This window comes from Budorcas taxicolor, chromosome 7, assembly GCF_023091745.1.
Source record: "Budorcas taxicolor isolate Tak-1 chromosome 7, Takin1.1, whole genome shotgun sequence".
Lineage (NCBI taxonomy): Eukaryota > Metazoa > Chordata > Mammalia > Artiodactyla > Bovidae > Budorcas > Budorcas taxicolor.
Genome location: NC_068916.1, coordinates 33,655,556 through 33,943,913, shown reverse-complemented (window position 1 = coordinate 33,943,913; position 288,358 = coordinate 33,655,556).

The window sequence follows — 288,358 nt, the reverse complement described above, 5'->3', positions numbered from 1 at the left end:
CTAACTTCAAAAACCTTTAGCATCATGGCTTTTATCTACCAGCTTTAATATCTGAGATCTACAAGCTTTAAAGGCATTAATAGATAATCTGATGACCAAGGAAAGAAGGTTTCTCTGCATAATATTTGGTTGAAGGACCTCGTATCAAAATAGACCCTCTTGACTTCTCAGCACCATTTGGCAGAACTGAGACCTCTGTCCTTATGAAAATACTTGATTTTCTAGACTTCACACTCAGTTTTCTTTCTATTTCAATGGTTACTTATTTAGTCCTCTTTTCTAGTATACTCTTGTCTACCAGTCTATTAAATATTAAAGCACTCCTTGAACCTGTTCCTGTCTTTCTTTTTTCACTAATAATCTCCCTAAATGATCACTTCCATGTTTATTGCTGTAAATGTCTGTAGATTGAAGTCCATCAAATGGCTATGACCAATCCTTACCTCTCTCCTGAATTCTAGGATTTTATATTTGACTGTCTTATTGACATCTCTGTTCTGAGGTCTTTATGGTCACCTCAAGCCCAACATGTTCAATCTAGAGTCATTGTTCTTCCTCCTAACCTCAGAATAACACTATTCACTTTGTTGTCAAGGCCAAAATTCTAGGCATTGTCCTTGATTTATCCTCTTTCCTTTAATGTGAAATCCAGTATGTAAATAAATCTTATTGATTAGATAATTGATTAATATAATTTAAATATGCCTTGAATCTGAGCTCCTCTTATTACTCACATAAAAAATACCCACACTGCAGACCTCTATTTCTCAGTTGTGATATTTAGATACCTTTCTAATTAATCTCTCTGCTAATTCTTGCCTTCCTACAAAGATCATAAAATACACAGCAGTTCAAGTGATCTTTCTAATATGTAAATTGTATTTTGCATTTTCTTTTTGAAAACCCTCCAGTGGCTTCCCTTTGCAACCTGAATAAATTTTACATAAAACTTCTTACCCTGACCTGTATTTTCAGGACTCTGCCTACCTTTCTGACACAGTCACACTCCATTGTCTTTCCTATTCACTATACCCTAGTCACAGTGCTCAATTCTTTTGTTTAGAAAGATTTACTCCTATTATTTTTGGGGGGGGCAGGGAGGGTATCTCTGTTTCATCATGTAGGTATTATTTCAAATATCATGTCTACATTTTTTTTTGAACAGAAGCAAAGATGGAGGACTTGTGTTACCTGATTTTAATTTTTCTTATAAAGTGACAATGAAGAAGTCAATGTGGTACTTTTTAAAGGATGGACATGTGGATCAATGAATCAGAATAGAGACTGCACAAACAGACTTGCCCTTATGGTTGACTGATTTTTTTTACGAAGATGTCAAGGAAAGTAAATGGAATATTGATGGTCACTTAATATATAATGCTCAGCTACTTGGCCATCCATATGGAGAACAATGAACAATGATAAGTACCTCATTCTGCATAGAAAAGTTACCTCAAAATGAATAATAGACGTGTAGATAAGAGATAAAGTTATACAATTTCCAGAAGGGAATGTAGGATAAAACCTTTGTGGCATGTGGTGTGATAGTTTTTTAAAGCAGGACTTAAAACCCATTAACTGCAAAAATAAATATTGATAAATTGAGCTTTATATAAAAAATACTTTTCCTCTGTGATATAAAATGTTACAGAAATGAATAGAAACATACTTGGAGAAAATATTTGTAAAATGTACATCTGATGGAATATTTTTAATAAGTATAATAAAAACTCTTACAGCCCAAAATAAAAAAAATAAAAACCTGAATTAGAATGAGTAAAAGATTTGAATAGACATTTGGCCAAAGAAGAGATATGAATGGCAAACAAGCACCTAAAAGATTTGCAGCGTCATTACCCAGCATCATTTTAGCATATGCAAAATCATTTTGCAATAGGGAAATCCAAATTAAATCCTCAAGGAGGAGCCACTACTTGCCTATTAGAATAACCAACACCAAAAAATTCTGATTAATATGCAGAACAACTAGAACTATCATTCTTTAGTGTTGTGAATATAAAATAGTACATCTACTTTGGAAGACAATTTGGCAGTTTCTACATACACGCGCTGCTATCCAGCAACTCCATTCTTAAGTATTTATTTAACAGAAATTAAGGTCTACATAGAGGTTTACAGAAAAGTCTTTCTATAAATGTTTATGGTAACTTCACTCATAATTGCAAGAATTGTGAACAGCCTAAATGTTCTTCAACTTGTGAATGTATACACACATTTTAGATGCATCTGTACAATTGGCTATAACTCAGCAATAAAAGGAATGAACTACTGTTAAGTGTAACAGCACTAGTGATCTTGGAAGTGTTATGCTAAGTGAGAAAGGCCAGACTCAAAAAAGGCTACACAGGGAAATGGTTCCATTTATATGACATTTCAGAAAACACAAAACTGTGGAGAGTAAACAGATCCATGATAGACAGGACTGCAGTTCCCTTCCACTGTATTTTTCTTCTCAGACATTGTATTTTTCAATTCTATTAGTTTCATTTGGGCCTTTTTTATGTCTTACATGTTTCTGTTGTTTGAATATGTGGAATTTAATTATAATAAGTATATAAAAGTCCTTGTTTACTAATTCTAATATATGTGTGAGTTCTGGGTTCATATTCATGTCCTCTTCATTATATGTCATGATTTCCTCTTTTTTGTGGCTGTTAGTGTTGGAGTAAATTTTAGACGTTGTGAATTTCATCTGTTCAGGCTTTGATTTTAAGCTTTGTTAGGCTGGAAGCTTTTTTTTTAAGATGGCAGAGCAATGTTTGTTTTAGGACTTATAATTCTCCACTACTGAGAAAAGACCATTCTGTATACTCTACACCATGCCCATGTGTCTCTTGAACTCTAGCTGCCTTGGTATTCTTGCACATCGATCTCTTTAACTTAGGGATATGCCAGTCTCTTTCTGGGTTTCTTTTCTCTGTGCCTGGAAACTCTCAGCACTGTACACTGGGCAGTAAACCACAGGGCTCATCTATTTTCTGTCTTTCAGGGATCACTGCCCTTTGTTTCTTGATGTGCAATGTCTTGAGAAACCATTATGCATTCTATACGGTTTTCTGACTAAGGTGAGAGGATAAATCAGATTCCTGTTAATCAATCTTGGTTAGAAATAAAAGTCTGTAGTATATGTTTTTGATACTGCTATGGTTCCTTTTTGTGTTTTAGCATGAATGAATTGATTTTTCCTACATCATTTTTTTCCCAAGAAATTTCCTGAGAGGGCCACATGGAGGTCAAGATAGTGTTCTAGTTTTACTTTTGTTCAAAATTCAAAATTCCTCTTCCTTTCTGTTGCCAAAGAGCAGGCTGCTTTATTTAACTATAGTTTCTCCTTTTCTTTTCTAGTATTCTATTTATTCTACTTCACTGAAGCAAATGAGTGGAGGAGAAATTGAGTTACTAACCTATTTATACCCAGTTCTTGCACCCCCTCTTTATCAAGAGATATAGTTTTTGAACATCAGTTTATACCTCTGATGTTTGCAAATGCATTTGGAGAGAATTTTTATGTATGTTCTTCACTAGGGAAATTCCACTCTGAATTTTATTCCAAGAGTCTTCACTGTCTACTCTCTTAACCTTAATTGCTTTAGATGATTCTTACGTATAATTTAGAAACTGGAGATATCTGTCTTCATTGGAAAGAATGTTTGCATTAAAAGTTCTCCTTGTTGATTTTGGATGATTTCCATAGGGGAGAGAATGTAAGATACTGATTTATGAAAATTGTTCATTCTGAAAGTTTGTTATTTTTTAAGTTAAAAATGGGAAGCTCAAGTTTCCTTATTGGAAAAGACCCTGATTCTGGGAAAGATTGGAAGCAAAAGGAGAAGAGGGAGGCAGAGGATGAGATGGTTAGATAGCATCACCAAATCAATGGACATGAATTTGAGTAAACTCCAGGAGATAGTGAAGGACAAAGAAGCCTGGCGTGCTACAGTCCATGGGGTTGCAAAGAGTCAGACATGACTTAGCGGCTAAACCACAACAAAGTTTCCTAATATGAAGGGGGTACATATATTAAAATAATGGTGTCAAAATGCCTTTATTGAGGTAAAGAATTTATATGATACTATTAAGTAAAATTGAGTTGACAAGTGGCATTGATAGTAAATACTATTAATATTTTGGCAAATACAGTAAAGAAAAATGAGAAAGGAAAAGTGAGCAAGAGTGTCATCAAACTGGGCATATTTGAATGTTAAAGTTATGGGTGGTTTCAGTTTTATACTTTGTGATAACCTCTCGTTAGTAATTTTTAAACAAAACAAAAAACAAAATCACGCATTTCTAGTGTAAAATTGTCATGACCCAAATTACAATATGTGCAGAATTCATGTCAAAAACATAACAACTTAAAGTGTAAATTAGGTACTGTATCATTATTTCACATTTTCTTCCAAGAAAATATTCTGAAGGTGCATATAAGTTTATGTTAGAATACTGACATCATTGACATCATTAAAAATGGCAATAATTCTCATTTCTTCCTATAACAAACAATGTCTTTTAAAAATAGTGTCATCAATGAGACAGTCTTATAGAGTCATTTAGTGGGGATCAAATTTTAATGTGGGGCTTCCCTAGTGGCGCAGTGGTAAAGAATCTCCCTGCCGTTGCAAGAGACATGGGTTTAAATCCTTGCGTCAGGAAGATCCCCTAGAGGAGGAAATGGCAACCCACTCCAGTATTCTTGCCTGGGAGATTGCCATGGATAGAGGATCTTGGTGTGTTACAGTCCATGGGGCCACCAAAGAGTCAGACATGACTTAGTGACTACACAACAACAACAGAACTTTAATGTCCATCATTTTACCTCTCACTCAAGACTTGAAGGGAAAAAAGTGACAGTGGACATTAAAGATTACCATAAAGTTAGATGATGACATTTTTTCCCTTCTAAAAATAATATAGAGCTTCACTGTTTAATTTGTATATGAGAGTTTCTTCCAATTACCACAAGAGTATCTGCTTTCTATAGATGATTTGCATTGTTTCTATTATTTTCTATCAGCTGGATAGGCTGCCCGTTTAAGCTACTACTGGAGTTTCTAATCATTGTCACTGTTTTCTACCCTATGTAAGATGGCAGTAGTCCAAATCTGATTTCCAGGAATACTGTGACAACCTGAGACAGACCTATTTACATAGGGCACAAGATGATGATAGCTCTTTGATTTGAAGTACCGTCTGTCGTTGCAGTCTGTACTAGTCACAAGTCTGTCATTTTAGAACTGTACCTGAGCCCTTGATTTACTGTTCTTCATTACTGCCATTGATGGCCAGATGCTCAAAACTGTGATATTTATATGTGTATCTCAGTTTTGCCCAACATTCTTGTTCTGTGCTTAGTAGGTATCTGTGTATCCTCAATTATTGTACTCATTGAAGATGTAGAAAGCACTGGTATTAGCCATTAAACACAATCCAGATATTTGGAACAAACTTATATCTGGGGTTAATTTCTTCTATTCCAAAAGCTTTTATGAAAAGCCTTTTCATCTTAGGCACTGAAAGTATAGGAGTGAATAATCAAAACCCAAGACGTGTCAAAACCCTCTGACTGAAGACCATCAGAAATATATCTGTAGTCAGATGAAGGTTAATTTATAGGTTTATTGCAATGAAGGAGACCACATACCACGGAGGAGCATGGTGCTTTACAATAGAAGAGTGTTAAGAAAGGTTTATTATAGAATTTGAGCTTGTGTCAGGTAATTTTTTGAGGAAAATTTGAGGAAGGTTTAAAGAAGTTGAGTTTGCTCTGAATTGGATGCCATCAGGGAGCAGGAGGTTATATAATTGGATGTTTTACTGAGTCTTATCTAGAGGCTGAAAGAATAATGTGAGGCTAAGCATATCATTGGCAAAGAAACAGTTGTTAGTCATGTTAGCCAGGAGAGGACGATGTTTGGTAACTTTTGTTATTCATACTGTCATCTTTTTTTGTTTATGTTCTGACAAGTTCATGCAGTAGTCATTTTCATCTTGTTTTATCCGACTCACAGAACTACCTTGTCTGATGTCAATGCTCTGTGTGGTTAATTTCAAGAAAAGGATGCCACAGTTCAGCTGTGAATGCCAGGCCCCGTCATGATAGCACCTAGACTTAGCTATTAGTGTTGGGTGTGTTCGTGCCTGTTAAGAGTTTGTTTTTGTTTTGCTTACGTGATTAATTAGCTAGTGAGGAATACAGACCCTTATTCTGATAATTAAAATACATATGTAGGGGTTCATATAAATGAATTCCCTTCTGAGAGTGCATTTGTAAGTCCGCTTTGTTCATAAGTCCAACAAAATTAGCCTGCTGCTGCTGCTGCTAAGTCGCTCAGTCGTGTCTGACTCTGTGCGACCCCATAGATGGCAGCCTATCAGGCTCCGCCATCCCTGGGATTCTCCAGGCAAGAACACTGGAGTGGGTTGCCATTTCCTTCTCCAATACATGAAAGTGAAAAGTGAAAATGAAGTCGCTCAGTCGTGTACGACTCTTAGCGAACCCATGGGCTGTAGCCCACCAGGCTCCTCCGTTCATGGGATTTTCCAGGCAAGAGTACTGGAGTGGGGTGCCATTGCCTTCTCTGAAAATTAGCCTAGGCACCCACTAACACAATCAGCTGTACAGCACTGTAATAGGTTTATAAATATAAATAATACATTAAAAAACAAATAAACGTGAAAATCAGGAAAATATTTTAAATCTTACAATACAGTACCTTTAAAAGTATAATAGTACAATATAACAGCTGGCATACAGGAGCTGGCATCAAGTGAACAGGAAAGAAGAGTTACTGACTGGAGGAGGGAGAGAAGGTGGGAAGACGGTAGAGCTGAAGGATCATCAGCAATAGGAGATGGAGGGCAAGCTATAATTTCACTCACACCTGATGTTGATGGCACAGGTTCTGGATTCCTTGCTGGTTTCATTTATGTCTACCCTTTTGAAGAAATGACCCACTGATGTCTGAGTAGTATAGTAGCTCTTTATTCTCTCATCTTAGATGACATGGTAGCACTGGATTTCTTTCTGAATGGCTGCTGTAACCTTCATGTACCATTCTATTTTCCGATCATGCCTCAAAAGCTAACAGGGCCTCCTTAAATAAAGAATATTCCTTTGCCATTTCCTGCATTGTGAATCAGTTCTTCAGTTACTTCTTCCTCTTGTCTCTCTTCATCCTTTCTCTGGGACTCCAGTTCCATCAGGTTTTCATTAGTAAGCTCCTTGTGTTGTACAGCAAGGAGTTCAGTGAAGTCATCCTCTTGCAGATCTAGCTCCAGCTTCTTGCTGAGGGCCACTAAGCTGCTGAATACCTCTTTGGACTCCTCTTCCACCTTCTCAAATCCATGAAAATCGTGAACAATTGGCGGGCAAAGGTTCTTCCAGACCCTGTTCATGGTGAAGGCTGTAACCTCATGCCAATCAAAGTAAATGTTTTTTATGGCTTTGTAGATGTCATGACAGTGAAAGTCGCTCAGTCATGTCCAACTCTTTGAGATCCCATGGAGTGTAGCTTGCCAGACTCCTCTGTCCATGGGGATTCTCCAGGCAGGAGTACTGGAGTGGGTAGCTGTTCCTTTCATCAGGGGACCTTTCCAACCCAGGGATCAAACCCAGGTCTCCTGCATTGCAGGCAGATTCTTTTCTGTCTGAGGCACTAGGGAAACCCAAGAATACTGGAGTGGGTAGCCTATCCTTTCTCCAGTGGATCTTCCCAACCCAGGAATAAAACAGGGTCTCCTGCATTGCAGGTGGATGTAGATGTGATAATCTTTCCAAATTTGTCACAAGGTTGATCCAGATTCATCGCTTGCCTTTACTGCCTGATGAAAAGTGTGATGTAAATAATATTTCCTGAAAATTGCTGTAACTCCCTCGTCCATAGTATGGATGAATGACATAGAATTCTGTGACTGATGCACTACTTTGACGTTGGGATGAAAGTCTTCCATGAATGGGGGTGGCCTGAAGCATTGTTGAGCAGCAAAAGATTGTTGAATGAGATGTCCTTCTCCAAGCAATATGTCTCTACTTCTGGGAAAAATTAGTGGAAAATCTGTTCCTGGAAGATGGCCTGTGTGACCTAGGTTTTGTGGTTACTCTTCCACCCAATAGGAAGAGAGTCCTTGGCTAGGTTTTTAAGGGTTCTTGAGCTCTCTGAATGATAAACTAAGAGAAGCTTTAGCTTCACATCACCAGGAGCACTGCCGCCAAACAACAGAATTAGCCTATCCTTTGCTACTGTATAGCCTGGCATCAACCTTTCCTCCTTACTGATGTAACTTGGGTCTGGCATTCTCTTCCAGTACAGAGAAGAGAAGATGATACTTCTGTCTCATCCACATTAAAAACCTGCTTGGGTAAAAAGCATACCCTCATCAGTAATTTCTTGAAGCATTTCAGGAAATTCCCAGTCAGCTGCCTTATCTGCCCTCCCTGTCTTGCTAGTTACTTTGGCATTGTGAAAGCTGGCTCTAGCCTTGAACTGATGAAACCAGCTATGATCAGCATTAAAAGATGCCCCTGCCTGATGTTTTGCAGTGTTTCTTCTTCAAGGTTTCATAAAGGCTTTTAGCTTTCTCTTGAATCAACTTTAGGTTGAGCATGACTTGATTCTCATGCTGATCTTGCATCCACACACTGAGAAGTTTCTCCATCTCCTCCATCACTTTTCCATGCTTCTTTGATAATATTGTGGACATCCTTGGCACAGTAGACTTCACATGTTCCATGATCTTGTCCTTGTTCTTTAGAATCATGCTGATGGTTGATCGATTCATGTTATAAGAACAAACAACATCTAGCATGTTTTCACCTTGCTCCACTCTCTGAATTATTTTCATTTTTTTCCCCATTGTTATTGCTGGGCACTTCTTAGCAGTACCGACTACATCACTGCTTTTATGCTTGCTTCTGAACATCCTGGGCTTGAAATAACGATACTCTACTACAGTATTCTATACAATACTGTAAAGTAGATAAAATCACAACCACTTGTAGAGGATGCATACACATGACAGTGTACACCAGGCACATGAACTGACCTATATGATTGGACATGGGAATGTATGTTCACATCATTGAAAGTTTGCAACTTGAAGGTTCGTATGTAAGGAACTTGCTATAATAATAATGATAATAACAATAGCAGCAATAATGACAGTAACACTAACATGTATTAAGTTCTTATGTTCCAGACACAGGCCTGAACACTTCACATATATTATGTCATGTACTTCTCATGATAGCAATATGCAGTAGATACTGCTATTTTTATCTTGGGAACTAACATTTAGAGAAGTTAAGTGGTTTGCACAAAGATACATAATGGGATTTTTATCTACATGCCATCTGATTCAAGAGCTCATGTTCCTGCACAATATTTTAAACATGTTCAGTTCAGTTCAGTCACTCAGTCGTGTCCGACTCTTTGCGACCCCATGAATCGCAGCACGCCAGGCCTCCCTGTCCATCACCAACTCCCGGAGTTCACTCAGATTCATGTTCTTTGAGTCAGTGATGCCATCCAGCCATCTCATCCTCTGTCGTCCCCTTCTTCTCCTGCCCCCAATCCCTCCCAGCATCAGAGTCTTTTCCAATGAGTCAACTCTTCACATGAGGTGGCCAAAGTACTGGAGTTTCAGCTTGAGCATCATTCCTTCCAAAGAAATCCCAGGGCTGATCTCCTTCAGAATGGACTGGTTGGATCTCCTTGTACTAGAGTGTAAATCTACATTGGTGTAGCAGTTATTTTGGTGTCCAGCACAGACCTCTTTACTGGCCTGGTACACTCTCCCCCAGTTGCTATGTGTGTGGCTGCTAATGGCTAACAGTTGCCTTTTTCTTCTAAGAATTGCCATCTTAGCTCAGAGATTATGCCCTTTTATGGGATAGCCCATGGGGAGTGATCTTGACTTATGGGTGAGTGAGGGGGAAGGCAGGAGAGTGTGAGTGGTTGAAGAGGAAAAGGCTGGTTTCTTGTGTTAGTCTGGGATGTACCCTGTGTGGCAATGAAATACTCTGGGACTCCCTAGGGGATTGAACCAAAGCTGGGTTTCAGTTGAGGCCCAAGACTAAATCCTTGCCTGGGTTTTTCTCCTGCACTATCATGTTTTCCCTCCTTCTGTGAGCACCCTTGTGATAACTTACTTAGGCAATATTCTCTATGACAAATCCAGCCAGGATACTAAAAAGCAGAGACATTACTTTGCTGACAAATGTCTGTCTAGTCAAAGCTATGGTTTTTCCAGTAGTCATGTATGGATGTGAGAGTTGGAACGTAAAGAAAGCTGAGTGCCAAAGAATTGATGTTTTTGACCTGTGGTGTTGGAGAAGACTCTTGAGAGTCCCATACTTTGGCCATCTGATGCGAAATTGGAAAAGATCCTGATGTTGGGAAAGACTGAAGGCAGGAGAAGGGAATGACAGGTTGAGATAGTTAGATGGCATCACCGACTCAATGGACATGAATTTAGGCAAGCTCCAGAAGACGGTGAAGGACAGGGAAGCTGGTGTGCTGCAGTCCATGGGGTCGCAGACTCAGACACGACTGAGCGACTGTGCAACAGCAACAACAATGATATTCTCTGGCCTAGACTCTGCGTTAGGTAATAGACGGACAATAGCAGGTATTATTGATACAGAGAGATATCAGCATGGACGTGGAGGGGAGAGGCACCCACAGTCTCCTGGCATGACAGCATTGGGAGGTAGTATTGGTGAGTCTTCCTAGATGAAATAACTCCTAAATATACTCTTCAAGGATGAATTGGATTAGGTAGGTGAAGAAATTATCCTTAAAAGTCAACCATTACTTGACTTATTTTTAAAATCTGTGCTAAAGATTAAGGTATGTAACACAGTTTGAAATATGATTAATTAATGTTTTAGGGATTTTAGTTTTAAAATTCTTACATTTTGAGTGATAACTTTTATTCAGGAAACAGAAAAGGAAACTCATTTTCACTGACTACCTAAATGTGAAATGTATCATGTGAAGTACTTTCTTACATACTGCTTCTAATATTTCAACTTAGCACAAGAAGAAATGAGATTCAAAGGTGAAGGACATTCTTCAAGTTTCATATTTCAAATTCATGAAATTTGTCTTTAAAAAATTTTTATTTAGGTTCAATTTATATGCAATAAAAGGTACATATTTTAAGAATACATTTTGATGAGTTTTGACAAATTTATACGTCCATTTAAAGTGTGCTACCATCATCATTCACCTAGAGCCAGACATCCTGGATTGTGAAGTCAAGTGGGCCTTAGGAAGCATCACTATGAACAAAGCTAGTGGAAGTAATGGAATTCCAGTAGAGCTAGTTCAAATCCTGAAAGATGATGCTATGAAAGTGCTGCACTCAATATGCCAGCAAATTTGGAAAACTCAGCAGTGGCCACAGGACTGGAAAAGGTAAGTTTTCATTCCAATCCCAAAGAAAGGCAATGCCAAAGAATGCTCAAACTACCACACAATTGCACCCATCTCACATGCTAGTAAAGTGATGCTTAAAATTCTCCAAACCAGACTTCAGCAATACATGATCCGTGAACTTCCAGATGTTCAAGCTGGTTTTAGAAAACGCAGAGGAACCAGAGATCAAATTTCCAACATCCTGCTGGATCATTGGAAAAGCAAGAGAGTTCCAGAAAAACATCTATTTCTGCTTTATTGACTATGCCAAAGCCTTTGACTGTGTAGATCACAATAAACTGTGGAAAATTCTGAAAGAGATGGGAATACCAGACCACCTGACCTGCGTCTTGAGAAACCTGTATGCAGGTCAGGAAGCAACAGTTAGAACTGGACATGGAACAACAGACTGGTTTCAAATAGGAAAAGGAGTACGTCAAGGCTGTATATTGTCCCCCTGCTTATTTAACTTCTATGCAGAGTACATCATGAGAAATGCTGGGCTGGAGGAAGCACAGCTGGAATCAAGATTACCGGGAGAAATATCAATAACCTCAGATATGCAGATGACACCACCCTTATGGCAGAAAGAGAAGAGGAACTAAAAAGCCTCTTGATGAAAGTGAAAGAGGAGAGTGAAAAAGTTGGCTTAAAATTCAACATTCAGAAAACGAATATCATGGCATCTGTCCTATCACTTCATGGCAAATAGATGGGGAATCAGTGAAAACAGTGACTGATTTTATTTTTCTGGGCTCCAAAATCACTGCAGATGGTGATTTCAGCCATGAAATGAAAAGATGCTTAATCCTTGGAAGGAAAGTTATGAACAATCTAGACAGCATATTAAAAAGCAGAGACATTACTTTGCCAACAAAGGTCCATCTAGTCAAGGCTATGGTTTTTCCTGTGGTCATGTATGGATGTGAGAGTTGGACTATAAAGAAAGCTGAGTATAGAAGAATAGATGCTTTTGAACTGTGGTGTTGAAGACTCTTGAGAGCCCCTTGGACTGCAAGGAGAGCCAACCAGTCCATCCTAAAGGAGATCAGTCTTGGGTGTTCATTTGTAGGACTGATGTTGAAGCTGAAACTCCAAACCTTTGGCCACCTGATGTGAAGAGGTGACTCATTTGAAAAGACTCCAATGCTGGGAAAGATTGAGGGCAGGAGGAGAAGGGGACAACAGAGGATGAGATGGTTGGATGGCATCACCGACACAATGGATGTGGGTTTGGGTGAACTCTTGGAGCTGGTGAGGGACTGGGAGGCCTGGCATGCTGCAGTTCATGGGGTCTCAAAGAGTCAGACACGACTGAGCGACTGAACTGAACTGAACTGAACCATCTACATATGGTTCATTTCATCTATGTCATCAAATTTGTAGGCATCAAGTTATTCATACTACACATACTTTGTTATGTGCTTAATTTTGCAAAATCAGTAGTGATGACCTCTCTTTTATTTGTGATACTGGTGATCTGTGTCTTCTCTCTTTTCTTTTTCTTGCTTAGTCTGAGTTGAGATATTTATCAATTAACTGATATTTTCAAAGTGTGCCTTTGGTCTCATTGATTTTTCTCCTTTATTTTCTTTCATGCAGTATCATTATTTTCAGCTCAAAATTATTATTTTATTCTCCTTTTTTTAGGCTTAAGTTCCTTTCTCTAGTTTTCTAAAGTGGAAGCTTAAGCTATTGATTTTGTATCTTTCCTATTATATGTATTTTATTTTTCTTTTGTTAAAAAGTATTTAAACACTTTTCAAGACGTGAGTTATATGTATTATTTACTTTCTAAGTACTTGGAGTATTTTTCCTCCTTTGTGTTTTTTGTCCTTTCTTCCTTCTGGTATTCCAGTTATGTTAAAGGTGTAAGTCACACCTTTAACATTTTTCCACAGTGCTTGAATGCTCTGTTTTGTTATTTTTTGGTTCATTTTTTTTCCTCTTACATTTGGGAAGCTTTTGATTTGGGAAGTTTCTATTACTCTGTCTTTAAGCTCATTGATTCTTTCATCAGCTATTTTGAGTCTTCTGATTAGTTGCTGAAAGGGATTATTTATATATGTATGGTGTTTTTTATTTCTAGCATTTCAGTATGATTCTTTTTTGGAGTATTCATCTCACTTTTTACATGTGTCTATTCTTGTGTTGTCTGCTTTTAATATTTTTGCCCTTAGTGTATAAATCATAATTATTTTAAATTTCCTGTCTGATAATTTCAACCATTCTGTAACATCTGAGTCTGATAATTGCTTTTTCTCCATTTTTTCTCTTGCCTTTCTTCATTCCTTATAATCTTTTTTGAAAGCCAGGCTTATTGAATAGGATAATAGGGGCAGAGGTAAATGTGCTTGGTTGTTCAATCATGTCCAACTCTTAGTGACCCTTTGGACTGTAGCCTGCCAGTCTCCTCTGTCCATGGAATTTTTCAGGCAAGAGAGTGGGTCACCATTTTCCTCCTCTTGGGAATCTTCCTGACCCAGGGGTCAAACCTGTGTCTCCTCCTGTATGGCAGGCAGGTTCTTTACCTGCTGAGCCACCTGGAAAGCCCAGGTGGCTAAATAGGGCTTTAGTAAAAGGACATATGTTAATATGGCTAGGATTTGGTCTTTTTAATGTTTTCTTTATCTGTAGATGTCAGAAAAATCAAGTTCCTCTACCATCTTTGTTTTTTTAACCCCTCTTGACTTCAGGCTTTCCTAAATACTCTTCCTCTTGGAGAAACTGTCCTACAGTTCTCTCAGTTGTAATCCACTGGAGCCCTGTGTTACAGTAAGCTGTTGGGAGAAAGAGTGCTAATGTTCTAGTTAAGTCTCAGTGTTTCTGTGGACCTATGTTTCAGAGCTGTGATCTTCATAATTGTTTCTCCACTGGTATGGATTTCCCCCACTCCTGTTCCCTCCTGTCTTCCCTGGATGCAACATTCCAGATATATTTCACTGAATTCCCAACCATTATTGACTTTTTCTTTTTCTCTTTGGGAAGGCAGGAATACCAAAGGGGGATGGTGTGGGAGGAATTCTCTTCTTATCTGGTTATGGAATTAGTTCTAGGGATATTTCACAATGATTACTCATCCTCTACCTCTGTTGGAGCCACACAGGGATATTTTTTAAATTCTTCACTGTGAGAATCAGTTGGAGTTCTAGAGTCAGGGCCACAAAGTTGTGGGGAATCCCCCTAATAAAAAATTCCATGACACAATGAAGACAGCAGAAATCTAAAGTGGGGCTTTTGATCCTGAGAAAAGGATTGATTGAAGGGGGAATTAGACCCTTCGGATGTAGCAAGAAGGAAGGATGTGACTCCTTAATATTAATAATGTCTCTCCTACTTCTCAAAGTCTAGGCGGAGCTTTCAGGCAGCCATTAGTGCCCTAGTGCTTCTTATCTTGACCTCAATCATAAGCAAGTGGAGATGGTGTCAATATTCAGAGTGTTGAACACAAAGTGGGTAATAGGCGGTTGACAGTGAGAATCAGAATCGTAATAACTCAAGTCTTCTAATACTGAGTGACTGCACATTTTGATCTTTTTAAAGACCTTTCTCACTTTTCTTGTCTTCTCCCCAAAGCCAGATAATGTTGGATTGTCAAGGGAAAAGCTTAGGGAGAATGGTGGTTATAGACTAGTGGGAGGAAGGGATCAAAGAATTATTCCTGTTGCCTTTCCAAACTAAACTTGTAAAGGACATCTTCTAATATTTTAAAAACAGTTATGTTGGCTATAAAACTGTTACCTTACTCCAGTGGCTCCAAAATTTTGCTGCACATTGGAATTAATTAGGTGTCTTAAAAGATATTGATGCTTAGCTTCTATCCCCAGATATTCTGACTTAACTGGTATTAGCTGTTACTTGATATTGGGATTTTGAAAAGCTCTCCAGATAATTCATATGCATAGAAGTTTTAGAGCCACTGCTTTACTCTCCAAGATTTTGGTGTATAATTTAGTCTATTGCTGTAAGACTCAAAGATCCCTGCAGAGATTTTGTCAATATATTTTGTTTGCCAGTATACAAACTACTTTGGTGTTTATTTAGCTATTATCATTATATCAGCCCATTGTGGCTTCTAAATAGTTATAATTAGCTAAGGGCTTACTGCATATTTTTATGAGTGAGAGATTAGAAAAAATTAATTGATGTTCCCAACTTCTGATAATGCTCAAATAAACTCAGAAGGATGGTGTTCACTCTTAATTTTTTCAGAGGAAAGTCACTCAAACAATCCTGGCAATAAATTAAAAGAGTTAACTTGTAAAATTGTTGTAATTGTTACTTTTTGATCTCTGTGCTAGAGAAAATACTAAGCACTTGTTATAACCCTGCCATTATTATGCCAAATAAATATTTAAAGTAGTATTAACTTCAGCAAATGTTTGTGTATGCTTATTCCAATTTGCCAATGAAAGATAAGTCATGTGATAGACTCATCACATCACTCTCAGGATAATTTGAAATTTCAAGAAAACATCAGGGAGAAGAAAATTCTTAAGTGTAGGTGGATCTTTAATGATGGAACTTTAGTTATTAATCAGGCAGAACAATATTTTTAGGGAGAAAGCCGTCACATCTAATCTTAGCACCTCTATTTGTCCATTGTCTCCTTTTCTTCTCTTTATTCAACTGATGGCCAGGTCTGATCTGTTTTATCTTAGTTTCATATTTAAATTTGTTTCATGTCTTAGTGTCAGCACATCAATCTGAAAAACATGAAGGTAAAAAGCAAAACAAAACACAGTTTCTTTGCATGCTTCTTAGCCACTGCTAAAACCTTTGTAAGTTCTGTAGAGATAGCAATCAAAACATTTTTTTTCCCAACTAAATCAGGAATGCACAGAAATGGAATCTTTTCTTGAAAAAGGAGATATTTATGTTTTGCATATTTCTGGCTGAGCAAGTACTATGGCCTAGACAGAACTGACATCCCAGATTTTCTCTACTGGTTAAAATCAATTACCAGCCACATGGTCACTCAAGTCTGAAATACTGGAGTTATTTGAAACTTTTACCCTAACTTCTTTTAAATTAGTCATTATGTCTCATTAAGGCTATTTTGAAAATTCTCTTGAATTTATCCTATCTCACTATTGGTACCTCTCTGCTTCAGTTCTATCCCTAATCATCTCAACAGAAACAGCAGCTTTCTGTTTCATTCAGAAAACAGGTCATTTGCCCAAATACAATCTTCACTATGGCCCATGTTTATGTGAGTTGTAAGGATTGAAGGTCATATGTATATTTAAGAACAAAGCTTAATGACCAAGTAAGAGGAAGGGATGTTTACCCAAGTTGTTATTTAAAAAAAAAAAAAAAACTCTTTTAATTATGAATATGACCCACATATAGAGAAAGTATAAAAAGCAAATTTGCAGCTCAAAAAATTATCAAAATACTCATGTAGCCATCACCCATGTGAAAGATTAGAACATTGCCACAACCTCATTGCTCCCTCTCAATCACAATTTTTTTCTTCTCCCCAAAGGTAACTCATTATTCTGGCATTTATCCCTATATTTGATTGCGTTTATATTTGATCTTAACTACTCTAACTCAGCATTGTATATGTTTTACAAGTTCTCCCTTGTCATACCATTTGCTCCATTTGAGTATGAACTGGGTTGGCTGTTGCCTTCCCTCCGGCCCTGAGAACATCTTACTCATTTAACAGTTCTCTGCTTTTTTATTATTCTCTGTCACAACACATTCCACCATGGCACTGAAACTCATATATAAAGAGGTCCTTCTACCTTCCCCTAGGGTCCCAGCTGGACAGGAGGCAGCCTGATTAAGGGTGCTACAATGATGGTAGGGTTTTGTGGTTGACTTCCCTTCTAAAAGCTTTTGCAGAGAGGATAACTGACACCTCGTTACTAGACTTTCAAGGGCCACTGCAGGCTGACTCAAGCATTATTATAGTTGACCCTTGAACAGCATGGATTTGAACTGGCTGAGTCTGCTTATATGTGGACATTCTTCAATAGTAAATATGGTACCACATGATCCCTGGTTGTTTGAATCAGAGGATGTGGAGGAACCATGGATATTGAGGGCCAACTCTAAATTATACTCAGATTAACCCCTTCCTTCCTTGTTCAAGGATCAATTGTATGTCTTAATAAAAGTGCCTCTGGGAAGGCACCTTTTTGTTTTCATTTGAAAACAAGGTGAAATGCTTTTGCCTTACTTTGGGAAAGCAGCATAAAACAACACTCCTATCCCTTTAAATGGAAAGGAGCTGTCTCAGCCATTGGGACATTCGTGCAGTAGGTGCTCTGTATGCATGGTATGTTTATTCTCATAATCAGATAGTTTTTGTAATGAAATCTTTCATAGTTGTGTGTACAGTTACTGGTATGTAGAATCTTCTATCATAGTTGATATTTTAAATATTATTAAGAAGAATTTAAAACTGCATTTAGGTCCTTTATGGTTATGCTGGCCAACTCATTGAAAAATTTTAAAATCGTTATTTGTAATACAAAATTGTGTGTTTGTAAGCCCTGTTGTCTACATTTCCTATCCCTAGCTATTCTGTTTCTGTACCATCTTTCTTCCTCTTTTCTCAGACTGAAGTTTCTTACCATCCTCCTTTCAAGGCCATGTTCACGTAACAGGCCTTCACAGGAAGGCTTCCCTGAACTAAAGTTTGGGGACACTACCTTCTTTTAAGCTCTCATCACTTTGTTGTTTATCTTGTTAATTAATATTATATTGAAACACTGTGTTTTTCCCACTGAACTAAAACTCTTCAAGATCAGTAACTGTTTTCTACATTTGTTACACTCCAGCACAATGCCAATCAGAGAGGAGAAACTTGATTACTATTTGTTGAACTGACTTAGTGGTTTCTAACTCCTAAAGAAGATCAAGCAAAGACTAAAAATTGTGAAGTTCTCCAAGTGTGATCCCCCAGACCAGCATCTAGAGTCACCTGTGAACTTATTTGAAATGTAGAGTCTCCAGTCCCATTTTAGACTTAGTGAATCAGAAACTCTGAAGGTGGGGCTCAATTATCTGTGTTTTAACAAACCATCCAGGTAATTCTGAGACAACTTAAAGTTTGAGAATTCCTAATCTGAGAGGAGTTGTTTGACCTTTGAATGAAGGTGAGGTCTAAATGCCTTTTAAAATGTCTTCTAATGCTAAAATCTCATGATCATATAAAAAGTTCTACAACTTCTATTTCCAAAATGACTTTATTTATTTTTCCTGTCAACTAAAAAATTGGTACTTGCCAAGAAATATTTGCTAGTGACTGAACAACAAGGGTATTTGCCATCTACCTATGCTGCCGTTGCTGCTGACTTTTGACATGTCCTGAAGGGAATTCAGGATGAAGAGTGAGGCACTCTGTGCTCCAGGGAAACTGGCATGACATGTCTTTATATAGTTAGATATTTTCAGGAACTGATTTCCTGATCCCAATCCTTGAATCTTTTGATATCGAGTTCAGTTCAGTTCAGTTGCTCAGTCATGTTCCCATGGACCGCAGGATGCCAGGCCTCCCTGTCCATCACCAACTCCCAGAGATTACTCAAACTCATGTCCATTGAGTTGGTGATGCCATCCAACCATCTCATTCTCTGTCGTCCCCTTCTCCTCCCATCTTCAATCTTTCACAGCATCAGGGTCTTTTCAAATGAGTCACTTCTTTGCATCAGGTGTCCAAAGTATTGGAGTTTCAGCTTTAGCATCAGTCCTTCCAATGAATATTCAGGACTAATCTCCTTTAGGATGAACTGGTTGGATCTCTCTGCCATCCAAGGGACTCTCAAGAATCTTCTTCAACCACAGTTCAAAAGCATCAATTATTTGGTGATCAGCTTTCTTTATAGTCCAACTATCACATCCATACATGACTACTGGGAAAACCATAGCTTTGACTAGATGGACCTTTGTTGGCAAAGTAATGTCTCTGATTTTAATAAACTGTCTAGGTTGGTCATAACTTTTCTTCCAAGGAGTAAGCATCTTTTAATTTCATAGCTTTGCAGTTACCATCTGCAGTGATTTTGGAGCCCCCCAAAATAAAGTCTGTCACTGTTTCCATTGTTTCTCCATCTATTTGCCATGAAGTGATTGGGCCAGATGCCATGATATTAGTTTTTTGAATGTTGAGTTTTAAGCCAATTTTTTCACTCTCCTCTTTCACTTTCATCCAGAGGCTCTTTCGTTCTCCACTTTCTTGCATAAGGGAGAAAAGGTTATCTGAGGTTATTGATATTTTTCCCAGAAATCTTGATTCCAGCTTATGCTTTATCCAGCCCAGTATTTCTCATAATGTACTCTGCATGTAAGTTAAATAAGCATGGTGACAATATACAGTGTTGATGTACTCCTTTTCCTATTTGCAACCAGTCTGTTGTTCCATGTCCAGTTCTAACTGTTGCTTCCTGACCTGCATACAGATTTCTCAGGAGGCAGGTCATGTGGTCTGATATTCCCATCTCTTGAAGAATTTTCCACACCTAACCAATCTGGTCTGATATCTAGAAAAGTACTAAATCCCTTCATGGTGACATCAGCTCCTGGTGACTAGCAGAAAACCTTTTGTAAAATAAGTGCTTGATTGCATTGAACTCCCCCTTTCACCATAATCTTATATATTGAGCTTTCGCCACTGCATCTTTGGAGCAGTCTCAGAGCTTTCTGAGGGGTGTCTCCCTGGCTGTAGTCTTCATTTTGCTCCAAATAAGACTTAACTCACAATTCTCATGTTGTGCAACTTTTTAGTCAACATTCCTGTGTGTGTGTGTGTGTGTGTGTGTGTGTGTGTTAGTCACTCAGTTGTGTCTGACTCTTTGTGACCCCCTGAACCATAGCCCACCGGGTTCCTCTGTCCATAGGATTCTCCAGAAAGGAATACTGGAGTGGATTACCATTCCCTTCTCCAATATTTAAGTTGAAGTCAAGTTTAGGAAGGAGAAACACCCTATAGATGTTTATTTTCTTGTTTTTGATTAGTTCAGTGGTTTGATAGAGTTACTGGGAAGCAGACAGTTCTCTGTGGGCACCTTAACTCTATGTAAGGGGATTAGATGTTGAATGAATGTTTCAGAGTGAGGTTCGAGGGTCTCCAGGGGAGCTGCCTCTCATCCAGTGCTCATGGCTCTTCAATACAGTTCCGACTTTTAGATTTCATTCCAAATAGTAGCAGCACAGTTTTAAAGCCATGAAACTTATACTGAGACAGCTACTTTCTCATTTGCCCATATGAACTTGACACTGCACTAGATTTCCGATACTTTATTTTATGCTGATTCCTTGAAAAAGACACTCTCTTGTGAACGTTAATGTAGCTGCTGTCTGCCTTATGAGTGTTTCCCCACATATGAACAAAATCCAATTTAGTGCCAGGCATTAATCATATCTTATATTATTTGCACCTGAAGATGAAAGGTACATCTTAAGAAAATCCATCATGATTACAGTGAAACATAAACAAAAAGCAATGGTGTTAACATGATCAAGGACTTTTTGGCCATAAATTTTGAGATCAAAGGTGTTTTATATCGTCTTTCAGAAAACTACGTGGTCTCCAAGCACTCTGGCTAATGAACAGTTCTACAGTGATTTTGACCTGTGTGTCTTTAACAGCATCTGACCTTTTGTTACTTTGGCATATTATCTAGGGTGCCTGGAAGTATGCCAACAATGAATATACCACTTTATCATTCTGTCCTTCTTGCTGTCTTTACCATTAAAAGGAATGAAGAAATACACACATCGTCTTTACAGTAATCATAGCCAACTTTTCTTTTACAATTTCTTTTATTGTAATTTATAACAGCAAATTGTATATTTACAGCTCCTGTTACCTACACTTGCTGCCAAGAGGAACTTAGATAATAAGCTTTATACATATAAGCATTTTAGCATGTATTGTTACATGTGTTATTTCTGAGATTATATAGAAAAATAAAGCACACTGTGTTATATTTCAAGGACTATATTTTTTAGTTTAACTCAGCTAGCCTTTACAAAAGACTTTCTATGTGCAGGCAGTATGAAGACATGAGAAATACTAAGTGACACCTAATCCTTGCTCTCAATGAGCTTGTAGCCTTATGACCAAGCTGGATATAGAAACAAAATATTGCACACAAACCCAAAGTTGTATCAACACATTTAATGTGCATATATTTAACCTAAAACACATTTTTACTACACTTAATGATTAAACTATCCAGCTGATACACTCTTTTTATATCATGCCTGCCTTTGCAAATGTCTCTCATCTTGCTTATGGTGGTAAGAGATATGGAGGGTCTTTTGGGGGTAACTTCCTCATCACTGTTTTGCAAGTTCCTGTTGCTCATTGTGATTGTTTGCTGGGGCTGCCATAACAAAATGTCACAGGCTAGGTGGCTTCAACAGCAGAGATTAAGTGAGAAGTCCAAGATCAATGTGTTTGCAGGACTGGTGTCTTTTGAGTTCTCTCCCCTTGGCTTGTAAATGACAGTCTTCTCCCTGTGTGCCCCCATGATCTTCCTCTGCTCGTGAATGTGTCCTAATCTACTTTTCTTATAAGGATGACAGTCATGTTACATTAGCCAGCCCTCACTTATGACCCCATTTTAACTTAATCATATCTTTGAAGAACTTATCTCCAAAGTAGAGTCACATTTTAAGGTCCTAGGTGCTATGACTTCAACATACGGACACAACACAGCCCATAGCCCTCGTGTCCAATCACCTCTGATGTCTTCTATTCCAGCACAAGAAACTTTCATCATGAGTTTCTGTCTTTTCAGCTCTGTTACTAACCCATCAAGATCTCTAGTGTGGAAGTTATATTTTCTTCCAGAGTCATCATTTCTTTATGACTTGCTTTTTTTTTTTCTCCCATTCACCTGTGTCTCCATAATGAGTTCAACCTTATATTACCATGGCCTTAACCTTAAACATCTCAAGTTTTCAAAGCATCTACCCTATTTATCATATGCTGAACTATTAATTAGCTTGATTTCAAAAATCAGCTAAATGTGAAAGTTAGTGTCCCTGTAAATTTGTGGTTTACTTGTTCAATGGCTTTGGGTTCCAAGTGATAATTGACAATCTTTCATCCTTCAGGTTTCTTACCTGTTCCTTGTCACAACACTTCTTGAACATCCAAACTCCTTTGTATCTCAGAAGACAACTTTGATTCTTTTTAAAATGAAAAGTGATCTGTTAAGTTCTTTAACTTTCTTTTTATATGTGTATAAGTTAATTTATAGTTCCTCCATTTCTTCTCTCCAAATGCAAAAGAGGACTATTTTATTTTCCTTTAAAGCAAATTATTCAATCCCCTCCTATTTTTGGGGGGGGGCGCGGGGGGATCAGGGAGTGGGGTGGGGAAGGCAACTCTATCAACAACTTCTTTAGCTTTTGTTTCTCTACTGTTTTTTTCCTCTCAGCACAGAAGAATACTGGAGTAATTCATACCTTCAACCAACAAACACAAAGCTTCTCTATGTTTTTTGTCTTCACTGTCTGGCTTTTTATATCCAAGTTTCATACAGAAGTAGTTTATTTGTTGTCCTCTTTCCCTCACTCTTCAAACACTTTTTTACATTCTGATTTCTGCCTCCACCATCCCACTGAATTTGATTTTTACCAAATTATCACTGACAACTTTGAAGCTAAAAGCAAGAGACGCTTTTATAGTTTCTTGCCTTTCCATAAATGTCTTTCCCAGACTTTATTTTGGTCCAACTGTTATTTAAATTTTAAGTCTCACTTTGAGGGACATGGAAGACTTCTTTTATGCCTTTGGCTAAAGAATTCTTAATTTGTTTCCCCACATACCGTGTGCATATCTGGGTCATTGTACTGCATCTTCTTCAACCTTGTAACCCCTCTGCTTGGAGTGTGGAAGAAGGCTTAGCAGATTGGAAGAGTTAAGTGAAAGCTGGTTAAATGAATGAAAGGTCTCCCATCTTGCCACATCAAGTGAGCTTGATTTAAGCATCTAAGAGCACGTGTGCTTATAAATAAATAAATATATTTATATTTATATGCGTGCACGTGTGCTAAGTCACTGTTGTGTCCGACTCTTTGTGACCCTATGGACCGTAGCCCTCCAGGCTTCTCTGTCCAGGGGATTTTCCAGGCAAGAACGCTGAAGTGGGTTGCCGCGTCCCCCTTAGGGGATCTTCCCAACCCAGGGGTCAAACGCAAGTCTCTTATGTCTCCTGCATTGGCAAGCTGGTTCTTTACCACTAATGCCACCTGGGAAGCCCTGATATATACATATATATGTATATATACATACACCCACATATATATTTATATATACACACACACACGTATAATGTTATGTTATATAATATATAATATAAATATATATATGTATATTTTGCCATTTCTGCCATTGAAGAAATATACAGGTAGCATCATGTGTCTAAAATACTCCAAAAAGTACTGGTAATTTTAGATTTCTCTATAATTATGTGGTATAAATAACTACATGATATTATTTTAAAATTTATATATAACAACCTCACTATGGCTTCAGGGGAGACTAAAATGTAGCAAAGGTAGCCAAATATTTACAATCTGAATAAGCGGCAATTTTCCTGTTCTCTAACACATAACCTGAGAATGAGTATGACTAAGCAAGCACAAAGGAAGGACTGTGAATATAAGGTTCTTTACCATGAAAGTCAATCCTTATGATTGCTTTTCTTAATAAAATGTTCTAAAAGATAACAAAATATGCATACAAACAAAATGAATGCTCCATTGCAAAGAATGTCTATGGGACTTGTAGGAATAATTTTACAGATAGACATAATTAATATGATAGCTGTTGAATAACTTAAGCTTGGGTAAGGCAGGTAATTAACAGGAAAGGTACTAGCCCAGTTGTGGTTTAGGTTTCAAATGGAACTTGGAAAAATGAGTGAGACTCTGACCATAATTAGATAAGTACAAAGGTGAATAAATTCAGTTGTCTGTCTATAAAAATATTTCCTTTAGGTTTATAAAGAAAGAGACAAGACATTTAAGTTCAGTCAGTTTTTATTATGTACTATTTGTCTAAGTGTGGCACATTTTCCCCCTTATTTCTTGGAAGTATTGTTTTTAATTTATCATTATGCCTGTACATGTTTATTTTGTTAAAATTAATTTGGGCCTCATTTAACTAGAAAATGTGACCATATTTTAAAGAATATTAATTAAACAAGGAAGTCATTAGATTGAAGTGGCTCTAATGCCATGGCACCTACCTCAGCAAAGCACAGTCTAAACCTGTAAATACCTGAAGGTTATGACATCAAAACCTAAAGACTGCCAATATTTCAATAATTTCCTTACTTCACTTCCATTTTTTCTCTATAAAAGTTTTTCTCTAGCTCCTGTTTGTTCTTAAATGCTACCACCCGTTTGGTACTGACCAGTTAAGATACTAAAAAGCAGAGATGTTATTTTGCCAACAAAGGTCCGTCTAGTCAAAGCTATGGTTTTTCCAGTTGTCATGTATGGATGTGAGAGTTGGACTATAAAGAAAGCTGAGTGCCAAAGAATTGATGCTTTTGAACTGTGGTGTTGGAGAAGACTCTTGAGAGTCCCTTGGACTGCAAGGAGATCCAACCAGTCCATCCAAAAGGAAATCAGTCCTGAATATTCATTGGAAGGACTGATGCTGAAACGAAAACTCCTATACTTTGGCCACTTGATGCAAAGAACTGACTCCTTGGAAGAGACCCTGATGCTGAGAAAGATTGAAGGTGGGAGGAGAAGGGGATGACAGAGGATGAGATGGTTGGATGGCTTCACCTACTCGATGCACATGAGTTTGAGTAAATTCCAGGAGTTGGTGATGAACAGGGAGGCCTGGTATGCTGCAGTCCATGGGGTTGCAAAGAGTCGGACATGACTGAGTGACTGGACTGAACTGAACTGAGTTAAGATCAAATCTATGTTAAATAAATTCTGGAAATTTAACATGCCTCAATTTATCTTTTAACAATAGAAAAGGGGCCTCCCTCACACCTCAGTTAGTAAAGAGTCTGCCTGCAAAGCAGGAGAGGTGGATTCAGTTCCTGGGTTGGGAAGATCCCCTAGAGAAGGAAATAGCAACCCACTTCAGTATTCTTGCCTGGAGAATCCCATGGACAGAGGAGCCTGGCAGACTACATCTATGGAGTCACAAGAGTTGGACTCAACTGAGCAACTAAGCACACATGGCTTTTAAAAAGAAACCACAGATACAGGCTACACAATCTCATTATTACCTACAAGATTTTTGTGAAATGCAAATTGAGAAACTAGGGAGCAGAACAGTTACAGGATTTTCTTGAGCTCAAATAGGATGAGAGTGATAAGCCAATGAGAGGGTATCATTCTGAAGCCCTCAGTGGCATCCAGATTTCAAAATGAATGTTTAGTGGGTTTGAATTAGTGCCTCCAGCACAGTTTAATCACTTGGGTTAAACTCTGTTGTTTCCTCAGTGGTACATTAATCTTGTGGCTGGTTGGCAGCCTCTGATGTGTCCTCTTATTTATAATACTATCCTTGGAGGTGGGGACATTGTGAAGGAATTGTATTTGGAGCCCAGCCATTCTTTACTGGGCTGCTTTCTGTTTCAACTTGCCCATAGTAAATGTAGTTTGTAAAGTGTGAATTTATGCATTTTTGAAGAATCCTCCTTATTATGAGCAAAAGACCAAAGTCTACATGAAATTAAAGCTTACAAAAACACCATAAAATTGATTGAAATTAAATTCATTCCCTGCACTTTTTCTTAGGGATGCATGTGCTTTATTTTCCATCCTGCTTTCACCATCCTTAATTTTAATTCAGAGATTTTTTTTTGTTGGTTTAGGAAGTGAGAAGGCTTCCCTGGTGGCTCAGGTGGTAAAGAATCTGCCTGCAATACAGGAGACCCATGTTCAATCCCTGGGTTGGGAACATCTCCTAGAGAAGGAAATGGCAATCCACTCCTTATTCTTGCTTGGGAAATCCCATGGACAGAGGATCCTGGCAGGCTACAGTCAATGGGGTCACAAGAGTTAGACATGACTTAGTGAATAAACCACCATCAAGAAGTGAGAAGGAGATTATAGGGCAAGAATTAGTAAGAACGAAGACCTGTCTTTTGTAACCTTATAGACCACAATTCTTTAAAATCCCCAATACTTCATAAATCACTCTTTAGAACAATAACTTCTCCTTTGGAAGAAGTTTTACAAAAAGGAAATGGTACACTTTGAAGAGGATGGACTTGACATTATATTACTTGTGTTGTGCCAAGATCCTATAGGAATCTGATGCCCTACATAGAAATTCTGGAGGTGGTACCATGAGTGTCCCCACAGTGCACTTGGAGTAGTTGAGGCTGAGGTTTCTTGTGTCATAATTGGCAGAATAAATTAAATAAGCAGGGTGACAATATACAGCCTTGATGTACTCCTTTTCCTGTTTGGAACCATTCTGTTGTTCCATGTCCAGTTCTAACTGTTGTTGCCTGACATGCATACAGGTTTCTCAAGAGGCAGGTCAGGTGGTCTGGTATTCCCATCTCTTTCAGAATTTTCCACAGTTGATTGTGATCCACACAGTCAAAGGCTTTGGCATAGTCAATAAAACAGAAATAGATGTTTCCCTGGAACTCTCTGGCTTTTTTGATGATCTAGCGGATGTTGGCAATTTGATCTCTGGTTCCTCTGCGTTTTCTAAAACCAGCTTGAACATCTGGAAGTTTATGGTTCATGTATTGCTGAAGCATGGCTTGGAGAATTTTGAGCATTACTTTCCTAGCGTGTGAGATGAGTGCAATTGTGTTGTAGTTTGAGCATTCTTTGGCATTGCCTTTCTTTGGGATTGGAATGCAAACTGACCTTTTCCAGTCCTGTGGCCACTGCTGAGTTTTCCAAATTTGTTGACATAGTGAGTGCAGCACTTTCACAGCATCATATTTCAGGATTTGAAATAGCTCCACTGGAATTCCATCACCTCCACTAGCTTTGTTCATAGTGATGCTTTCTAAGGCCCACTTGACTTCACATTCCAGGATGCCTGGCTCTAAGTGAGTGTGAGTGATCACACCATTGTGATTATCTTGGTCATGAAGATCCTTTTTGTACAGTTCTTCTGTGTAGTCTTGCCACCTCTTCTTAATATCTTCTGCTTCTGTTAGATCCATACAATTTCTGTCCATTATTGAGCCTATCTTTGCATGAAACGTTCCCTTGGTATCTCTAACTTTATTGAAGAGATCTCTAGTCTTTCCCATTCTATTGTTTTCCTCTTTGCATTGATTGCTGAAGAAGGCTTTTTATCTTTCTTTGCTAGTCTTTGGAACTCTTCATTCAAATGGGTATATCTTTCCTTTTCTCCTTTGCTTTTCACTTCTCTTCTTTTCACAGCTATTTGTAAGGCCTCCTCAAACAGCCATTTTGCTTTTTTGCATTTCTTTTTCTTGGGGGTGTCTTAAGCCCTGTCTCCTGTACAATGTCTTGAATCTCTGTCCACAGTTCATCAGGCACTCTGTCTATCAGATCTAGTCCCTTAATCTATTTCTCACTTTCACTGTGTAGTCATAAGGGATTTGATTTAGGTAATACCTGAATGGTCTTTTGGTTTTCCTCACTTTCTTCAATTTAAGTTTGAATTTGGCAATAAGGAGTTCATGATCTGAGCCACAGTTAGCTCCCAGTCTTGTTTTTTTTTTAAATTTAAATTTATTTATTTTGATTGGAGGCTAGTTTTTGCTGACTGTATAAAGCTTCTCTATGAGAAACACTGGGGTGCAGGATGCACAAGTTTGAATCAAGATTGCTTGGAGAAATATCAAAAACCTCAGATATGCAGATGACACCACCCTTATGGCAGAATGTGAAGAGGAACTAAAAAGCCTCTTGATGAAAGTGAAAGAGGAGAGTGAAAAAGTTGGCTTAAACCTCAGGATTCAGAAAACTAAGATCATGGCATCCATTCCCATCACTTCATGGCAAATAGATGGGGAAAGAGTGGAATCAGTGGCTGACTTTATTTTTGGGGGGCTCCAAAATCACTGCAGATGGTGATTGCAGCCATGAAATTAAAAGACACTTACTCCTTGGAAGAAAAGTTATGAACAACCTAGACAGCATATTAAAAAGCAGAGATATTACTTTGCCATCAAAGGTCCGTCTAGTCCAGGCTATGGTTTTTCAAATAGTCATGTATGGATGTGAGAGTTGGACTATAAAGAAACCTGAGTGCTGAAGAATTGATGTGTTTGAACTGTGGTGTTGGAGAAGACTCTTGAGAGTCCCTTGGACTGCAAGGAGATCCAACCAGTCCATCCTAAAGGAGATTAGTCCTGGGTGTTAATTTAAAGGACTGATGTTGAAGCTGAAAGTCCAATACTTTGTCACCTGATGTGAAGATCTGACTCATTTCAAAGACCCTGATGCTGGGAAAGGTTGAAGGGGACGACAGAGGATGAAATGGTTGGATGGCATCACCAACTCAATGGACATGGGTTTGGGTGGACTCCACCAATTGGTGATGGACAGGGAGCCCTGGTGTGCTGCATGTGGTTCATGGGGTTGCAAAGAGTCGGACACGACTGAACTGAACTGATTTTGCAGAACCAATATTCAAGTCTAAATTTGTTACTTTCAAAATCATATGCTTTTGGAGAAAAGGGAACCCTCCTACACTATTGTTGGGAATGTATATTTTTCCAGCCACTGCGGAGAACAGTATAATTTCAGCTCAGTCACTCAGTCATGTCCAATTCTTTGCGACCCCATGGACTGCAGCACACCAGGCTTCCCTTTCCAACACCAACTCCCTGGCAAGAGGAGAAAGGGACAACAGAGGATGAGCTGGTTGGATGGCATCACTGACTCAATGGACATGAGTTTAAGCAAGCTCTGGGAATTGGAGAACAGTATGAGGTTCCTTAATAAACTAGAAATAGAGCTATCATATGATCCAGTGAAAAAGTTGGCTTAATCTCAACATTCAGAAAATTAAGATCCTGGCATTTGGTCCCATCACTTCATGGCAAATAGATGGGAAACAATGGAAACAGTGACAGACTTTATTTTTGGGGGGTCCAAAATCACTGCAGATGGTGACTGCAGCCATGAAATTAAAAGATGCTTGGAAGAAAAGTTATGACCAACTGAGACAGCATATTAAAAAGCAGAGACATTGCCAACAAAGGTCCATTAAGCAAAGCTATGGTTTTTCCAGTGGTCACATACAGATGTGAGAGTGGGACTATAAAGAAAGCTGAGCACCAAAGAATTAATGCTTTTGAACTGTGGTGTTGGAGAAGACTCTTGAGAGTCCCTAGGACTGCAAGAAGCTCCAACCAATCCATCCTAAGGGAAATCCATCCTGAATATTCAATATTGGAGCTCAAACTCCAATACTTTGGCCACCTGATGTGAAGAAGTGTCTCATTTAAAAGACCCTGATGCTGTGAAACATTGAAGGTGGAAAGAGAAGGGGATGACAGAGGATGAGATGGTTGTATGATATCACTGACTCAATGGACATGAGTTTGAGTAAACTCTGGGTGTTGGTGATGAACAAGGAGGCCTGGTGTGCTGCAGTTCATGGAGCCACAAAGAGTTGGACATGACTGAGTGACTGCACTGAACTGAATGATCCAGCAATCCTGCTATTGGGCATATATCTGGTGAAAATCATAATCTGAAAAGATACATGTATCCAAGTGTTTATTGTAGCAGTATGTACAGTGGTTAGGACATGGAAGCCACCTGAATGTCTATCAACAGAGGAATGGGTAAAGGAGATGAGGTATGTATGTACAATGGAATATTACTCAGCCACAAAAAACATAATAATAACATCTGAAGCAACATAGAGGTACCTAGGGACTGCCATACTGTGAAAGTACGAGAAAGAAAAATATCTGATATTGCTTAAATGTGAAATATAAAAAAAAGGATACAAATGAACTTATCTATAAAACAAAAGTAGAGTTACACTTCTATTTCCAGGTTTTTAAGGAATCTCCCCACTGTTCTCCATAGTGGCTATACTAGTTTGCATTCCCACCAACAGTGTAAGAGGGTTCCCTTTCCTCCACACCCTCTCCAGCATTCATTGTTTGTAGACTTTTTGATAGCAGCCATTCTGACAGGCGTGAAATGGTACCTCATTGTGGTTTTGATTTGCATTTCTCTGATAATGAGTGATGTCGAGCATCTTTTCATGTGTTTGTTAGCCATCCGTATGTCTTCTTTGGAGAAATGTCTGTTTAGTTCTTTGGCCCATTTTTTGATTGGGTCGTTAATTTTTCTGGAATTGAGCTTCAGGACCTGCTTGTATATTTTTGAGATTAATTCTTTGTCAGTTGCTTCATTTGCTATTATTTTCTCCCATTCTGAAGGCTGTCTTTTCACCTTGCTTATAGTTTCCTTTGTTGTACAAAGGCTTTTAAGTTTAATTAGGTCCCATTTGTTTATTTTTGCTTTTGTTTCCATTACTCTGGGAGGTAGGTCATAGAAGATCCTGCTGTGATTTATGTCAGAGAGTGTTTTGCCTATGTTTTCCTCCAGGAGTTAAGACCCAGGAATCCCATTGCTGGGCATACACACCAAGGAAACCGGAATTGAAAGAGACACGTGTACTCCAAAGTTCATCGCAGCACTGTTTACAGTAGCTAGGACATGGACGCAATCTAGATGTCCATCAGCAGATGAATGCATAAGAAGGCTTTGGTACATATACACAATGGAATATTACTGAGCTATTAAAAATAATGCATTTGAATCAGTTCGAATGAGATGTATGAAACTGGAGCCTTATTATACAGAGTGAAGTAAGGCAGAAAGAAAAACACCAATATAGTATATTAACACATATATATGGAAGTTAGAAAGATGGTAATGATGAGCCTATATGCGAGACAGCAAAAGAGACACAGATGTAAAGAACAGACTTTTGGACTTTGTGGGAGAAGGCGAGGGTGGGATGATTTGAGAGAATAGCATTGAAACATGTATATTACCATATGTGAAATAGATTGCCAGTCCAGGTTCAATACATGGGACAGGGTGCTCAGGGCTGGCACACTGGGGTGACCCTGAGGGATGGGATGGGGAGGGAGGTGGGAGGGGGGTTCAGGATGGGGAACACATGTACACCCATGGCTGATTCATGTGAATATATGGCAAAACCAATACAATATTGTAAAGTAATTAGCCTCCAGTTCAAATAAATTAATTTAAAAAATAAAGTTACAGATACAGAAAACAAATTTACTGTTACCAGGGAGTAAGAGTTAGAGGGATAAACTGGGAGATTATATGGTCTACAAATAGTGTATATAAGTCCCAATATATGTGTTGAAATATGAACATACTGGCTTCCCAGGTGGTGCAGTGGTAAAGAATCTGCCTGCCAGTGCAGGAGACATGGAGTTTGAGCCCTGGTTTGGGAAATTCCCCTGGAGGAGAAAAGGGCAATTCAATCCAGTATTCTTGTTTGGAGAATCCCATGGACAGAGGAGGCTGGTGGCTACTGTCCATGGGGTCACAAAGAGTTCGACCCGACTAAGCATGCCACACACATAAACATGCTGCTATATATAAAATAAATAGCTAATAAAAACCTGTTGTATAGCACAGGGAACTCTATTCAATACTCAGTAGTGGCCTATATGGGAAAAGCATGTAAAAAAGAGTGGGTATATGTATATGTGTAACTAATTCACTTTGCTGTACACCTGAAACTAGGACAGCATTGTAAATCAACTATGCTCCAATAAAAATTTTTTAAAAATCACAAATGCTTTTATTTATTTTTTTAATAGTCATTTATTTTATTTTACTTTATTTTACTTTACAATACTGTATTGGTTTTGCCATACATCAACGTGAATCCGCCACAGGTGTACATATGTTCCTCATCCTGAACCCCCCTCCCACCTCCCTCCCCATACCATCTCTCTGGGTCATCCCAGTGCACCAGCCCCAAGCATCCTGTATCCTGCATCAAACCTAGACTGGTGATTCATTTCTTACATGATATACATGTTTTAATGCCATTCTCCCAAATCATCCCACCCTCCCCCTCTCCAGTCAGACACAACTGAATGACTTTCACTTATGCAGTATGGCATAGCAAAAGCTTTTAATTGCCGTGCTATACTGCATAAGTGAAAGTTGCTCAGTTGTGTCTGACTCTTTGCAACCCCATAGACTATACAGTCCATGGAATTCTCCAGGCCAGCATACTGGAGTGAGTAGATACTGGAAGATCTCCAGGGGATCTTTCAACCCAGGGATTGAACCCAGGTCTCCTGCATTGCAGGTGGATTCCTTTCCAGCTGAGCCATAAGGGAAGCCCAAGAATACTGGAATGGGTAGCCTATCCCTTCTCCAGCAGATCTTTCTGAGCCAGGAATCAAACCAGCTTTCCCTACATTGCAGGTGGATACTTTATCAACCGAGCTACCAGGGAACTAGTTATCAGCCTTCAGTAAGATGTTTTAAATTTTAACTCTTTTGATAGCAATGCATGTTTACCACTGGGTTATGTAAAACAGGTGACTATCTGAGTTTCAATTTTCTACTCAAGATTATGTGCACAGTTGACCCTTGTGGGTCCACTTACAGGAGGATTTATTTCAGAACTAGATTTCATCCATGGTTGGTTGAATCCACAGATATGGAGCTTGCAGATAGGGGGGAACCTACAGGTAAGGAGCAACCTGTGTGTCAGGAGGAACCTGTGTGTACTGAGGGTTGTGTGCCTGTGTGCTCAGTCAACAGGTTAAAATAAATGTGGATTTTCCACTTATCAGGTGGTGGGTGCCTCTAAATCCTTCCCCTCCTCCAGTTGTTCAAGGATTAGCTGTATAATGATACCTAACATACAGTCAGAGGGCAGACACACTGAAACCATACTCACAGAAAACTAGTCAATCTAATCACACTAGAACCACAGCCTTTTCTAACTCAATGAAACCAAGCCATGCCTGTGGGGCAACCCAAGACGGGCGGGTCATGGTGGAGAGGCCTGGCAGAATGTGGTCCACTGGATAAGGGAATGGCAAGCCACTTCAGTATTCTTGCCTTGAGAACCCCATGAACAGTATGAAAAGGTAAAATGATAGGATACCAAAAGAGGAACTCCCCCGGTCATTAGGTGCCCAATATGCTACTGGAGATCAGTGGAGAAATAACTCCAGAAAGAATGAAGGGATGGAGCCAAAGCAAAAACAATACCCAGCTGTGGATGTGACTGGTGATAGAAGTGAGATCTGATGCTGTAAAGAGCAATATTGCATAGGAACCTGGAATGTCAGGTCCATGAATCAAGGCAAATTGGAAGTGGTCAAACAAGAGATGGCAAGGGTGAATGTTGACATTCTAGGAATCAACGAACTAAAATGGACTGGAATGGGTGAATTTAACTCAGTTGACCATTACATCTACTACTGTTGGCAGGAATCCCTCAGAAAAAATGGAGTAGCCATCATGGTCAACAAAAGAGTCCGAAATGCAGTACTTGGATGCAATCTCAAAAACGACAGAATGATCTCTGTTCATCTCCAAGGCAAACCATTCAATATCACACTAATCCAAGTCTATGCTCCAACCAGTAACGCTGAAGAAACTGAAGTTGAACGGTTTTATGAAGACCTACAAGATCTTTTAGAACTAACACCCAAAAAAGATGTCCTTTTCATTCTAGGAGACTGGAATGCAAAAGTAGGAAGTCAACAACACCTGGAGTAACAGGCAAATTTGGCCTTGGAATGCAGAATGAAGCAGGGCAAAGACTAATAGAGTTTTGCCAAGAAAACGCGCTGGTCATAGCAAACACCCTCTTCCAACAACACAAGAGAAGACTCTACACATGGACATCATCAGATGGTCAACACCGAAATCAGATTGATTATATTCTTTGCAGCCAAAGAAGGAGAAGCTCTATACAGTCAACAAAAAAAAGACCGGGAGCTGACTGTGGCTCAGATCATGAACTCCTTATTGTCAAACTCAGACTTAAATTGAAGGAAGTAGGGAAAACTGCTAGACCATTCAGGTATGACCTACATCAAATCCCTTATGATTATACAGTGGAAGTGAGAAATAGATTTAAGGGTCTAGATCTGATAAATAGAGTGCCTGAGGAACTACGGACGGAGGTTCGTGACGTTGTACAGGAGACAGGGATCAAGAACATCCCCATGGAAAAGAAATGCAAAAAAGCAAAATGGCTGTCTGGGGAGGCCTTACAAATAGCTGTGAAAAGAAGAGAGGCAAAAAGCAAAGGAGAAAAGGAAAGATATAAGCATCTGAATGCAGAGTTCCAAAGAATAGCAAGAAGAGATAAGAAAGCCTTCCTCAGCAATCAATGCAAAGAAATAGAGGAAAACAACAGAATGGGAAAGACTAGAGATCTCTTCAAGAAAATTAGAGATGCCAAGGGAACATTTCATGCAAAGATGGGCTTGATAAAGGACAGAAATGATCTGGACCTAACAGAAGCAGAAGATATTAAGAAGAGGTGGCAAGAATACATGGAAGAACTGTACAAAAAGATCTTCATGACCCAGATAATCATGATGATGTGATCACTAATTTAGAGCCAGACATCCTGGAATGTGAAGTCCAGTGGGCCTTAGAAAGCATCACTACAAACAAAGCTAGTGGAGGTGATGGAATTCCAGTTGAGCTATTTCAAATTCTGAAAGATGATGCTGTGAAAGTGCTACACTCAATATGCCAGCAAGTTTGGAAAACTCAGCAGTGGCCACAGGACTGGAAAAGGTGAGTTTTCATTCCAATCCCAAAGAAAGGCAATGCCAAAGAATGCTCAGACTACCACACAGTTGCATTCATCTCACATGCTAGTAAAGTAATGCTCAAAATTCTCCAAGCCAGTCTTCAGCAATACATGAACCGTGAACTCCCTGATGTTCAAGCTGGTTTTAGAAAAGGCAGAGGAACCAGAGATCAAATTGCCAACATCCGCTGCATCATGGAAAAAGCAACAGAGTTCCAGAAAAAAAAACTATTTCTGCTTTATTGACTATGCCAAAGCCTTTGACTGTGTAGATCACAATAAACTGTGGAAAATTCTGAAAGAGATGGGAATACCAGACCACCTGACCTGCCTCTTGAGAAATCTGTATGCAGGTCAGGAAGCAACAGTTAGAACTGGACATGGAACAGCAGACTGGTTCCAAATAGGAAAAGGAGTATGTCAAGGCTGTATATTGTCACCCTGCTTATTTAACTTATATGCAGAGTACATCATGAGAAACGCTGGACTGGAAGAAACACAAGCTGGAATCAAGACTGCCGGGAGAAATACCAATAATCTCAGATATGCAGATGACACCACCCTTCTGGCAGAAAGTGAAGAGGAACTAAAAAGCCTCTTGATGAAAGTGAAGGAGGAGAGTGAAAAAGTTGGCTTAAAGCTCAACATTCAGAGAACGAAGATCATGGCATCCGGTCCCATCACTTCATGGGAAATAGATGGGGAAACAGTGGAAACAGTGTCAGACTTTATATTTTGGGCTCCCAAATCACTGCAGATGGTGACTGCAGCCATGAAATTAAAAGACACTTACTCCTGGAAGAAAAGTTATGAGCAACCTAGATAGTATATTCAAAAGCAGAGACATTACTTTGCCGTCCGTCTAGTCAAGGCTATGGTTTTTCCTGTGGTCATATATGGATGTGAGAGTTGGACTGCGAAGAAGGCTGAGCTCCGAACAAGTGATGCTTTTGAACTGTGGTGTTGGAGAAGACTCTTGAGAGTCCCTTGGACTGCAAAGAGATCCAACCAGTCCATTCTGAAGGAGATCAACCCTGGGATGTCTTTGGAAGGAATGATGCTAAAACTGAAACTCCAGTACTTTGGCCACCTCATGTGAAGAATTGACTCATTGGAAAAGACCCTGATGCTGGGAGGGATTGGGGGCAGGAGGAGAAGGGGACAACAGAGGATGAAATGGCTGGATGGCATCACTGACTCGATGGACGTGAGTCTGAGTGAACTCTGGGAGATGGTGATGGACAGAGAGGCCTGGTGTGTTGCAATTCATGGCGTCGCAGAGTCGGACACAACTGAGTGATTGAACTGAACTGAACATACAGTGTTAATTTTAGAGTCAAAGTGGTCTACAGATATAAAATAGCTAGCTTCTCTTCTGGCATGCAGTTCATGCTGACAATATCTTATGTCTCTTCTTCCTCTGCCTCTTACCTGTCCAATCTGTAGCTCACCTCTGCCCACATTTTGTGCAACTCAAAGCAGAAAAACTGGTGTTACTTCAAGATCAGTCTTTATTCCACCTGAATTTGAAAGGATCAAGAAATATTTTATTGCAGGTCTTTGTACAAAGAAACCCTTGGTGTATCTGAAGAGTATTGTGAGCAAAGAGCTGTGGCTTCTCAGAGAAAATAATGAATGAGATTTTATGCTCAGAGTCAAAAGGTAAAGAAGGAAATTTCGGAGGTCACAGGAGGGGACGGCACTTTGAGCTGAGCCTTAAAGAACAAGCATGATAAGAAAAAGTGGAGAAAGAAGCAACTGCATTTCATGTCAGGAAAACAGCACAGCAGAGGCAAATAGTACCCAGTGGATCAGATGGCATCTTGGGGTGATTCTAAGCTCAAAGGCAGGAAAGAATGTAGTAGGAGATGCTATTGTTTCGGCAGGAGAGAGCCTGATGTCTGAACAAATTCAATACTTTGAAAATTAGTGTTCCTTGTTTTATTTAGATTAGCCAATAAGTGATTTTAACCTTGATTGCCTTTACTAGCAGAACATTATGAAATATTTTGGTCTTGATCTTGTCAATCATAAGATTTGTTTCACTAGATGCAAAAATGCCTAAATTTATTATATAATACAAATGGGCTGAATGCAACAATGCGTGTTGAGGATAATCAACTTGCTTTCCCCCAAAATCTGTCTATATAAAGGTTTGTGGAGATCACTTGTTCTCTTTTTTTAAAAAAAAATATTAATTTATTTATTTGGCTGCATTTAGTTGCAGCACTTAGGATCTTCCTTGCCTCATGTGAGATCTTTCAGCATCATGCAGGCTCGGGAGGTACAGCCACCTGGGCATGTGGCATTTTAGTTTTCCAACCAGGGATGGAACCCACGTCCTCTGCCTTGAGAGATAGGTTATTAGCTGCTGGGCCAACAGGGCATCCAGGTCATTTGTTCTTTGAAGCTAACAAATTTAATACTATTTGTGTTCATCATACTTTCTAAGTTTGGGGCACTTAGCCTTATAGTCCAACATAAAGAGAACTCTTAGAAGAGATTTGGTAAAATTCCACAGTTCATACCACTTTAAAACTGCTTGTTTCCCTGGTGGCTTAGTCAGTAAAGAATCTACCTGCAATGCAGGAGACGTGGGTTTGATCCCTGGGTCAGGAAGATCCCCTGGAGAAGAGAACAGCTATTCACTCCAGTATTCTTGCCTGGAGAATTCCATACACAGAGGAGCCTGGCGGGCTAGCTGCTTAGTTCAAGTAATTTATCAAAGCCTCTAAAAAAGATTTGCTGACATTGAGAAATGCTTTTCAATCATTTGTTTTAACTGTCATAACTAATGAGCTATATATGAATCCAATATTTAAAAACATTTTTTAACTTCAGGAAATGCTAGTATACCTTCTCAAAAGATTTCTCTTCCTGAGTTAAATTAGAATCATAGGATTTATGAAGGCAGATGTTTGAACTAAACCTTAAAGGGATAGAATGAAGAGTAGATGATCAAAAAATTAATTCCATTTCTCTAGAATGAATACTTGGAGAAGGCAATGGCACCCCACTCTAGTACTCTGGACTGGAAAATCCCATGGACGGAGGAGCCTGGTAGGCTGCAGTCCATGGTGGCTAAGAGTCGGACACGACTGAGGCACTTCACTTTCACTTTTCACTTTCATGCATTGGAGAAGGCAATGGCAACCCACTCCAGTGTTCTTGCCTGGAGAATCCCAGGGACGGGGTAGCCTGGTGGGCTGCCGTCTATGGAGTCACACAGAGTCGGACATGACTGAAGTGACTTAGCAGCAGCAGAATGAATACTATGATATATAACTAATTAAAATAGTTCATAGATACTGCATTTCACTGACATCAAATATGTGTATAGTTTATAGATGTTTTGTTGTTCAGGTGGTAAGTTGTGTCCAACTCTTTGTGACCCAAGGAAGTGCAGCACACCAGGATTCCCTGTCCTTCACTGTCTCCTGGAGATTGCTCAAACTCATGTGCATTGAATTGGTGATAGCATCCAACCATCTCATCATCCTCTGTCTCCACTTTTTCTTTCTGCCCTCAATCTTTCCCAGCATCAGTGTCTTTTCCAATGAGTTGGATATTCTCATCAGTTCAGTTTAGTTGCTCAGTTTTATCTGACTCTTTGTGACCACATGGACTGCAGCACCCCAGGCTTGGCTGTCCATCACCAAAACCTGGAACTTGCTCAAACTCATGTCCACTGAGTCGGTGATGCCATCCAACTATCTCATCCTCTGTTGTCTCCTTCTCCTCCTGCCTTCAATCTTTCCTAACATCAGGGTCTTTTCCAATGAGTCAGTTCTTTGCATCAGGTGGCCAAAGTATTGGAGTTTCAGCTTTAGCGTCAGTCTTTCCAATGAATATTCTGGACTGATGTCCTTTAGGATCAATTGGTTTCATCTCCTTGCAGTCCAAGGGATTCTCAAGAGTCTTCTCCAGTACCACAATTCAGAAGCATCAATTCTTCGGCCCTAAGCTTTCTTAATGGTCCAACTCTCACTTCTGTATGTGACTACTGGGAAAACCATAGCTTTGACTAGTTATACATTTATCAGCAAAGTGATGTCTCTGCTTTTCAGCACACTGTCTATGTTGGTCATAGCTTTTCTTCTAAGGAATGTGTCTTTTAATTTCATGGCTGAAGTCACCGTCCACAGTAATTTTAGCACTGCAAAAAATACAATCTGTCACTGTTTCCACTTTTTCACCATCTATTTGCCACAAAGTGATGAGACCAGATGCTATGATCTTAGTAGTTTGAATGTTGAGTTTTAAGCCAGCATTCTCACCCTCCTCTTTCACGCTCATCAAGAGGCTTGTTAGTTCTTCACTTTCTGTGATTAGTGTATCATCTTCATATGTGGTTATTGATATTTCTCTGAGCAGTCTTGATTCCAGCTTGTGCTTCATCCAGCCCAACATATCACATAATGTATTCTGCATGTAAGTTAAATAATCAAGATGACAATATATAACCTTGACATAATTTTTCCCCAAGTTTTAACCAGTCCATGTTCCATGTCTGGTTCTATCTGTTGCTTTTTGTCCTGCACACAGGTTTCTCAGGAGACAGGTAAGGTGGCCTGGTTTTAGAATGAAAACTACTTTGAGCTTCATGTAATTTTTCCTCTTTGCTTAAATAAAGGCAAACTGAAATTTCTTTTTGTTCTGTAACCACTTGTAAGCTTGGGATATTTAATGGGTGTTCTTGGGGTTCAGTCTCTTTTGCCAGAGACATTTGAAATCATACAAGTAAATTCAAGTACCCAACTTTCATTTCATTTTCTTACAAGTAATTTCCCAAGCTACACAAGAATCTATTTTATACAGCTTTGTGCTGCAGTGTTTCATCTTTTAATAATCAAGTTTATGCTCATAATTTCATTTCATGGGAGTGGTTCCTGCTTGATGCTCTATTTTCTTGCTATTCATTGCCTTGGTACTAATAGAACTGTTGAGTATTTATTAAATGTCTGATGAAGTGCGTTGGAGTGATTATGAGCTTATGTTCCTTTCACAAGCACTTCATCTATTTTTTAAGATTTCTGGTTTTTATAGTTTGGCTCTCACTTTTTAATATATATCCCTAGTATAAACACATACACACACACACACACACACCCCCATGCACACACACACATATATATATATACACACACTATATATATATGATATATAGGTCATTCTGTTTTACTTTTTCCTAGCCTTTCTCCATGCACCCATTCTAATCAACCTCCTGTCATAATTAGTTTGACTGTTTTATCTATGTTATAGTGAGGAGATGAAAAAAAAATGACTGAAGGTTAGAAAAAGTTAAGCTATGTAATTATAAACTATACCCAGTACATATAATCTAACATTCCCATAATCTAAAATTTTCCTTATTTATAGAACAAATCATAGCCAAGAAAAGTTATTTAAAGATAATTGAATAACCTAGAAAAATATCTGAAGGATGTACACCAAACTCTTATGATATTGGTTACACCCCTGAGAAATAGCAGTGGAAACAGAGAATGGGAAAATTCTTTGTTTTTATTTCCTGTGTTCACAAGCTCCTTTTGGAATGTAAAAAGAGTATCATAATGTGTTATGGGTTAATGTTTCTGGAAGTATGAATGCTAAAATTGTATATAGACTAGCAATGTACCACATCTACATATATTAGGTCAAAATAGAGTACATGCAGAATAAATTGAAGAGAAGAAAAGTGTATATTATAATTATAAATATCTAACATTTATGGAAATTTATTATATGCTAATAACTCTTGTAGGTGCTGTACATTTATTATCCCATTTAATCCTCATACCAATCCTATGAGGTAGAAATAATTACTATCCTCTTTCACAGATGAAGTAATTGCTGCACAGGGAAGTTTCTTTTCCTACTAAGTTTAAACAAACACGTGATGGTTCAGACTTTGAACTCAGGTGTTTAGATTCCAGAACACATACTCCTAATTACTACTCTATTCCCTGGTTATGATTGGTTGGCCAGAAATATCCTCTTTTAGTTTTACTTGTTGGAAATTTCTGTAAGATGATTTCACTTTTGTGCCTGTATTCTTTGAGTATAACTCAATTTTGCTTCCATTAAAGATTTTTCCATGTCTAGGCATAAAGTTCATGTCTAGGCATAAAGTTCATGTCTAGGCATCTGTTCTAATTCTAGGGACCACACGAATAGAAATCTAGGTTGAATTTGTAGTTACACATGCAGCTATCTTCCTGGAGAAGGCAATGGCCATGCTCTTCAATATTTTTGCCTGGAGAATTCTGTGGATAGAGGAGCCTTGCAGGCTACAGACCATGGGGTCACATAGACTCAGACATGACTGAGCAACTAACACTTTGAATTTTCAAGCAGATATCTTGGAAATTAGCTTTTAAAATAAATTCCTGATATTTTTTCCTATGTGTTCTTAGAAAACATTACTATCTGAGAACAGACACATTTAGATAGGTTCTGGCACTGCATTTTTAATTTAGTGTTATATTGCATCCAATCTTAAAAGGGTCTCCAACGACCATCAACAACTGTATTTGGTATTCTGCTACAGTGGAATATAGCGGAATGCATTTTTGATTTGGAAGCACTTGGGAAAAATCAATCAACTCTGTGTGAGTCAATAAATATTAATTTTTAATTTAATATCAGAGTTGTAATCTGAAAACATCTACAAAAAGAATAGGAATGAGAGGAAACTTGAAAAATTAAGATAATTACAATTTTGAGGCTATATTTTACTCCCACTAAGTACACTTTTTGGCATATTTCTGGGCTAGACTGTCATGGTTCATGTATTGATTTTAATTTTATAGGATGCTACTTAGAAATTATGATTGAAAGTAAAATACTAATTGGAACATTTACCTTTAAAAATGGCTAAACATTTAAGTTTTACTATTTATAAATTAAATTTAAATGAAGCCTCTGAAAATGGGTGGGTAAAATATTGTTCAGTCACTCAGTCGTGTCCCACTCTTTGTGACCTGATGGACTGCAGCACGCCAGGCTTCCTTGTCCTTCACTGTCTCCTGGAGCTTGCGGAAACTCTTATCTATTGAGTCAGTGATGCCATCCAACCATCTCATCCTCTATCGCCCTCTTCTCCTCTTGCCCTCAAACTTTCCCAGCATCAAGGTCTTTTCCAATGAGTTGGCTCTTCTCATCAAGTGTCCAAAGTATTGGAGCTTCAGCTTCAGCATCAGTCCTTCCAAAAATGAGAATCCCAAAATTAAATTCATGGACTTCAGTTCAGTTCAGTTCAGTCGCTCAGTCGTGTCCGACGCTATGAGACCCCATGAATTGCAGCACACCAGGCCTCCCTGTCCATCACCATCTCCCGGAGTTCACTCAGACTCACGTCCATCAAGTCGGTGATGCCATCCAGCCATCTCATCCTCGGTTGTCCCCTTCTCCTCCTGCCCCCAATCCCTCCCAGCATCACAGTCTTTTCCAATGAGTCAACTCTTCGCATGAGGTGGCCAAAGTACTGGAGTTTCAGCTTTAGCATCATTCCTTCCAAAGAAATCCCAGGGCTGATCTCCTTCAGAATGGACTGGTTGGATCTCCTTGCAGTCCAAGGGACTCTCAAGAGTCTTCTCCAACACCACAATTCAAACACATCAATTCTTCGGCGCTCAGCCTTCTTCACAGTCCAACTCTCACATCCATACATGACCACTGGAAAAACCATAGCCTTGACTAGACGGACCTTAGTGTACATTAATTGCTTACTTAGATCTGTGGGCATCAACATCTTATTCAGCCTTTGTAGTTATATGCAGTAAAAAGCAAAACCAATACAATATTGTAAAGTAAAAAAAAATAATAACAATAAATTTTTTAATATATTAAAGAAAAGAATCTATTGAGTCTGTGGGCGCTTGAAAAAGTGCACACCAAAGAAGTAGTGACTGTGACTTGTACATGAAATGAATCATTCATAGAATGCTTAAGACCATGTCTTCCTTTTATATAGTACTTCATATTTTGAGGAAGACTGTCAATTACAATGGTTACCAGTGGCAATTAAGGCAGTGTGTTTTTAGTGTTGTGTTTATCCAGTTGTGTAAAAGAGGTGCTAGGATAATCAAAGATTCATAGTAAAGGGAAACTTCTTAAGTATCACATTAACTACTTGAATGATTAATTAACACAGCAAATAAGATTCATGATTAGATTAGATGGACATCTGAACAAGAGTGTTTATTGTTAATAATTAAATTAGCCATGTTCTCCATCCTGATCATTCATGATTTAAAAGTCAGGTTATGTTATTTCAGAGCAATTTGCTATGGCAGTGAATCTAGTCTGGGTTTTTTTGTTTTCACTGGGCATTTGCTTTTTAAATATCATAGCATTTACAGCAGGAAGTGCTTCCTGGTGTGATATATGGAGAAAGTGATAGATGATTGCAGGATTAATGGCTAGAAATAATTAAAATGACACTCTGAAATTTGGTCTTTTCAGGGAGAGAACTCCAATTAAGCCACATCTCCTTTCCATTATCACTCTACTGCCAATTAAAATATGATGTATTTTGTCAGTTTTAAACAGACAAAGCTTTTAGTCTTTCATATACTCAAGAATTTACATTTATAGGATGTAAATTATACATCGTATAAATGCAGGATTATAAAGGGCCCTGTCATTTAAACTTTGTATGCCTATAAAAGACTCCACTCAGACCTTCCTTTTCCTACTTCACATCTTCTCTCATTGTCACCAAATCAAAAAATGTCTTTTATTGTCACAGCAATGTGATGCTTGTTAATTTTAACATTTTCATATTCTCAGAGTGCAATTATGTAAGAAATAAAAATTCAGAATAGTTAACCAAAGGGTACATAGCATACTAATAAGAATTCTGATTTATGTACCTTTATAGTCATCACAGTTTTGTTTGGGTCAAGTGTGAGGCAGAGTTGCCTTTAGTCTGTGCTCTTCAAGGCAGTGGAAACCTAGAAGGACAGATACTTATTATTAGGGGCTGGTATGTTTGCTTAATACTCATCTGCAATAATGATAGAATTGTTTTTAGGAGAATATGGATAGTAGGATAACATCTAAAGGGAAACAGAGAGAGCTTTTTGAGAAGTATACACAGGTTTAACCTACTAAATGGCAGAATATTGGTAGTAGAGAAGCAGCGTGGTGTGTTGGAGAGTTTGTTTTGGAACCCCAGCCGTCCTGAGTTTGATTCTCCAGCTGTATATCTTTCTAAATTGGGAAGCATTCACCGTTATAGATTCTTTCTGAATTTCAGCTCCCTCATCTTTTATATGAGGATAATAATTTAGAGTCAGAGATTTTTGTGAAAAGCAGAGGCCATGCTGAAAAACACCAAGCACAGCGAGACACAGATATCAGCTCTTTGCTCTTGGTGCTGTAGAGTAGCTAAGTTGTGTCTGACTCTTTTGTGACTTCCTGGACTATAGCTTCCTGGCACCTCTGTCTATGGGATTTCCTTGAAAAGAATACTGGAGTGGCCAGCCAATCCCTTCTTCAGGGGATCTTCCCAATCCAGGAATCAAACCTGAGTCTCTGCATTGTAGGCAGATACTTTACCACTGAACCACCTGCAAAGCCCATCAGCTCTATGGTAACTGGTCATTGTTGCTGGGGTTTTGGTTGTCAGTCTGTTGTTCTATTAGCTGAATTATTACTAGTCCCAGACAGATAGCCTTACTGCTTCTTACCCTTATTTCTGGGAGAGAAAGCATTGTGGGTTCTCATAAAAATGATTCTAATTGATCTTTATATAAAAATATAAGGGTAGCACTAAGGAATCCTTTGGAAGGACAGAGCATTATAAAACCAAAGATAAATGAATATTCATATCTATATCCTCCTTGTCCATTGATCTCTTTCTCTTCCCAAGTCATTGGTGTAGATACAAAAAAATTCACTCTGGAATACAAAAGAGAGTAATATAGCAATTCTATTCTTCATTCAGTTTTAATTGTAGCAGATGTGAAATCTGGGAATATGTTGCCTTGATATTTGAAAATGAACTATTTAATCCTTGTGATAATGAACTAGATAAAAATGTTTAAAAATATTTATGTCTGGTCTCTTTGTTATTTGTTTTACTGTTATGTTTTTACAGATAAAACCTTTCTACTTGAAAGTTGATGTATCATAAATGTTCAATATTAATATGCCCTTTTTCCAGTATTATCAATAATCCTTTTGCTACTGAATATTCATTCATTTTTTTTCTATTAGCACACCAATGTTTCTAAACCCCTAATTAAAAAAGAAACTTTTCCTTGAACCCACATTGTCTTCTAGCCATGCTGTTTATCTCTAGGCCTCTTTATAGAAAAATTTCTAAGAAAAACTGGTCAGTAGTCAATGATTCTGCTTTCTCTCCTTCTGTTCTTCCCCAAATCTTATATAATTATGTTTTCACCCTACATTTCCATCAAAATACCTCTTATAAATATTGTCAATGCTCAAATCTGGTGCTCTGTGACAACCTAGAGGGGTGGGAAGCAGAGGTTCAAGAGGGAGGGGACATACATGTACCTATGAATGACTCATTGATATATGGCAGAAACCAACACAATATTGTAAAGCAATTATCCTCCAATTAACTAATTAAAATATTCAAATATTAACAAATAAAAAATATTGTCAATGACTTCCATGTTGCTAAATTAAATGATTATTTCTTAATCTTACCTTGCTTGACCTGTCAGCTTCAGTTGACACAGTGATCATTCCTGCTTAGAACACTTTCTTCATTTAGCTTTCAGGGTTTCACCTTCTCTTTATATTTATTTCTCCAGTCATGTCTTTACAGTCTCTTTCACTAGTCTGTCCACATCTTCCCAAACGAGGCCTCAGTCCCTGGATTTCATCTCTTTTCTGTTTCCACTCTTTCCCTAGGTGATCTCATATAGGATTGCCAATGACCCACGAATGGATATCTGTATCCTAAATTCCCCACCACACTGCAGATTTGTTTATACAGTTGTTTACTTGATGTCATCACTTGCTATTGTAACATTCCTCACTTCAGTAAGGGGAATTCCATTCCTATAGTTACTCAGATCAAAAACCTTGGCGCCATCTTTCATTTCCACTTCTCAAAGCCCATCTATCAGTAAGTGCTGTTGGTCCCATTTTCAAAATACATCCGAATGCTGACCACTCCTTGCTACTTGGAGTCAGCATCAGGTCTCATCATGTGTACCGCAACAGCCTGCGATCTACCCATCTCTGCTGCTGATGCTGTGCTCTGCTTGTGCCACGCAAGTCAGAAGAGGTGCTCCTCTTGTGCTTTTCTCAAGCCCTTTTTGGGTATTCCATTTCATGCAGTGAAGTATCTAGAGGTATTACAATGCTTCCAAGGACTAAAATGATCTTCCCTCCTCCCATTCTTTCTCTGATCTCATTTCTTCTCCCTTCCTTACCCTGCTCCATCCTCACTAGCTTCCTTGCTGTTCCTCAAATAAGGCAGGCAACCAAGCTGTTCACTACCTGAGACCAGTACCACGTACAGGCATTGCCTACAGCTTCTTTCCCTCAAAATTCACTGTACTCCTTCATCTCTTTCATGTCTCCATTCAAATTCCATCTTCTCTCCAAAGTTTTCCTTGACATGCTAGCACATAGCATCACACCTCAGCTTTGTACATCCTATTTCCCTTATTCTGATTTCTTTTTTCTCCAAAGCACTTATGAACTGCTAATAAATATTGTTTTCTTGAAAATTTCCTGCCTACTCCATTGTGATATGAGTTCTACAGAATTTGGGCATAAAGCCCTGTATACTAAATCCCAGTGCCTAGAATAGAGTTTATAAGTAGTATATACCCAACAAACATTTCTTGAGTGAATTAATGGTTAAATAAATGAAAAATTAGATTGCTATGATCACATATAGGAGAGGACCTAATCCAAAATGAGAGGCTCTGGAGAGATTTTTTTTTTTTTAAAGAAGTGATTTCTAAGCCTAGACCTAAAAGATGAGTAAGTGTTAACCAGCTGTAGAAAAAGTGTTCCAGATGGAGAAAATGAGTGTGTTAGAAAGAATGGTGTGTTTGAGGAATTGAAACAACTATTTATTCCAACTGGTGTGTGATTTGTATTTGGGAGGGGAGTTGGGGTGAGAGAGTGGTCACAGATATGGTTGGAGACATAAGCACAGAGCAAGCAACTCACCAGGAGATCTTTACATGCAACACTCATGCCTTTGGAATTTTATCTGAGGGAAATAGTTGCCCCTTAGGGTGTTAGGGAGAGAAGCGACATGCATTTTAGAAAGATCACAGGGAACTCTACCCAGTGCTCTGTAATGACCTATGTGGAAAAAGAATCTAAAAAAGAGTGGATATATGTGTGTGTGAAACTGATTCACTTTGCTGTACACCTGAAACTAACACATTATAAATCAACTATACCCCAATAAAATTTTTAAAAAAATAACCCTAAAAGAAAAAAAAAAGGAAAAATCATAGCAGCTGCCACATGTAAAGTTGATTCATGAGACAGAGAAGGTCAGAAAGGAAGTCTAGGTTAAGAGGCTGCTATAGAAATCTGGGTGAGAAGCCATGGCTCGGGGCCTGGGAAGTGGCACTGGAAATGAAGAGCAGTGGGGAGCATTTAGGGGTTCATGAGCTTGTACCTGATTGGATGTGAAAGTGAAGAAAATGGAAGAATCAACAATGTTTTATTAAAACATTGTACTGCTACTGAACAAAACTGTGTACTGCTACTTGAACAGACTTTTAGAATTCCCAACCTGTCTTTGCATTTAGATTGCGTTTTCCAGCCTATCTGCCAGTAAAACATGATCTTGTGTATCTTCTTATGTATATTTTTCTCTTACAAAGTTTTTTAAACTATGGAAGAATATTTGCTTATAGAGAGTTGATGAATTATGATTTGTTTGGAAAAAACTCACCAAAATTGACTAAGAACTCAATTTGTGCAAAATGTCCTGCTCAGTTCAGTTCAGTTCAGTCGCTCAGTTGTGTCCAACTCTGAAACCCCATGAATCGCAGCACACCAGGCCTCCTTGTTCATCACCAACTCCTGGAGTTCACTCAAACTCACTTCCATCGAGTCTGTGATGCCATCCAGCCATCTCATCCTCTGTCCCCACCTTTTCCTCCTGCCCCCAGTCCCTCCCAACATCAGAGTCTTTTCCAATGGGTTAACTCCTCGCATGAGGTAGCCAAATTGGAGTTTCAGCTTTAGCATCAGTCCTTCCAAAGAACACCCAGGATTGATTTCCTTTAGAATGGACTGGTTGGATCTCCTTGCAGTCCAAGGGACTCTCAAGAGTCTTCTCCAACACTACAGTTCAAAAGCATCAATTCTTCTGCACTCAGCTTTCTTCAAAGTCCAACTCTCACATCCATACATGACTATTGGAAAAACCATAGCCTTGACTAGACAGACCTTTGTTGGCAAAGTAATGTCTCTGCTTTTGAATATGCTATCTAGGTTGGTCATAACTTTTCTTCCAAGGAGTAAGCATATTTTAATTTCATGGCTGCAGTCACCATCTGCAGTGATTTTGGAGCCCCCCAAGATAAAGTCTGACACTCTTTCCACTGTTTTCCCATCTATTTCCCGTGAAGTGATGGGACCAGATACCAGGATCTTCGTTTTCTGAATGTTGAGCTTTAAGCCAACTTTTTCACTCTCCTCTTTCACTTTCATCAAGAGGCTTTTTAGTTCTTCTTCCCTTTCTGCCATAAGGGTGGTGTCATCTGCATATCTGAGGTTATTGATATTTCTCCTGGCCATCTTGATTCCAGCTTGTGCTTCTTCCAGCCCAGTGTTTCTCATGATGTACTCTGCATATAAGTTAAATAAGCAGGGTGACAATATACAGCCTTGATGTACACCTCTTCCTATTTGGAACCAGTCTGTTGTTCCATGTCCTGCTATTGGACTACAAAAAAGTATAAGAAATAATTTTTCTTCTTGAGTTTAAATGATAGCCATAGTTGCATATTTGAGGACTTGTATTTAAATATTTTAGTGTTACAGAATATACAGTGGGTCTTGAAAGTCTTGTCATCCTTCTGATTTGGCTCAAGTGTGTTTCTGCAATTTGAAAATGGCCCAGCAATAAGGCAGGTACCGTTTATTGAGATCTATTGTCACACATTGTGTTAAGTACTTCACATGCATATTATTTCATTCAATCTGAATGGCAAACCTCTGGAGGTAGGTATTATTATTATTGCTACTGTGTATGATTGAAGGAACTAAGAGTCTGAGCAGCTAGATAACTTGCCTAACTTCATACAATAAGTAAACAGTAGAGTCAGGCACGAATTTCCAGTGTTCTTGGATTTGCTGGTAGCTCAGCTGGTAAAGAATCTGCCTGCAGTGCAGGAGACCCCGGTTTGCTTCCTGAGTCAGAAGATCCTCTGGAGAAGGAATAGGCTATGCACTCTAGACTATTTGGGGGCTTCCCTGGTGTTCAGCTGGTAAAGAATCTGCTTGCAATGTGGGAGACCTGGTTTCTGTCCCTGGGTTGGGAAGATCCCCTAGAGAAGGGAATGGCTACCCACTCCAGTATTCTGGCCTGGAGTATTCACAGTCCATGGGGTGACAAAGAATCGGGAATTCACTTTTACTTTTCTGATGCCAAATCTTCTCCTTTCCCATTGAACCCAATGCCTATCTTTGCAGTTTCTAGGCTTATTAGAAGCCTGGAAATAAAATGCATTTTCTGATAGCTCTTTAAAGAAGTCTGGAATTTTGCACTCATTCATCAGTTTTTGTAATAAGTGCCTGTTTAATGTTTCTAATTATAATTCATTTCACAATAATACTCAATAATGTTTTTATTGCATTTTGTGCCTTTCACAGATTTATGCATTCCTATCAAGTTCTTCAATTACTGCATAGCTAAGCAATACTTATTTCATTCCCTTAATCTGACAAATGTGCAATGTGGAAATTAGCAATACTGTGGGACCTTTAACTTACAATGTTCCCTGTGTTAATTTTTTTGTTTCCAACTCTCAAATTTTCATTGCGTTTAATATGCATCATAAAAGTGCCTCTTTGGCAAGTTCATTACATATGCTCTTTAATTGCAGTTAGGGCTTTTGGAAATTGCTGTTAGGCATAGTGGAAATAATTAACAGCTTAGGTCTAGGCTGATTTTAGAACAAATAACTGCAGTCAGTTCATTTTTCAAATAATTTAATTACTGTTAATCATTGTAGCAATATGATAATCTATAGCAATGTATTGGTGAATATCTACCTTCTACTCTGCACATGTTTATTTTTCTCTGGGAAAGAATAAATTAATGTCTTACAGCTCAAAACTGATAAAGATAAGCTTTGATATGTCTATAATTTAAAAAATAACCATGTCATAATTTTGCTGGAAAACATAAAAGGAAATTGTTGAAATTCATTTGTGAAAATTCCAAATTGCTGGATAATATTCAAGAACTTAAGTGACAAATAGCCTATGTAATAAAAGTACTTGAGTTTTTTTTTTTTATTCACTCATTCAAATATTTCTTTTGAAACATAGAAGTAGTTAATAATTTTAGACAAAGGGAAATTGGAGGCATCTCTCCCAAACAAACGATCAAAATAGCAATTGAAAAAATACAAAAAAGTGTCAATTTGTTGTGTTTGGAGTAAGGGAAGGCAAATGATTACTTGGGCAGCAATACATAATTACAGTGAAGGTAACAGTTCTTAGGAATGAGGATGTTGCGAGCATATGGAGATATGCAGCTGAGTGGTGGTTTAAGGGATCCTGTCTACCATCTCTACTACCTGCACATGAGTTCATCTGGGGGATATGGATGTATAAGGAAATCTTTCTCTTTACCTGATAGAAGTAAGGTCTGCTAATAGTAATGTAGGTGAACTGCATAAAAAGGGTTTGTGTAGTGTTTCTGATATTTTCTAAAAGCTCCATCAGAAGTCAGATGTCTTTATCAGCTAGTAGCAAGTATTGTGCATACATAGATAATGAATCAATATCATTATTCTGTTGGGACACTCTAATATTAGCTATTTTAATACCTTTAAGCTTTCCTGAATACTTGGCTTGACACAAGGTAGACTTTTAATTTTTTTACAAATTTATTGAGGTACAATTGATGCTTAATAAAGGTCACAGTTTTAATTACAGAATTTGATAAATTTTGGCATATGTATACACCTCTGAAACCAACTTGGCAACCAAGATAATGAACATATCTATCACCTGAAAAGTTTTCTTGTGTCCATTTGTAATTTGTTCTTTCTTCCACGCCTGTGTTTAGGCAACTTTATATTTCCTTTCAGTTCAGTTGCTCAGTCGTGTCCGACTCTTTGCAACTCCATGAATCGCAGCACGCCAGGCCTCCCTGTCCATCACCAGCTCCCGGAGTTCACTCAGACTCACGTCCATCAAGTCAATGATGCCATCCAGCCATCTCATCCTCTGTCGTCCCCTTCTCCTCCTGCCCTCAACCCCTCCCAGCATCACAGTCTTTTCCAATGAGTCAACTCTTCACATGAGGTGGCCAAAGTACTGGAGTTTCAGCTTTCGCATCAGTCCTTCCAAAGAAATCCCAGGGCTGATCTCCTTTAGAATGGACTGGTTGGATCTCCTTGCAGTCCAAGGGACTCTCAAGAGTCTTCTCCAACACCACAGTTCAAAAGCATCAATTCTTCGGCGCTCAGCCTTCTTCACAGTCCAACTCTCACATCCATACATGACCACTGGAAAAACCATAGCCCTGACTAGACGGACCTTAGTCGGCAAAGTAATGTCTCTGCTTTTGAAATATGCTATCTAGGTTGGTCATAACTTTTCTTCCAAGGAGTAAGCGTCTTTTAATTTCATGGCTGCAGTCACCCTCTGCAGTGATTTTGGAGCCCCCAAAAATCAAGTCTGACACTGTTTCCACTGTTTCCCTATTTATTTCCCATGGAGTGATGGGACCGGATGCCATGATCTTTGTTTTCTGAATGTTGAGCTTTAAGCCAACTTTTTCACTCTCCTCTTTCACTTTCATCAAGAGGCTTTTTAGTTCCTCTCCACTTTCTGCCATAAGGGTGGTGTCATCTGCATATCTGAGGGTATTGATATTTCTCCCGGCAATCTTGATTCCAGCTTGTGTTTCTTCCAGTCCAGCATTTCTCATGATATACTCTGCATATAAATTAAATAAGCAGGGTGACAATATATTTCCTTTAGGTCACTATAAATTAGTTTTTGTTTTCTATAATTTTATATACATGAAATCAAATAGTATATACTCTTTTGGACGCCTTTCACTGATTTATACATATTGCATCAGTAGTCCATTTCTTTTTATTGGACACTGTTTCATTGCATGGATGGACAATATGTTCTATCCACTCTCCTGCTGATCAGCCATTGGTTTGTTGTCAGTCTTTTGGATTTTCCAATAAAACTGGTGTAAACATTAACATCTATGTCTTTGAGTGGACTTCTGCTTTCATATCTATTCAGTCAACACCAAGATGTGAATGGCTGGTCAAATATTTAACTTTTAAAGAAATTTTAGACTTTTAGTTGGTGTACTCAGTTCAGGATGTTATAACAAATTACTATAAACTATGCAATTTGTAAGCAATAGACTTTTATTTCTCACAGTTCTGGAGGCTGAAAGTTCAAGATTTGGGTGCCAGCATAGTTAGGTTTTGGTGGCATCCCTCTTCTGATTTGGAGACTTACTATTTCTCCTTTATCTTCACAAGGTAGAAAGAACAGGAAAGAGTTCTCTGGTGTCCCTTTTATAAGGCCATTAATTCTATTCATGGGAGTCCCATTCTCATGAACTCATCATTCCCCAAACTCCTTACTGCCTCATATCATCAAATTAAGGGTTAGGATTTTTACCATATGAATTTTGGACATTCAGTCCATGCTGAAAATTGGTATTACAGCATATCATGGATGTGGTAATTAACACTATATGTGTTATATTAAACAGTATACACTGCTGTTGCTCAAGACATAGACATTTTAACACCTTTGCCAATGAATTAGCTATTGAATATAACACTCATGATCTACCTATGTTGTGGTAAAGACAGCCTTTGTCCCACTTGAGAAATGAGCTTATACATGTCATTTTAGAGTACGTCTTTGCCTCAGCTTACATTGAAGGCTGAAAGAAAGACTTGGCCTTTTAGGTATATATCAAAATTCTATCTCAACTTTGCTAGTTCAACATTGCTCTGAAGGAGTGTTAAAAATAGCGTTTTAAAACATATAAAGCCTGTCAACACAATTCCATCAATTGTAACAAATGTACTATTACATCCAAAGCTCTCAAGGTGGGAGAGGTTTGTGTGTGTGGGGTGGGGGGGGGGGGGGCAGCATTTGGAAACTGTGGTTTCCACTAATTTTTCTGTGAACCTAGAGTTCCCTATCAAATAAAGTTTAATAATTAAAAAAAGGAAGATGCAATTTACTTATTCCTAATGAAGCAGTCACTGGGTAAATCATTTGTCAACAGAATTTCAGTCCTTTTTCCATGCTGCCAGTTACCAGAAATAAAAATGTGCTAAATTTGAAAATTTGAAAGTTAAAAATATATTCCCCCAAATTTTCCCTGATATCTAACTTATGAAAATGAACCACATGTTCAGTTGCTCTGCTTTAATTTATATTATTGGGATAAAGGAAAATGTGTGAAAGTTATTGAACTGTAGTAAAATGTGATACTGAAATTGAATTTAATTGCTTACACATTTTCCAAGAGAAATTACCCTAAATTTTAAAACAATTATGCAAATAACATATTGGCATGTAGAAGTATATATGTAAACATAGTTATTGTTATGAAACTGAGTAAAGTTAAATATTATGCCATTTAGAGGAATTAAGAATGAATTTTGTGCTGTGTATCAAATTGTGAAATATGACTAGATACCACTGTTTTAGCACAAACAACTTATAGATATTCTTTTTAAAATATACAGGCAACAATAATGAATAACCAAGAGTAATTAGCAAAAAAATCTTTACACTTCCAAGATTTATTTTTTAAATTTAGATTTAACAGCATGATCTAAGATTTTATATATATATGTAAAATATTCATTATTGTTGCCTGTATATTTGGAAAATAATATATTATCTATAAAATATATTATTTTATGTGCTAAACCCATATTTTCAATGGTGTGCTGCAGTTAGTTCATACTGTTTCCTGAAGGCTGATTTTTAAATATTTAGGATTAAAAAAAAATTGTGGTAACAATTAACATGATATCTACCCTCTTAACTTTTTAAGCAAATTGATAGTGTTATTAACTATAGGCAGAGTGTTGTACAGTAGATCTCTAGATTCTAGAACTTAACTCACATCACTGAAACTTTATGCCTATTGAACAGCAACTTCCTGTTTTCATCACCTCCCAGCCTTGGCAACTACTATTTTGCCCCCTGTTTCTATGAGTTTGACTACTTTAGATAACTCATATAAGTGGAAACATACAGTATTTGTCCTGAGACTGGCTTATTTCATTAGCATAATGTCTTATGCTGGTTGCTAAATTATTGGTAGCTTGAAATAATCAATGGTAGGATTTTTAACATCATAGAAATGGGAAAACACTAGAAACTAGGCCTTTTTTCATTTTTTCCCCCTAGAGAGCTAGTTTACCAGCACATCCCTAAATATTGGACTAAAAATATATCTGATGGTTGATTTTTTTTTTCCTTAAACTCTCCAGGGTCAGATATCTATATTACTCTATTAGGTCACTGTAGGCAATCGAAGTTCTGATCTCAGATGATGGGTGTGGGATGGAGTGGGGGAAAACACCAATATTTTACTGTATAAGGCAGAGAGAGTCCCATGACCATACTCCCAACAGATGAATGACCGTGAAAATTTGCTTCAGATGTATAGATTGTTGCCTGGTCTATTGCGTCTTAGAAAAACACTGGAGCATGTAGAATGCAGAGTCAGGGTGGGCTCCCAATATATACTCCCCATGTCAGTAGAGTAAAATAGATTTGGAGAGTAAAAGTTCAAGATGTTGGCCCAGTTGATGGGCCAATTAGATGTCAAGAAAAGACCCTGGCATGTGGAGATGCTGGAGCTAATTCCTGAGCAGGTGGATTCAGCTTCTTAACGGGAAAAAGGTAATGAAGATTGAATTTGCTTGTTTCATTTTCCTCTAGACATACCTGAATTGCTTATTTTTAGACACACATGCATCTATCTTTGGACACATCTGCACTTTTAGGACCTAATCAGTTTTGTGCCAAATGTCTGTTGTTCTACACAGATGGAAGTTTGAAGACGTGTAGCTTATACCATTCAAGAGAAAAGCAGTCTCATAAAAACCCAAATGGAATGGTCCAACTCCCATGGCCAGTGTTGAGATGGAGAGATCTGTAAAGAGAAAAAACTCTGAGACATTGATTGTAGGGAAAAATCTAGGTCAGGAAGACACATGGATCAGGGGTTTCTGGACTCCACAGGAAGAGGAGTTCATGGTAACATGAGATTGTTTCAGAAATATTATTCTAATATTATTAGTCATTCTGGTGGAGTCGTTTCTATTCTCTTGGAAGACATTTTTAGAAAGAAATCATATGGCAGGGCACCAAAGTATGGTTTACTGTGAAGCCAGTGAAGCTTAAGCTTACGTGGTCCTTGGAGATGCCCTTGCAATGTATTCAGATGGTCGTTTACTTTTGTTTGAAAGAGCAGGCTATTTTACTTGCTTTTGATTGAATTCACTATCTCTTTCTTCTGCAACTTCTTTTCCATCATACTTCCAGTCCTTTCAGGCAGTGATATGTCCATGGGCATCCATGTGACCCCTCTAAGAAGCTGAGTTGGTCATATGCTATTTTAACTACAATTTGAAAAGATACTTTATAGTATTTTAATATAATAGCAAGCAATTTAGCTTGATGATCACTAATTTCCAAGGTTTACTTATTAGACAAAAATGTATACTGAATTTTTTTGCCCAACAGTAGTTTTCACTATAAGGTAAGTCCTCAATAGTAATTTTCAACATGTAAATTCAATAAGAAATAAAATAATATGTTGAAAATATTACATAAGTAGCAGACTAACTCCCATGTAAAAGTCTCAATTTCTTGAGTGAGTGATTACATAAGACTGCTTAGGTACAGGGCTTTCTGATCTTGTGAGATGGCTAAGTGTTGGCAGAGGGCTAAATTTCTCTATATGAAATTTTTGAAATGGTAAGCGTGAGAGAAGCATATTTAGAGTCTAGTTTGGTTGCTTAATTGAGGGAAAATGAGGGTATATTATGTTATAGTTTAATGTTTGGGGAGATCTCTTACAAAATCTAGCAACTCAGAAGCAATCAAGGAAAAAATAAATACATGTGACTATATACATTGTGCAATTTTTTGGTAAGCCAAAGACATTGCAAATAACATTAAAACTTAAATAACAAATTAGGAAATACATTTGCATAATATATGTAAGATGAATGGACAATTTCAATAAAATACAAACTGTTCCTACAAAAGAGTGAAAAAATGAGGTAAATAATCCCATGGATAGGTGAGCAATGAATACAAAAACAATTCATAGAAAAGACAATGACTGACAAACTCAGTCTTACTGCAATTAGGAAAATGAAAATTAAAGTAACAATGAGCTCTCAATTCACCTCCATCAGATTGGCAGATAGTTAAATTAGTGATAATTCCTTTTGCTGGCAAGGATGCTGGAAAAAAGTGTACATTCATATAATTGTAGTAAAATATGAATTATTATGGTCATTTAAGTGAACAGCCTGGCAGGATCTGTAAAATTTAAATATATACATAAACATTGACCCAGATCAAATCTATTCTAAGTAAATTATAACAGTAATGTATAAGGATTTGTGGATAAGTGTATAGTGCTATACAGTTGTCAATGACAAAAAACTGAAAATGCAATTAATGCCAGTTAAAGAGGAGATTGATTGAATAAACGGTGGTACATCCATATATCCATATGGTGGTATATCCATTATAAGGAGTGGGTTAGAGCTTTACCTAGTGGCCAGCACAAATTTTCTTGATGTAATGTTATGAGAGAAATGCAAGTTTCAGAAATACATATAATATACAATCAGATCACATTAAAAATAAACAGTGTCAAAAAGCTGCTTGGTCCTATTGTATATGCTTAGAAAAATATGGAAATAAACATATAAGGTTATTTACACTGGTTATTTGATGTGTGTTGGCCAGGCAAAGAAAAAAGGAAAGGGCCAAAAGTAAAATCCCTTTGCCTTTCGATGGGATTTCCCAGGCAAATATGTTAGTTTTGGAGATACAAGCAAAGACAAGTGAGCAAAATATAAATAAGCCTGTATTTCTGAACTTGCTAACTATGGGACTTTCCTATGAATTATAGAACCACATACTGACCTAGCCTTTCACCAGAGAGAGTGGAAAACAGATTGGGGCACACAGATATATATATATATATATATATCTGTATGTATGTGACTGTACATCACAAAAGCAGCTACTTGTTTTTCTGCAACCTCATCATAACAGAGTCCAGCATGTGGAACACCCTTAGTAAATTCCCGTGCATATGCTGAATTCATATTGTGTGGTTAGCATGAGAAATGTGCACACACACATGACTGATACTTAACCAGTGTGATTGTTAAGGCTGTGTGGGTTGTTTGTAGCTTCAATTTCTTTAGTTTGCCAGTGGTTCATTTTGATTAGTCAGGAAATGGGTTATATTTAGTTTTTTGATTATCATACCCACACACAAACCTACCTCATTGAAACACTGCTCATATGCCATGCCCATACTTTTCAGATAGCTTACTATAACACAGATTCTTCTACCTTAAGGAAAATACCACCAATCCACACCATATACTATGCATAGAGCCTCTCTATATCATATTCCCAACAAAACATGAGCATCCAATGAAGCCCTAATATAAAACTCTCTCTGACATGTTCACCAGCCACAAAGATCACAGATCATAGAGCCCATGAAATAACCAAGAGTATTCATCTTAAATAGTTACTGGGTATTTGCTATCATGTATACATATGCATACAGCCTTGACATATTCCTTCCCCAATTTGGAACAAGTCTGCTGTTCCACGTCTGGTTCTAACTGTTGCTTCTTGAGCTGCATACAGATTTCTCAGGAGGCAGGTTGGGTGGTCTGGTATTCCCATCTCTTGAAGAATTTTCCACAGTTTGTTGTGATCCACACAGTCAAAGACTTTGGCGCAGTCATTAAAGCAGAAATAGATGTTTTCCTGGAACTCTCTTGCTTTTTCAGTGATCCAACAGATGTTAGCAATTTGATCTCTGGTTCCTCTGCCTTTTCTAAAACCAGCTTGAACATCTGGAAATTTATGGTTAATGTACTATTGAAGCCTTGATTGGAGAATTTTGATCATTACTTTGCTAGTGTGTGAAATGAGTGCAATTGTGCAGTAGTTTGAACATTCTTTGCCATTGCCTTTCTTTGGGATTAGAATGAAAACTGACTTTTTCCAGTCCTGTGGTCACTGCTGAGTTTTCCAAATTTGCTGGCGTAGTGAGTGCAGCACTTTCACAGCATCATCTTTTAGGATTTGAAATAGCTCCATTGGAATTCCATCACCTCCATTAGCTTTGTTCATAGTGATGCTTCCTAAGGCCCACTTGACTTCACATTCCAGGATGTCTGGCTCTAGGTCAGTGATTACACCATCATGGTTATCTGGGTCATGATGATCTTTTTTGTATAGTTCTGTGTATTCTTGCCATCTCTTCTTAATATCTTCTGCTTCTGTAAGGTCCATACCATTTCTGTCCTTTATTGTGCCCATCTTTGCATGAAATGTTCCCTTGGTATCTCCAATTTTCTTGAAGAGATCTCTAGTCTTTCCCATTGCATTGTTTTCCTCCATTCTTTGCACTGATTACTGAGGAAAGCTTTCTTATTGCTCCTTGCTGTTCTTTGGAACCCTGCATTCAAATGGGTGTATCTTTCCTTTTCTTCTTTGCCTTTTGCTTCTCTTCTTTTCTCAGCTGTTTGTAAGGCCTCCTGAGACAACTATTTTGCCTTTTTACATTTCTTTTTCTTGGGGATTATCTTGATCACTGCCTCAAATACAATGTCACGAACCTCCATCCATAGTTCTTCAGGCACTCTGTCTATCAGATCTAATCCCCTGAATCTATTTGTCACTTCCACTGTATAATCATAAGGGATTTGATGTAGGTCATACCTGAATGGTCTTTTGGTTTTCCCTACTTTCTTCAATTTAAGTCTGAATTTGGCAATAAGGAGTTCATGATCTGAGCCACAGTCAGCTCCCAATCTTTTTTTTTGCTGACTATATAGAGCTTCTCCAGGTTTGGCTGCAAAGAATATAAACAACCTGATTTCAGTGTTGACAATCTGGTGACTTCCATGTAGAGTCTTCTCTTGTGTTGTTGGAAGAGGGTGTTTGCTATGACCAGTGCGTTCTCTTGGCAAAACTCTGTTAGACTTTGACCTTCTTTGTTTTGTATTCCAAGGCCAAATTTGCCTGTTACTCCAGGTGTTTCTTGACTTCCTACTTTTACATTCCAGTCCCCCATAATGAAAAGATCATCTTTTTTAGTTCTTAGTTCTAAAAGGTCTTGTAGGTCTTCATAGAACCATTCAGCTTCTTCAGTATTACTGGTTGGCACATAGACTGGATTACTATGATATTGAATGATTTGCCTTGGAAACAAACAGAGATCATACTGTCATTTTTGAGATTGCATCTAAGTACTGCATTTTGGACTCTTTTGTTGACTATGAGGGCTACTCCATTTCCTCTAAGAGATTCTTGCCCACAGTAGTAGATATAATGGTCATCTGAGTTAAATTCACCGATTCCAGTACATTTTAGTTCACTGATTCCTAAAATGTCAGTGTTTACCCTTGCCATCTCCTGTTTCACCACTTCCAATTTACCTTGATTCATGGACCTAACATTCTAGGTTCCTATGCAATATTGTTCTTTACAACATTGAACTTTACTTCCATCATCAGTCACATCTGCAACGGGGTGTTGTTTTTGCTTTGGCTCCATCTCTTCATTCTTTCTGGAGTTATTTCTCCATTATCTCCAGTAGCATATTGGGCACCTACTGACCTGGGGAGTTCATCTTTCAGTGTCCTATCTTTTTGCTTTTTCATGCTGTTCATGGGGTTCTTAAGGCAAGAATACTGAAGTGGTTTGCCATTTGTCACTCTGCTTATTTAACTTATATGCAGTGTACATCTTGTGAAATGCCCATCTGGATAAAGCATACCTGGAATCAGGATTGCCAGGAGAAATATCAGTAACCTCAGATATGCAGATGACACCACCCTTATAGCAGAAAGCGAAGAACTAAAGAGCCTCTTGATGAAAATGAGAGAAGAAAGTGAAAAAGTTGGCTTAAATCTCAATATTCAGGAAACTAAGATCATGGCATCTGACCATCACTTCATGGCCAATAGATGAGGAAACAATGGAACAGTGAGAGACTCTTTTGGGCTCCAAAATCACTGCAGACAATGACTGGAGCCAAGAAATTAAAAGATGCTTGCTCTTTGGAAGAAAAGCTATGACCAACCTAGACAGCTTACTAAAAAGCAGAGACATTGCTTTGCCAATAAAGGGCTTTCTAGTCAAAGCTATGGTTTTTCCACTAGTCACATATGGATGTGAGGGTTGGATTATAAAGAAAGCTGAATGCCAAAATATAGATACTTTTGAACTGTGATATTGAAGACTCTTGAGAGTCCCTTGGCGTGCAAGATCAAGCCAGTCCATCCTAAAGGAAATCAGTCCTGAATATTCATTGGAAGGACTGATGCTGAAACTCTAATACTTTTGCTACCTGATGCGAAGAACTGACTCCTTGGAAAAGACCCTGATGATGGGAAAGATTTAAGGCAGGAGGAGAAGGAGACAACACAGGATGAGATGGTTGGATGGCATTACCTACTTGATGCACATGAATTTGAGCAAGCCCCAGGAGTTGGTGATGGACAGGGAAGCCTGGCATGTTGCAGTCCATAGGGTCGCAGAGTTAGACACACCTGAGCAACTGAACTGCATATGCATATGTGTTTTTTAAAAAATAAAAACAAAACATTTTATCCTCTGTGCATGATGACATATGTAGGGTGTGTATGTGTATGTGTGTGTGGTGTGGTGTGGAAGGAGGCACTGGGGAGTCAAATTAAGAGCTGAGGAGTTGCAGTCACCTGTTTAAAAAGTGTGCATCATGAATTCATCACTACTAATGTCGAGAGACCAGCGTGTAAATATGGATTCTGGTTGCTTTACAGAAAATTGCTTAAGCCTTTTCCAATTTATGAATGAAAGGAGGACTGTCTTTTGTGCTTTTGATATAGAGTGTGCTTTAGGCTGATGGTTCAGTTCAGTTCAGTTCAGTCGCTCAGTCGTGTCCGACTCTTTGCGACCCCATGAATCGCAGCACGCCAGGCCTCCCTGTCCCATCACCAACTCCTGGAGTTCACTCAAACTCATGTCCATCGAGCTGGTGATGCCATCCAGCCATCTCATCCTGTCGTCCCCTTCTCCTCCTGCCCCCAATCCCTCCCAGCATCAGAGTCTCTTCCAATGAGTCAGCTCTTCACATGAGGTGGCCAAAGTCCTGGAGTTTCAGCTTTAGCATCATTCCTTGCAAAGAAATCTCAGGGCTGATCTCCTTCAGAATGGACTGGTTGGATCTCCTTGCAGTCCAAGGGACTCTCAAGAGTCTTCTCCAACACCACAGGTCAAAAGCATCAATTCTTCACCGCTCAGCCTTCTTCACAGTCCAACTCTCACATCCATACACGACCACAGGAAAAACCATAGCCCTGACTAGACGGACCTTAGTCGGCAAAGTAATGTCTCTACTTTTAATTCAACAGAATTATTTAAATGAGTCCAACATTCTTCAGCAGCTTCTTGAAAGTATGTTTCTCAAGATTCTCTCTTTTCAAGAATCTAAAATGGGCCCTATTCCTTGGTTCCCCTTAATGACTAATGTCCCTTAACGGTGCCCCTTAATATTTTAGTATAATACAGGTAGCAGACATGTGCTTGTCAAGACCCACTGGGAGATACAAAATTAGATGTTGTTTTACAGAACAATTATGGAAGCTAATACAGAAATCTGTAAATATTTTCAAAGCAACAAAGGAACGTTTTAGACAGTTAGTGGATGTCTTCTTTTTTGGTTAAAGAGCATCTATTTCTCTTTGTTCTAATAATTGAGCTTCAACTTTGGGGACACCACTTCTTTTGATTTGTGAGTCCATGGGAAAGTACACCTTCCCCAGGTTGGGCACATCCCTTAGGGTGTTTTGCCCTCATCCACCTAGTGGTAGGAGTTGTTTAACCTGATGCTGAGATAGCACTTACTGATGCCAAGAACTAAGGGGTTTAGATGTATTAATTATAATCTGTAAGGAAGTAGATACTATTTTACAGATTGCCGGGGTCCAGCCCCGGTGGATCCAGGGAATTCGAAGGTGGGGACAGCGTCGGCGTCTTTGGAAAAATACATATTTAATTACAGATATAGAGCAAGATTAGAAACGGATAGTGTAGTAGGAGATAGTGTAGTGGAGAAAAGGAGGCTGAATCCAGATGGGAATTCAGCCAGAGAAATGGGAACAAGAAAGAAGTGACATGGGGGAATCAGTCTTTCTGGAAACTGATCCGATTTCTTTATTTTTGGGTTTCCTTATATACCTTTTGTTACATATAGGGATGAATACAGAGTCACGCATGGGTCAGCAGTCCTGACCTTTATCAAAATCTTGTGCTTCACATAAATGTATAAAAAAAAGAAGGTCTTAGGGATATTACATCATCTTTCGGCCATGAGTGAGACCTGCTGACATTTTATGTTCCTTTCTTTCTGATAACAAAAAAACTTATTTTTTCCAAGTGTGTTTTTTCTTAAACCAGGCACCACCCTCCAAATAAAGTTGCATTCCTATAGGGTGAGGGTGTAGTGAGTTACAGTCAAGAAAGGAATTTATTTAACCCAAGGTTAACATGATTAATCTTAAAGGTTAATACTTATTTCTCCTATATGTTAGTTATATTCATTATAAGGGCAGGGAATATGGAGATTTAGCAGCAAACATCAGCCCAACAAATGAAAATCCTTTCACCAATGTTCCCCTTAAGATCTATTTAGTCTTAAGATAGTGATAAAGTTACATTTTTACATAGCAAGGACACAGTAATTTATAACAAAGTACAGTGATCTATTACAAAAGAGAAAATTCATTAACTCAAAAAGTCTAGTATTGCTAACCTTAAAAACTACTATATTTCCTTTTCTATATTCCAAATACATTGACTAATATATTCCCAGGTGCCTAAGGATATGGAGGCCTGGCAGCAATCATTGACTCCACAAGAAGAAAAAGCCCTATGCTAATTAAGACTCTCAAAATACTCCAAAACTCTCTGTGCTGTTTATGGTTCAGAGGTAGTAAACAATCATGTGGCAGGAGTATGGATAATCCTGTCACACAAGCTAGTCTGTCAGCAGAGAGGTTTGACCTGAGACATCCTTGTCCCACCCAGGGGAGAGAATTAGCAGCAATTATTGACAAAACAAATGAAAAACCCTTCACCAATATAATTCCTAACCAACCCATTATACTAATAATTTCTAACTCCCCCAAAGAATTTGCCTTTAGTAAATCTAAAACATCTCGTGCCTCTCAGATTGGGAGGCTGTAAACAATCACATGTGGCCGGAAGAACCTATACAGGTGGGCTAGATCACCTTCAGAGGAGTCCATAAGCTGAAACACTGTTGTCACGCCCAGGAATTTTTATTGCCTTGGAGCTGCACGTTTACTCCTTCTCCGAGAAAAACGGTTATGGGGGAGAGCATAAAACAGACTCTGGCTTTGGGGTAGATGCTCGGGAACAGGGGGTTTCCTGAGTCTTGATCACGCCTTTGCATATGCCAAGCCTCCTTCCTCATGACCTTTGCCATGGGCGGAGTTCCTCACACTGGCCCCAGATGACATTAATAATTTAATTCTCCAATTGATTCAGGAAGTCAGTATCATTTTTCAAGTGACAAGATTACAGCTAAGTTAAATGACTCGATCAAAAAGATACAATTGCTAAGTCATGAGTCATGATATAAATCTATTGTATTTGCTTGTTCTGGCTCTAGAGTCTGTGATCTTAACCTAAAGGCATGTTTTCTGAGTTGGTCTAATTCTGGAAATTGTTCTGAGATTTCTGTGTTGTTAGGATGTAGACCTATGTATAGAGGCTAGTAATCATCTTGCCCTCTCTCTGAATGGAGAGGCTGTTGAGACTGTAGTAACAGAAAAATAGAGACAAGAGATGAACAGATTCTATGACATTATTTGAAGTGGTTATTCCCTTGAAATTGTAAGCTACATGAGTGATTAGTTCTCTGTTTTTGTTTTAACCTTTATAAAAAAAATTGAAATATTGTTAATTTACAATGTTGTGTTAGTTTCAGATGTATAGCAAAGTGATTCAGTTATCTATATTCTTTTTCAGGTGATTTTCCTTTATAGGTTATTGCAAGATATTTAATACAGTTCCTTGTGCTATAAGTAGGCCCATGTTGTTTATCTGTTTTATATATAGTAGTGTGTATCTGTTAATCCCAAACTCCTAATTATCTCCTCTGCCATTATTGCCTTTGGTAACCATAAATTTGTCTTTTGTGTTTGTGAGTCTCATTCTGTTTTATAAATACCATATACTATCACTTATATATAGAATATAAAGAAATGATACAAATAAATTTATTTATGAAATAGAACTAGACTCATAGGCATAAGTTTCTGTTTTTAAGCTCATTTAAGCCAGATTGAATTAAGTTCCTGTCACTTATGGCTGAGATGTATTAACCAATATATATGTACTTAACTTGGTATCTAAGAATAGGATATTGATCTGAGGGAGTGTTGAGGGAAAGTAAAGGAAAAGAAAAAAAATGTATAATAAATCTAAGACCACATAGTATAAGAAGAAAGGAGTGCTTCTAAGCTGTATATTGTCACCCTTCTTATTTAACTTATATGCAGAGTACATCATGAGAAACACTTGGCTGGTTTAAGCACAAGCTAGAATGAAGATTGCCAAGAGAAATATCAATAACCTCAGATATGCAGATGACAGCACCATTATGGCAGAAAGTGAAGAACTAATAGCCTCTTGATGAAAGTGAAAGTGGAAAACTTGGCTTAAACCTCAACATTCAGAAAATTAAGATCATGGCAGCTGGTCCCATCAGTTCAGTTCAGTTCAGTTCATTTCAGTTGCTCAGTCATGTATGACTCTTTGCAACCCTGTGGACTGCAGCATGCCAGGCCTCCCTGTCCATCACCAACTCCCGGAGTTTCCTCAAACTCATATCCATTGAGTTGGTGATGCCATCCAACCATCTCATCTTCTGTCGTCTCCTTCTCCTCCCATCTTCAATCTTTCCCAGCATCAGGGTCTTTTCAAATGAATCAGTTCTTTGCATCAGGTGGCTAAAGTATTGGAGTTTCAGTTTCAGCCTCAGTCCTTCCAATGAGTATTGAGAACTGATTTTTTTTAGGATGGACTGGTTGGAGCTCCTTGCAGTCCAAGGGACTCTCAAGAGCCTTCTCCAACACCATAGTTCAAAAGCATCAATTCTTTGGTGCTCAGCTTTCTTTAAAGACCAACTCACTTCATGGTCTGGTCCCATCATTTCGTGGCAAATAGATGGGGAAACAGTGGAAACAGTGACAGACTTTATTTTGGGGGGCTCCAAAATCACTGCAGATGGTAACTACAGCCATGAAATTAAAAAAGACACTTACTCCTTGGAAGAAAGTTTATGAACAACCTAGAAATATTAAAAAGCAGAGACATTACTTTGCCAAAAAAGGTCCATTTAGCCACAGCTATGGTTTTTCCAGGAGTCATGTATTGATGTGACAGTTGAGCTATAAAAAAAAGCTGAGCACTGAAGAATTGATGCTTTTGAACGGTGGTGTTGGAGAAGACTCTTGAGAGTCCTTTGGACTGCAAAGCGATCCAACCAGTCAATCCTAAAGGAAATCAGTCCTGAATATCCATTGGAAGGACTGTTGCTAAAGCTGAAACTCCAATACTTGGCCACCTGATGCAAAGAACTAACACCTTGGAAAAGACCCTGATCCTGGGAGAAGGGGATGACAGAGGATGAGATGGCTGAATGGCACCACTGACTCGATGCACATGAATTTGAGTAAACTCTAGGAGTTGGTGATGGACAGGGTGGCCTGGCATGCTGCAGTCATGGAGTTGCAAAGTCATGGGGTTGCAAAGAGTCAGACATGACTGAGTGACTAAACTGACTGACTAATGATAGCTTCATCCTATAAATTTTTATGTAGTAGTTTTATTATAACTAATTGTAAAGTATCTTCTATTTTAAATTATGTTTTCTATGATTCTTAACTTTTTAGAAAAGTATTATCTTTGAATTATATGATTTTAAAATTATTATTTTTCTTCTTGTTTAGTTGCTCAGTTCATCTGACTCTTTGTAACCCCATGGACTGCAGGATGCCAGGCTTCCCTGTCCTTTACCAAATCCCCAAGTTTGCTCAAACTCATATCCTTTGAGTTGGTGATGCCATCCAACCATCTCATAATCTGTTGACTCTTCTCCTCCTACCTCCAATCTCTCTCAGCATCAGGGTCTTTTCTAAGGAATAGGCCCTTCACATGTGGTGGTCAAAGTACTGGAGCTTCAGCTTCAGCATCAGTCCTTCTAATGAATATTCAGGATTGAGTTACTTTAGGATGCACTGGTTGGATCTCCTTGCTGTCCAAAGGACTCTCAAGAGTCTTCTCCAACACCACAGTTCAGAAGCATCAATTCTTCAGTGCTCAGCCTTCTATATGGTCAAACCTTCACATCTATACATGACTACTGGAAAAACCATAGCTTTGACTACGCAGACTTTTGTTGGCAAAGTAATGTCTCTGCTTTTTAATACTCTGTCAAGGTTTGTTGTAGTTTTTCTTCCAAGGAGCAAGTGTGTTTTAATTTCATGGCTTCAGTCAGCATCTGCAGTGATTTTGGAGCCCAGAAAAATAAAGTCTGCCACTCTTTCCATCGTTTCCCCTCTGTTTAACATGAAGTGATGGGACTGGATGTGATGACCTTAGTTTTTTGAATGTTGACTTTTAAGCCAACTTTTTCACTCTCCTCTTTCACCTTCAACAAGAGGTTCTTTACTTCCTCTTCACTTTCTGCCATAAAGGTGGTGTCATCTGCATATCTGAGGTTATTGATATTTCTCCCAGAAATCTTGATTCCAGGTTGTGCTTCATCCAGCCCAGCATTTTGCATGAGGAGCTCTGCATACAAGTTAAATAAGCAGTGTGACAATATACAGCCTTGATGTACTCCTTTCCGAATTTGGAACCAGTCCGTTGTTTTCATTTCATGTTCTGACTGTTTCTTTTTGTCCTGCATAAAGGTGTCTCAGGAGGCAGGTCAGGTGGTCTGGTATTCCCATCCCTTTAATAATTTTCCACAGTTTGTTGTGATCCACCCAATCAATGGCTTTAGCATGGTCAATGAAGAAAAGTAGATAATTTTCTGGTATTCTTTTGCTTTTTTGATGATCCAGCGGATGTTGGCAATTTGATCTCTGGTTCCTCTGCCTTTTCTAAATCCAGCTTGTCCATCTTGAAGTTCAAGGTTCACATACTGTTGAAGCCTACTTTGGAGGATTTTGAGCCTTACCTTGCTAGCATGTGAAATGAGTACAGTTGTGGGCTAGTTTGAACATTCTTTGGCATTGCCATTTTTTGGGATTGGAATGAAAACTGGCCTTTTCCAGTCCTGTGGCAACTGATGAGTTTTCCAAATTTGCTGGCATATTGCGTGCAGCACTTTCACAGCATGGTCTTTTAAGGCCTAGTTCAGCTGGAATTCCATCTTTGGAATAGCTTTCTTTGTAGCAATGCTTCCTAAGACCCACTTGACTTCACACACCAAGATGTCTGGCTTTGGGTGACTGATCACACCATTGTGGTTATCCAGATGATTAAGATCTTTTTGTGTAGTTCTTCTGTGTATTCTTGCCACCTCTCCTTTGTATCTTTTGTTTCTATTAGGTCAAGCAATTTCTGTCATTTATTGTGCCCATCTTTGCCTGAAAAGATCCCTTCATAACTCTAATTTTCTTGAAGTGATCCCCTAGACTTTCTAATTCTATTGTTTTCCTATATTTCTTTGCATTGTTCACTTAGGAAGGCTTTCTTATCTTCCATTGCTATTCTTTTAAACTTTGCATTCAAATGGGTATATCTGTCCTTTTCTCCTTTGCCTTTAGATTCTCTTTTCTCAGCTATTTGTAAGGCCTCTTCAGACAACCATTTTGCTTTTTTCCATTTCTTTTTCTTGGGGATGGTCTTGATCACTGCCTCCAGTGCAATGTATGAACCTCCGTTCATAGTTCTTTCAGTTCAGTTCAGTTACTCAGTTGTGTCTGACTCTTTGTGACCCCATGAATTGCAGCATGCCAGGCCTCCCTGCCCATCACCAACTCCCAGAGTTCACTTAAACCCATGTCCATCAAGTCGGTGATGCCATCCAGCCATCTCATCCTCTGTCGTCCCCTTCTCCTCCTGCCCCCAATCCTTCCCAGCATTAGGGTCTTTTCCAATGAGTCAAATCTTTGCATGAGGTGGCCAAAGTATTGGATTTTCAGCTTCAACATCAGTCCTTCCAATGAACACTCAGGACTGATCTCCTTTAGGATGCACTGGTTGGATCTTCTTGCAGTCCAAGAGACTCTCAAGAGTCTCCTCCAACACTACCATTCAAAAGCATCAGTTCTCGGTGCTCACCTTTCTAAACCGTCCAAATCTCTCATCCATACATGACTACTGGAAAAACCATAGCCTTGACTAGATGGACCTTTGTTGGCAAAGTAATGTCTCTGCTTTTAAATATGCTGTCTAGGTTGGTCATAACTTTCCTTCCAAGGAGTAAAGTGAAAGTGAAGTAACTCAGCCGTGGAGTAAGCGTCTTTTAATTTCATGGCTACAATCACCATCTGCAGTGATTGTGGAGCTCCCCAAAATAAAGTCGGACACTGTTTCCACTGTTTCCCCATCTATTTGTCTTGAAGTGATGGGACTGGATGCCATGATCTTCGTTTTCTGAATGTTGAGCTTTAAGCCAACTTTTTCACTCTCCTCTTTCACTTTCATCAAGAGGCTTTTTAGTTTCTCTTCACTTTCTGCCATAAGGATAGTGTCATCTGCATATCTGAGGTTATTGATATTTCTCCCGGCAGTCTTGATTCCAGCTTGTGTTTCTTCCAGCCCAGTGTTTCTCATGATGTACTCTGCATATAAGTTAAATAAGCAGGGTGACAATACACAGCCTTGACATATTCCTTTTCCTATTTGGAACCTGTCTGTTGTTCCATGTCCAGTTCTAACTGTTGCTTCCTGACATGCATACAGGTTTCTCAAGAGACAGGTCAGGTGGTCTGGTATTCTCATCTCTTTCAGAATTTTCCACAGTTTATTGTGATCCATACAGTCAAAGGCTTTGGCATAGTCAATAAAGCAGAAATAGACGTTTTTCTGGAACTCTCCTGCTTTTTTGATGATCCAGCAGATGTTGGCAATTTGATCTCTGGTTCCTCTGCCTGTTCTAAAGCCAGCTTGAACATCTGGAAGTTCACAGTTCACGTATTGTTGAAGCCTGGCTTGGAGAATTTTGAGCATTACTTTACGAGCGTATGAGATGAGTGCAATTTTGCGGTAATTTGAGCATTCTTTGACGTTGCCTTTCCTTGGAATTGGAATGAAAATGGACCTTTTCCAGTCCTGTGGCCACTGGTGAGTTTTCCAAATTTGCTGGCATGTTGAGTGCAGCACTTTCACAGCATCATCTTTCAGGATTTGAACTAGCTGAACTGGAATTCCATCACCTCCACTAGCTTTGTTCGTAGTGATGCTTTCTAAGGCCCACTTGACTTCACATTCCAGGATGTCTGGCTCTAGGTGGGTGATCACACCATCATGATTATCTTGGTCGTGAAGATCTTTTTTATACAGTTCTGTGTATTCTTGCCATTTCTTTTAATATCTTCTGCTTCTATTAGGTCCATACCATTTCTGTCCTTTATCGAGCCCATCTTTGCATGAAATGTTCCCTTGATATCTCTAATTTTCTTGAAGAAATCTCTAGTCTTTCCCATCCTGTTGTTTTTCTCTATTTCTTTGCCTTGATCTCTGAGGAAAGCTTTTGTATCACTCCTTGCTATTCTTTGGAACTCTTCATTCAGATGGGAATATTTTTCCTTCTTTCCTTTGCTTTTCACTTCTCTTTTCACAGCTATTTGTAAGGCCTCCTCAGACAGCCATTTTGCTTTTTTGCATTTCTTTTCCATGTGGATGGTCTTGATCCCTGTCTGCTGTAACAATGTCACGAACCTCCATCCATAGTTCCTCAGGCACTCTGTCTATCAGATCTAGACCCTTAAATCTATTTCTCACTTCCACTGTATAATCGTAAGGGATTTGATTTAGGTCATACCCGAATGGTCTAGTGGTTTTCCCTACTTTCTTCAATTTAAGTCTGAATTTGGCAATAAGGAGTTCATGATCTGAGCAACAGTCAGCTCCCAGTCTTGTTTTTGCTGACTGTATAGAGCTTCTCCATCTTTGATTGCATAGAATATAATCAATCTGATTTTGGTGTTGACCATCTGGTGATGTCCATGTGTAAAGTCTTCTCTTGTGTTGTTGGAAGAGGGTGTTTGTTATGACCAGTGCATTCTCTTGGCAAAACTCTATTAGCCTTTGTCCAGCTTCATCCTGTACTCCAAGGCCAAATTTGCCTGTTACTCCAGGTGTTTCCTGACTACCTACTTTTCCATAGTCCTTTAGTCACTCTCTATCAAATCTAATCCCTTGAATCTATTTGTCACTTCCACTGTATAAGGGATTTGATTTACGTCCTACCTGAATGTCCTAGTAGTATTCTTTAGTTTCTCCAATTTAAGTCTGAATTTTGCAATAAGATGTTCATTATCTGAGCCACGGTCAGCTCCCAGTCTTGTTTTTACTGACTGTATGAAACAGTTTCTTATAAACAGGTGGAAATGATGCTTATGCATTTTCTTATACACAGGCAGAAAGAAAGCTTGTTTTTATAACACAAATCTTTCCAATTTCTTGAGACTTGATGCATTACTCCATAGTCAATCTTTATAACTTTCTAGGCATCTTTGAACAGAATGTGTATGTTTTCATTTATTGTGTGCCGTTAGTTCAAATTATGTTTGTTCTCTCACTGATTTTTTATTGTTTTGCTGACTTAAAACTAAAGATAAATGTGTGTGAAAATATAATCATAATGGATGATATTTTTCATTCCTTGTTTGAAATTTCTGTCAGCTTGCTTCATGTTTTGAATCTTTCTTGAATCCATCCAAGACTAAAACTTCTAAATTGTCCTTATCTACATCATCTCTAAAATTATTTTTTAGTGTGTGTTCTGGTATTGATAAAAGCACAAAAGGTTTTTGATTAAAGTTTTCCTGATATATAACCTTTATTTTTCTTTCTTTATTATTATGTTTTAAATGAATGACCATAGTTGTTTTTTTTTTTAACTTCAGTCTGCTAAGTTTTTCTATAAATGGGACATTTTCTCCATTTACACTTACTGTTGTCAGTTTTATTTTTGATTTGTTTTTTTCATCTTATTTCATGCTTTTCATTCATTCCACCTTTTATATATTTACTTTGTTTTCTATTTTTCTTTTTGCTTAGTTTTGATTTGTGTTTTTTCTTTATCTTTTAAAATTTCTGTTTATTTAGAAGCTATATATTTACTAATTGTGCTTTTTATTTATAGTTATCCTAGACATTTTAACACTATACTTAATATTTCAAAATCAAAAGTCAAGTAACAGTTTTATATTATTTCTTAATTTGGAGTTCTTAGGTTAACACACTTAGAAATTATCACAGTTCTTTCACGTGTGACATTTATTCCCATTTCATTTGTTTTTAATCCACTGTGACAATATTTTTTCTATATGATCAATGTTTGTTTAGGTTAATCTACAAACTTACCTTGTTTTCAGTATTCCTTCATGCATTTCATATGTCAATTTTGAATTACTTTCCTCTGGATTGAAATTTTGGTATTTCTTGGCTCTATTAATGACACACTCTAATACTTTTGTGCATTCAGAAAAATTCCTATATATTACCATAGTGCTTGGAAGTTATTTTCTCAGGGAATATAATTCTATGTTGATAGTTATTTTCTTTTAGCAGATTTATTTATTTTCTGGGTTTCATTTCTGCAATTGAGAAGCCAGCTTTTAGTCTCATTCATGTGTAGAGAATCTATCTTAAAGACTTTTTCCTCACTGTCCTTAAATTCTTATCTTTGTCTTGGTGCTCTGAAGCATTTCAGTATATTAAGTAATAGAATGGATTTGTTTTATTTTATTATGCTTTGTACTCTGCTGCCCCATAGAGTGTAGTTTGCCAGGCTACTCTGTTGATGGAATTCTCCAGTCAAGAATATTGGAGTGGGTTGCCATTCCCTTCTCCAGGGATCAAACCCAAGTCTCCTGCACTGCAGACAGATATATAGTATCTTTCTAAACTTTCAGAAAAATCTCATTAATTTTTGAAAAAAAAATTACCTTTTGGTTTTTGAAAGATCTTCATGACCCTGAAAACCATGATAGTGTGATCACTCACCTAGAGCCAGACATCTAGAATGCAAAGTCAAGTGGGCCTTAGGAAGCATCACTACAAACAAAGCTAGTGGAGGTAATGGAATTCCAATGGAGCTATTTCAAATCCTAAAAGATGATGCTGTGAAAGTGCTGCACTCAACATGCCAGCAAATTTGGAAAACTCAGCAGTGGCCACAGGACTGGAAAAGGTGAGTTTTCATTCCAATCCCAAAGAAAGGCAATTCCAAACAATGTTCAACTACTGCACAATTGCACTCATCTAACACACTAGCAAAGTAATGCTCAAAATTCTCCAAGCCAGGCTTCAACAGTATGTAAACCATGAACTTCCAGATGTTCAAGCTGGTTTTAGAAAAGGCAGAGGAACCAGAGATCAAATTGTCAACATCCTTGGATCATCCAAAAAGCAAGAGCATTCCAAAAAAACATCTACTTCTGCTTTATTGACTGTGCCAAAGCTTTTGACTGTATGGATCACAACAAACTGTGGAAAATTCTGAAAGAGATGGGAACACCAGACCACCTGACCTGCCTCCTGAGAAATCTGTATGCATGTCAGGAAGCACCAGTTAGAACTGGACATGGAACAACAGACTGGTTCCAAATAGGAAAAGGAGTATGTCAAGGCTATATATTGTCACCCTGCTTATTTAACTTATATGCAGAGTACATCATGTGAAATCCTGCTCTGGATGAAGCTGAAATCAAGATTGCCGGGAGAAATATCAATAACCTAGGATATGCAGATGACATCAACCTTCTGGCAGAAAGTGAAGAAGAACTAAAGAGCCTCTTGATAATAGTGAAAGAAGAGAGTGAAAAAGCTGGCTTAAAGCTCAACATTCACAAAACTAATATCATGGCATCCGGTCCTATCACTTCATGGAAATAGATGGGGAAACAATGGAAACAGTGGCAGACTTTATTTTGGGGGGCTCCAAAATCACTGCAGATGGTGACTGTAACCATGAAAGTAAAAGATACTTGCTTTTTGGAAGAAAAGCTATGACAAACCTAGACAGCATACTAAAAAGCAAAGACATTACTTTGCCAACAAAGATCCATCTAGTCAAAGCTATAGTTTTTCCAGTAGTCATGTTTGAATGTGAGAGTCAGACTATAAAGAAAGCTGAACACTGAAGAATTGACTTTTTTGAACTATGATGTTGTAGAAGACTCTTGAGAGTTCTTGGACTACAAGGAGATTCAACCAGTCCATCCTAAAGGAAATCAGTGCTGAATACTCATTAGCACTGAAGCTGAAGCTCTAATACTTTGGCCACCTGATGTGATGAACTGACTCACTGGAAAAGACCCTGCTGCTGAGAAAGATTGAAGGCAGGAGGAAAAGGGGCTGGCAGAGGATGAGATGGTTGGATGGTATACTGACTTGATGGACATGAGTTGGAGCAATTTCCGGGAACTGGTGATGTACAGGGAGGCCTGCCATGTTGCAGTCCGTGGGGTCACAAAGAGTCAGGCACTACTGAGCGATTGAACTGAACTGAACTGAACCTTTTTCCATTTTAGTATTTTTCTCATTCTCAAACTTTTTTTTTACAGAATTATTCCCTCTGTTCTACATGTTCCTGAAATTTTTTTGAATTTTAAATTTTTTGTGCATTATAGATATTATATACAACAGTGATATTCAGCCATCAATTAAACTTTTCATTTAATATATCTTTTCTAAGTTCTATTTGGTCATTTTTATAACATTATTTATATTATCAGTTTTACCTTTTATTCTTAATATTTATTTTATTATTTTTTATGTTTGAATAGTTTATACTTCATATTTTAAAATATATTTAAAACATATTAGAATTAACCTCTTTGATACAGTCTCCTTTTTGGAAGAGGTTTTAGTTATTTTACTTACTGCTGTATTTTCAGAGCATAGTGGGGTACCAAAGAGAAGGCAGTCAGTAAGTCTTTGTTGGATAAATTAATGATAAAATACCGTCTTGATTTAGGCATCTCCATCTTTTTCTTGGGTCCTCTAAACATTATGTCATTGATAAGCAGATTTCAAGACCAACCATGTATAACAAATGCCCCCATGGAATATCTATATTCAGTGTTCTTCTTTCCTGTTCATGGTGTGTTAGTCACTCAGTCATGTCCAACTCTTTGTGACCCCATGGACTATAGCCCTCCAGGCTCCTTTGTCCATGGAATTCTTCAGGCAAGAATACTGGAGTGGGTTGCCATTCTCTTCTCCAGGGGGTTTTCCCAACCCAGAGATCGAACCTGGGTCTCCCGCATTTGAGGCAGATGCTTTACCATCTGAGCCACCAGGATAGTCCTTCCCATTTATAGTCCGGTTGTATTTTGGGAATGTGGGAAAAGTGGCGAAACATACAAAGCTTATTTTTTTATTGTCATCCTGGGATTTTGTTCGTTGTTGTTCATTGGTTCGGTCATTTCGACTCTTTGTGATGCCATAAACTGCAGCACACCAGGCCTCCCTGTCCTTCACCACCTCACAGAGTTTGCTCAAACTTATTTCCATTGAGTCGGTGATGCCATCCAACCATATTAATATATTTTAAATAACATTTCTAGTGCTTTAGCATACATTAAAACATTTGTTTCAATGGCAGACTCAGTTATGTTACTTCGTCTTCAATTCTCCCCAAAAAGGAAAGTCTGTTTGAGTCCTTTGATCCTGGAGGAAAATATAGAAATGGTTATTCTTCTTCACCATAATCTCTTAAATAACTCCAAAGTTTAAGGGAAAAAAGTGATTTAAATTATAAAAATGAAAAAGGATATGCCATTTTAAATGGGGTAGTTCATTCCAAAGTTTACTGTTAGTAAAATATAGTTGCTTCTTATTATTTAGATTAATAATGAACATCCTATTTGTTGTGCTTGAAATATTAAACAGTGGGAAATTGCAAATGTTTCAAAAAAAAATAGCATCCACCATGAAAGCTTTTTTTTACTCTCTTCAAGAAATTGTACAGAGACTCTCTCGAGGGACAATTTGATAGACTTTATTTTTTATGGAAATAATAAATATGATTGAAGATAAATTTCTTATAATCTCTCTTATAGCTCTCTGATTGCTATTGCTCTTTATGTTTTAATGTTAACATTCTCTTACTTCTCATACCCACAACCCTTCTTTATTTGTAGCACAATATATATACAGAGACACAGAAGTCTGTGTTTCATTTATTGGATTTTTGTAATTTTTAAATTTTATTTTTAAGGCCAAGATATTAATTTAGCTTTAATTGAAGTATAGTTGATTTGCATTGTTTTTCTAGTTTCTAGTGTACAGCAAAGTGATTCAGTTTTATATCTGTATCTATATGTATTTTTTCTTTTTCATATCCATTTCTGTTATATGTTGTTAAAAGATATTGAATACAGGTCACTGTGCTACACAGTTGGACATTTTTGTTTAGATACTTTATATATAGTAGTTTGTATCTGTTAATCCCAAGTGACTAATTTATCTCCTCCCCACCCCATTTATCCTTTGGTAATCATAAATTTGTTTCCTGTGTCTATGAGTCTGTTTCTGTTTTATAAATAGGTTTATTTGTATCAGTTTTTTTTTTAAATTCCACATATGAGTTCAGCTATGATATTTGTCTTTCTCTGACTCACTTCACTTAGTATAACAATCTCTAGGTCCATCCATTGCTGCAAATGGCATTTATTTCATTGTTGTTTACAGTTGAGTAGTATTCCATTGTGTATATATACTACATCTTTGCTTTTAACTTTAGTTTTATTGGAGTATACTTTACAATGCTATGTTAGTTTCAGGTGTATAGCAAAGTGACTCAGTTATACATATACATATTTTCTTTCTTTTTTAGATTCATTTTCTAATGGAGTATAGTTGCTTTATATTGCTGTGTCAATTTTCGCTGTATAGAAATATGAATCAGGCATGCATATACATATATGCCCACTTTTTTGGATTTCCTTTCCTCTTAGGTCACCACAGAGTACCAAGTAGAGTTCTCTGTGCTATAACAGTAGGTTTTTATTAGTTATCTGTTTTATACAAAATAGTGTATACATGTCAATCCCAATCTCCCAATTTACCCCACCCTCCTGGAAGTCTATGTTTTCAAATGAGACTAGTTGTCTTTTTACCTGCTTGGAACAAATTTGACAGTTTCATTATAAAACACTATGCAACATAAAATGCACAATGCCTGAATTATTAAACATCCAGTTTTCTTAAATTTATGAAATTTTTATCTTTTGACAAACTAGGAATGCAGTATTATAACACATTTGACAAATTTATTTGCCTAGCATAAAAAACTGATGTCTATGATAGACAGTTTCTTGACACTGATTATATCATTTATTTATATGATTAAATTAACATTCCATGAAGTAGGATTACAGTAGGTATTTCATTAGTTTAGAGATTATTGATTGAGCAACTGCTATATCCAAGGTACAGCATTGTAAGAAATAAATAAGTGAAAAAGTATGGTTTTTTGTCCTTACTGAGTAAAGTGAAAGTGAACATTTTAAGTTGTGGCTTCCTAAACACGAAAAAGGCTATAAACACTTTAAAACAACTTTAATGTATAGCACTGAAATTTTCTTTCTTTATTTTCAGTATGTATTTGATTATCTTTAATTTTTAGATCCTTCCTATGTATAAAAATTATATGCAAACTGATTTCTGCTATAAATGTCTTTGACTTTCCTTTCCTTGCCCCTTAGACAGGAAACATTTTTCATCTCTAAATTTCTGCAACATGTAGTCTTGTCACTTATTTCACTTTGTATTTTATTTTTCTGTATACTTATTTAATTTCCCTAGTAGCTTTTGAATATCTTAAAGTCAGAATCCATTATCAGTCCTTGTCATCATGATTTATTGATAGTAATCTTCCAACACTGAGAAAATAAAACAAGTCCTATTAACATATCTTGTACATTTTCCTTTTATATGTAGAGGATTACGATTGCTCTTTAAGTTAAATAGTAAAAGTTAGCTTATTAAAATTTTTATCACCAGAAAAATTGTGGAAGTTAGCAATTCTGATATCACTCAATACCAGCTCTCAGGCCAGTAATATGTATGCTTATAAAAATAAGAAAAAAATTATTATTAATAGAGAACTATAGTTTATTGTTTCTGTAGTTCTTCAGTAAGACAATTAGGATAATATCCCAGGGAAATTTTAAAAATAATTGCAGTATGTATATTTACAAGACTCCTTTTATTCACTGAATGATTTTTAAGAGATAGGAAAAGGAGACTTGCTTAGGGAAGGAAAGCCATTTGAGACAACCCAAATTGAATCTTGGTAACAAGACAACACCGATATCTTATTTTGATGAAGTAGCTTTTAAAGACATTTGTTTTCTGGTTAACTAATGCCTAAATAAAAATGCTACTTTTATTGTGCTTTCAAAAGACACTGAGAATAAATACTTACATAATAATTCAATTTGTAAGATCTGTGGATAGACTACAAGTAAATTCTAGATATCTTTAGGAATTTGGAGTATGATCAACATATTCACAATTGTGAAGTAATTTAATGTAAATAACACTTGTTTATATTCTCAAAACTTGACACTTACAAAAAGCTTACACTTAAACCCTCGCTAAAGTGTATTTTATCAAACTGTCAATCTCATTCTTAGAGTGTCATTATTTCATCTAAAACTTCCTCCTTCTAGCCATAAAATAAAATTTAAAACCAGAGGGTGTATTTTGTATTGGCATATTCAAGTTGCCTAATATTTGTTGGACACGACTGAGCAACTGAACTGAACTGAATATTTGTCAGGTTTAAGAAATATTATACAAACACTTTGATTCTGCTTTAAACAATTTGTCATTCCAAAAACCATTTTTTCCCCTCTGATTATTGGAAGGTATTTTCCATTAGTATAGTGAACAAGCTTTTCAAAATACTCATTAGGAGGAGGAAAATTTACATGTTGCTGTTAATAGACCTATTCTTCAAAATGCCAGAGAAAGTTGTGCTATCTGATGAACATTTTATTAAAAAGTGGAGTGAAACAGTAATATCCTGGATTCACAATTTCTTAGTTTTCCCACGTAAGATCCCAGGGGAAAGTACTTAACTATATAACCCTTATTTCTATGAGCCCTTTACTTGTTTTTTTTACTTACTGAGTCATATGTGTTTTGCTTGAAAGTGTTTTAACTCTTGAGTATCACAACATTGTATCAGATTAGGCTGAATTTAGAATTTTGGAATATTCTGTACATGGTTATGGGAAAGGTTCAAGGGCTGAATACTGAAATAAGGAACCAAGCACATACCTGTGTCTCTTATGTCTCTGCATTGGCAGGCAGGTTCTTTACCCCTAGCACAATCTTGGAGGCCCTTGTAAGGTTGATACTTAAGAAATAGTTTTTATAAATTAAATGTAGTTCAAAAAGATGAAAATATTAATTTGGTAAATAAAGGTACATTTCAATTTAATAAAACTGAAATTTATTGCCTAGAACACTCTGAATTGGCATAATATCCTCTCAAATTAGCTTATGTAGTTAACACATTATTGATACTAGTGAGAAAGTAGGAACTCGGTGGTTTTATTTACTTATTTATTTGCCTTTAATATTTCTTTTTGATCCTTTGATGTAGTGCCACATATTTACTTTTAGAGATGAATTAAAGAATTGGTAATGCCTGATTTGGGAAGAAGTTCAGGGAATTCTCTCCCTGTTATTTTAGTTTATTGAAAAGCAAATATGGTTGACCCTTGAACAACATGGTTTTAAACTGCATTGGTCCACTTTTTATGGATTTTTTTTTTCAATAAAAATGTAGCAGAGTACTATGCTATCCAAAGTTGATTGAATTCTCTGATGTAAAGGGTCAACTGTAAAGTTTTTGAATACATAGAGGGTGGGAGTACCTAATCCTTTGTTAGAGTCAGTTGTATATATATTTCTGTTTAGAATATCATCTGTAAGCACATAGCTGCCAAATTCTCTTATCTTCCATAACCCAGCCCATGTGGCAAGTGAATAAGATTGAGAACAATGGAAAATAGATCAGAAAGAGCAGAATTTTGCACCAAAAGACTCTATTCTGATTTATTCTAATTTTACTGATAATTCTGAATTTTCTACATGATTCTGTATAATGAAATATAACTACTGATTTCGATTATGTAGACAATGTTCAACTTATCTCCTTTCTCAAGTTTTTCTTCATACATTAATTATTTTAGATATAATTAATTTTGTTGATATATAATTGACATATAACATTATACTAGTTTCATGTGTAAAACAGAGTGATTCAATATTTGTATATATTGTAAAATAATAACCACAGTAAGTCTAGCTAACATCCATCATCACAGTTACAAGTTTTTTTCTTATGATAAGAACTTTTAAGATTTACTCTCTTGGCAACTTTCAAATATACAATACAGTATTATTAACTATAGTCACCATGCTGCTCACTAAATCCCATGACAATTTTATAGCTGGAAGTTTGTATCTTTTGACCACCTTCACCCATTTAACCCACTTCCTATTCACTTCTGGGAACCACCAATCTGTTCTCCATACATATTAACTTAATTTTCTTTTTCTAAAACTTCAGTTCAGTTGCTCGGTCATGTCCGACTCTTTGCAACCCCATCAATTGCAGCATGCCAGGCCTCCCTGTCCATCACCAACTAAGTGAGCTCAAAGGAAGTTTGTCTTTATCTGACTTATATCAGTTAGCATAATGCCTCATGGTATATCCAGTTTTATTGTAAATGATAAGAATTTCTTTTATTTTTTTTTACAATTTGAATAGCATTCCATTGTATATACAGATGGTCCCTGAATAATGTTGCAACTCACTGTTTTTAAAGTTTATGATGGTGCAAAAGCAATACAAGTTTAGTAGAAACTATATTAATTCAAATTTGAATTTTGATCTTTTCTGAGCTTGTGATATGTATTATGATACTCTTGATACTGGGAAGCAGCAATAAGCTGCAGTTCTCAGTCAGCCTTGTGATGGACCACAAGGGTAAATAACTGATACATGTACAACCATTCATTACCCACACAACCATTTTATTTTTCACTTTCAGTACAATATTCAATATGTTACATGAGATATTCAATCTTTTATTACAAAATATACTTGTGTTAGATAATTTTCCCCAACTGAAGGCTAACATAAATATTCTGAGCATGTTTATAGGAGAAGACTCTTGAGAGTCCCTTGGACTGCAAGGAGATCCAACCAGTCCATTCTAAAGGAGATCAGCCCTGGGTGTTCATTGAAGGACTGATGCTAAAGCTGAGGTGGTGTTTTGGCTACCTCATGCAAAGAGTTGACTCATTGGAAAAGAGTCTGGTGCTGGGGGGGATTGGGGGCAGGAGGAGAAGAGGACGACAGAGGACGGATGTGAGTCTGAGTGAACTCCGGGAGTTGGTGATGGACAGGGAGGCCTGGCGTGCTGTGATTCATGGGGTCGCAAAGAGTCGGACACGACTGCGTGACTGAAATGAACTGAAGTTAAACTATGATGTTCAGTAGAGTAAGGGTATTAAATGAATTTTGACTTAAAACATTTCGATACACAATGGATTTATTGCAATGAAACTCCATTGTAAGCTGTGGAATGTCTGTATTACCATGTTTTCTTCAGCCCTTCTTTCATCAATAGTCTTAGCTTGCTTCCACATGTTGATATTGTAAATAGTGCTGCAGTGAACATGGTGATGCGTGTATCTTTCCGAGTTAGTGTTTTTGTTTCCTTTGGGTAAATACCCAGAAGTGGAATTGCTGAATCATATTATAGTTCTATTTTTAATTTTTTGAGAAACTATATAATTTTTCATAGTAGCTGCAACCAATTTACCTTCTCAGCAGCAGTGCACAAGTGTTACCTTTTTTTCCACATTCTTGCCAACCGTTTGCCAAGTTTTAAATGATTTTGTTTATATTTTTCCCTATTGAGTTATGTGAATTCCTTATATATTTTGGATGTTAACGCCTTATCAGATGTGTGTTTTGTGAATATGTTTTTCTCATCTCATAAGCTGTCTTTTCAGTCCGTTGATTGTTTCTTGTGTTGTACAGAGATTTGATGTGGTTCCCTGAGTATATTTTTGCTTATGTTGCCTGTGCTTTTAGTTTCATGTCAAAAAAATAATTTCCAAGACCTTTGTCATGGAGCTTATTCATCAAGAAATGCAACACTGATTTACAATAAAATTTTTTTTAGTGAACTAGGAGCAGAAGAGAACTTTTTCAGTCTGATAGGAGCTCTATGAAAAATCCATAATGACTATCATACTTAAAGGTAGATAAAGAATGCTTATACTAATGCCACTGTGATTCATGATTTTACTAGAATCCTCGCTAGTATAATAAGGCAAGAATATTGTATAAAAGACCTACAAATGAGAAAAATGGAGTAAAATTGTCTTAAATCACAGAAATTACTATAGCTAAGAAGTAATTATAAAAAGATTGAAATATACAAGGTCAATATAAAGTAGTAGTTCTTTATTCTAGAAATTAGCAATTAGAAATTAAATTAAAAAAAAGCATTTACAGTAACATCCAAAAAGTATAAGAGACCTAAAGCCAAACTTGTATAATGAAAGCTAAAGAATGCTGCTGAAAGAAATTTTATAGATCTAAATAAATTGAGTGATATACCATGTTCATAATGCAATATGGTTAAAATACCTATTCTTCCTAAATTGGTGTAAAGATTCAGCATAATTCCAGTCAAAACCACCACAACTGTCGTTGCTGAAATTGTCAAGTTGATTCTAAATTCAAATGAAAATAGAAAGGAGTTTGAATAGCTAAGACAATTTGAAGAACAAAGTCGGAAGATTTATATATCAATATGTGACTGCTTGGGCTTGCTGGGTGGCTCAGGGGTAAAGAATCCACCAGCTGATGCAGGAGACTTGGGTTCAATCCCTGGGTTTGGAAGATCTCCAGGAGGAGGAAAATGGCAACCCACTCTACTATACTTGCCTGAGAAATTCCATGGACAGAGGAGCCTGGAAGGCTACAGTCCAAAGTGTTGCAAAGAGGCAAACATTGCTGAGCGATTAAGCACACACACATGTGACTCGTTAAATTATGGTGTGATCATACAATGTAATACTAGTTAGCAATTGAAAGTGAAAGTGAAGTCGCTCAGTCATGTCTGACTCTGCGACCCCATGGACTGTAGCTCACCAGGCTTCTCCGTCCATGGGATTCTCCAGGCAAGAATACTAGAGTGGGTTACGGAGTTAAGTACTCAACATATTTTTAAAAAGGGATGAGTCACAAAAACAATAGTAAGTTAAAGAAGTCTGACACAAATGGTTACTGTATCATTCCTTTTATCTAAAACTTAGAAAGCAGATATCTAATCTATAGTGACAAAACCAAGTTATTAGTTTCTCTGGATGAATATTGGCTAGGAAGCACAATGATAAAAGTCTAAATCGATGGGAGTGTAGTTTATATTGATTGTGGTGGTGTTTATGCAGGCATAAAAATTTGTTCAAACTCACCTAAGTTTCTACTTAACATGGTGCATTTTATTCTATGTAAATTATGATCAAAGTTGATTTTTAAAAAATAATATATTTAAACAACATGTAAAAATGCTTAGTATTAATATGTATTGAGCACCTGTTATATAAGCTATTGCTCTTCTATCAGTTTTACATGTATTAACTCGTTTATAATTCTCAAAACATTCCGATAATATATGTGTTATTATTGTTTTATATCCAGTATAAGTGCAGAGTAGTTGTCACATCACAGTTTATTTTTAGCTGCCAAATTAAAAGTTGGAACCTTCAATGTCATAAAAAACACTTCATTTCACGAGGATAGTAGAAATGTCAGTGAAATATAAAGCAGTTCTTTCACTAATTTCTTCTAGTTTTGAGCTAATCACTAACATTTTCCTATCTTTAATTACTAAGGTCCCATGCACTTATAAAATTCTCCCATTTCATGGCTCTAACTCTTGGAATATTTATAAGTATTTAATAATACAGTGCTATAAGTGAATTCTTGTAGCAAGTACAGGTGTTATGGTGTCCAGGGGGGGAAAACACTACTCATAAAAGATAAGTGGAAATGTTTACTAGTATTTTATAGAATTTTATGACTATTGCAAATTTTTTCACAAACCTTTCACTTTGAAATTATGAGATTCAGTTTATCACATAGTAAGTATCAAACATCATCAAGTAAGCTTGCCATATTTGAACATTTTAAGTTGTTTGAGGCTTTGTCTTTATTAGTTAATATATGTTTGTTATCTTATATAAACTAGATAATTTTCTCTAATTATACTTTTGATTCTTTTTAAATTGCTCATACCATAATGTTCCTTGAAAGGAGTAGAATTTAGAACACAATTGTGTAGTTGTTCTGATAGCTATTAATAGATAGGCAGATTCGAGAAACAGAAAGACAGAAAAGAGAGAAAATAGATAGTTACATGTACACTGCTTAGCACAATGCTTGATATGTAGTTTGCCATCAATAAATATTAATTGGATATTGTTTCATAGAAGTTTGTTATTAATAATTATTGTATGCACTATAGGGAAGTATTAACCTTAAAAAGTAAAACAGTTACTGGGCAATTATGCTATTCAACATAATATTTTAAAAGTGTCATGTGGCATCCCTTACTATGATTGATTTTGTTTGCCTGAGCAATCAGCATTGTTCATAAAAGAGGACTTAACCTCAGATACTTTTACCAGCTGTAAAAAGTATATTTTAGTTAAAATATATTTGCTCCAGGATACTTTTCAGTTTAGGATTTGGAAAGGTGGTGGCAAAATTATAGTTGTCAGAATGGTGATTTTCAATAAGTACTGTAATTAGCACGCTTTACTCCCAGAAATTGTGCTTTTTAGCAATGGGCCATGACTCACTTGTATTTGCATATAACCAGTGCATGTTAGAATGTCCACTTATCCTCAGAATCAAAAGAAAGAAAATTTGGTATAAATAGCTCTAGTAATTAAAAGACCTTATCAAACTGTATCTCTTATATGAAATGTTAGTTCTGCGCTCAGCAGAGAACACAGACCTCTGTGATTGTGTACGTGATGTGCTGTTTCAAATCTAGCCTGTGCCAGGTTGTGAAAACTGCTGGAGAGCTGCTTCTCTCCCCTGAGAAAAACAGCCCATGAATTCTCCTGATGCATTTGGTAAATGTGTGTCAGTTCTCTTGAAGCCCCTATCCACACCCGTAACTGCCTTCAAAAGAGCACAACACTTCATCACACACTAGTAGACATCCAGAGAAAACCCTGCCTCGCCACTCCACTGACTGCTCACGCCCTCCCCCCACATCATTTGTGCCTCAGTGCTTTGCACATCGTCTCAGCAACTTGGACTCAGAGGCTTATTACTGTGCATTAACTTTCATGGCTGCCTTTGGTTTCCTCTGATTTAGAGGGCTTTCTGTGTTCCCGTGCCTGTTTGGACCATGTCTCTCTTGACTGGTTTTGGATCAGCAGTTTCTTTCATTGTTGACACATTAGATTTGTTACACCCAGAAAGTGTTTCCATCTCTAGGTCCAGGAACCAAACTGCTCTCTGAGAGTCTGGCCTCCAGTCTTCTCATGACAAGATACAGAATCACTTCCAATGATTAGTGGGGATTTCTATTTTCAGGAATTTATTGTCAGCTTTTCTAAGCAAGTGACTCATGCATTTATCAGTCCCACAAATGTACTTATTTCTCTAATATTTGATAAAAAGTCAAGGGAACATTTTTATTCTCTTCATATGTGTGATTAAAATTTTCACGTCATTGGTGATTATTTTCTATGCTTAAATATCCGAATTATTGACTTAATTTTCAAATCCCCTAAAGTTTGAACTCCTGTTGTTTATTTATCTTTTATCTCTCTGATTAAAAAAATCAGGTTTTAATCAGTTAAAACCTGATTGGATGAGATGCTGTAAGCACAGTTTGCTGTGATTTAATATGATTTCAGAATTTCTACCATATGTGAAACACTAATATTCAACTCAGACTTTCAATAGATATGCCTTATTAAAAAGGAAAATATTTTTCCGTATCAATTTATTGTATACAAATTATCTAAGAGGTAATGACATTTAGTACAACTAGACAAGGTAATTCCTTATCAGTGTCTTTCAAAATGGAGAAAATCAGTGTCTTGTTACATCCTTCTGAAGCTGCTGCAGCTGCTGCAGCTGCTGCTGCTGCTGCTGAGTCCCTTTGGTCGTGTTCGACTCTGTGCGACCCCATAGATGGCAGCCCACTAGGCTCTGCCGTCCCTGGGATTCTCCAGGCAAGAACACTGGAGTGGGTTGCCATTGCCTTCTCTGCTTCTGAAGGTGGTTCTTAGTAATTTTTATTGATATTTTAAATATAATGACTCTGAGTGAATTTGGGCATGAAAAGTATGTGCTACTGCATTAATTTTCAGCTTAATCCAGAATATCACATTTGATAATAGTATATAGTATTGCCAATTAGTGTACTATTTAAAGTAGCTCACTGGATAAATGGGTCCGCATAGACATTTATCTTGAGGACCTGTGCTTTTTCTAAGAAAAGTTGCTTCTGACTAATGCAGAAGAATGTTTCAGGAATTTGTTTCACCTTCTTTATTTTTTTATGCTGTGATTCTAGGTTCTCTGTGTTCTGCATCACTGCTTTCCAACTAATTTGTTGTTTTTCAGTCACTAAGTTGGTCTGACTCTGCCACCCCATTAACTGCAGCACACCAGGCTTCCCTGACCTTCACTATCTCCTGGAGTTTGCTCAGACTCATGTGCATTGAGTTGATTGTGCCATCCAAACATCTCACCCTCTGTCGTCCCCTTCTTCTCCTGCTCTCAATCTTTCCCAGCATTAGGATCTTTTCCAATGAGTCAATTCTTTGCATCAGGTGGCCACAATATTGAACTTCCAACTAATAATGGGGTTTTGACCCTCAGTTGCTTCTTGCCCAGAATTTCTATCATGGCAAAGCTGATTTTTCTATCCTTTTGGTATCTAACTGATAGATATGCTGAATATCATTTACCTTCTTGAATATGGCTCAACAAGTGTGTCACTGGCTTTAAGTTAAGGGCCCTTTAATATGAGATTATGATGCTTGAAGAAAGAAAGTGGTTTTTCAAAGGCTGCTATTTAGCTCTTGAATCTCTTCTGGGCTCCCAAGGTTTTCTGTTTTCCATTCTTTTATTTTTTCATTATATTTAATCTATAATGATTCCTTTTCCTAATTAGCAAGGAAATAGCAAAAAATCAAATTCCTGAAACCTATAAGATAAAACAGCAAAATTTTAATTCCCTAGGAGAATTCCCTTTAACAGATTTTTTTTTTCTATTCGCAATTTATATATATTAAATGATATTGACATCAAGACTGCTAATGGGATCCAGGTATATGACAAGCTATTTTTTTTTTCTCTCTCTCTCAAAGCCCTTTAAGATGTTTGCTGTGGTTAATTTTTTACTGAATGGAAACTTAGAAAATTTTATGTGAATTTCACTAATTTCTCTCTCGAATCCTATTCTGTTGGTTCTTTCCTCAAATAGATCTATCACATGTACGTGTTGATCAGTACTTAGCTGAAGACTTTAGGTTAACCCTCTGAAGCTCTCCAAAGCTCTCTTTGAAGTCCTCTCCTCCCATGTAATGTGATTTTTGGTTGGTTTTGCCTCTCCAGGCTTCCATATTTATCCCTACTTCACAGGGAGATCTAGCAGTCTCTGTGGACCTTGGCCTAGGTTCACTGTCTGTATTGTGGCCTATAAATAATCTATAGGTAGTAAAATGGGCAACTATGGTGTTTCATGATTTGTTTCATGTCTCCTGGGATCACTGACAGATGTGCTTGCTCCCTGAATTTTGAAAGCCATTGTTTCAGTTATTCTAACTTTGGCCCTCATCACTCCACATATGGAGTAGAAGTAGAAGTCCTCATGTTTATACTTGGATTTTATGATTGGGTCTTGATGGAAAACCAACAAGAATCCTAATCCATTACAGGTATTTCCAGCACCATTGGATCTTCAAGATCATTTAGCCCAAGATACAGGCAAGCTTGGGGCTCACCTGATAGCTTGGTTGGTAGAGAATCTGCCTGGAATGCAGGAGACCCCAATTCGATTCCTGGGTTGGTCAGATCAGCTGGAGAAGGGATACGCTACCCACTCCAATATTCTTGGTCTTCCCTTGTGGCTCAGCTGATTAAGAATCTGCCTGCAGTGTGGGAGACTTGAGTTCGAAAGATCCCCTGGAGAAGGGAAAGGCTACCCACTCCAGTATTCTGGTCTGGAGAAGTCCATGGGGTTGCAGAGTCGCACACAATTGAGTGACTTTCACTTTCACTTTCACAGGGTAGCTTGCACCACAGCCTAGACTTATTGTAAAACTTATTGTTACTCTCTGTTCCATTCAAAATGGGAATTTTTGTGGGTCATTCTATGTGGGTACTCAGTTGCTCTGTGGTGTCTGACACTTTGTGGCCCCATGGAACATAGCCCACCAGGCTCCTCTGTCCTTGGAATTGCCAGGCAAGAACACTGGAGTGGGGTGCCATTTCCTTCTCCAGGGAATCTTCCCCACCCAGGGATTGAACCTGCATCTCTTATGTCTCCTGCATTGGCAGGCAGATTCTTTACCACTGCATCCCCTGGGAAGCCTGGGTCATCCTAAAAATGAGACAAAAAATACACTCCCATATGCAGTATTCTTACTTCAGAAACTCATTCAAGCCCATCAGTGCTTTGCCACTTTCGTAGTAGTGGGAGGCATGCATTCAATGATTTTCTCTTTCTTCATTAGGGCTATTCTGGCATTCTTCAGTCAATTAGGTCTATAAATACATGTTGATATGTCAATATGTCAGGCCCTTGAGTCTTCAGAGTGTTTAATCTCAGACTCTCTACGATGGGAACACTAGCATATAAATTACTTGATATTTGCATTTGCTGAATATAATTAGCCTTATATCATCAATATAATATTATAACCTGATGTTAGAAGGAACATCCAGTCAATGAAGGTCCCTATAGACTTATATGATAGAAAACGTGAACGTTAATAAAGCTTCATGAACCAAAATGTTATTTTTTACTATTATTTTTGATTGAAAAAACAAACTGATTTTGATCCTTTCCATTGGTGGGTATAGAAAAAAGCATTTGCTCAATAAATAGCTGTATATCAAAAAGTATCTAGTTCCCTTTTTATATGTATTTTAAGATTGTATTTATTTATTTAGCTGCATTTGATCTTAGTTGCAAAAAGTGAGGTCTTCATTGTGTTATGAGAGATCTTTTGTTGTGGTGCACAGTGGATTTAGTTGCTCCTTGGCATGTAAGAGCTTAGTTCCTGACCAGGGATTGAACCCACGTCCCTGCATTGCAAGGTGAATTCTTAACCACTGGACCACCAGGGAAGTCCTTTCCTTCCTTAGTACACAGTTACCATAATTGACTGTCCATCATGATAACCACAGCCATCTTGCCTTGGATAGTCTAGTATTACTACATGCTTTCAGATGTTCCAGAATTTCACCATACCCGCTAATATCAGCGAGTCCAATTTCAAGGCAGCAATCATATTTTCGTATTTGTTTGTCCTTTGGATCTTGGCCATAACTTGACTTTTCTAAACAAGCTTTTAATCTTTGAGTAATTTTTTATTTAAATAAATCTTGCAAAGAGATTTTCTTGATAGCCTTCATTCAGTTTCTGGCATTGTTACATTAGCGTGGTACATTTTCCAAAATTAAAAATCTGGTTTTGGTACATTAATGTTAGATTTCAGGATTTATTTGGATTTCCTTAGCCTTTCCATTGATGTCCTCTTTCTGGTGCAGGATCCTACCTATGTGACCGCATTGTAGTTGTCATGTATTCTATGTGTCTATTGTTCTGTGACAGCTTCTCAGTCTTTCCTTGTTTTTCATGACCTTGCTAGTTTTGAGGAGTACTGCATAGGGGTCCCTTAGAAGTGTCCCCCAGTCTGGGGATATCTGGTTGGTTTGACCAATGATTAGACTGGGAGGTGAGACTCTCTTCTTATCACATCACATCAGAGGAGTTGGCATCCACATGAGATAATGGTGATGTTAGCCTTCATCACCTGGTTAAGGTACTGTTAGCTAGGTTTCTCTACTCTAGCTAGTTTTATCTTTTCTTTCTTTTACCTAGTTTTTGGAAGCAAGTCGCTAAGTCCAGTTCACCCATAGTGCAGGGAGAGTTAAACTACTTCCTGGTTAGAGAAGCATCTTTATGTATTATTTGTAATTCTGTAAGAATGATTTGTCTTTTCTCCCCCATTTATTTAGCTATCTAATCATCAGTATATTTACTTTATACTTTCAGTTAAAGTCTAATGCCACACACAACTTTATTTTAAAACAATGTCACACATATAATAATATATACATGTTGAATCCATGGGGTTTTCCAGCTGGTGCAGTGGTAAATTATTGCTTGCCAATGCAGGAGACAAACACTATGCAGATACGATCCCTGGGTCAGGAAGATCCCCTGGAGGAGGAAATGGCAACCCACTCCAATATTCTTGCTTGGAAAATTCCATGGACAGAGGAACCTGGTGAGCTGCAGTCCATGGAGTCACAAAGAGTGGGCCACGACTGAGCACCCACGTGTCCATACTGCTTATCTCTGACATATCCATGGTCTAGTCTCACTGGGTTCTTTGGAATTAGACCGCTCTTCAGTTCCATGTTACCTGTGCGCATCAGAGTCTTTGATATGGCTGGAAGTGTAGTCCTGTGCCTGAGTTTCTGTCTCTATAGACTTGCCATACAGGCATTGCCTTGGAATTTTTAAAAACATAAGTTGAAATTGTATTTCTTGGTGAAACCTGGAGAACATCATCCCTTTTCTGGAGTTCGGAAATCTCCCTTTCTCTCCTTATGCTTCTGCTTCTTTGGAGAAAAGCTGTCGATCAATATTAAATAGCTTTCCCGACAAAAGCATTTTAGTGTCCATTGTTGCCTAATAATGTCATTCTGTTAATTGTATAGACTTCAATTTTTACTTTCTGGACTCCTCTTTGCAGCTACTACTGGATCAATGTGTGCTAAGTCGCTTCAGTCATGTCTGACCCTTTGTGACCCTATGGACTATAGCTCGCCAGACTCCTCTGTCCATGGGATTCTCCAGGTAGGAATAGTGGAGTGGATTGCCATGCCTTTCTCCAAGGGATCTTCCCAACCAGGGACTGAACCCACATCTCTCACCTCTCCTGCACTGTATCACCAGGAAGAACCTATTTTGTTTAACTGTTTCTGAATGTTCCAAACACAGGAATGAGGGCCCTGAACTCTTGAATGAAAAAGTAAAGATAGTTTGGTAAATCTCTAAGCAGCTAGAGATAGAGGCAGGTGCCTGCATGAGGGCATTATTTCATTTTACTCATTTCTGATGTATTTTTGGAAATAATTACCCATATAATTTATGAAAGTGAAAAGAAATACCATTGTTTAATGGTGGGATAGCTCTCAGTTAGAGGATACACTCACTTAGATACACAGAAAAGTTCACAACTTTCAACTTTCAGATTCTCCTGCACAGGCTTTCATCTCTTTGGTTTATGATTTTCTATCTCTGCAAACAAAAATTTCTCTGACTCTGGCTGCATTTTGCTGAATCTGAGCTGAAAATATTGCTTAGGTGTTCTATTTAAGTGTCATTCCTTTCAATTCATTTCTTAGCGTAGTTTTTCTTCCCCAAAAGTGGAACTTTGGGTGAATAGCACTTCAGATTACTTGGTTTGAGCCCATTTAATTTTCTGTTTGCCATTCCAGGAATCTCTTCACTTTGGTGGCATCATTGAGAACTATGGAAACTAGTAACAATTATAGTCCTGAAATGAACCTTTCGATTTCTTTCTCTCTCTCTGTTTTTGAGAATTATGTTTTATTCAGTAGGAATTTTTAGCACTTCAACCCCAAGAGGCAGTATAAGTGATCCTGAGAGAACTTCTCCAAGGAGGCAAAGAGGAAACCAGGTTCTCTCTTAACTTCAACTTCCACCATTTGTCTCTTGTTTTTTTGTGTGTATATTTAGGAAACACCTATGAAACAATAAGCTGCTTTTACAGGCATTCACCCTCCAGCTTTAGTTTTGAGGCTTTTGTCCCTTTTTAACTTCAGTGTGCTTAAAATGCACATACTTATGTAATGTATTAAGTCAAGAGACATGACATAATGTAATAATTTAAAAGAAGAACGTACAAGATGCTGAGTTTGATAGCTCTGATATACTAGTCTTATAGGAAAGTCACTATCTCTTGGACCTCTTTTGTTTATATTACCTTACCAAATTGATTATTTTAGGAATCAAATTAACATGTTTTGGAAAATATATTTTAAAATAAATCGTAAATTGTGATACTAAGTGTATTTCGATCAGGTTTACTAAGCCGCAACATAAAACAAGGGTACAGACCCAGATTTCATGAACATTTACATATTCTTAAGTCTTGTATATAACTTGTTGTTGTTATTTATAAGGATCATTACTGTCTATGTGAACTTTAACAAATGTCTATTTCTGTAAAAAGAACTAATGTCTACTCCTAGTTGTATTGGGAAATGTAAACGTAAAATTGCCGAGGAGGACCAATCGCATGTTGTAATACTTCAGTATGTGGTATATTTTCATTCCTCTCCCTAGTCCCCCTCAACAAGTCAAGTAAGGTCCTCAGTGCTAAGATCTACTCTCTTAACCCCTCAACTTATATATAACTCTTATAATGAATGACATCGGTTATCCAAGGATTTTGCTAATGGACTGTAAGGCAACAACCCATTAAAATAAATCCCAAAAGGGACAAACTAGAAAAGGAAGGGAGACTCTCATCATAGATCACACTGACTCTGAGACTGGCAGTCCACTTCTTTTAATTCTCATTCTAATTAAAGTCCACATCAAGTTAATTCTCAGAGCCTCTTCCTTTCTCTCCTGCTACTACTGCTATTCACTCTTAGGCTCAGAAGTCTCCCGCTGGAACTTTCTGCTAAGACTTCTCTGAAGTGCTCTTGCTGCCAGTCTTTCATTCTATCCTCATTCATGAAAATTTAATCTTCTTGGGGAAGCTTTTTCATATGCGATTCCCTCACCCCTGGACATTTATTGATCCTCTGTCCCCAAAAGAAAAAAGTCTAAATAGTTCAGCCTAACATTTGAGAACCTCACAGAATATTCCAGTATCTTCTCCCTTCCATTCGCTTCTCCAGATCCATTCTCCACCCTTCTTCAACTACTCTGTAGCCCTGGTGGGTTATCTGCATGAACTACATCAGTGGGAACCCTAGTGAGAAATGGAAAGGAAGGAGAATGAAGTCAGGGAATTTATTCCTCCAGAATCCTCCTTTCTATTGAAAAGTCATGCATCTCATCTGGCATCCCTGTCTACATGGTACTGCCCTTTGGGGGAGTAATTATTATTATTACCGAAATTATTATTATTATTTTGGGGAGTAATAATTATTATCACCAAATTATCAGATTTGGTAATTATTGCTCTGTACTCCATCTTTCGGACTAAGGGATGGAAATGACTCTACTGGTGTTGGAATACTCTCTCATTTTTGTGATTTCCCTTCATCTTTGCACACACCTTTATAAATATTCTCTGCTTCAAACTCAACTTGAATAACCCAGTTTGAATACACCATGTGTCTCCTGATTGTTGTACTTCTAAATTGATCTCATGTCACACACTGCATCCTTTAAAGACAGATGATTTATTTATTATTGCCATGGTGATTCACAGCACCCACTTTGGAATGTTAAAGTATTGGTTTTGAATCCCAACTTTACTACTTAGTCCAATGACTTTGATCAAATTACTCAACCTCTCTCAACCTTGATATCCTCATCTATAATATCACGATAATAGTAGTGGCCACCTCCAAGTGTTATTGTGAGAACTAAAAAAGTATGTAAAAGTTCTATCACAGAGCAGATGCTAAAGAAATATAGTTTTGATCTTAAATATTTTTGAGCACATACACCTCATGCATTTATGCTACCATACCTCTTTTTCCATTTACCCTACTATTTTCCACTTCAATTTATTCATTCTAGACTCAGTTAAAATCATAGTTCTTCTATTATCTCTTATTTTTTCAATTCTTATAACACCTGCTTTCTGGAACTTATCTTTGCATTTTCATCTGTATGTCTCCTCTCCTCAATTATAGTGCCAACAATATGATAATAGGGGAAAATGCCTTTCATTTCCTTGTTTCACTCCTAACTAGCTCAGTGTTGAGGATATAGTAGAAACTAAACAAATACACTCATCTCACATGCTAGTAAAGTAATGCTCAAAATTCTCCAAGCCAGACTTCAGCAATACATGAACTGTGAACTCCCTGATGTTCAAGCTGGTTTTCAAAAGGCAGAGGAACCAGAGATCAAATTGCCAACATCTGCTGGATCATGGAAAAAGCAAGAGAGTTCTAGAAAAACATCTATTTCTGCTTTATTGACTATGCCAAAGCCTTTGACTGTGTGGATCACAATCAACTGTGGAAAATTCTGAAAGAGATGGGAATACCAGACCACCTAACCTGCCTCTTGAGAAATCTGTATGCAGGTCAGGAAGCAACGGTTAGAACTGGACATGGAACAACAGACTGGTTCCAAATAGGAAAAGGAGTATGTCAAGGCTGTATATTGTCACCCTGCTTATTTAACTTCTATGCAGAATACATCATGAGAAACGCTGGACTGGAAGAAACACAAGCTGGAATCAAGATTGCCAGGAGAGATATCAATAACCTCAGATATGCAGATGACACCACCCTTATGGCAGAAAGTGAAGAGGAGCTAAAAAGCCTCTTGATGAAAGTGAAAGAGGAGAATGAAAAAGTTGGCTTAAAGCTCAACATTCAGAAAACGAAGATCATGGCATCTGGTCCCATCACTTCATGGGAAATAGATGGGGCAACAGTGGAAACAGTGTCAGACTTTATTTTTTTGGGCTCCAAAATCACTGCAGATGGTGATTGCAGCCATAAAATTAAAAGACACTTACTCCTTGGAAGGAAAGTTATGAGCAACCTAGATAGCATATTCAAAAGCAGAGACATTACATTGCCAACAAAGGTTCGTCTAGTCAAGGCTATGGTTTTTCCTGTGGTCATGTATGGATGTGAGAGTTGGACTGTGAAGAAGGCCGAGCACCAAAGAATTGATGGATTTGAACTGTGGTTTTGGAGAAGACTCTTGAGGGTCCCTTGGACTGCAAGGAGATCCAACCAATCCATTCTGAAGGAGATCAACCCTGGGATTTCTTTGAAAGGAATGATGCTAAAGCTGAAGCTCCAGTACTTTGGCCACCTCCTGCGAAGAGTTGACTCATTGGAAAAGACTCTGATGCTGGGAGAGATTGGGGGCAGGAGGAGAAGGGGACGACCCAGGATGAGATGGCTGGATGGCATCACGGACTCGATGGACATGAGTCTGGGTGAACTCCGGGAGATGGTGATGGACAGGGAGGCCTGGCGTGCTGCAATTCATGGGGTTGCAAAGAGTCGGACACTACTGAGCAACTGAATTGAACTGAAGCGAACTTAAACAAACATTTCTTAGTTATTTAATCACTTAATTTCAGTTAATGTAGACAAATTTTATAAGGCAAATGATTTCATTTCCATTAGGTAGACAAATTACATAATGCAAGTCTCCAGAATAAATTTTTTATTATTACAGTGCTCATTTCAAAGTAGATACTTAGTAAATATGATTATTTAGGTAATTATTATATAGAGAAATTTTCCCTAATACTCCCTAAGCACTTCATTAACTACTGTGTAGACATAGTGTATATACGTAATGAGATATTTTATATTAACCATCAAAGGTTAATGATCTAAGCAGGTTAAAAAGCACAAGAAGGAAATAATATTAATGCCAATATTTTCTTAATATTTTATCATCTTAATAGTTTTTTAATATTATATCATCTTTTAAGCATACCTGCTTTTATTAATATATAACCACAATAGTATAGAATAAATAAGTAATTCACTTCCTCTGAGAATAATATAGAAACTTTGTTCTCTGCTATATTTTAAGTTATGCCCATTGTGGAGTAATTATGGACTATTGAATTAAAGTTAAAATAATGAAAAGTCCAGTCATAAGAATCAGCTCTAGTTTCTGCTGAGCCAGGTGCTTTACTGACCTTCTTAGTGTATTGCCTTTAATTTTGTCCTGCTGCTGCTGCTGCTAAGTCGCTTCAGTCGTGTCCGACTCTGTGCGATCCCATAGACGGCAGCCCACCAGGCTCCTCCGTCCCTGGGGTTGTCCAGGCAAGAATACTAGAGTGGGTTGCCATTTCCTTCTCCAATGCATGAAAGTAAAAAGTGAAAGGAAAGTCGCTCAGTCGTGTCCAACTCTTCGTGACTAGGAAATAATTAAACAGAGATGTAATAGCCTGTAGGTGGCACTTGAGTCCACTGATGGCTATTACGTGCTCAGTCTTGAATCTTTATATTGCAGTTTCAAGGATAGCAGGATAGCTATAATTAGTGTTGGCTTCTCAGTGTGGTGATGAGGTCCAGTGGTATTGTGGAGTTCGGGCTACTGTGAAAAATCCTCATTAAACCTGGCCAGGTTCCTGTTAGAATGTGGCAACTTCCCAAACTTCTGTCCTGTTCGTAGAAATGAAGTAAAACACAAAGGGAGCACTGAGGATTGAATGTGATGTGTGTATTTCCGAAAGTGAGCTTGGCGCTTAGTGTTTCATGGGAGTTGAAAGTTAGTTGGTTGTAAACAGTGAGCCGTTTGATTGGAAAAAGTTGAGGATAGTTTCTTTTGAGACCATCTTGGAGCACAGCAAGATGAGCCTTACTCATTTTTTAATGTAACACATTAAGAAAATGTTTGAAATTAGGATATTAATTGTCTAGGTCACCCAAGGTAATATTTTTAATAAAAAATAAATGCAAACATGTGAGTTGAACTGTGTATTGAGTAACTATTTATGTGTGTAATAACTCAGTGAAGATAGTTTTATTTGGTTCTTTTTCTTGCCATGAGTAATCTTTTCACACACAGTGTATATATGAAGGAGTGAGAGGTGGCTTGAACCTTCAGGCTACAAATTCTCAGTCAGTTTTTTACCTCCTTTTCAGTTCACATTGGATGTAAAAAGAGGGCTTTGGGAAATGCTGTTATTCATTTGTATTTCTTCCTTCACCTTTATTCACACAGTCTTTTTTTTTTTTTTTTTCCTAGCTTTTTATTTTGTATCGAGGTATAGCCGATCAACACACAATGTTGTGATAGTTTCAGGTGAACACAGCCTGTATTCAGCCATACATATACATGTTTCCATTCTTCCCAAACCCCTCTCCCATTCAGGCTGCCACATAACACTAAGCAAAGTTCCATGTGCTATACAATAGGTCCTTGCTGGTTATCCGTTTTAAATATAGCAGGGGTTCACACATTGTTTACATGGCCAGAATCTCTGGAGTTGGAGGGGAGCGGGTACGTGGAAAGCCCTCCTCCCTGCTACTTTCCTAGTCCTCCAGTGGAGACATTGCTATGGAGCTTTGACTTCAAATGCCAAGATATGCCTGGTCCTGATGAATTGGGAAGATGCACATGTGAATCAAGGGTGTTCTTTTCTGCTTGATACAAGATCTCTTTGGCACATTTTCTTTAGATTTACCTTGGTCCTAGCATTCCTAGTATTCAGAAGGTCAGCAGAACATAGGCCAAAAGAATAGAGTATCTTTTCATGTTTTCCCTGAGGTCTAAAGTAGAATTCATCCACAGTCCCTTCTTGGATAGTTCACATCCAGGTAAGAGAGGGGCCTACCCATTACACCATACTACCGCCCCCATAAAACATGCAGAGCATTTCAGAGGTGCTCAGTCACTCAGTTGTGTGCTACTCCTTGTGACCACATGGACTGTAGCCTGCCAACTCCTCTGTCCTTGGAATTTTCCAGGCGAGAGTCCTGGAATGGGTGGCCATTCCCTGTTCCAGAGGATGGAAGATGTTCATTCATTTCTATGTTAATTTAAGCATCAGTGCAATTGGAGAAGGCAATGGCACCCCACTCCAGTACTCTTGCCTGGAAAATTCCATGGATGGAGAAGCCTGGTGGGCTGCAGTCCATGGGGTCGCGAAGAGCTGGACACGACTGAGCAACTTCACTTTCACTTTTCACTTTCATGCATTGGAGAAGGCAGTGGCAACCCACTCCAGTGTTCTTGCCTGGAGAATCCCAGGGATGGGGGAGCCTGGTGGGCTGCGGTCTATGGGGTCACGCAGAGTCGGACACGACTGAAGCAACTTAGCAGTAGCAGCAGCAGCAGTGTTAATATTTTAATTAACAGAAATCTCTGGTCACCTGATCCACAGTGATACACCATGTGTCATACATCATCTGTGTTCACTGTACTGCAGTATAATGTGTAATTATGCTGTGAAGTGCAGTATACCTCCAATTTTGTCTTTTAATGTTGTTGATGGCTAAGGATTACATCATTAATAGCTGATGAGACAGTAAACAGTTTGAAAGAAAATGGGTTTTCAATTTGTAACAATATAGTGGAGTAGAAATCCTCAACAAGCACTTTACTTCAAAATAAATTGAGACATTGAAAAATACTAGCTGTATTTTAAGTATGCCATCAAACTAACTCTGAAAAAATAATCAGAGGCTAAAAACGGAATGTAACTTGGACTTTAGAAAGTTAACCAAGCACAAAATAGCTGGTTATCCTAGGGCAACTATTAATTAATAATGACCCTGAGGACACACTTAAAAATCTTGGAAAGGCTGAGAAAAAGAATGTAGAAACTAGCCTTCATTCATTGAGAAATCTAAAAGATTGAGAAATCTTGCCCAAACCAGGGACCACAAAAAAGCTATATCCTCAGTGAAAGGAAAATCCCGCCTACAAATGGAGACAGGAATGAAAATCTGAATCCTAAGTCCTTTCCCCAGTGGGTTTAAGATCAAAATTCACACTGTCTATGAACAAACACTTTTATCTAAAGCTTTATTTTTGGAAGATACTAGATTAGGAGTTCTCCTGAGCATCCAGCAGAAACAAGAACAGCTTCCATCTTAAGGAACACACTTCAATCCCAGCTCAAAAAATTCCCCTCAATAAAAGTCTAGCTAAAAAAAAAAAACAAACCACCACAAATCTTAACACCTCTTAAAGCCAAAGACTAAAGGCTAGTAGAAACAAATGATAAGAATGAGACTCTCAAATAAATCAGTAATTGGAATTTATAGCCACAGAAGAAAAACAGCCTTTGAAAAATAAATGTATCAAAAATATCAATGAAGATATTATAAAACTCATTAAGCAGTTTAAAAATAATAAAACTAAATTTTTGAAATAAGATGTAGTAATCAAGTAAAATTTTCAGTGGAGAGTTTAAAACTGTAACATGTCTCATTTCATGTACAAATCAAGGTGGATCATAAACATGAAAGTTAAAATCATTAAGCTTCCAGAAGAAAACAATAGAAGTGTGGATATCTTCCTGTCTTTTGAGGTGCTTAAAAATACTTTGACAGGCTAAAAAAAGACACTAACTCAGACAGAAGATAGATCAAACTGGACTTTCTGGAAACTGAATATTTGCTAAATAAAACACACCATTCAGAAATAAAAATTCAAGTCGGTGACTGTGAGAAATATCTGACAAAGTACTAAGTTCAGAAAATATTTTTTAAAAGTTACAATAAATGTCAAGATAAAAATCCTAGTTTTTAAATGGAAAAATGATAGACATTTTACAACAAGTTATTATTTAAAAGAGCCCTAAAGCAGAAACCTCAGAGAAGGCAATGGCACCCCACTCCAGTACTCCTGTCTGGAAAATCCCATGGATGGAGGAGCTTGATGACCTGAAGTCCATGGGGTCCCTAAGAGTCAGACATGACTGAGTGACTTCACTTTTACTTTTCACTTTCATGCATTGGAGAAATAAATGGCAACCCACTCCAGTGTTCTTGCCTGGAGAATCCCAGGGACGGGGTGACTGGTAGGCTGCTGTCTATGGGGTGGCACAGAGTTGGACACGACTGAAGTGACTTAGCAGCAGCAGCAAAGCAGAAACCAATCACCTAAAGAAATGGGAATACCAGACCATCTTACCTGTCTCCTGAGAAACCTGTATGCTAGTCAAGAAGCAACAGTTAGAACCCTGAATGGGACAACTGATTGTTTCAGGACTGAGAAAGGAGTACTACAGCCCTGTCTGCTGTCACCCTGTTTATTTAACATATACACGGAGCCAGGTTGGATGAGTTACAAGCTGGAATCAAGATCAGTGGGTGAAATATCAACAACCTTATGTGTATGGATGATACCACTCTAACAGCAGAAAGCAAAGAGGAACTAAGGAACTTCTTGATGAGGGTGAAGGAGGAGAGTGAAGGAGCCAGCTTAAAACCAAATATTAAAAAAATTAAGATCATGGTATCCAGCCCCATTGCTTCATGACAAATAGACAGGAAAAGTGTGGAAGTAGTGACAGATTTCCTTTTCTTGGGTTCTAAAATCACAGCAAATGGTGACTGCAGCCATGAAATCAGAAGACAATTGGTTCTCGGCAGGAAAGCAATGACAAACCTAGACAGTGTGTTGAAAAGCAGATATTACTCTGCAGACAGAGGTCATATAGTCAAGGCTATGGCCTTCCCAGTGGTCACGTACAGTTGTAAGAGCTGGACTGTAAAGAAGTCTGAGTGCCAAAGAACTGATGCCTTCCAACTATGGTTCTGCACAGCAGAGAGATCAAACTAGCCAATCTTAAGGGAAATCAACCTTGAATACTCATTGAAAGGACTGATGATGAAGCTGAAGCTCCAGTATTTTGGTCACCTGATGCAGTTGGCTCATTGGAAAAGTCCCTGAAGCTAGGAAAGTTTGAGAGTAGGAGGAGAGAACGTCAGAGGATGAGATGGCTGGTTGGCATCACCAATGCACTGGACATGAACTTGGGCAAACTTCGGGAGATACCGAGGGACAAGGAAGCCTGGCGTGCTGCAGTCCGTGGTGTTGCAAAGAGTTGGACATGACTGGGCGACTGAACAACAACAATAAACCAGAAACAAGCTGAGTATATATCAACAGACAAATGGATAAACAAGTGGTGATATATTCACTCAGTAATAAAAAGGAACAACCTATTGATAACATGCAACAATATGGACAGAAGAGAATATATACTATACTATTACATTTGTATGTATGAAGTTCAAGAACATGCAAAACTAGTCTGTATGAAAGATATTAGAAAATATAGTGCCTCTGAGAGGAAGACAGGAAAGGGAGCATGCTGGAATACTCTAGTGTAATGAACATATTCTAAATCTCAATATGATTCATACCACATAGACATACACAACTGTTAAAACATCAGAATAAAGATTTAAGATTTGTGAATTTTATTCTATGAAATTATATATCAAAAGATTTAAATGTTAAAGCAATATTTCAAGATCAGTTTATTACATTACATGCTTAAACAGTAAAGATTGGAAATTAAATTTAAAAATGTATAAAATGTATAAAATGCATTTAAAGAAAAGTAGAACAAGGGTGTGTGGAGAAAAGGCAACTGTTGGTGGGAATGTAAATTGGTGCAGCCACTAGGGAGAACAGTATGGAGGTTCCTTTGAAAACTAAAAATAGTTACCTTATGATCCAACAATCCTACTCCTGGGCATATATCCAGAAAAGAAGAAAACTCTAATTCAAAAAGATACATGCATGCCAATGTTCATACAGCATTATTTATAATAGCCAAGACATGGAAGGAACCTGAATGTCCTTGACAGATGAATGGATAAAGAAGAGTTGGTGTATATATGTATGCAGGTATATATATATATTTATATCAATTCATTCCAATCCTATACAAACTTTTTCTGAGAATAATAATGAAAGAGGCAATACTCTCCAGCTCTTTTTTTTTTATAAGGTTAATGGCTTCCCTGGTGGCTCAGAGGTTAAAGCGTCTGCCTCTAATACAGAAGACCTGGGTTTGATCCCTGGGTCGGGAAGATCCCCTGGAGAAGGAAATGGCAACCTACTCCAGTATTCTTGCCTGGAGAATCCCACGGACGGAGGAGCCTGGTGGGCTACAGTCCATGGGGTCACAAAGAGTCAGACACGACTGAGCGACTTAACTTAATATGACCTTAATACACACCAGACTGCAGCCATGAAATTAAAAGACGCTTATTCTTTGGAAGGAAAGTTATGACAAACCTAGATAGCATATTCAAAAACAGAGACGTTACTTTGCCAACAAAGGTCTGTCTAGTCAAGGCTATGGTTTTTCCTGTGGTCATGTATGGATGTGAGAGTTGGACTGTGAAGAAAGCTGAGCGCCAAAGAATTGATGCTTTTGAACTGAGGTGTTGGAGAAGACTCCTGAGAATCCCTTGGACTGCAAGGAGATCCAAACAGTCCATTCTGAAGGAGATCAGCCCTGGGATTTCTTTGGAGGGAATGATGCTGAAGCTGAAACTCCAGTACTCTGGCTACCTCATGCAAAGAGTTGACTCATTGGAAAAGACTCTGATGCTGGGAGGGATTGGGGGCAGGAGGAGAAGGGGACAACCGAGCATGAGATGGCTGGATGGCACCACTGACTCGATGGACGTGAGTCTGAGTGAACTCTGGGAGTTGGTGATGGACAGGGAGGCCTGGCGTGCTGCGATTCATGCGGTCACAGAGAGTCAGACACGACTGAGTGACTGAACAGAACTGAGCTAATACACACCAGAAAAGATTTACAGGAGTAAAGAAAATTATACACTAATTGCCATGATGAACAATGAATAAAAATCCTGGATAACTTATTCGCAAACTGTATCCAGCATTGTGTAAACAAGGTACTTTATGATGATCAGTTTGGGTTTAGCCCAGAAGTAAGGTTGGTTTAATATTAGAAAGTCTATTTCTATTCCATAAATAGATTTAAGGAGAAAATAATTTCCCAGTAAATGAAGAAAGTATACAGTAATATTCATAATACACTGTGCTAAACTCCTAGGATATTACATATAGAGGAAACTTCCAGGAGAATTTGATAAAAGAATATATTAAAGAAAAGATTCTATGTGATAAATATTAAACTACTTTCCTTTAAAATTAAGACCAAGGTAATGACTCTTATTGTCATCTTCACTTAATACTGTGCTAGAAATCCTAAATAATGAAGAAAGCCAGAGAAAAAAATACTTTAAATTTTAGGAAAAAAGAAACAAATAGCATTTAAAAGTGTTTTGATTGTCTACATGAAAAAAGTTAACCATGAAATGAACATTGTATGTCCTCTGTTGTAGTAGTTTCTTGGGAGCGGGGTAGTAGGGAAGAGAGGGAATTCATTATAAAAGATCATGAGGAAACTTTTGTGGGTGATAGGTATGTTCATTATCATGATTTTGAAGGTTGTTCCATCCATGGGTGTATTCATATATCAAAATTTATAAAGTTGTTCAAATGTGTGAATTTTATTCTACATCAGTTATACCTCAATATGGAGAAGGGAATGGCAGCCCACTCCAGTATTCTTGCCTGGAGAATCCCATTGACAGAGGAGCTTGGTGGGCTACAGTCCATGGGGTTGCAAAGAGTCAGACCTGACCGACTGACCAATGCAAGGCAATACCTCAACCTTCCTGTTTTGTGGTCCTTGTCATAAACAAGTAGGTTAAAGCAAGTTCATTTAAATCATGAACAAGTCGTATGAACCCAATACACAAAAAAAGACAGGTATCATGTGACCTAGGCATTGTACTTCTAGATATATATCCTTGAAAAATTACTGCCAGTTTCAACAAGAAGCAAGTTCAAATTACCATTGCTTATAGAAAAAAAACAGAAAATAACCTAAATGTTGTCAATACCATTATAGATAAATATATTGGTATGATCATATGGTAGAATAATATACAACAGTTAAAATGAGTTAATTATAGCTATAAGTATCACATGAATGAATCTCTTAATCATATTATTAAACTGAAGAGTGTAAAAGAATACATATAGAATTATTGCAATATGTAAAGTAAAAAAACTACTATTTTTGAGATACATAATTTTTAGTAAAACTATAAAGATTAGTAAGGGAAAGATAAACCCATAATTCAGGTTGCTACTTACCTTAAAAATGTCAAGAAATAAAAGTTCAGGAATGGCTATACAGGAGGCTTCCTTTGAAGCCTTCTTTTTTTTGTAATGTTTTATTTATAAGCTTATTGGAGAGTATACAGTGTTCATTTTATTGGGTTACTTTTAGAATATATACTAATAAGGCTTTATTGTATTTAATAGAATATTATTGTAATAAAAAAAACAGGTATAATTATATCTTTTTTTCTCTGGAGCTGATAGAATTGGAAAATCATTGAATAGAAATTTCCAAGAAGAGTTAAATGAGGCATTCCTAAAAATTCTTTGTTGTTATTTGAAATAATTTTCTTGAGGTCCATTAAAAGCTTCATAAGGGCAAAAAAATATTTTTAATTTTTAAAAAGTGGTGAAAACTGTGTATAGATTTGAATGCTTTATATACAGTTGCTCTGTTTTTTAGTTTTGGTTCCAAGTGGACAGTCAGAATGGCTGCAGTCATAATAAAATACACGATGAGTTGTTTGTTGGTTTATGCACTCTGCTATATGAATTTTCACAGTATAGCCATAACCTTATGTGCTTAAACTAAGCCAAGATGATTACTCAGGACTCTCTAGTCAGCAATCAACACCTGTTTTCCAATTGTCCTGCTCAAATGTCTCCCCATTTAATGATCACCCTAGGGCAGTCAGTTCTCACTGGGACAGCTGTGTCTTTTTAAACCCTGAAAGTGTGACTTTGGCCAGATTGGGAGTGAATGAGTGAAAGTCGCTCAGTCGTGTCTCTTTGCGACCCCATGGACTACACAGTCTATGGAATTCTCCAGGCCAGAATACTGGAGTGGGTAGCCTTTGCCTTCTCCAGGGGATCTTCCCAACCCAGAGATCGAACCCAGGTCTCCCTCATTGCAGGCGGAGTCTTTACCAGCTAAGCCACCAGGAAAGCCCCAAAATACTAAAATGGGTAGCCTATCCCTTCGCCAGCAGATCTTCCGAACCCAGGAATCGAACTGGGGTCTCCTGCATTGCAGGAGAATTCTTTACCAACTGAGTTATCAGGCAAGCCCAAGCCAGACTGGAGGGTCTTCATAATATCCTCAATAGGAGACTGCCTAAGTCAAGTAGATGGTTTGAAAGAATGATCTCAGCACCAGGTTATCCAGGGATGTTTGCTGTTCCAGGGCTGGTGAATGAAAGGGCATTTCTAGAAAGACATTTTCCAAGTCTTAGAATGAACTTCTCCTAAAAACACAAGCAGCCTCATTTGTCTGGCTAAAGAGATACCACTGTATGTTAGCTGAAGGAAAAAAAAAAGTTTATACTTTCTCTGTGTTAGAGTTCATCTCTTTTAAAATTATCAGTTTGGCTGTTTGCAAATTGTTTTCTGATTCAATTGCTTCTTTGGTTCTTTGCAGTGGTGATTGCTATAATAGATAACTCCCCTCCAAAGAGCCTGTACTAGATTCATTTGGAATCAATGCCAAGCAAAATTAAAACTGAATTTATTTAGTAAGATTTAAATTGAATTGTTGTCTGTGAGGAAACTCATGTATTCCTGCACATATCCTGTAAGTATGTCTTACATATTGGATATATTATTTTTATTTTAGCTCTCCATCATTGTAATGTTATCTATAAAATATGACAGTTTATATTAAATTATTTTTTGTGCTCTAAAATTTAAAATACATAGCAAAGAATATGAAATAAAATTAGAAAAAAGAAATCAAGAAACAATATTGGCATTTCCCTCCTTAACTTTTAGAGCAGACGTTCCTCACCCCTCCCCAGGCAACAAAGGATTAAAAAGCTTTTCAAATAATCTCAAGATGTCCCAAATCCTTGTGAGGAAATGTATAATCACGGATTACCACTTTCTTTCTGATTTGTTATGTGATTGTGGATAAACATTCTGAGCTGTCCTCTGTTCTCCTATGCTGTCCTTTAGAATTTATTGACATGGATTCGTGACAGTTGAAAAAGAAAATGAATAATTTTATAGTTCTCCTTGGCAGTCTTGATTTAAAAGGAAATCTTAAACCTCTGTTAAGCTGTAAAGTGTTTGTCTCCCCTGTGGCTTCTATCATTAACCAGTTCTATTTGTAGTTTTAATCACCATGATACTAGGTTGCTGATATACTCACAAAAATAATCAGAATGTCATTCTTTGGACATGCAAATATCATTATGTGTTTTTTGCATTCTTCAAAAAGTGAAAGAGATGATATCTTAAATGTTGATTTGAGAATTCTATTAAAGTGTCTATATGAGCATAGTTTAAAAATAGTTTTGGGCTTCAGATATGTTTATTGTCTCTATTAAGAATAGAAAGTGTGCAGTATTATGTAACCAAATTTTTAGAAAAAAAAATTTATTTATTTACTTGCAATCACTCAGAAAAATATTGATCGAGCCCTGGATCTCCACTGGTCACAGCTAGATTCTGAGAAACAAATAAATGTAAAGTACTTATTTCTTCAAAAAACTCATAGACTCAGGAAGGGGGTGAAGCAGTGACAGAAAATTAATAATATAATAAATGTGCTAAATTGCAGAGTTCTGTTTAAAGTTCCATGAAAGCACAAATGGGGAATAATGAAGTCTTCCTGGAGGAGACAGAAATGGGGAGAGTTGTGAAAATATGACTTTGAAGTGGGTCTTAGACACCAGGAGTTTGTTGAGAAGTGAAGGAGAAATCACAAAAGAATTGTTTTAGATCTTTTCTTTCTTTCATTTGTAAATGGTAACCAACATGATGATTGGCATAAGGATAGAGTTCCCTGTGTCTCTGCCTAACTCTTCATTTATATGTAGTGTCACTCAGTTCAGATCAGTTCAGTCACTCAGTTGTGTCCAACCCTTTGCGACCCCATGAATTGCAGCACGCCAGGCCTCCCTGTCCATCACCAACTCCCGGAGTTCACTCAGACTCACATCCATTGAGTCTGTGATACCATCCAGCTATCACATCCTCTGTCGTCCCCTTTTCCTCCTGCCCCCAATCCCTCCCAGCATCAGAGTCTTTTCCAATGAGTCAACTCTTCGCATGAGATAAGTACTGGAGTTTCAGCTTCAGCATCATTCCTTCCAAAGAAATCCCAGGACTGATCTCCTTCAGAATGGACTGGTTGGATCTCCTTGCAGTCCAAGGGACCCTCAAGAGTCTTCTCCAACACCACAGTTCAAAAGCATCAGTTCTTCGGTGCTCAGCCTTCTTCACAGTCCAACTCTCACATCCATACATGACCACAGGAAAAACCATAGCCTTGACTAGACAGATCTGTGTTGGCAATGTAATGTCTCTGCTTTTGAATATGCTATCTAGGTTGGTCATAACTTTCCTTCTAAGGAGTAAGCGTCTTTTAATTTCATGGCTGCAGTCACCATCTGCAGTGATTTCAGAGCCCCCCCAAAATAAAGACTGACACTGTTTCCACTGTTTCCCCATCTATTTGCCTTGAAGTGATGGGACCAGATGCCATGATCATTGTTTTCTGAATGTTGAGCTTTAAGCCAACTTTTTCACTCTCCTCTTTCACGTTCATCAAGAGGCTTTTTAGTTCCTCTTCACTTTCTGCCATAAGGGTGGTGTCATTTGCATATCTGAGGTTATTGATATTTCTCCTGGCAGTCTTGATTCCAGCTTGTGTTTCTTCCAGCCCAGCGTTTCTCATGATGTACTCTGCATATAAGTTAAATAAGCAGGGTGACAATATACAGCCTTGACATACTCCTTTTCCTATTTGGAACCAGTCTATTGTTCCATGTCCAGTTCTAACTGGTGCTTCCTGACCTGCATATAGGTTTCTCAAGAGGCAGGTCAGGTGGTCTGGTATTCCCATCTCTTTCAGAATTTTCCACAGTTTATTGTGATCCACTCAGTCAAAGGCTTCAGCATAGTGAATAAAGCAGAAATCTTCACAACCCATATAATCATGATGATGTGATCACTAATCTAGAGCCAGTCATCTTGGAATGTGAAGTCAAGTGGGCCTTAGAAAGCATCACTACGAACAAAGCTAGTGGAGGTGATGGAATTCCAGTTAAGCTGTTTCAAATCCTGAACGATGATGCTGTGAAAGTGCTGCACTCAATATGCCAGCAAGTTTGGAAAACTCAGCAGTGACCACAGGACTGGAAAAGGTCAGGTTTCATTCCAATCCCAAAGAAAGGCAATGCCAAAGAATGCCCAAACTACCACACAATTGTACTCACCTCACATGCTAGTAAAGTAATGCTCAAAATTCTCCAAGCCAGACTTCAGCAATACGTGAACCGTGAACTCCCTGATGTTCAAGCTGGTTTTAGAAAAGGCAGAGGAACCAGAGATCAAATTGCCAACATCCGCTAGATCATGGAAAAAGCAAGAGAGTTCCAGAAAAACATCTATTTCTGCTTGATTGACTATGCCAAAGCCTTTGACGGTGTGGATCACAATCAACTCTGGAAAATTCTGAAAAAGATGGGAATACCAGACCACCTAACCTGCCTCTTGAGAAATCTGTATGCAGGTCAGGAAGCAACAGTTAGAACTGGACATGGAACAACAGACTGGTTCCAAATAGGAAAAGGAGTATGTCAAGGCTGTATATTGTCACCCTGCTTATTTAACTTCTATGCAGAGTACATCATGAGAAACGCTGGACTGGAAGAAACGCAAGCTGGAATCAAGATTGCCAGGAGAGATATCAATAACCTCAGATATGCAGATGACACCACCCTTATGGCAGAAAGTGAAGAGGAACTAAAAAGCCTCTTGATGAACGTGAAAGAGGAGAGTGAAAAAGTTGGCTTAAAGCTCAACATTCAGAAAATGAAGATCATGGAATCCGGTCCCATCACTTCAAGGCAAATAGATGGGGAAACAGTGGAAACAGTGTCAGACTTTATTTTGGGGGGCTCCAAAATCACTGCAGATGGTGACTGCAGTCATGAAATTAAAAGACGCTTACTCCTTGGAAGAAAAGTTATGACCAACCTAGATAGTATATTCAAAACCAGAGACATTTCTTTGCCGACTGATGTCCATCTAGTCAAGGCTATGGTTTTTCCTGTGGTCATGTATGGATGTGAGAGTTGGACTGTGAAGAAGGCTGAGTGCCGAAGAATTGATGCTTTTGAACTGTGGTGTTGGAGAAGACTCTTGAGGGTCCCTTGGACTGCAAGGAGATCCAACCAGTCCATTCTGAAGGAGATCAGACGTGGGATTTCTTTGGAAGGAACGATGCTAAAGCTGAAGCTCCAGTACTTTGGCCACCTCCTGCGAAGACTTGACTCATTGGAAAAGACTGATGCTGGGAGGGATTGGGGGCAGGAGGAAAAGGGGACGACAGAGGATGAGACGGCTAGATTGCATCACTGACTCGATGGACATGAGTCTGAGTCAACTCCAGGAGATGGTGATGGACAGGGAGGCCTGGCGTGCTGCGATCCGTGGAGTCACAAAGAGTCGGACACGACTGAGCAACTTAACTGAACTGAGATGTTTTTCTCAGGAGCGGCTGAGAGGAGCTATATCGTGTCCTAGGTCAGCAGCAGTGGCCATTAGTGCCAGGCTGCGATGGCGCAGGAGCGGCCAAGAGGAGCTACCCCACGTCCGTGGTCAGGGGTGGTGGCAAAGAGGAGCAATCCGACTTCCAAGGGCCAGTGGCTGTGCGGGCACAGGAGGGCCGAGAGGAGCTACTCCATGTTCAAGGTCAGGAGGGGCAGCGGTGAGGAGAGACCCCTCGTCCAAGGTAAGGAGCAGCAGCTGCCCTTTGCTGGAGCAGCTGTGAAGAGATACCCCATGTCCAAGGTAAGAGAAACCCCAGTAAGACGGTAGGTGTTGCAAGAGGGCATCGGAGGGCAGACTCACTGAAACCATAATCACAGAAAACTAGTCAATCTAATCACACTAAGATCATAGCCTTGTCTAACTCAGTGAAACTAAGCCATGCCCTGTGGGACCACCCAAGACAGGTGGGTCATGGTGGAGACGTCTGACAGAATGTTGTCCACTGGAGAAGGTATTGTCAAACCACTTCAGTATTCTTGCCTTGAGAACCCCATGAACAGTATGAAAAGGCAAAATGATAGCATACTGAAAGAGACTCCCCAGGTCAGTAGATGCCCAATATGCTACTGGAGATCAGTGGAGAAATAACTCCAGAAAGAATGAAGTGATGGAGCCAAAGCAAAACCAGTACCCACTTGTGGATGTGACTCATGATAGAAGCGAGATCCGATGCTGTAAAGAGCAATATTGCATAGGAGCCTGGAATGTCAGGTCCATGAATCAAGGCAAAATGGAAGTGGTCAAACAGGAGATGGCAAGAGTGAACGTCAACATTCTAGGAATCAGCAAACTAAAATGGACTGGAATGGGTGGATTTAACTCAGATACCATTATATCTACTACTGCGGGCAGGAATCCCTCAGAAGAAATGGAGTAGCCACCAGGGTCAACAGAAGAGTCCGAAATGCAGTAGTGTCACTGGAGTTCCCTATTTCTAATTCTGCTAGAGGCAGAAACTTCACTCTTAATTAGATTTTTCTCTTTAGCCTGGTGATTTGAACCTTGTAAGAACTCATAAACTATGTTTTTAAAATTTATCACTATGTAGGACATCTACAAGTTAGACTATATATTGCACTTAGTATAGCTTAAAAGAAAAGAAATAATTCGTAACAAGGGAATCAAGTATACTAAAACATAAAATCAGTTTGAAAACATTTATTATAATAACTGAAAAAGTAGGATGTAATGTTTTATATTTAGTATATCAACTATGTAAAATATATATATAGAAAAGAGAAGAGAGGAATGACAAAATAATAGTGGTTGCCTCTGGGAGGTAGCAATGTTTTTTATTGCACACTTATCTGAACTTTATAATTTTCCTACTAACAGCATTAATTTCTTTTAGACTAATAAAAACTATATTTGAAACAACATAGACTTCTCAATTCACCAACATCATCTAATTATTGCTCTCTTGAAGGTGAAAGTTATTTTATGCTTCTGTTGGACGGTGGTGTTAGGAACATTTCAGGTCTTCTAGAGCAGCATTATTTTCGATTATTTTGCTTTCTCACTTGCAAAAACAAGGCTACTGTAAGTGATTCCTTGGTTAGTTTTGTGTTTTCTTCCTCTGTCCCTACACTTGAAGCTTACATTGTGATTAAAAAGATTCACTTTCTCCAGAGTTGGTTGCCATATGTGACTCTAATGCTTAGGCTCTGAGTTGACCTGAAAATGAAACAAAGTGTTGCTTAGTAGTGTTTAACGTTTGCAACCCCATGGACTAGCTGGTCAGGCTCCTCTGTTCATGGGATTCTCCAGGCAAGAATACTGGAGTGGGTAGCCTTTCCCTTCACCAGGCAATTGTCCCAACCCAGGGATCCAACCCAGGTCTCCTGCATTGCAGGCAGATTCTTCACTGTCTGAGCCACCAGGGAAGCCTGAAGTTGACCTGAAGTAGCCCTGAGTTGACCTGAAGCTCGGCTCAAAAGAGGCACCCACATACTAGTAGCTGTTGCACAATCAGTCTGTTGGTGACATGGTTATCCATCAAGCCTACAGCCATAATGCAGGGCACTAGTTCTGCTCCCTCTTGCAGTTGCACCTTTTGTTCTGATTGCTTCTCAGCTGCAAGTTAGTGATCTCTTTCTACTCTTTGCCCATGTGCATCTCAGAGGATTGGATTGCCGTTCATCACCAGTCACTTCAGTGAGGCTGAGGTAGTTTGGGAAAAGATCTTAACTATCTCCATTTGATATTTGAAGACTTCTCTGTGGAAGCAGCTGGTTAATGTCTCACCAAACTAGAGGTAATTAGGAAGTCAGACTATCAGAGCACAGTACTTTGGAGAGCATCTTGATATCCCTTGCCACCTTAGAGCCATGGTATATTTATCAGTCTGTCTACAGGGACACCAGCCTCCTAGTTTCAGTGTTTTCTCTCTTTGAAGATGCAATACCATCAGGCCAATGTGCAGCTTTAGTAGCCAACTGCAGTAGTGTTTTTCCTTGCATGTTGTAAAAGAAATTATTTGGCTGCCTATATGCCCTCTCTCATGTGGACTTGCACAGGTTGACTGCTCTAGTCCCTGGTAATGGGAGTTTGGGGTGGGATATGGGGAAGAAAAGGAATGATACCCACAAGCTGCAAGCTGTGTAATAGCTATGATTATCTTGCTTCATAATGTTAGGCAATGTGTACTGCCAAGGAAGGCGTTAAGAGAATTATTTCCTCATTTGTTCAAGGCATCCTCAGCTTGTGTTTGACCTTACAATGTGCACTGTGGGATTTTAGGTGAACTAGAAGCCTGAGTGAGGGCAGCCTAACCCCACAGGACTCTTGCCGAGAGACGGGACTGTGTAACTTGAGTCATGTGTGGTGTGCTTGCACTCTATTTCTGTCTATTTCTCTCTCTGTGCTCAGTCACTGAGTCATGCCCAACTCTTTGCAACCCCATGGACTGTAGACCACCAGGCTCCTCTGCCCATGGGATTTCCCAGGTGAGAATACTAGAGTGGGTTGCCATTTCCTTCTCCTGGGGATCTTCTGGACCCAGGAATGGAACCCGCGTCTCTTGTATCTCCTGTGTCCCCTGCATTGTCAGGCAGATTCTGTACCACTGTGCCACCTGGGAAGCCCCCTCTTCCTATACATACATATAAAAACAGAGCTTCTATATTAAATATATAAGTATGTAATCCATAATATACATGTGTATCTATAGTTATACATTTAATACAAAAGCTCTCTTTTTAACACCAAACAGCACACCAAAAAGAGTTGTGCAGTGATGCTACATTTATGTTTTATGAGTAGCTGCCTGGAGAAGGCAATGACACCCCACTCCAGTACTCTTGCCTGGAAAATCCCATGGGCAGAGGAGCCTGGTGGGCTGCAGTCCATGGGGTAGCTTAGAGTTGGACACTACTGAGCAACTTCACTTTGACTTTTCACTTTCATGCATTGGAGAAGGACATGGCAACCCATTCCAGTGTTCTTGCCTGGAGAATCCCAGGGACACGGGAGCCTGGTGGGCTGCTGTCCATGGGGTCGCACAGAGTTGGACACGACTGAAGCAACTTAGCAGCAGGAGCAGCCTGGATTAAACTCTGCTATGCACACATGAAGTCATAGTAGCTTTCATAAATTGAGAAATCTGCAAAATTTAAGAGTAAAAATTTTTTCAGTTTTGGAAAACTGATGATATGAGTTGACTATGGGGTAGAGTTTCTCATGTATGGAACATATGTCAAAACAAGTGCTGGAGGATGAGAACGGAATGCTTTCTTTTTCAGGAGATCTATATAGTGTAACTGATGAATGATATATGTGCTGTTAAACATTTTCTATTCTAATGGAGTGGGGAATTTCCAGAACTGCAGCCTCACCATTTCCCGCAATCATGGTAATTTCTGTTTATATTTTTCCTGCTTAACTTCAGAGTATTTTCTTGGTTTCTAGGGGGAAGATTGCAATTGTGAATATGTTTCATAACCATTTCTCAAATTTTAAATTGACCACTTATCTTGTTTTTAGTGGGAAGTTTTTCCAACCCATTGAATTTATTAATTTCTTCTTTGGCCCACATTTGGAAAACAGGGAAGTAGATGAATTCTGTGTTAGTTCAAAAATATGTGTATTTTTAATTTTATATATCAGGACACCATCGGATTACAGCAATAATTTTAAAGCTGTCCTGCACTAGAAGGAAGAAACATGAAATATGAGCCTTTGGTCATGAGCACTGTTACACTGACTAAATCTCTCCCCTTTCCTATCATCTCTATCTCAGCAATCTTTAAGGTTGTTATAGATTACATGCCACTAGGATGGTTAGTACACCACATCCACTAGCCTCTGGAAGCTAATGGTAGTGCCCAACCCCATCTCACCAAAGCAGTCACAGTCTCATGGGTAGCTATCTCTGGAGGCTCCTAGTGGAGGTAAGTAACAGTGTTAGTTGTCCTCTGTCATCAGCAGGACAGTAAGGACAGATCCCATTTGCCTTTTATCCCTACTTATCCCAGTTACTACCTGGGGTAAAGCTTAAGCCTCTCACCACCTGGGGTCTTCTCCTTGTACTGCTCTGCACAGCCTTGATCCGACTCCCACTTTGTGCCCAAATTCCACCTTGCCTCCAGTACTCCTTCCTGCTTGCCAGCAGATTCTCATCATCCTCAAGTTGCCTGTCACAAAGCAGTCCTTTGGCTTCCTTGCCTAAACTGAAAGCTTTCTTCAGAGGGTACTGATTTTCTTGCAGTAAATGGAGGTAGTTTTCCCTTTTACATCCCCTTATCTCGTATCTCAGGACTTTAAAATAGTTTCATTATCCACGCAACCACTCATTGTCACTTCTAGGTTGCTACCTGTCACTCTTCTTTCAATCCCTATTGCCTGGTCACACTGAACATTTTTTCCTTTAAACCATCCCAAGCTAGTTCCTGTCTCGTAGCCTCATATTGCAGTTCCTTCTAGCTGGCAGGTTCTTGATATTTTTCCTCCTGATCCTTTATTCTTCAGCCTGTTTTACCTCCTTACATAATCCCTCCTTGAGCCTCTCTTTCTAAGATAGATTTCTGCCTCCCTATTCTCTTGTCAGCCCCATATGTTTCTTTCTTTTGAATTAATTTTTTATATCAGTTACTTTCCTCTTCTTCTTTTTTAGTGTGTATCTTTGTCTACAGAAAGTGAGCTTCATGGGGGCAGATACCACATTTATTTTTTTCTTTTTGACAATGTGCCTCTGATGCCTAGCATGGTTCTGGTCCCTCAAAGGCACCCATTATTTGAAGAGTGAAGAAATAGGCAACATGACTATTAGAATAAGAATAAATTAGTATATTCAAAAAATCATAGAAATTGTGGACATGAAATTAAAATACAACTCTTATTTCCTTCTCCAAGCATATTCAATAGAAGACAAAAATTGTGTTTTAGGAATAAGTTAATGAAAGGATGGTTGGAATTTAGAGACTCTGGTGAATTTAAAATGGTGAGATGAGGTAGTGTTGGAAAATAGCCTGTTTTCTGAGAAGGAGTAGCTGAAAACAGTGTGTGTAGTTTGAACAAGCAAATGCAATATTTATTCATTATAATTTGGAAATAATGGAAAGCAAAAATATATATAACTATTTTTGACTGTTGTGAGCCCAGAACTTATGGGAAGAACAGTGGAGAGAGGCTGGGGCTTCCATGGTGGCTCAGCAGTAAAGAATTTGCCTGCAATGCAGGAGACTTGAGTTTGGTCCCTGGGTGGGGACGATCCCCTGGAGAAGGAAATGGCAACTCACTCCTGTATTCTTCCCTAGAGAATTCCATGGATGGAGGAGCCTGGCTGGCTGCAGTCCATAGAGTAGCAATGAGTTGTATGTGGCTGAACAACTGAGCCATGGAAAGAGGCATGACTTAAAGAAGATCAAACACATTGGTTGACTGTCCTTCTCAAATATGAATTGTCTTCTCTGGCCTTTGGATTGGAACCACATGGCTGTCAGTTCTAGAATGAAATCTTTGGAGAATGCTCTAAATTTAGGTATTTGGCATTTCTGAATGTTTCAGTTTAGCTATCAGGAATCTGGGGGAGAGATCTGTCATTTTTAGTACACAGGTGGCAGTATCTGACTTACCATGGGTAGCCATTCATCTCTGCAGAAAGAGAAGCTGAAGGAGCTATAGGCATGGTCAAACTATGGGCATTATATAGTATTTGAATTCCTTCTGGCAGGTTTTTGAAATATTTTCAGGTTATTTTCCATCCTTTTTTACCTTGCCCAATGATGGGGCTACAACTACTGGAATACACGTTAAGTCTCTCATCAGCTTTTGTTAGAATCAAGAGATGTCACTGTCTGCATGGGTGTGTGTGTGTGTGTGTGTGTGTGTGTGTGTGTGTAACTATGCACTGTTCCTAAAGCACAGCATATCAGAACAAAATAAATGAGAATTTTGTTGAAGAAGATGAAGTCAGAACATAAATTAGGATTCTGCCTGTGTCAACAGCTTCATCTTCCAGAGTGCCTTAAAGTCATACATGTATTATCACATTTTATTATTACTGTATAATTACGATATTATCATTATCTTCATTTTAAAAATGATAAATCTGAAGTACAGAGAGGTCAAGTAAAATTTTCAAAGTGAGTGGTATAGCTGGTACTTAGCTTTTGGTTCTGCCAATTCCAGCTCCAAGCGTTTTATTTTCTACGTGAATTGGAGGTCTGGACAGGATAAATCGTTTCACAAACCTCATCTCCAGAAGAGACACTGAAAGAGTGTAAGGATTGGCATCTTGTCCATCCTGAGGTACAATGAGGGACCAGATAGATGATTTGATACCTTTCTGTTCCAGATTTCGTAGCTACATTTATCTGGAAGTGTTTGCTATAAGCATCAGCTATTTTGGATTCCATACACTAAGAAAATAGTATTGTTTAACCCCATCAGTGCTTAGGGGAAAAGCTCTTTTGGCTAATGATTGGAGATTTCTTAGTCTACTAAATAGACTCCTAATAGGGATGTGAAAGCGCTAAATGTTGCAGTTATGCAGGCCCATCCATATGGTGTCAGTGCCCCTGGAGTGGTTCATTTTCTGGCTGAAAGTTCCATTATTTTCTAAAAACAAGGTAAGAAATGAGAGAGCTGACCATTTTAATTAAAGCTGATCTATAGTTCTGGTGCAGAACAAGTCACTATACCATTCAATCATCAGTTCCACACTCAGGTCTTGGGTTTGGCTCATTTCATATTTTAACAAGTACAATGTCCCCATGTTATATAATTAAGATTTGGCTGGCCTTTGTCCCTGTATCCTGGAATGGAGACTCTAAATTCTTAGGATTTCCTGAGAATATAAGTGTCTTTGTTATTCATGATTCCCCTTGAATCATTCTGGAATTTATGCTAATAAGGTGACTCATGGCGGCCCTCTCAATAGCTTCAGGAAGGAGGCTGGTCATAGGCAGTCATGTAATTAGAGGGTTGCGACCTTGTGCCAGCCAGCCTGACCTCTGGGGAGAGGAATAAGATTAGAGAGTTACTTTAATCGTGTAACCAAGGACATAATGAGACCCCAGCAAAAGCTCTGGATGTGAGGTTCAGTGGAGCTTCCTGCTCTGTGAGCTCATCAGTATTCCTGGAGGGTAATATGCTGATTCCATGGTTTGGGGGGCATAGTATCTCTGTGTTGGGGACTCTTTCATATCCTGTCCCAGGTGGTTCTTCATTTGACTGCTCCTGAGTTGTTTCCATCATAATAAAACTATAAGTATAGTGCTTTCCTGAGCTATGTGTGTGCTAGCAAATTATCAAATGTGAGAAGACTCATGGGAATTCCCAGATTTATGGCCAGTTTGTCAGTGGTGCAAATGACCTAGAGATCATTTGAACTTGTGGTTGGCATCTTAAGTAGGGTCAGTCTTCTGAGGACTGAGCCCTTAACTTGTGGGGTCTACATTCACTCCAGAGGGTTATGTCACAAGTGATCTTCAGTATACTAGTTGATGTTAGAGCAGCTGGGGTTGAAACAGAGGACCCCAAAAGGGAAAATGTATTATTTAGTGACCCACTGACCCATCATTTATAAATTGAGACTTACAACACACTTAGCAGGTAAAGCTGTTTTCTAAATCTTGGACTTTTTATTCCTCTGATCTCGGTTATTTACTGGCACAGGTTTTGTCTATGGGGCCAGCTCTGCCTGTGTGTAGATGGGACAGCTTTATCTGAACTAACTGATGTGATGAAAAGCATCTGTCTCTCTTTCTTTGAAGTTATTGTGAAATGTGAGATGTTTGTATTAAAATTCCTAAAACTAGAGATAGTGATGTGTTTTGGGTATGATGAGTGCTCCATACTGATCTCTTAATTTGTCTTGAATGGTTCAGTTTGATGTTTGATACAGGAATATATGCTTGTAATGTCACTGAATAAAAATTCTCAACAAAGTGTGATTTAGAGTTTAATATAAATTTTTCATATTATATATAAAAAGATAATTCCAAACACTGTAAATTTTTTTACAAAAGTATTATAATACCATTAGCTTTTCTGTTTTTTTTTTTTCTCTCTTATTGAAATTGTCATCTCAATGAATAAGTTTAATCCAAAATGAAAAATTCTTCAGGAAATTTCTGCCCACCCTGAAGTCTCCCAACATCTCATGTGATTCTGGCAGCATGACATGGCCAGCTATAATCTACTCTCTACCCCTGACTTGGCTGGATTGAGGAGTAGATCTGCCTTTCAGGTTTCCGATATACAAAATGAAACAGTCAGATTAGTTGATCGTTAGTTTCTCTTCCAGCTCAAATATCCTGCTCTCCTTACAGAACATGTTTACTCGTAAGAATTAGAGTGAATTGCATTGGTCTACCTGACAGAAATGGCTACTGCCTTTGCCCCAGCAGTCAGTTAAATATGCATCCCTTTTTATTCACATCTCTGTGCGCATCTCCACTGACATCCAGTGCTCACTTGTAGAAGTGCCAGGGAGGGAAACTTGGCTGCCTGAGAATAGATACCATCTAGAGAGTTGAATGAAGCTTCCCACATGGTGCTAGTGGTAAAGAATCTGCCTGTCAAAAAGGGACATAAAAGACACAGGTTCAATCCCTGGGTCGGGAAGACCCCCCTGGAGGAGGACATGGCAACCGATTCCAGTGTTTTTGCCTGGAGAATCCCATAGACAGAGGAGCCTGGCTGGCTACAGTCCACAGGGTTGTGCACAACGGAAGTGCTGTAGCAGACGCACAGAGAGAGTTAAATGAGTTCAGCTTTGTATTGAAATTTAACTCAGTCGAATAGAATCAATTATATTAGAGTTCAGTGAACTTCCTTTTACTTCAACTCACCCTCTTTATTTCTTCTCACATTATATTTAGATATTGGTGTCTATGCCTTGTATTTGGGAATCACCTCTGAGTATCATAAATAATTGATAAATCATGCCCTTTTCCAAGTGCATTATGTATTTGTTTACATTAAAAAAATATGGCTTGTGTGGAATCAGACAATATAAAGCTGACCTATTTTTTAACTCACATATGAACTGATAGGATTCCCTAGTGGTCAGTGGTAAAGAGCCTGCCTACCAATGCAGGAGATGTGGCCTCGATGCCTGGGTTGGGAAGATCCTGGAGAAAGAAATGGCAACCCACTCCAATATTTTTGCCTGGGAAATCTCATGGACAGAGGAGCTTGGTAGGCTACAGTCCATGGGGTCACCAAGGGTTGGACATGACTTAGCAAATAAACAACAACAAGTAATCAGCCTCAGGTTAAGTGTCCGTGTGAACTTGCTAAGGTATTTAGTAACTTATGAAAGTGGTGTCAGTGACATAGTTTTAATCCTTGGCATTTGATGGTCTTTACTCGCCAGGTGATCGAGAATGTCTGAAAAGATAGTTATGGGCCATGGTGTCTGCACATACCCGTAGATTGTCTTATGGTGGCCTCATGGTGAGGTGTTCAGACTCAGCTGAATCACAGAAAACCTGAAATGAACCTCTGCTCAGAAGAAATTGTTTCCTATTTGACATCTCTGTGTCCAAGGTAACTTTTCTACTTACTACTGATTGATTGCCAGAGATTCAGAGAGGATCCATCATCTGTGCTCCCTTTTTGTGTTCTCTTTAAGGCAGTTCTTTCCCCCTCCACATGAAGGAAAAGTTTCCACTTACCTTATAACATTTTTAGCAATTTGTCAACTGACCTCTTAGAAAAATAAAATATTTACTTAGTATTTTGTGTTTACATTTACATTTTATACTTAATATAGAGCATGGAGCTAGTTTTGTATTGTTTGCAGCAAATTTAGTGTTATTATATTTAGTTTCCATGTTTCTTTTTAATTCAGAGAATTCATGAAAATGAAACATTTTGAAAGAGTTGGGGGATGAGATATTAGAGAGACACTGAGGAAGGTATAAAAAGCTAGGGAGAAAAAATGATTTTTTCAATGTTTTGCCAGTTATCCTCCATGAACTAAATTGGAAATGTGATTTAAAACAAACGCCTATCCTTTTCCCCTTCAAAAACTGTAGCTGAGTGAGGACATGCAGAGCATTCTATCATCTTAAATGGCTTTAAGACTATATATTAGCTTGTCACTTTAGCTGTGTACAAAAATAAGCATAGCATAAAATTGTCCCTCCAGGATGTCACACTGTTACCACTATGAATCTTTCTCTCAGCCGCTATTTGATAGAGATCACAACTTCTGAGTCATATGGCATTTGCTTGTCTCACATTTTTAAAGGCAAGCACATTTTCATTACATTCACAATGTAAGTCTTGAAGTTACTTGTGATGTAAATTGTCGTTAATGTTCATATCTTACAGGTATACATTGGACCAAACCTAGTTGAAGGTTCACCATTTAGGTTCACCATCTGCTCTTGGGCACTACTTAATAGTAAAGTGAAGTCTATATTCTTGTTCTGTCCTGCTTCACTGTGCTTTGATGGGAATAGGGGTAGGGTTAAGCAAAGGGGATTAGAACGTATTGAAGACTTACTTATGTGCCAGATGGTTTATAGTAACTGTCTCATTTTATCTAAATAGCTTAATGGTAGGTGGTCTTAAGCCAATATGTTTATATATATATATAGGGAGAGAGGACCTGGCTGCGATTAAAACCTTCCCTGTGTCACACAACTGCAAAAGAGAATTTCCTATCTCATAAGTAAACATTTTTAAGCTTATCACATGCTGAAACCTGCTGTTCCTCTTCTTTTTCCTCTTTCTCCACTTCTTGCCCTCTTTTCTCTTTTTCGCTAGTATGAAACCAATCAAAACCAGCTAATCATCTCTGCTAATGCTAGGAATCTGTGAAAGGAAGAAAAATATACCTGCAATTTCTTAGAGTTTTAATTGAAATGATTTACTGGGACATTTGACGGTTAGGTTTTTGTAACGCTACTTTGTATATGCTTCACTGAGCTATTATTTTTGTTTTTATTACCATACAGCAGCTACGTTGAAATGTAATTAGCAGGTCTAGTCACTAATTATCTAATCAGCAATAATTATTAGTTGGTTGGGTTTTCATGATGCATATGATTCAGCATCTTGAAAAGTGCTGTACCACACAAAGACCATGAGATTTTTGTTTATATTCATACAGTTACAGTGTATGGGAAAAGATGCACTTTGACTTCAATAATCATGAGTCAGTTATCTAACTTTTCTGAGCCTCAATTTCCCCATCAGTAAAATTGGCAAAAGTAGGAAGACAAGAGATACCTGGAGTAACAGGCAAGCCTAGAGACTTCACTGGTCATAGAAATACTCTTCTTCAACAACACAAGAGATGACTTTACACATGGACATCACCAAATGGTCAATACTGAAATCATATTGATTACATTATTTGTAGCCAAAGATGGAGAAGCTGTGTACAGTCAGGAAAAACAAGATGGGGAGCTGACTGTAGCTCATATCATCAGCTTCTTGTAGCAAAATTCAGGCTTAAGCTAAAGAAAGTAGGGAAAACCACTAGGCCAGCCACATAGGACTTAAGTCCAATCCCCTATGAACATGCAGTGGAGGTTAATGAATAGATTCAAGGAATTAGAATTTGTAAACAGTGTGCCTGAAGAACTATGGACGGAGGTCCGTAATATTGTACAGGAGTCAGTGAACAAAACCATCCCAAAGAAAAAGAAAAGCAAGAAGGCAAAGTGGTTATCTGAGGAGACTTTACAAATAGCTGAAGAAAGAAGATAAATGACAAGCAAGGGAGAAAGGGAAAGGTACATCCAATTAAATGCAGAGTTCCAAAGATTAGCATGGAGAGACAAGAAGACCTTCTTCAATGAACAGTGCACTAAACTAGAAGAAAACAGTGGAAGGGGAAAGACTAGAGATCTCTTCAGGAGAATTGGAAATATCAAGAGAACATTTTGCCCAAAGATGGGCACAATAAAGGACAGAATGGTAGAGACCTAGTAGACATTGGAGAGATCAAGAAGAGATGGAAAGAATACATGGAAGAACTGTACAAAAAAGATCTTAATGAACCAGATTACTATGATGGTGTGGTCAGTCACCCAGAGCCAGATTTTCTGGAGTACAAAGTCAAGTGGGCCTTAGCAAGCACTGCTGTTAGTAAAGTTAGTGGTTGTGATTAAATTCCAGTAGAGTTATTCAGAACCCTAAAAGATGATGCCATCATGTTGTTGCATTCAATATGTTAGCAAATCTGGAAGACCCAGCAGTGGCCACAGGACTGGAAAAGGTCAATCCTTATCCCAATTCCCAAGAAGGGTAGTACTAAAGAATGAGCTGACCATTGGACAATTCACTCATCTCACATGCTAGTAAGGTCATGCTTAAAATCTTGCATGCTCGGCTTGAGCACTATGAAAACCAAGAACTTCCAGATGTCTAATCTGGGTTTAGAAAAGAAAGAGGAACCAGAGATCAGACTGCCAACATTCACTGGATATTAGAGAAAGAAAGGGAATTCTAGAAAAGTATCTACCTTTATTTCATTGACTATTCTAAAGCTTTTGGGTGTCAGGCAAGATGGCAGAGTGAAAGGACGTGAGCTCATCTTCTGCAAGAACACCAAAATTGCAACTAGCTGCTGAACAACCATCATCAGGAGAATGTGGCATCCCACCAAAAATAAAGTACTCCACACCCAAGGGCAAATGAGAAGCCCCAACAAGAAGGTAGGAGGGGTGCAATCACATTTAGAATCAAGCCTCAGACCCACCAAAGACACTCAGAGGGCACAAATAAAACCTTGTACCCACAAGACCTCCACAAGAGACTGAGCCAGACTGGACATCGAGTGGTTGAAACAGTGACAGAATTTATTTTCTTGGGCTCCAAAATCACTGCAGATGGTGACTGTAGCCACAAAACTAAAAGATGCTTGCTCCTTGGAATAAAATCTATAACAAGCCTAGACAGTGTATTAAAAAGCAATGACATTACTTTGCCTACAAAGGTCCAATATAGTCAAAGCTATAGTAGTCATGTATAGTAGTAGTAGACTATAGTAGCAGTCAAGGGGTTGCAAAGAGTTGGACAGGACTGAGCAACTGAACAGCAACAAAAAAGCCTTGTCTGTGTGGATCATAATAAACTGTGGAAAGCTCTTAAAGAGATGGGAATACCAGACCATCATACCTGTCTCCTGAGAAACCTGTATGTGGGTCAATAAGCAAGTTAGAACACTGTATGGAAACGACAGCTGATTGATTCAAGATTGAGAAAGGAGTACGACAGGGCTGTCTGCTTCACACTGTTTGTTTAACCTATATGCTGAGCACATCATGAGAAATGCTGGGTTGGAAGAGTTACAAGCTGGAATCAAGATAGGCAGGAGAAACATCAACAACCTCAGATATGTGGATGACACCACTCTAATGGCAGAAAGCAAAGGGGAACTAAAGAGCCTTTTGATGAAGGTGAAGGAGGAGAGTGAAAGAGCCATCTTAAAACTAACTATTAAAAAAGTGAAGATAATGGCACCCGGCCCCATCACTTCATGGCAAATAGAGGGGGAAAAGGTGGAACTAGTGACAGATTTCCCCTTCTTGGGCTCTAAAATCACTGTGGATGGTGACTGTAGCCATGAAATCAAAAGACGATTGTTTCTTGGCAAGAAAGCGATGACAAACCTAGACAGTGTATTGAAAAGCAGAGACATTACTCTGCTGACAGAGGTCTATATAGTCAAGCTATGGTCTTCCCAGTGGTCGTGTAAGGTTGTGAGTTTCGGACCATAAAGAAGACAGAATGCCAAAGAATTAATGCCTTCAAACTGTGGTGCTGGAGGAGACTCCTGAGAGTCCGGACAGTAAGGAGATCAAACCAGTCAATCTAAGAGAAATCAACCCTGAATCCTCATTGGAAGGACTGGTGCTGAAGTTGAAGCTCCAGCATTTTGGTCATCTGATGCAAACAGCCAATTCATTGGAAAAGTCCCTGATGCTGGGAAAGGATGAAAGCAGAAGGATAAGAGGGCATCAGAGGATGAGATAGCTGGTTGGCATCACCAATGCAATGGACATGAACTTGGGCAAACTTTGGGAGATGATGAGGGACAGGGAGGCACAGCATGCTGCAGTCCATGGGGTCACAAAGAGTCAGACATGACTAGGCAACTGGACAACAACAACAACAAAAATTGGGAATAATAGTACCATTGATCCTTGAACAATGTGGGAGTCAGGGATGCTCACCTTATGTGCAGTTGAAAATTCATGTATAACTTATATTCACCCTCTCTATAGGCTGTTCTTCTGTGAACTTGCTTCCTCTGTGTCCATGGTTCCATATCTATGGATTGAATTTACCATGGATTGAGTAGTAGGATACTATGTGCTATCGAAAAGATATGCATGTAAGTGGACCCACACAGGTCAAACCTATGTTGTTCAAGAGTCAACAACAAGCTGACTCTTGAACTTGTCAAACCTATGTTGTTCAACTATTCAACAGTAATACCTGTTAAATAGTAATTTTTAAAAGGTAAAATCATGACTTGTACAAATATAAAATGTCAAAAATTTCATTTACTGATTCATTATTGAGGAAACCAAAAAGATGTTATAATAGGTTCAAAAATGAATTCAAAATGCCACATAGACATAGGTAGCCAGGAATGTTTTTTAATGAATTTTAGAATAGGTAAATTTACCTTTTAGTTAAGCACCCAAGCCTAAATTTCTTGTCTTTTCAAACACCTCACAAATGTATTGTTTCTTTTTCTAAAATGTATGAAAGCTGGCTGCATTGGTCATTTCTTTAGGTCCATTTTATGAGACCCAAATGTGCATGTGGGCTGTGTTGCTTCAGTCGTGCCCAACTCTTTGTGACCCCACGGACTGTACAGCCTGCCAGGCTCCTCTGCCCATGGGGATTGTCCAGGCAAGAACACCAGAGTGGGTTGTCAAGCTCCTCCAGGGGATCTTCCTGACCTAGGGATTGATCCCATGTTCTTGTGTCTTCTGCATTAGCAGATGGGTTATTTACAACTAGCGCTACCTGGGACCTATATACATACCAAATTAAATTTGATTTTCTTTTGTTAATTTGTCTTGTGTGTCTTGTGTCAAATTATTAGACTAGCCAAAAGAATCCAGAAGGATAGGAGGAAATACCTCCTACATGCCAACAGTGAAGAGATTCATGTGGAGAATAAACAATTTGATCAAATATCAATAGGGGTTGGATACCCATAGAAAGAGGAATTTCATCAGATATTAAGGGTAGGGAATTTTTGTTAAACTAACCCAGCAGGATTTTTGATAAAACTAGATAAGGCAGGGTCAGAGTCCAAGTGCAAGTCCTAGCCAAAATGAGAACATCAAGGAGCCTGACTAAAGTTTGGTTAAAGAGAGAAGAAAGTGAAAGTCGCTCAGTCCTGTCTGACCCTTTGCAACCCAATGAACCATATGGTCCATGGAATTCTCTAGGCCAGAATATTAGGAATGGGTAGCCTTTCCCTTCTCCAGGGGATCTTCCCAACCTAGGAACTGAACCCAGGTCTCCCTTACTGTGGGCAGATTATTTACTAGCTGAGCCACAGTGGAAGCCCAAGAATTCTGGAGTGGTAGCCTACCGCTTCTCCAGTGGATTTTCCCAACCCAAGAACTGAACCAAGGTATCCTGCATTGCAGGCAGATTCCTTACCAACTGAACTATCAAGGAGTCTTTGTCTATCAAGATTTAGGCTCTTTGCTGACCAAGCATAAAATCTTTGGCTAAAAGTGGGTATAGGAATTATAAATCACTCTATAGGAAAGAGTATAGAAAATAACCAAAAATAAAGTGAATCATGGCTCTGTTTGCTAAGCACTCACCAAAAATGTTAAGTCTTGTTAGATTTTGACACCTTTGTCTTCTACATGAATAAATTCACAACTTACATTTTATCTGGCTTGTGGTTCATTTTTTTTTTTTTTTAATAATCAACAATTTTCACCCTTTGACTATGGATTGGTCTAGTAAAAGTGAACTATGTGTCTCAAAATAAAGGCTTACATTCTACCAGTCAAACTCAGAAGATATCCGATGCAACACAGATGTCATACTAGGTCTTTCTCCTAAAATGAAAACAGACTTGGCATGTCTGAGGAACTGAGGAAGAAAGGCAGTGAACAAAATAAAGGCTCTAGGCTGAGATGATTTCTCAGGAGTGAAGGGTGTCCTTCAATTATCATTTGGACTGGACAGTTCTCTTTACCCCTTCATCCCCCTCTCTGTCTTTGGCCTTCTCTGCTCCAGTAGAGCGCTGGGAGGCTGATTTCTGTGGTCTACCATGATTCCCCTGCCCTCTGGTTTCCTATTTTGTTAGGTCAGTTGAAAATGGAGAGATTTCCTTCTTCCTTTCCCTGCTGTGGTTCTCTGTCCCTTTGTGACTGCCATGTATGACCACAATATCCTCCTCTCCTTTGCCTCTGCAGACCTTGCGTGATGATGGCTTCCAAGTCCTGGGGTCCCTCAATACCTTTTGTTGCTCCTTTCCCTACCTGTGCCTCTGAAAATCATACCAGTAGTAAGGGCTTTTCATAATGTCAGCTAACTGTGTTTTCTCTTTTTTTCAAAGACCTTAATGAATTCAAGAAATAATAAGAACACTTAGTTATTGAGAACTAATTATTCTTGACAGCTGTGTACTTTATATATATATTGCACAAATGGAAAAGCTTTCTCTCCTTCCCTTCAAGGGTCTTTGGCTGGTCTAATAATTAAATTGATATAACAGATTAACAGGAGAAAAACAAACACAAGTTTAGTCACGTGTATACATCCTGTATACATGGGACAGGCCCAGAAAAACTCAGTAACTCTATGAAGTGGAGGAAGCCCTCACCTTAAATATCAACTTCAGTTAAAGATAAAAGAAGATACTGGGAGATTACCAAGAAAACAACAGCAAACAGTTATAATGAAAATTTAAATTGTCTTCTGTATTATAAAAGTTTCTAGAAATTTGGAGTTGACCTCCTCTCCCTGGTATTGCAAAGGAGACACTTTACAAATTAAAACTTATTTTGTACTTATAAATGTCTCTTATGAAAGGGTAATTTCCTCTTTGTTTTCAGAACTTCTTCTGTCTCTGCAGTTTCTTAAAAAATGATCAGCCTGAAATAATACCTCTGCCGAAGAGACATATTTTGGGATGACGAATTCTGCTCTCCTACACTATTAACTCACTTCATCCTTAACATTCTATGAGGCAAAAATTTAACAGAAAAGGAAACTGAGACACAGAGAATGTCAGTGACTCACCTGAGGTCGGTATAACTAAAAAAGGCATATTGTTATTTCATTGCATTTCATAATTAATATAAGGCTCATACTACCTTTTAAAAACATAATATCTTTTTCCTTTGCATGATGTATTTTTGTCTCCCAAATGGTCCTACACTCCTATCAAATTATTTTCTATTTCTTGACTGAGGGTCAAGTATGTTTTGTCCCACCTGTCTTTGATTTCATAAATCACCTTGTTTTGTCCTACTTATAATGAGTTATAGAACTCATATAATATCATCACATTTATTACTAGCTAAGAGAGCATCAATCATAGATGGTCATAAAGGCTAGAGAAATTAGCAATACAGTTTACTGGAAATTGTGTTAATTATGTGGAATCTTCAAAATGTCAGATTACAGAAGTGCTGCTTTTACTAACACAAGTCGATAAAACCATGGTAGAGAAAAGAGATCAAACAAAATTAATGTTGTCCTTTAAAACTAACCTCACCAATTACATAGTGCAGATTTGTACCAGGCCCTGTCCTAGGTAATTTATATACACCACTTCATTTAACCTTTCCAATGACCCTACAAGTGAAATGCATTATCCAATTTTTCATGTGTGGAAAAGGTGATTCCCTAATATTTTCAAGGTTTGCGTCAGTATTAGGTAGCAGAACTAGAATTTGGATAACAGTCTATCTGACTCCAAGTACTATGCTTCCCATTTAGGAAAAAAAGACATAATATTCTGATGTGTATGTTGGTTGGATTGTATTTTGATTGTTCATTGCTAATGTTTTGGCTTAGATTTATTTGAACTCTTTTTCCCTTAAATATAGGCCTGTCCTCATCAGCATACTTTTCTGGCCTGTGGAGAAGAAGGCTTTACCCCAGAGAGGGCTTATAAAAACCTAACATATTGAGTATCAGTGGGAGGTGTGCAGTTTTACAGGCTTGGATTTATGAACAATTGGTAGGTTCTTTCAATGTCCATATATGAAAGGTACCTCTGCTGAGGACTAAAAATATAAAACACATTGGCTTTAAATGCAGGCTACTATTTATTACGTAGAACTTTATATGTTCTTTTATTGTGATCATTTTGAAGTATAAGGCTTGCTGATGGCAGTACAGCTGTGTGGCTGTTGGGAGCAGTCAAATCAGCTGGAGACAAGCCATGTGTCTCCATTTTCTCAGTAAAATGTAAGTGAAATATAGTGCATTTCTTCAGATTTTCTCTCATATTGTTACTACATAATGAAAAACACACCCTTGTACATACTAAAAGATTCTCTGTTTGAAATGAATTTTCAAAAGCTAATTCGAATTTCCGTGACCACTAGCAGATAAAGGGCCCAAACGGTCTTTTATTTGCTATAGCAGAAGGTAGTTCAGGATCTTTATTTTAAAGCAATATCTGGAAAGATTGACAAGTCCTAGATGATGATGAGCTTCTCTTCTTAATTTTCTGGATGCTCCTTTTTATTTTCTCCTCTTGGTTTCACCAGATTCTGTTGACTTCAAATGTAGCTGAATCCTTACATCTCATCCTTGGCTCCCTGCTCTTCTTTTGCACTTCTTTCCTAATGTTTCTATCATGTTCCCCAATACACACCAGTGCTGTATGCTAGGTGTTATCTGTAAATGCCTGCTGCACAGACAGGAGTCTCTTTAGTCCATCTAAAATGCCACATATTTCTCTTCCCTTCTCCAGCCCTGGTTCTGTTCTGAATATTCTGTCTTCAACATCTTATTTTGCCTTTAGCACTCAGACGAGAACTTGGGGCCCAACTTGATCCCCTTTCCTTGTTTTCTCTCTGGTATTGTGATTCACAGAGTCTTGGAAGTTCTCTATTACACAGGTTTATCTTCTACCTTCCCTCCTTTGCTTTTTTCTCTCTATTAATAATTCCATATCCATCACCTTCCAATTGAAACTACAAGCTCAGGTGTACTCTAAGGAGATCTTTTTTCTTATTATTATTTTAAATATTATTTAGGAATGGAAGCCCTAATTTTCTAATCAGGTGCAGCAGCAGTCAACTGTATCTCCTACATGGCTTTCCCTGGTTATCCTCTAATCTTACTCCCACTATTCCCCTCCATTGTGTTCTTATAGCATTTTACACATAATCCGCTCTAGCAATTGCCTCATGTTTTATAGTGGTAATGGTGTTTTAAACTCTCATTCCAACCACAATGAGCTCTTCAAAAGCAGGACCGTGTTTTACTCATTGTTGCTCTCCACTGTCAAGCATGATGTCTGACATTCCTTAGGAGACAAAAATGTCTGTTTAGTTAAATCCAAAACTGTGAAGTTGAATTAAATTCCCCTCTAAGAAATATCTCCCAGTGAACCTGGCGAGTCTTTCAGGCTGTTTCCTGGTGTTCAAAGCAGGGGAAGCCACAAAGGATGAAAAAGTGATTACAGCCTAGGTTGGGGATTGACACATATTATAGTTTTGTTAATTTTTAGAAATATTTTTAAAAGATTCACCTAATAATGTGAGGCCTGGCGTGCTGAGGTTCCTGGGATTGCAAACAGTCGGACATGACTGAGTGACTGAACTGAACTGAACTGAAATATCCTAAAAGAAAATAGGACTTTGGAAAGGTAAGAAAGTATTGAAGTGACTGAGGAGTGAGGTTATTAGTCTGGAGTTTGGATGTAGAGAAGGAAATAGAGATGATTGATAAAAAGAAATGGAGTCAAGAGAAGGAAAAATGTCAAAGAGAGGAAACATAAACGTTAATGCTAAGCCTCGAGGTCAGAAGGAATTGCTGTGCATAAGGATTAGAAGTTCTTTGAGATAACCTTGACCTTTTCACTCTGATTGCAGACAGAACCAACTCCTAGTAAAGTGTAAAGAGTGGATTTTTGGAACTTTCCAGGCGACCTAAGATCTATTGCATATGAGTTGTAATTCCTTTAAAAATTAATTATTGAGGTAACATTGATTAATAATACTACATTGTTTCACCTGTACAACATTCTTTGTCTCTATCTGTATACTTTACCATAAGCTCACTGCAAAAATGTATTTTCTACCCATCACCATACAGTTGATCCCCTTTACTCATTTTGCCCTTCCTCTGATCCCTTCCCCTCTGGTAAACAGTACTCTGTTTTCTGTATCTACGAGTTTGTTTCTGCTTTATTGGTTTGTAAATTTATCTTGTTTTTGTTTTCTTGCTTATTTTTTATACTCCACATATGAATGAAATTGTGTCATTTGTTTTTTTTCTATTAGACTTATGTCACCTAGCATAATTTTCTCAAGGCCATCTATGTTGTTACAAACGGCAAGATTTCATCGTTTTTATGGCTGAGTAGTATTCTGCTATCTGTCTGTCTATCACATCTCCCTTATCCATTCATCTGTTGAAGGGAAGATTGTTTACATATGTTGGCTATTGCAAATAATGCTGTAATGAAGATAAAGGGATGTAAGTTGTATGGGTGTTAAAGTCCCCTACTGTTATTTTGTTGCTATCATTTTCTTTAGTTCCATGATTAATTGCTTTATATACATTGGTGCTCCTATGTTCGGTGCATATATTAATCCCTGTTAAGTCTTCCTGATGAATTGTCCCCTGTGTTATTATAATATTCTGTCCATTTTTGTGTCTTGTTATCCTTTTTTGTCTTGAAGACTATTTGGTCTGATATAAGCCTGTATGTGCTGGGCTGTGCTTAGTTGCTCAGTCATGTCCAGCTCTTGGCCACCCTATGGACTGTAGCCCACTAGGTTCTTCTGTCCTTGGGGATTCTACAGACAAGAATTCTGGAGTGAGCTGCCATATCCTTCTCTAGTGGATCTTCCCAACTCAGAGATCAAACCCAGGTCTTTTGCATTGCAGGCAGATTCTTTACCATCTGTGACACCAGGGGAGCCCATGAATACTGGAGTGGATAGCCTATCCCTTCTCCAGGGGATCTTCCCAACCCAGAAATTGAACCAGTGCATCCTGAATCACAGGCAGACTCTTTACCCACTGAGCTACCAGGGAAGCTCCAGAGCCTGTATGTACCTGCTTTCTTTTGGCTGTTGTTTGTTTGAAGTAGAAAATCCCATGGATGGAGGAGCCTGGTGGGCTGCAGTCCATGGGGTCGCGAAGAGTCGGACACGACTGAGCGACTTCACTTTCACTCTTCACTTTCATGCATTGGAGAAGGAAATGGCAACCCACTCCAGTGTTCTTGCCTGGAAAACCCCAGGGACGGGGGAGCCTGGTGGGTTGCTGTCTATGGGGTCGCACTGAGTCGGACACGACTGGAGCGACTTAGCAGCAGCAGCAGCAGCAGCAGCATTGTCTGACCCTTCCATTTAGGCCAGTATGTGTGTCTCCTGGAGGCAGCATATAGTCTGATCTTGTTTGTTAATCTATCCAACTTCTCTGTGTCTTTTAATTGGCAAGTTCAGTTTATTTATATTTAGTGTGATTGTCAATTAGTGAGAACTTAGTACTGCCAGTTTTTACTTTTTGGGTTTCTCTGTCTCCATTTTTTCCTTTACGTTTCTGTACGCCCTTTTGGTTTGGTGATTTTCTGTTTTTCTCAGTTTCCTATTTTTGAAAAAGCTGTTTTGTGTCTCTGCTCTAGGTTTATATTTCGTGGTTACCATGAAGTTTGTATAAGCATCTCTTAGCTAGAAGTCCTCTTCCAGCTGAAAGCGCCTTATTTTCAGGTACCTATATGGGTTGACATTCTTTCCTTTTTCTCCCTTTGTGTTTTTGTTGTCTTAAATGGCCCTTTTTTGTGTTGTGAAATTGTTACCAAACTGAGAGAGCTACAGTTATTTTTCTGCTTTCTTCTTCCCCCTTTAACCTTTATACTCTGATAAAGTGTTTGAAAACTTTGGTGTAGTTTTTGCTATTTTGTTTCTGGTAAAAGTTTTTTTCAATATCTCTTGTAAGGCAGGTCTAATGTTGTTGAATTCGCTCAGCTTTTGTTGGGGAAAATCTTTTTTTTTTTTTTTTCTTTTACATCTGAGTGATAAACTTGCTGGATACAGTATTGTTGGGTGACAGTTTTTGTCTTTTAGTATTTTGAGAATGTCATCCCATTCCCTCATGGTTTTTGCTGAGGAATCTGCTGATTTCTCCTACTAGGAGGTTCTTTTGTAGGTTACCATTCTGTTTTCCCTTGCTGCCTTTATAATTCTTTGTCGTTGACAGGTTTAATATTGTGTCTTAGAAAAGATCTTTTGGCATTGAGGTCATTTGGTTTTCTCTAAGCTTCATGGACTTCTATATGCAGTTCCCTCACCACACCTGGGAAGTTGCCAGCTATTATTTCTTTAAATAATCTGGCCACTTTGTCCTCTATTCTCTTATGGGAAACCCATTATCCTAATGTTACCCTTCCTAAAAGATTCGGATAACTCTTGCAGGATTTCCTCACTTTTAAAATATCTTATTTTTCTTCCCTCTTCTACTTGTATTGTTTCTGGATTTCTATCTTTGGGCTTACTAATTCTCTCTTCCATATGGTCTTCTCTATTTCCACTGCTCTCTAATGCATTCTTCTCATTTATTGTGTTCTTTAGCTCCAAAATTTCTGTGTTTTTTTTTTTTTTTAAGAGTTTCAACCTTAGGTTGAGTGTTCCTTTTGTTCGTTAATTTTATTTCTTAGCTCATTAAACTGCCTTTCTGAGTTTTCTTTCTCTCACTGAGTTTTTTCATGATAGCTCTTTTAATTCTCTATCAGTTAGATCATAATCTTCTGTAAGTTTGGTTTCTGGAGAATTGTCTTAGTCTTTTTTTTTTTTTTTTTTTGTGGTGTAGTGTTAACTGTGGTTTTTTTTTTTATGTTGCTTGATGAGTTGTTCCTCCGCTGATGCATTTGAAATTAAATGACAGGTTAGAAGTTGACTTTGTTCTTTGATTTTCTGGCAGATGGCACTATCACACAAGTTTTTTGTTTCTTTTACCTGAGTGACCACAAGTTATATTTGAGAGTGGCACTTTCCAGTCTCCGATCTCTCTTTAAGAGGTGTGGCTCACAGGGGTCATTGGTGACTTGCTTCTGCCAGAGCCTCTATTGTCCCTGAGATGCAGAGCTCTTTCCTTGCACCTGGGATCCCCTGAGATACAGGCCTTACTAAAGAGGGAAGGAGACAGAGAGAAAAGAGCCAGGGTTGTGCAGGCACCTCTACCATATCCTGTTTTTGTCAAGTTCAGAGTCTCTGCCACTGCAGATGGGGGAGGGCAGGCACCAGGGTCATGGGCACCTCAGCTGCTGGAGGGATGGGGTCTCAGGCTCCGGTTCCACTGCTGCCCCATTACCTGTTTCCATGGACACTGTTGTTGTTGAGTGGATTGAGTTGTGTGTGCCGTCTTTCCTGCTGCTCTGGGTGTTCTGTAGTTCTGGGCTCCATTGCTATGGTCAGAGGGCTGTGAGTACAGACACTCTCTCTGTTGTTCCCTCAGTTCCACCTCCTCTGTGTGATCCCATCCACCTGCCTTTAGATGAACAGCTGTGTGGAATTCTCCAGGATCCTGTTGTATTGGGCAGCAGCACCTTTGTTGGGTTATGGATGTTTGAATGGTTATAGGCTGAATACGAGAGACAGGAGTAGTTTTTCACTTCACCATGTTTCTGACATCACTCCTAGGTTGCAAATCTTGAGAGATTTGGAGACTGAGATTGCTTTGGGCTACTCTTCTTCAAAATGCCTTTCCTTCACTTGGGAGGATAAGAAAGCTTAGCACTTAGAACATATGTTTTCCAAATGCCAAAGTGATTGAGAACAAAAGGTATATATGAATTCTACCCAACAAGTAGTGAGAAGGTAACATCTTGTGATCTTTCAGGCATTTAGAAATTGTTAATTTTATGAATTTAGATGGATAACATTATTAAATATTCTTTATTGAGTCTCTTCTAATTGTCTGCCTTTACTGGGTCTCCAGGGGCAAAACCATTTTAGGACTATGGTTGAACATAATTCGAGAGAGTTAGTTGAAGGGATTCATTCTTTAAGGTATTTTATAATTTTAAATAATTAAAAAATTAGTTTAAGAGTTGTGATATGAGTGAAATGGGGCTAGAATGTACAAGTAACACTGAAACTTTGATTTCAAACAAGATGCAATTTTGAAAATTTATTTGTTAAAAATCTGGTATTCTATTTGGAGTTCAATTATTGGGATTTGGGAAGAGAAAGCAGAGAAGTACTTAAGTATAAATTTTAGTGTAAAACAAGTATGATGTGGCCATTTATACAGTTCACTTGGGTAATGGTTGGTGCCTAGATTGCTGTCCTAATTGCTAACCTTTCTCCTAAGACAATATTGTTTCTATGGGGGTGGGAAGGGGAGAGTATATAGTATAAACAGGTTTATCACACAGAGGAGGGGATGTCTTTGGAAGCAGTCTCTCCTGAATTAACACAAACTAGTTACTTAAAACAACACACTTTAAACATTTCTAAGAAATAGTTTATTTTTGGATAGCAATGTATTGCTGGTATCAGTGTCTTAGCCTGATAATTCTATTCCACAGATATTCTTTTAAAAAAATGAGATATAGTTTATGTAGAGTGTGAAATAAGTTATAGGTGTACAGTATAGTAAATCCCAATTTTAAATGTTGTGATCCATTTAAAGTTATTATAGAATACTGACTCTGCTCCCTGTATTGTACCATATACCTTTGTAGCTTATTTGATACATGATAGTTTAGACATCATTATCCCCTTCTCCTGTATTGCTCTACATCTGTCTCTCACCCCGTTGGTAGCCACTTCACTGATGAGCTCTCATAGTTTTCTCGTCGTGTCTTTAGGATTTTCTAGGTATAGCATCATGTCATCTGCAAACAGTGATCATTTTACTTCTTCCTTTCCAGTTTGGATTCCTTTTGTCTCTTCTATTTTCTGATTGGTGTGACTAAGGCTTCCAATACTACATTGAATGAAAGTGGTGAGACTGGCATCCTGGTCTTGTTCCTGATCTTAGGGAAAAAAGATTTCAGCTTTTCTGTGTTAAGTATGATGTTAATTATGGGATTGTCATATTTGGGCTTTATTATATCAAGGTAGATTCCCTTTATGCCCACTTTCTGGAGAGATTTTAATCATTAATACATGCTTAATTTTCTCAAAAGTATGTTTTCTGTATCTATTGAGACAATCATATGATTTTTATTCTTCATTTTGTTAATGTGGTATAACACATTGATTGATGTGTGGAGTTTGAAAAATTATTATCCCACTTAATGGTGGATGAGCATTTTAATGTATTGTTGGACTCAGCTTGCTAATATTTTTTGAGGATTTTTGTGTCTATTTTTATCAGTGATGGGTATGTGTGGGTGTGTGGGTGTGTTTTCTAGCTCAGTCATTCAGTCATGTCTGACTCTTTGTGACCCCATGGATGCAAAGTGTTTAACTTTACTGCTTCAGTCTCATTACTGGTAACTGGTCTGTTTTTATTTTCTATTTCTACCTGGTTTAGTATTAGGATATTGTACATTGCTAATGATTTATCCATTTCTTCTTGGTTGTCTATTTTATTGGTATATAGTTATTTGCAGCAGTCTCTTTTGATCCTTTATGTGATGTTGATTATGACTTCTCCCTTTTTGTTTCTGATTTTATTAATTTGGGAACTCTCTTTTTTCTTGATGGATCTGGCTAAAATTTTATCAATTTTGTGTATCTTTTCAGAGAACTATCTTTTATTTTCATTGATCTTTTCTGTTTTTGTCTCTATTTCATTTATTTTTGCTCTGATCTTTATGATTTCTTTCTTTCTACTAACTTTGGATTTTGTTTGTTCTTCTTTCTATAGTTACTTTAAGTATAAGGTTAGGTGATTTTATTTGAGAGTTTTCTTGTTTCCTGAAATAAGCTTACAACACCTCTCATTTTAATCTAACAACATTTATGGGTCAGAAGTCTGAGAACTGGTCAAGTAGATCTCCTGTTTAGGGGCTCACAAGGCTACCTACATTCAAGGCTGGCTCTCTGTATTTTCATTTAAAGTCTTTAGTTGGTAGCTTATGTGAAAAATTGTCTTCAATGTTGCTTTTGTCTAGATTATAGAAATCTTTGCTTTTCTTATCCCGCAGGTATTCAAGAGATTGAATTAATTAGGATTCACTGTAAAATCTTTGATTATACTAGAATTATCATCTTATTATTTAGATTAAATGACAAAATCATATACTTGATACCTTAGAATAATGAATGTATGTGAAGATAATTTTCTAATCAAGAGTTCATTGATATCAATAACAAGGGATATGAGTAATGATTTTTTAAATATATATGTATACCACCAGGGAAGTTGCCATATATACACACACATATTTATTTTAAGATTTAATGGGACTTCTCAATAAATTTTTGTTAACATTTTGAAATAAATTTAGTCTCTGATTTATTCTACAGTCTACTATCTAAACATTTATCTTTGAGATAGATTTTATTGAAGCAATTAATAGTCTATCTTTTATCAAGGCATTTAAAAGTTGGTAGCTATTTAAAAGTAGAAATGTAAATAATTGTACATTTTACTCATTACATGACATTTTTCTCCTTAAGAGATTAATAGTCAGTAGAAAGATAAAAATCTGTGATATCATCTTGAGAATCAACTGATTTGAAAAGCTGATTAATGTTGCTATTACAAATTCTGTTTAAGAAATATTTTTTTAAGACTTCATCAAATGCCAAAGCAGGGAGATGCTGATCTTTAATCACCTACCACACATACAAGCTGGCATAGCAGCAAGAAAAGAAATGTCATCAGTGTGCTACATCAATGTTATCTCAAAATACATTTTAAAATGTGAATTATAATTAGTATATGGTATTGTTTCTCATTCTTTGCCACCAAGCTTTACGAAGTGTGTAGTCTGATGCATTTTCTTGGTATGAGATCAGTGTTCTAATTGCTATTACTTTGGAAAAACCTCCCATTTTATGGTTTAGTTTTATCATTTGTCCAATGACCTTGAGATGTGGTCATCAAGAATGAATGTCACTGTGTTATAACTTAATTCTCTTACCTTTTTATACCTATTCTTCTAGCTTACTTTTTCAAACTCTTGAATTAATTTTTAGCCACAAAATTAAGCTATTGAGGTTTGAGATATACAAAGCAGTACATTGGGGGAAAATGAAGAAGCAGACTTTTTGTATATGAGAACTAGTATATGTGGTATGTGGGGCATCCCTCGTGGCTCACACAGTAAAGAATCTGCCTGCAGTGCAGCAGACCTGGGTTTGATCCCTGGGTCAGGCAGACCCCCTGGAGAAGGGAATGGCTACCACTCCAGTATTCCTGCCTGGAGAATTCCATGCACAGAAGAGCCTGGGGATCACAAAGAGCTGGACATGACTGAGCAATGAACAGTTTCACTTCACATATATAGTAAACATTGTATTTTTCTCTATATAAGTCAGCCCTCCATAGGTACAGGTTCTGAATCTAAGGGTTCTGCATCTAAGTGTTCAACCAATGGTGGATTAAAAGTATTTGGGAAAAATTGCCAGAAAGTTCAACAAAACAAAACAAATTTACCATGCTCTGGTAACTGTTTAGATAGCATTTACCTTGTGTTAGACACTGTAAATATCCTAGAAATGCTTTAAAGTTTATGTGAAGATTGCTTAGGTTATATGCAAGTGTATAAGGGACTTCAGCATCAGCAAATTTTTGCATCTGTAGGGATCCTGGAACCAAGCACCTAAGGATGAGGATATGAAGGGCAGAGTATATATGATCTTGAGGAATGACTACATTGTGTGTGGTTTTCTGGAGAAATATCAAGCCTAAGGAAAACTGGGTGCTATATTCTATTCCAGGGGTACATCTTGAAACATGCCTTTCCTCACCTGCATTCCATAATTAAAAGATGTTCCTTGAAGTTCCTAGGACTGAAGCATATGCAAGGGATTTCTGCATTGATTCTATGGTGTGCTAACAAATTTGCTATAAGTTCAGTCCAGTCACTCAGTTGTGTCTGACTTTCCAACCCCATGGACTGCAGCACGCCAGGCCTCCCTGTCCATCACCAACTCCCGGAGCTTGCTCAAATTCGTGTCCATTGAGTTGGTGATGCCATCCAACCATCTCATCCTCTGTCATCCCCTTCTCCTTCCACCTTCAGTCTTCCCCAGCATCAGGGTCTTTTCCAAAGATTCAGTTCTTCACATCAGGTGGTGGCCAAAGTTTTGGAGTTTCAGCTTCAGCCTCAGTTCTTCCAATGAATATTCAGGACTGATTTCCTTTAGGATGGACTGGTTGGATCTCCTTGCTGTTCAAGGGACTCTCAAGAGTCTTCTCCAACACCACAGTTCAAAAGTATGAATTCTTTAGCACTCAACTTTCTTTACAGTCCAACCCTCACATCCACACATGACTACTGGAAAAACCATAGCTTTGACTAGAGGACCTTTGTTGGCAAAGTAATGTCTCTGCTTTTTAATATGCTGTCTAGGTTGGTCATAGCATTTCTTCCAAGGAGCAAACGTCTTTTAATTTCATGGCTGCAGTCACCATCTGCAGTGATTCTGGAGCCCCAGAAAATAAAGTCTGACACTGTTTCCACTGTTTCCCCATCTATTTGCCATGGACTTATGCCATGATCTGGTTTTCTGAATACTGAGATTTAAGCCAACTTTTCCACTCTCTTCTTTCACTTTCATCAAGAGTCTCTTTAGTTCTTCTTCACTTTCTGCCATAAGGGTGGTGCCATCTGCATATCTGAGGTTACTGATATTGCTCCCAAAACAAATTCACTATGGTTCTCATGAAATCCCATTGAATGAATCAATGATATGCTGGTCTGCCAATTCTGGATAACTTTGTAGGTTTCAAGATGCTCATAGAGGACTTTTGCCATACTAAGTTGGCAAAAGTTTTTAAGAGGATAAGAAAATTGTGGGTGGTATGTGCAGTCTTATTCTTTCTCCATCTAGCTTTTATTAGTATTGAGTAAGTAACTGGACCTTTAATTTAGTTGCACACTTTTCTGTTACCTCATGATTTATATTCACTTTCGTAAAGTAGTCTTTTTTTAAATATAAATTTATCTTAATTAGCGGCTAATTACTTTACAATATTGTATTGGTTTTGCCATACATTGACATGAATCTGCCATGGCTGTACACATGTTTCCCATCCTGAAACGCCTCCCACCTCCTTCCCCATCCCCTCCCTCTGGGTCATCCAAGTGCACCAACCCCGAGCACCTTGTATCATGCATTGAACCTGGACTGGTGATTCATTTCACATATGATAATATACGTGTTTCAATGCCATTCTCCCAAATTATCTCACTCTCGCCCTCTCCCACAGAGTCCAAAAGGCTGTTCTACACATCTGTGTCTCTTTTGCTGTCCCACATACAGGGTTATCATTACCATGTTTCTAAATTCCATATATCTGTGTTAGTATACTGTATTGGTGTTTTTCTCTCTGGCTTGCTTCACTCTGTATAATAGACTCCAGTTTCATCCACTTCATTAGAACTGATTCAAATGTATTCTTTTTAATGGCTGAGTAATACTCCATTATGTATATGTACCACAGCTTTCTTATCCATTCGTCTGCTGATGGACATCTAGGTTGCTTTCATGTCCTGGCTATTATAAACAGTGCTGCGATGAACATTGGGGCACATGTGTCTCTTTCAATTCCAGTTTCCTCGGTGTGTATGCCCAGCAGTGGGATTGCTGGGTCATACTAGGGTCCGTCTAGTCAAGGCTATGGTTTTTCCTGTGGTCATGTATGGATGTGAGAGTTGGACTGTGAAGAAGGCTGAGCACCGAAGAATTGATGCGTTTGAACTGTGGTGTTGGAGAAGACTCTTGAGGGTCCCTTGGACTGCAAGGGGATCCAACCAGTCTATTCTGAAGGAGATCAGTCCTGGGATTTCTTTGGAAGGAATGATGCTAAAGCTGAAGCTCCAGTACTTTGGCCACCTCATGCGAAGTGCTGACTCTTTGGAAAAGACTCTGATGCTGGGAGAGATTGGGGGCAGGAGGAGAAGGGGACGACCCAGGATGAGATGGCTGGATGGCATCACAGACTCGATGAACATGAGTCTGAGTGAACTCCGGGAGATGGTGATGGACAGGGAGGCCTGGCATGCTGTGATTCATGGGGTCACAAAGAGTCGGACACGACTGAGCAACTGAACTGAACTGAACTGATGGCAGTTCTACTTCCAGTTTTTTAAGGAATCTCCACACTGTTCTCCATAGTGGGTGTACTAGTTTGCATTCCCACCAACAGTGTGAGACAGTTTTCTTTTCTCCACACCTTCTCCTGCATTTATTCCTTGTAGACTTTTGGATAGCAGCCATTCTGACTGGTGTGAAATGGTACCTCATTGTGGTTTTGATTTGTATTTCTCTGATAATGAGTGATGTTGAGCATCTTTTCATGTGTTTGTTAGCCATCTGTATGTCTTCTTTGGAGCAATGTCTGCTTAGTTCTTTGGCCCATTTTTTGATTGGGTCATTTATTTTTCTGGAATTGAGCTGCAGAAGTTGCTTGCATATTTTTGAGATTAATTCTTTGTCAGTTGCTTCATTTGCTATTATAGTCTCCGATTCTGAAGGCTGTCTTTTCACCTTGCTTATAGTTTCCTTTGTTGTGCAGAAGCTTTTAAGTTTAATTAGGTCCCATTTGTTTATTTTTGCTTTTATTTCCAGTATTCTTGGAGGTGGGTCATAGAGGATCCCGCTGTGATTTATGTCAGAGAGTGTTTTGCCTATGTCTTCCTCTAGGAGTTTCATAGTTTCTGGTCTTATGTTTAGATCTTTAATCCATTTGGAGTTTGTGTATGGTGTTAGAAAGTGTTCTAGTTTCATTCTTTCACAAGTGGTTGACCAGTTTTTCCAGCACCACTTGTTAAAAGAGATTGTCTTTTCTCCATTGTATATTCTTGCCTCCTTTGTCAAAGATAAGGTGTCCATAGGTGTGTGGGTTTATCTCTGGGCTTTCTATTTTGTTCCATTGATCTATATTTCTGTCTTTGTGCCAATACCATACTGTCTTGATGACTGTGGCTTTGAGGTAGAGTCTGAAGTCAGGCAGGTTGATTCCTCCAGTTCCATTTTTCTTTCTCAAGATTGCTTTGTCTATTCAAGGTTTCTTGTATTTCCATATGAATTGTAGTCTTATATTTATACCTTATTATTATTCATTTGGAAAAATTAAAGCCTTATTATAAAATATTAAAAGATCTAATAAATTCTAAAAATTCATTCTGCATTTGGTAGCACAAAGTGAGGAACACCATGTTAAGTGTGGGGATGATATAAGAGGGGAACCCCAACTGCCCAGTTTATAATCTAAATGACGCATGAGGGGAATTTTTGTCTTAGAATAGTTATAATAAAAGTAAATAAAACTACTTTCTTGACATAAAGACATAGGCCATCATTAGAAATGCAGCATATTTCAGAAATATGTGGTTATATTCAAAAATATTCTAGCATTTGAAGATACTTATTGGATTTAGGAATGCTCATAAGTTTGAACATGGGACAGAATCTAAGCCTGCTGATTTTTTTGGCCAACGTTTTACAAATATTTGAATTTGAATACTTTTGGCTGGGGAATGCATTTTCCTGTTTTACACATTGCCACTCTGTCCCAGTTGTATTTCCTGGCTTTTCATTCCTGCCTTGCTCCTTTGCATTTGAGGTTGCATTTCCAGGTTTACACTGCAAATATCAATGAGGATTATAGAATTATAGAATTTCTTGCTTGAGAGTTATAAATGACATTTTAATTTTAAATTGAATTGAAGATAAGGAAGATAAATCATATTTCCCAAAGTTAATATCAATCAAAATGTACAAATATGCCTATATAATGGATTATGCCTTGTCCACTCTGATTAGGCATTTCATTCATTGTAGTCATTGGATCTGTACTGTACTAGTTGTTACATATTTTGAATACCAACTCTGATTAACATAATTCTAACATGGTGTATTTGTGTGTGCAATCCATTTCTTTCAACTGCAAGCACCATACATGCCATGCTTTCTATGAGACAGAATCTTTCAGCATCAGTAGGCTTCTTGTTTAACTTTGCTTCCTGCAATAACAAATGACTTTTTGTTCAAGAATGACAAGAAATCAATTAAAGAGAAAGAAGAATGTTAATCCAAGATGGAACTAGGCCCACCCTAATTGAAGAATGGTGAACAAGAATCTGGTCAATGAATTATAACCTCATTTTAAAATTCATTCATCCATTTGATAATTAATTCTGATGGCATCTTACATAATCATCAGAGGCTTTCCCTGCAAAGTACATGAAAGTAAATGAACCTCTACTTCAAGCTTGACATCTATCTTTGGCTCACTGTTGAACACATTATAATGAAGCAACAGACAGGATACCTGATCACTCAGGTTTAGTTAGGGAAAGAGTAGTATCATTGCTATGTAATGAAATAATGGTAGATATGAAGCTCTGTATCGTCAACCTTTAAAAGAGTTCTTTAATCCTATGGATTTACACATACTTCATTTTCATTTTGGGTTTAGAAAATAATATTAAATTCTGATTTGAGTGTGATTTCTGACTTTGGTAAAAGTGAAGAGACTAATAGAAATTCTTGGAGAAGTTTGTGGTTGGAGTTGCCCTTTTATCTGGTTAGGTTTCAAGAATAAATTAGGTAAATGAAGGTCTTTACTGTCAGAACATGAAGCCAACCCATAAATAAGAGCCGGGGCTGACCCAAGAGAGTCTCCAGACATGAATCACTAAAGATAGACAGCCTCTGCAGTTGGTCCCTGTTTTGTACAGAGCCTCATGCACTAATTGGAAGTACAGGGCTCATCAGTGTCACTTGCCATCAGCTAGACTCAGGCAACTAAGTATATTGCTGACCTCTCTGAAGTGTATGACCAAAAATGAAGTCACAGTCCTGATATGGAGTTTAGTGGGTGCTCTAAAGAATGGTCCAACCATAGAAGCCTCTTTTCTTTAAAACTCCCATAACCAAGGAATGTAGACAAATTCAAGCTCACACAATTTTCTCAGCATTTGAGTAAGACCCTTTCCTATCGGAGTATGGATGTTAATACAGAATTCAAAGTCAGAACATCCATTTTGCTATTTCCCCTGTGGGGATGGGTCTCTTTTCAGATGGGGGCCAGTGGTCTGTATTTGCAGAGATGGCAGTGGACGTGATGGTCAGTAATTTCACGGATGGACTGGACCTGTCTTCCTGGGTCATAGTTCTAACATTCATCCAAAGGTGAGGGAGTTGGGTTGTGTCTCCAACAAACTCTAGAACAACAGGATGGGCTCTTTGGTGAAGTTGTGGTCCTCTCATTGGTTTTGATCATCTTTGTGTGCCTTTTTCTATTTCAGTCACCGCAAGCAGGAGATTTATTTTTTATCAAGTCTTTAACTTTTGACTTCTTAGTGAAATAAAATACCACCCTGCTAGAAATAGACAATTTTATTGTTAGCAATTGCTGACAAATGCAAGCTTATGCCTGTCTTTTTAAAGCAGTCTATTCAACACTAAAATCAATGTGACAACTCAAAACTCCCATCTCTTCTTTCCTTAAGGCAGGATATTAACAAACAAAACACTTGCTATATAAACATACTTGACAACTGGCAACTCCCATTTCCTCTATTCTTTAAGGCAAAGTAATCACAAACAAAAATTTTCAGGAAAATCTGTATAGCTTCATTTGAGGTCTAAGGATTGCCTTGAGTACTAGAGACTGATAGCAGATATTAGATCAGCAGAGTAGAGGAAGAGATAAATGAGTGCAAAGAGATATGGATTGTTCTGTTCTTTGAAATTTTAAAAAATTCTTGACTACCCAGAATTATACTTAGATCACTTATTTTCCTTTCTAGTTCTTTCTTTGTAATTTAAATTATCTTTCCTCTACCTGTGTCTCTTATCTTTTTAATGTAAAGCCTTAATATTTAATATAGAAATTTGCTTTTAGAGATATGGTTCCAAGCTTCAGCTATAAAGTCATCATTCATAGTGTAAGGAATCATGTGGTGGAACCCCAAGATATCAAATAGAAAGTAGATTTATGATGCAAGAAAAAAAAATTGCCCAATGACTTTTATAGAGAACAAAGATGAAAAAAATTATTTTTAATTTTTACAGGAAAAGCACCCTACTCATTTCAAGAATAGGATTCAGGCACAGTAGATCAAGTTAATAACAAAGCTGGTTACTAGGAAGAGAGTAGATTTAGCTCAGTTCATAAAGAACCCGCCTGCAGTGCAGGAGACCCCAGTTTAATTCCTGGGTTGGGAAGGTGACCTGGTGAAGGGAATAGCAACCCTCTTCAGTACTCTTGCCTGGAAAACCCCATGAATAGAGGAGCCTGGTGGGCTACAGTCCATGGGGTTGCAAAGATTCGGACACGACTGAGCTCTTAAGCATGCGATTATAAATAAACATTGACAGAACTATGTTCTGCATGTGAGATAGCAGTGCGTGCAGAACTTCTGTCCCTTGGGAAGAGCAGAATATAGTACCTGGCAGATACCAGAAATATTAGTGTGGGCTCAACATGGAGTTGAAGTCTATGCTTCAGCAATCAGATAAGAACTAGTGAAATTAGAGTTATTATTGTTAATATGAGCTCCATTTATTACCAATAGACTAATGAAGCTTAGATAAATGGATGTTACTTAGTAGTGAAAGCAAATTTCTCTGCTCTACTGGCCTATGAGCTTGAAGGGACAAGGCTATGCTTATATACCCCACTGTATGCAATACCCCACCATATGCAGTTTAATGAATTTGTTGACTTGCTTACATAAAATGATTAGAAACACCTTTTTATGCCTTGATCTGATGTTGCAGATGCTTTGTTAAGTGTTAAGAAGAATCTGATTAAAATTCTGAGCCAGAGGGCAGAAAATCAGAAACCCAAGTTATGTTCATGGGACAAGTAGCCTCACTAATCAATTTGATTGTTTTTTCTAGAAAAACAATACTGGGCATACAAGAAATTTCAAATAAAAGGTTACAGAACATGCCCTGACCCTTGTTTCACATCTTTAACAGTATTTTCTAGTATAATGTGACAAAGTTGTAAACATGAGGTGAATGATAAATAAAGTTTTGATTTTAAATTTCTATATACCAGAGAAAAATGGAGACTTTTCATAAGAATTGCTAGCTGTCAGGCCCTGTATGTAAGACAGCAAAAGAGACACAGATGTATAGAACAGTCTTTTGGACTCTGTGGGAGAGGGCGAGGGTGGGATGATTTGGGAGAATGGCATTGAAACATGTATAATATCATATATGAAATGAATCGCCAGTCCAGGTTCGATGCATGATACTGGATGCTTGGGGCTGGTGCACTGGGACGACCCAGAGGGATGGTACGGAGAGGAAGGTGGGAGGGGGGTTCAGGATGGGGAGCATGTGCATACCTGTGGCGGATTCATGTTGATGTATGGCAAAACCAGTACAATATTGTAAAGTAATTAACCTCCAATTAAAATAAATAAATTTATATTAAAAAATAAAATAATAAGACAACCAAATAAATATGAAGAAGAAAGAAAATGAATTCTTAAGGGTATGACACTTAAGATTAGAAATTTGAAGAAATGAGAAAAGAGAGAGAGAATCTAAAGGCAGTAACAAAGCACGGAGCAAGTGGAGACCTTCTCCAAGAGCCTTCTTTGACCACTCTATTTAAATATACCCCCTTTTTATTTCCTAGTGACTCAGACCATATTCTTGATCTGTAGGTTTATTTACTTCTTTGTAGTCCGTCTCCTTCACTAAGTGGAAAGCTTTATAAAGGCAGAAGCCATGCTGTGTTTTATCCATCACTGTGTCCTTATAACCCAAGCACAATGCCTCCTGCTTGGTAGAAATAAATATTTGTTGAATAAATTGATGAATGAACAAATGAATGAAAGTGTAGAAAGAATGTGTTATAAATTCATTATTTTCCATTTGGATAATATATCAGTAGCAAAGATAATTCCAAAAAAGTAATTTATTCAAATAAAGTTATGCCTTTCTGTTTCAAGAATAAACACAACTACTCTTGGCATAACCCACTTTTTCTGAGAGATCGTTAGAAATTTGCACTTATCTATAGCTTTCTGAATATGGGAGGTGATCCAGGATATATCTGCTGGGTATATCAGAGAGATAACCTTAAGTTACATAAATAACCCAAATGTCAGAGTCCTGTTGACATAAAAGATTCTAGTATAGATATTAATAGAGAAAATTATTACTTATTTATTTTAAAATATATTTTTAATTGGAGGATAATTTTTACAGTGTTGTGTTGGTGTCTGCCATATGTCAACCTGAATCAGCCATAGGTATACATAGGCCCCCTCCCTCTTCAATCTCCCTCCCACCTCCCCCCTCATCTTCCCCCCTGCTCAGGTTGTCACAGAACACCTGCTTTGGGTTCCATGTGTCATATAGCATATTCCCACTGGCTATCTATTTTATATATGGTGGTGTACATGTTTTAACACTACTCTCTCAATTTGTTTCACCCTCTCCTTCCCCCACTGTGTTCACAAGTCTGTTCTCTATATCTGCAACTCCACTGCTGCCCTGCAATTAACACATATATATGGAATCTAGGAAGATGGTACTGAGAAAATAATTTATATTTAAAGATAAATAGTTGGCAAATTATACTAGTCTAAATTTCCCCAGAGCAATCCTGTAGAGGTGCAATTTGTGAGTTGGCAAAATTTGCTCTTTTGGAATGTCTCTTGCTCCCAGTTGCTCTGCTTTGCTGTGATGGGACCGCATGGTTCATGAGTCAATGCCATACCCATCCTGAGCACTCCAGTTATTAAGTCAGAGAGCCTATGAGTTAGCCACCATCTGGGGGAGGTGGACAGTGTGTGGGCAGTGAGGTGTCAGATCAAATCTTTTTCCTCTCTTCCTTGCTTCTATCTTTAGCAGTTTAAGCAGCTGAGGATACACACGGCTCAGCCATGAGCCTTCACACATGGTGTGTATCTCCTCACATTGTGACATCTGCTTCCTTCAGAGTTACATTTTTATTCTTCTATTCAAGAAAAGCAAATGTCCTAGGCTCTGTATTTAGGTAGTTTGATTGAAGACTCCGCTAGGGTGATCATGAGTTGCCATTTGCTGGTTTATAACTCTTGTTTGGCATATTTATTAATAGCTCATCCTTTAAAATTTTTTTATTTTAATGAAGTACAGTTGATTTATAATTTGTCTTAGTTCTGCTATATAGCAAAGTAACTCAGTTATACATATATATGTATATGTACATACTACATATATATATATATATATAAAACACACACATACATACATTCTTTTTCATGTTTCTTTTCATTATGGTTTACTATAGGAAATTAAATATAGTTCCCTGTGCTAAACGGTAGGGACTTGTTGTTTATCCATTCTATTAATATATATAGTTTGCACCTGCTAATCCCAAACTCCCAGTTCATCCCTTCCCCGCTTCTCTTTGTAACCACAAGTCTGTTCTCTCTGTTTGTGAGTCTGTTTCTGTTTTGTAGATAGGTTCATTTGTGTCACATTTTAGATTCCATATATAAGCTATATCATATGGTATTTGTCTTTGACTGACTTTGCTGAGCACGCACATCCATGTTGCTGCAAATGGAAATGATTCATTCTTTTTTATGGCTAAACACTATTTCATTGCACATATGTACCACATCTTTATCCATTCATCAGTGAACATTTAGGTTGTTTCCCTGTCTTGGAATAATTCCTCCTTTTGATCTCAAGAGTGTCCTGAGCTGGATTATGAATTAGCCCGAATTGCAAGTCATTTCTCAAGAGACTTTTTTGAGTTCCAAAATCTAGAAAAGAATCATCAATTAGTCTTGAATAGTAGTAGACACTGGCTAAGTACATGCAGAGTATCCAGAAGTAACAAAGCAGATTCTCATCATGCATTTCTGATAAAGTCTTTTAAAGCAGGTTTCTAAATATTCATGGTTTACAGGGCTGTCTGACTGTCCATGGGTGTCAGCTAGGATGTAAATCAGCTGGCTTTAGGTAAAACTAGTAGGTCTGTTGACAATCTGATAGATAATTCTTCAGAATCCATGTCCTATATATCTCTAATAAAGCAAAATGTAAATAAAATATTCAAGAACATCATAAATAACGGACTAAGGTAGTTTATAAAATTTAAAATCGGATTTATGTTGGCAAAATAAACCCTATAGTATCTTACATGTCATAATTTTTACAATATCAACCTCATCCTCCTTGAATGTGCAAGATGAAAGCAGCATTGGTGAATGAGGAGGGCTGTTCTGTGTACTACGCATGACGTGTGTGTGTATGTATTTACAGGTGTTTTCCTCATCAGACATGGAGCTCCTGTCCTGGGCTACCTCCCTCATCTTCCTTTAATTTCTTCAGATTGGAGGAGAGCAATTCTGCAGAAATACAGTTACCTTATTCTTTTTCCTGTTAACTTCATATTATACACGGCAAAAATATTTCTTTACCATTACTCTGTTAAAGGTCAGTTCATTTATTTTTGCCTCATGAAAAAAAATTGTACAAGCACCTGGTTTTCTAAGGATTCACATTTATGACTAAAGGCACAGGTTTCCTGTACATATTTTCACATCATAAATTAAGCAGATTTTACCTTTCATCACAATTTTCTCTCTTCCTTGATGAGTAAGTAGGACACTGGCGGAAATAATTTCATGAATCTTGCTTTTTTTTCTTGTGTTTAGCTAGAATGAATATAGATAGAAAGCTTCAAAGAAGCAGGAATCATGCCCATTTTATTCAGCGTTTGCACTTAGCATCCATTATAATGGATTGTACATGCTAAGTGGTGGTGGATGGGGTGTTCAGTCATGTCCAACTCTTTGTGACCCCATGGACTGTAGCCTGCCAGGCTCCACTGTCCATGGAATTCTCCAGGCAAGAAGACTGGAGTGGGCTGCCATGTCCTACTCCAGGTACATGCTTATGTACCCAGTTAATATTTCTTCAATATCAATGATCTCATGGGTTCTATGCTAATAAAAGAAAGAAAGAAAGAAAGTGAAGTCCTCAGTTGTGTCTGACTCTTTGTGACCCTATGGACTGTAGCCTACCATGCTCTTCCATCCATGGGATTTTCCAGGCAAGAGTACTGGAGTGGGTTGCATTTTCCTTCTCCATCTATGATAATAGTCATAGATTTAAGCCACTGTCATATTCTACACTCCTAGCCTTTTATTGACACTTTCACAACCTCTATTTTCTAAATAAGAAGAATCTTTTCCTCAAACCATTTCACACGATTTACTTTCTAGTCCACTCTAGATAAAGGAATTCAAGATAACACATGGATAAGGATGTAGAATTGTTTGCTAGCTCATTTGTTAGTTAATGTGATTCAAATTCTTGGCTCAGAGAACAGTTACATTCCATTAACACAGTCATTCAACAGTGAGATTTACCTTCATGTTCATAAGCCTATAATGTAGATATTCACCATAAATACTGGGGGTGCTTCATTTATGGTTCTTAGTCAGGGATGGGAGGAAGAGTAACAGAAACCAACTAATGTTAATGTTGGATGACAAAATGTAACTTTCCTGAGGTACTAGGATGCAAAGGGAGCAGCTACACACAAAGCAAATGTCCTGTATTGAAATGAACAAAGAAGACAGATTTTGTAAGACTCTTGGACCTCTCAGGTACCATGACCCAGGTCAATTGCATAAAAGGATCCAGGGAAGACAAAAGAAGAGATTTGTGAACTCTTGCCTAGATTCCCACTTCTCCATGAGAAAGAGGTGACAGTTGTTCTGCCTCAATAGGACAACTCAGAAAATGTAAGATCTATCTGCAGATCCAGGTGAGGGGCCCTTGCTTCAACTGGCGGCAGCAGGGCAAAGGAAGAGAACAGAGGACTGTCTGAAATGTAATTCACTCTTGGTGGCAGTTGTGCAAAGAATGCCTTCTTCCCATGCACCAAGGGTAGAACTCATAGGAAAGACAGGAATGGTGTTGCTGCTGCTAAGTCACTTCAGTCATGTTCGACTCTGTGTGACCCCATAGATGGCAGCCTACCAGGCTCCCCCATCCCTGGGATTCTCCAGGCAAGAACACTGGAGTAGGTTGCCATTTCCTTCTCCAATGCATGAAAGTGAAAAGTGAAAGTGAAGCTGCTCAGTCGGGCCTGACTCTTAGTGACCCCATGGACTGCAGCCTACCAGGCTCCCCCATCCCTGGGATTCTCCAGGCAAGAACACTGGAGTAGGTTGCCATTTCCTTCTCCAGTGCATGAAAGTGAAAAGTGAAAGTGAAGCTGCTCAGTCGGGCCTGACTCTTAGTGACCCCATGGACTGCAGCCTACCAGGCTCCTCCGTCCATGGGATTTTCCAGGCAAGAGTACTGGAGTGGGTTGCCATTGCCTTCTCTGGACAGAAATGGTGAAGCCATGTCTAATTCTGTCCAAGAGAACCTCTCAGAGAACCTGAGAATTCAAAGAAAGAGTTTTGTATGGAATGGGTTACCTGGATTCCTGGGAATGTGAGGGCCAAAGAAGAGAGGGCCACCAAAAGAATATGTGTACCTGTCACATTGCAGGAATTGTAGGGGTTAAGCCTGCAGTGATTGGGGTATTCCTCTAGAAAATTCACTAAGGTTCTGATGAAATATGTGAGCATCTGAACAGCTTTCACTGAGAAGGGCCTATTGCTAGTTGATTCTAGCATTTCCTGTATGACTGCTCTTGACCCCAGTGCCTCTTTGCCACCTGGATTCAACCCTGGGGATGTCAGAAACTAGTTAGAGGAGACATGGTGAGTAGAGAAAGAGAGATGATGCCCCCATCCAGCTTCTCCCGTATTTCCACTTGCAAGTTGCTGTCAGTAGTAGCCTGAGAGGAAAATTGAGTTTGCATTATTATCTAGGCCCAGATACATTAGAGACCTGAGGCAGTTTTTGGGATTTTAAAGTGGCTGGAGGACATTTTATACTTAACTGAAAACAGAAACTTATGGGGTTTACTAGAGAAAGAATTCCATGCAAAGGAAAATTATTCTTTTAGTGAATAAAGTTTAAAGGGACAATGGGAGATAAAGTTGCATTTTGATTATATCCCATAAGGCATGCTACATCAATTTTTCTGTTATTCTAGCTAAAGTGAAAAAGGAGAATTTATTAAAATATTGAGTTAGCCAAAAAGTTCATTCGGGTTTTTACATAACATTGTACAGAAAGGCACGAATGGAATTTTTTGCCAACCCAGTTGTTTCTTATTGGAATTCATGTCAGGAAACATAGATGTACCTCACACAGGGAAATTACTGAGAATTGTAAAGCTGTTATAACCTTATTCACTCTCTCCCAAATCTGTTTCTCTTTGTATCTCATCTTCACTCTCTTCTCTGTAGATCAGCTTATCTCAGCTCTTCCATGCAAGAGCTGCAAACAATTGTAAAGGTCATTTTATTTCAGGTACCAAAGAAATTAATTGGTATCTCTAGGTTTCATTCCAAATTTCTCATAGGTGGAAAATTTTCTGAGCTTATCTTCACTTGTATAACTCTATGTCTTTGGGTCCAAGAGTGTGTGATTCCGGCATGACTGCAGGGACGCACAACTGTCAGGGGAGACCAAAAAGTTCTCTGAAAATAGGGGAGTTTGTTGTACAGGAATTCCATCTTTGTTTACTACAAAACCATGTGGTATAGAGGACATGGGAAGAATGCTGGTAGCTCAGTTACTGGCAGTTTATCTGGGGTGTAAGAGTATTTGGTTTTGTAGGTTGAAATCGTCTCAGAAATGTCAATGATTCTGGGGGTATGTGTTTTATAGTATATTCTGCTAATTAAACATCTTAATAAAACTTCCTGGGACATGTACTTGTTCTGTATTTCAGAAATGTCTGGGATTTCTAGGAAAGGGGATCATACTGACTGATACTTAGTTGAGAAGAATCATGTAGATTTGTATGGATCGATGCATAAACTTGGTCAGTTTGATCATGATGCTTCATTTCCTTGATATAGTCCTGTGTTCTCACTTGTATTTTGAGCTGAGGAGACAGCTTTGGGAGTGCAGGAGCATTGACGTGTTTAGAGTTTTCAGAGAAAAATATTGGAGAAAGCTACAGAGAGAGATTGAGAGAAAGAGGGAGAGGGTGCTCCAAACATCTTTGAGAGTCTGGGATCTTCAACTGACTTCTCAAAGCTGGGAAAATAACTACCAAAAAGGAGCAATCAAAACAATACCCTCAACCCAGAGAGTGTCAGAAATTGTTGGAATTCCCATCAGCCACATGGGGGTGGGTGTTGGGCAGAGTATTCAGAAGGTTATTTATTGCTTCATTATTGAGGCAAAATTAACTCCAGACGAAAGATGAAAGATTGAAGGCAGAAGGAGAAGGGGGCAACAGAGCATGAGATGGTTGGATGGCATCACTGACTCAATGAGCATGAGTTTGAGCCAACTCTGGGAGATAGCGAAGGTCAGGGAGGCCTGGCATGCTGCAGTCCATGGGGGTTGCAAAGACTTAGCAACTGAACAACAACAAGACTGGTTTGGTTCTTCCTAACAAAGTTTCAAATAAATTCTTACAATGATCAGATATTGTAAAGTAATTGCATCTCAGAATAGAGGTTTGGAAATCTTAAAAACAGACACAAAATAATACTGGCCCCTGGATTTTTTAAGCTAGGTTGCTCTAGACCTAGAACTGCCTTTTAGAGATGTCCTAAACTGAAGCAAGAGGGCTGAGCCTCTCTACCTCTGCAATGACTGATATTTGGAGGTTCTTCTTTGGGAAGAAGTGCTTATTACCAGTAAACCTCTGCATCTGAGATTAATTCCTTGAGTGGAATCAGCGGTAAGCAATCTGCAGTCAGCATTCCCAACCCCTGAGAGTAAAATCGTGAGATCTCAGCTTTGGTCTTGTGAGCTAGGTCTGGACAGGACAACCCAGGAATCACTTAAAACTCTTACATATTAAGCCAGTTTATGGGCACTTTCACCACTTTTTACTTTTATTTGCATAGAAAAAGTCAGACATGGGTTTTTAAAAAAATAATGTGCCTTGAAAGAATCTGAAAATCATGTCAAGTTCAACATATTCAACTTTCAGATTAAGAGTAGGAGGTGAAGGTAAGTGTTTGCTCGGTGGAACAGAAGAAACTGATGAGTATTCTAGAATTCTGGTCTTCTACCTTCACCCCAGTTCATTTTCATTCTTAGAATCTCTCATGTCTAGAGAACTATAGAATTGCAAGTTGTTTCCCATAGTTGCAAGTTGTTTCCCATAGTTGAAAGTTTTGGAATTTGGTCCCTAATGTAATACACTGTAGAGGCTAACCCTGTGATTGCAGTTTGCCTTTCAAGATAGTTTCTTCTTTTTTTATTTTCTAGAACTACTGTTGCTTTGTGTAGGACCAGGATAGTAAATAGATCAAGGTTTTAAGTTCCAGGAGTAGATTGGTGAACATATATAATCTATTGTACTTTTTCCCTGGAAGATTGTTTTGAGTAAGTTTGTTAAATTGTTTTTTCTTTCTGAGTTTAACAAGAATCACCTGGGTTAAAGTGAAGGTTCACAGAAATGGCTCAAATTCTGTTGTTTTGAAATGGGCTCTTTGGTTGGATTATCTCAAGGTTGGGTATTGAGCACCCTTCTCCTATAAAGCTACCCTTGTTTCAGCTAACAGGTTTTTTTAAATCCACCTGCATTCAACCACAGGGAGTTTTTCTGGCAACTGGAAAAGGCTACTGGTCTTTTGGTCTCCCTGCTTGTTATTCTGCTTACTAAGAATTCTCACTGAAATGCACAGTCGACTTCCAGGTTGAAGTGTTTCCGGAAATAAATTGTTTTCAATTTGATATTTAAGTCCCATAGTCTTTTACTGAGAGTTTATAATGTGCTAAGTGTTGGATTATGTGTAGGGATACAAAAATGTTCAAGATAGGATATCTGCCCTGAAGGAACTTGATCTAACTGGGATACAATAAAGACCTTGGCAAATAATTTCACTATTAAGTAATGTGTTTTATAAAGATGTGCACAGGTCTGTAGTTTACAGAGAAAGTTGTGGGAATAACGTTGATGTAAATGAGGCGTTAGCAAGTTGTGGTATCTTTGTCAGAAGGCTGCAGTTAATACACTTAGGGAGTGGTCAACTGATTTGCCTAATTAGCATGCTAAGCAGGAAGGATTTCTAAGGCTAACTAGCAAATACTGTGGACCATGAAGGAAATGGATACAGAAGGTGAATCTCCACGCAGTCCTTAGGAATTGGGAAGCAGAGGGTTGAATAGAGCAGACACAAAGCAGAGATAAGCTTTCCGTGGTGAGGAGAAACAAATTGAATGCGTAAGTAATGCCTGCTTAGGATGACAACCCCCTGAAGCTGTGGGAATCTAAAAGTGAGGTGAGAAGCTGGGAATGAAGGATAAGCAGACCAGCCCTCCTTAGTTTAATTTGACACTTCCCCGAAATGTATGTTATGTAACATTTCCTAAATTACCTTTGGATTTGGAATAAATCTTAGTGGTAAAGTTACTACTATTGTATGTTCAGTAAGCATTTCTAAAGAGACTGCATTTAATTAGGATTGTGTTGCAGTTTGCCTATCAAATAGACACATAAAATATCTTGTTATTACAGTATTTACATTAATGTTTGAATTAGTTTCAAATGCCCTTTTCACTTCCAAGGAACTCCTCTAATGTACCTTTTTATATTTTAAAATAAAATAGTTCTTGAGAATGCATTATCCATAGCACACTGAATATGGAGCTATGTTTGGTTTTGTCAAAGCAGGAATTTACTGCAACTTATTTCTTTAGTGAGAAAGTACGATGAGGAACAGAAGGGTGAGAAAGAGGTGGATGTCTCTGCATCTCACTATGTACCTGCTCCTTGCTTTTCACACTCATCTTCACGATTTTTTTTCCTTTCCCTGATATTTAAAAATTTTGAAACATTTTAAAGAACACTTGAATACCTTTCTCCTAGACTTCCAAATTGTTCACATTTTGGTGTTCCACTTTACGACATACACAGGAGGTCCCCTTCTCTTTTACTTTGTTTTCTCACAGTATCATTATGAACTCAGATTAAAAAAAAAATCAGTGTTATCTGTTACTGTCCTTATTTTTGCTGTAAACATCAAATTAAAGAACCCTAATACTACCTGTAGATGTCAATACTCTATTCCAAGAGACTTCTATCATTTTATGCATCAATAGATCTGGGAAAAATGGGTTAAAGCAAACTGGTGTATTTTATACAGCCAAAAGAGCTTTGGATACTTGGAGTATTGGGGTTATGTAGGGACTTAGAAATAATTTTCTTGTATTCTCCTCAGGCTTTTGCATCCACTCAAGCATTTATCACTGAGAGTAAGTGAAACCAATGTATACTATCTGTAAATCTGCAGCTTAAACTGAAGCTGCCATAGGTAGGCAATGTCTTTGAAATCATATTTATCTTATAAACCACATCTAAATTTGTGTTTCTTCTGTACTATACACTGACTTTTGATGAAGATTAATATTAAAATATATTAAATATAAAAATGAACGCACCTATAAGTAAATGGGTGTTCATTACAGTAGGGTCTGCAACAGTGAAAGACTGGGGAAAACTTGCATACCATTCAATAGAGGGTGGGTTACATGCACTACAGATTTATGGAATGGCTATTGTTATGTCTCCTTCCACAAGTATATAATTATGTCCTATAGTGAAAGGTAGTTTTAAGGACTGTAAAGCAACTTAAGAATGATAAAGAGGAACAGAGAGTATGGCTACTTTTCCCTATAGGAGTCAGGGATAAAGTGACATTTCAGAGCAGAGACCTCAGGATGGGTAGGAACAGATCAGAAAGGTTAAGGATAGGAATGCTATCTCTAGCTTTATCATTTTGAGTTTTGAGTAATGTAATTATTTAGTGAAAATAACATTAAGTTATTAGTAAAAGCCCCTAAAATTAAATAGAAACACATATAGATGAACCTGATGTTATGAAATTGATAATACAACCACACAAAGTAAAAATTCAAATAGCGTTGAACAGGCTTTTGTTAGAATTCATTTACAGCACAGAACGGCAATAAAATCTTAAACTGGACTTAGCAGGTTTGTTGTAGGTATTGCTGTTGGTAATGTAATTCCAAAATTAAGTATATTAGAAGATAAAGAAGGTGAGTTTATATATTGATTCTTTGGGGAATCAGGGTTTTCACTGTCAAAGAAGGCAGATTGAAATTTGCTCAGTCATATCCAACCCTTTGCGACCCTATGGATTATACAGTGGAGAAGAAAATGGCAACCAACTCCAGTATTCTTGCTTGGAAAACCCCATGGATGGAGGAGCCTGGTAGGCTACAGTCCATGGGGTCACAAAGAGTCGGACATGACTGAACGACTGCAATTCCCCAGGCCAGAAGACTAGAGTGGGTAGCCTTTCCCTTCTTCAGGGGATCTTCCCGACCCAGGAATAAAACTGGGGTCTCCTGAATTGTAAGCAGATTCTTTACCAACTGAGCTATCAGGGAAGGCAGATTACATAAATGGTATTGTAGAACATAAGGAACACCCTGTGTTAGGGTATGAGGATTTAGGAATACATGGGTTTTGTTAAGCCTTGCAGCTTATACAATTGTGGAGACTCTTTTTAAGAAAAATTAGAAATACTAAATTAGGTATAGAACCTTAGAAGGAGCTCATTAGCTTCACAGTGAATCTTTGTCTCATCTGCTGCTGTTGACTTGGACTTGAAAGCATAGGTGTATTTTCTTGAGCTATAAACTGGAAAGGTCTAGATATAAGAATACCCCTACAGCAATGAGCCCACTTAGTGCTCAGAATTTGTTTTCTAAATACATTCATCTAGACAAAGAAATGAGGGTCTCTAGAGAAATGGTTGACCCAGGTCTGGGCAAGAAAAGCACAAGGAGATACTGCCACATCTCATGCCATATATAAGAAAGTGCTCCAAGACAATAGGGGTTGCATCAAGATGATACAAGAAGAGCCATAAGCATTTTGCCCAACTGTGCTGCTTATATTTATATACTTACATGCTGATATAAAGACACTTTCCCCCAAGCAATGTTCAGTTCATTGTTCTATGTTAGAGGGAATTGGCCTGATGGCCAATTAGTGTTGGGAGCTGAGCTTGGTCAAATTGAGGGGAGATGGGAAATTCTCATAAAGGAAAGGGCCCAGAGCCATTACTCAGGGATGGGGTTGCATATGTCTTAGGACAAAACGCTCTCTGCACTCTGCTTTTCAGAGAATCTGGAAATGAGTAAAATTGTTTCCTTGTAAATATCTTGATTGGCTCTTTGTTGGATGTTACTTACCCAAGGAGATTGGGGTAGGGGGGGGTGTTGTACTCTCCTCAAACAGTTGTTTTCACCTTCTCTTCTGATTTTGTCTGTAATTAAAGAAATTAATCTACTTATTGGCTTCCCTTGTATATAATTAAAATGACTCACTAACCGATAATGACTTAAAATTCTTCTTTGACATTTCTTAAATTTGTTTTAAACTCATAAATCCTGTTATGTATAAAAACCAGTTGTACCAGGGGAAAATAGGTCCTTTTTTAAAATTAAAGATGATACAGGAATAATAAACACCTTCTTTCCTATAAGGAACTTTTTTGAGAGTTAATGACTAGCTGGGTTAATGACCTTAAAATTTTAGGACCCTCAGTTTTCCCATGTACTCATTAATGCTTCCAAAATTCCCAAGACTGAAATAATTAGCATTTAAATAAAAGCAGAAATAGTGAGACCAGTAGGATATTGGCGAGATGTCAGAGACCGTTTTTATAGTGAAAATTATGAGAAAATACTGAATGTATGTGATGAATTGGTTGGCCTATAAAAAGAACCAAAAGCAAGTAATTAATTACTGGAGTGAAAGGAAAGGGGAACAGAAAATAGTAGAGGTTGGCCAAAGGAAATATGACTGGGTAGTTTATTATCATTCAGAGTGGGTAAAAAGAAAAAAAGTGCTCACTTAAAATGATAGTGGGAAATAGCAGTCCAAATACAGTCCTTGTGGAAATTTCAACCAGGTGTGAATAGTGCAGTTTTTAATATGCTGTAATTGAAAGTTGGCTTTCAAAATTCAATGTTACCCCTAAAAAATGGGCATATAAAGTAGAGAGAAATAAATGATAAGACTCTGAGGAATGCTGGTACCATGAATTGCTGTTAGAGCCTCACTTAGATTTACATGATGGTAAAACAGCATGAACAATTTGTGTGTGTGTGTGTGTGTGTGATGGACCAAAAGGAGAATAGCTACATGTACTGTTAAACTCAGATAAAGAGAAAATGCAGAGTTAACTTGCATCTTCCACATCAAACCCATTATATTACACTTAAGAAAACCTTAAGTATGCTGCTACTTCCCAGAAAGGCATACCTTATAATGTAGACTAAAACTGCATTAGAATGGATGAACGTTTTGTAAATTTGAGAAAAAAGAAAGTTCTTTAACTGATTTAACTAAGGCTGAGCCTGTCATTAAGAGTATAGAAATAACTAGTAGAGGCTGTAGAAATTATTATTTAAAAAAAAATTTATTTACTTATTTATTTTTGGCTGTGCTAGGTCTTTGTTGCTGTGTGGGCTTTAGAAAGACTTGGAAAGCTTATGAGACATCTATTTGATATGGAGATTTAAGAAAATTGGGCCAAGAATATAAAGAAAGCCAGACGGACAATTACGTGTAAAGACTGCATATTGTTACAGAACCGCACTGAGTCACTCTTAGCACTTAAACAAATGATTACCAGAAGAGAACAATGCATTTGAAATTCACTCTATGTTACTCTGGGAAAAAAGTCTGAGGCAGACCATAAATCTTGTTTGTATGCTTAACATAAGCTTGGGTTCTTTTCTTGTTATTTTTTTGGCGTCACCTTAGTCATTCTAAAGTTACAGAATCATAGAATCAGAGTTGGAAGGATGTCTAGAGATGTCAATTAAATTACTTATCTGCATCAATTTACCTACCTTTTGTGTAAACATTTCCAGGAACAAAACATTTTACAGCTCTCCCAAGGAGATTGCTAAACCATTCCAATGTTTATAAGCTCTCACAGCCAGGAGTTCTCCATATGAGTGTCATATTTACCCTCATTCCTCTGTTCCCCGCCTTCTCACCTCCCACTCCATTCAACTTCATATTTATTTTTCATATACTATTTTCTTTATCCAAATAAATATGTTTTTCTTCTTTCTGAAACTCTATGACAGGTTTTTTCTAATGTCCCAGTGCCATATTTGTTTTTCTTGTTATTTCTTCTCAGCATCCCCAGATCTTGTATATTTTCTCCTAAATTCTAAGTAAGCTTACTTTGTCTTATTTTGAATTGAGAGCAAATGAACCAAAATGCTAGAAATCAAGCTGGGAGGAAATGAAGAGATTGGAAAGTATAGATATCGAAAGGAGCATTTTCACCAATTGCAGAATTTAAAGGCATTCTTGCAGGCTTAGGAAAACCTCAGTGCGGATGACTGCCAAACTTTCTCTTAGGTTTACTTACCCAGGCAAAATTGTTGGGGATGTTCACTGGCCAACACTATTAGCATACGTAAAGCTCTCTGTTGGAAAGTTTACAGAATCAATTAGAGTTCGGAATATTTTTTTTAACAGTATGGTTGAGGGACTCATTTAATGAATTGCATTTTAGGATGTTTCTATTCTTGTAGGAACTGCCTGTAAAATATTAGCGGGTGGCACATTAAAGGCCATGGGAGACTGTACACTTAAAGAGGCATTTATTTGGATATATATTTTCCATCTAGCGTATTACCACATCAGTATAAAGGTTGTACTATTTCCCAAGTAGTCCCAAACTTTATAAGTTTCATAACATTTTCTGAAGAAGAACTGGTACTTTTTATATAGACTATCTATAAATTGATTTCCAAACAAACCCAGTGATTCTTCTTTTGTGAGCTAATTTTTTTTTAATTTGTAACATTTATTTAGGCAAAAAAAAATTTCCCCAAGAGGAAAACCTGTATACACAGCATTAATACCTAAGTTATGTCCTGATTTAAAATATAGCATGATTGTAAGCTAAATTCTTGATTCATTTATATGTATGATGCTGAAGGAGTCCTGTTGAGTTTTCACCATCAAGGCAATCCCTTGATTTGCTTAGCATTAAGTGGATATTTTTGGGCTAAGTGAGGAGCACAGTTATTTCCAAAGTTTCTGCTCTTGATAATCATACAATTGTAATCTAAAAGTAATACATATTTATTAAGTTTTGGACAAAAATGAAGCAGTCTTTTAATTTATAATATTAATAGAACTTCTGCAACCTATTTATGTTTGTGGAGGCTTACTATTTGCAGGATGTATTCCGTAAAGAATCAATGTCTATCAGACAAGAATTGTATTGCAGTAGTACTGCAGAGAAATAGATTACTGTTTTGAATGACTCAGGAGTGAGAGTATTGATAGTTTGGGGTCAGGGCTCAAATACATGGTGTAAGGATTTGGGGGAAGCATGAATGAATCAGGAGGGTGATTGAAGAATTCTTCATAGCTGAAGAAATAAATTTATCACTTAATTACATTGTGACAACAAGGATAGCCCTAGCAAATAACTGAAGAAAAAAAAAACAACTTGCATTTTTTCTGAAAGTGTGCATGTGTTTTGTATGTGTGTTCATGTTCTGTTCTATGGGATGTTTAATTATGAATATGAGGTATAATGAGTGCCCTGGTGGCATATGTGTGTAAAAATAGTCTTTTCTTTACTGTCAATACATAAAATCTATTCTGGAGCCTGAAGCTGTAGCCTGTTATTATTTCTAACCTCTGTCCTTAAAAGCCTGTCTTCTAGATAAGGAGACAGTCAACTTTTTTTCTGTAAAAAGTCAAATAGTAAATATTTCCTGCTTATAGGCCATGTGATCTCCATTGTAACTATGCAACCATTATTATAGCTTGAAAACAGCCATAGACAATACAGAGACAAATGGGCATGAATTTGTTCCAACAAAATTCTTTTCAAAAACAGATGGCAGGTGGGGTTTTGTCTAAGAAGTGTAGTTCCCTTTTGCTCTTGATCAGTGATTCCTACCCATTAATCAGCTCTGTCTTTCCTAGAGGTCCTTAGATCATTTCAAATTGTGCTTTAAGAATGTTTGAAAAGGGTTCTTTTTGTCCTTTCCGATGAAGCCTATAAGAACTATATTGCAGTCAGTGTCCCTTCAATGCGAAATATTGGAAGCATGAATGGGGTACTACTTCTGCTAGAATGACTCCCAGAGAAGCCCTGAAGTGAGTACAAGAAAGAGCTCTGGCATAAGATGCGGGAAGCTTGAGGTCCAGTGTCCGGCTCAGATGGTAAAGAATCTGACTGAGGCACAGGAGACCCAGGTTCGATCCCTGGTCAGGAAGAAGGGAACGGCTACCCACTCCACTGTGGAGAATTCCACGGACAGAGGAGCCTGGTGGGCCACAGTTCATGGAGATGCAAAGAGTCGGAAACGACTGAATGACTAACACTTTCACTTTCTGTGACTTCAGGTCTGGGTTTCCTCAGTGCAAGGATGTTGGGACTAGACATTCTTCAAATTTTCTACCGGCTCTAGGATTTCACAGTGCTAAATTAAGGTTCTTGGCAAAGCTCTTTCTGTAGGAAGTCTCAGCTCGTGGTCTCACTTTTGAGCCGTTTCCTCTAACAGAGCCAACAACAGACACTGGTAACTTTTAAAGGGGAGCACATTTCTTGTTTCTGCCGTAGGAATTGATGAGAATGATCATATTTGGGCAGTTTTTAACAGTTTTGGGACTTGCCATGTAGTCATTGCTTCTCTGTGTGAGACTAACATTGCCCTTGAAGATACTTGTGTATAGAATTAAGAGTGTTTTTCTTTTAAAATTTGTAGCTATAGTGCACATTAAAAAAAAAAAATTGGCTTACATTCTTGTTGTTATATACTTTATCATTTTTAAGAACCGCATTATTTTTTACATTTTAACATGTGTGAAATCAAAGGCATCATGCAATTGCTGCCATGTAGGTGACAATTGAGATGCATTTGTTAATGCTTATATATGGGCATAAAAATATGTATCAGTGGGTAATATATATACATATATCACATACATGGATACTGATATTTATATAATCGAAAGCTTGCAGGAGAATCCTGAAGACAGTAACGAGGCATGATTTAAAAAATGTTATTTCACCAAGGCTCTTGGCCCAAAGGAATATTTTATATGGAAATTATGAACCTTAATGTCTCTGAATTGATCAGTAATTTGGAATCTAGATGTGAAGAAATTTTAGAAATAATTATTATGCTTATGTATTTTTTTCCCACGAGAACCAGTGATTTAGTAAACACTTATGTCTAAATGAATTCAAATGGGCTCTTTTTGTAATAGAAAATTAATAATGATGCATTCATGTTCATGGAATTCTCCAGGCAACAATACTGGAGTGCGTTGTTATTCCCTTCTCCAGGGGTCTTCCTAACACAGGGTCTCCTACATTGGAGGCATATTCTTTATTGTCTGAGCTACCAGGGAAGCCCCTAGATCTATAAACATGGTACTATTAATTATGATGGGAAATGTTTGAGAATTTAGAAGTAAATACTATCAATTTAAAAGAATTAGGAAGTATAATATATCAAGAAGGAGATTTTATTTTGCCTTTCAGCACTGAGAGAAGTACAAGATGAAGAAAACACATCTTGATGTATGATTGTCAGCCACAGAATGAGCCAGGATTACCAGTGGAATGCTACTAAGTCCCTTGAACACTGACTTTGCCTATCTTCTACCTCAGGGTTTCTAGCACGTAGAACAATTCCTGGCAAAGAGCTTCTAAGTCACTTCAGTCATGTCTGACTCTGTGTGACCCCATAGACGGCAGCCCACTAGGCTCCTCTGTCCCTAGGATTCTCCAGGCAAGAATACTGGAGTGGGTTGCCATTTCCTTCTCCAAAGCATGAAAGTGAAGAGTGAAAGTGAAGTTGCTCAGTCGTGCCCGACTCTTAGTGACCCCATGGATTGCAGCCTACCAGGCTCCTCTGTCCATGGGACTTTCCAGGCAAGAGTACTGGAGTGGGTTACCATTTCCTTCTCTGGGCAAAGAGCTGGCTGCCCATAATTGTTTGTTGAGTGGTAGGAAAAGTAGCCCCTAGAGCAATGTTGGTGTGTGGGAGAGGCAAGGCTGTGCAGAGCTTGGCTTTGAGGGTCAATAATGTTTACCAAAATTACTCTTTACACTTGTTGCTCTTACACTTGATCTCTGAGTTCATTAGACAAAGATGCGTGAGTCAGTAGCACTGATGTTCAGAAGTACAGGTGTTTGTACTGAAACTGTAGCCTTGATAAAATAAGTTAACCAGTTTGAATTAAATGAGAACAAGATATGAGTAATCCTTGAACTTTAAAGAAAATATAACTCTGCTATTAAGATCTTGGCAAAACACTTTCTAGTAGTATTCCTTGATGAAACTATCTTTGAGGCCGTAGCCTGAGAGAAGAAAGCAAAAGCCAAGTTCATCAGTTTCTGTACCAGTTTTGATAGAAGCAGATGCTAACTACACAGAATTCTTGCAGAACTTGTTTCCATATGGTCTCCAGTATGTTTTGTTTCTGCAAATTTTAGAGTCTGGAATACTTTGGGATGCTTAGGTGTCATCACCACCCAAGCAAAATCAAATTCTTATAAAACTTACTAAAGTGTCTTTTGGGATAGAGAAGTAAAATTTTTTTTAAAGTGTTAAAGATGATAGCTTTGCTGGGGTGGATAATAAGAATTTTGGTATGTACATATGGGCCTTAGTTTTCTTTAAGATCCTCCTGATGGAGTTATCTAAGACATCTAATAAATATATCGAATACATATGAAGTTATCTAATTCTAATCACTTGATTCTAAATCAATGTTCTTTGACATAGTAACTCTAGGAATAAGTATATATACAAACATGTATTCAGACTTTAGTTGAGGAAATGATGGCAGCATATATTAAGGAATTAGAATATTGTTTTATATACACACACACACACATATATATATAGAGAGAGAGAGAGAGAGGGAGAGACATTACTTTGCCAACAAAGGTCCGTCTAGTCAAGACTATAGTTTTTCCAGTGGTCATGTATGGATGTGAGAGTTGGACTTTGAAGAAAGCTGAGTGCCGAAGAATTGATGCTTTTGAGCTGCGGTGTTGGAGAAGAGTCCTGAGAGTCCCTTGGATGCAAGGTGATCCAACTAGTCCATACTAAAGGAGATCAGTCTTGGAATTTCTTTGGAAGGAATGATGCTAAAGCTGAAACTCCAGTACTCTGGCCACCTCATGCGAAGAGTTAACTCATTGGAAAAGACTAATGCTGGGAGGGATTGGGGGCAGGAGGAAAAGGGGATGACAAAGGATGAGATGGCTGGATGGAATCACCGACTTGATGGACGTGAGTTTGAGTGAACTCCAGGAGTTGGTGATGGGCAGGGAGTCCTGGCGTGCTGCAGTTCATGGGGTTGCAAAGAGTCGGACATGACTGAGTGACTGGACTGAACTGAACATATATATATATATGGATTATAATTTTGTGGAGACATTTTAAGTGATAGAGAAATAATAAGGAGCAAAAGATCAGTGAGGGCAAAATGACTTCATTAGAATTTTGGCAGACCAAGCCGGAAGGGTTGAATTTTCCTGGCAAGGGAGGTGATGACTGAAGTCTCAGAGATGGATATAGTCTAACTTGATGCAAAGAGGAGACAATTGTTGTGAACACAGTGGAGACCAAGAATCTGGGAGTAGAGACAAATAGTTGAATAAAATTAAAACTGTTGATAGGATGTCCCATGAATAATGATGGCATACACACCATCTCCTAGGCTCTGTCGTAGTGCTGGTGAGTCAGTGGTAGAAAAGTCACATGTAATATACTGCCCTTATGTGAGTTACCTTCTAGTTGACTGCAGCAGACAAGCAAAAACCAAGTAGACAAATATAAGAAGCAAGTTTGTGGTAAGTAATGGTAGTAGTGATACTGCTATATGATGAAGATAATATGAGCTAGATGCTGCCACAGTGAAAGTGGGAGATGGGATAACATTTTAGGTAGGGTGGTCAGAGAAAACATCTCTAGGGAGTTGACTTTCAAGCCAAAATCTAAAGGTTCAGAAGGAGTCATGTAGGTGAGAGGTAGAGGATAGAACAGATCACACTAAAAGACATTGATGGGTTCTGTAAACTAACAAAAGTTTAGAGCCTGGAGACAAGAAGGGCATAAGGAGCTCAAGATGAATTGGATGGATAGACAAGACTCAGATCATGCTGGACATTGAGGGACAGAGTAGAGAATTTGAATTTTGTTCTTTGTGTTATTAGCAGACATTCTTTGGAAAGTTTTGAGTGAGAATATTTTCCAATATTCTATGACATAGTTTCATAAGATTGTTCTGGTTCTTGTGTATATAGTAAATTTAGTGGACCACTCATCATCATCATCATCACCATTATCACCAAGCTACTACCTGTATAGCACTTATTCTGTGTCACACAATATTCTCACCCCTTTATAAATGCCCATTTAATCCTCATAACAAGCCTTTACATGCATGCTAAGTCACTTCAGTCATGTTCGACTCTGCACAACCCAATGGACTGTAGCCTGCCATACTCTTTTGTCCACGCAGATTCTCCAGGCAGAAATACTGGAGTGGGTTACCATGCCCTCCTCCAGGGGATCTTTACATCCAGGGATCAAACCCATGTCTCTTTCATATCATACATTGGTAGGCGGGTTCTTTACCACTAGTGCCACCTGGGAAGCCCAGCAACACTATGAGGTAGGTACTATTACTATGTCCCATTTTAGAGATAAAGTTAGTAAGCTACAAGGAAGTCAATTCCTTTCACCCGGTTTACGTAGTTATTTGATACTAAGGCTAGTCTTTGAACTGAAGATGTCTGTGCTCTTAATCTCTGTGCTGTCTTATAAGTAAAAAGCAGGAAATGTTACAGAAGTCTGAGAGAGAGATGCTAATATCTTGTACTTGAGAGTGGAACAGATAGGATTTAGTGTGGTAGGTTAGAGCTTAATTTAGAAGGAGAATTGGCGCAGAAAGGGAAAGTCATGAACGGTGCCTAGGTTTCTTATATTGGATTACAAAAAGTATTAAATGTCAGAGTGGGTTTGTGTTGATAAATAGAAAAATCACAGAACCCAGTAGTTTTGGAAGGTGCTATAGAAAATGCTTGTTTAAGAAAGATGTGTTGGATTATGGGGGATACTGTATTAGAACTGCAAAGTCTGAAAATCAGGGAAGTCTTTGTTACTTTTACTGCGGTAACTCCTCTGTGAGAAGTTGGTGGATGGGGTCAGGCAGTGGCCGTGGGATTAGAAAAGAAAGCATAGCCATGAAGGCATGAAGAATATCTTTACAGAAGATTTTTGTCTTTTGAAACTCATTGGAAATGAGAAATTAATCAGAGGTGTGTGCCTAAGACAGCTGAGGAATCTTGTGTGTGACCTGGATATGTTTTTTAATCTCCGAACACTTCAGTTCTGTTTCCAGGAGTTGCATGAACTCTTAGGCAGGGGTAAACCCGATTGCCTGGACCAACCACCTTCAAATTAGTACCCTTACCTTTGAAATGTATCATGCACAGAATGAAAATTATACAATTAAAACTTATAGCCTGCTCATCACTTAGAAATAAAAAATTCATTATATTCATCAAGGGTTTATTCTGCATCAGTGAGGTGCCAGGGACATAATGGTGGCAAAAAGAAAACTCATGTAGCTTTACTTTATTTGTGAATATTATCTATTCTTTGTACTTGTGATGCACAACCCCACAGTGCATAATGGAAAGAACATACAGGCATGTGTTAAAAATAACACAATTGTCCACAAAGTTCCCTTAGAAATGTCACGTCATCAATGTCAAATATTCAGAGGCTTCATTGTCTGTGGATGGGGATGGTTTTTAAAGTACCTATTGTAGAAACCTCTTGATACTGGTTCCAGTTTGTATTTTGAGCAAAATAATTTCAAAACATGACACATAAAAACATCAAATGGCAACAAAAATTTTAAAAATGTTTCCTGTTTTCCTTTATTTAACACATATAGAGTGCTAAATTTCTGTTTTCTACAAAGTACAGCTAATTAAGTTTTGTCACTGCCCTGCAGGAGTTTGCTGTCTGCAGCAGATAGTGCAAACAGCCATCTCTTTTTTCACATGGGATGAGGCCATACCAAATTGGGAGTTGGGAAAGCAACTTTTTTGAGGGAGACTGTAAATGTTGTTTGAATGAAGACAAAAGGAGAGGAAGCTGTAGCTGGCTTGGTGGAGTGAAATCAAATGCATATGTTTGCACATCAGAGAGCTTTGTGGAATCTCAGGGGCATCAGAAAGAGGAGAATCTGTAAATGAACCCATGAGAGACTATTGAGGAGTGGCCAGTTCCTAATGGGGGTGGCACTAGATGTCTAATTTAGTCTGTGCTGGGAGAATTGGGAGAAAGGATGCACATCTTGGCAATGAACACAACAGACAAGAGAGTTAATGTCATAGAGCAGAGTGAGAGGGCTACATGATGAAGCAGGATTTGTTCCCTCAAGTTAACTGCTGGCAGATAAAGAAGAAATCTTAGTTGCCTAGGTGAGAAATGAGCGAGTCTGATGCTGAGACAGTGGCAGACCAATGCAGAACAGGACGGTGTGGAATTATCAAACCTCAGCTAGATTTCAGAGCTTGATGGTGCCTTAAAATATAATCTTCCAGATGAGAAACTGAGATTATATCTGTTGTTATTTGAGTAACATTGAACCAGTTTCCTAATAACGGCTGATGGCCAGTTTTAGTAATCTGTAAGACGGTGTCCTTGTGCTGTTGTGACCCTGCTGACGTCATGTATGTGTGTTGTAAACCACATAGACAGTAAACAGGAAAGGCATAATTATAGGAGACATTTAGGAAGCCATAGATTTTGGCAACAGATTCCATACAGAGTGAGAGAAATGAGTCAGAGTTTAGTCATTAACACATTCTGTTCTTTTTTGTCATGAGTATTTATGAGACTCTATAAATGAGGATTAGTAACATTCACTTGACTGTTAAGAGACGTATTGGTAAAACAATTTTCTCTGCTGGCCTTTTGTACTGTAACTCCCAAACATTCCATCACTGGAAAAGCGATCATCGGTGTTGATTGTTTTTATTGTGTTCTGTCATTTGTGTAGCACAAACATCAGGTCAGTTGTTCCTTTTTGACCTTCTGATGCAGGGTATCTCTGAATGAAAGATTTAATTTTGTGTGACTATCTTGGCCATGCTCTTCAGTGTCATCCATAGATCTCCTTGTCACCTTCATTGGCTATGTTTTACATGAGTGTTTTGTATGGGGAGTTTTATTTTCAGTAGAGTGTTTCATAGAATCCTTAGGTAGCTATTATTTCATAAGTACTATTGCAAAGAAAAGTCCAGGCATTGTTCTTCTTTTTGTTCAAAGAAACCATGGAGAGGGTGGAATGAATGGAGAGAGCAGCATGGAAACATATGTACTACCATATGTAAAATAGATAGCCTGTGGGAATTTGCTGTATGATTCAGGGAACTTAAGCTGGGGCTCTGTGACAACCTAGAGGGGTGGGATGGGGTGGGGGGGCAGGAGGTGGGAGGGAGGGAACGCATGTATATCTATGGCTGATTCATGCTGATATACGGCAGAAACCAACACAATATTGTAAAGCAATTATCCTTCAATTAAAAACAAGTAAATTAAAAAAAGAAACCTTGGAACCAGAAGCCCTCCAATGGATAGCTCTGGACCGTGACCCCAAGTCACCTACTTGTGAACATACTGTTGCCTGTATAGCAAAAGGACGTTTCATTTCTAAATAGAAAATTTAACAAAACAGAAATTCCAGTCAATTGGCTAAAAAAGACTGGCTTTGTCAGTTGTTTCATTTGCTAGCAACAACTGACAAACAACTAATCTCAAAAATATACAAGCAACTTATGCAACTCAATTCCAGAAAAATAAACGACCCAATCAAAAAATGGGCCAAAGAACTAAATAGACATTTTTCCAAAGAAGACATACGGATGGCTAACAAACACATGAAAAGATGCTCAACATCACTCATTATTAGAGAAATGCAAATCAAAACCACAATGAGGTACCACTTCACACCAGTCAGAATGGCTGCGATCCAAAAATCTGCAAGCAATAAATGCTGGAGAGGGTGTGGAGAAAAGGGAACCCTCCTACGCTGTTGGTGGGAATGCAAACTAGTACAACCACTATGGAAAACAGTGTGGAGATTCCTTAAAAAATTGCAAATAGAACTGCCATATGACCCAGCAATCCCACTGCTGGGCATACACACCAAGGAAACCAGAAATGAAAGAGACACATGTACCCCAATGTTCATCGCAGCACTGTTTATAATAGCCAGGACATGGAAACAACCTAGATGTCCATCAGCAGATGAATGGATAAGAAAGCTGTGGTACATATCCACAATGGAGTATTACTCAGCCGTTAAAAAGAATACATTTGAATCAGTTCTGATGAGATGGATGAAACTGGAGCCGATTATACAGAGTGAAGTAAGCCAGAAAGAAAAACACCAATACAGTATACTAACACATATATATGGAATTTAGAAAGATGGCAATGATGACCCTGTATGCAAGACAGCAAAAAAGACACAGATGTGTATAGCGGACTTTTGGACTCAGAGGGAGAGGGAGAGGGTGGGATGATTTGGGAGAATGGCATTGAAACATGTATACTATTATGTAAGAATCGAATCACCAGTCTATGTCCGATGCAGGATACAGCATGCTTGGGGCTGGTGCATGGGGATGACCCAGAGGGATGTTGTGGGGAGGAAGGTGGGAGGGGGATTCATGTTTGGGATCACATGTACAACCTGTGGTGGATTCAAGTCAATGTATGGCAAAACCAATACAGTATTGTAAAGTAAAATAAAGTAAACATAAAAAAAAAAAAAAAAAGACTGGCTTTGATATCTTGCCTTCACTTCAGCTAAAGGTGTATTTGGGTGCGTGCTCAGTCATTTCAGTTGTGTCCAACTCTCTGCAACCCCATGGACTGTAGCCTACCAGGCTCCTCTGTCCAAGGGATTCTCTAGGCAAGAATACTGGCGTGGGTTGCTGTGTCTTCCTCCTAGGGAATCTTCCTGACTTAGGGATTGAACCAGCATCTTCTGCACTACAGGCAAATTCTTTACCACTGAGCCACTGGAGAAGCCCAAAGCTGTATTTAAAATACATCAATTCTAAAATCTGTCCTTATCCTCACAAAACGCCAGTACCTGCATGTCTTATTCCTTCAAACTTAACAGCATGGCTCCTGAGCAGCTCCCAAGGAATGAAAAGAGTCCTGTGACAATTACTGGTGCCCAGACGAATATCCTGCCAAGATATAGCACCAGCCTAGTAGGATCAGGCCAACTATAAGAAGCAGATGAGCTCAAAGAAAGCCTGCTTCCTGGGTTTGGAAGCAAGATCAACAGGTTCATGGGCCACCCTACAAATCACGCACAACACCCTTCCTCTAACATTTCAATGAATCTGAACATTTGAGTCTTTCAATTGGATCTTTCCTTCCCTAATTCATTGTAATGTTTATGGAGGCAGAAGTGATAACTTTGCCAAGTAAACAGCGGTAGCTGTGGGGCTCCCTGGAGCTCTCTCTGAATCTACTAATGGTAAACGCATCCAGTTTAGGTATTTAGCAATATGTCTTAGCTGTGAAATAAAAGTCGCATATCATTTGAGTCCTTCTAAGAACCTCAGACTCAGGGCAGACCCTAAACTTGAGCTGGAAAAGCTTCACCCATGGTTTTCTTAGCTATATTTATCGATTTGGTTGGTCTACCTGTCACAGTGTTGTCCAGAAGTGTTGGAACACTGTGATTCAATATGCTGGCAACATACTTTCTCTGCCTCCCTTACAGATGGGATTATTCTGCGTGATCCCAGCAGACTAAGTGTGTTTATTTGTTCTGTCAGCAGTCTCACTACCGTCCAAGGGATTGTTTTGTTCTTTTTGTCTTTTTTCAGTAAACGTAAGAGTGCTCCTTCTATGCCACTCTCTGTGATGGATTCACTATGTAAATTATTATTGTTGCATAATGCTAGATAAGCACCCTCATAAAATATGAACCAGCTGCAGGGCACAGAGAGAAGAGAATCAGAGTGTCCAATTGGGAGTTTGGAGTTTCAGAGAGGTGTAGTCCATCCAGCAAACCGTGGTTCGTTCATTATGGGTGGATTATAGGATCAAATAGCCAGAGATGAATTTGCTGAGTTCCTTGCCAGACCACAAGGGTCTGCCCTGCCCCACGAAGTAAACTCGTGAATGCACTTCCCCATCTCACCCCTGCGACAGTGTCTTTGCATCACAGAAGTATCTGCTTCTCTCTTTTGTGCCTGAGGTCTTTGTCCAAATCAGGGAAGATATATCCTTTTCAAGCAGTACCAGTTGGGAAGGGTGTTAATATGTCTTGAAGCATCCTCAGTAAATGGTGGTGGTAGTCAATGAGTAAATGCTCCAGTCCCTAAACAATTTTTAAAGATTTGGTCCACACACAGGGAGTCTGCAGTGGAACTGAGCCCCAGGTACCTGCAAAGCTAACTATGCGTTAACGCATCCTTTATAGACTTTTCTCCATTCCCTGTCTCACTTTTTTCATTTCATCATTTGTGCCTCTTGGGCTTACCTCCAAAAAACCGAATTGCACCCAAGTACTTGTTTCGAACTGAGACACAAGAAAAAAGTATGGACTTGATCCTCTAGGCTACAGGCAGCCAATTGAATTTTAAAGCAGTGGAAAGATGTGATCTGATTTACATTTCAGAAAGTTCACTGTCTGAAGTGTGGAGAATATATTACACGCAAGACAGGACTGGAGGCAAGAATAGAAGGAGGTCATTCAGTTAATCTGGACAGGAAGTGATTCTTTGGGGGAAAAAGACACATTGAGAAAAGTTACTTCTGTAGCCCTTTTAAACCCTTATAACATTAGTACCACTCTTCAATTTGGGGAGCAGTCTTCGTAACAGTGTAAATAACATGGTCTTGTTCCTGGGGTATCAAATCTCAACTCTCTAACCCTCATTTGACTTCCCTGGTGGCTCAGATAGTAAAGAACCTGCCTGCAATGCGGGAGACCTGGGTTTGATCCCTGGGTTTGGAAGAGCCTCTGGAGGAGGGCATGGCAACCCACTTCCGTATTCTATCATCCATGGGGTTGCAAAGACTCAGGCATGACTGAGTGCCTAAGCACAGCACGCATTGTCATTTACTGTCATTCTTTTGCCTAGTCATCTGCTCTTCATTACATGCTCTGGATTTGTGAACAGGCTTTCATTTCTGTTAAACAGAATGACTAGTGCTCCATTAGTCTTACTAGGCTTGAAATTCTGCTTCAGAACAGAAACGGGACATCAGCACTGATCCCCAGGAGGTTGTAGTCTGGTTGTTAGATGATCAGGGCTCTTTTTGGGGTTTACTCCCATGAGGCACTCAGTAAGTTTGTAAATTATTTAAAACAACACAAGATTTCTAGTGTAATTTCCTATTATTTTCTACATTTGGTTTACTGAATTATGCTACTGAGGTTGTTTGTTTATTTGGAGGACAATGACCTATAATTTGAGTAATCAGCTTCCCTGAAATTTGAGTCAGTTGGTGATGTTTAGGCTGTGACTTACAGGTTTAAGAGGCTGCACTTATCCTTGGCTCAGGAGACCACAGCTCTAATGGGATCTTCTTGTACTGACTACCACAGAGTGAAGTCTACCCCAGCATCCCAAATTACCTGCTGGATAGGCTCCAAATGTGCAGATGTCCACAGTTTGTCCCAACAAAATATTTGTTTTCTTGTTCAAATATGAAGTCTGTATAAATATTAAAGCATGTAAAATAATTAGTATTTAAATTGCACCTTTTAAGATGTATAATGTAGTCAGTTTGTCTCGCAAAATGATAGCCACAATAAAGTTAGTTAGCATATCCATCGTCTCACATTGTTATATTTCTTTGGTGTGTGGTGAGAACTTTTCAAATCTACTCTTAGCAACACTCAAACAAATGATAAAGTATTGTTAAATACAGTTACCACACTGAACATTACCTTCCCAGAACATAACTGGAAGTTTGTACCCTATTGTCACCTTTACTCCCTGTCTTGCTCAGACCCCCAGGAAACTACCATTCTGTTCTCTTTTCCTATGAGGTTTTTTTCCGTTCTTTTTTCTTTTTTAATTTCATATATAACCGAGTTCATACACTGTCTGTCTTTCTCCCTCTTGCTTATGTCACTTAGCATAACAGGTTCATCCATGTTGTCACAAAGGGCAGGATTTCCTTCTTTGTGGTTGAATACTATTCTACTGCATACAACACATTTTCTTTATTCATCATTGATGGCCACTTAGGTTATTTCTATACCTTGATTATTGTAAATAAAGCTGCAATGAACATAGGGGTGCAGATGTTTGAGACAGTCAGATTTCATTTCCTTCAAATATATACCCAAAAGTGGGATTGCTGGATCATATGGTAGTTTTGTTTGTAATGTTTGGCGGGACATCCACTGTTTTCTATAGTGGCTTCACTAATTTATATTACCACTAACAGTATACAGGGCTCCTTTTCTCCATATTCTTTACAGTAGTTACCTCTTGCCCTTTTGAGAACTTACCTCGTGCCCTTTTGAGAATAGTCGGCCTCACAGGTATGAGCTGATATTTTATTATGGTTTTGATTTGCATTTCCCTAATGATTAGTGATGTTGAATACCTTTTCATCTACCTGTTGGCTATTTGAATATCTTCTTTGAAAAAAATGTTTGCTTTGGTATTCTGCCCATTTTTAAAATTAGGTTATTTGAGTGGCAATGAACTAGTGTATGACTATCAGTTGGCGACAGTCTATGCACTCGGGTTCCCTCCTAACTTGTAGCTGCCCCATTGCTCACTGAAGGCATCCAAAACGGCATGATCATCTCGATCCAGTTAGGGGAGGGGGCAAAGCCTTGAGGAGAATGTGCCATTTTTAATGAGCTGGGCCTGGAAATGACACTCATTTCCCTCTCCTATTGCATTAGTTAGATCTCAGTTACAAGGACACATTTAGCTGTAAGGAAAACTAAGAAATACAGTTCCTTGCTGGGAAGCTGTTTGCCTGTTAACAACTCTACACTGAAGAATGGGAAGCTTGTATGTTTTTTGAACAGTGAATTGCTTCTGCCACAAGGAATGACTAAAAGAACTCATAAAAATCCAAGAATAATTTGTTTTATATTTAAAATATGCTTTGTAACCATTTTATGTAGTTATTTTGAAACACAATTATCCTTTAGGTAATTATATCTATTAATGTATTCATATGTGGTTATATTAATATTTTGTCTTTATATTACTTATCTGAGGCACAATTGAATATAAACTAATGGGATTAATATGGTATTAAGGGAGGTTACATGACTGAATAATTTACCTGGCTTTGAACTGGATCATGGAAAAAGCAAGAGAGTTCCAGAAAAACATCTATTTCTGCTTTATTGACTATGCCAAAGCCTTTGACTGTGTGGATCACAATCAACTGTGGAAAATTCTGAAAGAGATGGGAATACCAGACCACCTGACCTGCCTCTTGAGAAACCTGTATGCAGGTCAGGAAGCAACAGTTAGAACTGGACATGGAACAACAGACTGGTTCCAAATAGGAAAAGGAGTATGTCAAGGCTGTATATTGTCCCCCTGCTTATTTAACTTCTATGCAGAGTACATCATGAGAAACACTGGGCTGGAAGAAGCACAAGCTGGAATCAAGATTGGCGGGAGAAATATCAATAACCTCAGATATGCAGATGACACCACCCTTATGGCAGAAAGTGAAGAGGAACTAAAAAGCCTCTTGATGAAAGTGAAAGTGGAGAACAAAAATTGGCTTAAAGCTCAACATTCAGAAAATGAAGATCATGGCATCTGGTCCCATCACTTCATGGGAAATAGATGGGGAAACAGTGGAAACAGTGTCAGACTTTATTTTGGGGGGCTCCAAAATCACTGCAGATGGTGACTGCAGCCATGAAATTAAAAGATGCTTACTCCTTGGAAGAAAAGTTATGACCAACCTAGATAGCATGTTAAAAAGCAGAAACATTACTTTGCCAACAAAGGTCCATCTAGTCAAGGCTATGGTTTTTCCTGTGGTCATGTATGGATGTGAGAGTTGGACTGTGAAGAAAGCTGAGCGCCGAAGAATTGATGCTTTTGGACTATGGTGTTGGAGAAGACTCTTGAGAGTCCCTTGGACTGCAAGGAGATCCAACCAGTCCATTCTAAAGGAGATCAGTCCTGGGTGTTCTTTGGAAGGACCGATGCTGAAGCTGAAACTCCAGTACTTTGGCCAGCTCATGCGAAGAGTTAACTCATTGGAAAAGACTCTGATGCTGGGAGGGACTTGGGGCAGAAGGAGAAGGGGACGACAGAGGATGAGATGGCTGAATGACATCACTGACTTGATGGACGTGAGTTTGGGTGAACTCCAGGAGTTGGTGATGGACAGGGAGGCCTGGTGTGCTGCGATTCACGAGGTTGCAAAGAGTCGGACACAACTGAGTGACAACTGAACTGAAGTGAACTCTTCCTATGTAGTTTCCTTAAGTTTTCTAGGTTCGAGAGCTGAATGTCTTGGTGCATGACCCTTCCTCAGTCTTCAAGGTCAGCAGCATAGCATCTTCAAATCTTTGTCTGCTCTTGTCCTATTACCTTCTCCTCTGTATTCAAATATCCCTGCCTCTCATTTTCTAAGAACGCTTGTAATTGCGTGCGTGGCTCATCCACATAATACACAATAATCTCCATATATCAGTATCCTTAACTTCGGCAGAGTCTGTTGCCTTAGAAAATTAGCAATCACAATTTCTAGCAATTAGGACCTGGGTGTATTTGATAGTCAGTATTTAGCCTATGACAGTCTGTTCTCTCAGGTCATTCCTCTAGAGCACAGTTTCCTTAATCTCACACTATAATGAACCAACTAAATCTTTACTTCTATTCTGAGGTTTTAAATTATTTTTTTTCAGATTTACTAAATTATGCTTTATATGGTGAACAATGTAAGTAATTAGAGAATTATTTTTTTGCTGTTAATATTTACTAATATGGCATAAAGTACATCCAGTTTAATGTGGTGTAAAAAACTCAAAAGTTTTGCTTGTAATTTAGATGTGTTTAAATTCCTGCTTCATTTACATTTTAGCCATGTAAACCTGAACAAATTACAGCTCTAATCTGAACTCATTGCTCATATCTAAAATAATGTTGATAATACTTCATAGGATTATTGCAATAAAACATTAATAAAATGTGATTTGCACTGTTTATTGCAAAATTACAACTAAAAATGGTTTACCATTATGCTACTTTAATTTCATTATAAATAGACTTCCTGAGGAGGAAAATGATTCAAATAAATGGCTCTAAAAATCAGATGAGTCCTCAGTACGTATGTCTATGGAATCTACTTAGTCACTGCTGACAAAGTAGCAAGTTCTAGAGCACTTCTCTAGTTAGCTTCTTGCATTTAACTTGTGTGGATCCTTGGAGAGCATTTTTTTCCACTGGTTTGTAAACACAAGTTGTTAAGAGTATTGTATGTAGTATGGGTGGTTCTAAATGCTTCATTTGAATTTGTTCTGTAATATCAGGCTGTTCCCAAGGCAGCACTTTTGTAGTTCTCATCTTGACTCATCTGTAAACCTCTTACACCCTTGTCAGCAAATATGTAGCCACAGAACATACACTAAAGCAGATGTCAAAAAGAAAGATGTGGGCACTGTTCCATCATCCTGCACTACAGGGATAGCTTGTATATGTGATGATCGAATGGAATGAATTGTTAAACACAAATCATATATTCTTTTACAAGGGAAATAGTGGGAGTTAGGACAACTGGTTTGTGTTATTGTTCTGGGAAGAGCAGAGGAACAGAGTCATTAAAATGTATATACTTATATATTTGCTTCATAATTTCATGAAAGCTTCTTAGTAGATATAAAATCAATGAGAGCAGGAGCTTGGCACTGTAGTCCAGTGCTTATTAGGAAACATCTCACTCATTACCTAGCTCATAAATACGTTGATGAACACATCAGTAAATATTTGCTGAATGAGTGAATAAATGCTAAGGCTCAGCGGTCTTCTTTCATGGAAATGGAGTTGCAGAGATTAGGTCACTATTCCCTCAAGAGGAGTGTTATATGTAATGGTATCTCCTGCAATCTGTATGAGAGAGTAGGCAGTTAGGACTTATGACTTTATTATGATTTTCTAAAAATTGTCACTGGTATCAGATACTGTTAAATTTTATTTCTCTTTGACTATAAACATAGGAATATTTATATTAAAATGTTTTTTTCATTTCTTTGGTTCATAGCCACTATGAACTGCTTTGCAATGCAACTGTGGATATTTGATGAAAATAACAAGTATACATTTTGTTCAAATAAACATTAATCACAATGTAATTCTCTCATCAGCCTGTAATTGTACTGTTTGTGCAGTTATAGAATGCCAATGGAAATGTAAAAATGTCATTACATATAGGCCGTTGCTTAGTCTCGCAGGACAAAAAAAACAGTATCTCAAGGTGGACCTCTTATGGTGAGGTAGTCATGATCTGGTGAAAGGAAATCCCCCCCAAAATAGATATGTGATAATGATAAATGTGAACTAAAGTGGAATGAAGCGAGGTAAATCCCCAGCTGCAAAATATGGCAACTCCTCTATTACAGGCTCAATGGGCAATCTGGTCAAAGAATGACAGTCCTCTCACAGGAGGAAGCTTTAATGTTCTCTGCTCCTGTAAGCAACTTTAGTCTACTTAGGAATTTCTATTCCTTTCAAGGATCCATGGATTAGGTTTGATCCTTCTCTATAACCAAACACATGGGCACACACATGTACACACATCTCATATTCAAACTGCTGAAAATAAAACACTATGGAAATCTTGAAAGCAGCCAGAGAAAAAGGACACATTATATATAGAGAAGAAAATATAAGAGTGTCAGCTGACTTCTAATTGGAAATCAGAAAAGCCAGGAGAAAAATTGAGTGACCCCTTTAAAGAGTTCTTTTTGTTGTTGTTTTTAAGTCAATTATATCTAGAAAAAATATTTTTCAAAAATGGAAAAGAAATCCACAAACCTTACACAACTGATAAATTTCTGTAGACCTTAATACACACATACATTCACAAGCATTCACACACATATCCAAATGAGTATAAGTAAAACCAAGGTAATCTGAACAAAATTCAGTACATTGTATTCAATATGTCAGTATCCTGGTGTGACCAGGATACTAGTTACCACGGGGGAAAACTTGGCTTTGCATACAATGGTTCTTTCTGTATTACTCATTATAACTGCAAGTGAATTTACAAATGTCTTCAGTCACAATTTATTTATTTATTTATTTATTTATTTTTATTTTTTTAATTTTAAAATCTTTAATTCTTACATGTGTTCCCAAACATGAACCCCCCTCCCACCTCCCTCCCCATAGCATCTCTGTGGGTCATCCCCATGCACCAGCCCCAAGCATGCTGTATCCTGCATCAGACATAGACTAGCGATTCAATTCTTACATGATAGTGTACATGATAGAATGCCATTCTCCCATATCATCCCACCCTCTCCCTCTCCCTCTGAGTCCAAAAGTCCGTTATACACAGCTGCGTCTTTTTTCCTGTCTTGCATACAGGGTCGTCATTGCCATCTTTCTAAATTCCATATATATGTGTTAATATACTGTATTGGTGTTTTTCTTTCTGGCTTACTTCACTCTGTATAATCGGCTCCGGTTTCATCCATCTCATCAGAACTGATTCAAATGTATTCTTTTTAACGGCTGAGTAATACTCCATTGTGTATATGTACCACAGCTTTCTTATCCATTCATCTGCTGATGGACATCTAGGTTGTTTCCATGTCCTGGCTATTATAAACAGTGCTGCGATGAACATTGGGGTACATGTGTCTCTTTCAATTCTGGTTTCCTCGGTGTGTATGCCCAGCAGTGGGATTGCTGGGTAATAAGGGAGTTCTATTTCCAGTTTTTTAAGGAATCTCCACACTGTTCTCCATAGTGACTGTACTAGTTTGCATTCCCACCAACAGTGTAGGAGGGTTCCCTTTTCTCCACACCCTCTCCAGCATTTATTGCTTGCAGATTTTTGGATCGCAGCCATTCTGACTGGTGTGAAGTGGTACCTCATTGTGGTTTTGATTTGCATTTCTCTGATAATGAGTGATGTTGAGCATCTTTTCATGTGTTTGTTAGCCATCTGTAAGTCTTCTTTGGAAAAATGTCTATTTAGTTCTTTGGCCCATTTTTTGATTGGGTCGTTTATTTTTCTGGAATTGAGCTGCATAAGTTGCTTGTATATTTTTGAGATTAGTTGTTTGTCAGTTGCTTCATTTGCTATTATTTTCTCCCATTCAGAAGTCAGTCACAATTTCAAGTAAAATAAGAAAACAACGAAATAATCCCCCCAAAATAATAAGAGCAAATGCATTGAAAGTGAAGGAGAACAAAGGATAAACATGTAAAGTAGAGTGAAGTCGCTTAGTTGTGTCCGACTCTTTGTGACCCCATGGACTATAGCCCACAAGGCTCTTCTGTCCATGGAATTTTCCAGGCAAGAGTACTGAAGTGGGTTGACGTTTCCTTCTCCAGGGGATCTTCCTGAACCAGGGATTGAACCCAGGTCTCCCATATTGCAGGCAGACACTTTACCATCTGAGTCACACTTTTAAACATGTAAATGTGGGGACAATTTATAACCAGCTGATCAGTGCTAAAAGAAATATTAAAAGAAGTTCTTCAGGCAGAAGGAATATGTCCCCAAACAGAAAATTTGATCTATATAATCTATATATGGAAAATGAGCAGGGGAGGGAAATTTTTGAGTAGGATAAAGGATGGCTTTAATGGTGTATATTACAATAAACTTGTGGCTGAGTTGGTAAAGAATTTGCCTGCGGTGCAGGAGACCTGTGATCGACCCCTGGGTTGGGAAGATCCCCTGGAGAAGGAAATGGTTACCCACTCCAGTATCTTTGCCTGGAAAATCTCATGGACAGAGGAACCTGGTGGGCTGCAGTCCATGAGGTCACAGAGTCGGGCATGACTGAGCGACTAACACTTACTTACTTACAATAATCTGTAGCTTTATAATTTAAATTAAAAAGCTATAACATTCATGGGCTTCCCTGGTGGCTCAGAGGTTAAAGCGTCTGCCTCCAGTGCGGGAGACCCAGGTTCGATCTCTGGGTCGGGAAGATCCCCTGGAGAAGGAAATGGTAACCCACTTCAGTATTCTTGCCTGGAGAATCCCATGGACAGAGAAGCCTGGTAGGCTACAGTCCATGGGGTCGCAAAGAGTCGGACAAGACTGAGCAACTTCACACTCACACACATAACGTTCATACAGAAGACCCTTGAACTATGTGGATTTTGAACTCTGTGAGTCCACTTGATATGCAGATACTACTCTTCAAGATGAAATACTTCAATACTACACTGTCAGTAATTGGTTGTATTTACAGATGCGGCTTCTCAATTGCTAAGTTGTGTCCAACTCTTTGTGACTCCATGAACTACAGCGTGCCGGGCTTCCCTGTCCTTCACTATCTCCCAGAGTTTGCTCAAACTCATGTCCATTGAGCTGGTGATGCTATCTACCCATCTCATGCTCAGTCACCCCCTTCTCTTTTGCCTTCAAACTTTGCTAGCATCAGAGTTAGATTTGTAAATAGAATTGATATCTAAGAAACTCTCTTTGCATGATAAAGATAACATGTCAAATGTTAAAATTTATCATTAAATAGTGCTAGATAATTGGCCAGGTTTTGGAATAAAGTTTGATCCATACTTCACTCTAAAATATATTCCATCATTAAAGTAAGAAGATAATATATTGTTGAATATTTTTCTAATCTGAGTATTGACTGTCTTTCAATGTAGCATATAAACAATTTGTTTTCTTAGTATCTGAGATGAGAATTTATTTCTAGAGGAAACTCCTTATTTAGGAAAATGCTTTACTGTGCCTGAGATTTGCTGCTGCCTACCAATGGTTATGTCTCTTCTTTTTCCTGGGCATACTAAGACCATGTTTCCAGGCCATATTGTATCTAGACAGAGCAATATCACTAGTTCCTGCTAATTGAATATGTGTGTCAGTGATGTGTGTTAAGACCAAAGCCAAGAGCATTTGTTTCTTTCATAAACGCTCTTTCTCATTTTTGACCTCTGTGATTTGAAAGCAAAAAAATGGTAGAAATACAAATGGAAGAATTTAGAGTTCCTGAACACTTGAAGTTAGCCCCCTTTTTACCCCTACCATAGATAGCACTGATCATAGCTAAAAAGCTGTTGCATTAACCCCTGAGATTTTTGAAGTGTTTTTTACAGTAAATAGTCCACTCTGACCAAAACAAAGTTGTAGGACATAGCCTGGTCTATGACAACAAAAGTCACAGAGTCATAGTCAAAAGTCATAAGTCATTCTGCATTAATATTAATTTGGTATTTAAAGAAAAAGATCTGTAGATTAGAGGAAAGCAAAGAGTTACCTCCAAATAAGAGATATAGTCCATTCAAAAAAAAAAAAAAAAAGCCAAGGGTTTTAAGAAGAGGAACATCTTACTTTGAATGGTCATGTGGTTTCCACAGATTTGTACACAAAATTGCCATGTGTGAATAATTTGTGATAAACAAACAGGCTGGGTACTAGGTCTGGGTAAATATAGTTCAGAACAACAGTAGCCCAAGTGAGAGGGTAAAATGATCATTAAATTGAACTAATTCAGTGGAAACTGGAGCCCAAGGTGACAGAAAGTGAATTTCAATGTGTGGTTTTCTTTTGGTTTTAAGAAGTATAGTGATATCAGTTGACATATAGTTTAAATAAGGATAAGAATAATAGAAAACAATAAAAATAGATCTAGTTATTTTGCATCTTTCTATATTTACATCAATGAAAGTAAAAGATGAACAACAAATTTGCTCTATTTGGCAAAATAATTAATTCTCATGGATGATTTACAATAATAAAACTTGAATATTGCAGTTGAACAAATGGAAAATATTGAGCCAATTCATAAATAGAAAATTACAAATGAATAATATATTTGAAAAATGTTCACTCTCACTAGAAATCAAAAATGCAAATTAAGATGATAATGAGATACCGCTCTCACCTAGTGACAAAGACTCAAATAAGTACAATACAGCATTGGAAAGAGTAGATAATTGTTTATAGTATTGGAAGAATGTGAATTAGTATGAAGATTAAGGAGGTTAATTTGGTAATCCACAAATCAGCCTCTGCTTTGATTGAACTCCTAAATTACCTGAGGAATTAAAAAAAAAAAAAAGAGAGAGAAAATTTCCCTATATTTTTTGAAAACTCCCCCAAATAATTTCAGTGTGCAGCCTGGACTGAGAAATACTAATATATAAACAATTTTAAAATATCTTAATGCATGATTTCTAACTTCTTATCATCAGACTAAAACTAGAATAAGTAAAATAAATAAGATAAAAAGAGAATAAAATTGGTACACAAAAGAATGTTCAGTAATGTTTTATTAGTATAAATCTGAAATGACATAAAAGCCTGGTAAAGGAATATTGTAGAATATTGTACACAAATTAAAATTAAGAGAACATCCATAGGAAAATGTTCATTATCTGCTCACAGGGAGTACAAAATTGTATATTTTGTACAGGGAGTACAAAATTGTATATTCCAAATCTGTGAATCATTAGCTACACCTCCTATACGTGAAGAGAAATAGTACCAAATGGCATACATCAAATATTTAGTATAATTTAGCGCTGGGAAAACTTAAGAAACCTTTTGTAATATTATAAATATTATGTAGGAAACATAAACGAATCTAAAATCTTCCACTGGGATCTACAGTATGTGTGTGTCCTACTTCCGATAGAGGGAGAGAGATGGAACGGAAGAGAATACTTCATCTCTCCTGTTCTGTTGAAACTCTTCCACTGTAGCAGCAGTTCCTCTCTTTCAAACTGTCTTGCCAGGTCTTTCCCCCTTAATCTATCCAGCCAAAATATCCATTCCACTCCCCACCCCTGGACTGTGTCCAGGTAAATGATACCTTTAAATTACCTTGAAAGTGTGAGCCTCATAGCTTAGTAGCCATTCTGGCTTGCCTCAGATTTTAACTGGGTTAGGAAAGGATAGAAAGAAAAATTCATCTCTGGTTGTCCAAGATGAAATTTTTAATATACTTCCTGATGAGAAGTGTGCTTACACATGATGAATAGCCTGCAGGGTTATTCTTCCAATCGATTTCTATACATCGAGTTTCAAATGGTCTTGTATTGAATGCATGGGAGATTCGGTCATCATTTGTAGTGTTTATTTAATGGAAAAAATTTGTAAATAACATTTGTGGCTTTTCATCTGTTTGAAAATTGAGAATCTTTTGTAATGTACCTAAAGTTTTTGACAGAAGTATTGAGCTGTATAAGACATTGATTCATGGCAGCTAATAGTAGCCTGCTATGTTATCCTTATAATGTGGTTATTTGTGATAGTTAGAGAGCTAGCTCACTGCTAACGCTGTCTTAATCTCCCTCTTTTTCACTGAGGTCAGGGACTGTTATACTTGATTTGAGTCTAATTACTTTCTGCTGTCAAATGGCTAACGGGCAAGATTTGTTCTAAAATTCTATTTGTTGTCATCAGCTGTCTTGTTGTTAGGTACCTAGAGGGTGAATCAGAGAACTCAAAAGAAATATCTTTATTTCACCTCAGTGTCCCTATTATCTACTTAGTTCAGGATTTCAACTGTGTGTGTGGTCAGAGTCAATGACACTAGTTCCAAGAAAATTTAATGATAGATATTATCACTTTCAACTTAGTTTAAAATGGTTGGGTAGAGAACAGTAATGAAGGATTGCATCTTTAAATATCATAGGAATAGCTTTTAGTTATAGATATCAAAATCTTGAGAAACTTTTTCCCTAGGGTTAGCATTTGTCATTATAAAGCCATGGTGATAAATGGATTTTACTGGATGCCTTCTTTCCTAGAAATTTACCACTACAGATTGGACTAGTGAGTCTATATAAATGATGCCAAGCAATGCTTACTAACTTCACTGTTTAAATCTTTACACCCAGAGGAGGAAATGGCCACCTGCTCCAGTATTCTTGCTAGAAAATCCTGTGGACTGAGGAGCCTGGTGGGCTACAGTCCATGGGGTCACAAAGAGTAGGACACAGTTGAACGACTGAGCACGTGAGAGACCCCATTATGTTGTCACAACTGGGTGTTTATGGTGCTGTTGACATCTAGTATTCAGAGGCCAGACATGCTGCTTAACTTCCTACAGTGTGCAGTATAACCCCCACCATACAGGATTATCTGTTCTAGCTTGTGGTGCTAGGGTTGGGGAACCCAGCTCCAGATGGAAGAATGAGGAGCTAGTGAGCACCCGTAGATGTGCAGATGACTAAAACACAGCCTCTTCCTTCAAGAGCTTATACTCCAGTACATGAGATAGAGGCAGGTAGCTAGATAACAGAATGAAATGTGATTTAACTGGGTTAAGAGAACAGAAATAAAAGAACCACCTGCCCCACTAAGCAAAGGTGCCATGTGCGCTAGGCTTTAAAAGATGAAGCTTGGTCAGGACACAAGCTGGAGAATACAGGTGAAGAGAAGGATTACACGTGTCTTGGTGTTGGGGACGTCGCCAAGTAATCCAGTGTGACTCGTGTTCAGGGTTCTTAAGGAGGAACATTGGGAACTAGGTCGGAGGGCACTGATGCCATTGTGAAGTCCCTTGACTGTGTGTTACAGGCATAGGATGAAGAAAGTTGCTAGGCAGATGGTAACATGGTCAGAACAATCTAGTTAAAATAAGAATATATTAATTATCCCTTTGGTTAAAAAAGTCTTCTCTCATGTGAAGAATTGTTGTTATTTTTCAGTTACTAAGTCGTGTCTTTGTGACCCTATGGACTGCAGCATGCAAGACTTCCTTGTCCTTCACTATCTCCTGGTGTTTGCTCAAACTCGTGTCCATTATTAAGTCAGTGATATCATTCAACTATTTCATCCTCTGTCACTCACTTCTACCCTCAATCTTTCCCAGCATAAGGGTATTTTCCAATGAGTTGGCTCTTCGCATCAGGTGGCCAAGTATTGGAGCTTCAGCTTCAGTATCAGTCCTTCCAATAAATATTCAGGGTTGATTTCCTTTAGGATTGATTGGTTTGATCTCCTTGCAGTCCAAAGGATTTTCAAAAGTCTTCTCCAAGACCACAGTTCAGAAACATCAATTCTTTGGTGCTCAGCCTTCTTTATGGTCCAACTCTTATATCCATACATGACTACTCAAAAAACTATAGCTTTGACTATACAGACCTTTGTTGGCAAAGTAATGTCTCTGCTTTTTAATATGCTGTTTGGGTTTGTCAGAACTTTTCTTCCAAGGAGCAAGCATCTGTTAATTTCATGGCTGCAATCACTGTCTTCAGTTATTTTGGAACCAAAGAATAGAAAATCTGTCACTGTTTCCATTTTCCCCCTATTTATTTGCCATGAAGTGATGGGACCAGATGCCATGGTCATTTGTTTTTGAATGTTGAGTTTTAAGCCAGCTTTTTCACTCTCTTTCACCATCATTAAGAGGCTCTTTAGTTCCTCTCTTTGCTTTTTGGCATTAGGGTGCTGTCATCTGCATTTCTGAGGTTGTTGATATTTCTCTAGGCAGTCTTGATTCCAGCTTGTGATTCATCCAGCCTGGATGTTATACTAATGTAAATAATTAGTTTAACACTAATCTCATTCATAAATCTCTCAGGATCATCTCTCACAACACACAGTGGTATATTCTGGATCTTTCTAGAGGACACCAGAACCCTCTGCCCTGTCCTCTCTCATTATTCCTTCCCTTTACCCTGTATATGTGCCTGATTTATTTTTAAGTGTACAATTCAATAATTCTCAGTAAATTTATAGAGCTGTGTACCCATTACCATAATCCAGTTTTAGGACAGAGACCCATGTGGGCATTTGTAGTTAATCCCCGTTCCTACTCCCAGCCCCCAGCAATCACTAATCTGCTTTGTGTCTCTATACTTTTGTTACTTCTGGACATTTCATAAAATGTCCTTTTTGCTGCCAAATGATGCTCCAATTGGATATCTATTTCAAAGATCATGCTGGTTTTAGAAGGTAAGATAGATAAGAGGAAGGAATAGAGGCCAAGGGACCATCTAGAAGACCATGGTGGTTGTTCAGACTGTAGACAAAGGAGGCCTGACTGGTGGAGTGGTGGTGGTCATGGAGAAAGGAAGAAAGAGAAGTTACAGGCTTGGAAGACAATTTGCTCACATGGGGTTGGATAGGCAAGGTGATAAGGCTGAAGGAGGGCTAAGGAAAGGATGAGTGAACTGATGGCATCTCTGGGCAGATTCACACCTGGTTGATGGGGCCAAGAGTTCACAGATCCAGTCAGTCTTGAGAACCCTCCTGGTTTCCTGCTGAGAGGCCACCTCCTTGGATCTTTGGGATGAAGACACTGAGAACACGTCTGTCCCTGTGCTGATGACACAAAGCTGCGAGGAACAGCAAAGTTGGGATGATTCAGTTAAAAAAGCTTGGCAGGATCAAATGATGGGCCATGGCAGAATCTGGGCAGCTCTATGGTGGTAGATCTAAAAAGGCCAGGAGACTGTGGTTTTCTGGATACATAATTCTCTTCCTGGCATGCTATGAGCTTTGTAAGAACAAGGACAGTGTCTGGGGGTACAAGGAGGATCTCCTGAAACTGACCGCAATAGCTGGCTCTGGTTTTTGAGACCTCCTCTTCTCAGCTTCCTATGGGACTAGGAGCTCCTTTGATCCAGCAAGAGGCTCTGTCCTGCTTGAAACACGCATAGGCCCCAGGTCCCCACGTGAAAGGTGGGCCACTCCTCTAGTGTCCCTCCATTGGACAACAAACCCAGCATGCCTTTCCATGGGATGATGAAAAGATGGGGACCTCATCATTTTTTTTTGTGTGTGCTGATCTTTACTTTGTACGTTTCTTCTAATAAACTCTGCTCCTTAACCCTTAAAAAAAAATCTCTCCAAAATGGCTGATGGATTGATAGGGCAAATGATACTTGAAAAGCTATTGAGTTACTAATAATTCAATACATCTGAAGGAAATGTGTCAGTATAAAAGATGGTATATATATCTTAGGTGATTCAAGATTAATTTGATCATGCTATAGAAATAAGTATATCCTTGTTTCTGTGGTACTCCTACATTTATCCTGTGTTGAATTACTGTAACAAAGTAGCTAGGCCAACCTTGAACTTACCCAATTATGTGGCTAGGTATCTATATTGAAAATGGACCTCAAGCTGAGGAAATTGGAGCACTCATTTTTATGATTAATTTGGTTTTCAAATCCAACTATATTAAGAAACAGGCAAGAATGTGAGAGATTAGCAATATTTATATTTGCTTCCCAATCTGACTGCTTGTAATTTGTCTATAAAATGTAGTGAGTGTTTTTAAATAGAATGGATACAGCTGTTTCCATCTGAGATTTCAGATTGCATGATTCCCTAATCTCTAATTCTAACAGTATGGTGATGGAATGAGCAGTTTGTGATTGTATTTGCATCTGTGTATGTAAGAGAGAAATGTATATATACAATGCATATGTATATATCTGATATATACATTTATATCTAATATACATTTATAGAATATATATAGACACATTTCTAAAACTAGGTGAGGTGTTGATGTAAAATTTTAGGGTCCTTGATATTATTGACAAATTGTCTTCCAGAATATTAGTGCTTTTCACACTTCAACTCAGTGTTTTAAGAAATATTTCAGATGCAAACAAAATATTTTATTTATTAATGTATATGTATATACACAAAGTACACTAATATTATTTTTGAACAAAATTTTAAAATATGTTATTTATCCTCTTCATGAATATTTTAAAAAGCAATTAAATATTGATGACAATTATAATGAGTTAAAATATTATAATTATGGAAACATAACTTGTGTAGATAAAAAATTTTAAGATCCTTTATATTATTGACACACTGTCTACCAGATTAGTCCATTTCACACTTCCCATCAGTGTTTTATGAAATATTTCAAATCTGGGAAAAGTATTTTATTATTTACTCTTAGGAACTTTTTCAAAGAAACCCAAGAATTATCCCTCAGCTAACTCAGCTGTTGCTCAAGAAACTCTTTCATGGAGATTTGAAAGTTGTGTATTTCCAGTTCCTTCATCTTGCATGGGAAGCCTTAATGATACTTTGGGGGTTTATTCTGGCCTTATTTTTCAAAGCTAATGTGTGAAATAGGATGACTAAACAATATTAGCCTCCACCCTGAACAATCTGGTGGGGATTATCCTGATATGTTACTTTCAAAGTAACAAATAGTAGGGTAAGAGGCACTGAGAGGAATTCTGGAATACTAGAAATGTATTGGAGGTAGTCTATTTCAGTCTAGACTGTGGTAGCTTTACTGTCTACATTTGATGGATTCCAAAGACTTAAGATACATTTATTCCAAGCTTATTTAAAAAACAAAATGAAAATAAAAGCTTTCAAGTTTTAGAACCTCCATGAGTGTGGTCTTAATTAGTCCTGGGAGATTTAGATGATGTAAACAATTAGAAAACTCACACTGATGTTCGTAATTGACCTCTGTATTTGCAGCATAGTTGGATCAATATGTTCTGCTTTATAAACTTGGATAAGCTTTCTTTGAGCTGTGCTTCTAGTTTTCTTCAAATTTAATAGCATTGTAGGAGACAGAGAAATTTCTAATCATTTACATTAAAAGATATGGAGGAATTTTGGTAGCTTTAGTGGAGCGAGCAAGATGTGAAAGAGTAACACTGCTTAAATACAAGTGCTGTTACTTAAATTTTACATATTCTTTTAAGTTCTTCAGTTTTGAAAAGGGAAAATGAAACAAAATGATATAAAAGAAGTAGCAAAGTGGTAGTTAACTTGTGATGCCAAATTTCTTAATTTCCTCTTCATTCCTACATCTTCCACAGGCATTATGGATTCCTCTGGGTCTTGTCTTAGTAGAAATCAGTTCAGTTGCTCAGTCGTGTCCGACTCTTTGCAACCCCATGAACTGCAGCACGACAGTCCTCCCTGTCCATCACCAACTCCCGGAGCCTACCCAAACTCTTGTCCATTAAGTCGGTGATGCCATCCAACCATCTCATCCTCTGTCGTCCCCTTCTCCTGCCCTCAATCTTTACTGGCATCAGGGTCTTTTCCAGTGAGTCAGCTCTTCACATCAGGTGGCCAAAGTACTGGAATTTCAGCTTCAATATCAGTCCTTCCAAAGAACACCCAGGACTGGTCTCCTTTAGGATGGACTGGTTGGATCTCCTTGAAGTCCAAGATACACAGATTTTAATAGAAATTATTTTTGAAAATTCTTTTGGTGTTAAAATCTCTTTGGTGAATTAGGGAAGAATAATTTGCTTTTACCTGCAACAGAAAACAGAATTATAATGAAAAATTCAGGACTTTGAGTTATAGAGGTTTTCATTGTCTAATGAAACATTCAGAAAACTAAGATCATGGCATTTGGTCCCATCACTTCATGGGAAATAGATGGGGAAACAGTGGAAACAGTGTCAGACTTTATTTTGGGGGGCTCCAAAATCACTGCAGATGGTGACTGCAGCCATGAAATTAAAAGACGCTTACTCCTTGGAAGAAAAGTTATGACCAACCTAGATAGCATATTCAAAAGCAGAGACATTACTTTGCCAACAAAGGTCCATCTAGTCAAGACTATGGTTTTTCCAGTGGTCTTGTATGGCTGTGAGAGTTGGACTGTGAAGAAAGCTGAGCGCCGAAGAACTGATGCTTTTGAACTGTGGTGTTGGAGAGAATTTTTGAGAGTCCCTTGGACTGCAAGGAGATCCAACCAGTCCATCTTAAAGGAGATCAGTCCTGGGTGTTCTTTGGACGGAATGATGCTGAAGCTGAAACTCCAGTACTTTGGCCACCTCATGCGAAGAGTTGACTCTTTGGAAAAGACTCTGATGTTGGGAGGGATTGGGGGCAGAAGGAGAAGGGGACGACAGAGGATGAGATGGCTGGATGACATCACCGACTTGATGGACATGAGTTTAAATGAACTCCGGGAGTTGGTGATGGACAGGGAGGCCTGGTGTGCTGCAATTCATGGGGTCACAAAGAGTCGGACATGACTGAGCAACTGAACTGATATGGTAATTATTTTTCTGTGCACAGATAAAAACTGAGTTAGAATATTTTCCTTGAAGAATATTACTACTTTTTATACACTTAAAACAGTAATGATATGTGATAAGAAAATGGATGAATGTTATGTAAATGGATGAATGTTTATGTATTAAAGAATGAAAACTTAATAAAGGGGACAAAGGGAAGACCAAGTATTAATTGTGAGGGATAAACATGTATAAATATAATATTTAAAAATATTATCTATAAATGTATTCCAAATATATAGGTATTTTAAAAATAGTTCATGCATAGCATAATTTCTCTGGTTGAAGTAATGGCTGAAATGATGGCTAAATCTTATTTTATTAGCAAAATATCATACTTTCAATCAGAGTTAGTTATACAAAGCAGACCTACCTTTTTTGAAATCCTTTATCATTTTTTAAAATTTGTGTTTTTAATTTATATTATTGTGAAACAGTGACTAGATAATTGTTATATTTCATATTTTACCACTTATCAGCTATAATATGCCCTTAAATTTTTTTTTTAATCTTCAAAAATGAAATTACCATACTTACAGGATTACAGTGAGAATTAAATAAATTCACACATTTGAAAGCACTGACATGCTCAATAAATAGTATAAATAACTATAAAGTATAACATAAATGGAACTTCTCAGTTGTTGCTAGTGGTAAAGAATCTGCCTGCCAGTGCAAGAGACATGGGTTCGATCCCTGGGTTGGGAAGATCCCCTGGAGTAGGAAGTGGTGACTCACTCTGGTATTTTGCCTGGAGAATCCCATAGATAATATAAACAATTATTATTTGCATGAGTCAGCTTCTGCAGTGGCTTCCAGTGACCCCCACCTCCCAATACTCACTTTCTCGTTCACTGAGGTAGTCTCCATCAGTGAACATGAGGATTGGGCTGTGTGAGATTATGTGTATCAGGCCCTGCAGCCTCCATCTTGCTGGTTCTCTCACTCTCTGTTGGATCTCTCACTCTAAGAGAAGCACGCTGTCATGTGAAAAATTCATAGACTGTTCTGTGTTCAACTGAAGGTCTAGGCCAGGAGCCATCCTGGACCTGAGGCCTGCCAGCAACCGCATGAGATAGTTAGGAGCAGATTCTCCAGCCCTGTCAGACTGCAGGTTGACCACAGCGCTGTCCAACAGCTCAACTGCAATCCTCATGAGAGACTGTGAGGTAATCAATAAGTGTTGTTTCAAGCTTCTAAATACTGTTAATGTGTTATGAGGATAAAAGTTAGCACTGAATAGTCACCTCTTGTGTAAAATACACTGTAGTCATTTTTGCTATGTCATTTCATATGTAGTCTTATCACCCCCCAATACACCAATATTTAAATTATTATATCCATTTTATGGGTCAAGAAATAGCAATATCTGAAACATACTCATCAAGGTGCTTAAACAGTATCTCCTTTGATATTCATATCTGAGGAATTATGCTTGGTACTAAGCTTCTGATTGCCAAGGCATCCCGTTCAAAAGATTTCCCTCTTGGATAAGTTTATTACCAAATTGGGAAAGGAGTACGTCAGGGCTGTATGCTGTCACCCTGCTTATTTAACTTATATGCAGAGTACACCATGTGAATGCCTAGCTGGATGAAGCACAGGCTAGAATCAAGATTGCTGGGAGAAATATCAGTAACCTCAGATATGCAGATGACCCCACCCTTATGGCAGAAAATGAAGTGGAACTAAAGAGCCTCTTGACGAAGGTAAAAGAGGAGACTGAAAAAGTTGGCTTAAAACCCAACATTCAAAAAATGAAGATCATGGCATCTGGTCCTATCACTTCATGGCAGATAGATGGAGAAACAATGGAAACAGTGACAGATTTTATTTTCTTGGGCTCCAAAATCACTGCAGAAGGTGACTGTAGCCACAAAATTAAAAGACACTTGCTCCTTGGAAGAAAAGCCATAACCAACCTACACAGCATATTAAAAGATGTGAGAGTTGGACCACAAAGAAAGCTGAGCCCTGAATTGATGCTTTTGAATTGTGGCATTGGAGAAAACTCTTGAGAGTCCTATGGACAGCAAGGAGATCAAACCAGTCCATCCTAAAAGAAATCAGTCCTGAATAATCATTGTAAATATTGATGCTGAACTGAAGCTCTAATACTCTGGGCACGTGATGTGAAGAACTGACTCATTGGAAAAGTCTCTAATGCTGGGGAAGATTGAAGGTGGGAGGAGAAGGGGATGACAGAGGATGAGATGGTTGAATGGCATCACCGACTTGATGGACATGAGTCTGAGCAGGCTCCGTGAGTTGGTGATGGACAGGGAAGCCTGGCATGCTTCAGTCCATGGGGTTGCAAATAATTTTCTATAATCATCTTTTAGATTTGATCCTCATGGGTGATAGTAATCAGTAAAAATTATGGGAAGTCAGACTCTGTAAATCATATGTTTTCGTTAGTAAAATGAATACCCTGGAGACATTCTTCCATATTTTTAATTTATTCATCTTAATTATTTTTTTGTAAGGTCAAAAGTACTTTGTATTTGTTGAGAGACAGAAGGAAAATAATACATGTTGTTGCTGAATAAAGTGGGAGGAGATAAATAAGTTTAGATGTTTTGCTCCAGCTTTCCCTGTAATGGAAAATGTCATGAAGTAGAAAATGAAGGTGGATAACTTTTAGTTTCTCCGTTGTATCTTAGTTTATGTTGTATCTTTCAGAAGAATGACTATTTCATTGCAGTATTTCAAGTAGAAGAAAAACAATTATTTTTCATAGTCTGTAGAACACAGTTGTGCAGCCCACTGATCCTTGACTTTAAAAGTCAACATCTCTAGTCAAAAACAATTTGATTGATCATGTACTTATCATTAATCATGTGTGTTTTATAAATTGATCATTTTTGAGGATTTTGCTCACCAAAATATCTGGATATTAAAATAAAACAACCAAAATAAAACCAAAGCAAAAACAAAGTCCCAAATTTTTAAAATCTTGTGAGCATCTTCTAACTGCTAGAAACTGGGCAAATTGACAATATGGTTAACTTTTCAGTACAAAGTACAGTTTTGAACATTGTATCATATGTGGCAGTCTAATCATGGCAAGGAGAAACTGCACCTGTCTTCAAATGCCCCATATGAACGTTTCCCAGTATTTAATCTAATGTCTAATGACTTCAATGACAAGTATACCTTAAATTATTGATCTTCTTTCTCACCCAGTTCCCCTTCCTCTATCTCCTCCTCTCTGCCTTACTCCCTCTCTGCTTGCTAGATAAATTTCCTCCTTGTGAATTATACTGAAGGGTTACTTATAAAATATATAAATAATATGTGTCAGGTTTAATTTTACAAAAGACACACCCATGTAATCAGCACCAAGTTCAGGATACAAAGCATTACTAGGACTCTGGAAACCCCAAAGATAAGCATTATCCCAAATTCCAATATCATATTTTATTTTTCTAATTTTGAAATATATACAATAGACTCCTATAGGATATACTCTTTTGTCTGTTTTCCCTCTCAGTATTAAAATTGTGTGTTTGTGGGATTTATCTATCCTGTATATGTCTTTTGCTACATGAAAATGCATTTCCATTTGCTTTATATATGCACTTAAGAGTGTAATATCTGCATCACAGAATGTGCAAGTATTCAGCTCTTTTAGACACTGACAAATAGTTTTCCAAATTTATACTCCTGCTGACAAAGTATGAGAATTCTAGTTACTTTATATTGTTGCCAATACAATACCTGGTTTTATCTCTGTTTTAGATGTTCTGATGGGTGTGAAGTTACCTTACTGTGATTTTAATGTATATTTCCTACTTGAGTTTTGTACATATGTGTATATGCTACTTGGATATTTTCTTTTGTAAAGTGCCTATTCACATTTTTTTTAAAGTGTATTTTATACCAGTTTGGTAGTATTTTCCTTATTAATTCGTCAGAATTCTTTGCATATTTTGAGTGAGATTTTTATCAGATACATACACCTGCTGTGCTCAGTGACACACACATAGTCAGTTGTGTCCGACTCTTTGCAGCCCCGTCGACTGTAGCCTGCCAGGCTCCTCTGTCCATGGGGATTCTCCAGGGAAGAATACTGTAGTGAGTTGCCATTCTCTCTTAGGGGATCTTCCCAACCCGGGGATTGAAACCGGTCTCTTGCATTGCAGGCAGATTCTTTACCATCTGAGCCACTAGAAAAGCCCAAGAATACTGGAGTGAGTAGTCTATCTCTTCTCCAGGGGAACTTGAACTCGGGTCCCTTGCATTTCAGGTAGTACATACTCATATACACATACAAACAATGAAAATACTCAACTCTGTGTTGCCTTTTTAGTCTTTTACTATAACATTTTTTGGATAAATCCAAATGAATTGTGACTTAGCATCTTAGCAACGTCTTCTTTTTTTAAATTTATTTTTGTTGGACTATATTGATTTCCAGTTTTGTGTCAGTTTCAAGTGTACAGCAAAGTGAATCAGTTATACATATACATTTATCCATTCTTTTAGATTCTGTTCCGATACAGGCCATTATAGAGTATTGAGTAGAGTTTCTTATGCTACACAGTAGGTTCTTGTTAATTATTTTATATATAGTAGTGTGTATATGTCAATAGCCCAATCTCCCAGTTTATCCCTCCTGCCTGCCCTGTTTCCTCCTTGGTAACCTGAATTTTGCCCCCTGTGAGTGTGACTCTATTTGTTTTGTAAATAGGTTCAAAGCAATATCATATGATATTTGTCTGTCTCTGACTGACTTCACTCAGTATGACAATCTCTGCGTTCATCTATGTCACTGCAAATGGCATTATTTCATTTTTTATGGCTGAGTAATTTTCCTTTGTATGTATATGTATATGTGTGTATCAAATCCGCTTTATCCATTCCTCTGTTGATGGACATATAGGTTGCTTCCACATCCTGGCTATTGCAAATAATGCTACAATGAACATTGGGAGGCATGCATCTTTTCAAATTATTATTTTCTCTGAATATATGCCCAGGATTGGGATTGCTGAGTCATATGGTAGCTTTTTTCTTAGTATTTTTATTGAACCTCCATACTGATCTCAATAGTGCCTATACCAATTTACATTCCCACCAACAGTGTAGAAGGGCTCCCCTTTCTCCACATCCTCTCCAGATTTTTTATTTATTTTTTGATGCTGACCATTCTGACTGGTATAAGGTGATATCTCATTGTTTGGATTTGCATTCCTCTGATAATTAGTGATGTTGAGCATCTTTTCATGTGCTTCATGGCCATATGTCAGTCTTATTTGGAGTTATTGATAACTTTTGATGGACAGAATAATTTAATGGTAGTATCATCTAATTTATTACATTATTTACCTTGAAGTATCATTTGTGTCCTTTTTAAGAAATTAAGAAAATTCTCTTAACCCCGAGATTGCAAAGATACTCTCCTATGTTTTCTTCTAAAAGCCTTTACTGTTTTACCTTTGACTTTTAAATCTACAGTCTGTCTAGGATTTATATGTGTGTGGGATAGAGTAAAAGCAAAGATTCTTTTTTCCTCTCCATAAAGACATCCAGCTGGCCACAACTCACTGCACCGAAATGTCACTTTTGACATGAGTTAGGTGATCAGCTATGTGAGTCTATTTCTAGACGTTTTGGTCAGTTGGTTTATAGTGTGCCAATACCAAATTTAATTAATTAGTGTGGATTTAAAATAGGTCTCAATATCTTATAGTATAAATGTCTCAATTTTGATAGTTTTCAAGAGTTCATTGCATATTCTTGGCCCTTTGGATTTCCATAAACATTTTACAACAAATATATTGAATTTCATGAACAAATCTTTTAAGATTTTAGTTACTGCAACAGCTCTATACATGATTTTTTTTGAGTCTTCCAAGATACCTTTTAGTTGTTTTTCCTTAGGTGTTTCAAGTTTTTGATGCTTTTGTAAATAGTAGCATTTGAAAAATTTAATTTTATATGTGACAAATATGGTAAAATGCAATTAATATTTGTATACTGACCTTAAATTTAATGGCTTTAGTAAATTCTCTAAGTAATTCTCATAATCCGACTCTTAGTTCTTTTGTATTTTCTACTTAAAAAACATACCATTTGCCAACAATAGAAGTTTTATTTTCTTTTTCTTTAAAAAAAAATAATTACTTTTTTATAATCAGAGGCTAATTACTTTACAAGATCATGGTGGTTTTTGCCATACATCAACATGAATCAGCCATGGGTGTACATGTGTCCCACCATCCTGAAACCCCCTCAACCTTCATCCCCACTTCATTCCTCTGAGTTGTCCCTGAGCACCAGCTTTGAGTGCCCTGCTTCATGCATAGAATTTGCAATGGTCATCTATTTTACATATGGTAATATACACTTCTCAATACCTTTTATTTCCTTCAATTGCTTCACTTCATTTTTTCACTTCAATTCAGTTGCTCAGTCGTGTCTGACTATTTGCGACCCCATGAATCACAGCATGCCAGGCCTCCCTGTCCATCACTAAATCCCGGAGTTCACTCAAAGTCATGTCCTTTGGTTCAGTAATGCCATCCATCCATCTCATCCTCTGTCGTCCCCTAATCTTTCTGCCCTCAATCCCTCCCAGCATCAGGGTCCTGCTCAGTTCAGTTCAGTCGCTCAGTCGTGTCCAACTCTTAGCGACCCAATGAATTGCAGCACACCAGGCCTCCTGTCCATCACCAACTTCCGGAGTTCACTAAAACTCACGTCCATTGAGTCGGTGATGTGATCCAGCATCTCATCCTCTGTCGTCCCCTTTTCCTCCTGCCCCCAATCCCTCCCAGCATCAGAGTCTTTTCCAATGAGTTAACTCCTCACATGAGGTGGCCAAAGTATTGGAGTTTCAGCTTCAGCATCATTCCTTCCAAAGGACACCCAGGACTGATATCCTTTAGAATGGACTGGTTGGATCTCCTTGCAGTCCCAGGGACTCTCAAGAGTCTTCTCCAACACCACAGTTCAAAAGCATCAATTCTTCGGCACTCAGCTTTCTTCAAAGTCCAACTCTCACATCCATACGTGACTACTGGAAAAACCATAGTCTTGACTACATGGACCTTTGTTGGCAAAGTAATGTCTCTGCTTTTGAATATGCTATCTAGGTTGGTCATAACTTTTCTTCCAAGGAGTAAGCGTCTTTTAATTTCATGGCTGCAATCACCATCTGCAGTGATTTTGGAGCCCCCCAAAATAAAGTCTGACACTGTTTCCACTGTTTCCCCATCTATTTCCCATGAAGTGATGGGACCAGATGCCAGGATCTTTGTTTTCTGAATGTTGAGCTTTAAGCCAACTTTTTCACTCTCCTCTTGCACTTTCATCAAGAGGCTTTTGAGTTCCTCTTCACTTTCTGCCATAAGGGTGGTGTCATCTGCATATCTGAGGTTATTGATATTTCTCCTGGCAATCTTGATTCCAGCTTGTAATTCTTCCAGCCCAGCATTTCTCATGATGTACTCTGCATATAAGTTAAATAAGCAGGGGGACAATATACAGCCTTGACGTACTCCTTTTCCTATTTGGAAACCAGTCTGTTGTTCCATGTCCAGTTCTAACTGTTGCTTCCTGACCTGCATATAAGTTTCTCAAGAGGTAGGTCAGGTGGTCTGTTATTCCCATGTCTTTCAGAATTTCCCACAGTTTATTGTGATCCATACAATCAAAGGCTTTGGCATAGTCAATAAAGCAGAAATAGATGTTTTTCTGGAACTTTCTTGCTTTTTCAATGATCCAGCAGATGTTGGCAATTTGATCTCTGGTTCCTCTGCCTTTTCTAAATCCAGCTTGAACATCTGGAAGTTCACAGTCCATGTACTGCTGCAGTGTGGTTTGGAGAATTTTGAGCATTACTTTAGTAGCGTGAGATGAGGGTAATTGTGCAGTAGTTTGAGCATTCTTTGGCATTGCCTTTCTTTGGGATTGGAATGAAAACTGACCTTTTCCAGTCCTGTGGCCACTGCTGAGTTTTCCAAATTTGCTGGCATATTGAGTGCAACACTTTCACAGCATCATCTTTCAGAATTTGAAATAGCTCAATTGGAATTCCATCACCTCCACTAACTTTGTTCATAGTGATGGTTTCTAAGGCTCACTTGACTTCACATCCCAGGATGTCTGGCTCTAGGTGAGTGATCACACCATTGTGATTATCTTGGTCATGAAGATCTTTTTTGTATACTTCAATGCTTAGGAACTCCAAAACTGTTAAATATAAGGGATGGTAGCAGGCATCATTGACTCATTCCTGATTGCAGTGCAAAGTTTTTAATTATTCATCTCTAAGATATTTAGAATCTTTCGAAGATGATTTCTATTGTTATTAGAGTGCCTTTCTATTGCTAACTTGTTCAGAATTGTTATCATAAATGGATGTTGAATTATATCAAATGCATTTAATGCATTGATGGTACTGTTTTTCTGACTTACTTTGTATTAATAGGCTAAATTACATTGATATTTTTGACTGTTAAATCACTCTTGCTTTCATGGGAAAATCCTACTCACTTGAAGGATTATTATCTTCCTTACATATTCTTGAATTTATTTTGCTAATGTTCTGTTTAATATTTTTTCATTTAGTCAATATATTTATGAGAACTTAGCCTGCAAATTTTTTTTTCATTGTTATCTATAACTTTGTTATCAAGATTTTTGTTGATCTAATTAAAGGGTTGGTAAATGTGTCCTCTTTGTATTTTATGAAGGGTTAGTTTAAGATTGGTATAATTTATTCCTAAAATGTTTTGAGAAATTCACCAGTACATTTCTAACATAGTTCCTCTGAGGTCAGGTGACTCGTTAGAAAAATGTTGAAGTTTATATACAGTATTGGAGAAGGCAATGGCACCCCACTCCAGTACTCTTGCTTGAAAAATAGCATGGATGGAGGAGCCTGGTGGGCTGCAGTCCATGGTGTTGCTAAGAGTCGGACACAACTGAATGACTTCACTTTCACTTTTCACTTTCATGCATTGAAGAAGGAAATGGCAATCCACTCCAGTGTTCTTGCCTGGAGAATCACAGGGACGGGGGAGCCTGGTGGGCTGCCATCTGTGGGGTCTCACAGAGTTGGACTCGATTGAAGTGACTTAGCAGCAGCAGGAGCATATACAAAATACAGTCAATTTTATGTGCTTTAAAAAATGTGAATTCTGATGTGTTGGATATTTATTTCCTTTCTGATTTTTTTGTATCTTTTTTCTATAAACTATTGAGAGAAATGTTTTTATGCCTATGATTATAGATTTATTTATTTCTCCTTTTACTTTTGCTTTAGCCATTTTAAAACTCTGCTAATGAGTGAATATAGATTTAGAATTATAATATGTTCCTTGCAGATGGAACGCATATATATTGAAATGTCCTTTTTATCTTATATAGTGCTTTTTGCCCTCAAGATTTTCTGTCATATATTATTATAACTATCCCTTCATTCTTTTGGTTAATGTTCTGCAATGTAACTTTTCTCCTTTGTCTTTTACTTTTAAATCTGATTATTTATACTTAAAGTGTCTCTTATAAGCATTATAGTGTTGATTTTTCTTTAAAGTCATGGAAAGCTTAGTCCTTTCAGAGTCCATTTAGTCCTATTATAACTTATGTGTTTAGGTAAATCTTGTATTCTATTTATCTGTTTCAGTTCTCCTTTTATCTCCTTTCTTGTCCTCTTTGGACAGTGTAATTAAAATCTATCATTTAAATTCTTGATTTTAATTTTTCACTTCCACTGTTTCCATTGGCTTAAAAAAAAAATTCTCTCTTAAAAAAAGCCACAGACTGGGAGAAAATATTTGAAAGAGTTTCTGCAAATCAGTAAGGAATAAACCAACAATTCAATTTTAAAATAGGCAAAGGATAAAACAAGTATTTTGGATAAAACAAGTATTTCACCAAATCTATTAATATTAATGCTTTTCTATATTTTTCTTATTTCCTTTACTAATCATTGTTTTAAAATCATATTCAGCTAATTCTGATACTCATTTATCTGCAGCTCAGTTTCTATTATCTTTTTTCTTTCCTCTTGAGTTTTGGTCATACAACTGTGTTTTAACGTTACTCCAGTAATTTGGATTGCATGTCTGAACAAAAAGTTACAAAACTCCATGTAATATTATCTTCCTCTTGCAGAAGTTTATTCTTCCCTCTGCAGGAAATATAGTGTCACAGTTATCATGTTAGCCTGTTGACATGAACAAAATGACTGCTAGATATTTCTCCAACAAAGACAGGTTTATTTGGGATTAGCAGAGAATTGTATTTCAGGGTTTGCAACCCTGGAAAGACGTGTACAGATGTCCCCTTCGCAAGGAAAGGAGAACAGTTTTACAAAGAGGAAAAGGAAGTTGGGTGGCTATTGTAAACATTATGTCCATGGCTTTTCATTGGCTGAATCGATACCAGTAAAGAAGAGTCTTTCTTTTTCCAGTTGGGCTCTGCTATCCTTGCAGGACTTGAGAGCTTCCCCTGCTGGTCTTCTAACTCTTTTGGGAGTTTTTGTTTGTTAATTTTTTCCAAATCAAATAAGCAACAGTGCTGGCTCAAAGCTGAGTTTCAGCCTGCAAAAACTCATTTATTAATACTTCTTCTGGTTTACATTTGGTCTTCCTTGATTTTTACTAAGGGCCAGATGTATTTTGTGGGGCCCTTCACTCTGGATTGTCCTTAATCCTAAATTTTGTTTCAGAAGACTTCAGACAACCTCGCTTTCAGAAGCTTCATATGCTTACATTTCTGCCTTTGTACCCTGTGGGTCTTCTGTAATCAGTATGCTTCTTGAGGAGAAAGGTGCCATGCCACAGAGATCCTCCAAGCCTCTGCCAGTCATCTGGAGTGCTGGAAGACTGCTAGTTTCTCTCTATCCTTGAGCAGCCTTTTCCTGCAATTTTGGTACTGGAAGCTTAGTTTCTTGTCCATGCTAAAAACTGGGAAATATCTTCAGGGTAAAAATCAACTATAAAAGTGAGTTAGCTTCTTTGAGTTTTTAAATTTTTCTTTTCCCCTGTATAGAATCTTAGCTTTGTAGTTTTCATTGCTCCCTCAGCTCTCTACTGTCTTTAAATATGAGTTCTCTATTTCATTTGAACCTTTTTTAGTTTTTCTGTGTGGGCAGTAAATGGCCACCAGCTATTCTATGCAAAGTGGAAATCAACATTTCCAAACAGAAATTTGAGAGCTACACCCATCTTTTTCAGTATTAGAATGGTTAAATGAAGTACGGTTGATCCATATTCTGGAAGATAGTATGTTAGGTTAAAAGATGAGATAAATGTTTGTACTAGCATGTAAAAATTTAAAAAAAAATAGAGAAGTTAACAAAGCAATATGAAAATAATACATTAAGTGTGTAACTAAGTATGATTTGCAAATATAATATTTATATTTATATTATATATAATATAATATTATTATATTATTATATAATATTAAGTGTGTAACTAAGTATGACTTGCAAATATAATATTTATATTTATATTATAAATATTTATATTTATAAATAGTATTATTTAGAAATAATACTATTTCTAAAAGTATTTAAGTACACATAGAAAGCAATTGTAACAAGATTTATAAAAATACACAGTAGGCTAATAGCTGTGCTTTCTTCTTTCCTGAATAGAGGACTTATCAGTAGTGTTTCTATTTTTAAATAAAATACAATGGAGAGATTATTGTGCAAGTAAAAACTTTAGGAGGAGAAGACACCATTCTCTGAAATGATAAAATACAGTCAGTGCATACCTGTTTATGCGACTAAGTTCTTTATAGTTTCAGAGATTATTCCCCATACTTTCCTGAAAGCATTAATTAACATAACAGGAATTTCCAGATATGACAAAAGTTGAAGTTTTCCAAAGCATTTTAGAAGAATGTACACAAAGAAGTAGGATAGAGAAAGTTAGATGGGATCTTAATTTCAAATTCTGCATAGGATCTATGATTTCCTAGATAGACTGTGTTTTAGCAATCAGAAGTGTGTGTGTGTGTGTTTATATACATACATATAAATTTCTAGTGCAAAGTAAAAGACATAAACAGAGATTGAGAAAGAAAAAGAGGGAAGAAATCAAAACACAAAATACCTAGATAAAAAAACATGGTGAAATGTGTAATTTAGAATTATAGCACACTAACCATCTTCCTAAAAATGTTCATGGTATAGTAAACAGACCCAGTACAAAGCTAAATTTATAACTTTCTTTAGTAAAAGCCAGAGAGACTCAACTGACTAAACAGTGCTATTCTTCACTGTGAAAGAACAGGTTTTAGTTATTTAGCATAACTGCTGCAGTAATACAACTCATTGTTTTTACCAATGTGTAAACTAAAAATGAATTATTTTTATAATATCATGTTAAGATTATAATACAAAGGTTAATATGAAACACTGATTTCATATACATGAAACATTGTAAAAGTTGAATTTTCAGACTGATTTCAATGTCATTTTTGAAAAGTCTTCGAAGTTGGCACTAAAATATTAGTAAAATCATCATCATTTCTTTTAGACATTGCCAGGTTTACCATGTAAAAATCTTGGTTTCTAGATAAGAGTTTGGACTAATACTGGTTTTTCTGGTGGTATTGCTCTGGCAGTTACTGAAATCTTTATAATCTCAAATAAATAGAAGTGTATCATCAGCCTTTCTTTCCTTAAGACATTTCCCTTAAGGCAATAAACCTGTTAGTAAAATATGTTTTTAAAGCATTATTTTTAGCTTTACATTTTAATCTGACCCAAGGGGTATGTTGACATGGCCTATTAAATGTCATTTCTCTTCTTCATCTGTGCCAGTTCATTTTTGCTAAAATATTTCTTTAAGCAGAGACTTCCGATGAGATTGTCATTTTGAGGTTGTGGAATTTAAACTTTTCTATAAATCAACATAACAAGTTGTCAGCTTGTCAAAACTTTGTCTTATCTTTCATACGCTTTAGAAACAGTTTGAGATAAAGCTTTTTTTCTGGCTGTGATGGCTTTCTGATTTATTAGAATCAGCATTACACATCTTTTGCTCATAACTGTGTGAATTGGCCCAGGTACACTTTCTTTCTCCCCCCATGAAGCATAAAAAGATCAGTTCTAAGGAATTGTACCTTATTTTTCACACGGACAGCTCTGAGACTGTGGGATTTACTCTTGGTATACAAATGAAAATTTTAGTTTAGGCACCCATGCCCACATGGCAGAAATACAAACACTTTCAGCGTGGTGATGATTACTGCTTCTGCTGCTCAATTTGTGGTAGAATGAATAGAAGCACCATTAGATCAATGGCCTGCAACTATTCTGGTGTTTATTTGAGCACACAGGTGACATTTTTATGTTCCTTTACATAGAATGTAATGGAAATACCTCAAGTTATAATTCATTTAACCTCCATTGAGTGTTCTTTATCCTATGTGCTATAAGGAAATGTTTACTCTTTATAATCGTTATTAGAAAATTGGTCCGAGCAGAAACTGGGGCTCTCTTTCCTGGTGTCAGAGGCCATCCAGGTTCCCCAGAGCCTCCTTTTTAGAGAGGGCAAGGGAGGAGATGATGGTTTTTATTCAGAAGAGCTTGGGAGAAATGGTTTTAATTGGAAGTGAAAGTGAAAGTCACGCAGTCATGTCCGACTCTTTACAACCCCATGGGCTATTCAGTCCATGAAATTCTCCAGGCCAGAATACTGGAGTGGATAGCCATTCCCTTCTGCAGGGGATCTTCCCAACCCAAGGATTGAACCCAGGTCTCCCACATTACAGGCAGATTCTTTATCAGCTGAGCCACCAGGGAAGAAGCCCTTTAATTGGAAAGGCCTGCAATAACTTTAGTTCAGACATACTTGAATTCTACCCACACTTCTGAGGTTAAGAAAGATTAGATCAATTATAGAAAATAAGAGGCTGAATTGTTCCATTTTTTTAATGTCCATCTCAGTAAGCATATCTTCTGTTATCTTGTTAATGCATCAGTGAACCTACAAACCTTTTGATCACAAAGAAACTTAGTTTCCTTATCAGGGATAGTAGGCAGTTTTGCAGGTTTCCTGCATGTGTCTGCACAGAGTTGGACTCAGACACACTGTTCTGATCGCCAAAATCGTGGAGTACCAGCCTTCTTAAGATCATAGGGCTCTTAGGATTATACTGCCTGTCTATGGCCAAAACTTCCATTTGCTGAGTCCCTTGGACATTTACCCTTCTGCTAGTCCATTCAAACACTTGTCATCTATTTGCATACTTTTTGGCTACCTTGAGGGGACTAAATTATATTGTTATTGATATTCTTTCTCTCTGCCTTCCCTTCTTTTTTGCCTCCCTCCTGTCCTTCCTTCCTCCCTCTCCTTTCCTTCTTTCCTCTCTCCTTTCCTTCCTTCCTTCTTTCCTTGCTTTCTTTTTACAACCAGCTAAGTTGTAAAGTTTGCAAGCATTTTTTTACTGCTTCTGTCTTTCCACTGAACAAGTCTATAAAATATGCCCAGAATTTTCAAAGGAGAAAATGCAGATCACATTTTCAATGGGTACAAACTTGGGTAAGAATATTTTAATCAAAACAGAAGCACAAAAATATCAAAATATTCAATTCTCCAAGAATATTCAAGGTTAGTAAAAACAGTGGTTTTATAAAATCAAATTTCTGAAAATTTTCAGATATAAGATGTTGGAAAAGAACTGTGAAAACTGGTAAAATTTCCAATTCCATAGAACTGAATTACATCTTCAACTTACTCATTTTGATGTAACATTATTCTAATTAAGACTTATACATTTCCTATTAGTGCTATTTTATTTACAGATTTCAAGAAGTCTTTGTACTGCCAAAATTAATGTCAGAGTAATCTGAGAAACATGAATATGTGCTACACCAGGTCCAAGAATCATAAGTGTATTTTAAGCAACCCAGAAAATCATTTGGAACAAATGAAGAGTGAGCTTCTGTTTCTGGGTATTTTGTTACAGTTTTTAGACTGAGTGTGGCAATACCCAGTTTCTCTTATCTTCACTTAAAATTGATTCAGAGTAGACTTTTAATGAGAGATAATAGTAAAGATAGTTTTTATTTATTCTTCCAAATTTCTTTTGCCTTTAAAAAAAACAATAATTTAGTAACTTTGGTTTAAATTCTTATGAATGTATAGACATACATTAAAAAATAAAGTTAAGGGAATATATAAAATTTACCCAAAGATTAGAGGCAGTCCTTAATTATGTTATTAGAGTGCATTTAAGGGGATATTATTACCCTTGTATAGTTGAGCATATCCTAGAAACATGTGTAACTGTTGTTGAACACTTGTTTGTTTTGAACACATCTATAAGAAATTCCAATGTTAGCTGTATTCTTAGGTAAACTATAGCAATATCTCTTATTCTTTTATCTATCATAGCACTCATGTAGTGAATTAGCAGAGAAAGTTTTAAAATATACTGATTACCAGGCTGCATTTTCAGACCAATTAAATCAAAATATGATGATTAGTACCGAGACAGTGATCATTTTTCAGAGCTTTCTAAAGCCTTTTGTCAACTTAATATAAATTTCATAATAGAATGAATTTTACTTCAGTTAAGATAGTAATATCTGATGACTAAGCACAAATATTTATCCAGAAAATTCTGAGCACTGCTTCCTCCTTCTGTGTTGGCATAAAGTTTGAAATATAAAATATACTCTGCTGGAAACTGCAGTGTAAAGTTATGTATTAGGTGTTGTGCATTTTCACCAGCTTTTAAAGCTATGGCACTATGTTTGATCTCTCATATTTTTATGAAATTTACAAGATTATATGAAATGTCTGAGGCTACTGTTTGTGATCAAAATAATTTTATTCAGTTAACAAAGTAGTTTGAACCAAGAAAATTCTGTTAAATATGAAAATATTTAATTTTCCTATAAACCTGTAAAGTTTATTACATGTAATTAAAAAGAAATCTAATATGCAGTAAAATTATATGCATATCCAGTGTGATGTATCGTAGGAAAATATAAAACTTTCTTAAAATGGATTATAATCTGTTAGCAGATTTATATACATTTCTTGGCATAGGAAAATTGTTGCTAAAATATCCAGCATTTGATATGCAATTTGATGGATGGTATAACACTGTGAGAAACATATACAATTTTGCTATGATGATTTTTAGAAAAGAAATACACATCAATTGTTATAATATAGTGAGCTACACAGTAATTTGCTATATGAGGATAAGAGTGCTAAATTCCAGGGACAAAAGCCTCTTGATGAAGTTGAATGAGGAGGGTGAAAAAGCTGACTAGAAACTCAACATTCAAAAAACTAAGATCATGGCATTCAGCAATGATCCAACATTGCTGGATCATTGAAAAAGCAAGAGAGTTCCAGGAAAAAAAAACATCTATTTCTGCTTTATTGACTATGTCAAGGCCTTTAACTATGTGTATCACAATAAACTGTGGAAAATTCTTCAAGAGATGGGAATATCAGACTACCTGACCTGCCTCTTGAGAAATCTGTATGCAGGTCAGGAAGCAACAGTTAGAACTGGACATGGAACAACAGATTGGAAAGGAGTTTTCCAAATAGGAAAAGGAGTACTTCAAGGCTGTATATTGTCACCCTGCTTGTTTAACTTATACACAGAGTACATCATGAGAAACGCTGGGTTGGAGGAAGCACAAGCAGGAATCAAGATTGCCAGGAAAAATATCAATAACCTCAGATATGCAGATGACACCACCCTTATGACAGAAAGTGAAGAAGAACTAAAGAGTCTCTTGATGAAAATGAAAGAGGAGAGAGAAAAAATTGGCTTAAAGCTCAACATTCAGAAAACGAAAATCATGGCATCCAGCCCCATCACTTCACGGCAAATAGATGGGGAAACAGTGGAAATAGCGTCAGACTTTATTTTGGGGGGCCTCCAAAATCACTGCAGATGGTGACTGCAGCCATGAAATTAAAAGACGCTTACTCCTTGGAAGGAAATTTATGACCAACCTAGATAGCATATTCAAAAGCAGAGACATTTGCCAACAAAGGTCTGTCTAGTCAAGGCTATGGTTTTTCCAGTGGTCATGTATGGATGTGAGAGTTCGACACTAAAGAAAGCTGAGCAGTGAAGAATCGGTGCTTTTGAACTGTGGTGTTGGAGATGACTCTTTGAGAGTCCCATGGACTGCAAGGAGATCCAACCAGTCCATCCTAATGGAGATCAGTCCTGAGTGTTCATTGGAAGGACTGATGCTGAAGCTGAAACTCTAATACTTTGGCCACCTGATGCAAAGAGCTGACTTATTTGAAAAGACCCTGATGGTGGGAAAGATTGAGGGCAGGAGGAGAAGAGGACAACAGAAGATGAGATGATTGGATGGCATCACCGAACAATGGACATGACTTTGGGTAAACTGCAGGAGTTGGTGATGGACAGAGAGGCTTGACGTGTTGTGGTTCATGGGATTGCAAAGAGTCGGACACGACTGAGCGACTGAATTGAACTGATGCTGGGAAAAATTAAAGGCAGGAGGAGAAGGGGACAACAGAGAACAAGATGGTTGGAGGGCATCAACAACTCAATGGACATGAGTTTGAGCAAGCTCCGGGAGATGGTGAAGGACAGGGAGGCCTGGCATGCTGCAGTCCATGGGTCTCAAAGAGCCAGACAGGACTGAGTGACTGAATGACAACAACAAAGAGCTTTTTAAGAGTAACTTTATACCTAAACTTGCCAGTAACTTGAAATAAAAGTATTTTGTCTTGTGTTTATTCTCAAAGTAATTTAAAAAAGATCAAGTTACTTCAAAGTTTTATGTACTATTTTCCTGATGGCATTTCGTTTTCTCATATTATCTTTTTGCATTTGTAGGGTTGGTTTTCATTACATATGGTTCAGAGTAGATTTTTGTTCCATCATTCCTAGACTCAAGGCAATGCAATATTCTTTGCATGTGTGGTGTATTTTAAATCATTTAAACTATATTCTACCTTTCAGACAACGATTTGAACTAGAGGATTAGAATGATCAGATCTTGGTTGATTTCATTTCAGTAACTTAACATTGCCACAGTTTGACAGATTTCTAGCAGAATATTAGGTCTAAACGACAGACATTGTCTTGTCCCCACCAAATTATAGATGAGAAAAATGCAGACCCAGTGTGACTAAATCATCTCCTCAACCCTATTTCCAGTTTCTAAACCTCATCCATTAATAAATTCAAGTATTTAATACTTAGTAAAAGGAAGTGGGTAAGTTTGTTCAATTATGAATATAATACATCAAGGTAGTTAAAAGCTGAAAACAAAATATTCTGCTTACTAAATAATTCAACATTGGGTAAATCTGCTTTTTGTTTTACATTAGTGAAGAATCTTTGTGTATTTCAATAGTTAAAATTACTGAAAAAATAAGAGCATTTGGGCAAAGTGAAAATTAATTGGCAAAGGAAGTGCTCAAATTATAGTAATAGTTGGGCAAAGCCATAATAAGTCCAATAAAAACTGGTTTGATTTGGGGAGAAGAGCTTTGAGGCTTATTTAGATCAAAGAAGTACATACTGTTTTACAGACAATTTTGTAGAATAGTTTTAAGTTTGCAAAAAAACTGAGAGGAAGTTAGGTTTCCCAAACACCCTCTTACCTCACACATGTATAGTCTCCCCCATTGTCAATATCACTTACCGGAATGGCACATTTCTTACTAAGGATGAATCTACATTACCACCTCATAATCATCCAAAGTTCATAGTTTACTTTAGGGATTATTCTTGGTATTAAATATTCTATGGACTTGGGAGAAATGTTTAATGACATATCAGTTATTACAGTATTAAACAGAGCAGTTTAACTGCCCCAAAGATTGTCTGTGCTCTGCCAATTAATCTCTCTACCACCCTGCTCCCCAGTAGGTGCTCATCTTTTTATTGCATCCATAGTTTTACTTTTTTCCTGTAATATCATATATTTGGAACTGTATAGGATATAGCATTTTCAGATTGCTTATTTCCCTTAGTATTAGGCATGTATGATTCCTACATGTCTTTTCATGGCTTAATAACTCATCGTTTGTGTGCTGAATAATACTCCATTTTCTGAATGTACTATGGTTTATTTATCCACTCACCTAGTGAGGGACATCTTGGTTGCTTCCAAGTAGTGTCAATTATGAACAAAGCTGCTATTAACATTATGTGCAGGTTTCTGTGTGGATAGAAAAATTTCAGCTCCTTTGGATAAATGCCAAGGAGTATGTTTGCTGAATTGTATAGTAAAAATATGTCTAGTTTGGTAAGAAATGCTAACTTGTCTTCCAAAGTGGCTGAACCATTTTGCATTCCCACCAGCCAAGTCTAATACCTGTTATTCAACATCCTTGTCAGCATTTGGTATTGTCAGTGTCCTAGATTTGACCATGCTAATAGGTGTATGGAGGTATCTGATTGTTGTTTGAATTTTCATTTGCTTGATAATGCATCATTTTAAATGCTTATTTGCCATCTGTAAATATTCTTTGATGAGATCTATGTTAAGGACTTTTGCCCAGCTTTTAATTAAATTGTTTTTCTTATTGTTGAGCTTTAAGAATTCTTTGCATTTTTGGATAACTTCTTTATCACGTGCCTTCTGAAAATATTTTCTTCTGTATCTTGTCTTCTCAGTCTCTTGAAATTGTTTTAGAGAGCACACTGTTTAATCAGTCCAGTTTACCAGTTATTGAAATTTATTTCAAGGATTGTATCTTTGGTGTTTATTTAAACAGGCATCACCATACCCTAGGTCATCTAAGCTTTCTACTACACTATCTTTTAAGAGTTTTAAAGTTTGAGATTTTACTTTTCAGTCTAATTCGTTTTAAACTATTTCTGTGAAGGGTGAAAGATAGTGTCTACATTCAAGTTTTTGCAGGTGGATTATCTTTGCTTCATTATATTGCCTTTTCTCTTGTCAAACGTCAGTTGATTACATATATGGAGGTTTTCAGTTCAGTCGCTCAGCCATATCCAACTCTCTGTGACCCATGGACTGCAGCACGCCAGGCCTCCCTGTCCATCACCACCTCCTGGAGTTCACTCAAACTCATGTCCAGTGAGTTGGTGATGCCATCCAACTCCCTCATCCTCTAGGTCCCCTTCTCCTCCTACCTTCAATCTTTCCCAGCATCAGGGTCTTTTCAAATGAGTCAGTTATTCACATCAGGTGGCCAAAGTATTGGAGTTTCAGCCTCAGCATCAGTCCTTACAATGAACACTCAGGACTGATCTTTAGGATGGACTGGTTGGATCTCCTTGCAGTTCAACGGACTTTCAAAAGTCTTCTTCAACACCACAGTTCAAAAGCATCAATTCTTAAGCTCTCATCTTTCTTTAAGTCCAACTTTCACATCCATACATGACTACCAGAAAGACCATAGCCTTGACTAGAGGGACCTTTGTCGGCAAACTAATGTCTCTACTTTTTAATATACTGTCTAGGTTGGTCATAACTTTTCTTCCAAGGAGTAAGCATCTTTTAATTTCATGGCTGCAGTCACCATATGCAGTGATTTTGGGCCACCAAAGAATAAAATCTGTCACTGTTTCCACTGTTTCCCCGTCTACTTGCCATGAAGTGATGGGACTGGAGACATTATTTTACCGACTAAGGTCCATCTAGTCAAGACTATGGTTTTTCCTGTGGTCATGTATGGATGTGAGAGTTGGACTGTGAAGAAGGCTGAACACCAAAGAATTGATGCTTTTGAACTGTGGTGTTGGAGAAGACTGTTGAGAGTCCCTTGAACTGCAAGGAGATCCAACCAATCCATTCTGAAGGAATTTAGCCCTGGGATTTCTTTGGAAGGAATGATGCTAAAGCTGAAACTCCAGTACTTTGGCCACATCATGTGAAGAGTTGACTCATTGGAAAAGACTTTGATACTGGGAGGGATTGGGGGCAGGCAGAGAAGGGGATTACAGAGGATGAGATGGCTGGATGGCATCACGGACTCGATGGACATGAGTCTGAGTGAATTCCGGGAGTTGGTGATGGACAGGGAGGCCGGGCGTGCTGCGATTCATGGGGTCACAAAGAGTCAGACGTGACTGAGCGACTGAACTGAACTGATGAAGACCTACAAGACCTTTTAGAATTAACACCCCCAAAAGATGTCCTTTTCATTATAGGGCACTGGAATGCAAAAGTAGGAAGTCAAGAAATACCTGGAGTATTTCCAAGGCAAATTTGGCCTTGGAGTACAGAATTGTCATAGGAGTGTGTACTCCACCTCCTCAGTTTTTGTCCCGTAACAACAAAGATTTGGAGTGACGGACATTAAAGCCCCCTTTCTGTGTCACAGCTCTCAGGTCTTGGATAGACCGTGTTATAGCTCTTAGACATATCAGTGTTACAGCTCTATTTTATTTAGAAGATAGCAGGAAAATCCATCTTCAAAGCGTGAGAGCACCTCGATTCAAAGATGCAAAGGGAAGAGTGCCCTAGTACCCGGGAGAGAGAGAGAGAGAGCTATAACATGGTCTATCCAAGACCCAAGAGCTGTGACACGCTGAAGGGGCTTTAATGTCCGTCACTCAAAATCCTTGTTGTGATGAGACAAAAACCGAGGAGCATACACTCTCCTGACAGAATGAAGCAGGGCAAAGGCTAATAGAATTCTGCTAAGAGAATGCACTGGTGGTCACAGCAAACTCCCTCTTCAACAACACAAGGGAAATTCTACACATGGTCATCACCAGATGGTCAACGCTGAAATCAAATTGATTACATTCTTTGCAGCTAAAGATGGAGAAGCTCTATACAGTCAGACAAAACAGGACTGGAAGCTGAATGGGGCTCAGGTCATGAACTTGGAAATGTTGTTGCAGAACTACGAAAGACGTCGGGATTCTTGGCCTCTGGAGGAGAAGAATTCAATCCGGGGCCTGAGACGAGGCCTGATTGCTCAGAGCTTTTGTGTAATAAAGTTTTATTAAAGTATAAAGGAGATAGAGAAAGCTTCTGAAATAGACATCAGAAGGGGACAGAAAGAATATCCCACTTGCTAGTCTTTAACTGAATGTTATATAGTTACTAGCAGTCTGTCAGTGAAAGAAAGGAATGTCTCAAAACTCAGAGAATGGCACCAAGCCCCTCACCCACAAGATGCATTTTGAGATAATCTTGGCACCAAGGGAGTCATTTAGGGCTATAAACAATTGACTTGAATCTTGTATAAAGGCAGATTACCATACAAATAGTTCCATTTACATGGATTAGGAGAACAGTGTGTGAGGATAACATATGGTTCTGAGCCTAAATCTGAGCTTTTAGGAGGAATGGACTTGAAGATAGAGTCTGGGGTAAATGCATAGCACATTAACATAGTTTAAGACAAACATTTCCATAAGAAAAATGTATTGGTTATCTCAAGATTTGAGAAAAGTTAAGTTCAGATGGAACCATGTGTCATTATGGCAACACAGTATTTTAAGAAAAACCTCTTTTTAAATTTGTTTGGAGAAGGGGAAGAAATATGTCACTAGTTTGTTTCCTCCTGCCACTTAAGAGAGAGATTAAAAAAAAAAATGTCTGACACTTGCAGCCTGTATCCTCTGTTTTGAGACCCCTGGCCTTCCTGCCTGTTACCCTCTCAAACTCGTTATTGCCAAATTTAGGCTTAAATTGAAGAAAGTAGGGAAAACCACTAGACCATTCAAAGTGAAAGTGAAGTGAAGTCGCTCAGTCGTGTCCGACTCTTTGCGACCCCATGGACTGTAGCCTACCAGGCTCCTCCGTCTGTGGGATTTTCCAGGCAAGAATACTGGAGGGGGTTGCCATTACTTCTCCTGAAGATCTTCCCCACCCAGGGATTGAACCCAGGTCTCCAGCATTGCAGGCAGATGCTTTACTGTCTGAGCCACCAGGGAAGTCAAAAGTAGAATGGACTGTGAAGGAGCTCAGATCAGCTCATATCTGGCCTTGTAAACCCACAGTAAAGAATGTTGATGTTGACATTGAAGTTGCTCAGTCATGTCCGACTCTTTGCGACCCCATGGTGTGTGGCCTACCAGGCTCCTCCAGCCACGGAATTTTCCAGGCAAGAGTACTGGAGTGGGTTGCCATTTCCTTCTCCAGGAGATCCTCCCAACCCAGGGATCGAACCCAGGTCTCCCGCATTATAGGCAGACGTTTTGCCATCTGAGCCACTAGTATGACCTAAATCAAATCCCTTATGATTATACAGAAGTATGCACAGACAGCTAGCAAGAAGGTGCAAATGGTGTGTGGGTAGGGCATATGGAATGCTGAGGGTACTTGTAGTTCATTGAGGGGATCCATGGGTGAGATATTCCCAGTGGTTCAGTTATGGGCTTCTTGATGGAGTCCACCATACCATTAGTAGGATCTGAGTTCCTTTATTGTACCCGAAGTGTTCTGTCTTCTGTGCTTCTCAATCCTAAATCATATAGCTCATGAGTTAGTATTGTGAATGGGGTGAGAGAGAAATTAACCTCTTTGGTAGAATCTTGCAGACCCGGGGAAGTCAAATGCTCTCTCTTTTCCCCACAGGAGATGTCGCAGGCTAGGAATATCTGGTTAGCTCTAAGGTATGCTGCCTTGGACCATAAAGAAGGCTGAACACCAATGAACTGATGCTTTTAAATTGTGACGCTGGAGAAGAATTTTGAGAGTCCCTTACACTGCAAAGAGATCAAACTAGTCAATTTTAAAGGAAATCAACACTGACTATTCACTGGAAGAACTATTGCTGAAGCTGAAGCTCCAATAGTTTGGCGATCTGATGTGAAGAGCCAACTTACTTGAAAAGACCCTGCTGGGAAAGGGTGAAGACAAAAGGAAAAGGCAGAAGCAAAGGATAAGATGGTTAGATAGAATCACCAACTCAGTGGACATGAATCTGAGCAAACTCTGGGAGATAGTGGAGGACAAGAGGAGCCTGGCATGCAACAGTCCATGGGGTTGCAGAGTCAGACATGATTTAGTGACTGAAAAACAGCAACAGCAAATGCTGCTTTGGATAAGGTGAGATGCAGGTAAGTTAATTTGTTTCCCTTACCTACTTCAGTGTGTCTGAAGTCATATTTATTTGGCTCCAGTAGTGAGTGGAAATTCTTCTATAGAAACTTAGACTTCTACAAAGGCTCCAGTAGTGAGTGGAAATTCTTCTATAGAAACTTAGACTTCTACAAAGGCTCTCTCATTCATGGATGATCATCTAAATCAGTGTTCTCCAGGGGTTCCTGGGACCACAGCCAAAAGGAGCTTAGTCTGGCTCATGGTCCACAGCCAGGATTGAGGTCTCTCTGCCTATCACCTGCCATGTGGGCGGGTGACACCACTTCCAGGTTCCTTTGCATGTATCTCTGATTCTCAAATCTCCCTCAGAGGTACTTTTATCCATGGATTAATGCTGAATTTTTACTGTTGGGTTAGGGGAAAGCATGGGAGATGCTACCATGATGCTGATGTCACCCACCAATACATTGTGTTTTCATTTTCATTTAGTAGAAAATGGTTTTAAATTTGTCTTGAAATTTCTTACTTGGCTTCATGTGTTATTTAAAGGTATGTTGTTTGATTGCCCATATTTTGGAATTAATCCAGTTGTCTTTCTGTTACTGATTTCTAGTTTAACCCCATTGTAGTCTAAAAGCAGGTTTTGTTTATGATTTCTATGCTTTTAAAGATGTTTTATGACCCAGAATGTGGTCTATCTTGGTGAGTGTTTCATGGGGGCTTGCAAAAAAAATGTGTATTCTGCTGATTTGGCTGAAATAATCTATAGATATCAGTTATATTCTGTTGATTTATGGTACTGTTCAGTTCAACTCTATCCTTACTGTTTTTCCTCCTGCCTGGTCTGCCCATTTCTGATGGAGGGTTGTTGAAGACTTCAACTCTTCAACTATAATGGTAGATTCATTTATTTCTCCTTGTATTTCTATCAGTATTTGCCTTATAGAGTTTGATACTATCATTGGGTGGATACACATTAAGAATTGTTATGTCATCTTAGAATGCCTTTTTTATCTCTGGTAACTTTCCTTTGGTGTCTAATCTATAGTACATACTGTCTTCACATAATCAAGTTTACAGGAAAGAACGACTTGGGAAAGGTTTGAATTGTATTTCTTTTTGACCCCTGTTTGTTGATTTCACTCATTATCAAATGAGTACTAAGATCTGAAAACTGAAGGCTCTGAGAAGTGTTTTTTTTTTTTAACTGGTTTTCTGTTTGAATATGGCAAGATTACTGGGTGTTAAAAAAATGAACAGACTATGTCATGTGACTCTAATTACTGATTTTTTTTACCTCTCTTTTTGTTTCTTTCCCTTCACTTCATTCCAAAATAATTATATAGATATAACACAGAATGGAAATAGAAAATGACAGTCTATCAAAAATAGAAGTAATGAACATTAATTACTCTAAGGTGGGAAGAAAAAAGAAAGTGTCTTAAATGAAACATAAAAATTCTATAGAACTTCTATCAGAAGGGAGAGGAGAGTAAAGAACTCAATGCAAATTCTATGTCATGTTGAAAAATATCGTCCTTTTGGTCAAGGTAATCAGTTTAGAACTTTAAATACATATTCAAAACCAATATCAAGTTCAGATTAATTATGTTAATTTGATATGTAATTCTCTTTGATAATTATTATTTTCCTGAGGGTAACCATGTAATTACATCTTTGTTTTCTTTCTTGACTAGTTACCCAGAACACTCATGTAACATTCTTTATCCTAAACTTGATATAATTTGATAATCTTATATTTAATCTGATCAATAGTTTTTTTTAATGTGTTAAGATTTTTCTTTGTGTTTATGTGCATTCTATTTGATACTGAGTTTAATTTCCAGATGCCATTTAGCATATGCAGTTTGGACATTAATTCCACTTCCAGTAATGAGTTATAGTTAATATAAGCCAATGGTTCTCAGTTCCAGCTACAAGATCTCTACCCATGACACATACCTGAGTGCCACTCAAATGAATAAGGCCTGATTATTGGGATATTGTTTTAAAAGCTCCATAGTTGAGTCAGAAGTGCAGGCAGAGTTGAGAACAGTCAACCTCAAGAAACTATTACTCTCATCCTCCTCTGACTCAGGCTGTCAAACCTAAGTCCTTAGTGACAGCATTGACCTGACCACAGAGACAGGTCATGGATAGACACATGATCTGTTTCAAAACGTGGGATCAGAGAGGACTTTGCTTTGTATTTTTGTAAGAATTCCTCACTGTAAAGAGAAAGCCATTGAAATATTTGGTCCCTAATGTCTATGAGGGCTTAATGTCATGTCTAAGTTTCCTAATGTCTAAGGACTTCCCTGATGACTCAGATGGTAGAGAATCTGCCTGCAGTGCATGAGACCAGGGTTCGATCCCTGGGCCGGGAAGACCTCCTAGAGAAGGGAATGACAACCCACTCTAGCATTCTTGCCTGATGAATTCCATGGACAGAGGAGCCTGTCAGGCTGCAGTCCATGGGGTCCACAGAGTTGGGCACAATTGAGTGACTAATGCTTTCTTTCTTTCAGTGTCTATGAATATTGTCGTTTGTTTGGCATAAGGTCCAGTACTTCTTCATCTACCTTGGTATTAATATGTGCAGAAATGTAGAGCTGATGAGAAAAATGCAGGAGAGAGGAGTTATCACTGATTTATCTAACTCTAAAACCAGCCTTATGGCTAATGTTTATGTATAGGAAATTAACCAGTTGAGGTCCTCCCATAAGATTTTGGACACTCCTGGATTCCATATCTTTACTTCAATAGTTCAGCTATGCATGATGCAGCAATGAATTTGGCCTGATTTTTCTTGAAGCTTACCATAGATGTATTGCTAATTAATGTATGTATATATGCCCGATTAGTCACTTCATCATTGGTTATGTTTATAATTTTCTTCGTAAGCATGATTTATTTTCTGTTAAAACTATATTTGGGTTGTTGAGCACATCTTCTCCTGTATATCCTTATGATCGTTGTTCACAGAAGTTATCCAAGTGTAGTGGAGACAGAAATGGCAAATATTAGAGGCTGAAGTGTTAGAAATGACCGTTTTAAAAATCTAACTGCATATCAGTCTTCCCGCAGCATAGAACGTCTTGGAGTAGTGATGGTTTTACGTCTTTGGTAATGTCTTTGCATGTCTTCTTGTAGTATAAATTGACAAAGCAATGCATTTTTGCCCACTTTACTGTTTTCCATGTATTCTTCCAGCTAAATGAAATGCAGTAGTCAATGCCATGTGGCATTTTTACTGTTTTACATTATGAAACCCCCAAGTAAGTTTGTAGGTATAACACCATTGTGCAGTTTTATAAAGTACTGCTTCAAACTATTAGATTTTCATCAAACTTCCCCAACACAGGTGCTGACTAAGTCTGGGGAGAAAGTTACACCAGCGTTGAGTTCTCCACATCAAGGAGGCTGAAGGGGCCATAGGTAGTCTATTTCAGTCTATTATGGCAGTGCAGACTTGTAGGGTTAAAGTTAAAAGGTCATGCAGTTCTTTTTTTTAATGGGAACTTCTGATGTTTAAATATCCATTAAAACAGTCAGCAAATAAACACACACCATGTGGGCCAAACACATCTGGCTTGCTGGCTAGCTGTATGTATGCTTGGGAGTGACTATAGTCATCAGTCTGAACTAGGGCTAGAAATCTTCTGTGTCCTTTCCCAGCTCTTGCTTGCTGTAGCCTTTCTCTCCTAAGACACTAGTGACCTGGGTCTGCCTTCCTACATCATTATTTTTTTGAAGTTACCAAGTAAGAACTTGGTGGTGAAGAGCTACCAAAAAACATATTTTTCTGCTTTCTTACGTATGAGTATTCTACATTTTCTTTCACACTTTTCAGCTCTGTTGGTCACCCACATTAGAGCAATGGATTAATTTCGGATTTAGTGTTTGGTGTTGTTTTTAAGCCTTTCTCTTAAATCTTTGTAATTATTTTTGAAGCTGCCTAGGGCCTGCTGGCTATTAATTATGTTCTACTGAAAACTGAAAATTCTGTCATAGAGCTCTTTCACTATTATAGATGCATAAATTTATGGTGTGTGTGCATGTGTCTGTGTATACATACACATAGGTACATTTTAGGATAATTTAAATAACACAGTAAGTATAAAATAAACTAGGAAAATGACTGAATCTCCTAGCAGAGTTGATGACAAAGTCCTACTTTATCAACAAAATTTTCCTATGTTTCAAATTTGAGTGAAGTATAAGGTATTTCTTGCTGGGAAAGTCAGTCACACGTGTGGTTCAAAACTGATGACAGCTGAAGGTGTGAGTTCTTTCCACCAGAAAAGGGAGTTGTTAGCAGCTCCTACTCTATTATTCTGTGGCCTGGCAGATTGGTAGAAGAGAATTAAAACAGTCAACAATTACCTTCAGAAACCATGCACACTGCTTTGGCAGGGGTAAAGAATGCAGTTGGCAGATTTGCTGGAGGACAGAACCTCAAAGGCCTTTTCTGATATTTTCCACAGTTTTTTAGGACTGCTCTGTTACTTAGCAGTCCCTACCACTGTTTCATACCCAGTTTTGGCAGAAAAAAATCTGCCATTAAGTAAAGCCTTGGATCTAGCAATAATTTTCCAAATGTTCAATTTCTTTGGATAAAATGGGCAAGGACATTTCTTGTAACTCAGTAAAAATTAGTTTCAGTGAAGTCCTAATTTCATTTATTTTTTAAAAGCTGTTTTTTTTTTAAATAAAAGCACTATAAAAGAATTTTCAATGAAAAATGAGTGTAAATTTCACCCTAGATTCTGACCTCCCTTTCCAGTGAATTTTAAGAGCTATTCTGCGCACACACACACACACACACACACACAGGTGGTGAATTGTTTTTCTTGTGGTTATTGAATTTTCAATAAACTAAAAATAAGCTGAAATAAAGTATATTTAGTTTATGAAGAGAGATATTATAGTTTCTGTGCTAGATTACCAGTCTAGCAACTATCCATTGCAATCTCCAACCTTCAGGGTATGTAAAAGCAAACTAGACTTTGATAGGTGTTAAAGAAAGGCTGTATGGCAGAATGGAGAGATTTGAGTCTCATGTGGCCTAATATGTCTTTTCTGTGTTCCCTACATTGGAGGTGAGGTAAAAGGAGCCTACTTTTCCCAGCCTAAGCCAAATGTATCTCTCTAGGACCTCTCGTAATTCCTAGGGGGAATCTATAAGAAGAGGAGGGCAGTATTTAACTCCTCTACCTGGGACCCAAGTCAGCAATGGCACCAATGTTAAGTTTGGTGGGAATGTTGATGGAGCTCACAAGCGTGGACACAGAAACCTGCTTCTTCCTCAAAGAACCCTCAAGACAGAGTAAGTAGAGAAGGCAGACCTGCACTACTACTAAGTGGTGTGGGAAGAGGTCTTGATAAACTTCTCCCAAAATATCAGCTAAGGATGATGGTGAGAGGATTCTAATAATGGAAGGCTTTCTGGGGACCTCAGTATCAGGCAGCAAATAATCTCTGATGTGGGCCTCTCCTGCCATTGGAACTCACCTGAGGCAAGAGAGGTCCACATCAAGGATTGTGTATTATGGAGGTTTTCTTGGAAGAGCTGTGTCCACCCTACATTACATCTAGCACTTGGTTGCCTTCTCTCCTGACAGTAGGTATGGTCAGATTACATCAGTCACATAAAAGATTTGAGCCTCCTTTCTTGCAACCTGACCTCTGATGGTGTGGGACCATCAGAAGCAGAATGAGAGGGGTGTAGAATGAGGAGGATGTAATAGACCAAGGATGGGGGCAGTGGAAAAAGATGTAGCATCCCATCCCCAGCACATGACTCCAGTCACAGCCAACCCCTGAGATGGGGAATGGAGAAGTGTTGCATTAGATGTGGTTTGAGTTTAGAATAGACTAGACTTTATAGTGGAGAAGGCAATGGCACCCCACGCCAGTACTCTTGCCTGGAAAATCCCATGGATGGAGGAGCCTGGCAGGCTGCAGTCCATGGGGTCGCGAAGAGTCAGACACGACTGAATGCACTGGAGAAGGAAATGGCAACCCACTCCAGTGTTCTCTCCTGGAGAATCCCAGGGATGGGGGAGCCTGGTGGGCTGCCGTCTGTGGGGTTGCACAGAGTCAGACACGACTGAAGCAACTTAGCAGCAGCAGCAGCAGCAGCAGCAGCAGCAGATTTTATAGTATCTTAAAAATGAGTTGTTAGTATTTTTTTAAAAAGACTATTATGAATTACAAGTGATTCAAAAGCTATGAGGTGATGGGAAAAGGCACCATGAAGCCAGAAATATAAAGTGGATTCCTGTTTTCCTCAAAGTTAAGCTCTCAATAAGTAAGTCATCTATGCATATAGAAAAGGTATCTCTGTATTCTTTTTAAGGCATAAATATGAAATACTACCCGTGATGCACCATGCTTTTATTTCCTCTTTAATGTATTTTGCATGTCTCTTAAATGAGCATACCCTTTTAGTTAGGGTCTTGCTAGCTGCTGCAACAGATGAGTTCTGAAGTCTTAGTAGCTCAGTTCATTAGAAATCTCTCTTGCTCACATGATCAGCAACAATCTTTCCTCCTTGATGTTTTCTCTTGCTGCTTTGCATCTTGAACACCTGGCTTCCAAGGTACCTATTTCCTCTGCATTAAACAAAGACCATAGAGGTAGAATGTGGGAGATTTTTGTGGACTAGCACCAGAAAGACATGTACCATGTTTGTCCATATCCCATTGACCTCTGTATAGGGCCACATCTGCCTGCCAGGATAGCTCATAAATAGAGCCTAGTTCTGTGAGCAGTATAAAGAGTAAACTGTTTACCTGTCAGCTTACTAAGCAATAACTAGTAAGCAAGTATATCTACATGTAACTTCAAAACAGCTCCAGACTACTCTATTTTTTTGGCTGTTCCATAATTTATGTAATGTTATCTGGTCTTTTTCTCTTTCAAACAATACTGCAAAGAACATTCTTATTCATGAATTTGGACATATGTGCATAAACCTTAAGTTCTTAGAAGTGAAATTGCTATTTGAAAGTTGAAAATTTTTATTTGTTTCCTTCCAAAGAAAGTTTTATCAATTACACACTGATAAATAATTTATGGGAGATGGCAATGGCAACCCACTCCAGTACTGTTGACTGGAGAATCCCAGGGATGGCGGAGCCTGGTGGGCTGCCGTCCATGGGGTCGCACAGAGTCGAACATGACTGAAGCGACTTAGCAGCACCAGCACATAATTTATGAGGTTATCTATCCTGCCTATCTCCCACCCCACTTAAGTGGAATTAGTTCTCCATTGTTATTTCTTTCAATTAATACACATTTTACTTGCCTTAATTAGTTGCAATTATTGCTGAGTGCTGTTGTAAATATATCCTTTGCAGCTAGTTTTCTCCTAGTAAAGTCAGAGGTAGCAGAATTATAATCGGTTATTTAACCAATTCTGTGGCTTTGGAGGAGGAATCACTTTGTATCACATGGGCTTATTTGGAAAACTGGGATGTTAGATATGATTTTTTACAAAGATCCTTAAGTTCATATAATTCAACCAATATCTACAAAATAAAGCATTACAAGCAACTCTAGGTCAGAAACATGCTAACAATGATTTCTTAATGAAGTCAGACATATCACTAGAAATACTACTAGAGGCATTTAATTAAGAGGCAAGATGCTTACCTGAACATTGGTGTGATGCCATTTAGTATAATACTTCATAATCCTGCAAAAACAGATGCTGCTGTAATACACAGCATCTGTGTCTCTTTAATTAATTTTAAATATTTTAAAATTAAGTAAATGAAAAAAAATGAAGTTTCCAGCTTTTGTATCATCTGCTTTTATGTTCTTTTGTTAAATAATGTTGTGAATATCTTTCTTTGGACCAAAAATTGAAAAGTAAAATAATTAAGCAGTTTTCTAATGGAAATATAAGCTAGTAAAAGTCTAAAGTGATACAATTTTTTTAAAACCAATGGTAATACTCTAAAGATATCTGTTGCCTAATATGCTTTGACCAAACTTGAATTTGCATTTGTCTGCAGGCAGGATCTTAGGTTTAATTTGCTTATATGTATGGGTACATGTATCGCCTTGACCAATGTGGAGTATGTGAGGAATTTGAAGAATAGTTTGGAAGCTCCCTGTATCAGCTGGACTGAGAGTTTGGATTGTTGGATAAGTATAATCAGAAAGACCGGGACTGTGATGCTAAAACTTGGAGGTCTGATGTTAAAGTTTGTATCCCTGTAATGGAGGTTTATGAGCTGGTGGAGGGGAAGAGAGAGAATGAGAACTGGGATCCTATGTTTGCCTGCATTGCTATAGTGGCTACTCGATCTGAAATCAGTTGGGAACCAAGATTCACCTCGCAGGTGAAGACGGGGACTCTAGGGAGAGGAGAAATCTGATCAGTCAAGGCAGTGAAGGTTTCTGGCAGATTTTCCAGGGTGTTGCCATGTCCTTTGCTTGACGTGGGCTCGACTAGGTCCAAGGCAAAGCCGTGAAGCAAAGAGGGGTCATAGTTGCAATTTGCATTCTAATTCTTTCACTTCCACTTCTCCATCTACTTAGAGGGCTCAGAAAGGTAAAGTAACTCTAGCACCTAAAATGGAAGAGCAGTGGTATTAACATAAAGAAGATCTTAATATTCCAAATAGAGTGCTCTTTTGCAACTCTCTGAATAGAATTCAAAAATTATAAGCTACCTAAGGGTCCTTTCCTTCAAGTTTTCATGTCATTCTTCACTCCAGATTCAGTGCAGGTGGTGGGTACTTAGTATTTTTCAATGAATGTATGAATAAATAAATAACTGAATAAAGAGAGGAGAACTTCAGGCTTTTTAACTATTAGCATGATTTGCTATCAATCTCTTATTAATACATTCAAAATAATAAAATATTTCCATGTGAAACTGAAATGGAAACATTGAGCTTAAAATAGTCCTCAGTTCAGTTCAGTTCATTTCAGTTGCTCAGTCGTGTCCGACTCTTTGCGACCCCATGAATCGCAGCACGCCAGGCCTCCCTGTCCATCACCAACTCCCGGAGTTCACTCAGATTCACGTCCATCAAGTCAGTGATGCCATCCAGCCATCTCATCCTCTGTCGTCCCTAGATTATATTAATTAGTCATTGCATTTAAACAAAGTCAATGTAAAGGATAGTGCCTCATGATTTATAGGCTTCAATCCGCAAGGCTGTATTTTGCACACTTGCTCTTACATGTGTTTAAGTGTTTCCCTGTGGAATATGTTAAAAACATAAGGATTTTGGTGGCCATTTGGAAAGCCTGACAGTAGCTTTTCATTAGGCTACACTAACATGATGGGCAACCAAAGTGAGCATTGGGGAGGTCAACCTGAAGAGTCCCTCTGGCCACCAGACAGACATGTGCATTGTGTACAAGGAAGGAATGATTTTTCTATAAAAGAGACCAATCAGAAAACAATCTTCTTATCTTAGGAGAACAGGATTCCCAGATGGGTTTTCAATGGTTGGAAATTGGTGTTTGTTAAATGAACCAAAACTGTCACCTGGTCACTGACAAACAAATTTCCAATGAGGAGCATGGGCAAGTCTTCATTAAAGGACTCACAGAAGGGAAGCAGGTGATACCACATGGTAGCTATTTACTTAGGAAGGTAAAGATTCAGGAAGGCCTGAAAGAATGAAATTATATCACGTTAATTCCACCTCTCATTATTTCTTGACCAGGAAGCATCAGTGGCCTCCTGAGGCCAACATTACTGCCTCCAGTCTATTTGCCTTGCAATATACCCTCCAGCCAGTGCTAGAGAGGAAAGGAGGACAGCATTGTTCAAGAAGAGCAAGCAGTTTTCTGACCACTGTACACACACTTGGCCAAGTCAGCTTCATCTGTCCTCTAGATGGCTGTGATAGACCTTGTTTATCTCGTTCCATTCCAGTTCCTCTGTGTTTTGTGTGTGTGTGTGTGCTGTACTAGTGACAGAAGTCTCTGTTTAAATAAAATCAAATGCTGTGACTTCCCTTGCTTTTCAGGCTCTTTATGATCTGGCCCTCATCATCTCATTGACCCCATTTCTTAACCTTGTGCCCATACTCCATTCACGTTTCTTATAATTTCATGAATAATATACTTCCTTTGGGATCATTTCCAGGTTTTATTTTATTTCCTTCCCTTGAAATTCTCTTCTTTGCTTTAGGTTTTTCTTTAAAAGGTGAATCTGAGCACAATTGACTCCTATGTTGAAACTTGGGATTGTATTACTCCTTGCCAAGACATTTAACTTCCTGATTTCTATAGGAAAAAGAAAAAAAAAAAGTTACTTACACACTACCAAGAGTTTCTGCCTACAACATACTTATTAACTTCTAGTTTTGGTACAGCAAGTGAGAAAGATTGGGTGGATTAGATGAAAGGGTCTTGAGCTCCCAGTCTCTAAATTGCATACATTTAGCTAGGAGAAAGGCCCTTCTGTCTGAACTTTGAAGGTTCTATCAAAGTCTTTGCCTTATTTTCCTGAGGGCAAAACAGCTACTTGTGTGGTGCTCTTATGACTTCATTGATTATCACTTGGAACAGAGTATGCCCTATTACCACCCCCTCCTCTCAATAAAGGAGGGACCAATCACTTTAACTGATATTAACAACTCTGTCTGAATATATGGAACATCAGACTTTTCCTTTCTATAGGCTTTTGAAGGTGTTAATTATATTAGTTTTCTATTGCTGAGTTGAAAAAGACCACAAACTTAGTGACTTAAAACAATACCCATTATTATATCACAGTTTCTATAAGTTGAGAGTCTGGGTAAGACAAACTAGATCCTCTGCTTAGGGTCACATGTAGCCAAAGCCAAGGTGTTGGCCTGGCTGGACTTTTCTGCACTCTTCGGGGAAGAGTTTGCTTTCAGGCTCATTCTGGTTGTTGGTAGAATCCAGTGTCTTGTGGCTATAGTTCTGAGGCCCCATTTTCTTGCTGGCTATCAGATATTGTCTGTTCTTTGCTCTGGGAGGCTGTTCACATTTCTCTCTACCTGAAATATTCAAATCAGCAATAACACATCAAGGCTTTCTCATTCTTCTAGTCACTCTGACTTTCTCTTCTGCTACGAGCCTGAGAAAGTTCTCTGCTTCTCAGGCTCATATGATTTCATGTCTTAAAGTCAAAATGTACCCAGGTTCCAGTGCCTAGGGTGTGATATTTTTGAGGGGTCATTTCAGAAATTGTTCCTTTACCACTAACCTTACACAGGCATTTATTGACACAACTCAAGAGACATGCTCTTGTAATCACTCTTTACACTTAAATGCACAACTTCTGGCAAATAAAATTTTCCAATTAAAATACTTGGATTCCAGTTTTCAGGCCTTTCCAAATGTAATCACTTTTTCCAGCTAATCATAAGGAAAAGTATCACAGAATTTCTTGCCAGGAGTAAACTGGTTCTTTAAAAGAGATTTCCTGCTTTTAACTCAGAATGTCCTTTTTTATCCATGTGGCAAATACTTAATCTTCCTTCAATGACAGTTCGCATATGTCTCCCTCTGTGAGAGGCTTCTGCATTTTCCTCAGGCAGAGATAGTACCTTTACTGTGTTCTCACAAAGCCTAGTTCATGTCTCTATGTCTCTTAACATTTTGAGCTGTGATTTGTAATTCTGTGTTTCTATTCATTAGTGGATTTGGACTCCCGGAATGTAGATACACAGCACAGTGAAAATTTTCTAGAATGTAGTAGATAGTCAAAATATATTTTCTAAATGAATGAGCCAAGATGGCAACTAAAATAAGATATGAGGGATGGAATATAAAATAGAAGATCAGGAGATTCTGGGATTTGATAAATCTTGCAACTTTAGTTTTATGGTTATGATATTAAGTTAATATTTTCTTTGGTAATAACTTGCTCTTTCATGTACTGTATTTAATTTTATTCTTCTATCATTCCACTGAGGTACACAGATATTGTAGCCATTTTACATATGAGGAAGACACATCAGAGATGACTTACCGAAGTTCAAACAGAGCCAGCACTTGATCTCAAGCTAGAAGACAGCCTGACAGAGCAGAAAGGTCATGAATTTTAGAGTTAGAAAGGTCTGGACATTTAGAATTAGAAAGGTATGAACTTGTAAAGTTCATTAAAATTTCTGAGATTCAAGATTTTTTGTTTGTAAAATACAGATAATATGCTCCTCAAATTATTTTAAAGCTATTCAATTAATATATTCATATATTGTGATATAAGAAAAATTCCTAGAAACATGGTTGGCTTGTATTAAAAATCTTAGTAAATGTTTCAGTTTTCTACTTTCTAAGATCAGTATGGTAGACTTTGTAGTCCTTGGTATCTCTACATATTCCTTTTGAACTATTTTATTTCCCCTTTCTTCATTGTTGTCCGCTTTGTTTCTGTTGCTGTTTATCAAGGTATCTTATGTTGCCCCATATTGAAACTAGGTGCAAGAAAAGGAATCTTGTGAACTCGTTTTCGCTAAGGTGTTAGAATACAATAAAAGTAATAATAAGAGCTTCGGTTACTGAGTACTGCATATGCATGTGTGTGTGCTAAGTTGCTTCAGTTGTGTCTGACTCTGCAACCCTATGGACTGCAACCTGCCAGGCTCCTCTGTCCGTGGAATTCTCCAGGGAAGAATACTGCAGTGGGTTGCCATTTCCTCCTCCAGTGTCTTTCAGTTTATACACATTTCCTACATTTGCACCAAATTTGCATGATAGGGATTATAGTCTCTAGTTTTGCAAAAATTAATTGAGGCTCAAAAGTTTAGTAGCTTGTCTACAGTTGTGCATTAGGAAACAAAGAAACTGGTATTCAAACATAATCAAAATGGATATCAGTATCAGGCTTTCTTTCTTATACAAAGTTTCTTCTTCTCAAGAAGAACTGTTTGACTGGCCTCTAGGATTAGATGAGAATATTCTTGGCTGGTTGAACTTTTCTAGAATGTTTTCAGACCTCACCATGTAGACAATTAATGGAGTCCTTGGTCTTCCATGAGCTCTACACCCTATTGTATAGGATATGGATTCCATTTTTTCCCCCCGGCTTTGTGCTCAGAATTGTACAAGAGATTTTTAGATGCTATGGGAATCTGTCAAGGGCCCCTAAATAGGGTTAAGGGGGATTTTCTGAGGTTTAGTAGCAATATTATTGGGCTTGGACAGAAGAAAGAAAGAGGAGGTTATAGGGAAGAATTTTCATCCTGGATAAGGAAAAACACAAAAAAATCCAAGTCAAATCAGTGAGCATCTCACTGTTTGGAGATACTATTTAGTGGGCTAAGAAAGGGATCATGAACACTAGGCTAGGTGCTGGCACAGGAGGATTAGCACAGAAGTAGATGCTCCTGAGGTCAGATGTGAGCTGGAGAGGAGAGAGGAGACTGTCAATGTAAATAGCTCCTTGCATCAGTATTTTGGGCTTTGCTAGTAGGAACATGATAAACATAAGATAGAACAATATTTAATATGAAAATTCTAATGACCTTATTTCATGAATGAGTAAGATATAAGCCAATATTGACAATAAAATTCTAACTTGCTTAGTTCTGTACTTGTTGGAGTTGTTCCAATTCTGAGGACTAATAGGGGGTCTTGGGAATGGAGAAAGAGGACACGGGAAGAAGTTTGATAGCAATAACATTGTCTGGTTGAAAAAGTACTTCTATATTCAGTATCATTTCCCTCTACTTGGGTCATGGAAACTTCTACAAGTTTAGAAAGCACATGTTGGTTAAAAAAAATACACACTTTTATTTATAGAATTGTGTGGAATGTTGGTAGAGTTAACAACTGAGATGAATTAGTTATGATAATATATTTTTCCCATGATGAGTAAAAACAATATACTTGAGAATTAGTACTAAAAATGTACTTTGTTGCTGGTGTTTTGAGGAGCTTCTACAAAATAAAGGATGCCATTAAATGTTGCAGAGAGTATTTTTAAGTCAGTTTTTAAAACTTAAGAATGTCTTGAATGCTGAGTAGCCTGGTTTTAGGGAAATGTCTTTGCTGTATGAGGCCACCATGCCTCAGATTTGTTCATGATTTTCTTTTCTGTTATAGGAAGAAGGACTTTTTATACTTTTTCACTTCAGTGTCAAATAATGCCATGAGTTAGGTTGTAGTTATCCCTTTCTCCTAGATTTAATTAAGCCTAAAATAAGTGGGAGACAAAAATGATAGGATCATTTTTTTTTCTAGGAGAAAATGCTTTTTGATTCCTGTTTCCTTGGAGCACATAAATGTTTTGGTCGACTTTATACTTGTCTCTTCAATTGCTGTACCCTGCTGGATAACCATTGAAGACCCTTGACAGGACAGAATGAGGTCAGAGAAACATATGCAAGAAGGACACAGGGCAGTGTGTAGGCTTAACAGATGTCACTAAACTTTCCACAGAAGAAGGAGAGCTGACAAGTGGTCATTGAAATAATTGTCTTAAATTAAGGAGATAGCACTTTCAGAGACTGATAAAACGCATTTGAAATATGCTTTGAAAAGTGTTCTGCTTTCCTTTGGAAGTGAGACACCTGTCAGGAGAATTAATAACTGAACTTCCTTATATTAACTTGCCATTCTACAGTCAAAGTAAAGCCAACATCTATTTTGTGCTAAGTAATAGGGAATGATTTAATATTTGAACAAAGATACATGAGTTGAATAATGTATGATGACCATAAAAGTGTCACTTGCTGTAGGCTGACAAAAGAACTGTTTTGTTTGCACATTGAGAAGATGAACTAGGATTATCTGCTGTAAGAAATATTTCAGATCCTACTTAAATCAAAGTAATGCAATGAGAAAGGGTACCATTAATTTAATTTATGTTCTGATTTGAAACTTAGGTTGCATATTGAACCTGGGGGACTTTTTAAGAAGTGCATTGATAATGATGACATGGAATTCATTTGCCATCGGAAATTTCATCCAGGAAATTAAACTGAACAAACTTTAGACAATTTCTCTTGTCCCAGTTTCATTTCTTTGTTAAAACTATTGATCACTGTGCTATGTCCTTCCACCATACATTTCTTTGATCCCATTCTGTTCTGCCAAGGGTCTTCAGTGGGCTACCCACCAGCTATAAAGTTGATGGAAACTATACTTTGAACTAAAAGATGTAAAGCAGTGGGTTAGAATATGACTATAAACTAGAAAGCAAATCTAACTTCTGCAGTATAGAGGCATTTAGTTAGACTAAAATATCCTTAGATGCAGGCAGATAATTTTTATCTTCCCCGTTTTCTAGTCCATATGCACAGTCTTTGATTTCTGAGCCTGCCCCATCCCTAGCAGAACTGCTATGTCATGTTGAGAATAATGTGAACCTTCAATAATGTGAAATATTTGGAAATAAGAGAAGCAGTAAGTATCTAGATTTCAGAAGGGAATTTCTAAATCCAGAAATTTAAAATTGATCTTTGTTAAAAGTGATTTTCAATTTCAGAATATTTTACTTAGTTATTTCATTTTGAACTTAAAAACCTGCATCCCCCATGAGAAAAGGCCAATATATCCAAACACGGTATACTTTTAGAAGATCTGAAACATGTTTTCTCCTGATTTTCTAACATGGGTCCTGATCATTTTCCATCCAATAAAATGTTTTCTGCTACTCATTTGATATAAAGTGTTTCATTCACCTTTATTTTTTGCTAGGCAACATTAACTTGAAAATTTTTCTCTGATTTTAAATGAAAGGATCACTTAGAAAAAGAAAGATGCATGTAAAACCCAACATCTAAAAATAGTTTCTAAATATGAAGCAAAGAAAGAACTGTAGTCTTCCTTATAATTAGAGATGTGCCAGAATGTTAGCGTGATGGAATAAGACTCATTTATAAAAAAAGGAAAATGGGGAAAAAATGCTGCCGAGAAAGAAGAGTTTTATTTAATTAAAAATAAATTTAAAATTTTTATTTAAAAGGATCTTATGAGAAAATTAAATACTCCCAAGGAGATTTGTATTTCTACCTTAAGATTTTTATTTGAAAACACACACACACACACACACACACACACACACACACACAGAAATTGACAGAATTGTATTTACAAATGTGAAATGCACACTACCCAGCAGATTGAAAAGTTAAACTTGCAGATAGTGGAATAAAATTATAAATCAAACAAAAAGAGTCATCATCAAATTGTATAACTGATATTTACAGTTTCATTCAAATGTCTTTGTTATAGAGATAGCCTATAAAACTAGCACAGCAATTCTTACATAACATAGAATGAGTAGTTATATATCTATATACAAGTCCTATTCTGTATAAGAGGCTTGTAAATGATTATAAATGATTGATTTTTAGTATCCTGAGAAATATAGTTTTGTGAAATGTTAGAATTTACTACAAAATCCATAAAACCTGCTGTCATTAAAAATTCTTTGAACTACTTAAAGTGCAAAAAACAAAACAAATATTATTTACTGAAAAAATTTTTCAGCTTTGGGGTGTAAAAAAATTAGTGTCTATGCTAAAATATGCTTTTATTTTTTAATGCAAGTAAAAATGATTATATTTATTATTAGAAATAGAATATTTTCTAATTCTATAAAGATATACATGATTAGGAGTATATATGCTTTTTTGTGTATATATATGTCTGGTGTTGATAGAGGTGAGAAAATACTGGACCAGGGAAAGAACCTAGTTGCCAGTCTTTATTTTTAAGGGAGAAGTTCAAATAGTTCAAATGTCTTTAGATATGACCTGCATCTTCCAGGTAACTGTTGTTTCTCAGCGTCATGCATAATTCTCCACACTTCTAAGTCACGTGCCGCTCCCAAATGACAGTTCAGTTGTAATACTTGTTAAACAGTCAAGAGGTCCAAATTCAGTGGTCAGCAGCTCTCCAGAAAGTTTTGTGGAGGTGATAGTTCATGGTGCATTTAATTTTTGTTTCTCAGATCTACTTAGCTTTATCTGTTGATCTCAATTTGATTAAAATATTGGGGATACACAAAGATTACCTCATAGGAGATAATTCTTATACCAGGACACAGTCTATTAACTTTACAATGGGTTATATATTTCTCTATTAACTAGACACCTGGTATCAGTTAGTTATCGTCTCTGAAGTATTAAAGCTTCGAGAAAACCAAATCTTTATGGATACACTTAATTAGTGAACAATGACTTATTCAAACAGTATTCAATAGTCATGAAATCATGAAATCTATTTTAGGCAAGCTGTGAAAAGGCAGATTCCCCACAATAAAATTCATCTCAATGTTAACTAGGGGACCATTAGTTATTGACATATAGTCTATTTCTCTGACAATGTTTAATATACTCAAAATATTACTGTGACATGCTATGCTTAGTCTCTCAGTCATGTCCAGCTCTTTGAGACCCCATGGACTGTAGCCTGCCAAACTCCTCTGTCTATGGAATCCTCCAGGCAAGAACACTGGAGTGGGTTGCCATGCCGTCCTTCAGGTAATTTTCCCAACCAAGGTATCGAACCCAGGTCTCCCACACTGCAGGTGGATTCTTTACCTTATGAGCCGCCAGGGAAGCTCAAGAATACTGGAATGGGTAGCCTATCCTTTCTTCAGGGGATAAAATTTTACTGCCCATTTACTTTTCTGGACATATGTCAAAGAACCATCCCAATGTTACATGTTGGAAATCAGATTGGTAGTATCACACATGATTAAGTTAATAGATTTCTTTGGTTTGTCAAGTCTCAGTTAGGTAGAATTACTTCTGTATATGGATAAGGTTACTGATATTTCTCCTGGTAATCTTGATTCCAGCTTGTGCTTCTTCCAGCCCAGCGTTTCTCATGATATACTCTGCATATAAGTTAAATAAGTAGGGTGACAATATACAGCCTTTGACGTACTCCTTTTCCTATTTGGAACCACTCTGTTGTTCCATGTCCAGGTCTAACTGTTGCTTCCTGACCTGCATATAGGTTTCTCAAGAGGCAGGTCAGGTGGTCTAGTATTCCCATTTCTCTCAGAATTTTCCATAGTTTATTGTGATCCACACAGTCAAAGGCTTTGGCATAGTCAATCAAGCAGAAATAGATGTTTTTCTGGAACTCTCTTGCTTTTTTGATGGTCCAGCAGATGTTGGCAATTTGATCTCTGGTTCCTCTGTCTTTTCTAAAACCAGCTTGAACATCTGGAAGTTCGCGGTTCATGTATTGCTGAAGCCTGGCTTGGAGAGTTTTGAGCATTACTTTACTAGCGTATGAGATGAGTGCAATTGTGTTGTAGTTGGAGCATTCTTTGGCATTGCCTTTCTTTGGGATTGGAATGAAAACTGACCTGTCTTGTATTTTACCAGATGCAAGTTGATGACTTAATATTGCTGCAATACTTTATTACCTCATCTCCATAACCCCACCCTATTCTCTTTCATAGCCTTTGATAGCCTATTATTTGCTTTTTTCTATTAGTTTTTCCATCTCAAATATATTTTATTTTCTGTTGAATTAATTTATCTAAATTTCAATGATATTTTTGTCACCTCCCTACTACCAAAGGATACTATAGGTATGTGTGTGCATGCTCAGTTGCTCAGTCATGTCTGACTCTTTGTGACCCCATGGACTATAGCCTGCCAGGCTCCTCTGTCCATGGAATTTTCCAGGCAGGAATACTGGAGTAGGTTGTAATTTCCTACTCCAGCTATTGATATACTACCTTTAAATATGGAGATTGGTTTTTTCTAAGTTGTCCTTTTACAAACCTTCTTCATTTAGCACTGTATGCTGTAATAACAATGGTTCTCAAACTTTGATATGTATCAGAATTACCTGAGGACTTGATAAAATACTGAATCCACTTACATAGTCTTCTGCATGTTTTATTATTTCTAAGGTGACTCTGGTATTCACCAAAATTTGATAACACTGTTCTGGTATTGTTGACAACTTTTTACCTTTCTCAGCCACCCAACTTTGCATCATATAATGACTTTCCATGCCTCTATACATTTTGGCATATTTTCTTTCCCTAGAACACTCTTCTTTCCACTTTCCCTATGTTAACTTACCTAGCTACCTTGTATTTCCTTATATTCATCTCATATGTAATTACTACTTTTATCATAACCCCTAAACTCTACATGGTCCTCCTCAGTACTTCCTGTGCATTCCTTTATCATGATAATGATATTATAAATAAAAATGTTATGTATATCTCCCTGACAAACCCAAAATCTCATTAGCTAATAGGGTGCCTCAAATGAAGTAGGTAATCAGCAAATATTTTAAGCAAAATAAAACAGAAAATATTATATAAGACAATTATATAAATATTATTTTCTTTTTTATAGTGTGGTGAAAGTAGCAAAAATGTACAAACCAATGTGATAAGTACAATAGTAGATGGTATATGCACAAAAGGAACAGCTATATGAACAGATATAATGAAAGGCTACATATATGTTGTAACTAATCCATTTTAGTTGCTCCAATGATTATTGAAATTGATTAATCACATTGATTGAGCCATTGGATTACTTAAGTTAATTTTATAAAAATCATTGAATAAGTTATCACTGTTGTCTTTATGTTTTCTTTTACTCATTAGAGAGAATGTATTGATCTTGTCCAGTTGCAAAGAACATAGTATATTAATTTTTAATTATATTCAGTTTAAAAATTTGGGAGCTTCCAAAACTAAATCTTGATGTTCTTTAAAAATTTTCTTTTTACCGTTATTAGAATATACATGCAATTTAAAACTTGAAAGAAAGGAATAGACAATCAGGAGTCCCCTCTGCTTGGATTTGAGTTGAATGGGATAATTTTAGGGAGATAGATTTGTCTTTAAAGTGTTTTGGGGTTGGGAAGAGTTGATAATTCTGCAGCAGGAAGGATATTGGTTCTCAATACAGGGATGTGAATTCTAGTCTGGATTTTCCCACTAGTTGCTTATGCAACATTGGGCAAGGCACTTAACCTCTCTGTGCTTCAATATTGTTTATCTTTTTTCATCTGATTAATTGACGAGGTAGTCTACATATTTCTAAGATACCTCTCAGCAAAAACATTCTCTGAATCTGGAAATTTCAAGAGAAAGAGTACCAGTATCAACTAGCCATGTATTAGAATCTTACTCCTTTAGGAATTGTCTTTCCCCTTCTTATGTACGTTTTTCTTTCAATAGAGTAAATGTTTTCCCTTCTTATGAAATTTTAATTTCAGCAATGCTGACTAACCTTGCAAACTGAAGCCCTAGTAACGTCTTTAAAACAATTTCAAGCTAATCTAGTGACAAAGCAATATGGCTGAGAAATGTGGTTAATGGTATATGAATACACAGTATAGATAATGGAATGTCATCAGTTTCCAATTAGTTGACTTCCAAACTCAAGGATTCATACTGATTTATAATACCATCCTCATATAAAAAGACTTTCATGATCTAGAATTTAATATTCCCTGCCTTTATCATTGAATACTAAACACTTGGTAGCATACTGAATATTGAGAGGAAATAATCTCTTTTCGTCTAGGTACTTTTTCCTTTTATTTATTTAATAATTTATTCTTTATTGGAGTATAATTGCTTTATAGTGTTAGTTCCTACCATACAACAAAGTGAATTAGCTCAAGAGGGAGGGGATATATGTATACATATAGGTAGTTTTTGTAAATAACTTTGACAAAGACAAGAGTGTAACATTAAGCGCGTCTTAACAAGAGTGATTCTGTCAGACAACAAACTAAAGGTAGACTTCTGATTTCTAAATTACTTTCAGAGTTGATAGTAGAACAACTCCCTAGAGCCAGGCTTTATCATCTATTTTGATAAGAGAAACGCAATAATTTATTTCTCCATTTCTGTCCCATGTAGCAGGAATCAGATGGCCAAATGCAGTATCAATACAGCAATTATTAAATAAATGGTTTGGCCTGCTGATTTAATTTTTCTTTATTTCTTTGCTTCTTACTTTAAAAGATTTTATTATTCTTGCTATAAAATGAAAGAAATATTCCATTCCTTTAAGAATTTCAGTTAAAGGAAGACAAGGTTATAGGTGTATGAAGAAGTGTCCTGAGAAAAGAGTATATCAGAGTACCAGGCTAAAAGTTCTTTCAGGAAAAGAGAACCTTTCCCAGGCTGGACTTTCTAGCAATGGGTCTGTTGCTGCATGTCTAAGGCCGTTGTTGTTTACTGATGTCTGGAGCCAGAGTTTTAGAAATTGCTGACAGTATACATCAAGTATTTTCCCCCTAAGATCATAAAAATGCTGCAAAAATGAGATCAGATAGATATTAAAATCTGTTCTCTATAAAAAAAATTCTGTGTTGTTTATGGAATTCAGGAAATCTATTAGGAGCTGTATTTATAGTTGCCTTGTGGAACTGACATTGCTATGTTGCATGCTGCTGCTGCTAAGTCGCTTCAGTTGTGTCCAACTCTGTGCGACCACATAGACGGTAGCCCATCAGGCTCTACCATCCCTGGGATTCTCCAGGCAAGAACACTGGAGTGGGTTGCCATTTTCTTCTCCAATGCATGAAAGTGAAAAGTGAAAGTGAAGTTGCTCAGTCGTGTCCGACTCTTAGCAACCCCATGGACTGCAGCCTACCAGGCTCCTCGGTCCATGAGATTTTCCAGGCAAGAGTACTGGAGTGGGGTGCCATTGCCTTCTCTGGCTTTGTTGTATGAGGAACCCCTAATCAAAGAGGGAAGTTTGACCTCTGAGCTCCTGGGCCTTTCAGAATTGAGAAGACAGATAGTTCTCTCTGGCTTAATAAACCATGAAGCCACTCCACTCTAAGATGACAGCATCTTCTTCTTTTCAAAAAGTAAACTACTGTGCTTTATTCAAATATATCACATTGTGTTAAGAGCTGACTGACATGGGAAGGGATATAGGCATCTGTCTGTCTTCAGAGGAGTCTCTATTTGTCTTTATCTTTTCTGGGCAAGCCCCCTTGTTCCCAAGCAGCACCCAGGGAACATTATGAATTACACACACTTTGTGCCTGAAGTTGCATGCACTTTGATACCGATTGAAGCTGATGTCAGCCAACATCATGCAGGGCTTCCCTGAGGTCCTAGCAGTAGGCTAAGAGTTCACTGCTTCTGTCTCAGGTCCTTATGAACTTCTTGGTCTCTGGAAGCGTTGTCTTCCCTCGTTAAATGTTCTTATGACAAAGCAGAGATCTGCCTGTGTTGGCAAGCTAGTATTTCGGTTATGGCATCATCAGAAAATTGGGTTTCAGGATTCAGCCAATGAATGGATGAATTTCAGCCTTAAGAAGAAAACATTTTTTACTACAGTAAGTCTTTTTCTCCAGCCTAGGCTTGATCAGCAACAAAGCTGATATTTTAATCTCTGTTATATACTTTTCACTATTGACTTGTAAGTATTTATAGAATTGGTTTAATTATATAAACTCTACTTGACTTTTTAAAAGGATACATTGAACTTTCCTTTACTAACTATTTCAAGGGAAATGATATCCAACTAATGCAACAAGGTAAAGGGCAAGTAGTTTGGAAAGTGATTCTAGTGGAAGGCCCTGGAATTGATCATGTTAGGAAATTCACAGAGCTTTACGTATATACGTACCTCACATTGGAGCTCTGCCTGGCACGTATCACCAGCTGTGTGTGCTTTTCTCTTGGACGCTGCTTTTATCAGACTATATTCTCATATATTCTCTAAATATTATATTCTCTAAATATAGCTGATCTGTGTTATATTGTGTTATGTGCCACTTCTAGTTCCTTTAGCCACTGATGCCTATGACAGATGGTATAGGACCTTGGGAGTTATTATAATCTTTAAAAGCCTATCTAATATCGGAGTATCAAAACTACTCCAGAACCAGAGCATTATCAATTTGTGAAAGATGTCCATCTTTAACCACTGAGATTACATTTGTGACAGATGGCTCTCTTCGGAATCTTGCTGTGCATTTTGTAAAGTAGCTTAGTGTGTGCTTAGTCACTTAGTCGTGTCCAACTCTTGTGACCCCATAGACTGTAGCCTGCCAGGCTCCTCTGTCAATGGAATTCTCCAGGCAAAAATACTGGAGTGGGTTGCCACTTCCTTCTCCAAAAGTAGCTTACTTCAATTCAAGAATTAGCTTCCTACTTCATGGCCAGGTGGTACTTACCATAGCAACAAGAAAAGTTTATATGAATGAGTAGTTTTTATCCCATAGAACATAATAAATGCTTAATTAACTAACCAGTAGCTTTATTGGACATATCCTCCTTGAGATGACTTGATACTATGGTTAATTGTTATAATAGATTTTTGAAAATTTTAATTTATTAATTATTTATACAAATTGATAGTCTTTTTGTAAAAATAGGAGTTACTGGGATTCTGAAGATTGCTGAGTACAAGTATAATAAAGTGTTGGTAAATCTAAAATCATGCTGTACAGCTTAGAAATCATAGCTGAGTTGGACTCGGACAGCAAAAGGACTTGAATCTCAGCTATTCACACATTTTATAATCTTGAGAAAGTAAATTAAGCTTTGCAATTCTCAATTTATTCATGTGTAAAAAAAGGAGTGAAATGTCTATTTTTCTCTCTCATATCTCTAATGTGGCCAAGTAGAGTTTGGTTCTTTTGTGTTTTGGTTGAGAAAGGCAAATACCTACTTCTTCCCCTTCCCTAAAGGCAAAGATAGAAAACAAGAAGACTGTGTCAAAGGCTTTTTAGAAGCCAAAAGAGATATGAACTCAAGAGATTTTGTTGTCTATCACAGGTTTTATTCTTTATGGCAGTCTGGTGGCAACTGGGTCCTTTGTATGTAGAGGACCATGGTGACTCCAGTGGTAGGGTTAAATGAGGGGCCGAAGAGAATCAAGAACTGGAGACAGTAAGCTTAGAAAACTGTTCAGAGAAGTTTGACAGTGTACAGAGGGGTAATTAGAAAAGTGTATGAACAGGAAACAGTTCTAGAGAGTGGTTTTCACAGTGATTCTAATTGTTATTCTGGCTAACATTGCATTTATGATAAAGAGCCAGAATATTTTCAAATTCTGATAAGAAGATCCAATATAGGTGGAAAGTTTCAAGATCTAGGAATACAAGTAGCATATGATTTCTGACTAGGCATAAACTGTAATAGAAAATTTGTGGAAAAACTGGCCATAATTGAAAAGAGAAGAGAAGTTGACTAAGCTTATAGATATGCGGTCTTTTAAGAAATTTCATGTAAAAAACTTTTGTTTTCTTTTTGAGTTAGGAAACAGGCCCCTGCTGAGTCTGGGGTTGAGGAAGCAAAAGAGGTGAAGTTGGAGACAGGAGGAGAATGAAGAAGATTGAAAAGTAGCTAATAAAACTGTGGTTATTTGGGGATTCGGGAAATTGAAATAATCATTTTAGTTCATTTTCATAGTAATAATTCCTGATATGTGTATAGCACTTCATTTTTCAATTAATGTTTTCACATGCATCATCTCATGAACAAAATTACTAGCTTTTAATTTTTTCCCATCTTTTTTGAGGTATAATTGAGAATTTAAATTTCACATATATATTTAAGATACTCAACATGATGATCTATATCTGTATACATTGTGAAATAATTACTACAATCAAAGTAATTAATACATCATCACCATAATACCCATGCTGTCCATTAGATCCCTAGAATTTAGCCATCTCTTTTCCCCACTTCCCTGACCCTGATAACCCATGGCAGTAATTGACTTTCTTTGAATTTGACTTTTTCAGATTCCACATAGAAATATTATAGTATTTGTTTTATTCTATCTGGCTTATTTTATTTAGCAAGATGCCTTATAGTTTCATCCATGTTGTTGCAAATAGCAGGATTTCTTATTTATAGCTGAATAATAATCCACTGTATGTATGTGTGAAGTGAAGTGAAAGTGCTAGTTGCTCAGTAGTGTCCAACCTTTTGTGACCCCATGGACTGTAGCATGCCAGGCTCCTCTGTCCATGGAATTCTCCAGATAAGAATACTGGTAGCCATTCCCTTTTCCAGGGAATCTTCCCAACCCAGGGTTCAAAGCAGGTCTTCTACATTGCTGACGGCTTCTTTACTGTCAGCCACCAGGGAAGTCTGTGCATATATGTATATGCATAAATATATATGCATATATATGTCTATGTGTACATATATACATATATTCATATTTATGTGCCAAATTTTCTTTACTCATTCATCAGTTGACATACACTTAGGTTATTTCCATATCTTAACTTTGCAAACAATGCTGCAATAAGCATGGAAATATGGAAATCCCTTTGAGATACTGTTTTTGTTTTCTTTGAATATATACACAGAAATGGGATTTCTGGATCTTATCATAGTTCTATTTTTAATTTTTTGAGGAACTTTCATATTGTTTTCCACAGTGGGTTGCACCAATTTACATGCCCACCAACAGCCATCAAGGGTTCCTTTTTCTCTGCATGCATCCCAACACTTGTTACCTCTTGTTTTTTTGATAATAGCCATCCTAACAGATGAGAGGTGATAATCATTGTAGCTTTGATTTACATTTCTCTGATGACTAGTCATAGTGAGCACCTTTTCATGTACCTGTTACTTATTCAGATCTACTCTATGGAAAAAAGTCTATTCAGGTCCTTCACCCCATTTTTAAAAAACAGGCAATTTTTTTTTTTTTTTTTTTTTTTTGCTATTGAGTGCTATGAATTCATTATATATTTTGGATACTGAACCTCTTATCAGAAATATGGTTTGGAAATGTCTTTTTGTATTTCCTAGGTTGCTTTTTCATTTCATTGTTTTCTTTCTAAAACTCTGTGCAGAAGATTTTTAGTGTGATATAGTCGCATTTATTTTTGCTTTTGTGCTTTTATTGTCATTTAAAAAAATCATTTCCAAGACCAATGTCAAGGAAGTTTTCCCTTATGTTTACTTCTGAAAGTTTTATGTTTTCAAGTCTTTCCTTCAGCCTTTAATTAATTTTGAATTAATTTTTGTGAGTGGTATTAGATAGCCTTTTAATTTTTTTCTGCCCACTGATATCCAGTTTTCCCTGCATCATGTATTGAAAAGACTACCCTTTTCTTTATATATATATATATTTTTTACTTTATTTTACTTTACAATACTGTATTGGTTTTGCCATACATTAACATGAATCCACCACGGGTGTATACAAGCTCCCAATCCTGAATCCCTCTCCCACTTCCCACCCCAAATCATCTCTCTGGATCATCCCCATTTTCTTATTGTATGTTCTTGGTGCTCTTTTCAAAGATTCATTGACCATGTATATGAGGTTTTATTCTGGGCTATGTGTCTGCCTTTATGGTGGTACCATACTATTTTGGTTACTGTAGACTTATAATGTAGCTTGAAATCAGGATTGCTTTGGCTCTCAAGGTTTTCTGTTGTTCCATGTGGACTTTCACCCAAGTTAGGTTAGAACTTCATGTAACACATTTTCATATAATGTACTTTTCTTCTATAGCAGTTGATACAGTTATAATTTATAATTATTACCAAAAATAGTTTTAAGAGATTTTTGTATCTGTTTGAGTATAATCACCATACAGAACTCTTGGTCACTAGGGTCTAACACACTACTTAGAGTGTAATAAATATTTGTTAAATTTCTTATTAAAATAGGCTGTGTAATGAGTGGATAATAGTTATTAAAAATTTGAAGTCAGGATGGGTGTTTGTGCATTCCTGTATGGCTCTGTTCATCGAAGTGTAGTTTTCTGTGTTCATCTAGTATTTGTCAAAAACGAGTTTGTGCATAATCAAATACAAAATGTTTGTTATGCTCACATAGTTCCCTAATATATCAATCATTTGGAACAAATTTGTATTTTCAAAGTAAGCATATGGCAAAACTGACTGTACAGTTTTAGCACATGGTTACTGATGTTTGGATTCAGTGGGTAATATTGGGGAGTTACCTAGTGTATATGATGACAAACAAATTTCTTAGTTAATAACATCAAACATATGGATTCTGAAAGTAATATTATTTTTAAAAAGCTTGAGATTGGAGTGTGATGGGTTGTCACTAGAAAGGAAGGAAAAAAGGCTCACAGAAGAGCTGATAGGAGTGAAGGTGGTGGTGAATTATATAAAACACATATATATGTATATATATGTACACAACACTCACCATGTTGATGAAAATGTAGATTCTTTATAATGTGTTGCTATGAAAATTAGTGGTATTATGAATGTACAAATATTTTGCATATAAGCAAATATGCATATATGATAAATTTCTGAAAGTTGAAAGTCTGGGTCAAAATACATATTACAGCTTTGATATATAATGCTAAATTACATTACATTTGTTCTATCTGTACCCATTTACGTTTCTACCACCACTGGGAAAAATTGTATCTGTTGAACACAGGAAGGCAAATGTCTAGGAGGCAAGACTAAATCATCTGAAATAACATTTTCTGGGGCTACAGGTACTTGGTTGCCCATCAAAATCTGGGCTAGCCATCAAATTCTGATACAGGCATCCAGCCATGTGGTTTGTAAGCAACACTATTGAAGAAGTGCCAGTCCTTAAACAGCCACATGCAAGGCCCTGTGTCTGAGCCCTGTGTGACGGCAGCAGCATGGAGTGCCAGAGCTTGTCCTCCATCCCTTTTCCTGCTCCTTCAGCATTTTTTGATTGGGGCCCTTCTGCTTGCATGATTAAAGGTCTGGGGTTTGAAACTCGTGGTTGCAGCTCTAACAGGACCTTTGTTCTGAGCTGCCATCTCAGCTTGACTAGGATTGTTTGCCTCCAGCATTTGGCAAGAACTGGTTTCCGGTGTAATTTTGCAGAAGGCCAGCCTGCAGGAAGTTGGCTGGGCCATGTTAACCCTTACCTCTTGATCTCTCTCCTCGGAGCCTCACCCACACTCTGTTGACCTGCGGTACTCACAAATGCTGAGGCTTTCTCCCCTCCATTTTCATTCATCTTCTGAGTATTGAAAGCAGGATATCAGTGCCCTAGACATAGCCCAAAAGGGTGGCCTTCTGACTGCATCCACCTGACCCCTCTCTAGTGAGTAATTTGGATAGCAGTTTGGATAATTCAAGAACAAAATTAATTTTGTAATGGTAGAGGCTTGCTTCTCCAAGATTAGACTTTCCACATCACTCATAATCCAAAGGCGCATATTTTTTCAACTTCATTTTGCACCAGATAAGCTAATAGAAGAATTGGCATCTATCATCAATTATTCATTTCTTTTCTGAACAATTATATAGAGTTAATGGAATTGGTATCCTGTCTACATGGATATGTAGGGAATTTTATGGAGACAGCGCAAGGATTAAAGGAAGGAAAAATTCAAATGTATTTTTGATCTATGATTCATAGATCAAGACCCTCCAGATTGTATTGTTTTAAAGGAGGCCTATCTTCATTAAGTGGGACAAAAATGATAAATTAAATAATTGAATTTGATGGAGAGAACATAATAGAGTTATTTCCCTCTTTCCCACCTTATGTTTGGAAGTTTCTGTAAGATGCAGAGACTGAAATCTTAACTCCTCTTTGTTGAGGTCCAGAATTTCTGGACACATTCCGTAACCACTGGATGAAGAAATGTCAGGAGATTGCAGGATGGCATAACCATATCTTCCTTCTCTCCCACATCTCTTATGGAATGCAGGTTGGGTTTCCCATGATTCTAGATCAGGCAAAAGAAGGAGGTACAAGCATTTTCTTTTTGGATTTCTCAAGAAGTTGAGCTGCCATGTCAAGGAGCTACCTTAGTGGACTCCAAGAAAATATTTACAGGTTGAGGGAAGGAATCAGCTCTATCTCGGAAGACGTTTGTAATTAAGTGACTGAGGAAGAAACATCAAATGGGGTCCTTGAAGACCATCCACCATACACAATGAAAGAACTGAAACAGAAGCTCTTCAGGTCAAGAGACACAGGGCCCATTAGCATGTGGGCAACAGGGTGATCTTGGTAATAAGATCTTTTATATACAAATATCAGAGCTTTTGGAGTAGGAAATGGCAACCCGCTCCAATATTCTTGCCTGGAAAATTCCATGGACAGAGGAGCCTGGAGGGCTGTAGTCCAGGAGGTTGCAAAGAGTCGGATACAGCTGAGTGACTGAGCATACATCAGTGCTTTTCAACCATGCATTGCGAACCACAGACCACAGAAAATAGACGTCAATACATTTTTAAACCAGTAAACTAAACTTGTATAAACATTGTGATTAAAGCAGTTGCTCCACATAGATGACACTATTTTGAAGTTAAATAATGTTAAATAACTTCTTTTCTTAATTTAACTTTGAAGTAGTATTAACTTTCATTAAAAGCTATTTCTATTTAGTTGACAAGTGACATGTACATTGCTTTCATTTTATAACAAAGCTATGAGTTAAAATATTAATATATTTAAATAAGCCAGAGATAAAACATCTGTTTATTAGTTTTTATATTGGCTTCTGGTTTATAAATTTATTTCTTAGGATTTTGGCTATAGAAGGCCTAGTTTCTATTTCAATATAGAAATAAAAATGTCCTGAGATATATGAATGCAAAAATTTTAGATTTTTAAGTAAGTGGTTTTTAAAAATTTATTTATTTTAATTGGAGGCTAATTACTTTACATTATTGAAGTAGGTTTTGCCATACATTGACATGAATCAGCCATGAATGTACATGTGTCTTCCATCCTGAACCCCTCTCCCACATCCCTCCCCATCCCATCCCTGAGGTTTGTCCCAGTGCTCCAGCTTTAAGTACGTGTTTTGACTGGCATAGCTATGAGAGCTTAAGGAAGGAAACGAATCTAGAAAGAACCAGATTTCTCTGCCTAGTTCTTATAAATGTTATCTTTAGTTTGATTTCCATGACTATTTTATAGTACTGTCAGTATGAAATTGTATACATTTGATAACTGGATTTATATATCTTTACATCCTAAAACTGGTTTCTTTCTCTCTGGTGTAGAATATAATTGATATAAAGGGTAGATTTATGCTTTTCACAGAATAATTTCTGTCTACCTCGTGACAATTTAAAGAGCATTTCATGATCATTGAAGTCTTCCTCTTTATTCAAACTTCTTTTAATACACAGAGTCTCACAATAACATGGAAATTTAATGTTTTTAAAAGCCTTTAAATATTTGTTTTAATTTTCTAACAACTTTGAGAATTGGGCCTTACTCTTGTCATTTTACATCTGAAGAAATTAAAGCTCAGAGATCTTAAGGGACTTGCCAAGAACTGCAAGGTAAATAAGTAGCAAAGGCTGAGCCAGGATTCTGAAAAAAGTGTATGTTTCTGCAAAGATTCTTAATCATGGCATTTAGTCTCTTACATGGTGGCTGTACCTTATAAGAAGTTTTATGAACTTATATACGGAACAGAAATAGACTCCCAGACATAGAAAACAAACTTATGATTACCAAAGGGGAAAGAAGGGGAGAAAGATAAACTAGATTGGAGTTAACATATGCTGTTGTTCAGTTGCCCAGTCATGTCCCACTCTTTATGAGCCCATGGATGCCAGGCCAGCCCACCAGGCCTCTCTGTCCCTTACCATCTCCCAAAGTTTGTCCAAGTTCATGTCCATTGTATTGGTGATGCCATCCAGCCATCTCATCCTCTGACACCCTCTTTTCCTTCTGCTCTCAATCTTTCCCAGCATCCAGGACTTCTCTGATGAGTCAGCTGTTTGCATCAGATGACCAAAATACTGGAGTTTCAACTTCAGCATTAATATATAAGCACTAATATATATAAAGCAGATAAACAGCAAGGACCTTCTGTATACCACAGGGAACTAATGTATAGCACAGGGAACTGTATTCTATATCTTATAATAATCCATAATGGAAAAGAAACAGAAAAAGTATAGTGTATATATATATGCATGCATGTATGTATATATTCACATGTATAACTACATATATGTGTATATAACCACATATGTAGTTCTATATGTGTATACATATGTATATACATACACGTATATGTAACTGAATCCCTTTGCTGTATACCTAAAATTAACACAATGTAAATCAGCTATACTTCAATTAAAAAAAAGAGTTTTCTGTCTCTGAAGTGATTCTTTGGTTTCCCAATGTTTGGAGGACTCTGACTTCAAATTTTGGGTGCATATTGTTGGATTAAACTATGGAAATTCCTGTCAAGTGTCCTGGGAGACTTTGTGGTGCTTTCCTAGAGATAATAGTGTCTGAGAATCATTATCAAGTGTAATTAACCTGAGCTTCTTTTGAAGAGATGGTTAAAATTGTGTTGGAAGGAATGATTCTGAATGATTACTTTAGGGTGTGTTTTCTTTTTTTTAAATTTTAGATAATGAAGCAACTGCCATTGTTGAAGTTCAGTATTGAAGTATCCACAGGGAATGATGATTTAAATGTTCATTTGAATTATATTTGTTGTAAGACAGTACATTTAAAGTATTCTAAAGAAATTGTCACCATCTGGAGCTTGCAGTATAGCATTTGTCTCTAAATAATTAGACTTTTGTCACGAGCCTCTCGAAAAAGACAACTTTACTTAGGAAGTCTAAGTGGATAGCCTCAGAAAGTCCTGATTTCCAGCCACTCTTGTCTGTCTCTGAAAGCTTGCAACTTATGAGCCCTCTTACCAGGCTTAAAGTAGGAGACCAGCTTGCTGGAAATACATGATTGTCAGAACTTTTATTCCTTTTTTCTTTACTTCCTCTGCTGACATCTGAAAACTAAAAATGATGTTGTGTGTGTATTAGTCTAATCTTTCAAAAGCCCCTTTAAAGATGAGGAACTATAAAGTGTGTAGGTTTTGAGATGCTCATTTTTGAGTGTGTGAATCGTCTTGTGGAAGAGAAAAACCTCTGATTTAATGAGCAAGATTCATGACTTTGTCCTTCCAGAAGAAACCTTAATTTAATTCTGGGAAAGGTACATATTGACCTGAGCCTAGTACCAAAGAGGATCCTTGCATCCTCGCCCTGATATCTGAGCTGACCCCAAGGCCACTGCAGTCTCACTGGCACAGGGAAGGTTGTATATAGACTTCAGCCACTTGCTACACAACAATATCTGTCTATATAATGTTTAGAGTATAATAGCATGGGCTCAGTTCTCCTATGTGAGAATTAGAATTAAATAAGCTTCTTTTAATTGTTTGATAACTCAGTCCATGGAATTCTCCAGGCCAGACTGGAGTGGGTAGCCTTTCTCTTATCCAGGAACTTCCCAACACAAGGATCAATCCCAGGTCTCCCGCATAGCAGGCGGATTCTTTACCAGCTGAGCCATAGGGGAAGGCCAAGAATACTGGGTGGGTAGCCTATCCCATTTCCAGCGGATCTTCCCAACCCAGGAATCGAACTGGGGTCTCCTGCATTGCAGGTGGATTCTTTACCAACTGAGCTATCAAGGAAGCCCAGATAACTCACAGTAAGATCTAAAGAAGAAAATGTGAAAGGTGAGTTAGAGCTGTTCATTTACAAAGATTATTGCAATATTATGATTAAGTTTATGGATCACTTGTTTCAAAAATAAAATTTCTGTTCTCACATCTTTTATGAGATTCAAGAAAACTAACCTTAAGCAAGCCAAATATTTGATTCAGAAATAAACTCAGACATTTTTGTGGGCTTGTATTGGAAGGTCTTATTCAGAACAATAAGACCTTTTAAATCAAAGGTTCATAATTAAAACAACAATGACTAAACCTTGGGAATGTGTTAAAGTCCTAGTTGCAGTAAAACTCCATGGGGTTGGTGTAGAAAAAATCAGGGCAATTTATCTTGAGCAAATATATCTCCATTTTAAAGGGAAATATGGAAATGTTATAGAAGTTCCAGTGACTGTCTTTCACTTCCTTGAGAATAAATATCTGAAGAAAGTGTTTATGGCACAAATGCATGGAGACATTTTATGTTTGTTCCCTTTCAGCACTCCATTGGATTTTGGAGTAAGAGAAGCTGTCACCTACAGGTGGTTGAAAAAGTCTGCTTATGTGAGATGACATAGGAAGGAGTAAAATGCAATTTTGACACAATAGTGAAGAACCAGCTGGCTCGGCCTAGCTTTTACTTTCTCTTAAGATGAAAATCAGCATGTTTAAAGGAGTGAGGAAATGCTAGATGGAAAATAATGCTTTCAAGGTTATAACTCCAGCTGAAGATTGGTTTTGATTAGCTTGTTAAAAGTTTAATATAATTTAAGTAACCCTGAATTTTTCCTTCCAATGGACATCTTAATTCTCTGTCTCCTGGCAGGACCCAGAGTATTTTCTAATCTATGTCCATTAGAAATAATTTAACTCTAGTCACTTGAATGGAATATTATTTTAGCACTTTCAAGTGTTCCAATTATTACAGTCCAAACTTAGCCATCTTGGAAGTAAACTTGATGGCATTTGTTTGATTCAAATTCTGAAACTAAAGTGACTTACAGAATTTTAAAACCTCACTAACATTTATTGTTTGACTGAAAGTATACTGATTACTGGAGCTTCCCTGGTGGTTCAGTGGTAAAGAATACACCTGCCAGTGCAGAAGATGCAAGTTCGATCACTGGGCTGGGAAGATGCCCTGGAGAAGGAAACAGCAAACCACTCCAGTGTTCTCATCTGGGAAATCCCACGGACAGAGGGACAGAGGAGCCTGGTGGGCTACAGTCCACATGGTCACAAAGAGTCAGACACAACTTGGTGACTAAATAACAGTAGCAAAAGCATACTGATTATTGTTGGAAAAACACATTCTGTGGCTCTCATAGTGTCTGCTAACTTTATTCCTATCTTGGCTTACTGTATTATTTCCAGGTTGATGGAAATGAAAGTATGATCATTCTTATGCCAGATTATTGTCAGACTTAAGGACAGCAAAGAACCTGTGCCCTGTAAAACATTATCTCACCCAGTTTGTACTAAGACCCAGCCAACAGTTTTGACTAAATTGACAGTTGCTTCTTGTATGATTCTGTGATTGTATGTTATTGTGTGTATGTGTGTGTGTGTGTGTGTGAGAGAGAGAGAGAGAGAGAGAGAGAGAGAGAGAGAGAACAGACACATCTATGATTTCAGGAGTTCACCGCAGTTAATTTATTTTTCAGTAATATTAAGGCAAGTTTCTTCTTGCTTCTTTTTCATTTGAGGCACTTTAGAGTATCAGTCCTTTCAATAAGCTGGATGAAGTCAAAGGTGCAGTTGAAGTATATCAGACAAAAGATATCTATAGTGATTACATCTGATATCTTAAACTAAAGCCAAACTGAGTTTACTTTTACAAAATGTAAAAACAAAAAGGATAATGTTGATAATGTCCATGTGAACTTATGAGATTATTTCTTCTTCCGTATCTCAAGATATTCAGTGTTTGAAATGTTAGGTGTCTCCCTTTGTGCGGTTTATCATAAGATACTGCAATGGAATAGAAACTGATTGTTATCTGGAGAAATCGCTCACCATTTCTCACTGTGATGTTACCTTTGGAAAAATCTGAAAAAAGCCAGGAAGTTTTAGTGTAACATGAAGATTCAATTTTTCTGTTAACTGAGCATCCAGAAAAGCATGCACAGTTATTTCTTTTGTTTAGCACATACAGAAGTATTTAAGGTAACTATTTTGGCTGCTGTTCAAAGAAGGGTAATTGATAGTATCAGACATATGACAGGTTAGAGAGGACACTTACCCTTTGTATGTAAAAACTGATCTAGTTTGATATTTAATCAAAGGGTATAACCATATCATTTTTCTGAGACCAACTTCCTCACATCCCGACCAAGGAAGCAGGATCAAGTTACACCCATAGTGTTTGATTTCTAAAAATTAGCCAGTCTTTATATGTTAAATTACTTCTTTTTAAAACTCTTCATTAAATTCCTAAACAGGAAACAGTTCTAGAGAAATCTATATTTTAGTGTTTCAATGTTAACATTACTTACTTCCCAGGAAAAGGATTTCTGTGCCTAAATCAAACATCTGCGTTGTGGAGTCTTTTGTTTTATCTATTAACATTTATAGTGAATTTTTGTCTTCTTTATTAGGAATTCACCTTTGGTATGACTACACTGATGCCAAATTCTGCTTTCTGGAGTAGAAACAGTGTCAAAAGCTCCAAATGATTTGGGCATAATTAGTCTAAATCATATGCTAGATGCTGCTGCTGCTGCTAAGTCACTTCAGTCGTGTCCGACTCTGTGCGATCCCATAGATGGCAGCCCACCAGGCTCCCCTGTCCCTGGGATTCTCCAGGCAAGAACACTGGAGTGGGTTGCCATTTCCTTCTCCAATGCATGAAAATGAAAAGTGAAAGTGAAGTCGCTCAGTCGTTTCTGACTCTTAGCGACCCCACGGGCTGCAGCCTACCAGGCTCCTCCGTCCATGGGATTTTCCAGGTGAGAGTACTGGAGTGGGGTGCCACTGCCTTCTCCGCATATGCTAGATAAGTGTTGTTAATTTTCTTAAATATCTATTTTATTTAAAATTAAATAAAATTGAATTTAAACTTAATTTAAGTGTTTACTAAGGTATTTATATAAAAATTTCCCAAGAAAAGTCAAAACACGTAGTGATGTCTTAGAGATATCAGTGGATACAGTAGATATAGATCTCCGTGTGTGTTTTGATACTTGAAAATGATGGTGCTGATTACAGTACAGATAACTTCCTACCATAGTGCCTGACTGGTGCTATTTCCATGGTTTCAGTTCAGTTCAGTCGCTCAGTTGTGTCCGACTCTTTGCGACCCCATAGACTGCAGCACACCAGGCTTCCCTATCCACACTGTCTCCTGGAGCTTGCTCAAGCTCATGTGTATTCAGATGGTGATGCCATCCCACTAGCTCATCCTCTGTCATTCTCTCCTGCTTTCAATCTTTCCCAGCCTCAGGGTCTTTTCTAAGGAGTCAGTTCCTTGTATCAGGTGTGTTGCTAATTAAAGAAAGGGTTTACCTGTCACTGGAGTATTTAAAATCTGCCAAGCCCCCATGCCTTTCAACAGTTTAGTTCATAATAAATATGAAGATATTGATGCAGGATGCCAAAAAAGAATGAATGTACAAACAGATTGTGAATTCCTATATTGTACATCTGTTGTTACAATGAGCCAGGGCTTGTCTAACCTATTCTTGTATTAGATTATTTTTAAGAAGAGAGGGATTGAAATCTGTGTACCGTGGTAACTGAATTAAACTGTTTCAAACTTTTCTCTGCTCATCTCTTGGTCTAACTCAGAAGTCTATACATTGTTTCAGTGACTCTGGTTTGAGTAGGAACAGAGATAAGGCCAGAGAAGGGATGGTGTACACTTCCTGGGGAGTCAAAGAGTGCTCCTCCCAAAGACTTACAACTGAACTGGGTTTTGAGGAAGACAATATATTTTTTAGCATTTTTAATTTATTTATTTGTAATTGAAGGATAATTGCTTTACAATATTGTTTTGGTTTCTGCCATACATCAAAATGAATTGCCAGAGGTATATATATGTCCCCTACCTCTTGAACCTCCCTCCCACCTCCTGCTCCATCCCACCCCTTTAGGATGTCACAGAGCACTAGTTTGAGCTCCCTGAGTCATATAGCAAATTCCCACTGGCTATCTCTTTTACATATGGTAGTGTATATGTTTCCATGATACTCTCTCCATTCGTCTCACCCTCTCCTTCCCCCAAACCCCTGTGTCCACAAGTGTGTTCTCTATGGAAGAAGATATAAAGATATTTGACAGGACATTTGACTCTAAGAGATCTATTAAGTATTGCTGCTTTATAGTAGTCAACCATTCATCTTTCTAATTAGATGTTACATCACTGCATCACTTTCTCATTATACACCTCCCAGTGCAAAAGATCTGCACATGAAAAATTTCTCTTTCTTAAAGGATCCTGAGAAATTTTGAAATAAATAGGAACTCATACCTAAGTGTAGATAATTGATATAATTTTTTTAATATATCCTTAATCTGACCTTGGGACAAATGCATGGTTCTTGGAGCTCTACCTTAGTGAATTCTATTGTAGCATAAAGATGATGATTAAATATTTAGTGTTGCTACGTTTTAAAGCAGTATTCAGTTCAGTTCAGTCATTCAGTCATGTCTGACTCTTTGCGACCCCATTGACTGCAGCATGTCAGGCCTCTCTGTCCATCACCAATTCCCGGAGTTCACTCAGACTCATGTCCATTGAGTTGGTGATGCCATCCAACCATTTCATCTTCTGTCAGCCCCTTATCGTCCTGTCTTCAATTTTTCCCAGCATCAAGGTCTTTTCAAATGAGTCAGCTCTTCACATCAGGTGGCCAAAGTTTTGGAGTTTCAGTTTCAACATCAGTCCTCCTTCCAGTGAACATTCAGGACTGACTTCTTTAGGATGGACTGGTTGGATCTCCTTCTAGCCCAAGGGACTCTCAAGAGTCTTCTCCAACACCACAGTTCAAAAGCAGTATACAGTATACTATTTTAAAGCAATGCTTTAAGTGCTTTAATGTCTTCACAACTCTCCTATTATCTATCCCATTTGATGAGCACACTGAGGCACAGCATGACAGTGACTTGTACAAGGTTGGATAGCACATCAGGAACACACCCTTAACTGTCTTTTTATGATTAAATTCATATCAACTGTTCACCACATTTCTACCAAAGTTATCCAATTAAAAAGCAGTGTTGGTCACTTCACCTCACTAGTTAAACCTTGCATTGGCAGTTCATGTGGTCCAGGACACTGTTTATGATTCTCAGAAAGGACTGTAAAACTTTTTATAATCAAGCCACCCACTAGCATCATGTCCTGTCAAATATATCAAAATGGTGGAGGGACATATAAATGCAGATTTACCACCTTACTGTAAACAACAGAACTGAGTTTCAGAGTTTAGCAGCATTTTTAACAGCCTCTTCTGGTTTTACTTTTTAAACTGAGAGCCAGTGTCCTCCACCAGCAAATTGTAGAGACTTCCAAATTCAGCAATCATGTACTCTGTCTACTTCCCCCAAGACTTCATACACTTGTAAGTCTCAAAGCTCAGGATGTTTTCTTCCTTGTCTATATGTCTTCTTCAACATTTGGTTCAGATAGGGGTTCTTTAGAGAAGGATTCTTTGACCTCACCAGACAGAGGTCACCACTCCCTTTTCTTGTCCCTTCTCTGACCTGTGTGCATGCATGATTACACCTCTACTACAATGTGATGATTTTTCAACTTTTCTGTGTCCCTCACCAAAGAGACAGTTGTGAGGAAAACTTGTCAGAGATACATTTCCTTTGTGGTTCTTTGTAGTCATCATCTTCAGATTTTAGTTTCACATTAGCCACATACATTCTCCTCTGGTCTAAACAGGTCTTCATCTTAACTGATTTGTCCCCTGCAGACTTGACTGGACACTGCTTATATCAGATCTAATATATGTATCTGCAGAGTTTTTAGCCCTTGACTAATTATCTAGTGTGTAAATTCAAACTAAGTAATAGTAGCAAATTTATAAAGAACTTGCAAATGTAAAACCTTCACATGTCTTAGGTCACTGCTTCTCAAATTGTTACATGTCCCTGATTGGAAAGAAAAAAACAAACATGCACTTCAATGTTCATAGCAGCATTATTTGCAACTGCAGAGTATAGAAGCAATCTGAGTGTCTATCAACAGGTAAAGAAGATGTAGTATATACACACACAATGGAATATTACTGAGCCATGAAAAATAATGCAGTTTTACCATTTGCAACAACATAGATGGACTTGAGGAGGCTGCCCTGGTAACTCAGCTGGTAAAAAATCCACATCCACCTGCAATATGGGAGACCTGAGTTTGATCCCTGGGTTGAGAGGATCCCCTGGAGGAGGGCATGGCAACCCATTCCAGTTTTCTTGCCTGGAAAATCCCCATGGACAAAAGAGCCTGGTGGGCTACAGTCCATGGGTTGTAGAGTCAGACATGACTGAAATGACTTAGCATAGTACAGATGGACTTAGCATAATGCTAAAGTGAAAGAAGTCAGATAGACAAATACTGTATAATGTCACTTATATGTGGAATCTAATGAATACAATAAACTAGTAAATATAAGAGAAAAGAAGCGGACTTACAGATATAAAGAACCGACGAGTGGTTATTAATGGAGGAAGGGAAGGGGTAGAGGGGCAATATAGGGGTAGGGGATTAAGAAATCCAAACCATTAGGTTTAAAATAAGCTGCAAGGATGTGTTGTACAACATAGAGAATATAGCAAATATTTCATAATAACTATAAATAGAGTATAAACTTTGAATATTACAAATCACTATATTGTACACTTGCAACTTATGTAATATTGTACATCAACTATACTTCAAGAAAAATTCCTGTCACATGCCACATGTGAAAATTGTGAGATTTTGCATTTCTAACAAGTTCTGAGTAATGCCCATGCTGCTGCTCTGCTGGTCAAAGAATAATAAGGTAGTAATCACTAATACTCCATTAACTTCATTTTTCCAGATTAGGAACCTGAAGCAAAGATACATTACATCTATTACCATAGACAAAGCTTATACATGGCACCACCAGGACTGGACCCAGGAAATAAGGCTCCAGAGTAGGGGCTCTTGACCCGCACTCCACACTGCCTCTTCAACGTGGAGCTTTGCCTCCCACATACACTCAACTTTGGCTCTTTCTGTTCCTAGATGCTATGGCACTAATCCTTATGAGTTTGGAAGGTAAACAAGAGCTGGCTTTTTGCTCTTTGCAAAATGTCCTAATGAAGTTGTCTGGGAATGCATTTGCTCCTCTTAGAAGGAATAGTGAGGCATAAGGGGAGAAGACAAAAGTTTTATCATTGGTTTCCATATTGTCACACTTAGATTCTTCTTTCATCACATTCACATAAAGAAATTCAAATAGACCTTGTTTCCGCCTCATCTGTAAGAGTTACTAATTGTGATTCACTTACTCTTGGGTCAGATATTTCTATGTAAGAAGATCTGAATAGCTTTTTTACATGGACATTATAAAAACAACCAAAAATGGTAGCTAAAAATTACTTCTGTACACATAATTAAATGAACTATAGTAAGATCACTAAACTTACACACACACAAACACACATATGTGTGTGTGTGCTAAGTTGTTCAGTCATGTCCAACTCTTTGCGACCCTGTGGACTCTGGCCTGCCAGGCTCCTCTGTCCGTGGGATTCTCCAGGCAAGAATACTGGAGTGGGTTGCCATACCTTCCTCCAGGGGATCTTCCCAACACAGGGACTGAACCCAGGTCTCCTTCATTGCAAGTGGATTGTACACACACACACACATACACACACACACACACGTGTGTGTGTGTGTATATATATATATATATGTTTATATATATATGTGATTGATATGTGAAAATAAATATACCAAATATTATTGGTATGTATATATAGCTACAGTATGGTGATTTTATTCTGTTAAATAGTTTGTCAAGCCTCACTAGGGAACTGGAGAAACCTTCCTAACTGGGGAACATCATAAAAAAATACAGATTCCTGGTCTCAAGGCTACTGAACAAAATTGCTGGGCATGGAGCCCAGGAATCTCTAGATTTAAAATGCTGCCCAGGTGATTCTGGTGATCATCCAAGTTTGACCACCAATATTAAACTACTCTGGCTTCTGGCAGAAAGAGAACAGCTACTTCAATATCTCTAAGCCCATTAATCAAAGAAATGTCTCTAGGGTAATTTCTTCTACCATATCATGTATCACTGTTGACCACAGCTGCCAAGGGCTCTGCCGTATAACCACTTGATGCTCCTTGAGCCTTGGTACATCTGTGCATAACTGTGTGATCTAGACAGTTCACACTTGGGAAGCTTATTTGCAGAAATACTGTCTGCTGGAAATCAGACACTGCTATAGAAGGAAAACCAATTGCTAAAACATGCTTGATCAAATCTCCGAGACATTGCGACGTGTTAAATAAGTTTTTGAAGATATGCCAAGCAGCAAATGAGAAAACAGTTGCTGGTTTCAGAAATATTTTGCAAGTGTGTGGTAATTCAAATTTAGCAGGGAAGGTAATTTTACTTATTGAACAAAAGTGATTTATAAATAATCCTGGAAAATTAAGCAGCTGGGCTAGCACAGGGCTTGCATATTTCATGATTTTTAAATGATTGCAAAGTTGACTCAAAATAAATCTGAAAAATTTAAAGCAATTTTATTTATCAGTATAACCTTACTCAATTGCTACAAGAACTTCATATTTGCTTTTATTTTGTGTATAAAGTAGATTATCTTTCTATTGAAATATTTTTATATTTCCTATGTGAAAAGAATCACATATCTGATATTGCTAAAACATATTTGTATCCTAATAAAGAGAGCTTTATGGCTAATGCTTTTAGCATTTCAAACTGTGCAAAACTTCAAAACTATGTAAAAGTATATTAAATAGCCACAAAAAAGATGGAAATAATAACATTTGCGGCAACATGGATGGACCTAGAGACTATCATACTAAGTGAAGTCAAACATATGAAATCACTTACATATGGAAGCTTAGAAAAAAAAATAATACTAGTGAAGTTGTTTACAGAGCAGAAATAGACCCACAGAGATAGAAAATAAACTTATGGTTACCAAAGGGGAAAGGGCTGAGAGAAGGATAAATTAGGAGTTTGGGATTAAAATATATACACTGCTGTGTATAAAATAGATAACCAACAAGAATATAAATATATATATTTAACTGAATCACTTTGCTGTACACCTAAAATTAACACAACATTGTAAATCAACTATATTTCAATAAAAATTAATAAGAAACTTTGTGAAAATGACCTGTATAAAACTGTAGGTAAGATGAAAATTTCCTTGCGAGCAGCCGTCATGACTATTCGTCAGAATGTCCACTAGACCTCTGAGAGTTCAGTATTTGTTGCACAATAATTATCTTCTAGATGAGTAAACAATGTGAATAGAGTCTGCCTCTTTTTCCACTCTCTTGTTGAACCCTGAATTGTATTGAAATAACAGCATTTTATATATATTAAATTTATTTTAGTATCTTGACAATGATTTGAAGTTGATTCTTCTTGTTTAAATATAAAACATGATGTGTGGAGAGGGAGGAGAAGGCAATGGCACCCCACTCCAGTACTCTTGCCTGGAAAATCCCATGGACGGAGGAGCCTGGAAGGCTGCAGTCCATGGGGTCGCTGAGGGTTGGACACGACTGAGCGACTTCCCTTTCACTTTTCACTTTCATGCACTGGAGAAGGAAATGGCAACCCACTCCAGTGTTCTTGCCTGGAGAATCCTAGGGACGGTAGAGCCTGTTGGGCTGCCGTCTATGGAGTCGCACAGAGTCAGACACAACTGAAGTGACTTAGTAGTAGTAGTGGAGAGGGAGAATAAATTGGCTTCAGTGTCGAAGTCTGAACTTTGACATGTTAAGAACATGAGTAGAGAAAAAAATCTAATAGATTTTTAATTGATAAAGGATATCTAATGTATCAATAGTAGCTACTATCTGAAAGTCAGGCATGTTTGAAAATATAAGTTGCCAATAATTCTTTGGTTCAATTAAGCTTGTGCTTCTATTTATTTTTGACTATTCACTTTTACAGAAATAATTCATTTATTTCAGATAAGAAATGTGAAATTTTAAACAGTGTATTTGTAGGTCCACTTTCTCATGATTTTTCTTGGTTCCATTGCTTACTCCTGTAGTGCATACTAGAAGATTTAGCTCTCCCTCTCTCTCTTTTGATAACTTTCCTAAAATTAAAACTTATTTTAATTGGGAGATAATTGCTTTACAATATCATGTTGGTTTCTGCCATACATCAACATGTCAGCCATAGATATACATATGTCCCCTCCCAAACCAATAGTCAAAGTTCTTTGATTTTTTACTGTCTTTGAAGATCACATGGTTAAATCTGTCTCTTCCATTTTATTTGTAATTGCTGCAATGAAATGGTTTCTAAAGTCTGATGGAAAATAGTTTAGACAAGCATGTGTTTTAATTTAAACATTCACATTGTAAAGAATATCAATAATGTTTAGCTGTTCAGAAACATTGTACTGGAAGAATCAATGTGTTTATGTATGTAATTAGTCTGGCTTAGTAAGTATGTAGCTTTTCTGATGAATTGTTTTTCAGCTGTTTTCGTGATAGAAGTTAAGCTGATGGAGTATTTTGTCAATAGGAAAAAACAAAACAAAAGATATTTCTTTAGCCTTCAGTCGAAAGTTTAGTCTTAGTGCAATGTATTTAGAAATAACTTTTCCTTTTTTCCATGAAAGCATTTTAATTTGTATATTATGTGTATTATTATATTCACATATAATATATGTGTATTATTTGGGAGAATAGTAACTGGATGAAAGCTTTGGTTTGCAAACTTGTTGAAAATTTACAAAACCCTATGGTAGTTATTCATATTTTAAAAGTAAAATGACATTTTTCAACCCAAGGTATATCTCAGTTCAGTTCAGTCAGTTCAGTCGCTCAGTCATGTCCGACTCTTTGCGACCCCATGAATCGCAGCACGCCAGGCCTCCCTGTCCATCACCAACTCCCGGAGTTCACTCAGACTCGTGTCCATCGTGTCGGTGATGCCATCCAGCTATCTCATCCTCTGTCATCCCCTTCTCCTCCTGCCCCCAGTCCCTCCCAGCATCAGAGTCTTTTCCAATGAGTCAACTCTTTGCAGGAGGTGGCCAAAGTACTGGAGTTTCAGCTTTAGCGTCATTCCTTCCAAAGAAATCCCAGGGCTGATCTCCTTCAGAATGGACTGGTTGGATCTCCTTGCAGTCCAAGGGACTCTCAAGAGTCTTCTCCAACATCACAGTTCAAACGCATCAATTCTTCAGTGCTCGGCCTTCTTCACAGTCCAACTCTCACATCCATACATGACCACAGGAAAAACCATAGCCTTGACTAGAGGGACCTTAGTTGGCAAAGTAATATCTCTGCTTTTGAATATACTATCTAGGTTGGTCATAACTTTTCTTCCAAGGAGTAAGCGTCTTTTAATTTCATGGCTGCAGTCACCATCTGCAGTGATATTGGAGCCCCCCAAAATAAAGTCTGACACTGTTTCCGCTGTTTCCCCATCTATTTCCCATGAAGTGACTGGATGCCATGAATCTAAAAGTGGCTAAATAAAGCATCTTCTGTTTTATATTTGTTACCGAAAAATTTATCAATGTAGCAACTTGGGACATAGTATCTTTCAAATCCTAGAAGTAACACATTAAATAAAATATATTCAGCTCAGTTCAGTTCAGTAGGTCAGTTGTGTCCAACTCTTTGCGACCCCATGGACTGCAGCACATCAAGCTTCCCTGTCCATCACCAACTCCCGGAGTCCACCCAAACTCATGTCCATTGAGTTGGTGATGTCATCCAACCATCTCATTCTCTGTCATCCCCTTCTCCTCCTGCCTTCAATCTTTCCCAGCATCAAGGTCTTTTCAAATGAGTCAGCTCTTTGCATCAGTTAGCCAATGTATTGGAGTTTCAGCTTCAACATTAGTCCTTCCGATGAACACTCAGGACTGATCTCCTTTAGGATGGACTGGCTGGATCTCCTTGCAGTCCAAGGGACTCAAGAGTCTTCTCCAACACCACAGTTCAAAAATATCAGTTCATCAGAGCTCAGCTTTCTTTACAGTCCAACTCTCACATGCATTCATGACCACTGGAAAAACCATAGCCTTGACTAGATGGACCTTTGTTGTCAGTGTCTCTCCTTTTTAATATGTTGTCTAGGTTGGTCATAACTTTCCTTCCAAGGAGTAAGCTTCTATTAATTTCATGGCTGCAGTAACCATCTGCAGTGATTTTGGACCCCCCAAAAATAAAGTCTGTCACTGTTTCCTCATCTATTTGCCGTGAAGTGATGGGACCAGACGCCATTATCTTCGTTTTCTGGATGTTGAGCTTTAAACCAATTTTTTCACTCCTCTTTCATTTTCATCAAGAGACTCTTTAGTTCTTCTTTAGCTTTCTGCCATAAGGGTGATGTCATCTGCATATCTGAGGTTATTGATATTTTTCCCAGCAATCTTGATTCCAGCTTGTGCTTCATCCAGCTCAGTGTTTCTCATGATGTACTCTGCATATAAGTTAAATAAGCATGGTGACAATATATAACCTTGACATACTCCTTTTCTTATTTGGAACCAGTCTGTTGTTCCATGTCCAGTTCTAACTATTGTTTCCTGACCTTCATACAGGTTTCTCAAAAGGCAGGTCAGGTGGTCTGGTATTCCCATCTCTTTCAGAATTTTCCTCAGTTTATTGTGATTCACACAGTCAAAGGCTTTGACATAGTCAATAAAGCAGAAATAGATGTTTTTTCTGGAACTCTCTTGCTTTTTTGATGATCCAGCGGATGTTGGCAATGTGATCTCTTATTGGCAATTTAAGATATATTAAAGTCATAAAATGTATATTATAATTATATTATGTTAAGTATGTTATACTGTGTCAAGTATATTAGTACCTCTCACTGAGAGAATTCATATATAAAATTAATAGTTGTTACAAATATTTTCAGGGCTTATTTTATGCTCTCAGGAAAATAAAAAGAAAAAGTAGAGTTCTATTTTTTAAAATAATAGGAACACACACTTCAACAATAGATGTTTTTGTGCTTATTTTTTAACTATTTTGATTTTTTATCATTACTCTATGACCTAAAATTAAGCCTAAGGAAGTAGAAGAGCTAAGGGTTTCCTACCAAGAATTCATTGCCTCCCTTTGAAGTTAACATTCCAGAGTAGCTAGGAGGGCTTTGGTAGGTTTCATTTGTCATGATATTAAGAAGAAACTTTTTAATTAAAAAAAAAATGAATAGCAGGTATTACTTTAAAGAAATATGTGAACATTCATATTAGTATTATCAACTCAGAAATGTATGTTAAAGTTTTTGGTAATGTGACTGCTGCCATGGCATGTTTTAATCTTTGATCACAGAAAGGCATTTTGTTACACCTTCAATACTGACTATGGTTTGTGACCATAAATCGTATGCTCAATAAAGTTAATGGTGGTATAGAAATAATCATATGAATCAAGTTTGGTTAAAGAAACTTGTTTGTTTTAGGAAACTGTATTTGAACATATATGGAACACTTAGCAAAGAAAAACGGGTTGATTGTGCAATAGTGTAGACATATGATCCAGATTATTAGAGGAACTCATAAGCAGAGGTTTCAAAGGCCTTATTCCTATTTGATTAGAGAACCACATGTATCATATTTGATTGCTGGTTTATATATTACAACTGTATGGGTTGACAAGAGACTGATAGGATCTGGACACAGTCACGATCATAGATTTTAAAAGAAATTTTATGTTACAATAGAAAACAGAATGGAGCCTAGTTTTATCATCTGTGTTTATCTTGCTAGCTACTCATACCCACACAGGGGCTTCCCAAGTGATACTAGTTGTAAACAATCTGCCTGCCAATGCAGGAGACACCAGGGGTGCAGGTTTAATCCCTGAGTTGGGAAGATCCCCTAGGAAAGGGAATGGCTACCCACTTCAGTATTCTTACCTGGATAATTCCATAAACAGAGGAGTCTGGTAAACTAGAGTTCCTGGGGCCACAGAGAGTTGGACACGACTGAGTAAGTATGCACATACCCATATGGGCATATAAATGCTGCTCATAACAGTATTTTTGCCTTTGTCCTTTGTTTCTTCAAATTTCCATATTGCTCATTTGGTATTGATTTTTTTTTTTTAAGGAAGGAATTGAGAATTTAAGCAGAAAAGAATAAGCAAGGTGGCAAAAGGCCAAATGCTGAATGTTGCATTAAGCTGGTGAAAGTGAAAAAATGTTAATAAGTAAAAGATGGCAATAAGACTGCTTTTACTGCCTTTTCCAGAGAAGCCAGAGTGTAGGTGAAGAGTATAGTAAGGGAGGTTTAAAACTATTCAATAGAAAGTAAATTGGGAGACACGTAGACAATTTTAAGTGATCTCCTGGGGATATGAGGAAATTAAAGCAATTAAAAAATCTGATGGTGCAGAATACAAACCGAATAAGATCTCTCTCTCTTTTTTTTAAAACATTTTAAATTTAAGTATATTTAAATTACAATATAGTGTTAGTTTCAGTTGTACAGCAAATTGTCTCAGTTACTCATATATGTTTTCAGCTTTTTTTCCATCATAGGTTGTTATAAGATATTGAAAATAGTTCTCTGACTATATAGTAGGTTCTTGTCTATCTATTTGTCTTTATCTTACTTCACTTAATGTGATCATCTCTAGGTCCATTCATGTTGCTGTGAATGGCATTATTTCATCCTTTTATGACTGAATAATATTCCATTGTGTACATATACCACATTTCCTTTATTCATTCATCCATCAGTGGCCATTAAGGTGGCATCGGTAAAGCATCTGCCTGCAATGCAAGAGACCTGGGTTCAATTCCTGGGTCAGGAAGTCCCCATGGAGAAGGAAATGGCAAACCATTCCAGTATTCTTGCTTGGAGAATCCCATGGACAGAGGAGCCTGGCAGGCTACAGTTCATGGCTATTGTCCATAGTGTTGCAATAAATAGGATGCATGTATCTTTTTGCATTACGGTTTTCTCTGGATATATGCTAGGACTTCCCTGGTGGCTTAGATGGTAAAACGTCTGCCTGCAATGCAGGAGACCTGGGTTCAATCCCTTGGTGGGGAAGATCCCCAGGAGAAGGAAATGCAACCCACTCCAGTATTCTTTCCTGGAAAATTCCATGGGCAGAGGAGCCTGCTGGGCTACAGTCATGGGGTAGCAAAGAGTCAGAGACAACTGAGCAACTTCATTTTCTTTCTTTCTGGATATATGCTCAGGAGTGGGTTTGCAAGATTATATGATAACTCTGTTTTTAATTTCTCCAGGACCTTAGATACTGCTTTTCATAGTGGCTGAACCAATTTACATTACTACCAACAGTGTAGCAAGGTTCCTTTTTCCCCTACACCCTCTCAGTTCAGTTCAGTTCAGTTGCTCAGTTGTGTCCAACTCCTTGCAACCCCATGAATCGCAACACACCAGGCCTCCCTGCCCCTCACCGACTCCCAGAGTTCACCCAAACTCATGTGCATTGAGTCGGTGATGCCATCCAGCCATCTCATCCTCTGTCGTCCCCTTCTCTTTCTGCCCCCAATCCCTCCCAACATCAGGGTCTTTTCCAATGAGTCAACTCTTCGCATGAGGTGGCCAAAGTATTGTAGTTTCAGCCTCAACATCAGTCCTTCCAATGAACACCCTCCCTCAAGTATTTATTAATTATAGATTTCATGATGATGGCCATTCTGACTGGTGTGAGGGACATCATTTTACATGAGTCCTCAATATATATTATGCACACACACACACACACACACACAGAGTCCCCTAGTCAAATTTGCCCTTTTTTTGACCATCCATTCCATTTTTTGGTCAGTGTCCATTTGCTTCATAAGTCCTACAACCTGAATGTTTTGTTTTTTCTGAGTCTTCATCTATCTAAATTCTCAAGGTCTAGCTCAAATTCTACAACTTCCTGATGTCATCTTTAATTGCTCAGACACACAATTTATTCAAACATAGTATGTATACACATGTATATAGTTTGTACATAATTTGTGTATGTACATATATATATACACATTGCTCCATTTAATGTTTATTATCCTCTCTTCTCATAATAGTAATCTTTCTTTTGAAAAAAAATTTTTTTTAATTTTTTTTAATTTACATTTTTTTTTTTTTTACTTTACAATACTGTATTGGTTTTGCCATACATTGAGATGAATCCACCACAGGTGTACATGAGTTCCCAACCCTGAACCCCCCTCCCACCACCCTCCCCATACCATCTCTCTGGGTCATCCCAGTGCACCAGCCCCAAGCATCCTGTATCCTGTATCAAACCTAGACTAGCGATTTGTTTCTTACATGATAGTATACATGTTTCAATGCCATTCTTCCAAATCATCCCGCCCTCCCCCTCTCCCACAGAGTCCAAAAGTCTGTTCTTTACATCTTTGTCTCTTTTGCTGTCTCGTATACAGGGTTATCATTACCATCTTTCTAAATTCCATATATATGTGTTAGTATACTGTATTGGTGTTTTTCTTTCTGGCTTACGTCACTCTGTATAATCAGCTCCAGTTTCATCCACCTCATTAGAACTGATTCAAATGTATTCTTTTTAATGGCTGAGTAATACTCCATTGTGTATATGTACCACAGCTTTCTCATCCATTCATCTGCTGATGGACATCTGGGTTGTTTCCATGTTGTGGCTATTATAAACAGTCCCACTATCCTGAGTGGTAGAAGAATAGTACATGTGACATACATTTAAGCCAAGCAACACCCTCAAGGCTCCCCCTTCCCTCCTCAGCCCAGCCATATGTTGATTCATAGATATTAATACAACTTAATTGAGACCTGTGAGACTAGCCCAAATGCTAGTAGAATTTAATCATATATATATATGTATATATACACAGATACATATTAATACATACATACATATATACATACATACATACACTGGATCTGTTGGGAAGCACCACAGGTAAGCATTCTGTCTACAAGTGAAGCCTACACAAAAAGAAACAAAGCTTTAATAGAGACCAGATTCATACAACTACATTTGAGACTGAAGTTGCTGGCACCATGTAACCTTTTTCAGTGAAATGAGTCCACATTTTTTTCTTTTTTTAAGTATTCAGTTCAGTTCAGTTCATTCACTCAGTCGTCTCCGACTCCCCATGAATCGCAGCATGCCAGGCCTCCCTGTCCATCACCAACTCCTGGAGTTCACTCAGACTCACGTCCATCGAGTCCGTGATGCCATCCAGCCATCTCATCCTCTGTCATCCCCTTCTCCTCATGCCCCCAATCCCTCTGAGCATCAGGGTCTTTTCCAATGAGTCAACTGTTTGCATGAGGTGGCCAAAATACTGGAGTTTCAGTTTTAGCATCATTCCTTCCAAAGAAATCCCAGGGCTGATCTCCTTTAGGATGGACTGGTTGGATCTCCTTGCAATCCAAAGGACTCTCAAGAGTCTTCTCCAACACCACAGTTCAAAAGCATCAATTCTTTGGCGCTCAGCCTTTGGTACCCTTAAATCATATAGTGATCATAAAGTGATCCAACCTCTAACAATTTACTCATTTGTTACTTTTTACATACTGAATTAAATAATAGACTTCTGAGTATGTCTCATTTCTTATTCTAGTATATAGACTTCCTAGGCCCAGGGGCAGTAAACCTGATATGTCATTTGGCATATTTATGTTTTTTATTTAGTAGACACATGATAAATAACTGCTGAATTGAAATAAATTAAAATTCTGTCTTGCAATAACAGTCAATTTGAGATTTTTTTCTAAGAATTTCTTTAGAATCATAGCCTTATACTCTAAAAGTACATTGTTTTTTTCTTCTCACATATCTGTATTTCATAACTATTCTGGGAATTTTATGTATAACTTCTTCCCTTGCTTAGCAATAATTCATCCCAAACTGTATCCTTTTGATTTATTGAAAAGCTAATAATTTCATCCTTTTACGACTTGCATGCAACTTTAAACTGGGCTAATGCAGAGTTTTTTAACTTAATTTTTAAAAAATTCTCTCTTTTTCTCCTCCTCCTCTCTCCCTCTCTCTCTAGCCATTGCTTTGCTTTGAATACTGTTTAGATGCCAATAGTTAACATGTCTGTCTCCCAGGTTTGTATCGCCTTCTCAGGACTTCAAGACACTTAAATACAATGGTTCACTTATTAAACTTGTAAATCTATTTAATTTTTAGACAGATTAATTAGATTAATCTAATTAATCTCCTGCTCTTACCCCCATAAACCCACTCTTCTCACATTCTTCTTCAACTCCTTTGGTAGTAAATATATATACTTCCAGTTGCACAGATTAAAACTATGAAGTTATCTTTGATTTCTTGTTTCCCCTCACATTCCACTGCAAATGCATTTGCATATCCTGGATCTACCATAGGAGAAGGCAATGGCACCCCACTCCGGTACTCTTGCCTGGAAAATCCCATGGACGGAGGAGCCTGGTAGGCTGCAGTCTGTGGGGTCTCTAGGAGTCGGACACGACTGAATAACTTCACTTTCATTTTTCACTTTCATGCATTGGAGAAGGAAATGGCAACCCACTCCAGTGTTCTTGCCTGGAAAATCCCAGGGACAGGGAAGCCTGATGGGCTGCCGTCTATGGGGTCGCACAGAGTCGGACACAACTCAAGTGGCTTAGCAGTAGCAGGATCTACCACAAAAAATGTTCTAAGGCTAATCACTTCTCACCACTTCTACCATTATTATTCACATCAACAATATCTCACTCAGATTGTTGTAATTGTTTCCTGATTGATTTCCATTGCCTACTACCTGCCATTGTGTTCTCTTCTCTACATAACGGTAAAATTGAAAACCGTAAACAGGTAAAATTTCCTCAAACATCTCCATGACTTTCTCCAATAAATGTTAAGGAAATTTTTGTTTAACTCAAGTTCTCACTTTATTTTATCCTAATTTGATAAAAATTTAACCCCAAATTAATTGAGAGTAAAAAATAATAATAATAAATATCTTTCTAAAGGCCTAAAATCATTGGCTTTTCCACTGTGTATCTGGTTTCATCTCTAACCTTTTGACCTTTTGCAAACTGCTTCCAATTATTCTGGACTGTTTGGTGTTTACAGAACGCAACAGACAACTTCTTACACAGGAGATATTACATTTATTCTTCCCTCTGCTTGGAAATTTTTCCTCAGTTATTCACATGGCTTCTTCCCTCAGGTCTTCAGATCTTTGCCCAAATATCACTATCCAGGAGATGATTGTTCTAACAATTAAAATGATACCCACTCTACTCTGAGCACTCTCTCATCTTTTTATTCCTTTATCTCTATAGATTCTCCCTTTCTCACTGTGTCCCTTCCTACATATGCTCTCCTCTTCCTCTTCATTTCTATATTCCTAGCCCCAAGAATGATGAATGACACCAAGTAGGTTTTCAATACATACTTGTTTAAAGGAGTGCATGAATTCTAAGATCTATGATTTTATTTTTCCAGTGATTTTTAAATGTTTCAGCTGTGTCCCAGGGCATGTGGGATCTTAGTTTCCCAACTGGGGATCAAACCAGTGCCCCCTGAATTGGAAGTGCAGAGCCTTAACGACTGGACCATCATGGAAGTTCTATGACTTTATTTTTAAATGACTTCTAATTTTGATCTTTTACAATGTTGCACAGTGAACAGTTGGTTTAGATGTTTAAAATTGTCCTCATATTCTCTGAATGCAATACTGATGCCTCACCTGGAAAAAATTCCTTCTGTTCCCATTCTTGTCATGCACATACTTTCATTTTAGTTAGCCTAGCTAACCCCTTTCTGCAACTTAAAATTTTCATTAGAAATGTATAAGGCTGTAGTGTACTTCTCTAATTATTATGCATTTTTAAAGACAATCATATTCCATGTCATTTAAAAAATAATTAAAAACATTTTTATTGCAACAAAATATACATTATATTACTGTCCAAATCCATATAATGAATGACACCAAGAGTGAACTCTAAGGTACTGACTGTTAACTCTGGGTGATTGTGATACATCACTGTAGGTTCATCCTTGGTTCAAACACACACGTGCACACACACACACACACATACACACAACCCCTCTGGCAAATGAAGTTGACAAAGGGTGAGGTTGTGTACGTGTGTAGAGAGAATGGGCATATGAGGTATTTCTATACCTTCTTCCAAATTTTGTTGTAAACCTAAAACTGATCTAAAAATAATCTTTAAAAAAATATCAGAGCTAAATCCAGTATTATGAAATATTTTTCCTATTTTTTTCTTCTAAGAGTTTATAGCGCAGTTTTAAAGAGACAACTATGCTTTTTATTTTATTTTTTAAAATTATTTATTCATTTATTTTTGCTGCATGAGGTCTTTGTTGCTTTGCATGGGCTTTCTCTAGTTGTGGTGAGCAGGGGCTGCTCTTCGCTGAGGTGCATGGGTTTCTCATTTTGGCTTCTCTTGTTGTAGCTCAAGGGCTCTAGAATACAAGCTCGGTAATTGTGGTGCATGGGCTCAGTTGCTCCTCAGTATGGGGGAATCTTCTCGAAAAAGGGATTAGACCCATGTCCCCTGCACTGGCAGGCAGATTCTTATCCACTGCACCACCAGGGAAGTCTATAGCAAAGTTCTAAAGCTCTTACATTTAGGTCTTTGATCCATTTTTGGTTAGTTTTTATTTAGTTAGCTTTTATTTATGGTGTAAGATAAGGATCCCACTCCCCACCCCCACCCCCACCCCCAATGTGGCTATATAGTTTCCCTGTTGCCATTTGTTGAAAGGACTAACTATCCTTTCACCACTAAATGATCTTGGCACACTAGTTGAAAATCATTTGACTGTATTTTCGTATTTCTGGGTGCTCTATTCTATTGATCTATATATCTGTCTTCATGCTACACGGTTTTTAATACCATAGCTTTTTAGTAAGTTTAAAACTCAGGATATGCGAGATCACTAGCTTTGTTCTTCTTCAAGATGGTTTAACTGTCCAGGGTCCTTTGAGATTTCACTTGAATTTTAGGATGGCTTTTTCTGCTTTTACAATAACACCATTGTGATTTTGATAGAATTGCATTGAATCTGTAGATCTATTGGGATAGTATTGACATATTAGCAATATCAAATCTCCCAGTTATGAAATGAAGTATCTTCCCATTTATTTGTATCTTTTGTCTCTTTTAGCAAAAATTTGTAGTTTTCAGTGTATAAGTCTTTCATGCCTTTATGTTTTATTCCCATGTATTTTATTCTATTTGATACTATTTTAAATGGAATTACTTTCTTAGTTTTCTTTTAGAATTGTTCATTGTTATTTCCTGTGACTTTGGTGTGCCTGTTTCTTGGTTCTAATGTGGATTTATTATTCCTGTTGTCTTGTTTATTGTATATGAAGTTTTTAGTACTTTCTACAGATAAGGTCATGTCTTTTGTGAACAGAGATTAATTAGACTTCTATCTTTCTGGCTTGTATAATATTTGTTTCTTTTTCTTGCTTAATTTCTCTGGCTAGGACTTCTAGAACTATGTTAAATAGGAGTAGCAAAAGCAGGTATCCTTGCCTTGTGTCTGATCTTACAGAAAGAGCTTCGTCTTTCCCCATTGAGTATGATGATCAGTTCAGTTCAGTCACTCAGTCGTGTTCGACTCTTTGCAACCCCATGAACCACAGCACGCCAGGCCTCCCTGTCCATTACCAACTCCCAGAGTTCACTCAGACTCACATCCATTGAGTCAGTGTTGCCATCCAGCCATCTCATTCTCTGTCGTCCCCTTCTCCTCCTGCCCCCAATCCCTCCCAGCATCAGGGTCTTTTCCAATGAGTCACCTCTTCGCATGAGGTGGCCAAAGGACTGGAGTTTCAGCTTTACCATCATTCCTTCCAAAGAAATCCCAGGGCTGATCTCCTTCAGAATGGACTGGTTGGATCTCCTTGAGTCCAAGGGACTCTCAAGAGTCTTCTCCAACACCACAGTTCAAAAGCATCAATTCTTCAGCGCTCAGCCTTCTTCACAGTTTAGCTCTCACATCCTTACATGACCACAGGAAAAACCATAGCCTTGACTAGATGGACCTTAGTCAGCAAAGTAATGTCTCTGCTTTTGAATACGTTATCTAGGTTGGTCATAACTTTTCTTCCAAGGAGTAAGTGTCTTTTAATTTCATGACTGCAATCACCATCTGCAGTGATTTTGGAGCCCCCCAAAATGAAGTCTGACACTGTTTCCACTGTTTCCCCATCTATTTCCCATGAAGTGATGGGACCAGATGCCATGATCTTCGTTTTCTGAATGTATGATGTTAGCTGTGGATGTTTTTAGGTTGAGTTTTTCTGAGATAAAAATTACATGCAGTGAGATAGATGTACAGATCTTACATGTACAATAAATGAATTTTGGCAAATGTAATACCCATGTAATCCATATCCCTTTGAAGATATAAGATAATCCCATCACTCCAGAAATAATTCCTTGTTTTATATACTAAGCCTATCCCACCTATTCTGTATGAATGGGAAAATTCTGTTTTGATTTTTTTCACCATGGGGTAAATTTAGTTCTAGAATTTCAATCATACAAATGGAGTTTACTATAAAACTCCATTGTGGCCAATGAAGTTGAGCATAGTTCTTGATTTGAGCATAATGTAAGTGATATTTGCCTTTGTTTCTACATGCATCAGTTTATTCTTTTTCATTGATTATTAACATTCCAGTGTATGAACATACTATAACATTTATTTTCCTATTGATAGAAATTTGGATTGTTTCCTATGTTTTGCTATTATAAGTAATAACTTCTTTGAATACTTAGATTCATAAACATAAATTTGTGACCCATTGGATAAATACTAAGAGAGAAATTCTGGGCTAAAAGTTAAATGCATATTTAATTTTACAAGAAATTTCTTCTCCAAAGCACTAGCACAGTTTTGCACATCTGCTAACCTTGTGTTGGATTTATGGTTGATCCACACCCTTGCAAGCATTTGGTGGTGTTACTCAATATTTTTAATTTTAGCCATGTTGGGTGTGTATTGATGTCACATTATGTTTTCAAATTGTATTTCCATGATGGTTAATTGCACTGAGTGCTTTTCATATGTTATTGGCTATTTAACATTCTTTTTGAATCTTTGTTCAAGTCTAACTTCAACTGGAGTGTTTAGTCCACTTCAGTTAATAAAATAATTGATATGGTTGAGCTATAGTTTCATTATTTGTTTCCTGTTTGAACTATATATTTTTTTAATCCTTTGTTCAATCATCAGAATCATTATTGTGAATTAATCAAATATATTATAATATTTAATTTAATATTCCTATGGGCTTTTTAAGCTAATTTCTGTGTGTGTGTGTGTATATGTGTACATATATGATTTTTACTGTTTCCTATTGGTTTTTCGTATGCATTATTGTTGATTATATTACTTCACATAAATTGTAAGACCCTTGAGATAATATTTTTTAATTTATTTTCTACTAAATTTTATGTTGTGTCATATGAAATTCATTTACATAGGTTATAAGCCTCATAATAAATTGTTATAATTTTTGCTTTATATAGTTATATGTATTTTAAAGAAATAGAAGAAAGTGGTCTTTAACAGTTATCCACCTGTTTTTATTGTTCTTTATTCATTCCCATCTATTGGAGTTTCCATGTTGGTCACTTTCTTTCAATGTGAATAATATGAATTTGATTAGTATTTTTCTAATCTGAGAATGCTTTTGTTTCACATTCTTATTCGAAGAGTTTTTCACTTAGTATAGAATTCTGAGGGGAAGACTTTTTAATTTTTTTCTTCAAGATTATTCTCTTCTGTGTTTGTTCCACACTGTTTCTAATTAGAAGTCAAATATTTCATTGTTTCATATGTGATGTGTTGCTTTGCTCGCTTCTTCCAATATTTTACCTTGATTTATGATTTTCAGCTGTCAAAGTATGATGACTCCAGATGTGTTTTATTCCTACTCATTCCATTAGGATTTGCTGACCTTCCTGGATCTTGAAGTTTGTGTTTAATCAAATTCTGAATAGCTTGAAGACCTCATTTCTTCAAATCTTTTTTCTGTCCTGTTTTTACTCTTTGCCTACACCTGTGACAACATTTATACTTGTTTTACTACTTGATTTTGTCTTATAAATCTTTGAGCCTCTGTCTGTATGTATTCTTTTCAGTCTGTAGATTGGATAATCCTTTTTCTTCTGTTGTTTTCAATCTCTATTTAACCCGTTTATTATCACCTCCCTTTTTCATTTTAAATAATAAATCTTTCAGGTCCACTTTTTCCTCTTTTATGATGATACATTTATTTAAGTTTCTAAATATACTCGAATATATACAGGTTGCTTACTAATTTCGAAATGTAGACCTTCTTTTCGGAGAAGGCAATGGCACCCCAGTCCAGTACTCTTGCCTGGAAAATCCCATGGAAGGAGGAGCCTGGTGGGCTGCAGGCCATGGGGTTGCTACAGTAGGACATGACTGAGCGACTTAACTTTCACTTTTCACTTTGATGCATTGGAGAAGGAAATGGCAACCCACTCCAGTGTTATTGCCTGGAGAATCCCAGGGACAGAGGAGCCTGGTGGGCTGCCGTCTATGGGGTCGCACAGAGTCAGACACGACTGAAGCGACTTAGCAGCAGCAGCATCAGACCTTCTTTTGGTCAGTTTCTATTGCCTTTCTTTAGAGAGTGTTGAGTTTTATCCTGGTAGGCATTAATTTACTAGTGTATAACCTTATCTTTTGAAGCATTTTGGAAGCTTTGTTACTACGAGGCTTTGTCATCACTTGACAAGTCTGGGACCTTCCTGAATTCAAGAACACTGAGCAAAAACTTGTTGTTTTTTTTTTTTTTTTTTTTTTGGATGAACTGTGTCTCATCCCTGGTGGCTCAGACGGTAAAGAATCTGCCTACAGTGTGGGAGACTGGGTTCGATCCCTAGGTCGGGAAGATCCCCTGGATAGGGAAATGGCAACCCACTCCAATATCCTTGTCAGGAAAATTTCATGGACTGAGGAGCCTGGCAGGCTACAGTCCATGGGGTCGCTAAGAGTCGGACATGGCTGAGCGACTTAACTTTCTTTCTTTCTATGTCTCTCAGCACCCCAGAGATACTGAAATCTCTATTTAGCCTGCAGTTCCTAGCAGCTGTTCTCTTCCAGGCCTTGCAGAGTCTCACTCAAAATACACGCAACTTAATATTCGACCAACAAATAAGGGGAGTTCCATATAAGTTTCTGGGGCTCCTTCCCTATTTATCCCCCTTCTGGCTTGTATCTTAATGCACATTTCCAGCCAGCACAATAGTCCATAAAACCAATCTGTGCTTTCTCAGTTTAGCATGTCTACTGTGTTCTGCTGGTCCTTTGCTTTCTTCTGTTCTATAAAGTGCCTCTAGATGTAGAGCCAGGGCTCTTGTGGGCTCATTCCACATATTCCCAAACTCTTAAGGATTGCAACCCGTGTCCCTTTGTCCAGGGTTTACAAAGAGTTGCCTCATACAGTTTTCTATTTTATTATTTAATGGCTAGACTAGTATCAATCACACCTCTGTGGTTAGAACCAATGTCAAATCATGTTTTTAGTAGTCCCACATAGGCTACAAACCTTTGGGAAAACACTAAATTATTTGTTTCTTATAGTCTAGGCTTTTCTCCTTTATTATTTTTCTGTGTGCATTTCACAGATATGAAATAATAACTTGACAACCAGAAAACCTTCTAACAACATCTCATGTACTATTTGAATATGACATATGGTTTTTTCAAATTTAACATGAATGACTCACATTTGGGCTCTAGATAATCTCTCTCCCTGCTATTAAACTGAAGGTTTCAGTATGTAATTTGGGAGAATAGATTATGCTAAGATCATGACTATACTATTGTATTTAGAAACATAAATTTTTCTGAGCCTGATCAATGGATCTTTAGGTCATAATAAACAGAGAAGTAGCAAAGTAGGTCAGACAAAAAATGTACATAACACATAATGTAGATATGTGTGCATGTATACCTGGACATAAATATTTCTAATTGTATGAACACTAATAAATATTTCTGTTTATCAGACTTAATTGTGGTTAAATATGGAAAGTCCTTACCTTTCCCCGTCTAGTGAAATATCTCATTTTTGCATCATAATCTTTCTAGTTCAACTCAGGTATATTATCACTACTTGAAATTTTGAGCTCAAAATTCTCTAGCAATACATATATCTTATATTTTTTACTTATTAATTATATAACTAATAGTTGATTTTGGAGACAGGAATTATTACTAAAAAATGTCTGTTCATCTCTTTTATTTGTACCTCTCTACATCCTGTAGTAATCTTTCCTCTGTTTTCAGCATCTTTAAATAGTGAATTTTCACCTAGTAATTGTATCTATGACCTAAGTCCCTTTAGGGTGTTATGCTGCTCAATTATAGCAGGCATATTGTTAAATGTTGTATTATTTTTCCAGCTTTGCAAATTCTACTTTTTGGCAACAATGGTAGTAAAATATCATTACTGTCAGAAAATATTTTATGACTTCTATACTAAATTCCTCCTGGGAAATTTTAAATACATGTGCATATAATTCAAAATCTTATTATTATGAACATGATTCAAATTATTTAAGTACAGAATAAAATTATCTTAAACTGAATTCTGCCTTCAAACTTTTAAAAAGAGATATTAACAAGTATTAAAAGAACCCCAAAGAGAAACATAGAGACTAATCCAATAAAATTTATCACATCAAGAAATCCTTGCAACCAAAAATTTAAAGCACGTTTTTATTATTAAACTTCATTCCTTAAAAATAGCAAATGATGACAGCTCAGACTCTAGTGACTGATTACCTCAGTTTGACTCCTGGTTCTGTCACTTACCTGCTCTCAGTGTTGAGCAAGTTACTTAACCTCTCTGCGCTTCATTTTCTGCATATTTTAAATGAAGACAATAATGTCCCTCTCTCCTCAGATTATTCTGAGGATTAAATATGCTCATAATATAGAATAAGTTTAGAAAAATTCATAAACATGTAATCACTTAACATTCATAAGCAGGTAATCACTTAAGAAACATGTCTAGTTTAAATTATATACTGATTTTAATAATTTTATTATTTCTTGATATCTGAAGTATTATTTATTTTTTGTATCTCTACATATTTTAGGAACATTCCTAGCTCTCTAAATAGTTCATTATATACAAATTACTAGGCTCAGCATATATTACATAATCCTTCTGCATTTATCCCTTGGTAAATACAGAAGACTGGTTTCAGCCCCTTATGGATACCCAAATCTATAAGTGCTCAACTCCCTTATATAAAGTGGTTTAGTACAGTTGGCTGTCTGTAGCCACGGTTTTCTGTTAAATTGGTAGATGTGAAAACCATCAGAGACCTCTATTCACTGGAATAAAGGTCAAACTGCTGCACATCCTATAATAAAATGCATAAGAGAGTCCCCTGCAGCGAACAATTATATGACCCAAAGTGTCAGTAGAGTGAGGTTGAAAAGCTGTTTTAGACTAAACCCTCCACTGAGAAAAAAGGAAATCTTCACATAAATGTTAAAAAATATATTTGAAAAAATCAGAAAGCTACCCAGGCTGTAAAAATTTTCTGGATTACCATCTTACAAAAGGAAATAAAGTGAATAGTCTGGAATCAGGAGCTCTTGTTCACTTTAAATTGGATGTTGGCAAACTGTAACCTCTAAGCCATACTTAGCTTGCTGCCAGTTTTTTGCATAACCCATGTGTGCCTTTAAGCAGCCCAGCCCTGTGAGCCGTGGACACCAAGTGGGAACATCTTCCTCAACCCCCCTACCGCCCCCACCCCGCGTCTACTCTCAGCCCTGCCTTCCCAGGCAATGACTGTCGGTTGCTGCTGCTCGTGGCTCATGTTGGCCTCCACATAAAAGTTAAAAGTTAAGAACTCTGCTTTTAGTAACTGCCAGCAGCCTAGAATCTCAGTTTGGGAAGTGGTTGCCCAATGAGTTGACTCCAATCCACAAGCTTCTTAAGTGGAGTTGGCTGGGTTCCAAAAGGAAAGAGAAGAGTGTACAGAGATCTCAGTTTCAGGGAAGTAGAAAGTTAAACTGATCGTGGAGATCCTTCTCCTTATTCTCCATGCCTGCCTGTCCACCTGGCCTCTCCCCTCGTGCTGGTCACTCTTCATCTGGACAATGTCTCTGCCATATGACAACTGGGCACAAAATATGCTGACCATTGGGATGGCCCTCCCCATGAAAATGAATTAGGACAGGGTAGGAGATAACTCTCTTGCTATGTGATTGCCTATATAGTATATTCAATTTTGTGTTTGAAAAGTCTAAAGTGTTTGTTATCCAGCTTTTTATAGACATAGTCTGCTGATTCCTGCTTTGAGGCAATCGATGGCTGGTTCCATAATCTGTAGATGAGAGGCTGAGAAATTGAGTAGAGCTTTCAGCAGCTTCAAGGATGTCAGAAGACAAAACTTTGATTTATAGAGAGCTAAATAAAAAGTTGTCTGGTAAATGTCAGTTTTCTAAGGGTCATTCATTATATAAGGCTATACCCTAAAATTAAGTGTAGTCAGGACCTTACAAGTGGTCCCCCAAATTGAAGCCCTGTGACAAATAATAAGTCTTGATTTGTAATAGTTTTCACAGTCTCTACTTGCATGGCAGAAAACAGTGCAGCTCTCTGGAGGAAAAAAACATTTTCCAATGCCTCAAAAATATCTGTATAATCTTTACATACACTTTCCAGCAGTCTATCGAATATACTGGGTGTTCAGAAACTGAGGCTCAAAAGCCAAGAGGAAAAAGTGACAATAGAAACAGATGCACAGGAGATCCAGATAATCAAATCATCCAATGAAATGTTAAAATAATTATAATTAAAATATGCAAGGAATTAAAGACAAGTTGGTCAACTTTGGCAGGTAACTAAAAAGAATGTAATGAAAATATTAGAAATAAAATATGAATGATACCTAAAAGTATAGAATACTCAAAGAACTCAAAGGAAGGGTTAACTCTGGATTTCATATGTATGATTTCTAGGTCTATTTCTATTATTGGATTTATCTTCTGGTTAAGGAAAATTTTTTTTCCTTTGTAGTTCTAGTAGTTTTTATTTTATATTAGACATTATCAATCTTATGTTGTTGAGCATCTAGGTTTTGTTATTTTGTTTTATTATTGAATTTTGGGGTGCTATTTATGTTAGCAGTTAATTTTCTTGTTCAGTCGCTCAGTCATGTCCGACTGTTTGTGACCCCATGGACCACAGCACGCCAGGCCTCCTTGTCTGTCACCAACTCCTGGAGTTTACTCAAACTCTTGTCCACTGAGTCAGTGATACCATCCAACCATCTCATCCTCTGTCATCCCCTTCTCCTCCTGCCTTCAAACTTTCCCAGCATCAGAGTCTTTTCAAATGAGTCAGCTCTTTGCATTAGGTAGTCAAAGTATTGGAGTTTCAGTTGCAGCATCAGTCCTTCCAGTGAACACTCAGGACTGATCTCCTTTAGGATGGACTGGTTGGCTCTCCTTGCAGTCCAAGGGACTCTCAGGAGTCTTCTCCAACACCACAGTTCAAAAGCATCAATTCTTCGGCACTCAGCTTTCTTTAGTGTCCAACTCTAACATCCATACATGACGACTGGAAAAACCATAGCCTTGACTAGATGGACCTTTGTTGGCATATCAGTTGTTCCTTTTAGAGGTTGTTTTTAAAGCTTTTTAAATTTGGAGCTGTATTGGATTTACATATAAGGTGTGGTTCTTACAGGGTCTTTCAATTGTCTTGATTATTCTGCAATCTTTCTTAGTCCTTTGAAATCATGCTCTAGTAGTCATTTGGAGCCATTTTCATGCCCTAGTAGTTTCTCTTTCTCCAGTGTTTGTTCTTTGCTTGGCCACTTAGATTCTTTCACTCTATAAGTTCTTCTTGATATTAAGCCAAAATCTCAGGCAGGATCTCTGTGCAGATTTGTGGAGGTCTTATACTGCACATTTCACTTCTTTCCAGTAACCTTCCTCAATTATTTCATCCAACTCACTAGCCTTGAGCCCCAGTCTCTGTCTTAATACAGTGATACTGCTTTGTTGTACTTAGGCATTCTCTTCCCATACCACAACTAGAAAGTATCTCTAGCAGAAAGCCCAAGTAATCATGAATGTCAGGATTTCTTAAGAATCTTAGTACTGTGCTTGCTATCTGTTGTAAAATCTCTGAAGCAAGTTGTAACATATATTTTTGTCTACTTCTATAGTTATTTATAGGCTTCTCTGGTGGCTCAATGGTAAGGAACCTGCCTGCCAATGCAGGAGACTTTGGTTCAATCCCTGGGTCAGGAAAATCCCCTGGAGAAGAAAATGGTAACCCACTCTATTATTCTTGCCTGGGAAATTCCATGGTTAGCAGAGCCCAGTGGGCTAAAGTCCCTGGAGTCACAAAGAGTCAGACACAAGTTAGCGATTAAAACAACAACAGTTATTTATGGCAGGAAGACATGTTCAACACCAGATAAGACATGTTCAACATCAGATACCCCGTTATGGTCAGAAGGGGAAGTATATATTACTAGTGTTCTTATAAATATTTTATCTCTTGTTTATTTTCCTTTGATTACCTACTCATGATACTTATGTATCTTCAAGACAAGTACTTTGGATGAATATAATGTAGTTAAATATGTAGGAGGCATTCAATTTTGGCATTGGTATTACAACTGTGAATGTATTTAACTGAAAGATTAGATGAAAATACTGAGTTTTAAATACATCTCTGCTTACTGGGAAATAATCTTCTGTTGTAAGAGCAGAGGGCCCCACTCTTTGCTGTGAGTCCCTTTCTTCCAGGTTTCTGAGTAGTCATTACATAATTAAATCCTTGAAGGTGAAGTGAAAGTGTTAGTTGCATCAATGTCCTACTTATTGAGACCACATGGACTATAGCCCACTGTGCTCCTCTGTCCATGGGATTCTCCAGGCAAGAATACTGGAGTGGGTAGCTATTCCCTTCTCCAGGGCATCTTCCCAATCCAGAGATTGAAGCCACATCATCTGCATTGCAGGTGGAGTCTTTACCATCTGAACCACCATAGAAGGCCTTATGTGTTAATAATTAGGCCAGCAGTCCAGGTGAACAAAATCTGTTTCTGACTTTATTTCCCTTGATCATTATGATAGTGTGCTCCCAAATTGTTATTTTCTGTGGAATTTTTATCATATTACAGCCTACATATAAGAATAATAAATTCATATAAACTTTTAACTAGGTTGTATTTGGTTTCCATTCTCCAAACAAAACTTTTTCTGATCATATAAAAAATTATTTATAGCTGAAATAAAAGCTTTTGTGTCCTCCAGTTTTTCATTAGTTTGAAAATAAAAATTAGAATTTGAGTGAAAAGAATGAATATACAAATTAAACCTTAAGTTCAAACATAATCATACTTAATGGTAAGTAACTTGAAGCTTTCCCACCAAGATAAAATACAAAGCAAAGATATCCAATCACACTGCTACTTTTCAACATCATACTGTAAGCTCTAATAAAATAACACAGTGAATTAAAAGGTATATAGATTACAAAGGAAGAAAGATAAAATTATTTGTTTGTAGATAACATGGTCATCTATGATTGCAGCCATGAAATTAAAAGATGCTTACTCCTTGGAAGGAAAGTTATGACCAACCTAGACAGCATATTAAAAAGTAGAGACATTACTTTGCCAACAAAGGTCCCTCTAGTCAAGGCTATGGTTTTTCCATTAGTCATGTATGAATGTGACAGTTGGACTGTGAAGAGGGCTGAGCACTGAAGAACTGATTCTTTTGAACTGTGGTGTTGGAGAAGACTCTTGAGAGTCCCTTGGACTGCAAGGAGATCCAACCAGTCCATTCTGAAGGAGATCAGCCCTGGGATTTCTTTGGAAGGAATGATGGTAAAGCTGAAACTCCAGTACTTTGGCCACCTCATGCGAAGAGTTGACTTATTGGAAAAGACTCTGATGCTGGAAGGGATTGGGGGCAGGTTGAGAAGGGGACGACCAAGGATGAGATGGCTGGATGGCATCACTGACTTGATGGACGTGAGTCTGAGTGAACTCCGGGAGTTGGTGATGGACAGGGAGGCCTGACGTGCTGCAATTCATGGGGTCACAAAGAGTTGGACATAACTGAGTGGCTGAACTGAACTGAACTGATGAAGAAAATTCAAAAGGATCAACCAAGACATTCCAGGAATCAGTAGTAATTATAGCAAAGTGATAGGGTACAGGATTAATACTCAAGTCATTTGCCGTCCAAGTCCATCATGTTGCTGCAAACAGCGAAATTCATTCTTTATGTGTCTTAGTAATATTCCATTGTGTGTGCATATAGGCCACATCTTCTTTATCCATTCATCTGTTGATGCACATTTAAGTTGCTTCCATACCTTGGCAATTATAAATAATGCTGCTGAGAAGATCAAAGTGTGTGTATCTTTTTAAATTTTTTAGTTATACCCAGGAGAAGAATTGGTAGGTCATATGCTACTTCTATTTTTATGCTAAGTGAACTAAGCCAGAGATGGACAAATACTGTATGATATGACTAATATATAGAATTTTAAACAAAAAAGAAGCATACTCACAGATACAGAGGTTAAACTAGTAGTTACAAGCAGGGAGTCAGAAGCAGGGAGGAGCAATATAGGGGAAGGGGGGAAGATTTAGTAAGGGATTACATGAAATCATATGTGTGAAGTTTTTGAAATTTTTATAATAGAGTATTTAAAGACTCTTTCATTCAATAAAAAGTCAATTGTTTTTCTGTATACTGGTAGTGAACAGGTGGAGTGTGAAATTAAAAATACACCTCCATTTATATTAGCACTCCCCCAAATGAAATACTGAGGTATTAATCTAACAAAGTAAGTATAAAATATATATGAGAAAAATTAGAAAACTCTGAATAAAACAAAATAAGGTTAAAATAATGGAAAGATATTCCATGTTTGTGAGCAGGAAGACTCAATATTGTTGAGATGTCAGTTCTTCCCAACTTGATATATAGATTCAATGCAATCCAAATCAAAATTCCAGCAAGTCACTTTAAGATACTGACAAACTAATTATTAAGTTTGCATAGAAAAAGCATAGAATTCAGGATAGCCAATAAATGTTGAAGGGAAGGAGCAAAGTCAGAGGACTGATGCCATCCTATTTCAAGGCCTAGTATGAAGCTAAAATCATATATGATTTATAAGACAATATGGTATTACTGAAAGAGCAAACTAATAGATCAGTGATACAGAATAGAGAGACCAGAAATAAATCCACATAATATGTAGTCAACACATCTTTGACAGAGAAGAAAGCTAGTATTATAGAGCACAGGTGGTCTTTTCAACACATGGTGCTAGAACAACTAGAAATCCAAATGCAAAAAAAAAAAAAAAAAAGAATCTGGACACAGACCTTACACACCATTCACAAAAATTAATTCAAAATGTATATATCTCAAATTGCAAACTATAACATTCCTAGAAGATAAGAGAAAATCTAGATGACCATGGGTATGGTGATGTTTTAGATGTATCTCCAAAGACATGATCCATGAAAGAAATAATTGATAAGTTGGAGTTCATTAAAATTAAAAACTTCTGCTCTGTGAAAAACAATCTCAATAAAATGAGAAGAAACGATATAGACAAGAGAAAATATTTGCGAAAGACACGTCTGATAAAGGACTGCTATCCAAAATGTACAAAAAATTATTGAAATTCAGCAAGAAGAAAACAACTTGATTTTTTTAAAAGTCAAAAATCTTAAGAGAAATTTCACCAAAGAAGATGTATGGATGGCAAGTGTGTTTGATTTCTCGGTTGAGAAGATTGCCTGGAGGTGGCCATGGCAACCTACTCCAGTATTCTTGCCTGGAGAATCCCCACGGATGGAGGAGCCTGGCAGGCTACAGTCCATGGGGTCGCAAAGACTCAGACATGACTGAGTGACTAAGTTGGACACAACTGCTTGACAGCAAGTGTATAAAAAGATGTTCCACATCATATGTCATCAGGAAATTGCAAATTAAAGCAATGACATACCATTACATTGCATTTTTAGAATGGCAAAATGCAGTTCAAACCTGCATTATTCAGGGGTCAGCTGTATTTCATTAGTGAATACCTATGAACTGGAGAACACTGGCTGATAATGGTGTGTCAGTGTAGACGGAGAAGGCGATGGCACTCCACTCCAGTACTCTTGCCTGGAAAATCCCATGAACGGAGGAGCCTGGTGGGCTGCAGTCCATGGGGTCGCTAAGGGTCAGACACGACTGAGTGACTTCACTTTCACTTTTCACTTTCATGCATTGGAGAAGGAAATGGCAACCCACTCCAGTGTTCTTGCCTGGAGAATCCCAGGGACGGGGGAGCCTGGTGGGCTGCCATCTCTGGGGTCGTACAGAGTCAGACACGACTGAAGCGACTTAGCAGCAGCAATGTAGAGTCCACTTATGTATCTTTCAATAGTAAATAACATAGTTCTATATGGTTTGTGGTTGATTGAATTACAGATGCAAAAGAACCATGTGAATACGGAGGCCCACTGTGAGTTACATGCAGATTAACCCCATGTTGTTAATGAATCATCTGTATTCTGCGCAGCGGTTATAATGGGAATTAAATGATGTGAAAGTTGATAATTTTCATAAATGCCTCTTACAATGTAACTCAGTAACTCTCAAATTATTGAGATTAACTCCAAAGACATCTGAAGGTCCAGTGGTAGCAGTTTATGAAACGCTGATATAATTCATTGTATTAATTAGAGCATGATATGTTCTTGTAACTTTTGAGACAATACATGCGAAAAATGAATTGCAGCTATTAGTAAACTATCTTTCTCTTCCCTTACAGAGTGAGATGTTCTGGAAAGAATCTTGGAGAATTCTATTATTTGTCCTATTAATTATTTTTGTTTATGGAAATTTATTTTCTGGGTCTCTTTTCTGTTTTGTATAATTAGACATTTGAACCAATGGTCACCAAGAACACTGTCAGCTACATGTTCATGAGTTTCTTAGTGGAAATATGTAAGGTGTTTCAAAAAGTCTTAACTGTCTTCCTCAAGTAATATTAGGAAATGATACTTTTTAATTTTCTTTTGTTTTTCTGTAAAATGCTTATTTTGCTTTCACCAACCTTTGCATGCAATAAGCCTCTAGTCAGAATTGGTTTCACTCAAAGGCAGAACAGTTATTTATCTATTTAATTTTGAGTGACTATACTCAAGGCTTCCCTGGCAGCTCAGACAGTAAAGAATATGCCTGCAATGCGAAAGACTGGGTTTGATCCCTGGGTTGGGAAGATCCTCTGGAGAAGGGAATGGCAACCCACTCCAGTATTCTTGCCTGGAGAATTCTATAGAGAGAGGACAAAAACAAAACCATTTGCTCATTCTATCATTCTGTTGATTCAATCTATCTATCTCTTTACTGACTAATAACTAAACATAAGAAAATTCCATAGTGAACATGCTAATATTAAGGGTTACTGTGGGGTCTTAAAATTGATGAAGCAGAAGTTTTATTTGACTTTAAGAATGTTTTTAATTACCGTAAAGATAATTTGGAATTTGTGCTCTTTAGATCTCAGTCTTATGCTAGGCTACTTATGTTTGTGATATTTTCCTGCCTCCTGAAGACATTTAAATGTATGCAAACCCTAGCTTAAGGTATCGTTATGTGTCAAATAGTAGTATATTGTTACAAATTCACTTTATTAGTCTTTATCAAGAAGTGAAGCTGGGCCTCTAAACAAAGGTTTGAAGAGGAGTGTGGCTGTTAGTATCATCTGGAGTAAAGATGAGGAACATGTCAGGTATCCTAGGGAGCTGGTGTTGAGGTCTGGGAAGGTCAGAGATAAAATAAACCCTGGATATTTTAGTGATACTTGATTTTTTTTTTTTTGATAAAAAGTTGAAAGTGAAAGTGAAGTTGCTTAGTCGTGTCCAACTCTTTGCAACCCCATGCACTGTAACCTATCAGGCTCCTCTGACCATGGGATTTTCCAGGCAAGAGTACTGGAGTGGGTTGCCATTTCCTTCTCCAAAACTATTGATAGCTTAGGTAAAAGAAACTATAGAAAAGTATTGTCATTTATTTAGGAGGTGGAATTAAAATTTAACACAACTCATTGATATTTGAAACAAAATTAATCATTTACTGTGAGAACAGAGCCATGGACCCTGCAAAATTATTTTTATGTATGCTTCAAATTATTTGTGTATTATTGTTAACAGTAACTGTATTGACTGCATTTTCCAAATGAATTTCTATTCTCTGTTCCTCTTATTTAATTCCTATTACTAATAGTACTTTTATTTCAGTGAGAAGATGGAAAGAATTATATGAAAATGAACAAATTGTGTGAGGTTGGCTCTAAAAGTCAAGGTAGACTTGGTAGGCAGGCATGATAATGAGTGTGCCTTTATGTTCTTATGAAGAATTAGATAAAATATTAAAATAAAATGTGTGATATCCTAAAACAGGCCCTAAGAAGTGTATATCTTGAAGATATTCTAAGATCAGCACTCAGTTGCCTTAAATATTTTCAAAAACAAGTAGTAGAAAACACTAAACATATTTCCAAGATGAGCAGTTTAAAGGCAGCTTAGTGGCCAGTAGCCAAATAGTTTTAGCAAGGTTGCCTTACTCATTTCACTCTTACAGATACCTTGGGCTTACTAGCTTTTCAAAGCCTTTGAAAATATTGGAGACCTAAAAGTTATTGGTTCCAAAATACAGAAAAAAATTTGTTGTGGGGAGGGAGGTGGGAGGGGGGTTCATGTTTGGGATCGCATGTACACCCATGGTGGATCCATGTCAATGTATGGCAAAACCAATACAGTATTGTAAAGTAAAATAAAGTAAAAATAAAAATTAAAAAAAAAGATTAATATTAAAGATGCACAAAATAGGGCAGTTTCATCTAGTGATTTGCAATACAAACCAAGCCAATACAATACAAACCATCTACTTTTAGATGGCTATACAGAAATATTGTTTAGTAAGGATGTGTATACATTTTGACATCTGATATTATGTGAGGGGTGACAGGGCATCACAAATAATTGCCTATAGCCTAAGAAGTTAAAATGTCTCTCATTCCTTTTCTCTCTGTTGTTCTCTCTCTCTTTCCCCCTCCTCTGTTTACTACTCTTACAAACATCCTCCTTTCTTATGCTCGTCTCATTTTTCCACTCCTCTCATACAGGCAACTAGTTGAACTCATAGTAGCTCTACCTTTTGTAAGATAGGTAGCAAAGACTTTTTGTTCATGAAGAATAAAATCATTACAAATTCTTTTGAACTTAAAAAATTACCATGGCCAGTTTTTCAGTGTTCTACATCCATTAAAGACTGATTTTATCTAAGTTATTTTCTGTCAACCATTCTTTTATTGGATCAGGTATTTCATTAGAGAACACATGAGTAAGTGCTACTGTTGCTTTTTTAATGATATCTACTCATCATTTGGATTTTGGAAATATTTTCAGGGTAGTTAAGACTTTAAAAGCAGAAGCACATGTTATTTCATTTGCTACCACTGAGAGCTTTGGGGGAATGGCAAAGAAAATATATTGTTATATTTTGCTAGGAGGTTCGTTCCAAGATTTAGTTTATATTATTGTTTTTAAACATATAAATGAGAAGTCAAATGTTTATTTTTAATGATGAATAATTTGATAATGGCAATCAGTAAAGAAAAAAAATACTTTATCAGGGGAGCTTTTATTTTAAGATTCCTGGGGAAACAGTCTAGGGCTTCCCTGATAGTTGAGTTGGTAAAGAATCCACCTAGACTGAACCATGAAAATGAGTTCATACTGTTCTAAAAATGACAATTTCTTCTGCCTCCTAAGTAATTTCAGGATTGAGGAACACTTCTAAACCTGCCGTTATTTATTGTTAGTTAAATGTAGTAAACATAATATTGTACAAATTTCAGTTATAATATCTGTTTCTGTCAAAATATAAAATTTCTGGTTACACTAGTTCTTTCTGAATTGTTTTTGATAACTCTCATTCAAGGTCATTACAAGCTTTATTTTCTAATGATAGATAGGGTGTCTTCATTTGACATGCTACCAATTATTAGGTTACCTCTAAAAATTTATATGCTTTAATTAGATCATATGTTTAGTGAACATATAGAATAATCTTTGGCTTAATTTTTGATGTTGCAACCACCTCATTAAAAGAAAAATTCATTGCATTTGCACATAGCTTGCTTAAATTGACTAAGCAGGTGATATTGTGGTTTAAAACTCTTTAATAAATCATAGCCATATGATTCTTTTATTATTATTATTTTTACATTCTTTTTTTTTTTTTTTTTACTTTATTTTACTTTAAAATATTGTATTGGTTTTGCCATACATCAACATGAATCCTCCATGGGTGTACACGTGTTCCCAATCCTGAACCCCTCTCCCACCTCCCTCCCCATAGCATCTCTCTGGGTCATCCCAGTGCACCAGCCCCAAGCATCCTGTATCCTGCATTGAACCTATACTGGCGATTCATTTCTTATATGATATTATACATGTTTCAATGCCATTCACCCACATCATCCCACCGTCTCTCTCTCCCACAGAGTCCAAAAGACTGTTCTATACATCTGTGTCTCTTTTGCTGTCTCACATACAGGGGTATTGTTACCATCTTTCTAAATTCCACATATATGCGTTAGTATACTGTATCAATGTTTTTCTTTCTGGCTTACTTCACTCTGTATAATCGGCTCCAGTTTCATCCACCTCATTAGAACTGATTCAAATGTATTCTTTTTAATGGCTGAGTAATACTCCATTGTGTATATGTACCACAGCTTTCTTATCCATTCATCTGCTGATGGACATCTAGGTTGCTTCCATGTCCTGGCTATTATAAACAGTGTTGCGATGAACACTGGGGTACACATGTCTCTTTCAATTCTGGTTTCCTTGGTGTATATGCCCAGCAGTGGGATTGCTGGGTCATAAGGCAGTTCTATTTCGAGTTTTCTAAGGAATGTCCATAGTGTTTTCCATAGTGGCTGTACTAGTTTGCATTCCCACCAACAGTGTAAGAGGGTTCCTTTTTCTCCACACCCTCTCCAGCATTTATTGCTTGTAGACTTTCAGATAGTAGCCATTCTGATGGGCATGAAATTGTGATTTTGATTTGCATTTCTCTGATAATGAGTGATGTTGAGCATCTTTTCATGTGTTTATTAGCCATCTATATGTCTTCTTTGGAGAAATGTCTATTTAGTTCTTTGTCTTATTTTTTGATTGGGTCATTTATTTTTCTGGAATTGAGCTGCATAAGCTGCTTGTATATTTTTGAGATTAGTTGTTTGTCAGTTGCTTCATTTGCTATTATTTTCTCCCATTCTGAAGGCTGTCTTTTCACCTTGCTTATATTTTCCTTTGTTGTGCAGAAGCTTATAATTTTAATTAGATCCCATTTGTTTATTTTTGCTTTTATTTCCAGTATTCTAGGAGGTGGGTCATAGAGGATCCTGCTGTGATTTATGTCAGAGAGTGTTTTGCTTATGTTCTCCTCTAGGAGTTTTATAGTTTCTTACATTTAGACCTTTAATCCATTTTGAGTTTATTTTCTGTATGGTGTTACAAAGTGTTCTAATTTCATTCTTTTACAAGTGGTTGGCCAGTTTTCCCAGTACCACTTGTTAAAGAGATTGTCTTTACTCCATTGTATATTCTTGCCTCCTTTGTCAAAGAGAAGGTGTTCATAGGTGTGTGGATTTATCTCTGGGCTTTCTATTTTGTTCCATTGATCTATATTTTTGTCTTTGTGCCAGTACCATACTGTCTTGATGACTGTGGCTTTGTAGTAGAGCCTGAAGTCAGGCAGGTTGATTCCTCCAGTTCCATTATTCTTTCTCAAGATTGCTTTTTCTATTTGAGTTTTTTTTGTATTTCCATACAAATTGTGAAATTATTTGTTCCAGCTCTGTGAAAAATACCACTGGTAGCTTGATAGGCATTGCATTGAATCTGTAGATTGCTTTGGGTAGTGTACTCATTTTCACTATATTGATTCTTCCAATCCATGAACATGGTATATTTCTCCATCTATTAGTGTCCTCTTTGATTTCTTTCACTAGTGTTTTATAGTTTTCTATATATAGGTCTTCAGTTTCTTTAGGTAGATATATTCCTAAGTATTTTATTCTTTTCATTGCAATGGTGAATGGAATTGTTTCCTTAATTTCTTTTTCTACTTTCTCATTATTAGTATATAGGAATGCAAGGGATTTTGTGTGTTGATTTTATATCCTGCAACTTTATTCTATTCATTGATTAGCTCTAGTAATTTTCTGGTGGAGTCTCTAGGGTTTTCTATGTAGAGGATCATGTCATCTGCAAACAGTGAGAGTTTTACTTCTTCTTTTCCGATTTGGATTCCTTTTATTTCTTTTTCTGCTCTGATTGCTGTGGCTGGCCAAAACTTCCAGAACTATGTTGAATAGTAGTGGTGAAAATGGGCACCTTTGTCTTGTTCCTGACTTTAGGGGAAATGCTTTCAATTTTTCACCATTGAGGATAATGTTTGCTGTGGGTTTGTCATATATAGCTTTTATTATGTGGAGGTATGTTCCTTCTAGTCCTGCTTTCTGGAGAGTTTTTATCATAAATGGATGTTGAATTTTGTCAAAGGCTTTCTCTGCATCTATTTGTGGTAAATTACATTGATAGATTTGCATATATTGAAGAATCGTTGCATCCCTGAGATAAAGCCCACTTGGTCATGGTGTATGTTCTTTTTAATGTGTTGTTGGATTCTGATTGCTAGAATTTTGTTAAGGATGTTTGCATATATATTAATCAGTGATATTGGCCTGTAGTTTTCTTTTTTTGTGGCATTTTTGTCAGGTTTTGGTATTAGGGTGATGGTGGCCTCATAGAATGAGTTTGGAAGTTTACCTTCCTCTGCAATTTTCTGGAAGAGTTTGAGTAGGATACGTGTTAGCTCTTCTCTAAATTTTTGGTAGAATTCAGCTGTGAAGCCATCTGGACCTGGGCTTTTGTTTGCTGGAAGATTTCTGATTACAGTTTCAATTTCTGTGCTTGTGATGGTTCTGTTAAGATTTTCTATTT